General features: G+C 46.9%; 1 protein-coding gene across 1 annotated transcript; it reads left to right on the top strand.

The window, feature by feature from the left end:
- The first annotated feature begins 91974 nt into the window (after window positions 1-91974).
- CRTAC1 (cartilage acidic protein 1) lies at window positions 91975-242960 on the top strand. Its single transcript, XM_008950759.4, has 15 exons — window positions 91975-92148; window positions 111195-111394; window positions 186140-186336; window positions 199085-199221; window positions 204832-204988; window positions 214344-214478; window positions 217677-217822; window positions 220852-220988; window positions 225073-225155; window positions 226080-226180; window positions 226700-226868; window positions 237704-237849; window positions 239227-239269; window positions 241669-241812; window positions 242260-242960. Exons 1-15 carry the CDS (start codon window positions 92125-92127, stop codon window positions 242376-242378), a joined length of 1938 nt encoding a protein of 645 aa, XP_008949007.3. The 5' UTR covers window positions 91975-92124; the 3' UTR covers window positions 242379-242960.
- The last annotated feature ends 1180 nt before the right edge of the window (window positions 242961-244140 follow it).

The raw sequence follows: 244140 nt of genomic DNA, 5'->3' as shown, positions 1-244140 counted from the left end.
GAGCTAGAAGGGATTGGGTTCCTATTTTAGCCTCCTTAACAAAACAATTGTCAGCCAAAAATTTGGTATCCAGCAAAACTAAGCTTAAAAATGAAGGAAAGATACAATCTTTTCCAGACAAACAAATGCTGAGAGAATTTGCCACTACCAAGCCAGCACTACAAGAACTGCTAAAAGGAGCTCTAAATCTTGAAACAAATGCTGAAAATACACCAAAATAGAACCTTCTTAAAGTATACATCTCACAGGACCTATGTAACAATAACATGATGAAAAAAAAAACACACACACACACAAGGTATTCAGGCACAATGAATAGAATAATACCTCACATCTCAATACTAATGTTGAATGTAAATGGCCTAAATGCTCCACTTAAAAAAAAAACAGAATAGCCGAATGGATAAGAGTTAACTAATCAAGTTTTTACTGTCTTCAGGAGACTCACCTAACACATAAGAACTCACATAAATTTAAGGTAAAGGTGTGGAAAAAGATATTCCATGCAAATGGACACCAAAAGTGAGCAGGAGTAGCTATTCTCATATCAGACAAAACTTTAAGGCAACAGCACTTAAAAAAGACAAAAAGGAACAATATATAATGATAAAAGGACTAGTCTAACAGGAAAATGTCACAATTCTAAGTACATACGCACCTAACACTAGAGCTCCCAGATTTATACAACAATTACTACTAGACCTAAGAAATGAGGTAGATGGCAACATAATAATAGTGAGAGAATTTAATACTCCACTGACAGCACTAGACAAGTTGTCAAGACAGAAAATTAACAAATAAACAATGGACTTAAACTATACCCTAGAACAAATGGACTTAACAGATATTTACAGAACATTCTACCCAACAACTGCAGAATATACATTCTATTTATCAGCATATGGAACATTCTCCAAGATAGACCATATGATAGGCCACAAAACAAGTCTCAGTAAATTTAAGAAAATCAAAATTATATCAAGTACTTTCTCAGGCCACAGTGGAATAAAATTGGAAATCAACTCCAAAAGGAAGCCTCAAAACCATGCAAATACATGGAAATTAAGCAACCTGCTCCTGAATGATCACTGGGTCAACAATGAAATTAAGATGGAAATTTAAAAGTTTTTTGAATGAACAATAACAGTGACACAACCTGTCAAAACCTCTGGGATACAGCAAAAGCAGTGCTAAGAGGAAAGTTCGTAGCATTAAATGCCTACATCAAAAAGTCTGAAAGAGTGCAGATAGACAATCTAAGGTCGCACCTCACAGAAATGGAGAAACAAGAACAATTCAAACCCATACCCAGCAGAAGAAAAGAAATAAGACCAGAGCAGAACTAAATAAAATTGAAACAAAAAACAAACAAAAACTCAAAAGATAAATGAAACAAAAACTCAAAAGATAAATGAAACAAAAAGCTAGTTCTTTAAAAAGATAAATAAAATTGATAGACCATTAGCAAGATTAACCAAGAAAAGAAGAGAGAAGAGCCAAATAAGCTCAATTAGAAATGAAATGGGAAACATTACAACTGATACCACAAACAAACAAAAGATTATTCAAGGCTACTATAAACACCTTTACATGCATAAACTAGAAAACCTAGAGGAGACGGATAAATTCCCGCAAATATACAACCCTCCTAGATTAAGCCAGGAAGATATAGAATCTCTGAACAGACCAATAACAAGCAGCGAGATTGAAAAGGTAATTTTTAAATTGCCAAAAAAAAAAGTCCAGGACCAGATGGATTCACAGCTGAATTCTATTAGACATTCAAAGAAGAATTGGTACCATTCCTATTGACACTATTCCATAAGATAAAGAGGGGATCCTTTTCTAAATCATTCTATGAAGCCAGTATTGCCCTGATACCAAAACCAGGGAAGGACATAACAACAAAAAAAAGAAAACTACAGAGCCATATCTCTCATGAACATAGATGTAAAAATCCTCAACAAAATACTAGAGAACGAAATCCAACAGCATATCAAAAAGATAATCCACAATGATCAAGTGGGTTTCATACCAGGGATGCAGGGATGGTTTAACATATGTAAGCCAATAAATGTGATACACCACATAAACAAAATTAAAAGCAAAAATCACATGATCATCTCAATAGATGCAGAAAAAGCATTTGACAAAATCCAGCATCTTTTTTGATCAAAATCCTCAGCAAATTGGCATAGAAGGGATATACTTTAAAGTAATAAAAGCCATCTATGGCAAACACAGAGCCAACAATATACTGAACAGGGAAATGTTGAAAGCATTTTCCCTGAGAATTGAAAAACAGAAGGATGCTGACTTTCACCACTTCTGTTCAACATAGTACTAGAAGTACTAGCTAGAGAAATGAGACAAGAGAAAGAAATAAAGTGCATCCAAATCAGTAAACACGAAGTCAAACTGTCACTGTTTGCTGATTGTATTAGTCTGTTCTCATGCTGCTAATAAAGACACACCTGAGACTGAGTAATTTATAAAGGAAAGGGGTTTAACTGACTCACAGTTCCACATGGCTGGGGAGGCCTCACGAACATGATGGAAGGCAAATGAGGTGCCAAGTCATGTCTTACATGGCAGCAGGCAAGAGAGAGCTTGTTTGGGGGAACTCCCATTTATAAAACTGTCAGATCTTGTGAGACCTATTCACTACTAACAGAACAGTATGGGGGAACCAACCCCATGATTCAATTATCTCAGCCTGGCCCCGCCCTTGACACATGCAGATTATTACCATTCAAGGTGAGATTTGGGTGGGGACACAGCCAAACCATATCACCAACGATATGATCATATACCTGGAAAACCCTGAAGACTCATCCAGAAAACTCCTAGAACTGGTAAATGAATTCAGCAAAGTTTCAAGATACAAAATTAATGTACACAAATCAGTAGCTCTGCTATATACCAACAGCAACCAAGCTGATAATCAAATCAATAACTCAACTCCTTTTACAGTAGCTGCAAAAAAAAAATACTTAGGAATATACCTAACCAAGGACGTGAAAGACCTCTGCAAGGAAAGCTACAAAACACTGCTGAAAGAAATCATAGATGACACAAACAAATGAAAACACATCCCATGCTCATGGATGGGTAGAATCAATATTGTGAAAATGACCATACTGTTAAATGCAATATACAAATTCAATGCAATTCCCATCAAAATACAACCATCATTCATCACAGAACTAGAAAAAAAATCCTAAAATTCATACAGAACAAAAAAGGAGCCTGCATAGCCAAAGCAAGACTAAGAAAAAGAACAAATCTGGAGGCATCACATTACCCAACTTCAAACTATACTATAAGGCCATAGTCACCCAAACAGCATGGTACTGTTATAAAAATAGGCACATAGACCAATGGAACAGAATAGAGTACCCAGAAATAAAGCTAAATACTTGCAGCCAACTGATTTTCGACAAAGCAAACAAAAACAAAGTGGGGAAATGACACCCTATTCAACAAATGGTGCTGGGATAATTGGCAAGCCACACGTAGAAGAATGAAACTAGATCCTCATCTCTCACCTTATACAAAAATCAACTCAAAATGGGTCAAATACTTAAATCTAAGACCTGAAACCATAAAAATTCTAGAAGATAACATTGGAAAAGCCCTCTAGATGTTGGCTTAGGCAAAGGCTTCGTGACTAAGAACCCAAAAGCAAATGCAACAAAAACAAAGATAAACAGATGAGACATAACTAAAAAGCTTCTGTCCAGAAAATGAAATAATCAGCAGAGTTAACAGACAACCCACAGAGTGGGAGAAAATCTTCACAATCTATACATCCATCCAAGGACTAATATTCAGGATCCACAAATAAATCAGCAAGAAAAACAAACAGTCCCATCCAAAAGTGGGCTAAGGACATGAATATACAATTTGCAAAAGAAGATATACAAATGGCCAATAAGCATATGGAAAAATGCTCAACATCACTAATGATCAGGGAAATACAAATCAAAACCCCAATGTGATACCACCTCACTCCTGTAAGAATGGTTGTAATTTAAAAAATAATAGATGTTGGCATAGATGCAGTGAAAAGGGAACACTTTTACACTGCTGGTGAGAATGTAAACTAGTACAACCACTAGGGAAAACAGTATGGAGATCTACTGTTTGATTCAGCAATCTCATTGCTAGGTATCTACCCAGAGGAAAAGAAGTCACGTGAAAAAGACACTTGCACATGCATGTTTATAGCAGCACAATTTGCAACTGCAAAAATATGGAAGCAGCCCAAATGCCCATCAATCAACGAGTAGATAAAGAGATCGTGGTGTATGCATGTTCTCACTCATAGGTGGGAATTGAACAATGAGAACACATGGACACAGGAAGGGAAACATCACATACCGGGGACTGTTGTGGGGTTGGGGGAGGGGGGAGGGATAGCATTAGGAGATATACCTAATGCTAAATGATGAGGTAATGGGTGCAGCACACCAACATGGCACATGTATACATATGTAACAAACCTGCACGTTGTGCACATGTACCCTAAAACTTAAAGTATAATAATAATAAAATAAAATAAAATAAATCCTGGTGTATATATACTATGGAATACTACTCAGCCATAAAAAGGAATGAAATAATGGCATTTCCAGCAACTTGGATGGAATTGGACACTATTATTCTAAGTGAAATAACTCAGGAATGGAAAACTAAACATCATATGTTTTCACTCATATGTGGGAGCTAGCTAAGCTATGAGGATGCAAAGGATGATACATTGGATTTTGGGGACTCCGGAGCAAGGGTGGGGTGTGGCAAGAGATAAAAGACTACACATTGGGTACAGTGTATACTGCTCAGATAATGGGTGCACCAAAATCTCAGAAATTACCACTAAATAACTTATTCATGTAACCAAATATCACATGTTCCCCAAAAACCTATTGAAATTGAAAATAAATACATAAGGCCGGGCACAGAGGCTCACACCTGTAATCCAGCACTCTGGGAGGCCAAGGCTGGTGGATCACTTGAGGTCAGGAGTTCGAGACCAGCCTGGGCAACATGGCAAAACCCTGTTTCCACCAAAAAATAGAAAAATTAGCCAGGCTTGGTGGCGTTCACCTGAAGTCCCAACTACTCAGGAGGCTGAGGCAGGAGAATCACTTGAACCCAGGAGGCAGAGGTTGCAGTGAGCTGGGATCGTGCCACTGCATTCTAGCCTGGGTGACACAGCGATACTCCATCTAAAATAAATAATACATAAAATAAAAATAAATACATAAATAGAAATAAAGTATACAAGAAAATGTGTGTAGGTTATATGCAAATACTGTACCATCTTTATTTTTTTTTATAGACAGTCTACTCTGCCACCCAGGCTAAAGTACAGTGCTGCAATCATAGCTCACTGCAGCCTCAACCTCCTGGGCTCAAGCAATCCTTCCACCTCAGCATCCTTAGTAGCTGAAACCACAGACAAGTGCAAACATGCCCAGTTAATTTTTTAAAAATAATTTTGTAGGCATGAGGATCTTGCTTTGTTGCCCAGGCTGGTCTTGAACTCCTGGCCGCAAGGAATCCTCCCACCTCAACTTCTCAAAGTGCTGGGATTATAGGCATAAGCTGTTTTACCCAGCACATGCCATTTTATATAAGGGACTGGAGCATCCATGGATTTTGGGATCCGCAGGAGTCCTGCAACCAATCCCCCACAGGCACAGAAGAAAGACTGTAGTAGAAACTTGCTAAATATTTGTTCCACAATTATCCTTTTGTTTTTTCTTGAGAGGGGGTCTCCCTATGTTGCCCAGGCTTGTCTGGATCTCCTGCCTCAAGTGATCCTCCTGTCTCAGCCTCCTGAGTAGCTGGGGCGACAGGCACACACCACCTCACCTGGCTATAATTATCCTTTCTATCTAACAATGGTATACCGAGATGAGAATTTGGCTAGACATGTCACAGAGTTACATCCTCAGGACACCTTAAAATTGGTAACCCAATCTGTCATCTAGGGTTATGGGGCCCCAAATTGACCCACTTATCTCAAGAAAGCAAGAAGGACAGCTCCAGGCAGAAAGAATTTTTTCTGCTCTCCAAGCTGCATTATTTTACACCTTGCTTCCTTTGCACGTGTTGTTCCTTTCTCTCCTTCCTCCACCTCCATCAGGATCCAACTCATGTCATCTCTACAAAACTTTTCCAACTTCCTTGGACTAACAAGTAACTTCTGCCTCCTCCCTCCACTTGCCTTCCCAATGAGCTCTCATCATCATTGTTATAGTGCTCCCCACCAGATCATAATTATGTATGTGTGTCTGTACCCCACGAAAGCCAGCATCATCACTAAACACAATGCATGGCACAGAGGCCTTGTGCTTGTTTGTTGGATGGACTGCTCCTCTCTCTGTCCTTTCAGGGAGGCCTGGGAATTGTGAGCCAAAAGAAATATCAAGTAATCAACAACTTTAGTTAACACTCTCGTTCCTCAAGATCACTTTTGCAGACAGCTTCTCCCTACACCTAGTTCCTCTACCACTAGAAATAATTTTGCAAAGCGTATGATGAATTGCCTGAGAGTAGGCAGAACTTCACGAAGAGCAATTTCACTTAACTTGGTTCTTCTACCCAGCTTTAGGCTGGTTCAGAATAGTTAAAATCTCTGAAGCTGAGTAGCCCAGGTTTAAATCCTAGCTCTACTTCTTACTAGCTGTGTAACTTTAAGCAAGTTACTTAATCTTTCTGTGCCTTAGTTTTCTGTTGCCTAAAATAATAGTAGTGACACCATAGAAAATGGGCAAGGGTTGTGAGAATTAAATGATACAATCTATGTGAAGTGTTCAGCTCCTGGCACATTATAAGCACTCCGTAAGCAGTAGCTGGCTTGTGAACGGTCCAATCTGAAGGATGACAAGCCCATTCTTTTTAAACCTTCAGAGGGCTGGATTCGCTCCAAGACATCCTGAGCAGGGAGAGGGTGTTGTGGCCATGCTGGAGTTCTGCCGGGAGGCTCAGACAACTGGTGTCATCGACCTTTGGTTCTCATCTGGATCCATCGCTCATCAGCCATGGCCCTAGCCTAAGTAGCTTATCTTCTCAACGCTTTATGTCCCCAGTAGGGCTGGCAGTACTGAGCTGCCTCACAAGGGGTGCCGAAAAGATCAATTCATGTTAGCAAAGTGCTTTGGAAATGTAAAATGCTAAATATTAATGGATCTCTCTCAGTGTCGGGAAATGTGCAATCTGAACTCTGCTCAGGGCAAGCTGAAGGTGGGGAGAGTAATTCTGGGCAGCCCGATTGCCACATCCTTGGTCTAATTGGGAGGTGGTGCTTATGAAGGAGTGAGCACAGCAAGTATCTGGGGGCTGGGCAGGGCTGCGGATGGCAGCTCTGGAAGGAAGGTTGTTCTGAGGAACCACCTAATCCATAAATAGACAGAAGCCTCAGGTGGGTCTTGGGGAAACCCAGAAAAGTCCTTCCTTGTGTTTCTTTACAAAAAGCAGACACAAGCTCACTCCTTGCTGCTCTTTCTTTCTCTCTCTCTCTCACACTCTTATCCCTCAATTTTGGAGAGGACAGCACTCTAAGGATCTGTTAGCCTTCTGAGTTCTTGTCCTGTTCTTAACCTCTCAATTTCCCTGGATACGGTGATAAGTGGATATTTTCTTAACCTGAGCCAGAACTCTCAATCTAAAATCTTTAGTGTGGCCAGACATCAGGGCCTCTCTGCACATGCCCTCACTGAACAACTCTGGAGTAAGGCATTCCCTTAGAATACTGTTCCTCCATCACTTCTTCCAGGAAGACTTCTTGGACCCAGCCAGTTTGAGCTGGGAACTCCTCTTCAGGGTTTCTGTAATGGTCTGTGCTTGTGTCTATAAGTGCACATAACAGACATGCTCAGTGTTCTGCCCACATTCTCTTGGCACCATCATTTTCTTCTCACCTATGACTCTCTGCTGCTGATGGCCAAGCATGTACTTGACCAGAGGTCAGGCCAGGTCAGAAGGTAGAGATTAATGGGAAAATACCCTAGATTCTCACCCTCAGATGGGACATCACTGACACAGCTTCTACACTCTCTGAGAGATTCCCAGTGGGACTGAGCCCAGTTACCCACAGCAGGACCCTGTTCATTAACATACCCTGTACTCATTTCCTTTCCTTGCTTGTCTCAGCTTCTCACTCCTCTACTGGTACTTCTTGGGATCACTGTCTAGGACTGTTTCTGGGGCACCCAACCTAAGACATTGGACTTACCCTGCTGTATGAGAGGTATCTGTTTGTGCCTCTTTTTCTCACTAGATAGGAGCTACTTACGGGAGGGGACTATGTCTACTTCATCTTTTTATCTTCAATGTTTTGCATCATGCCTGGAATAGAAGTGCTCAGTAAATATTTGTTGAATGAATGAACTAATGAATAAATTATTCACTAAAACTCAGTTTCCTCATCTGTAAAATGGAGACCCACCAAGACCACCTACCTCATTGGGTAATCATGAATATTAAGTCATATAATGGATGGGAAATTGTTTGGTAAACTAGCTAACAAGGAAAAGGGGGAGATATAAATTACATGAAGTTTTGCTCCTAAGGGACAGATCAGGGTAAGTTGAACAACTAGATTTCTTTCTCTCTCTTTCTTTCTTTCTCTCTCTCTTTCTTTCTTTCTTCTCTTTCACTCTCTTTCTCTCTTTCTCTTTCTTTCTTTCTTTCTTTCTTTCTTTCTTTCTTTCTTTCTTTCTTTCTTTCTCTGTCTCTCTCTCTCTCTTTCTTTCTTTTTCAAGGTCTTGCTGTTACCCAGGCTAGAATGCAGTGGCATGATCATGGCTCACTGCAGCTTCCCGACTACCTGGGACACTGCACCACCATGCCCGGTTATCAATTAGATTTTAAAAATTGCAATGACAATTCTGTTTTCAATCAGGAGAATGGTAGAGGCAGATCAGGGTAAGAAACAATCAGATAAGGTATGGGGGGTGGCTAAAGGATGATATTAATAATATCTGGCACTTACTGAACCCTTAAATAACACTTCCCTCACTATTCTCAATAACAGCCCAGGAACAAGGGATTCTGTCCCAGGGCTTAGTAGGAAAACAAATACCAGTAATAATTGAACTTTCCAAATGTGGTCAAAACTTGCATGCCAAGCTGGCTGCTCCTAGAGCCCTGTGTGTCTCCTGCAGCTCTGGCCTCGGGGAGTCCATCACTTCAGTAGAACAGCAGCTTCTGCCACCATATATAACAGCAAACGTTCCTTTCTGCTCATGCCAACTCCTCAGGCCTCTCTCTTTTCTATTCTTCACATTAAAAAAAAAACTGGCTGGCTATTTTTTATGCGTTTTCTGCATTGTTGTCTTTCTTCCTGGCTTTTTTGCTTTCTCAGCGCTCAAAGAAAGGGAAGAGGATGAATTTATAAGAAAAGTATCCAAAAAGCTGAAGCCAGAGGATGAGCCAGTGCTCCAGAAAAAGCTAAAAGCAACCAAAGGGACTCAATCATTATGTTTGGAGGAGAACATTAAGAAAAGGCTAAACCCATTGTTTGTAGAAAGTGTGGAAATGTGTGTGTATGACAGACAAAGAGGTCAAACTATTTCACATCTGGTTTTCTACTCACTTTCCCCAGTCTTTACAAAGGTGTTCAAACGAGAAATTGTATGATAATCAATAGAAGAGTGCCTAGAATTCCAGCAAAAGGAAAGCACCTAAGCAATTTACAGAGAGCTCACATCATACAAATTCAACTATTGGCATTTGGGGAAAGAGAGAAACAGATAGAAAAAGAATAAGGGAGAAATCCCAATCTAAACAATCTACTATATGCTGCCTGCCTTCCATCCATTGAATGTATGCCCCAGTATGAACATGAGATGGGAGATAATAAAATAATTGCTCATGTTGATTAGAAAGCATAGAAATACTATGTGCCCGGTGCTAGTCTAGAGACCTCATATACATTAGTAAACTTGGTCCTCAATCTATTCCTATGAGGCAGGTACTATTATTATTCTGCTTTACAGATGAAAAAACTGATGCATAGATAAGTTGAATATCTTGCCTGTAGTCATACAGCAAGTAAGTAAATGTTAGAGCCGGGATTCAAAATTAGATAGTTTGGCTCCAGCACCCACGCTCAAAACTACTTGGCTATCCTAGGGGATATAAAATTGCGTTCTCTCAGTCAGCCTCAGTTCCTAAATAAATACTTCCTCTAGGAAAAGCACCTAACCAGGCTAAGAGTGATTCAGGTGTTCAGAGATCCATATTTTTCATACCACAGGGCTGCTAATACAAACAAACCAATTCCTCAGACACACAACTACAGAATCAGTAATCTGTTGTGATGCTAGGGATGTTCAAGGAAAATCCTGATGCTATGTGAATTTTACCTTCCTCTGCTGACTTGAGAATGTAACCTCATGCTAGATAAAAATCTTCTGTGCATGCAATTTGCTTAGGTCCCTAGGCCAAGGTGGAAAAATCTCCTAGATACACAGCTGAAAGAACTTGCAGATCTTACAGCCACAGTCAAAATATTTGAGAAATCATGAAGAGTAGGAAATACCACAGGATTTCTGATGAGAAACTATTGGGGCACATTTTCAAAAAGATTGGACTTGTTTCTAGAAACTACAGACAAGTACACTGGATATTAATGCTGCTAATTTTTATTTTTATTTATTTATTGAGACAGAGTCTTGCTCTGTTGCCCAGGCTGGAGTGCAGTGGCTGATCATAGCTCACCGCAGCCTCAGACTCCTAGGATCAAGTGATTTTTCCACCTCAGCCTCCCAAATAGCTGGGACTACAGGCACGCACCACTATACCCAGCTAATTTTTAAATTTTTGTAGAGTTGGGGTCTCACTTTCTTGCTCAGGCTGGTCTCAAAATCCTGACTGCAAGTAATCCTCCCACCTTGGCCTCCCAAAGTGCTGGGATTATGGGCGTGAGCCACCGAGCCTGGCCAGCTGCTAGGTTTCAGAATAGGTTGTCAAGAAGATTAACTCATTCATTCACTCCACAAATGTTTATTTGGCACATGTCATGAGCCAGCCCTGTTCTTGGCACTGGGGATATAGCAGTGAACGAAACAGACAAAATCCTGCCTTCAAAGAGCTCACATTCTATTGGGAGACTGACAACTAATAAGTAAATAAAAGATAAATTTAGATCATAATAAATGCTATTAAGTAAATAAGGCAGGGTAAGGGGATAGCAAGCAACAAGTTGTGGGGTGAGGGTACTTTAGGTCTCTCTATACAGCCAAATGATGTGAATGAGGGAGCAAGCCATAGGGAAGCCTAAAAGAGCAGGGTTCCCAAGAGGAAACACTAAATATAGAAGCCCTAACATAGGAATCTGGTGGGTTCAAGGGACAGCAAGGAAGTCAGGGTGACCAGAGTGGAAATGTTTGAAAGTTCATGTGGGCAAGAAGAGGTGGCCAGATGCCAGATAGTGCAGGATCCTACAGGCCACTGTAAGGACATGGGGTTCATTTTCGTTTGTTTTGTTTTTTGTTTTTTTAAGAGATGGGGTCTCACTATGTTGTCCAGGCTGGTCTCAAACTCCCGGCCTCAATCAATCCTCCCACCTCCGCCTCCCAAAGTGCTGGGATTATGGGTGTGAGCCACTACCCTTGGCCCCTGGGGTTAATTTTTTAGTGTGATGGAGAGCCTTGAAGGATTTTGAACAGCAAGAAATATGATCTGATTTGGATTTTAAAGCAATAACTCTGGCTGCTGAATAGACATGAGAACAGGCTATCTCTGCTCCCTTCTTTGGAAGTGACCTCCTTCTCCTCTGTGCTTCCACAATATTTACCATGTCTCAATTATAGCATTTGTTTTACTCTTTTCTGGGTTGTCCCCACTGGAGTGCAAGTTCCTTAGAGACAAAGTCTGAGCTTGTTTGCTCTTTTTCCTCCACCTTGACTACCCCCATGGACCACCCATGTCCACCCACACACATACTTAGAACAGTGCTGCACAAAGTAGATGCTCCATAACTCTGAAAGTTGACTCTTTCTTCCTTCCTTCTTTCCTTTTTTTTCCCTTTCCCTTCCTTTCCTTCCTTTCCTTTCCTTTCCTTTCCTTTCCTTTCCTTTCCTTTCCTTTCCTTTCCTTTCCTTTCCTCTTTCTTTCTTTCTTGAGATAGGGTCTCACTCAGTTGCCCAGACAGGAGTTCAGTAGCATGATCATAGCTCACTGTAGTCTCAACTTTCTAGGTTCATGGGATTCTTCCACCTCAGTCTCCCAAGTAGCTGGGACTTCAGGTTATTACCCTTGGATAATTTTTTCTTTTTTTGTAGAGATGGGGTCTCACTATGTTGCTGAAGCTGGTCTCGAACTCCTGGGCTCAAGTGATCCTTCAGCCTCAGCCTCCCAAACTGCTGGGGTTACAGGCATGAGCCATTGCACCCGGCCAACTAACCTTTCGATGCAGCAGGTTTCAATTGAAAAGGATAAACTTTTGAACAGAGAAGTCAAAATACTGAAGGGCCTGTCTTCATAAAAAACAAGAGTTTCCATTATAGAATACTCAAGACTCCCAGTTTCTCTCAAGGAATGTTGTAGCCTGGTGATTTAATCAACAGATGGGTGATGATGCCTTTTAAGAATCTTTGTAACCCTAAGCTTTTATAATTCGAAGAACAATTTTTAAGTCATGAAAAATTACCGGGGTTGGTTCATACAAAAATTTGCATAATTCACCCCGAACAAGCCATGGTCACACTTTTACAGACTTCTCCCTGACTAGGAACGCCTTGGTGCACCCTGTCAACTCAGTGGACCCCTTGTCCCTTTCAAGACTCATCTAAATGTCCATGTGTGCTGGCTTGTACTCCAAATTATTAAGATCACAGACGAAGTACTATGTACACGCTGGGCACCACAATTTAAGAGGGATGTAGACACACTGGGGCATGATCACGGGAAACCAACCAGGGGGTGAGGAGTCTGAAAACCAAATATTAAAAGAAACAGCTGGAGGCTGGGCACGGTGGCTCTAGCCTGTAATGCCAGCAATTTGGGTGGCCAAAGCAGGTGGATCGCTTGAGCTCAGGAGTTCAAGGTCAACCTGTGCAACATGGCGAAACCCTGTCTCTACAAAAGGTAGAAAAATTAGCTGGGCATGGTGGAGCATGCTTGTAGTCCCAGCTACCCAAGAGGCTGAGGTGGGAGGAACACTTGAGCCCGGGAGATGGAGGCTGCAGTGTGCCAAGATCATGCCACTGCACTGCAGCCTGGGTGACAGAGTGAGATCCTGTCTCCAAAAAAAAAAAAAAAAAAAAAGAAAGAAAAGAAAAGAAAACAACAATTAAAAAGTAGCTGGAAGTGCTTAGATTTCCTCTAGAAAAAATAAAAACTAGAGGAAGGCACAAAAGCCATCTTCTAATGTTGGAAGGGCTGTCATATGGCATAGGGAGAGCCTTATTGTGTGCTGTCCAGAAGGCAGGTATAGGACCAATGGGGAGAACTTGCAAGAAGAAATCTTTCTGTCCTGCTTAAGGAAGCACCTTCTCAATACCTAGCCCAGGGCTTTTCATGTGGTAGAAACACAGTGAGATTTAATTATAACAGAGGCTTAACAATTTGAGCTATTCAACAACAAAATAGGTTCACAAAGCCTCTAGAGCAGCTCTCCAGAAAGCTAGAGAAGGAATCCTACTGGAATGATGTTAGATTGAAAAAAATCAGGAAAGGCAAAAGCCTCCACATTGAGTGCCAACTGTAATGATCTGGTCGTGGCTGCTGAAACACTGGTGAGAACATTCTCAGGCGGCATCTATGCTCAGCAAGCATGTGGATATCAGGAAACAATGTCTGCTGTGGGTAGAGGAGCGGGGAATGGCAACAAGAATGCCGTTCCCACTCCCCAAAGACTCCTTCAGCCCTTCAGTTGTATGATCCTCCATTGCTCTGTGCTTGAATACTGGGCCACTGGTGGCCCAGGTGCAGTCGTTGGTATGAAATTCAATAAAATGTCGCCCAAACAGGTACACATTGTTGTATTCTGCAAAATCAGCATGAAGCCTCCATCCATGGGCCCTGTGGCTTTCAGATCTGCTCAGAGACCTGGGGCAGCTGGCATTGATTCTGTTTGTTTCCTTAGAAGGAACAATATTGATCTACTGTACCATGAAACCCGCTCCCGGTTCACCTAGTTCCAACAAGCAGTTCCCTTGTATTCGGCAGCCATTTCAAAGTTCCCCAGATACTTCACTTCTATTTTGTTCAGCCTCCAGCTAACAGGCTACTTATGCTGAGTACCACGGAGCAGCGCCCAGTTTAATCTGTGTCACCATGCTGTCCTACCACACTGGACAGCAACTTCTTCAATGCCCAGAACAGCTGGGCACTTGGATGAGGCTGGCTCCTCATTTCAGTCCCGTGTAGATGACAGATAAACAGATGAATGAGGAAGTCCGATATAGACAATGCTGGCAGAGGAAAGCAAAATGGGGGCTGGGAGATGGTGGAGGAGGGAGGCCAAGCTCTGCAGAAGGTGGGACAGGGCTGGGATTGCTTTAGTAGGAGGCTCAGCGGAGATGGGCAGGACTCTTGAATGAGTAAAGACCTCTCCTAAAGTAGCGAGTACAATGTTATTGCTTGGAAGTCACCTCTAATGACCTGACAAGAGTTCCTAAGACTGGCCAACAAAGTGTGAAATCAGGGCCAGCACTGGACAAATGGGGAGGTAGATAAAGTTTGGCATTTCCCTTCCTTCTAGATCCTCTCCCTTATATGTGGATACTTCCGCAGGCCCAGGAAACTGTCCCTTCCTCTATCCTGCAGAGGGTGCCCCAGCACTTCTGCTGCCCCTTTGAACTCAGGACTTGTCTGTTCAGGGTCCTACAAGGGCCCTACTTGATCTGAATGCTGCTGGCCTCCAGAATCCGCAGGTTTCTGCCATCACAACTGAGCTTCCCCACGATGCTTGCAGCTTTATTCACAATTGCCAAAAGGTAGAAGCAACCCGAGTGCCCACTGAAGGATGCATGGATAAACAAAACACGGTGTCCACATACAATGGAATATCATTCATCCTTAAACAGGAAGGAAATTCTGACATGTGCTATGACATGGATGAACCTTGAGGGTATAATACTAAGTGAAATAAGCCACCCACAAAAGGACAAACACTGTATGATTCTATTTAGATAAGGTACCTGGAGTAGTCAGATTCACAGAGACAGAAAGAATGGCAGTTGCCAGGGGCTGGGGAGAGAGGGAAGAATGAAGAATTGTTTGATGGGTACAGTTTTATGTTTGCAAGATGAAAAAGTTCTAAAGATGGTCATACAATTTGAATATACTTAACACTACTGAACTATACATTTAAATTGGTTAAAATGGTAAGTTTTATGTTATGCATATTTTTCTATAATTAAAACATTTTTTAAATTACACATACAAAACAGAACAAAACAAAACAAAAAACCTGCAACAAAACCCCTGATCGTCCCCTTCCACCATTCTCGGGAACTGTGCACTAGCTACTGAAGTGAGGTGGCTCTCCATGTCCTTCATCTGAGAGTCCAGTTCTGTGATCTCTACCAAGAAAGGCCAGTTCAGCCAACAAACCAAGTGTACTAATGCAATCGCCCAATGGGTTCATCTTGCCTGCTGCACAGTTCATCACTGAGAACATCACTGAGAGGTTTTTGCAATAGAAAAAGAGTTTAATAAATGCAGAGCCAGCTCAGCAGAAGGATAGGAGTTTATTATTACTTAAATTAGCCTCCCTAAAAATTTGAAGGGCAGGGTTTTTTAAGGACACTTTGGAGGGCAGGGGGCTAGGGAATGGGGCCTACTGATTGGTTGGGTCACAGATGAAAGCACAGGGATTCATAGCTTGTCTTCTTGCACTGAGTCACAGTTCCTGGGTAGGAGCCACAAGACCAGCTCAGCCAGTTTATCCATTTGGGTGGTGGCAGCTGGTTCATCAGAGTGCAAGATGTGAAAAATATCTTTAACACCAATCTTAGATTTTACAAGAGTGATGTCCTCTATAGGAGCAACTGGGGAGTTAAGGATCTTGTGGCCTCTAGCTGTATGACTCCTGAGCCGTAATTTTTAATCTTGTGGCTAATTTGTTAGTTTTACAAAAGAGGTCTGCTCCCCAAGGAAGGAGGGGGTTTGTTTCAGGAAACGGCTGTTATTATTTTTGTTTCAAAGTTAAATTATGAACTTAATTCCTTCCATAGTTAGCCTGGCCTAACCCCAGGAATGAACAAGTGCGGCTTGGAGGTTAGAAACAAGACAGAGTCAGTTAGGTCTGATTTTTCTCACTGTCATAACTTTTGCAAAGGCAGTTTCACCAAACAGGTGAGAATGAGATAAAGTGATGCTCCTTCCAGTGCATACACTATAAATGGAACCCTGTGGAACTCATTTCTTGAAGCCAAAGACCATGGTTAGTGGAGGGAACTTCAGGAAATGTGGTCCATGCAGTGAGAGGTCCCTGAGCCCTCACTGGACTGGAAGATCTGTGAGAGGAAGGCCAAGCTTGACTTTGTCACTGCTTTACCCCAAAACTTGGCACTGGGTCTGGGCCTTAGGAGATACTCAGCATGGTTTTATTTTTCCAGTAACAGTGAATGAGGAAATTAATGGGTAAATAAAACTAGGCCCTTTAAATAACACAAAGCAGACAGTTTAAGCTTAAGGCATCTTGTGGGAAATAGCATGTTATATTCTATGTGTGCACCAAACAAGTTGGTTTTGTCTTTTGGCACCCCTTCATTTGGAAGAACTACCTCTCCCTCATTCCTTGCAGTCTGAGAGGCTTTAAACTACTGTGTCTTTCCCCACTGGTCACAGGAGTGGGCATGTGACCCAGGCTGAGCCAGCCATAGTACTACATCTTTTGTACCTATGTCTAGTTCAGATGTGGGCAGAGAACCCAAGCAGGGTCAGTGAGAATTCTTCCATGAGATTTGCACATGGACACAAAGAGAGAAAGGGCTTCTCCCCTTTGACTCACAAGCCCCCAGCCCTCCTTCCCGCCAGCTGGAGATATTTTGCCTGAGAATAAAGCCATAGAGGCAGGGCCCACCCGGAGCTGGAGAAAAGGAGACAGTATCCTGTCTTCAGTATTTTAACCCCTGGACACCACTTTGCTGAAAGGCAGATCTACCCTAGAACTTCCCAATTAGGAAAGTCAATAAATTATTTTCTCCCCCTCAAGTTTGTTTGAATTGGGTGTATGGCCCTTGCAACAAGGAATCCTGTTCATTTCAGTTTGAATGTTTTCCATACGTGTTTCATCTTATGACATCGACTATTTTTGAGAGTACACAAAAAATGTATTCTGCACATCTTTGTATGCAATGCACCAAGACACAGCATAAAAATCTGGAGAGAAAGAATTTAAAAAGCCAGTTTGTCCTTAAGGGACATTCGAATGGAGGTGAAGAGTTGGGGGAAGGGAAGAATTCCATTTAATGAGTATTTTAAAATGATCTGCTATGCGCCAGATGTTTTCACAAGTAATTGCAATTAATCATCACCAATCTTGTAAAGAAGATATTGTTATGGCCACTTTATAGATAAAACTATGGTTCAGAAGGGTTAAATAACATGCCTAAGACAGCCCAGATATTAAGAGCTAAAACAAGACTTCAGATTCAGATGTCTAACTTCAAGGTCAGTGTCCTTACTACTGCACAATCCTGCCTCCTGGACAGGAGATAAGACAAGCTTAAGAATATGATAAGGAAAAAAAAAAAAGAAAGGAATTCGTACACGAATCTGTTCAGAAAATACTTAGTGTCTGAATAAGTTTTTCACAAACGTTAGTGAGTAACATTTCACTTATTCAGACCCTTATTTCACTTATTTTCACAAACATTATTCATTAATGTTTGTGAAAATACTTCTTAAACTAGTTATACATCACATAAATGTAAAACATTGTCAACATGTGCAAGGCATCATGCTAGGCACTGCAGAAGGAGGGACATAAAGATGAATAAAATAGCCTTTTTCCCCAGGGGCATACAATAGAGTAGACCTAGAAATATTACATGGCAAAGTATGATTAATGGCATAGGAGAAGTTCAAAGTGCTGGGAGAGTTCTGAGCAGGAAATGCTTACATCTGATTGAGGGAGCCGGAAAGACTTCATGGAAAAAATCTATTAGGTAAGTGCGAATAAATGTATTGATAATGGTGTGCTTACTAAGGTGCCCGTAGGAATTTGGAAGGAGTGAAAAAGAAAAATGAAAAAGAAAAGAAGGGAGGGAAAGTAGGGAGGGAGAGAAGAAGAGAGAGAGAGAGAGAGACAGTGAGATAGAGGGAGAGAGGAGGAAAGGAAGGAGGGAAGGAAGGAAGGAAGGAAGGAAAAGAGAAAAAGAAAGAAAAAGAAAGAGAAAAAGAAAGAAAGAAAAGGAAAGAAGGAGGGAGGGAACAGGAAGGGGAGAAGAGGGGAGGATAGGGAAGAAAGAAAAGAAGGGAAATGAGAGAAGAAAGGGAGAGTGGAAGGGAGGGGTAGAGAGGCCAGCAAGCCAACTGGCATGGAGCTGCAGCGTGGTCCTGGGGCAGTGGCCTGGGTGTAGACCATGGAATAGAAGCTCTCTAATCTTTCTCTCCAGGGACACTTTGTTAGGACAAAATATCCTCTGGATTACTCACTCATCCATTCCACTTGTCACTTCAAAATAACTCAAATGATTACTTAATCCAGTAACCCCCACATCTTAGAACAGAAAAAAACTTGCCATTATAAAATTTTAAAGGTTTTCAACTTGAGTGGAAATAAGAATCGCCTGGGGAGTTTGCTCAACTACAGACTCCCAAGGCCCCAAAGATTCATTTTTGATAGCACTGATTTGAGTCCAGGGAATTTGCATTTTTATATATATATTTTTAAATTAATTAATTAATTTATTTATTTATTTTGAGACAGAATCTCACTCCATTGCCTAGGCTGGAGTGCAGTGGTGCAATCTTGGCTTAGTGTAACCTCCACCTCCTGGGTTCAAGACATTCTCGTGCCTCAGCCTCCTGAGTAGCTGGAATTACAGGCACACACCACCATGCCCAGCTAATTTTTTTTGTATTTTTAGTAGAGACAGGGTTTCACCATGTTGGCCAGGCTGGTCTCAAACTCCTGACCTCAAGTGATCCACCTGCCTCAGCCTCCTAAAGGGCTGAGATTACAGGTGTGAGCCACCGCACCAGGCCCGGAATTTGCATTTTCTAAAAGCCACTCAGGTGAATCTGCTACAAGTGTTCTGAGGATCACATTTTGAGAGACATTGCAGCCTAACCTCATTGTTTCACAGGTAAAGAAGCAATAGAGTCACAGAGAGGTTAAAAGACTTGTTCAAGGTCACATAGCTAGTTAGTGAAAAATCTAGGCCCAGAAAACTCAGGTCTGTGAACTCTTGGTCTGTTGCTTTTTGTTCCCCACTCAGTAGCTATATCATTCAGAGCTTACCTAAATACTGATATTGTAGAAAAGTAGATCTGCCCTTGGCTTCCAGGAACATCCATGTGGACCATGCTCTGAGAACCACAGCTCTGAGTCAGCCAAGAGTACAAGGTTTCAAAGCTAGCTTCTCCCAGATTCCAGTGTTGACTTGTATACAGTACTAAATAAACATTTGTTGACTTGATGAATTCCTAGCTGTCATTGAAAGAAAGAAAAAAGAGAGAAGGAGGTTCTAGTGAATCTGTTAATAAAAGAGTGAGATTCCTTCTCGGCTACCTTCTTGTGGCATCTCTTCTTCAAAGTTTGCCCTCGAATCAGACTAATTGAAGGAGTATTAATTGAGCACCTACCATTTTCAAGGCCCTATGTTCTGTGCTTAGTGGATACAAAAATAAAAGTTAGCTTTCCTATTGTGATGAGTAACACAAGAGTGACACATTGTAGGGTTCAAGAAGAGAAATATCTATTCAGGTAAATCAAAGTATCTTTTATGGAGGTGGTTTTGAGATGGTTCTTAAAGGATGAGTAGGATTTCAACAGATGAAATGTGAAGGGAAGTTGGTCCAGGCAGATTCATCTCATTGGCAGCAAGGTGTGGAAGAACTGGGATGTAGTTCAATTTGCCTATAGCTTGGGCACCAATGAGAGAGTAATGGGATTATAAAACCAGAAAGATAGTGAAAAGACCTTGTAGTGGTCTAAATCCATTCTTGGGTTTAGAATGGAAAGTGTTGGCTAAATCTAAAACACATTGAGAAATCATTAAAAATGTTTGATTGGTTTGATGTTTCAGGAAGATGTTTCTGATGGGTGTTGTGTAGAGTGATCAGAAACTGGGAGAGCTAGGAGGCAGGGAGACCAACTGAGAAGACTGTCAATTTGACACCGAGGTTATGTTGGTCAGGATGCAGCCAGAGGCAAAAGTGTGAGGTCATGGTAGCTGACTGGTTGAGGGGCCTAAAGGAAAAAAGGATATGGATAACTCTGAAGTTTCAAACTTGGGCAACTAAATAATCCAACATAGGAAAGTGGGGAAGTGAGGTTGATTTGGCTTGGGTGATGATGGTAAAAATGTTGGTGTTACATATGCTAAGATTAAAGCTTCATAAACCAAGTATAGCTACTCAGTGAAAGGCTAGTAGTGCTGGAGTTGAAGGTAAGGAGACAGGTGGTAGAGGTGTAGAGGAATCATCTACATAGATATAATCATGGAAGCTATGGGAATAGGTAAGAGCAATGAGATATATCATATAAAGGGAGAACCGTGAAGGAAGCTATAACGGTTATATGTTTGGATTGCAAATAATGGAAATCCCTACACATCATGGTTTAAGTAATGCAAGGAACTTATTGGCTCATGTAACTGAAAAATCCTATAATAGAGTGGGCTTCAGGCATAGTTCAGTCAGGGATTTGGATCCGTTGTGCATCAGTTCTCTCTGCTTTATTCTGTGTGTTGTTTCATTTTCATACTGGATTCCCTCAAGATTGTACAATGGTAGCCAACAGCAATTAGGTTTACATGCTTTGTCGTTTATATCCAAGAGGAAAGAAATAACTATTTTCCCTCAACTACCAAACAAAAATCCTGAGCTTTGCGCTAATTGGATCACCAGAGGTCATATGTAAATGTCACATGTTAATTGCTCTGGTCTGGTTTTCCCTGAGACATCATTGTGGTAGGAGGAATGGGTTTATACTAATGGGCTTAGATGAGTCATAGCTTCCACTAGAGCTGGGGGTAGGATCAGTCCCTCCCAATTCTCCTGGCTGCTACACAGTGGGAGGTAGAGATCATCTAAAGTTCACTAAAAGGTTTGAGAACAAATTCTTATAGAGGTACAATTTGGTAGGATAGAAGGGACTCTAAAGAAATTTTATGGCCATGGAACCTCAGATAGGAAAATGTTTCAATGAGGACAAGATAGCCAACAGGGTGGTAGGAATGATGACCGATAAAGGCTCATTTGCTTGGATTTTTAAGAAAATTATTGGTGGCCTTGACATGGCAGCTTTAGTTGAGTGTTGGTCATCAGTAAAAGAGGGCAAAAGGTTGAGAAGGAACTAGAAGATGAGATGGTGAAGTGTAGACTCTTCCTTCAGAAAGATGGATGGTGACAGAAAAAGATATTTCATGGGGAGAGGGAGAAATTGCCTATTGCTTTTAGGAAAAGGGAGATGAGGATATTTGCAGGCTGAGGGGAAAGAGCAGAAGAAGAGGGAGAGATAGATGATGTAAAAAGGGTGGAATAACTGATGCAGCATGGTGCTGAAGAGACAGGAAGAGGGAACGTGGTCAAATATGCAGGCAGGGAGGTGTGTTTGGAGAGGAAATCAGACACCTCTTCTTCAGAGATCAGCCTAGGAGGGAAGCCCAGGTAAAAATAGAAACGTTGATGTGGAAGGAAGTTGAGGAAACTCAGGGACATGCGTGTAACTTTCCCAGTAAAATCACCTCTGAAGGTTGAGAGTGGCTTGATGCCCCAGGCAGGCCCAGAAGATTTGGAACAACCCCTGGGGGAATTCATTAGGAGGCTACAAAGCATGAATAAAAAGACGAGAGAATTGCAAATTAGTACAGTCTTTTGGAGAGCAGTCTGGCACCTCACAACAAAAGCCATAAAAGCGTCTCTAGCCTTTGACCTAATAATCCCTCTTCTGGGAATATATACCAGGGAAATAACTGAAAAGGAAATATAAGCTATTTGTGAAAAGATATTTATTGCTGCCCTGTTCATAATAAGAAAATCCTGGAAAACACCCAAAAGCTCCACAAATGGGGAATTATTAAGCAAACTATGAAACATTCATATGATAGAATATTATATAACCATTACAAATGATAAATACTAGTACTCTGTCAATACATGAGAAAGTTTATACAGAAAAATGTTAGGTGAATGAGGTAGAGTATGAAATGGGATGAATAGTTGATTTCTACCCTTGAAAATGATGCTTATACAATGGCACGGTTTATAAAAGTCACTGAATTATGCAAATAGTTGGTGTGAGGAGGTGAAGAGAATTTTCCCCTTTAGAAAATTGTTTACTCATTTTTTAAAGAGTTGGCAAGCAGCTGAAGCTGGTCTGCATGCATTTCTAGTAATGCTGATGTGCAGGACTCTTGGGCAATCTCTCTTTCCAGAGAAAGAAACGGAAACTGGGGGACATGCAGAGCCAAAGACAGGTAAGGCAGTGAGTCATGAATGCAGGGTTCATCAAAAGATGATCAAGCTCTTTCCTGAAATGGCTTATGATGTTGCAGGCTTTGTAGGGAAGCCAGCAGAGGCAGAATGGAACCCTGGAAATTAGGAGAAGGGGAGAGACTGAAGACCCCAAGGTACATGAAGAGTCATGCTAATGGAAGTGAATGAATGGCAGCTTTGGGCTCCTGACAGTGGTGTTATAAAACTGGGGGTCATGGGGATTATGAGAACAAATTGAGGGGGAGTTGAGTGAGAGGGTGCATAGAAGTCCCTGGAGTAAAAGAGGTTGAAAAATAATAATATTAGATAACTATGTCTGGAATGAGCAGAAAAGTAAATACAATGGCCATTCAGTCATTTTTCAACCCAACAAATACTTATGGAACCCTACTATGCACTGGGCACTGTTCTAGACACTAGGGAGCCAACAGTGAATAAAACAGACAGTATGATTTTTCTTGCCACAGACTGAGTCCCTGAACCACATTCTCTCTCTATTGCAGGTCCTAGCACATGGCTTGTGTTGCTACCTTTTGTTAGAGTGTAGAAATGAGATGAATTCTCTTGGTCTTTTAAAGCAGGGTCCATCCAGTATGCTAGGGCCCTGGGAACACAGGGATGGGAGGTCGTCGGGGCCTGGTGACCTGCTCCAGGGTTTGGTGCATTAGAGCACTGGGAGAGTTGCTGCCTAAAGGGGTGAGCTCAGCAGAGATGGGAGGGATCAGGTTTGGAGAGAAGAAATACATCACCATCCTTTCTAGAACCAGAGGGAAGGAAAAGAAGATTGATGCAGGCCGGGCGCAGTGGCTCATGCCTGTAATCCCAGTACTTTGGGAGGCTGAGGTGGGCAGATCACGAGGTCAGGAGTTTGATACTAGCCTGGCAAACATGGCGAAACCCTGTCTCTACTAAAAATACAAAAATTAGCCAGGCGTGGTGGCATGTGCCTGTATTCCCAGCTACTCAGGAGGCTGAGACAGGAGAATCACTTGAACCCAGGAGGCGGAGGTTGCAGTGAGCCGAGATTGCACCACTGCACCACTGCACTCCAACCTAGGCAACAGAGCAAGACTCCGTCTCAAAAAAAAAAAAAAGAAAGAAAGAAAGAAAGATTAATGCAGGGATGGGATATATTAAGATGGGAAGTATTATGTTCAAGGAAGTGTTCACAGAATGTTCTTGGTGTTTTCCAGGAAGTCATTCATTCGCCATTTACTGGGCATCTACCTTGGTGCATGGCTCTTGATGATAGATTGTGGGGCCTGCAGAGTTGAAAAAAACTCAGCTGCTATTATCAGGAAGGTTACAAGCTTGTAAAATTGAAGTTGGTCTTGAAAACTGGGGCATAGGAAGAGAGGAGCTATTCCTGCATTCCCCAGTGAAAGAAGAAGGGATGACAACTGCCCAGGGCTCTGTCTGAAACACAGTCCTGTGAATGTTTTCCAGGTCTTAACCAGAGGCTGGAGGCACACGGGGACAGAGATGCTGGGGACAGAGAAGCTGGAATGCTGACCGCACAGCAGGAGCTGGGGAGGGAATGCCTAGAAGGGGTTGCTATCCTGAGGAGAGTGAGAGTGGTGGGGTCATGGGGGCTAGTTGGAGAAGGTGGCAGAGACCTTTCTCTAGGGCCTCCTGGCCACGCCCAGGAGAAAAGAGACAAAAGTATAATACCCTGGAAGCGGAGAGAGCCTGAGTCACAGAGACGGGGATGGGATGGATTGGCAGCACTGGATCAGGAGCTAAACACCACCACGGGCCCTTCCACTGGTCTGCCTGAGGGCGGCTGGCACCAGAGGTGGGGTGGGAGTAGAGGTTCATTCCTTCAGTCAACAAACATTTACTGAGCTCAGACAGTTCTGGTTTCTAGTCCCTGCTCTGCCACATACTAGCCATGTGTCCCTATACAGGTCACTTCGCTTCTACAAACCTCAGTTTCTTCATCTGTGAAACAGACCTAATAACCTGGAAGAATTGTTCTGAGGATAACATAAAATAATGTGAATGAAGGCCTCCCAGAGTGCTGAATAAGCCCTCAGTACATGCTAGCTATTATTTTTATTAACAACTGTGCTTAGTTCTGTGGGGCATACAGAGGAGCAGGAGACAGCCCTCTTCCTGCCAGAACTCCCTGTGATGAGGGGAAACATAGACAGAAACAAAGGATTACGCCCAACCAGAATATAGTGTGGTCATTGTTAAAACAGTAGCATGCTTGCTATGGGAACCGGTGGAGGGAATAATTAGTTCTGCCTGGAGAGGTCAGAGAGGGCTTCCCCGAGGAGGAGATATTTGAGCTGGGCCATTAACTGGATCACCTGGCAGAGAAGAGGGGCGAGGCACTGCAGGCAGAGCAACTGCCTTGGGCAAAGCAGGGAGGCAGGCAAGGGCACTGGGGTTTGGAGAAGAGCAGTGATGCTCCAGCCTGCAGCCTGACAGGGGATGGGGAAGCAGGCTGGAGGGGCGTTTGTGGCCAGTCTGGGAAGGGCCTTGATCTCTGGGCTGATGTGAGTGAATGTGTTCTTGCTGCAGTGAGTGATCTCCAAGCATTTGTCAGCACCGGGGTGACACACTCAGGCGAGACGAGTCTGGTGGGATGCAGGACAGAAGGGAGGAGGCCAGAGCTGGTGCAAGGACACTGGCGAGGAGGCTGTGCCCCCACTGCTTCTTGTTGAGGGGTCCAAAGCCCCTCCGCAGCAGTCAGTCATCACTGGTACCCACAGCATCCAGACATCCCCTGCGGCAGGGGAGAGGTCCCTCATGCACAGAGTGCCAAGTGTCCACGGTTTCCCACCTACCATTCTGGGGGAGCTCTGTGAGCCCCACACTAGTTTGGGGGCTGATGGGTGGCAGCCTTGGTCTCTTTCATGGGAGGAGCAAAAGGACAGTCCCCACCTGTTAAGTTGATTTTCCTTTTCAAAAAGACAGCTTTGCTGATGAAGAGCGATAAGTTTCTTTCACCGGTGAGGAAAGGATTTTAATAACATCTGCTGATGACTCTTGCCCTGCTCTGCCAAGATACAGAGGCTCATTCTTCTTCCTTTTAATAACCCTGCGCGACTGGACTGCAGCGGAGGCAGCTCCAGCTCTTCCTCGCCCTGGCGGTGCGCTGCCTGCCCCTCCAGCCCCAAAGTGATCCAGGTCTTTGCCTGTTTCCTCAGTTTCCTTCTCTGCTCTGCTGTCAGATTCCTCTCCCACTGTTCTTTTCTTCCTTCTCTGACTCCTCATTTCCCTGAGTTGGTCATGGGGCTGGAAGGGACCTTATTAACAGGAAACCTGGTCCAAAGAGATGGATGAGCTGGCCCTGGAGGGGAGCCCCTTGTCACCTTTATGGTGACCACATAGGCCAGAGATCTTGCCAAGGAGATTGGTGTCAGCAGAAAAAATGTGGTTCTCAAATTTCGGTTTGCAATAGAATCACCTGTGGGGCTTCCTAAAAACAAAGTTCCAAACCCTATCCTAAGCGAAGAGCCCAAAGCATTGCAGTTTCCACTAGTCCCCCCAGGAGCCCCGGGCAGGAGGCTGTCGGCCACTCCCAGAAAGACAGCGGTGAGGCTGGACAAGTCACTGCCTCAGAGTCTCTGGCTAACCCCATCCAATAGCCTTTCTCCCAACTCCCCTTTGTTTTTCAACAATCCGTGTAAGTAAGTCCTGAGCCATTTCAGTGGTTTGGAAACTTGAACCATATGCTGGGTTAAAGTGGTTTTGTAATAACAGCAGCTAACATATGAGTACAAGGAACATGGGTAGGCACTTTACATGCCTCTCATTTCATCTCCTGCTGGTGCTGTGAGGTCAATTTTATTGTCCCCTTCATTGCCTTTATGTGACGTGCCCAGGGACTCCAGGCCAGTAGCAGCAGACCTGGGACTGAGATCTGAGCTGACAATCTCCCAAGCCCATGCCGCTGACCCCACTCCACACTGCTCAGAAGACAAGCACGCTGGAGGGAGGCAAAAGGAGAGGAGACATTTGTTCCATTTTATGGAAACTTCTTTTTCCCTTAAGATGTCCAAAGGAAAATGGTCCCCAAGAGAAAATGGCCATTGCCCCAATTGTTTCACTTTCCCCCAGGCCTTCTTATGTCTAGTCCTGCTATCCCTCCTCAGAGAAAACTCTCTCTCCCTTCCACACCTCACTCACAAACTCAACTCACAAAATTACCCACTTTGCCACCATGCGCCCTGGCTTTGTACATGATTCCATTTGATGCCTTCTCACACTGGGCCCAGTAGCTCATGCCTATAATCCCAGCACTTTGGGAGGCTGAGGCAGGCGGATCGCCTGAGGTCAGGAGTTTGAGACCAGCCTGGCCAGCATGGCAAAACTCCTTCTCTACTAAAAAAATACAAAAATTAGCCGGCATGGTGGCACACGCCTGTAATTCCAGCTACTCGGGAGGCTGAGGCAGGAGAATCGCTTGAATACAGGAGGCAGAGGTTGCAGTGAGCCAAGATTGTACCACTGCACTCCAGCCTGGGTGACAGAGTGAGACTCTGTCTTGAAAAAACGACAAAAAAAAGTGGACGCCTTCTCTCCTTCAGCCCTTATGCCAAACCCTGGTGCCCTCTTCATTGCAGCCTCTGGGCATCATCTCTTGATTACTTTCTGGCCTCCACACCAGCCCCCACTGCCACCACTACTCATGCCTAGATTTCCCTCATTACTTTCCTACCTAGAATTCAGTCTCCCAACCTCCAATATTCTGGGGTATCTACCGTCAGTGACGTCTTCTTAAACCCACTGCTGTCACTTTGCTGCCCCTGCTTAACCACCTATATTGGCTCAGCCTTGCCTTGCACACTGAGTCTGAAACTCCTGCCTCCCCAGCCCATGCCTCTCTCCTTCTGCAGCATAAATTCTCCTTTCCTGGAGGTCCAACATGATATACTATGTTCTTTCTAGCCACTGGGCCTCGGCCTATGTGGTTTCTGCCATCAGACAAGCCGTTCTCTCTAATTTTCTCTAATCCCAGCCCTTCATTCCTTTACCAACTCAGGTCCACGCTCTGCCTCCACAAAGCCTTCTTGAGCTGAGCCTGCCTTCCTTTCCTTTTAATTCCCTGATGCTTAGTGTACACGGTTGGCATCACACACTCTCACACTTATTTATTTGTTGTCTTGGAATTATTCTAAGGTTGTTTTAGGTCTGTGTGGTTTTTCTCTCCCCAGCCAGTTGCTGTAGGTGTTTAAGAACAATACCAGACATTCCTGCACTTCAACACGTACTCTCCCAGAACACAGTGAGTGGCTTTAGTAACTTTGCATTGAATTGAAACAATTCCTAAATGACCATCCCTTTAATTACAATGAATGACTCTGAAGTCCTAAGCCAGTGGAGTGTGTGCTTTGTGGATGGAAATGATAGGATGATATAATGGGGACAAAGAACACAGGACTTGAAGGTAGAACACCTGCTTTATAATCTCACATTTTCTACTGTACAGCTCTATGATCTGGGGCAAGTCACTCCACTTCTCTATCCTGAGGGGTCAGGCCAGATATGCCGTGAGATCCTTCCCAGCTTCTCCACATTCTATGATCTGAACGAACCCATCCACTCTCTCTCCTAGCCAATGATCAAGGGCACACATGTCTCCCTGGACCTCACTTTACTAACATGTGAAATGGAAACTACAGTAATAGCAACTAATTTATAGAGTTGTTGTAAGGATTAAATGCAACAATTCAGAGAGCTCTCAGCCTAGAGCTGGCCCATAGAAAGTGATCAATAAATGGTAGCTGTTATTGGCCACACTTAGGAGAGTGGCATGTACCCTAGGGAGAGAAGAAGGCCATCCCCTTGTGTTCGTGTCCAAGTAGGAAGCCCCAGAGTTCATGAAGCCATTTGAGCTTTGAAGAGGCCAGGTTGGGTCCCCAGTGCTAGGGTCCTGCCCAGCAGCCTTGCAGTAGCTGGAACACCAACTGTCCCATTAATGACAGCACTGCTGGCAGCTGGGGTGACCCTGTTGTATAGTCCCATCGATTTTACCATTACCCTTTAATGCTGTGTATTAAAGGCTTTGCAGATCCACTCTGTTACCTTCTTTCTTTATTATCTCCAGGGCCTGCCCAAATGCTTGGCAGGATTAAATTGCCTGGCTGCAGTAAACCTCTCCGCAGGGTGAGACACCTCTTCTTGAGCAGATCTTGGAGCCAGGAGTCTTGGAGGCCCTCCTAGCTTGCTCCTCAGGTTCAGGCACACCCTGATAAGGACGCTGCAGGGAGCACAGACTGTGCACCTGGGACCAACTCACAATCCATTGCCGGCTGGAGAAGGAGATCCCAGCAGAGCCTGGTCCTCATCCCTCTGCTAGGTGCGTCTTCTGGACTTAGCTGGTCTCAGCCTGCTCCTGGCTAGTAACTGCCTTTACTTGGTCCTCTCTCCCCTTTCGTCTTGCTTCCTGTTGGCCCTGTATGTCACTACTCAGATCCCAAGATTCATCCTCCGGCCTGACCTCCTGGGTGCTCTCTTTATTCAGTGATTCAATTTAATATTCTGGATCCCAGTACATATGTGGCTTCACTAAAAAAAAAAAAAAAAACTCAAGTTTGCCTCGATTTTCTTATTTGTGAAACGGGAATATGAGCCCTCTCATTGAGACAAGACGGAGATGAAGTCCATATGTTTCTCTGAGCAAAGGAGGCCAGGGGAAGAAGCACTGCTGTTTTGCTGTTGTTGTTTTGAAGTATGACCAAAAACAATGAGGTTGATCTTTCATACTACAATTCACCTATGCAAATTAGTTTTCTCCCATTCACCTTGAAAAGCAAAACAGCAATTCAAAGATGCAACTCATTCTCAGCTGGCGTCCTGGTCAGCAAGTCTCCATCCTCCGCGAGTAGATTTGATTTTGAGACATGGTCAATTAGAGTTAGGTCTGATGAACAATCTAAGCAATCAGATAGACTACAGATGGTCTCCAGTTTATCACGGTTTAACTTATGGTTTTTTGACTTTATAGTGGTACAAAAGTGGTATGCATTTAGTAGAAACTGAACTTCAAATTTTGAAGTCTGACTTTTTCCCAGGCTAACAATATGTGGTATGATACTCAATTGTGATGCTGGGCCCCCAGCCAGGTATGCAGTCACAAGTTAAACAACAAATACTCTACAGTATACTGTGTTCAGTAAATTACATGAGATATTCAACACTTTACCATAAGACAGGATTTGTGTTAGATGACTTTGCCCAACTTTAGGCTAATGTAAGTGTTTTGAGCATGTTGTAGGCTAGGCTAAGCTATGATGTTCCATAGGTTATGTGTATTAAATTAATTTTCAAATTACAGTATTTTCAATTTACATACGTTTATCCAGATGTAACTCCATTGTAAGTTGAGGAGCATCTGTAATCCTCTCCTCCCTCTCAATGATACAAAGTAAGCAGATGACTTTATTGTTAAATTGGTACCAAGGGTTATCTCAATGAGGAGTTCTAAAAAATACTTTGAAATAAGTGTTGCTTCCCAAGGTGACAACTTTGAAGGGAAAAGTACTTACACGATGTAGCTTTGATCTACTTGTAAATTAAGCAGAACTTTTTTGGTGGAAGATGAGAGAAATCCAACTCAAACTAGCTTAAAGATTAAAAAAAATAATAATTTATTGGTTCAGTGACTGAAACATCCACAGTTAAATTTTGTTTCAGGCATGGTTGGACCCAGGAGCTAAAATAATGTGATCAGGACCTAGCGGTTCTTAATCTCTTAGCTGTTTCCCTGTGCTTTCTTTCCACTCTCAAACAGGCCCTCAGAGCATGATGGCCCCAGCCGCTCAATCTTCAAATCCAGTGGAAAGAGAGTTCCACTTTCCCACCAATTTCAACAGAAGTTCTGCGATACAGGGGCCAGGCACGGTGGCTCACGCCTGTAATCCCAGCACTTTGGGAGGCCAAGGTGGGCGGATCACGTGGTCAGGAGATCGAGACCAGCCTGGCTAACACGGTGAAACCCCGTCTCTACTAAAAATACAAAAAAATTAGCCAGGTGTGGTGGTGGGCACCTGTAGTCCCAGCTACTTGGGAGGCTGAGGCAGGAAAATGGCATGAACCGGGGAGGCAGAGATTGCAGTGAGCTGAGATCGCACCACTGCACTCCAGCCTGGGCGACAGAGTGAGACTCAGTCTCAAAAAAAAAAAAAAAAAAAAAAAAATCCGTGATAGAATCCCATTGGCTTGGCTGGTGCGATGCCTTTCCCTGAGCAATGACTATGGCCAAGGAGATGGAATACTCTGAGTGACCAGGACTGGGTCATTTGAAATAAGTGTTGCTTCCCAAGGTGACAACTTTGAAGGGAAATGCACTTACATGATGAAGCTTTGATCTACTTGTAAATTAAGCAGAACTTTTTTGGTGGAAGGTGAGAGAAATCCAACTCAAACTGGCTTAAAGATAAAAAAAATAAAACTTTTTGGCTCCATGACTGAAACATCCACAGTTAAATCTTGTTTCAGCCATCATATGCATTCTTGGAACCAGATTGAACATCCACAATTAAATCACGCAGGTGCACACCTATACATTCTCAGAACCAGATTGACCCGACATGTATGAAGAGTAGGAAAGGGGTGCCTCCACAGAGGAAGAAATGAGGTTCTGGTGCCAAGGGAGAGACAAATGCGTGGTTGGCAGACAAATACAACAGACATCCACTATGGCTTTTTTAAAAAATGAGTTTCATAGTTGCCACATTAAAGTGATAGAATCTTGAAAGGTTTTCTTTTAAAATTTTACTTTATTCCTGTATTACAGTTCATTAAATAAATAGAAATGTAGATGTCCCTAAAAAGCAATTTATAACTTGAGCAAAGTTAAAAAGAAAAGAAAAAAACTGTTTCATTCATTTGATGTATCTTATGATGTCCTTGGCCTGAAGCATAGGGCATTTGTCTGGAGAGGTTTTCAGGAAGTTCTAACCAATTAACATGGGTCTATTTTCACTTGTTTTCCCCCTTATGAAATATCTCATTGGCCTGTTGGGCAACACTCTGTGGTTATGGAATGGAATGGTGGTTTTCTAATTATTTTTAGAAGCAGAACTCTTTTTGCAAGTGCCCACCACCCCCGCCCCTCGCCGAACAACTTACCAAAGGGGTGAGAGCAGAGCTGCTCTGGTTGACCTGGGGGAAGAAACTCAGATCCCATCTGCAAAGCTTTCTTCTTCCTCTGTTATTTGCCCCTCCCTCTCAGCCTCTGATTCAGGACCAGAATCCCGCGGCTCCAGGAAATGCAATTTGAAAACCACTGGAATATAGCAAAGTAACTGGCTCTCTAGGACAAAATCTGGGGTCTTAGCCTCAGCCCCATAATTGGGAGGGGCACAGAATGAACATTTATTGAGCACTTATTGCCAGGGGCTATATCTTCTTTTTCTCATTTAATCCCCATGACAACCCCATGAAGTAGCAATTATCCCGTTTTACAGATAGGAAGATTGAGGCTCAGAATGTCACACAGCTGGCAAGTCACAGAGCTGGTTTGGAAGCCAGGTCTTTCTCATTCAAACCCACCCCATACCTCCTTAAATATTCACCAAGTTTCTACTGTATCCCAGGTCCTGCGCTAGGTGTTTTAGTATGGACTATTTCATTTGATCCCTACAAAACCCTGTGAGGGAAAGAATCCAGACACCAAAGAGCACACATTATATGATTTCACGCAAATTTCAAAAATACATCAACCTAATCAGAAATAATGGTTACCAGCCGGGTGCAGCGGCTCATGCCTGTAGTCCCAGAACTTTGGGAGGCCGAGGTGGATGGATCACCTGAGTTCAGGAGTTCGAGACCAGCCTGGTCAATGTGGTGAAACTCCGTCTCTACTAAAAATGCAAAAATTAGCCAGACGAGGTGGCAGCTGCCTGTAATCCCAGCTACTCAGGAGGCTAAGGCAAGAGAATCGCTTGAACTGGGGAGGCAGAGGTTGCAGTGAGTCAAGATCATGCCATTGCATTCTAGCCTGGGCAACAAGAGCGAAACTCCATCTCAAAAAAAAAAAGAAAAGAAAAGAAAAAAGAAAGAAATAGTGGTTACCCTTGGTGGGGCGGGGCTGGGTTGGGGGTGGTACTGACCAGGAGGGAGCCAGAGGAAGCCCTGTGGCATGCTGGCAATGTCTGTGGCTTGGTCTGGGTGATGGTTCTGCAGGTGCATACATATGCAAAAATTCAGCGAGCTGTACACTTATGATTTGTGTGATTTATTATGTGAAGTTATGCCTTTATCTTTATTTTTAAATCCTACTATTAATATTTTTAGGTCAGGTGTAGTGGCTCCGCCTATAATCCCAGCACTTTGGGAGGCTGATGCAAGCAGATCACCTGAGGTCAGGAGTTCGAGACCAGCCTGGCCAACACGGTGAAACCCCGTCTCTACTAAAAATACAAAAATTAGCCAGGCATAATGACGCACGCCTGTAGTTCCAGCTACTGGGGAGGCTGAGGCAGGAGAATTGCTTGAACTTGGGAGGTGGTGGTTGCAGTGAGCCGAGATCATGCCACTGCACTGCAGCCTGGGTGACAAAGCAAGACTCCATCTCAAAAAAAATTTTTTTTTTAAGTTTTTCATTGTAAACGTGAGAAGATGATGGTTCAGGAAGGTAATCCAGGATCATGCTGTCAGGACTGGAACGTGCTGGGGAGTGTGTGATGTGGTCTCCTGGCATGTGGGCCCATCTGGGGCATTTTCAGTGATGTGTGTGTGGGAGCAGGAATGTCCAGGATTGTCAGCCAGAAAGACCTGTGTGCTGCTCGAGATGGTGATGTTCACTTCAGACACTCTGGGCATCTTCATCCCAGCCCTCCCCTCGCTGTAGCCCCATCCTCTTCTCCTCTCTTTAACTTTGATTTGATGGCTCCTTGGCTCTCTCTAATGCTTCGTTCTAATGCTTTGTGATGGCTACAAAGGCCCTTCCTGGGGATGGGGACGGAGTGCTGGGCAAGGCATGGGTTCAGAGCCAGGAAAGGCATAAGAAGAGAGATTGTGAGTAGGTGAGGGAAGTGGAGCTGGGCCCTCCCAAATGCAAACAGGGCCACTTTGTCCCCTGCCAGAAGGCCTGTCCTTTATGTTCAGAGCTTCCTGGGACAATCCCTATGTTCCCCAGACAGCCCTCCAGGGAACACTTCCATTTAAACCTTGCCTGGGTCCTTTGCCTTTTCCCCTACACTATAAAAGTGGTTTCTATTTTTAGGTCCCATTGTGAGGGAGACCCTGGGATTCAGGCCAGGGATCCAGGGAGTTGGGAAACCACACTCCCAGGGGCCAGATCAGCAGCAGAACTGAGTGGATTAAATGGCAGCAGCCTTGGCACCAACTGGGTGTAAATCTCTAAGCCTGATGATGAATCACTGTGAGGCCTTGAGCAAGCCCCTGGCTCCACAGACTTGTAGGCACTGGGTGAGGGTCATGTTTAGAGGGAGAGGCCTGCCTCCCTCCAGCACCTACCACCCATGCATGATCCATCCCTATGAAGCTTTAGGAACACTCAGCCCAAACCCAAATCAGGGCAAATCACTCTTCCTCTTAAAACTCTTCAATGTCCCTTTACATCTTGTAGCAAAGGGGAATAATCAGTGAGTTTTAAGCAAGGAATGAGTACCGTAATAGAGCTGGCATTTGAGCCAAGCCTCAAAGGACGAGTAGGATTTCAGGAAGTGAGCAGAGAACTCGCTGAAAGGACTCGTGAGATAGAAAGTTGGAATGACTGAGCAGCATAGGTTCCCAGAGCCAGGACCAGGCTAGAATGTTTGGGCTTCACGTACGGCACTGGCAACTAGTGATGATTCCTAAACAAAAGATAACCTGGCTGTGGAGTTTTTAGAAAAAAAAAAAAAAAAACACAAACTACCCCATGTAGGATTATCCAGAGAGATAAGAGGCTAGTGGCAGCAAGACTTATTCATTTCACAAGCACTTACGGAGCACCTGCTGTGTGCCAGGCACTGTGCTGGGCTCTGAGGAAGCAGTGGCGAAGATGGTATGGATCTAGGCTTTCTGAACTTCATTCTCAACAGAAAGAAAAACTACTGAACAGGAAATTACTAATGAGATGAGTGATATGAAGGGGCAGTGTCATATGTAATAGAGGTACTTATCAGGGAAATTTTATCCAGTCCTGGGGTTTGCAGGAGACTTGAACCCAAGGGCCTGTGTGAAAGCCCACCTATGGTTTTAGAGGTCACTCTGGCTACAGGAGAATGGAAGGTGGTGGGGTGCAGGGTAGCCCTATAGGAGGACATTGCAATACTGGGAGAAAAGCGATGAAGGCCTGAACTAGGCCAGCTATGGGCAAGAGTGGCTGGATTCTAGGGCCCTGGGGGAGACAGAATCTGCAGGACCCTGTGGGGAGGGAGAGGAAAGAGTCAGGGAGGACTCCAGGGTCCCTGGCTTGGAGATGACTACAATAGAACAGTGAAAGCCTCTTTTTCCTTTAGTCCCATCTGAACACCCAAACATGCGTTGCGAGTTTTGCTCTTTAACTGGATCATAAACAACTTGAAGCAAAATACCAGGTCTCACTTTATCTTGGACAGTGCCAGTCCCAAGACCTTCCAGCTAAGAGATGCTCAGTAAATGAATGAATGACAGCTATTGAAGAAATATTTGCATTGATCCCAATGGCAGCCAGTCATAGCCAGACCTTGCTTTCCCTCCTCTCGCGGCCCTCTCCTCCCTCTGCTCTGCCCCACTACTGTGACAGGCTGAGCTCAGGGGCAGGGGGCAGAAGTGGCTTGTGGGCACAGTGCCACCTGGAATACTTAAAACGTGAATTGCGAGTCAAGTGGCCCCTCTCACAGTTAATCGATGGCAGCATATCCTGATCGCTTTCATTATTATTATTTTCTTATGCATGTGTGATCGGGAGATTTATTGTTGAGGCTACAGAGGCAAAATCAATTATTCATGTTATAAATTAGAAAATGATTTATGTCTACAGGAGACGGGGCCTCAACGAGCCGAGCCCATTACAGATAAGCTTTGCTGAAAGGACCAAGATTTATCTGTAAACTTCACAAATTGCTGCTCGCCATTCCAGCCCTGTTCCCAACCCCTCCCCCCAGGGCACCCATCCCTCTTCCTGAGTCATTCTGTCTTTTTCTCTCATCCACCATCCCCTTGACTCCTGTTTCCTCTTTCCAATTCCCACTGACTTCTCTTTGTTCTTTTTTCCTGTTTTTTTACCTCTGACAAATGCCCCCATTGCTTGCTCGTATCTCTTTTCTGGGGGGAAGACACTCTTGGAACTTCTAAATAAACTTTCTGGTCCCTGGGCATAGCCTGCCCTGTACAGGGAAGAGTTAGGTAACAGACTGGGGGAGAATTCCTCTTGGTTCAGTTCATCTGCAAACCTGTTGAGAGGATGATGGACTGAGTCACATTTCTCAGAGCAGCTGACCCCAGCCTCAGGCAAGACAGCCATTATCCAGCACCTGCATTCTGTCTTTTGGGCTCTTCCCAGAGAACATGGTAATGAGAAGCAATGTGATAATGTGGAAAGCCCTCGGGTTTTGGAGTCAAAGAGACAGGAAGCTGAATCCTAGCTGTACTGCCAATGGTGTGACCTTGGGCAAGTCACTGGTGCTCTCTGGGCCTCAGGTTCTACATCTGCAAAATGGGTTTTCAGCATCAGCTCTAGCTCATGGGACTGTGGAAGAGCTAAAGGAATAACAAGGATGACAGCTCCAGTGCTGTGCCCAGCACACAGGCAGTGCCCCGACATGTTAATTTCATTTGGGTGGGCATGAGATTGCAAGTGGAATGTTCCTCTTCCTGTCTGTCACTCCTCTCCTCTGCAGAACAACACAGCTGCCCTGGACATTAAGGAGAACGCAAGCTGGGATCTGAGGATAAGGGAGAAGTATGTCCCAATGATGGCCACTTCCAGTGAAGGTACCATGGGCAAAGGGGGAAGGGAACCACTCAAGGAGTCAGAAAACCAAGGTTACAGACCTGCCTCCCTTAAGAAGCTGTGACCAGGGCAAATCCAGAGCAAGACTAGGGCAAGACACAGCCAAACAATATCAATGGCCATAATCAAAACATCAAAAAACACTAGATGTTGGCATGAATGGGGTGATCAGGGAACACCTCTACACTGCTGGTGGGAATGTAAACTAGTACAGCCACTATGGAAAACAGTGTGGAGATTCCTTAAAGAACTAAAAGTAGATCTGCCATTTCATCCAGCAATCCCACTACTGGGTATCTACCCAGAGGAAAATAAGTCATTATTTGAAAAAGATACTTACACACGCATGTTTATAGCAGCAAAATTCACAATTGCAAAATCATGGAACCAACCTAAATGCCCACCAATCAATGAGTGGATAAAGAAACTGTGGCATATTTATATGATGGAATACTACTCAGCCATAAAAATGAATGAATTAACAGCATTTGCAGCTAGCTGGATGAGATTGGAGATTATTATTCTAAGTGAAGTAGCTCAGGAATGGAAAACCAAACATTGTACATTCTCACTGATATGTGGGAGCTAAGCTATGAGGACCCAAAGGCGTAAGAATGATATGGTGGACTTTGGGGACTTGGGGGGAAGACTGGGAGGGCGGCAAGGGGTAAAAGACTACAAATATGACGTAATGTATATTGCTCGGGTGATGGGTGCACCAAAATCTCACCAATCACCACTAAAGAACTTACTCATGACCTAACCATCTCCCAAAGGTCCCACCTCCAAATACCCTCACAAATACCACCTGTACCCCAGTAACCAAATGTAACCAAATGCCACCTGTACCCCAATAACTTATGGAAAAAAAAAGAACCTGTGACCATGGCAAGTCACTTTCCTCTCTGAGTCTCACTTTCCCCTCCTGTTGAATGGGGGTGATAACACTTGCCCTGCCTACCTCATAGGTTCTTGTATCCAAGGAAAGGAGGACAATCTTAATAACAATCACCGCTTCCTATAGCACTTCTTACTGGATATTGGTATAGGAGTAAATTGGCAAAAAAAAAAAAAAAAAAAGATTTTGGTCAGTTGGAGGGCAACTGCAACGGAAGTCCACTTAAGAAGAATCAGCCTTGGCCGGGCACGGTGGCTCATGCCTGTAATCCCAGCACTTTGGGAGGCCGAGGCGGGTGGATCACGAGGTTAGGAGATCGAGACCGTCCTGGCTAACACGGTGAAACCCCGTCTCTATTAAAAATACAAAAAATTAGCCGGGCGTGGTGGCGGGCTCCTGTAGTCCCAGCTACTCGGGAGGCTGAGGCAGGAGAATGGCATGAACCCGGCAGGCGGAGCTTGCAGTGAGCAGAAATCGTGCCACTGCACTCCAGCCTGGGTGACAGAGCAAGACTCTGTCTCAAAACAAAAAAAAAAAAAAAAGAAGAACCAGCCTCTTTAACAATTGAGTAAATGCCCCTAGAATTCCCTGAAATGGCCCCAAAGCCTTCTGTGGCTTCTTCACACTTCACCAGGGGCTGTGACGGCCCTGCCAGCCCAGTGATGCCTGTGTCCTGGACCCACAGACTCACAGCTCTGAGGCCAATGTGATAGCACAGGGCACTCTTGTGTCTGACTTGGTGCTGTGGTGGGAAACGCTGACCCTGGAGAGGTGGGTCCTTAACAAAGTGTCTGCTACATGCCAGGCACAGGGGATGCTAGTGAGCAAACCAAGCTCAGAGGCTGATGCTTGGGGAGCCTACAGCCTAGTCGAGGAGACAGATATGAAACATACATGTAAATTGCAAGCCGAGAAGATCCTATGGTAAAGAAGTACAGGAAGCTGTGAGATCCAGGCAGGGGACTGGCTGAAGCCTGGGGAGTCAGGTCAGTCTCCCATGAGGAAGTGAGTCAAGGCCAAGACCTAAAAGACCAAAGAACGAATAAGGTTTGAATGTTTGTGTCTCCTCAGGAGTCATATGTTGAAACCTAAGGCCTAATTGAGGGTATTTGGAGGTGGAACCTTTGGGAGGTGGTTAGGTCATGAGGGCAGGGCCCCCATCAATGGGATTAGTGCTGTTATAAAAGGATCTCCAGAGAGCTTCTTCGCCCCTTCCACCTCCTGAAGAGACAGCAAGATGGCACCATCTGTGAACCAGGAAGTAACCCTTAGACACCAAATCTACCAGCCCCCTGATCTTGAACTTCCCACCTCCAGAACTGTGAGAAATAAATTTCTGTTGTTTACAAGCCCCTCATTCTGTGATGTTGTATTATAGCAGCCTGAGTGACTAAAGCAGGGTTGTAGGGAAAGGGACAGACAGCGTAGGCTGTGTGAATCTCCTGCAGGGAAGAGCAGAGGAGTTCAGGCACCATAGTAGGCCAGTGTGGCTGGGTACAGAAAGCCAGGGGGTTGTGATTTGAGGTGAGGTGGCAGGCAGGCATGGGTCAGCTTTTGGAGAGAATCCAAAACTGCCTTCAGCTCCATGCCTGAGAACCCACCTGCTTTTTGACGATTGCCTCACTGAAGCCCAGGAGCCTGATCTTAGGGGCATAGCCCTGGCCTGGGAGATAGCCACATCCTCTTCCGAGGGGCTGGAACCCAGATATCTGCTGGGTCTCCTTCACAGGATCTAATGTTGAAGGACAGAGCTCCCTCCCCTTCTCCCTGGAAGATCACGGGAGACCGAGACCAGATCCCAGGTTCCCTGAGTTCCATGAAGCCCACTCAGCACTGCCTCCGGAACTCTTTCTCTATTTCCATGGGAGTCTGCCTTCTTGGAGCCCAAGGCCTATAAGTAAGCTTTCCCAGCCCTCCCTGCACCCCATGGCTCATTCCTGAAGTCCTGACACTTGCTCTTTCAGCTGTTGGGAACCCTGTGAACTCCTCCTGTCCCTGTCCCCACGAGACAGTCTCTAAGCCCCCTGTCTCCTCCAGGCAAGAGCCACATCATCCAGAGTCCACTTCTAGTGCCTCTCGGAACACACAGATTTTATGATGTCTCCCCTACTGCTGACCAAGAAGCCTCAGACTTGCCCCAGCACCAACAGCATTCTCACTGGACAAAACCGCTAGATTCAACTTTAATTCTTTCTGATTCTTCAGAGACCGAAGTGTCAGATATTTCCCTCAGAAATCCCACCTACGTTAAATCTTAGATGAGATGAATCCATTTTCCTCTTAAAACTTCCCATTGGCCATGACTGTGACAAGGTTCAAAGTCATTAACCTGGCAGAGAAGGCCCTGGAAATGGGGCTCCAGCTTCCCCCCATGTCCCCTGCCTTGCTTGTCCTCCAGCAGGACCTGCTGCCACACACTGTCCCACTTTCAAGCCTTTCCCACACCTCTCCCTCACCGTCAGAACACTGCTTGTGCATCATTGCCCCCATGACTGCTCTGCAGAGAAAGGGAAAACACAGCGTAGCAGAGACAGCCCTGGGCTCGAATCTCTGCTTCTCTACTTAGTAGCTGTGTAACCTCACTCAAGACAACCTCTCAGAGCCTCAATCTCTCCATATCTTAGATGAGGGTAGCACCATTTCTTTCCTGGTAGTTGTGGAATTTACCTATTTGGGCAATGAGCCAAGGCTTGAGGTTGAAACCAGCTAAGGTGATGGGTAAGGTGAATCCAGGCAAGGAGGCAGGGAACAGCACTTCAGAATGTGGTCCAGGCCCTGCAAGGACCATGAAGCTCGCACCAGAACAGGGTCTCATTACTAACATGACATGGATTAAACATAGCAGATGAGAGGATGCCTGTGAAAATATATCATAACTGTTAGACTGCTGTACATATCACGGCCATCCTTATCTCTGGGTTATCAAGGGAGGAAATTAGGGGCTTTGGAGAGAGAGAATGTGGCAGACACAGACTCACAGAAGGAGCCAGCAGACGCCCCGGGGACACCAACTTGCTTGGATCAGGATAGGAGCTTCGAGTCCTGCTAGAGAGGAGAGGGCAGGAGGTTGATGAACTAGCTTGGCAATGCTTGGTTACCTTGTCCTGCCAATAAAGTCACCAGGACTGAAAAATGGAACCGACTCCCTCCCTTGCCCTTGTCCTCGGGTGTTCTATGTGTCTGAGCTCTGTCCTTTTTGCTGCCAAATTACCTTTGCCTCCCCTCTCTCTGAAAAGCTGGTGGTGAATGATCCCCCTACGTCGGTAACACAGTTATGCCTCGATGTATTAAGGATGTGGATGGGGCTGGAACTGAAGGTGGCTGGATGCACAGAGGAGGAGAGATGGGTCTGAGGGGAAGGGGCCCATCTGGTGGAGAGTCATCCCTGGGGAGAGACAACCTATGACTCTTTGTTTAAAAACTAAAGGGAGTCAGTCTAATGTGTTCATTAGCCCAGGTTCAGAATCAGGTCAGCCTGGAGTCAGATATGAGTTCTGCTACCGAGTAGCTGTGTGACCTTGGGCAAGTTAATCTAATCTCTCTGAGCCTTAGTGTACCATTCTCAAACTTGGGGAAACAATATCCACCTTACAGAGTTATTGTAAGGATTAAATTAAGTGGCTTGTTTACCACAGTGCTGGCATTTTAGTAACTGCTCAGTAAGTAGTAGCCATGACTATTCTTACTCCTATTATTATTGTCCTCCCTGATGAACCCTCCTGCTTTCTCTCAGAGCCGTGAGAGAAGGCCACTAATCAAAGATAAGCAAACTGGGACAAAGAAGGTAAGATTGGCATTAGCAAGATAATTATGACTAAGAGGAAAATGGGCCTGTGTGAGGAGCAGACTTTGCCCAACAACTTGAGAGCCCCCTCAAATCCCCTTTGGGAGGCCATCCATGAGGGGACTGGGCATAGGACGAGAACAGTGGCAAGATTCATCCTGCCCACCCTCTGTGGGGCGGGCACGGCTTGCAAAGACTCTGACAGGCTAAGTGTGACTGGAACTGGGTCTGAGATTTTCCTCTTTAATAGATCTCTAAGCTTCTGTGCAAAAGAAAACCTAGTACCAATATAATCAGTGCCTAAGAAAATTTTGTTGAATGGAAGGAAGGGTGATAGGGAGAATGAGAGGGAAGAGGAAGGGAGTAGGGCAGGAAAAGGGAGGCAGCCGCTCAGGGAGGCAGCCAGTGGGAGCAGCGTGAGGTCTGGGCTCTGTACCTGGTCAGTACCCGCCAGGTAGGCAAGCTGCAACTGGCCAGCCTCACTGCTGCAGCTTGGCTGTATGTGTTACAGTCTGCTCAGCCCCTGTGCTGCTCGGGGGCCTACAGCTGTCCCACAACCCAGCTGTGCAGATTCTGGCAAGCCCCACGGCCCCCTCACCTCCAGCCCCAGGCCCCAGGCAGGGCAGCATAGGTAGGAGCTAAGAACTCCCAGGCTGCTTACTGCCTCCCTCCTCCTCTAACCCCATGTGTCTTTTCAGCTGCCATCCCAGCTCCTTTCCTTGCTTCACTGCCCAAGCAGCTCATCAGTGCACTGTCCCTCAGGCTCCGGAGCCTTCCACGCCTTTGCAGTGTTGGCCTGCTTCATCTTCACAAACAGCTGCGCTGTCCGAAGCCTCCCACACTTGCCTGCTGCTTGTAACTGCCTCTTCCCTTGCCTCTCCCTAGGGCTGACACCCACTACCCACCATCACCAAGAGTAGCTTCTCCTGTCCTCTGGACATGGCACCACTTAGTTTTGAGTTAAATCAGAGCTTCTGTCCTACGTGAGCACTTGGACACCAAGGGTCGTGCTAGAAGATCCCTCCCCACAAGCCTCCACACCCAAGCCACCTCCGAATTTAATTATGTCCTTGGCCTAGAACATTCTCCATGCCTAATGCCACCCTCTGTCATTCTCCTCCTGCCAAAGCCTGTAGATGATGCTTCTGTAAGCCCCTAAATTTTGCTTACCTCTTCCAACACAGATTGCCCACAGGGCTCAGCTTAAACATCACCTCCTCCATGAGGCCCTCAGAGAGCCTGGCCATCAGAATTACTCACCAGCAAAATGCGTTAACACTGTTTTATGTCACAGGCTTCCTGCATGAGTCAGTTGTGTGTCTGCCTCCCCACGCCTACTCTAATTTTATGAACAGAGACCCTCTCCTATTCATCTCTGCATCTTTGGCACCTAGCCTATTGACTGCAACATGGAAGGTACTAAAATAGTGTTTATCAAGTTGACTAAATGGTGGGCGCTTATGGTTTGGCTAGGTTACCACGCACTCGGCTCCTTTAGAAGATGAAAAACTGTGTTGTGGAGAAGGACAGCATTTCAGGTTCACAATCCCTCAGGGATGGAAAAATGACCTGGCAGTTTTCCTCTCCAGCCCTGCACCCTCCAGGGCACATGGAGAACGGCCCTGTATGTGCAATTACCACTGCTCATTGTACCTCCATATTGCCAGTGTCTTCTCCCAGCAGTACTCATTTCTGTTGTGGAGTCAATTTATCTTCTACTAAGACCTCTGGATCTTTTTCATCCATATGCATATACAGCCACTGAGCATCTCCCGCCCCCAACTCTATACACACACGAACACACACCTTTTAATTCATATAGTTTATTTTTCCTTCTTTGGAGAAAAACATAGCTTTGACCCACCTTCTTGTATAATTACTAAGAAATAATTTGTTCTAGCGTTCATCTTTTTTCCTTTCCTGATTTCCTTTTCCTTGTCAGTGACACCTTCAGGTTAAAAACCTCAGGCATTTTTGCTGCTTCTAATTCACTCCTTCCCCATAGCCGGTCAATCAGTTCCTTCTTGAGGATGTTTCTGGATTCACCCCTTCCTTTCCATTTTTAAAGTTGCACTGTTATGATCTAGGTTCTTCTTACTTCATACCCAAGGGACAGCCCCTATGGAACGCTAGAGGAAGAAAGGACATTAAAAGAAATCATAGCCCAAACTTTGTGCTTTAAAGATGGGGAAACTGAGGCTTGAGTGAACTGTGTCACCCAGAGACAGTGGACACCCCACGAGGGCAGAGTCCATGTCTGCCATATGCAATTCTATCCCCAGCATTTGGCAAAGTGGCACACAGCGTCATACTCAATATGCACAGGGCTCAATTGACAGAGCAGGTTCATGGCTGGGGCTTCTGACTCCTGGTCCAGGGATCTTTCCACCTGCCAGCACAGTGTCTGCCTGGCTCATCTCCCAGCCACCAGCCCATCCCTTTGCAATCTAAACTATGCTTCAACATCCAACAGATGCTTCCTTTGACAGGCTAATCTCCGCCTCAGAACTTAAAATGGGTTCTTATTCATTTCCTGGTAATGAAACATACTTCCCCTTCTTTCTCAAATTATATGGACATTAACTTTTTTTCAAAAAATGACTGAATAGTATATATTATTGAGGGTGATGGGAAGAAGAGAATGGGTTTTGACATCCTGAATTCATGAAAACCCAGATCTGATCTGCTGGCAATAGAATTCCTTGCTGGGAAATGAGGAACCACTTGAATTGGCCTGATGGGGATGAGAAGGGAGGTATAGAAGAGGGTGCAGGGCCAGACAGTAGAGAGTAGAGGACTCAGAACAGACAGAACCTTAGCCTTGTCTGGGGAAGCAGGGGTCAAGGGTCAGGATCTACCCCACACTTAGTAAGCTCTGTCCAGGGATGCATCAAGAAGGGAGGTTAGGGTGTGCTCAGCCTTCGGAGTAGAAACCAGGTTTCTATTCACACAGATTGGTGTTTCCCTGCATTCTTTCCTGTCTCAGGGTCTGGAGCTCTGGGGCTGAAGGGAAGACTATCTCCAAGCATCCTGGTGTCTTTAGTGGAACATCCAAGACTGGGCCTACCCCTCAGTATTCGTTTTCTAGGGATGTCATAACAAAGCATCAACAGAAATCTATTTTCTTTCAGTCCTGGATGTCAGAAGCCTGTGGCCAAGGTGTTGGAAGAGCTGGTCTCTCCTGAGGCCTCTTTCTTTAGCTTGCAGATGGCCATCTCTTCCCAGTTTCTTCACATGGTCTTCCCTCTATACTTGTCTGTTTCCAAACTTCCTCTTCTCATAAGGACACCAGTTTAACTGGATTAAGATTCACCCTAATTACCTCATTTTAACTTTATTATCTCTTTAAAAATGCTGCTCCAAAGACAGTCATATTATGAGGTACTGGTGCTTAGGATTTCAACATATGAATTTGTAGGGTGGGGCAGGGGGACACAATTCAGCCCATAACACCCTTTCAGAGGACAGAGTCCAGGGTGGTATGGACACAGGATAGAGGCTGCAGAGGATATCCTACCTGGTTTCTCCTTGACATACATCCATGGACAGAGAAGACTTGGAAGTGAATGGCAATTGATGAACGCCCATGGGTTTAGGAGTTTCCAGCTCAAGAGTTTTAGAGGGTACTGCTTCTGGGAGTGTCTTCATCACTGTCCTTGGAAAGGCAAACCCAGCCTACATGGACTCTGAGCAGCAGAGAACACTCAAAGCATGATGGTTGAGGGCCAGAGAAGCAGTTCACTCAGGAGGACCAAGATGGTGGGAAGCAGAGCAAGACACCAAAACTGAACACCCTGGCAACAGAGGTGCAATAGTAGATTGATTGAGCTCATGGCTCCAGTTAATAGTTTCACTGAATTATGTCCTTTATCCTATAATTTTCTTGTTCTTCCCACTCTGATTCTAGACTTGGCTATGTAATTTGCTTTGGCTATGACATGTTAGCAAACATGTTTGGAAGCAGAAACTTGAAAAGCTGGTATGTTTCCATTCCTTGCACAGTTGAGCTTGTTTGTCATGCCCCGCTGCTGTGCCATGAGAATATGCCTGGCCTAGCCTGCTGGACCCTTGGTAAAGGACTGAGTCATCTCATTTATTCCAGTCATCCAAGCCATCCAGTAAAGGCTTCCTAGATCAGCCAACAGCAAGCCAACCTCCCCATGAATGTGAAATAGTCCAGCCATTATAGGAAACCCTCCCAGTTGAGTTCAGTCTCAATAACTGACCCACAGCAAGCTAAATAAATGGGTATTGGTTTAAGCCTCTGAGCACTGGGGCAGTTTGTTAGACAGCATTATTGTGGCAATAGAAAACTAATGTAAGATACAATGCAAGACACGAAGAATTCAAGTACTAGACCATACTCAATGTGATCCAAAGACTCTGGGATCTGATGGAGTCTGAGAGCCTAAGACCCTGGAAAATCAGACTGGTAGAGTAATGCAGGCCAAAGCCACAGCAAGACTCAAACCCTGATGTCAAGGCAGATTCCTCCTTAGCTTGAATCTCTAACCCTCCCTAAGTCCTGCCTTTTACCCTGGCTTCAGCCAAGGTTATTTGTGTACTCACACTAGATTTTACATCTCAGTTTATCCATCACTGTTTCTCCCCTTCTCCCCATCTTCCATGAGTGCCAGAAAGACACACTGCACTGAGAGCCAGAAGCCTAGGGTCTAGTCCCAGCTCTGCCAATACTAAGAGTGACTTTGGTCAGCTCACCCCCCATCACTGATATTCACTCTCATTGTCTGTAAAGTGAGCATGGGGCCAGATGATATCTAGGGTCCCTCCAGACCCTAAATGTGACCCCAGACCTTTTGTTCCTTATAGGTACCGTGCCTTCACCCTCCACACTCCAGTTGTTTTCCTTGCCTTCTAGACTGTATTCAGTTTGTTCCAGCTACCCAGGGAATAGAGCATTAAAAACCTATGCATTTCTGTTGTCATCCATTATCAGCTTTCCTTCATCATCTATTAGGAAGAAACGTTCCCCCTTATCTTTCTCTTGTTCCCAGTGTATTTTAAAGAATGTTTTTCCATTCCCTTTTATGTGTTTTGCAGGTTACATCTCATTTCTTTCTTTGATTTTTCTCTTCTCACGCCTATAAATTCTGGCTATTTCTTTGTTCTCTTCTTGCGCAACTTGGCCAAGCTTCCTGTTTTTGCCTTTCCAACTGGCAGATCTGTTTCCTCTGCAGCTTTTTGTCTGGCCAATGAGACTTCTCATTCTCACTTTTCCAATCTTGTTCACGTTGGAGTTTTTTTATAGGACTTTAATTAATTCAGTGTGCTGGAGAGCGGATTGATAGTCACGGCTCTGCAACTTGACCAACTCCGTGACCTTGGAGAGGTCACTTAGCATCTCAGAGCCTCAGTTTCTTTACCTGTAAACTAGGGAAGTAACACTTGCCTGCTACCTGCCAGAGTTTGTTATGAAGCTCTGAGGAGAAGATGGTCAGACAGCCTGTGCTGAACTGCAGAGAATAGAGAGGTTATTGCTTTTGTGGATATGCTTATAAAGGTGAGCTCTGCAGGTAAAACCAGGGACCAGAACTGCTTCTGTCCCCAAAAGTTCACTGAGCAGGGCTGCTCAACTTTCCCATGAGCTGCTTCTCACAGCCTCCCCACTTCCCTCTCCAAAGATAAAAGCCATCCAGGGAGCCCCTGACCTAACTGGCTGGGGCTCTGCATTTCTACACAGGGGGCCAGGGTATTTACCACCTTTGTTTCTCCAGCTGGATTCCCCACTGTCTTTCTTCTGGTTTTTTAGGGAGCTCCTCCCTCACTTCGGGGTTGTGGTCAGAGCTCTCATTCTTGTTCCCTGTATGCTCTTTTGTCTCCACAGGTGAGGCCATACCACTCAGGCTGATCAATCAGAGTACATGCACAGGACCTAGGCAGAGCCACTCAGAATCTCCACTGTGACTGATGCATGGAAATTGGAAGGGAGATGGTACCTTTCTGTTTGTGTTGCAAATCAGGGATGGTGGGATTCTGGGTCTTATGGCAGCCACCTTGTCTCACATGATGGGAACTGATCTTCAGAAAAGCAAATTGGAGAACAAGGACTGGGGAAAGGGACAGAGTCATGATGACAGCATATAACACTCCCTCCACACACACGCATACACAAATTCAGCATCTCTGAAGCTAGATCTATACCCAGACTTTTTAATCTTATGAACTAATAGCCTTTCATTTATTAGGCTTATTTGAGTTGAGGAAACTATTATCCTACTGAAAGATCTCTGACTAACGCACCTCACACATTTCACATAGCTCTGGAGTCTCTTCACTCCCTCTTACCCCAAGCTAGTGCTGTCCCAAGGCCAAGATGGTAAGAAGACACTCCGAGGATGAAAAGGAGCAAAGGAACTGACCTTTCTCTCTACAAGCTCCACAAGCAAACTGTAAAGACTAGTATGTTTCTTTCTCCCATAGTCCCCTAATGGGGAATCATAATGATATAGGAAGAATCCAGGCTTTGAAGGAACACAGGCATGGTCTCTATCTTGTTCCACTACTTACAAGCCATGTGATTCTGAACTCATACTCTCTCTGTGTCCCTGTCTTATGGAGCTATTTAGAAATAATGTATGTACAGTGCCTGGTTTATAGTAGGAACTCAATAAATTATATCTATTATGATGTTTCCTAATCTTCCTAAATACAACTTTTTAAACTTAAATAGTCTTTCTTTTGTGTTTCCTTTCCTGTTTTTCTTGGAAACCTGTGTTGTAGTAGTTTCTGGTCATTTCCTTTAAGGTTATCTTCAACTTTAAAATACTCAGAGACTGCTTCTTCCCTATTATATCTAGATGCTGCCTGCATGTAATGGGCCCTCAGAGAATGTTTGTGGGATGAGTGAATTGATGGACACTGAATTGGAAACTACATTGCATTCACCTCATTACAGCTCTACCTTCAGCACCACGGAGCTGTCCACAGCACTCTCTGGAACTGGAGAGTACGGTCAGAATTTCAACTTAAATATGGATTGTCTGCAGACTTAAAAAAAAATTTCAAGAGTATTTTCTGATTGCTCTAACCTAGAAGTAGGCTCTTTTCATATGTTTTATTTATTCCTCACTCATTTATTGTTTCATCAACAAAACTTTATGCAACTTTATGCTAAGAATATATCGATTGTCCTCAAAGAGTCTATAGATTTCCAAAAATAAAACTAAAATTAAAGATCCTAGCACATTTCTAGGTACATAGTGACCGCCGCATGGAAACAGAAACACATGATATTAAAGGTGGAAAAACCATTATAAATAATTAAACACCACACTCAGCACCTCATTCCACCTTCCCCACAGTATATTTGTTTATACATGCAGAAACTGATACCTTGTGCCTTTCTCAAAGCCATACCTCTAATTTGTTAATTTTCACTTTATCTTATTTTTATTTTTTATTTTTAAATCAACAAATAATAATCGTATTTATTCATGGGGTATGTAGTGAGATTTCATTATACATAATGTGTCGTGAGCAGATCAGGGTAACTAGCATATCCATCATCTCAAACACTTATCATTTCTTTGTATTGGCAATGTTCAAAATCCTCCTTCTAACTATTCAAAACTTTATAATATATTATTTCTAACTATAGTCATTCTATAGTGGTATGGAACATTAGAACGTATTTCTCCTATCTAGCTGTAATTGTGTATCCTTTAACAAATTTCTCCCTATCCCCCACACTCCTATTATTTGTTTTTTAACAAATTCCATGTGCCTATATTCAGTATTAAAAAATTTCTGTCCTTGGAGTTCTGAGAGTGGATAAAAGTCCTTTCTGATTTTCCCTTTCATCAAGAGCCCCCTGCACCTCTTCCGTGGATCTACATGCTCCTTCTCCTCCATCTTCTCCTGAGATGGCCTGTGGCTGGGTTCAAGGCCATGCCACCACCCCTTTCTCCTTTTCATATATTCCTTGCTCTCCTGGTCTCTCAGATTCGACTGGCTGCAGAACTGACTCAGAATTTCAATCATATACATCACATGGTAGTCACCAGCTCCAGGAACCCCTCTGGGGTGGACATTTTACAGATTGCCTCTGAGAAGTCAGGATTCTCCTGCCAGAATATTCTGTCCTCCTCCCCATCACCTTTGGATATAGAATGTATTCACCATTCTCCTCCTCCTTGCTTAGAACAGAATAACACCTCCATCCTCCTATAGTTCATGCCGTCCAGTGGGGGATGTTATTCAGACATGAGACTTTTATCTGACCCTCAGAAAGGGAGACAGGAATTACCTGGCAGGGTCAAACAAATGGGAATCCAAGTCATATTTTCAAGACTGCCTCTTACACATAGAAACCACCCATTATTCTTCACTCAAGCACCCCCAGGCTTGTATGGCTAGAACCCTCTCCTTTTAATAAATACATCAGCCCACATTCCTCTGTCCATTTTTGGCAAAGGCTTCCTGAAGGAGAGCTATGCTTGGAGAAGAAGGGAAGTATGTGTATGTTTGTTAGTTAGCTTATCGCTTGCTGTCTCCTCCTCCAGACCATAAACTCCATGACGACAGAAGCTAAGCCTGTTTTGCTCACATTGTTTACTCGGCACCTGACACATAGCAAGTGTTCATTTAATACATGTTGAATGAAGACATACACAAAAAATAAAGAAGAGAGAAACCAGAAAGTCAGGCAGAGGAGAGGCATTTTCCAGCTCTTATGCCTCTGTCTTGTAGCTAATGCAATGGGATGGATGAGAGGGCAGCCTCTCCCTGGAGACTTGTTCGAGGGGCTCACATGCTCCCCGCAAAACCCAAAGGCCAGGGTTGCTCCCTGTGATTTCTGATCCAAGGCTGACATTAGTCCTCAAGGAAGACACAATGGACAGCTGACTCTCTCTCCTTGTCTTTGTCCAATCATCTGTAACTGTGACAGATGGTGGCCAGGGAAAGCAGAGGCAGTCAAAAGACCAAGGCAGAGAGAAAGGAACTGCCTTGGGACTTCAGAATCAGGTTACTTTGTTGTTGTTGTTATTGTTGTTGAGATGGAGTCTCACTCTGTTGCCCAGGCTGGAGTGCAGTGACGCCATCTCAGCTCACTGCAACTTCCACCCCCAGGGATTCAAGCAAGTCTCCTGTCTCAGCCTCCTGAGTAGCTGGGACTATAAGTGCATGCCATCACGCCTGGCCAATTTTTGTATTTTTAGTAGAGATGGGGTTTCACCATGTTGGCCAGACTGGTCTCAAACTCCTGACCTCAGGTGATCTACCCGCCTCATCCTCCCACAGTGCTAGGATTACAGGCGTGAGCCACTGCACCTGACCAGAATCAGGTCACTTCTGAGTTCTGAATAGGCAAGGTGGACAAGACTTTCTTTGCTCCTCTGACAGGCTGAGATCTCTCTTCAGCCCGCCATGCAGAGCTCTGGGGACATGGGTGTTCTGGCCAGTCTGTAGCAGTCTACATGCAAGGCATTACAGACAAGTTTCTTAAGGGAGGGGCCTGGATGCCAAAAGTTATCTCGGCTCCTTTAAAAATGCCCAGAAGTGCTCTGGGCTCTGCAAGTCTTGGCTAGACAATTGAAGTCTCCATCATTTGACCTTCAAACTACTTTGCCAGCCTCATGGTCCATTACACTCCTCTATGCCTCACGGCATTCCTTTCATGCCCCCTGTGATTTTTCAGGGAATTTGATTAGCAACCTCTAAAATTCATATGGAAGAGTCAATGTGCAAGAATAGCCATAACTATTTTGAAAAAGAACAAAGAGAGGGTCTTGTCCTACCAGATGTCAAGACATATTGCAAAGCTTTATGAATTTAAATAATGTGGTACTGGCCCAGATACAAAGAGGTCAATGAAACAGAAACAGAATTCAGAAACAGACCCAAGTCTTTAAGGGAATTTGATATATGAAAAACGTCTTATTTTTAATTAGTTGGGAAACGATTGACAATTCATTAAATGGTGCTGAGGGGAGAAAGTATAAAGTTATATCCCTACCTCACACCACATAAGATATATTACAGATGGGTTGCAACTTTTAAATACCCTCCATTCTAGTGCTTACACATCTTTAAATACGGATTTTCTGAAAGCATGTACTTCCACATCTCTCTGCCTTTGCTTATACTGTTCCCTCCGTCTGGAATATTATAACTTCTAACAATACTCCTCTTCTCTTCCAAACAACTTTACTTTGAAAGCTCAGGCTAAACTTCCACATTGAAGCCTTCCCTGGTTTCCCAATTGGATTGAAAACTCTTCAAAGATAGGAACTATATTATATTGCTTTATATCTATTCCAGAATCTAGAAATGCATCTTGCAAGCATAAAGATCTCCATACCTATATACTGGTGGTGATGCTGATGATGATGGTTGTGGTAGTAGTAATGAAGAAGCTTAGCTGAATGTCCTGGGAAATGAAATGAATGATTCATAGTCTATAAACAAAATCGTCATCAAGCTCCCTAATTATATCAAGACTCAGGAGCTCTAGTTCAGCTCCTTCTCTGATATCTATCTATTAATTCCTCATTTGGAATCCAGAACTTAAAATGATACTTGTCAACAAAGGCCATCCCAGGTCTTTAATGACTTACGCTCAAGAAGGCTAAAATGCTACTAGTTGGAAATAAATAATAAAATCATAGGAATCAAATTAAGAAAAAACCCTCACCACTAATCAACTAATTAAGAGGCATTTATTGAGCTTTTTGTATATGCCAAGATCTGCAGAAAATACAAAGAGCTAAATTCAAAGTAGCAAGTTACACAGGATGTATAGCAATACATGTCAAATGCCAGTTCTGGGATAAAGAACTTGAGTTTTGAAATCAGAAATATGTGGGTCTAAATCCTGACTCTGCCACTGACTGTCTATGTGAACTTGAATGAATTCTTTTACTTCTCTAAGCTTATGTTTCCTCATCTATAAAACGGAGATAATATAGATATCTATTTTCAGGTTGTCATGGGAAAAACAAAACTGATCTAAGGCGAGAAAAGAATGTCATCGTTCACTTAATCACTTGATATTGTACCAACTTCTAAGCTACAAAAAAATTAATCCAAAGGCAGCATGAAGGTTTTGCTTATTTTTCCCTTGGGAAACTCAGACACTTGTGCATGAGTAGTGAGCAAAGGACTCTAAAAGACCATTCTCAGCCTAAGAGTTTTATGACAAAATCCCAAAGTTAAGGATTTGAGCTGAAGCTTGTGCCTTTCTATCACTAACGTTCCTTTCCTTGTAATGACTTGCAGTTGGGAACCAAATGACAAGAACACTTCTTGATATCAGTGCTCATCATAGGGTGGCTGTCCCACTGCCTATCCTCCAGTTTTCTCATAACTTTATTAGAAAAAAGAAGGGAAAGCCTCAGAGCAAAAACAGGTCTATCTGGGGAGGGTCCTGGTGAACAGAGACCCAGGGAAATGTTAAGGGCCACTTCTTAACAGCACATAGGGATTTGGAATCACGAAAGGCAACATTAAGATTGATTTCCCTGCAAAGTGTCTTTTTCGTAAATGCTATCTTTGTGTGTTTAAGTAAATAATCTTTATTTTCAGTAACTTTTCTGAGGGAATTGGACTTGAATCTTTTCAATGCTAAAGTTTCATTTATTGAAACCCCTGCTGGTCTCTGGTGGCACAACATTTTGGTCTCCTCTAAAGTTTGCCAACTTTAGATTTCCCAACTAAAAAATCCAGGCATCTTTTGGGAGGTGTGGCTGAGAGGACACGTATAGAAAGCTGGGGTCAGCCCGAAGGGATTGTAGACATCTCACAAGGCAAGATCCAGACACTGAGGCCAAGTGCTCAGCCTTCCAAGCCCTGGACAGTACTTCATTACACACACAAACACACACACACACACACACACACACACACACGGGAGGGGATTGCTTTATCATCAATTCCCAGAGTTACAGAATCAACAAGCCACTGAAGTTCAGAGAGGAGCAACTCTTTCCCAAGGCCAAAGAATGAAGGTCTTAAAGAGCTAGGATTACAATCCAAATCTCCTGGCTTATCAATTAAACTCTCTGACTCTGTCATGTAGGGAGCAAAAGCTATGCTGACTCACCTTTTCCCATGCATCTCCTGATTGGTGCCAGAGTGAGGATTTGGGGGAGTCATAAGACGGAGAAGGAAGGAGACTAAACAAGTTTTCCTAAGGGATGCAGCTAGTCACTCTAAAAAGAGCAATTATTGATTGCTGATTCCTGTTGCATCACCCCCGCAATACTTAAGGCTCAGGCTTATTAAATGTTCAACTTATTTAAGCCATGGAGACATCCTGCTCCTTCCTTTATACAGGAGCATGGCATCCAGATATCCAGATATAGAGACTTGAGAACAGATTCAATAAGTTTAATGATGGAAGAAGAAGTGGCTCCTGGCTCATAAGTTTTTGAATACTAGGTGTCCTGAGCTTGTTTGAAATCTAACTTGGTCTCTTCTAGTCAGTATATGGGAATGACGCAATGACTCACACTTGGATTTACTTTGGAAGACAGGGTACCCGGGAAGGGGCTGCTCCATGAGGTCATGCATAATTATGGAATAAACCAGGATATACTGAGATGCTTCTAAAGCCCACTACCCATCTCTCCCACTCAAGTTAATTCACTCCCATAAAAGGCAGAGTTGGAGGAAGGGTACCAACAACTTCTGTCACCAAATTTAAAGGTTTTAGAAAAATGATGAAAATGGGGAATGTTGTCTCTGTTACACATTCTGAGTCCAGCCTCCTGGGAAGGCACCCCAAATTTTCATCTCTCCTCATCTTGTCTTTCCCCCTGCTATGGTTTGATGTGTGCCCTAAAGTTCATGTATCAGAAACGTAATCCTCTGTATTGGGAAATGGAACCTAATAAAAAGTGATTAGGTCATGAGGACTCTGCCTTTCATCATTTCATGGGTGGATGAGTTATTGTGAGTGTGGGTTTGTTACAAAAGCACTTCTCTCTGCTCTCTCACGCCCTCTTGCCTTCTGCCATGGGATGACACAGCAAGAAGGCTCTCACCAGATGCCAGTGCCATGCTCTTGTACTTCCCAGCATCCAAAACTATGAGCTAAGTAAATTTCTGTTCTTTTTAAATTGTCTAGTCTGTGATATTCTGTCATAGCAACATAAAATGAACTAAGACATCTCCCTTTGAATGGGCCTGACCTCTCTATCAAATGCCAGGCTGAAGATATTGACTTCTGTCTCCAAAATCCATCCAGTCACCTCCCATTTGCTAGTTTTGACCTCTGGGCATGCATTCTTGCTTTTTCTGGTTTTCCAACCCTCATTTAGTTCTGCATCTGATCTCTGGGTACTAATATCAGCACTCACCCACTCTTTGTTGATAATCATTGTGGATCTCTTTCCCTGGATCAAGCACCACTGTCTTCCATATAGTCCATCCTGATCTTCCCCCCGCCAAGCCCTTTGCACAATGGCTCAGAAAAGATGCATAGCTCTTCAGTTTGCCTCTGCACTAGGGAAGCAGAATAGGCCATCTTGTTGTTCAAGACCACCTTGCTTAAAGTGAACACTCTTGGCATCTTTTCTCTTTGGCTGCTACAGTTCAGTACTGAAGTTCTACTATGCTAGATACTAAGGATATAAAGATGAATAAGACAAAAATTCCTGCTTTTAGGAAGCTTACAGTCTGGTGGGAGAGAAAAAGGAGTAAACAAGTAAAATATATCAAATCAAGATTCAGTTTCAGGTGACAAGCTTAGGTAAAAAAGAAAAGAGAGGGTGTTAGGAGAGATGAAGTTATTAGTTCATTATATCATATAACTTAAAAGTTGAAAGTAAATTGTTTTTAGGCATGACAAGATCCAGGGCTTCTAATGTCCCGAGGACTGTGTCCCTCTTCTCTTTCCAGTCTCCTTTCCTCTGCCTTGGCTTTACTCTCAGGCAGACTCTTGCTCCATTACGTCTTTCACTCCCACCCAGGTGTTCCAGCCTTGCATTCCACCAGCTTAGGAACCTGCAGGAATACAGCTCTGTCCCAATAGCACCAGCACAATTCTAGATAAGGCCTCCTATTGGCTTGGATCAAGTCACATGCCTATTCTTGATTCAATTACAGTGCCCAAGAGAATGCAGAGCTCTGACTGGCTAAGCCTAGGTCACATGCCCACTGAAATTCCATGGACTAAGCTTAGAGGAGGGATGGTTCCCCAAATTAAAATCAGGATCCTATGTCTAGAAAAAAATATGCTGCCGGGCGCAGTGGTTCACGCCTGTAATCCCAGCACTTTGGGAAGCTGAGGCGGGTGGATCACCTAAGGTCATGAGTTCGAGACCAACCTGGCCAATATGATGAAACCCCTTCTCTACTAAAAATACAAAAAATTAGCCTGGCATGGTGGTGGGTGCCGTAATCCCAGCTGCTCGGGAGGCTGAGGCAGGAGAATTGCTTGAAACCGGGAGGCAGAGGTTGCAATGAGGTGAGATTGTGCTTTGCACTCCAGCCTGGGCAACAAGAGTGAAACTCTGTCTCAAAAAAAAGGAAAAAATATGCTGGGTGAACAAAAGCAACAAGACTTCACAGCCAAACCATAGCTTATCACCTGTATTCTCCAAGCTTTCCCAGGGCATCAGCTTGCTAACTTGACACCTAAAATGACTGAGTGTCACTATACACGAGTGCATTAATATGCTACCACTTACTCATCACCTATATATACCCCAGATCTTTGATAAAAGGCCCAATGTTATACCTTCTACTAGTGGCCAATGGTGAAAAGTCACAGCCCCCAAAGCAGAATGAGGGTGGGAGGTTTTTGAGAAAGAACAGCCTTTGAGATGCCTCTCAAAAACCATGCCCCATCAGCAGCTCTTCCTCTGATTCTCAAATAGGACCCTAGCTAAGGCCACACTCTACTTATCCTTAACATTATTTTAATTGCATCATTTAAAGGCAAACACAGCTGTTTGTACAATAAAGACTGAGGTTTTTCATCACAGGGTGTTTGTGTATTTGTGTGCATGCCTGAGTCTTATTTCAAGCACAAACAGCCCAGCTTGGATTGTTAAAAGACATCCTTTACAGTTTACAAATATACCCCCTCTGTCTTCCACCTACCTCCACCCACCCTTGAGATTTTGAAAGCATTCTGCCAGGATTAAAGAACTGCCACCGCTCTTTCAAACACTCCCTAGAACAGAGTTAAACTCTGTGCTGTGTTTAAAGAAAACCTATAGGTTAGATAACTAAGCCATTTGGCTTACACCAATTGTCCCAATTGCCACAACACTGGCAATGTCCTGCCAAGGAATGACTCAACGTTGTCAAGAATTCAGGGGCAGCTAAAAAATTAAGAGAGGTCTACCTGCCAACCAGGGATGATTCACCCAATCTGGAAAAGAACATGCTGGCAATAAAAGTCAATGGGCTAAAGGCACAGTGTTTGTGAAGCCATACTCTCCCCACCACCACTGAATCTGAATACCCTGATACTTTCTATAACCAGGGTACCAGATGAGTCCTGAGACCACCATGAGTCTGTGCCTACACCTGGGCTCTCCTTTTGCATGAGGATAATGTGAAAGAGCCACCTTCCTCAGGCAGCTTCATAGAATAGAAAACTCTCAGGTTTGGGGATCAGACAGATCTGGGTTTAAGTCTTGGCTCTACCACTTATTTAATCTGTGACTGTGGGCAAGTCTTAGTCTCCACATCTGTAAAATAGGAATGATATCAACCTTCCAGTTGGCTGTGATGACTTCATAATGTTGACTGTGTACTCACTTAGCATCAGACCCTGGGGGCATAGCAGGGGACCAGATTCACAGCCCCCATCATCATACAGCTCTAATTATTTAAGTTGTATAACAGTGTATGCAAAGCAATTATCCCCCATGAAAATGATAGTTATCAGTTATGATGGAGACCTAGAGTTAAGGAATTCCAAAGCCTTACTGCTCTTCGGGCAGGGGGAATGACTGGAGGTGAGGAATCATAGGAGAAGGCCCAGAGGACCTGGGGAAGTAGGCAGAGCTGAAGTTCTCCCTCAGGTGAAAAAATTGTTTGTTGATAAACAATTAGTGAGTGCTGACCCTTAAGTAAGGAAAAGTCTTCATCAAGGCTTACTTGGGGTCATCGGAAGCTTCTCAACCTTAAAACCATTCTGAGTGGTAGATTTTTGTCCTCATTTCACTGATGAAGGAGCCCCGGCACAGAGAGGTTAAGTGCTTTGCTTAAGGTCACACAACTTGTAAGTGATGGAGCTGGAATCAGTACTTGAGTCTGTCTAATGCCAAATCCTATGCTATTAATCCTTGCACCATAGCACCTACCTCTATAGCTCCTGGAAAGGGATGTGAATTTCTCAAGCTCTAAAAAAGGGAGCCCTTTTCCTGAGGTCCACATAGCTGCTGGAGACACTGAGCCCAAAGATTACCCTGAACAAGAGCCACTCTTTATTCATTCAACAAATAGCTATCAGGTGCCAGGCACTGTTTGGCTTTGGGAATACAGCACTGACCAGGATAGACAAAAATCCTGCTAATGCTCTCATGGAATGCTACCTTAGTAGGAAAGAGAGACAATAAACACAATAAATAAAAACATATGGTAGGTTAGATAGTGATAAGAGCCGGGGCAAATATACACAGGGAAGGAGGCGTGTATATTTCGTTGGCCAGAAAGCTATAGTTTTTTTTCTTTTTCTTTTTTTGAGATGGAGTCTTGTTCTATCGCCCACGCTGGAGTACAGTGACGCAATCTCAGCTCACTGCAACCTCCGCCTCCCAGGTTCAAGTGATTCTCGTGTCTCAGCCTCCTGAGTAGCTGGGATTACAGGCATGCATGACCACACCCAGCTAATTTTTTTGTATTTTTAGTAAAGACAGAATTTCACTATGTTGGCCAGGCCGGTCTCAAACTCCTGGCCTCAAGTGATCTGCTTACCCTGACCTCCCAAAGTGCTGGGATTATAGGAGTGAGCCACCACTGACAGCCAGAAAGTTGTCATTTTACATGGAGTAGCCAGGGGAGACTTCGTGGAAAACGGGATAGTGGGAGTAAGTTATGTGGCTATCTAGAAGACCAGAGAAAGAGTCAGAGTCCATTGAAAAAGGGTAGAATCTGTCTGTGGCTTGGTTTCAGACATCCCAATGCAGACAGGGTTATGGTGGCCATAAGAATGTGCCTGGCAGACCTCCAACTGCAGGCAGCAGAACTGACCAAGACTCTCAGTGCTGGACTCTGAAATCCATCACCTAGTTTGCACTGAAGCCATACTTCCTAGGCTCTGCTCCTCGCTGAAGACTAAGCACAACAGGAATACAAAAGCAGGTCCCTTCCTTGGAGACATCGGACTCCTCTGACAGCCAACTTTGGCTTGAGGACTCTACAATGGCCTTGCTGAGCCTTCCTCAAACTGCAGAGCGGCCAAGCATGCCCCTACTGGACCTGTCTTCTTCCTCTTCTTCCTCTTCTTCACTTGAGGTTGGACTTGCATTGCTTCTTCCAGCCTTTTATAGTTCCCTCCCCATTTTCTCTCTCATAGGTATGTCCCCCTAGTAAAATCCATGCTTCTTTAATCCCATCTTGGCATCTACTTCTTGGGAGACCCAGGCTAAGACACAGTGGAGGCAAAAGAAAGAGAGAGAAGGAAGGAAGGAAGAAAGGAAGGAAGGAAGGAGAGAGAGAGAAAAAGAAGGAAGGAAGGAAGGAAGGAAAGAAAGAAAGAAAGAGGGAGGGAGGAAAGAATGAAGGAAGGAAAGAAAGAAAGAAAGAGGGAGGGAGGAAAGAAGGAAGGAAGGAAGGAAAGAAAGAAAGAGGGAGGGAGGAAGGAAGGAAGGAAAGAAAGAAAGAAGAAAGAAAGAAAGAGAGAAAGAGAAAGAAAGAAAGATGAAAGAAAGAAGAAAAAGAGAGAGAAAGAAAAAAAATTAAGAGGCTGGGCTTTTTAAAAAACTTTTCCTCCTTTTAATTGCTGAATAATCATTTCACAAGGCTTATGTATGAGAGCCTGGGTTTCTAGTAGGCCCTGCTCACTGAGCTAATCTTGAGTTATCTCGGATGGAAGAATCCCTGCTCTACAAATGCATCCATTTCTAAGCTTTTGTACTTTGTTTTCCTGATTTGTTTTTGTAATATACTAGTGGAGTTCCTTTTAAGTAAGCGACAACAACAACAAAAGCTCCAGTGTGTCTCCACTAACCCAAGGGGGTGAAGGCATTCATCCACATCCTGACACACAGTGGAGGCCTTGATGACGGCTGCAAAGGGGGATTGAGATCAGATGGTGGTGGTAGCAGCAGCCAGCCCGGTGGGAGGCTGAGGAAGCCATTAAAGCTGGAGGCCATCCAAGGTAAGGAGTGGGGAGGGAGGAGCAGGGTGGCTGGGAGTATCTATCCCATCCTCCAGACCAGGGTTTCAGTGGTGTTGAGATGGCTGGGCTAATGTGTAATTGGTATTTCTGGGAGGGAGGGGAGAAGGGCAGGGGACACAGAAACCCTTTGCAGGGCTTAGCAAGGTCTGTCCTAGGCTCATTGACTTCAGTTTCCCTATTGGTTTTGAAGTCAAGTGAGTCATTTCCGGCTGTTCTGCAAACATCAGCTCCAATCGATAGCATCGGAATCGTTTCTTTGCCCCATTTGTTTTCAACAGCCTGCCACTGGCGGTCCCCATGCTGACTTCCTCCAGCAGCAGCTGTGCTCTCGGGGCTCCCTGTTGGTGTATGGCAGAGATCCCCAGCCAAGCAGCAATCACAAGTTCAGACCTTTAATCTCTTGCTCAGAGGGATAAGGCCCCGGGTTCACCTCCCTGAGCAGATTATAGGCACTTACTGTGCAAGCAGCAGCCAGCCTTCCTTTCTCTGGTCTGTCCTTGCTCTTAAGAAAGCATTCCTAATTTACATTCCCATCAATGTATAAGGGCTGCCTTTTCTCCGCATTCTTGCCAACACTTATCTTTTGTCTTTTTTGTTTAGCAGGACCTTCTCTCACTCACAGACACTCCCAAGGACTGTGTAAATCCCAGCAGCTGCAGAGGAGGCTAACAACTAGGTTTCTGGGAGGAAGAGACCCAGCAAGAAGCAAGGGGCCATACTTCTTCCCCTCATGTGAGAGCTCAGGATTAGATCTGCTCTAGGATAAGCCTTGCCACGGCCAGACCTCCCAAATCAAAGCACACCACTAGACTGCCTGGTCCTGCCCTCACCCAAACAGTACCAACAGGCTCTGATTATCAGTTTATCCATTTACACATATTTATTCGGCAAATCTTTTTGAGCCCCTACTGCATACCCAGCACTATTCCCCACAGAGCACACACGGCCCTGCCCCCAGTGACTCCACAGAACAACAGAGGAGAGGACCATGTAGACCCCTGATTGCCACCGCTCTTTAACCAAACTGAAATGATCAAGTCCTGGAAAACAGCATGGTGGGTGTGGGACCTGGGGAGGAGAGTCATCGGCTTTGCCACTTATTCCGCTTTCTTTTGAGTGTTAACCAAGCCTTACTATACAAGACAATAGATTTGAGCCATGGTAGGGATTATTCTATATGGAGGACCACTGATATACACGCGCGCACACACGCTCGTGCGCGCACACACACACACACACACACACACCAGCCAAGGAAGAAAGTAATAAAAATAGAAACTAAATATATTCAGTGAGGGATGTGGGTGGAGGCGGGTAATTATCCCACTAGAAGATAAGTTCCACATGGGCAGGGAATTTAGACTGCTCTGTTCACTGCTATATCCCCAACTCCTGGCACAATGACTGGCACATAGCAGATGCTCAATAAATACTTGTTGAATGAATGAGTATTGAATAAATTGACGAAGGGGGTGGGTAATTTTAAAATTCAGATCAGAGGCTATAGTGTATTATTCATTAAAAACAGAAAGTAATGGTGAATGTACTTTTATTTATGGCTAAGTAAGAGTGGGGAGGAGATGCAGGAAGGAAAGTCATCCAGACAGTGAGAAGGAGACACTAAAATGGGAGAGCAAAGTGCACCAGCAATGGGGAAAGGTCCATATTCCTTTCCTGCTTCTCTGATCCATCTGTGTTCTCTGTTCACTGCATATGCTCTGCTACCCAAATGCTTGACAAAATCTGCCCTCAAAACAACCCAGATTATGAATATTTTGAGTTTCTGGATCCCTTGCATGGTAAGACTGCCCAGCCTAGAAGACTGATGAGCGCAGTGGAAAGGACACAGATGGAGCATCACCCAGTGCTCATTCAGTCCTCAAAACAGCACTACAGGGTAAATATTATCATCTCCACTATACTTACGGGGAAAATTGAGGCTCTGAGGGTTAAGGAAGCTGTCCAAGGCCACAAAATCAATAAGCATCCAAATTCCTAGTTATTCCAGGCCTGACTTGAAACCAAGTTCTAGTTTTAGCTCTGCCACTACCCATGTGACCCTGGCCAAGCCATTTTACTTACTTGGGCCTCAGTTTTCCCATCTGTAAAATGGGAAACTCACAGAATACCCACCCAGTATAGCCCCACGTCCAGATCTGTCTTTCAATCCAAGCAGGCTCCCATCAGTCCTCTTTCTGCTGCCTGGATACCCCACATCTCTCTGCAGCTTGGACCCCCAGCCAGCAAACAGTGAGCCCAGCAATCCCAACATGGCCTTTCCCAATCCCTGCTCACCCAACTCCTAGAACTACTGCCCCACCATGAGTTTCCTCTTCTCCACACCCCTTCTTCACTGAAACTACTTCCCCTCTCCATCTTTTAAAACCCAACCAACTAGGAGCCCCTTCTCCCTCTAGAAGCCTCGCACCTCAGTGGGTGAAATGCCTGGCGGAAGGTGGGCCTCCTCAAGTGCCGGAACTTTTTTTTGTGCCGCCGTTAGAGCTGTTGGCCAAATAAGCAGATGCTCAGTTGAACCCGCCCCTCCAAAGAGTGGGAGGCGGGCAGAAAGGGACAATCTTAGAAACACGACATCAGAGGGCTATTTTCTTTCTTCTTCACTCCTTTTTCTTGTACCCTGTGTCCCAGGACCTGGAGTTTGGACTTCTCAGAAGTGCAGTGCAGCATCCATTTATGACAGACACTTCAACTGTGTGGCAGGATGGGGTAGAGGGCAAGTGAAAACAGAGATGGGGAAACGGCAGCAAGTGGCTGGTAGAGGCGACGATTGATTGCCAGCGTTGGGAGCTGTCCAGGGCACCAGCGCAAATGTGTTGGCAAAACAGCTCAGTGTCTTGGTACCTCTTTTCCTCCTGGGATTTGGGTCATGTTCTGGGCTGGAAGACAAAATGCCTTCTCTTGACTCTTTTTTTATTTTTTTGAGACCGAGTCTTGCTCTGTCACCCAGGCTGGAGTGCAGTGGTGCGATCTTGGCTCACTGCAACCTCTGCCTCCCAGGTTCAAGTGATTCTCCTGGCTTAGCCTGCCAATTAGCCAGTATTACAGGCATACACCACCATGCTGGCTAATTTTTGTATTTTTAATAGAGACAGGTTTCACCACGTTGGCCAGGCTGGTCTCGAACTCCTGACCTCATGATTCGCCCACCTCGGCCTCCCAAAGTGCTGGGATTACAGGTGTGAGTTACCATGCCCAGCCCCTTCTCTTGACTTCTCTGAGGGAAAACTAGGAATGAAGGGGATCTGGGCCTTGGAAAAGCAGGTGAAGAGATCTCTAATCACCAGCTCTAGCAGCCTCATAGGCTGTATATCACCCCAAGCAGCTGAGACTCTTAGAGATGCTCAAGCAGTAATAATAACGGTGATGCCTCGTATTGGTCAATACTCAGTGTTTACAAGGCCTTCACACCCAAAGGCTCATTTGATCTACACGATAATTCTGTAAGAAAGTAGCGTATGAATAGTCTCCGCTTTACAAATGAGGAAACAGGCCACATTTACCATTCAAACTAGCAATACATAAATTCTGCCTTGGCCCAGGAACCTCCCTTCCTAGCAAGACCCTGGCATAGATATGTGCAGAAATGTGGCAGGGCCAAGGAAATGGTGATTTCCTCTTAGAGAGGCAATGTGGTGCAGTGGTTAAGCATGTGGATTTACTGAACCAACTGGGTTTGAATCCTGACACCACCAGTACTCACTGTGTGACCTTGGGCAAGTCGTTTGCTTCCTCTTCTCATGCCTCAATTCTCTTCTCTCTTAGGAAGGGGTTTTAATAGTATTTATTTGATAGGTTGTTTGGGAGAATTAGATGCATTTAATGCTGGCAAAACACTTGGCACCATGCTACATTACTACATAAATGTTAGCTATCACTGCCATGACTAGCTGGGGTTTGAACTTATATCCCAGTATGCTAGACTGTGCAGGAATACTCCTTCTCTGTACAAAAGGAAACCATCTGTTCTTCTTAACATCCAAACTCAGGTGTAAGAACATGATGTTCCTATGGGATGCAAGGCCACCCCACATCAAATGAAGGATGAGAGAGTACGAGAGGGAGCTTGTCCCAATGCCTAGAGTGAAGCTGGTCTAAGCCTCCTCCCCAAGGCTCCTTAAGCGTGGGGAGTAATCCACGTGTGACTGCTTCGTGGAGAAATGAAGATGGGGAAGAGATAATGGCATCGTCTGCTGCTGGACCATTTCTTCATTATCCTCAGGGGTGAGTGAAGAAGTGAGGTGACCAGGATCAGACACTATCATCTGACAAGGGACCCCTAACTGCCCTCAGCCTCTTCACCAATACTCCGCAGTGGCAAACAAGAGTCCTCGAATTAGCCTGTTCTGTTAATCATATGGCTGGGGGTTGGGTAGGGGGAAAAGAACTTGGTCTCTAACTCAGATCCTCCAGTTCTTGTCCTGACTGCCCATGTGCTAATTCTGCTCTGCACATAAACTCTGCTGGCCACTGTCCCAAGCATTGCTGAACCCTTTTCACTGTTGACAAAGTAAGGGTCATAATTCTAAATGAACTCACAGGCTTGTTTGGAATTACTCAGGAATGGCATGAAAGGCCTTTGCAAATGGGCGGAACTATTAAGAGGGAATGAATAGCTAGTCCAGGCTCATGTGCAGTGCTTTAGAAACAAGCAGACTGACAAGGTAGGACCTTGAATTCCTCCATGCTAGAGAAAGACTCAAGGGAAATGAACCCAGATATGGAATTGTCCCAGATGGTCACAGTATTGACTGTTCATTCTGAGGGACTTCCCATACCCAGATTTAACAACAATGTTGGGAAACTATAGCTTTCCTATATTTTCATTATCCCAGGGCCATGTTTCCTGACCTTTTAGGGAAGACGGACCCCTTTGAAAATATAATTAAAGCTATCAATTCTCTCACCCGGAGAACATGTTGTGTGTGAATATTCACAACACTTTGCAAACAGTTTTGAAAGCATCACAGAGCTCCGTGAAGGCTGTCCCTGGATCTCTGACTCAGGGCACATCTTTGCGCTTGGTGGGTATATAAAATTACGAGACTTTCCTACACTGTCTAAGCAACCTGTAAGTAATAATAATTTTTTATGTTTATTGAGTACTCCATACTTTGCAAAATGTTTTCCATCCCACATCCTCACAATTCTTATAGCCATTCTGTTCATGATGAAATGAGGCTCAGAGGAGTTAAGTGACTTTTGTCCAAAGTCACACAGTTAATAATGATGGCTACAGTTTATGACAACTACCTGCCAAGCATTTTAGATATGTTAAATCTAATTTCCTGGCAGTACCATGAGGTAGACATTATTACTTCCAGTCTGCAGGTGGGGAAACTAAGGCTTGGAAAAGCTAAGTAACTTCCCCAAGATCACACAGTCACAAGTGTCAGTCCTGGGATTTGAACCCAGGACTGCCTTAGTGCAAAGCCCATCCTGGCTTGGAATATTAAAAAAAGTATTTTTGTAATAACAGGCTGATCGGTTAACAAAGGAAAGGATTCTGTTTAAAAGGAGAATTTGGATAATGCCAGCATTTCTCCAGCACGGAGCAGGGGGAAATGTATATTTAGATGCATCTAACTGTCATAACAGCCTATCCAGATCCAAGTCTCCCAACCTGGCCAAACCACCCCAGGCCGCATGCAGCTGGCCCCAGTAACAGCAAGATCTTGGCATATCAGCCATATTTGCAATAAAAGTCCTGGTCCATCTCAGAGCATGCCCACTTTCACTCCTTGATCTTTCTAGCACTTACTTGGCACCTGCTCTCTTGGATTGTCTCCCACTTCGATCCCATGACCACCTCTTGGACCTAAGACCAACAGAACTTTATTTCATTTGGAGCCCTGGCCTCTCTATCAAATGCTCTTTGGGCTCATCTCTGATCCTGCTCTTGCCCTCTCTGGGATCCCCTGTCCCTCTCCCAACACCTATTCAATTGATCTACATCCTCTAGCCAGACGTGCACTATCTCCCCTTGAGTTGGGGTCAGACAATAGTTCTCAGAGCAAATTAATATGTGGTATTCTGGTTTGACAATTGACCTCTTGTGAAGTTGGTTTGGTTGACATGAATCAGACATGAACTGATTGGACTCAGTTCAACTATAAATCTGTGTACCAGGTCTCCTCATGTAATCATTGCCATGCGTTTACTATTTCAGTCTGAATGCCAAGGAGATATGAGACATCCACATCCACTGTGGTCCTTCAGGCACGGGTGCATCCATTCACCCATTTACTGAGCACGTGCTGAGTATAAGGCCTTGAGCCATGCTGTGAGCACACAAAGGAAACTAATACTTTTTAGACTCCTACATTTATCCAAGCTCTGGACTGGGTACTTTTCATATATTCTTATTCAATTATTAAGATGCAGTCCTTGACTTAAGGATGGTATTTTTAAAAATATTTGATAATAAGAGAGATATAGAGCTGGCTTAAGAAAAAAAAGAAAAGATTTAAAGGTTCATGGGGGACATAAAAATGTATGCAATAATCACAACACATGATAGGCTATTATAAGAAAACAATATGCATATTTGGGGAAGTAAAGTGATACTTTCTAGGAGAGGTTTATGTACCAATCCTTCAACTTTAAATAAGTTTCTCCCTATTTTCATAGTGAATCCCCATCTTCTCAGTCATTTACACATTTATTTTTTTCTCCATCCCCCCAAGCCATGTAAGTATCTTGCCCATTGCATGTCAGCAGCATTCATTCAGGCAGAAGATCAAAGCAGTGATATGGACCCAATGTGTCTTGATTTCAGCATGGCATTTGACAAATGCTTTACCTGGTGCCCTTGAGGACATGATGGGGAAATGAGAATTGGGTCAGAGGACAGGAAGTGGAGTCATAGCTGGATGAGCACCACAGTCAAAGCATGTTGATTAGTTTTTTCTGTGTCAACCCAAAGGAGGTCTGTAGGGGCAAGCCATCGGGCTCTGTCCTTGGTGCTGACCTCATTGGCACTGTTACCTGTGACTCAGAAGACGACATACAAGGGGTTCTAATCAAGTCTGCAGCTGACACAAAGCTGGGAAGTATAGTTACCACTACAGATGACAGAATGGAAATAAGAAATGACCTCAACAGGAAGGAACATAGGGCTGAAACCAACATGATGGAATGAAACAAAGAGAAATGCGAAGTCTTACATTTAGGTTAAAAATTAATTGCACAAGTACCGGATGGAGTAGGCCTGGTTTGGCAGCAGTCCATGTGAAAATGACCTATTTGTTTGTTATTCTGTAAGTTGGCCACTAGCTCAGCTTGGTCCAACTGTTTTATGTGGTTGATACATGATACATAAAATGAACACAATCTTGGCCCGCAATTAAGGGAAGCAAACGTCTCTGGTCTAGACTACAACATGGCCTCGGTGTGCTTAGAACGGGTTAGTCCTGTCTGGAATACCATGCTCAAACCTGGGCATTATAGGATAAGAAGGATATTGAGAAATTGGAGCATGTCCTGAGAACGGCAGCCAGATGGTGCAGGAGCTGAAAGCCATGCCTATAGAAAGTGTGAGGGGGCTAGGAAACTTGGGTCCAGGAGGACGCAATTCAGGGCAATATGAATGCTTCTGCAAACATGTGAAGGGTTGTTGTGTGGGAACTAGAGTAGATTTCCTCAGAGGATCCTCTAGACCAGCCATTCCCAACCATGTTTATTCACTGGAATCCATGTGACAGATAATGTTCACATACTCAACACATTCCCATGACAGACCCCTGATTTTAGACACCCCCTGCCACTGTATACTTGCAGGAAAGTAAAGAACTTACAGTAATGTGTCATTGTCACAACAAAGTCACATTCATTGTGGAGACTTGGTGGTCTCCAGCAGGGGTCTGGTGGCTGAGAAAATGTCACAGCTTCTCTGCCTGCCACCCCATCTGGCATTCTAGGAAGGGCAGAGCCTGACTGGGGTGGGGATAAGTAAATCCACACTGCCCACATACAGCATTCTCTTGGTCTTTGGTGCTTTCATCTACTTCTTGCTGGCAAGTATGGCCTTTCCTCACGTTGAAATGTTAAAAGCCAATAATTGGCTAGACACTTTGGCATGGACATCAGCAGAGCAGCCCTTTTAGCTGGCCTTGATTCTAGGCTGTCCTCATTGAAGTAAGAGTTCCCCAAGGGGTCCAGGACAGCTCCCCAGCACCCTGCACTGGGGGTTGGGGCCAGTGTTCCCAGAATTATAATGTGTTCCTTTGCCTCACCTTGGTCCCGTTTTATGTCCCTGGGGTCCTCTTAGGGGGAGATGGCAGCATTCCCTTATCAAGGTCCCTGGACAAGGATTATATAAATCTCCCAGCCATCTCTAATTGTCATGGAACAATTAAGGTCTAACAAGACAGACAGATCTACCTACCTATCAAGGTCTTATTCTGTTTCATTTGTTTGTTTCCCAGCTGGGTTAAGCAAGTTACCTAACCTCTCTTCTCAGTTTCCTTCCTAGGTAAATGAAGCCAATATTGGTTCCCCCTCCAAGGATTAGCGGGAGAGTTACATGAAATAATATGCATAAACTTCTTAGCACATTGCTGGTTACAGAGTCAGCCTCAATATTAGTAAATTGCTGACCCATCCGTCCCTCCTTGATTGCTGACGTCCCTGGGCAGAGATAAGGTGTGGATATGCACAGTGCTCATCATGACAGTAACACCACACCCTTCTCTTCTAATCAAGAAGGTGTCCCAGAGGGCAAGTGAGTAAAAGCAATACTACTAGAGGAATAATCCTGAGTCTGTGCAAGTTAATTTAAGAGGTAAATAATTTTAAAATTTAGCCACTTTATTTTTAGGAAAAAATACTGGCAGCACATTTCACAACTGATCACAGTATTGGGCACTGTGACACCAAGACTGAGAGCCCCTGCTTTTGTGTGTGTGTGTGTGTGTGTGTGTGAGAGAGAGAGAGAGAGAGAGAGAGAGAGAGAGAGAGAGAGAAACAGACTGAGAAAGGGAAAGATGCAAATTCCTAGGCTTTCACTCCAGGAAATTTTAATTCAGCAGGTCTTAGGGGGTACTAAGCTCCTTGCCCTTTTTTCTAGAATTTTGAAAAGCACAGTTCCAGAAAACAGAACTTAGAGTTATTTTTAGAATCTGAGCATTCTGTAAAGGGTGGCTCAATAAAAAAAAGAGTTTTCTAAAAAGTAGAACTGTCCAGCAGTGGGGCAGACAGGGGCATTGAGCTCCCTGTCATTGGAGGTACTCACACAGAAATCTACCAGAGAACCCTCGGGCAGAGCAGATTGCGGCTATCCCGAGGAAAGCCAGTCCCAGGCTGAGAGCTTGCCTCCCTCTCCCACCGTGGGGGTCTCTGAGCAGCTGGTCGGGATGTCAGTTCTACTAGATGTGAGCCCTCATCCTGCCCAGGGTCAGAACTGAGAAGCAAAACTGTGTCTTGGACAAGATCTCTTTCCTTTCACTGCTTCTTCCAAGTTTGGGCAGCAGGAAGGTGAGTAAAGACTCAAGGTCAAAGACTTAGTCTTTGTGAAGCTGTTCCTAGACTGCCCTAGAGAAGGCTTGGAATATCATTCTGTCAGAGGTGTCTACACTTTAGGAAGAGAACCCCTGATATTGACAAAACCCCAAGAACCCCCCCTTTAGGAGCTGGCAGTGACTTTACTCTCATATAACCTAGCACTTCAGTATCTACACATCCTCACTGCTGGCCACAGTATAGTAGGTGGCTATGAGTGGGGGCTCTGGGCCATGTGGCCCAAAGAAAAGATAATGCAAGCCACCTGTCATTTTAAATTTTCTAGTAGCCATGCTAAAAATCAGACAAAGAAACAGGTGAAGTTAGTTTTAGTAATATATTTTATCTAACTCACTGCATATCCAAAATATTACCTATTTAACATGTAGTCAATATAAAAGTTATTACTGAGCTATTTTACATTCTCTCTTTCTTTTTGAAATAAGTCTTTGAAACTTGGTTTATAATTTACACTTAAAGCATATCCCAATTCAGCCACATTTCAAGGGCTCAATAACCATATCTGGGAAGGAGGCACATTATTGGACAATACAGTTCTGGACCCTAAACGACCCTAAAAATGTCCTACCTTTCCTACTTACTAGCCCATGGCCTCAGTCATGTTGTTTAACTTTTCTTTGTCTGATTCTCCTCCTTCATAAATAGTAATGATAATAATAGTGTCTCCATCATAAAGTTGTTATGGGAGTTAAATGAGTTAATATGTATAAAGTATTTAAAATAGTGGCTGGCATATAGCAATTGTTCAGAAATTCAACCCCTCAGCTCTGTTATATACAAAGGGCAGGAGTTTTCATCTCTTTTTTTATGGATAAGATATGAACATTTATTAAGTACCTACAATGTATCAAGCTTGGAGCTAGAGATATGATCTCATTAAATTCCCCAATATCCCAAAGAGGGAAAGATTATTGCCATGTTTTAAGTGATGAGGCTCAGAGAGGTTATCTAACTCGTCCAAGTCTGCACAGTAGGTGTGGCAGAGCAGGGATTCAAACCCAGGTCTCCCGACCCCCAAGCCATGTTCTTTTGCTGAACTATGTAGTCTGAGATGAAAGTGACCTAAGGTCTCACAGCAAATAGTGACAACTCCGGGCCTTAAGTCACTACCTGACTCTTCCAGTGCTCTTCCCCTCCACAAGCCACCTCCCTAAGGTGGAAGTATGACACCACAACAGGACGAAGAGAACATTTTTGGTAGGCGGACCCTTCCAGGATGCCTTCAAATGACATCTCTTTTGGTGGCTCTCCTGGTCTGCCAATAAAAGTGGGTCTTAGCAGCTGAGCTGAAGATAGAGAGAGTGGAAAGAATGGGGGTTATTTGGGTTTCCATCAAAAATAATTCAGAACATTAGAACCCAGTTCTCACCCAGATTCTGCACAGTTTCTATACCCTTGTGTCCTCAGTGCTTTGAAAGAAGGAAATGGGTGCTCTGGCCAGAATGAGTCTGCAAAAGGATGTGTCCAGGTGCCTATCCCTGGCTGCTCCTTGCCCCAGGACACCCCAGCTCCCAAGCCTGCAGGTGAAGGCAAGCAGAGAAAAGGACCCAAAGAAAAACAGAAGACCCAGGAACCAGGATCCAGTTACAAAAAGAAAAAGGGAGAAAGAGAGACAGCGAGAGCAATTGAGAACAGCAATGCAGCAAAAAGGGCTTTTAGTGATAATTAATAATTAACATTTCTAATGAAGTCCCGGCGACAGGAAGAGGCCAGCACAGGGCTCCGGGGCATGACTGGGGGTGACAGTGACCTCCATGAGGACCAGCAGCCTGAGCCTCATTAACCTTCAGGAGCCCCCTACCCCCATGCAGCCAGTGAGCTGCCCACTGCTGAGATGGACATTTTTGTGGCAAATCCAGGAGAAGGGGTAGATGAGGGAGTAATTTCAGGGGGAGAGGCTGTGAGTAAGAGAGGGTTCTAGGGGATTCCTTTTCTGCACAGGCAGATCCAGCTCCTTTGAAAGCCTGGCTTTTCCTTGGTCATGCCAGGTACCTGGATTTCCTTTGGCCAGGCAAGCAGCCTGGAGAAGGCATGTTCCAAGACATAGAACATTCCTACGGAGCAGCAACATGCTAAGAGCTCAAGGAAGAGGGTAAGAGAGCAAAGGCAGGGAATGCTCATGAAAGTGGGAGCTATCCCAAGAGGGGGCAGGTGCAGCCAAGCAGAGAGCCCTAGAGACTGGCTACACAGTTATGGTTGTAATGGTGGTGGGCAGAGTGGGTGGTGGTTGTTGTGTACTGAATGTTTGTGTCTCCCCCAAAATTCACATGTTGAAGCCCTAACCCCCAATGTGACTGGAGAGAAGCCCTTTACAGAAGGAGCTATAGTTAAATGAAGTCATAAGTCTGAGGCCCTGATCCACCTTATTAGAGGAGGGGACACTAGGGGTCCTTTTATCCTTTGTGAGCAAGAGGAAAGGCCATGTGAGGGCACAGCAAGAAGGCCACCATCTACAACCAGGAAGAGAGCCCCCACCAGGAACTGAATCAGCCAGAACCTTGATCTTGAGCTTCCCAGCCTCCAGAACTGTGGGAAAATAAATTTCTAATGTTTAGGCCCTCCAGTCGATGGTATTTTTAATGGCAGCCTGAGCTGACTAATACAGTGGTAGTCAAAGTGATCATGGTAATTGAAAGGGTATTAACAGGCTCTGGGGTGACCAGCCATCCCAGTTTATCTGGAATAGAGGGTTTTCCTGGGATGCAAGGTTTTCAGTGCTAAAATCAGGACAGTTCCAGGCAGACCGGGATGGCCAGCTAGTAGTAGTAGTAATTGCAGCAGTGGAGGTGATCTAATAATTAGCCGACGCTTTATATTCTACATCTATTCTGTGTATGCGTTATTCCCTTTTAAGCTACCTCATTCCCAAAGTGGGATATTTTTGCCCTTAGACATATACAGTGCTTTACAGATACAAAGCATTTTCACAAACACATCTGCCCCATGACTTGAGCCAGTTCTTCTCTAGCCAAAGTCAAGCCTGGCCGATTTTACTCTGAAGGCCAGTGTGGACTCAGCCAGCTGAAGGGAGTCCTCTCCTGCCAAGGCCCATGGCCCTGAGGAACCCTGGCTCCCTCACTGTGAGCCAAGTGGATGCCCAAAGCTCCACCCCTGGAGCTTCTGATTCCTGTGAGCTGGGGCAAGGCCTGGGCTTTGGCAGGGTTCAGAAACTTTCCAGGGGATTCTGAGAAAGGATAGTGTGCAAAGTGCCCAACAATAGCTCTACCGGCTGCTGCTTAGGTCAATTTGCTGTAAGTTTTCATTTTGGTACAATGTTAATCTTACAGAAAACTTTCAAGAACTGTACAAAAGAACTCTTGTATTCCCTTTACACCAATCCACCAATGGTTCTCATCTTAACCATTTGCTTAATAATTTTCTTGTGTTTATTTTTATCTAAAAAAAAAACCATGAAGTAAGCTTTCCTAGTGGGTATGATACAGACTGATAGCAGGACATATATAATATATATTATATAACAAATGCATACATATATTGGGAGACATCCATATATTTGGTGCCCAGCGAATGCACATTGATAGAGATGTGCCACTGTAACCTTTGGTGGCAAATGTCATGATCATTTGGAGATGGAGATAAAGGAGGATTGACTGGGACGAGGGACAGAAAAGAAGTTTTGGGGGTGATGAAAACATTCTATATCCTGATTACGGTGGTGATTACACAAATGCATACGTTTACCAAAACTAATTTGTCTGAATGTACAATTACAATAGGTACATATTATTACATATGATTGCATATAATTTATAATTTGATAAAGTTGATTTTTTTAAAATGTAACTTTTTTTGAAGTGTAGTGGCTTGTTCTAAAGAATCCAGCAGAGGAAAACTGATGCCTGAGGAAGTATGGATTTTATGCCCTGAATTATCATACATTTGTATGGCATTTATTATATGTCAGGCTCTGTTCTAAGCATTTTGCAAGAACGAACTCATGTAATTCTCACAAGCCTATGGTGTAAAGGCATCACAGGCCCCACTTTAGAGATCAGGAAGAGAGGTTAGCTATTGGCCCAAGGTGGCACAGCCAGGAAGTAGAACAACATGACTCTAAAACCTAGCAGGGAGGCACCAGTGCCCCTGCTCTCAGGCACTATGCTAAGTTAGTTCTTTCCATGATAGCCAGAGACCAGGCTCTGCCTTACCATGCACCACCGCCCCATGGCAGAAGAGCCCCCTGAACTCCAGGGACCAGCCAGTGGACAGAGGGAAGCTGACTGTCCTTGAGGCCTTGCTGTTGAGTACCCAGACCACCAGACTCTCCTCTGCTTCCTGCTTCCCTTCATCCTTGACTCACCAGCTCTGCCAGTCCATCTCTGGAGCTTTCCAACTGCCCAATTTTAGGAGGCATCCAGAGGTGCCATATAGCCTCGCACTGGAGACAGAGTTGGTTGTCTGAACCACTCTGTCTGTCCCTGAGAGATATTAACAGAAAATAAATATCAGCATGTGACATCCTGAAGTTCTGTGTTCCCAGGAGCCAGTACTGGTTTCCTCATATTCCATGTGCTTCCTGTAAGTCACGGGTCTGTGGCGGGAGAGCACGGAACCAGATCTCAGGCATGGACTTTGCTACTGACTTGCTGTGAGATGTAGGGCTTCTCTTCCCTTCTCTGAGTCTCAGATTTCTCACCCCAAATAATGGGAGGTTAGCCCAGATGTGAGGTTCTTGGCCTGTGGATTGCTAGGAAGTCCACAAATAGGCTTCAAATGTTCTAGGAATCCCCAGCATTTGTATGCATAGTGTTTTGTGTATTTAGATAAAGGAGTCCATATCTCATTTGATTTTCAAAGGGATCACTTTCCCTCTAAAATTTCACATCACTTGCCTGCCAAAGTCTTTTCTAGTTCTAAAATTTGAAGACTTTATGTCTTAATCTAAGTCTTTGCATTGCATATCAGCCTGGAAGCTTCATTTACAGAGAATGGCAAAGGAGACCCAAGGCATCAGTGTTAGAGTCAGAGCTAGCATGTGGTGTCTCCTGACTTATTCATTTATTCAGCATATATCCATTGTAATAAGCATATTTCATTCGAATGATAACTTTTGACCACAGCGCCACATGTGCCAAGAGCCTCTACAATGACCCAGGGCCTAACACAGGACCTAGTGCATAGTAGGAACTCTATAAATATTTGATGAATAAAATAATAATTAGGGTGAGGGCCTTAGGCCTGTAATCCTACCATTTTGGGAGGCCGAGGTGGGCAGATCACTTGAGCCTGGGAGTTTGAGACCAGACTGGCCAACATGGTGAAGCTCCATCTCTACAAAAAGTCCAAAAAAAAAAAAAAATAGCTGGGCATGGTGGTGCATGCCTGTAGTCCCAGCTACTCAGGAGGCTGAGAGGGGAGGATCACCTGAGCCCAGGCAGGTCAAGGCTGCAGTGAGCTGTGATCACGCCACTGCACTCCAGCAAAGGTGACAGAGCAAGACCATGTCTCAAATAATAAAAATAATGAATTGGGAAGCCAACTAATTGTGGGAGTGGAAATAGAGGAGGAAAGGCAGAACCCCAAATCAGGAGATCCAACTTTTATTTTCATCTTGGCTACACACAAAGCCTCTTCTCCTCTGGCCTCTCTTTTTCTACCATAAACTGAGGGAACTGGACTAGCTAAACTCCAGGGCCTCTTCTAGATTTAAGATTCCGGGATGTCAAGACACCTCTGGCCGCTTAGATAGAGTGCTGAGAAAGAGCAGTCCCCAAGAGTTCCCCATGCCAGGGAGATCTCTAGCTAGTGTATTAGTTATCTATTGTTGCATAACAAATTAGCTTAAATTCAGCAGCTTAAAACAACACATATTTATTATCTCATACAATTTCTGAGGGTTGTGAATCTGAGAGTGGCTTAGCTGGGTAGTTCTGGCTCAGTCTCTCTCATGAAGTTGAAGTCAAGATGTCAGCCAGGGCTGCAGTTATCAGGCTAAACTAGCACTGGAGCCTAGGCCTCTAGGCTCACTCACATGACTGTTGGCTGTTGGCCTCAGCTCCTTACCACGTGGGCCCCTCCATAATGATGCTCATGACATGGCAGCTACCTCCCCCGAGAGCAAGTGATCTGAGAGAGAAAGCTGCCAGGATGAAAGCTGCAACGACTTTTTATAACTTAACCCAGGAAGTGACATGCTATCACCTATTTTATTAGCTATACAAACCGACCCTGGTGTAAATGTAGGAGGGGCCTGTATAATGTGTGAATATCAGAAAGTGGGAATCCGGGGCAGCCGGCTACCACATCCAGGCTGAAGTCAAATCTCTTGAGGCTCTCATTTAGATAAGGCCACTATTCATACTTTTCCGTGGGCAGGGGTCCCAGTGGGAAGAACTTGTGCATGAGCCAGCCAGTATCATCAGTGAAATGTTCTGCCTGCTCCTTTTCAAAACAAGCCCAGGAATTCTATAGGGCTCCTTGCTGAAGCACCAATGCCTGGTGCAGCCCTGCAAAGAGCGAGGGCAAAGATATGCGGGGGCTCAGCAGGGACCACCTTAATAACCCGGCAAAACCTCAATTACCCAAAGCAACGTGAGCCAGGGCCCTCATTTAATCAGATTTCTTGATTTAACTATCCCACACTGATACATAAATCTATATACTGTGGTTGATGATAGACAAATAGCAGGCAAATATATTGCCGTTAAAGATTTTTAAAACCCCTTCAAGGGTCTCTATCTGTAAATTTGCATGTTCTCTGCAGCTAAAATAATTGCAAGATACTGCAAGAACCAGGCTTATCAATGGCCTAACCATGGCCTTCATTTTTCTTGCTAAGGCAGGAAAGCAAAAGAAAACATTTTAGGAAGTTTTTTAAAATTTAAAAACATTTCTAACAAAGCAGCCTTTCTGCAGAACTTCCATCTAACTAGGAAATTAAATTAACCAGACCATTTCACTTCCTCAGTAAAAGCGATTGAATTTCTTGTGGCAACTCTGACCCCTTTCACCATTTGCCCGACATATCCAGCACTTCCCCACCCACACTGCCTTTCATCCGCCCTCAGCCTGGAATTCCTGGTGAGCCCAGAGTTGGAATGAGAAGAAATGGATTCCACTGTCTATTCCATCACTGCACGTAGGGTGTTTGGGCTTTCTGAGCTCCCTTTCCTCACTCATAAAAGGAGGCATTTAAAGTACGTGATTCTTCAGTTCTCTTTACCCCTAACACTCTAAGTTGTCTGATCCCCACCATCATCACTTTCTGAAATCTGACTGCTTTTTCAGGATGCAGGTAAAGTGCTATATTCACTATGGAGCCTCCCTTATCTCCGTGGACAGAAGTAGTTTCTCTTCTCTCTGCAATCCCACAATTAAGTAAATAGAGGTAAACACATGATTTTATGGATTATGTAAAATATTTACTCACATTTTTGTCTCTCCTAGCAGACTCTATGCTCTTTGAGGACAGCTGCCTGACCCTTCGCATCGTGATATCCGTTAGCACTGCACCCAGCACATGGTAGGTGTTCATACCTGTGGTTTGGAGGGAGCCCAAAAACCAGGTTTGTGATTTTGCAGCACACCGATGTATTGGCTGCCCTCAGCCAGCAGGGGGAGCACATTTGCTCCTTAAATGAAGCCGCCAGCTCTGAACTGTGACACCCTCTGAAGAGCTGATGAATGGATTTACCTCGGAGGGTGAGACGGGCCCAGAGGACTAGGGTGAGGGCAGGGGTGAGGACAGATCTGCTACTTCTGACTAAGAAGCCACCACTTATTTGGTAAACAATAACATCCCAGGAACAGAGAAGCACCCTCATGATAAATTCAGAGCACTTCCTATCTCTAAGGCCAGGAAACTGCATGAAGTTATAATAGGGATACATTCCTGATTAAACACTGTGTAACTTGGGGAATTAAGTCTATGATAAATTGGGAGATAGGGACCTGCAGCCTCATTTCTTTTAAGGATATTTAATTACAAAATTCTGTAACGAAATTACAGCCTTATTAAAATGGTTTCTCACTGAAGAGAGGGTCTCGAAAGGTGAGACAATGCCAATAGGAGAGGGGCTGTAGGGTTTTCCAAGCACTCTCCCTGTGCCACTGCATTCTGATCAGAGACTAGAAAGTGGGGATAAGGCACCTCCCTTTGAAAATCAGCCCGCTGGAGAGGTTGGTCTCTCTCTCTCTCTCTCTCTCTCTCTCTCTCTCTCTCTCTCTCTCTCTCCACCTTTCCCCATGAGACTGCCCCCATGAAGCCTGGACTGCCAGGCAGCTAGGATCCTATTAGAGACAGCTGTCTGGTGGAGAAACTAGCTTCTCTTTAAAATAACAGACACTTGTTAGTGATAGACATCTTGTCAATCACTCACACCTTAGTATGAATTACACCAATCAGCTGTTAGGGTTTCCTCCACCAGAATAGGTTGGGGATTGTTTAATCTGAGAATGGTAAATTTGGTTGCAGATTAGAGGTCACAGTTTTGGAGCACGAGATACTCTGGGAGGGAGGCCAGAGTGATGAGCCTTTGTGGGAGGGCTTTGGGCGACCAGAAAGTGATGTGATGGATATGGAGCAGAAGAGGGGGCACAAAGAGGCAGGTAGCTATGCTGAGACCCATACTGATTGCAACTGCCCCTGGGGTTTTTAGAGATCCTGCTGATCACCAGCCAGTGTATCAGACCATGTGCCCTGATTTTTAATTAAGAAAATACAGCCCCTCGGTTTACCTAGCAAGTTAACACCTTCTCCGCCATATAGAAGCAGAAGCATGTTGATCCTGGCGGTTCAGCCATTGGGATACTCGTTTTATCTGTCCGAGATTGAGACCCAATATCCTCAAGCAGAAAATAGGGAGAGTCATCTTACACTCCTCATAGGTGATATGCTTGTAAGTATCTTACTGTGCCCAGTGCAGAATGAGCCCTCGGAAAGGTCATTGATTGTTGCTGTTGCTGCTGCTGCTGCTGTTGCTGCTGCTGCTGCTGTTGCTGTTTTGCTGCTGTTATTGCCACTACTGTTGTTGCTGTTGTTGCTATTGTTGTTGCTGTTGCTGCTGCTGCTGTTGCTGCTGTTGTTGCTGCTGCTATTGCTGTTGTTGCTGCTGTTGTTGCTGCTATTGCTGCTGTTGTTGCTGCTGTTGCTGCTGCTGTTGTTGCTGCTGCTCTTGCTGTTTTGCTGCTGTTGTTGACACTACTGTTGTTGCTGTTGTCGCTACTGTTGTTGCTGTTGCTGCTGTTTTGCTGCTGTTGTTGCCGCTACTGTTGCTGTTGTCGCTACTGTCGTTGCTACTGTTTTTGCTGTTGCTGCTGCTGCTGTTATTGCTATTGTTGTTGTTAGTGTACAGCACATGCATGGCCTTCAATGAATACTGTGTGGTATAATTACAGAATCATTCAGTGTCCTGTGGGGTCAGCCTATAACGCAAGTTCTACTGCTCATTACTTACATCAAGGGCAGCTTTCACCCCTGAGCTGCCTAACTGGGAGCCAGAAGATAGTGTTGAAATAAACCAGGAAATCTGACAACCCAGCTGACATCTCTCTTTCCCAGTCACTGTGTGGATCAAAGTCATGCTCCATAGAAGGCGAGTGCTACTTCTAGGAATCAGATATTCCGGAGCAGCGGGTACAGATGGTTTTTAAGTGGCCAGATGCCTTGTGGCAAAGTAGAAAGTGTGCTGGCTTGAGTGTCATGGTCCAGCTATGTGACTTTAGACATGTCACTTAGCCTCCTATTTTTTTTTTCCTCATAGGCAAAATAGAGACTATGCTAGCAGGGCTGCTATGAAGAAGTGATGCCACTGTGCTCAGTTCAGTACCTGACTGAGAGAAGGAACTCGATAAACTTTAGCCTCCTTTCCTCCAGACCTTCCTCCTGCTTCTACTCCCAAATAAAGGGCTAGAGCATCAGAACTGCAGGGAATGTGAAAGATCATCCAGCTCAGTTTTATCTTTCCAGATTAACTAGGGACATACAGTGGGACAGTGGCGGCCCAGATGAGAGGCCAGGTTGCCCAGTTCCTCACCCGGTGGTCACCCTGGCACCACTCTGCCACCACATCACAGTCATGGCACTGTCAGCTCAGAGCTAAATTCTCCTGGTATTATTTAACTGGGATTGTGGCTGTCTTCATTCTCTGAAATTCCATCAACTAAGCTTTAATGACCATTAGCTACCGTGGTTTTTCCTTTCTGAGGCCGCTCATGTCTTTGGCTAGGAACTCATCTCTGTAAGCATTTGTACTCTGCGCCTGTTTTCAGCAGATCTTAAATATTGTGCCTGGGTCTGAGCTTCTCCTTACAAGTGCAGGATTCTAAATTCAAATTCACGAGCCAGTGTCTGTTTTCTGGAGCACATCCAAGCGTGGGTGAGTGAGAACGGGCAGTTTCTAATCCTGAGATGCTAATCTACCTTGCCAGGTTCTGAATGTGGTGGAGGAAGTAATAAACTTGGAAAACAGAATAGGTTCCAGGCCTGAATGACCAATTAAACCTCTTTTTAAATGGCCAAGAGCAATATCTATAAGATACAAGCTAATTACAAGAATTAACAACAACCACTACCAAAAACACCCAGACTCTTCAGCTATATCAAATACCAAGGACCAGAAATGCAAGCCATCTTATATTTGTAATATCTATATTCCTAGCTCTGGCCTCCCTTCACCTCTGGTCCTGGATACAAAGAGGTGGGGTCCAAAGAAGAAGGAGGCAAGGATGATACCAACAATGGGAGGAATGAGAAGGCCCCCTGAGTTGTTAGTAGATGGATAAAATACCAGTCATGGGACCTTTTCTCTCCTGTCGCCTTCCTTCTGATCGTTCATCCAGTACACATTTATGGAGCAACTACTAGGCAAGCAGTAGGGTAGGCACTGAGACTCAGCATGGAGCTGACCTTCCCAGTGAGGAATACAGACAACAGACAAGCAAACAAACAAGATACTTTCAGAGAATGCTAAGCCCTCAGAAGGACATGCAGATAGGTAATGGGATAGTGAGGAACTGGGTTTGGGCAGGGACAACTTAGATGGATGGTTGGAATGGCATCTTTGAGGATGTGACCCATATGAGCTGAGATCTGTAGGATGAGTAACCAGCCACAGGCAAATCTGGGAGAACGTTCCAGACAGAGGGCACAGAAAGTGCAAAGAAGACCACTTGCTGTGCCTTCTGCCTGGAACATTCTCCTTGTGTGAGAGCCCAAAGAAGAGAGGGATGGTCGGAGTGGCTGCGGCTCAGTGAGCAGGACTGGGGGATGGGCCATGGCCTGATGGGGTAAGGCTGGGGAGGTAAGATAAGGAGTAGTTAAGTAGAAGCAGGACCTAGAGTCAGAGAAATCTGGATTTGAAGCCCAGCTTGAAGAGTTATAGACCGGGCACGGTGGCTCACACCTGGAATCCCAGCACTTTGGGAGGCCAAGACAGGCAGATCACTTGAGGTCAAGAGTTCAAGGCCAGCCTGGCCAGTGTGGTGAAACCCTGTCTCTACTAAAAACCAAAAATTTGCCAGATGTGGTGGTGCGTGCCTGTAATCCCAGCTACTTGGGAGGCTGAGGCACAAAAATCACTTAAACCTGGGAGGCAGAGGTTGCAGTGAGCCAAGATCTCGCCACTGCATTCCAGCTTGGGCAACAGAGAGAGATTCCATCTCAAAAAAATAAAAATAAAAATAAAAATAAATTATTAACAGTGTGACCTTGAACTGGTTACTTTGCCTCTGAGCCTCAGCTTCCTCATCTTTGAAATGGAGCCAAAGAGAATAGGACCAACCTCACTTGGTTAATGCAAAGAATAAATGAGAGGGAGCCCTTTAAAGTACTTAGCAGAGCACCTGGCACACAGTCAGTGGCCATAAACTCCAACGTCTACTCTTCCAGACTCACCACTGACACCCAAGGCCACTGATCGCAGGCTGGGGTCAATTTCAGTCGCCACCACCGAGAAAGCCACCAGGTGGCGGTCTTTCAAGCTTTTCTGGCTTAAGCGTGGTCAAGACTGTTTTGAGCTTGTTTTCACCCAGTAGGAAAGTGCAAAAACAAATCCTCCAAAGACTAGGTGGGTATAGGGCCACTGGAAACATACAGGGAATATTTTCCGGCTTCAGCAACAAAATGTAGTGAAAAGAACACCAGCTAAGAGGCAGACCTGGGTTCCCGTGTCCACTTTGCCTGTAGATGAATTGAGCTTGGTAATAATGCATTTGAGCCTTGTGGTCTAGATTTCCCCATCAACCTACACCATGGTATTGCTGTGAGGCCCCGAGGAGGCACTACATGCAGAATGGCTGAAGAATACCTTTCTAGAGTGTGCTTGAGTGACAGTCCCAGCTTTGCCACTTACTTGCTGTTTACTTACCCCCAGCTTTTTCACCTATAAAATGGGCATAAGAACAGAATCACAGGCTTGTTAGGACGATGAAAACAGTTAAGCACTTGAACAGCTCTGAGCACCTGAATGTACAGTCTCAGTGTGTGCTGCCATCATCTGTAAAGTGCCATTAGGCAGATTGGCTGTGACCACAGGCTGCCCTGGCTTTGGTTGAGGTGGCTGCTGGGAAGCTGCAGAGAAAGAAGGTGAATGTTTGACTGAGGATGAAGATGAGACAACTACGAATAAGCAGAGAGGGGGGAGTTGCACTTGCAGATGGGGAGTGAAGGTGCACAGTAACCAAGGAAGTGTCTCCTGCCCCCACAGTGCCTTGGCAAGGAAGCTCACAGGATGTGGGAAGAAGGGGCATCACCTGGAAGCCACGTCTCCAGCCCATTTCTATTCCTTCTGTCTCTCTCACTCTCTCCCTCTCTCTTTCCACCCCCTCTCTTTTTGAGACAGGGTCTCACTCTGTTACCCAGGCTGGAGTGCAGCGGCATAATCATGGCTCACCACAGCCTGGACCTCCTGGGCTCAAGCAATCCTCCCACCTCAACCTCTCAAGTAGCTGGGACCACAGGCATGCACCACCACCCTGGATAATTGTGTGTGTGTGTGTGTGTGTGTGTGTGTGTGTAGAGATGGGGGTCTTCCTATGTTGCCCAGGCTAGTCTCAAACTCCTGGGCTCAAGCAATCCTCCTACCTCTTCCTCTCAAAGCAAGTAAGTGGCAAAGCTGGGACTGTCACTCAAGCATACTCTAGACAGGTATTCTCCAGCCATTCCACATGCAGTGCCTCATCTGGGCCTCACAGCAATACCGTGCTGGGATTACAGTCACGAGCCACCTTGCCCGGCCCTATTCCTTACCTCTTTCAGCACAATGTGGGCGCCAATTTCCTGCTGTATGGTAAGCTCCTTGAAGGCAGAAGTTGTATTTATCTTTGTTTTCCCACCAGCCTAACACAGAGCCCACACCTAACAAGCCCTGGACAAATGCTTGTTGGTGAGCAATCCATTCTGGGCTACCCAGTGCACTGAACACATCTCAGATAACCTAGGGCTCTGCACTGAGCTGTGACTCCACCAGCTCAGCCACGGGATTGGATGCTTTGCCTATGACCTGAGGATGTTAGTTACTCTGTGCTGATGCCCTTACCTATAAACGTGTGCAGACCGTGTCCTAATCACAGGCAGGAGAAAAGGCACAGGCACCAGCTGGCTTTCCTGGGTTTCCCATTTTCCTGTGACCTGCCCCTCCTGCCTGGAAATCTCTCAGGAGGATGGCACATGGTGGTGAGTGCTGTGTAATTGCTTAATGGCAGGAATGGGTGTAGGAGGAATTGCAGAGATATGGGAAGGGCAGCAGGCATGACAGAAAGGCACAGCATGCCAAGAAAGACACCGCATACCTAGCTCTGCTTTGCCCCATGAGAACTTTGGGAGGTGATGGGAGTCACCGCGTCTATTTCCTCTTCTCCACAATAGGGGAAATACAAATACCCACTTCTTTGTCAAAAAGGGCACAGTGCCTGGCACACAGAAAGTGCTTAAATGCTTGTTGAATATATCAATAAGATGTTGTGTGAAACAATCTTTGTAAATACTAAAGCAGCACTGTTAAAACTTTTTACTAAAGTACTCTAAGCGCAAAAGAAAAGGTTACACGTATCCCCACAAGGTTGGAGGAGGCTGAAAATCTCACCCAACAGGAAGCCTGGAAGATCTTTTCAAGGCTCACGCTTTGTTTAAAATATGCTCACACAGTTTTGCATTCAGCTCCATGATATATGCAGATTTATTCAAATCATAATTAGTTATTTTTATTTCTTTTCGTTTTTTTTTTTTTTTTTTTTTTTTCCGAGTCGGAATCTTACTCTGTCACCCAGGCTGGAGTGCAGTGGCACAATCTCGGCTCACTGTAACCTCCGCTTCCTGGGTTCAAGCAATTCTCCTGCCTCGGCCTCCCAAACAGCTGGGACTACAGGCATGCACCACCGTGCCTGGCTACTTTTTTGTATTTTTAGTAGAGATGGGGTTTCACCATGTTGGCCAGGCTAGTCTTGAACTCCTGACCTCAGGTGATCCGCCCACCTTGACCTCCCAAAGTGCTGGGATTACAGGTGTGAGCTACCACGGCTGGCCAGATATTTTTATTTCTTACCAGTTAAATTACCTACCACTCTTCCTCTTTCTCCCCACCCCGGCAAAGGGGGTCTTCTAGTGAAAGAGGATCTTCCAGGAAGCAGGAAGATGTGGCACTTCTCTCTGGGGTCTTTTGTGTTCCCAGAATACTTCCAGCATTCTTGTTTAACAAGCATTGTGAAAGACTTCTCTTCAGATTTAGTTATTTGTGTTTAATATTTTACACTTGATCTCAGCCAAAAGACCAAGAAGCGATGTCTGTTTAATATTTTGATGGCCAGCCTCCGTACCTTGCTTTACTCAGAGAAAAATAATTGGCTTCTGTCCATTTGGTCCAATCAATGCGAGGGTCCAGAAATGCACCCCTTCCCACCCCTTCCTTCCACGCTGCGGCGCCCACAGCCCCGCCGGCAGCGGTTGCACACGTCCGAGAACAAACAGCCTGCCGGGCTCTCCACCAGGAACCGGGAACTCGACAGCCTGTTGCGACTCTTCGTGCTGTCTGCCCCTCTGACCTCTGGCCTCCCTGGGGCCTGCTCTCTCCTCCCAGCCCCGCCCCGCCTTGCCTTTGAGTTCCCACCTGCCTCCCGCGGTAGAGGTGTCAGGTCAGGTCTGCTGCATCCTGCGCCCTCCTCCAGCTGCCTGTGCCCTCGCCTGCACACACAGCCTTCAGCCCCGCATCCTGCTGGAAAGCGAATAGCGCTCCAGCTCTTAAAGACCTCCAGGGGAGCAGTTTCTACAACCTCTGCAGGAATCTCGTTCTAACATCTCTCAACTCTCACACAGAAAAAGGCCTTCTTTTCATGAAATCTCAATTCCTTTCTGTTGCAATGAGCATGGAGTTGCTTTTATTCTCTGCTAGTTTGAGCTATACTTAAACAAGCCTAATTCCTCATGATATTCTCCCTGCCTCACCAAAGGATGGAATATTGGCTTCACTTCTGCTCAGCCCTCATCTATGGTGTGTACGGGCCTGGGTCTAGGCTGGGATCCTGCCTCTGGGGTGTGAACAGAGCAACACTGAAGCAGCGAGGACCCTTTACCATGGAGGCAGGGCTGAGCCAAGGGTAGCCCTGAGCTCTTTTGGGTGCCTGGAAGTAAATAACTGACACTGACTAAGGGCCTCTTGTGGGCCAGATCTTGAAGAAGTTTATGGGAAATATAAAACCAGGTCTCTACCTTCAATAATAGCATCATAAAAGAATCACTTACTGACTCAACTCTGTGGACAGTGGAGAATGTAGTGATTTTGGCCCAAGAGACTTACATTTGCATCCCAGCTGTGTGTTTGTTTGTTTGTTTGTTTTTAGACGGAGTCTCTCTCTGTTGACCCAGCTGGAGTGCAACAATGCGATCTCAGCTCACTGCAATCTCCACCTCCTGGGTTCAAGCAATTCTCCTGCCTCAGCCTCCCAAGTAGCTGGGATTACGGCATCCGCCACCATGCCCAGCTAATTTTTGTATTTGTAGTAGAGACGGGGTTTTGCCATTTTGGCTAGGCTGGTCTCAAACTCCTGACCTCAGGTAATCCACTGGCCTTGGCCTCCAAAAGTGCTGGAATTACAGGCGTGAACCACCGTGCCCGGCTCCAGCTCTGCCTTTTATTAGCTGTGCTACGTTGGGCAAGCCACTACACCTCTCTGAGCCTTCATTTATGTGTCTATCTCACAGGTGTTAATGAGGATTTTTTTTTATTCTATAAAGTGCTACACAATTAAAGGATTATCATAGATTGGGGTGGGAAGAATATGAAGGCGGGGCTCTACATGTCTGCAATAGGAGAAATGCACATGTGATGTGCTAAAGGGCTTGGAGGAAGAGAAAAGGATGAAAATGAGTGGCATTTCACAGGAATGACAGGCAGAAGGAGGTGACAGTTGGGCACAGAGACAGGGGAAAAAGAAGGGAAGAAGGATGATAGCTATCATTTATGGAATGCTCACTATGTGCCAGGCGTTCGGCCAAGGGCTTTGCGTGCATTATCTCACGTATTCCTTATGAAATCCCCATCATGAGGTTTTATTATCCTCATTTTACCCTTGCATATGGTAGGTCATAACATACCTCCATACCCTCAAGCTGAACCCGTGAGATATACATCCTATCTATAATGGAATTTGGTGCCAAGATGAGGATACAGCTTTATAAAAAATCAGAGAAGAACCAAGCAAGAGATGCAGAGATAGGTGGTCAGGGCAGAGGGTTTTCCACAAACCCTGGTTAATGACATCAGAAGAGTAATCAGAAATGATTGCCCTTACAAACTTCAAACATGGATTCCTTTTTCCAGATGCCATTGGTTTTTGTCCACCTTGTTAGCCCTCCACTTCTATCTACTTCCTGGATGGCCCATTTCCTTACTCTTCTCTTTCTCTTATGTCCCCTTTCTCTCTTCTTTACCCTTCTCTTTCTCTTATGTCCCCTTTCTCTCTCTCTCTTTCTCCCCGCCCCCCTCCTCCACCCCTCCTCACACATGCACACACACACAGGCTCAATTACCTTTTCCATCTTCTTTTGTGTCAATGTCTGACTCTACGGATGACAAGCTCTCCATGCTCAGTTTAGACACTGAAAACAGGCTATAGCTACAGACACTCTTCCCACCCCACTTTGCTCCCTCTCCCGACATCCTCCCTTCCCTTTCTCTCTTCTCTTGATTCTTCCCCTCCTTTTATTTACTCCTTCCTGTTCCCCTTCCTCTTCTGTTCACTTTTCACCCATTTCTCTCTCTTCCCTTAGGATGGAAACTGACGAGGGCATCCCTGGCTCAGGAGCTCCCTGGCATTTGCTGCTAGTAAATGTATGCTACCACCACCCAACTGCTGACAGGGTTTTTATTTTCTTTTCTTTTTTAAACCATGACCATGAGCTCATGTCTGTCAGAAACCTGGCTGGGTTGGCAGCTGGATATGCCAGACCAGGAAGGGCTGGAACCCAAAACAGGACCTGTCCACCAAGGCAGGGCCAGGGTCTGAGGAGGTCCTGGGAGCTGGAGGCAGATGTGAGGCCAGGTTGGGGGCATGTTAAAGGAAGCTGGCATGAGGCAGTTGGCAGAGGTTCAAGAGGGCAGTTGATGCCTGGAATGTGGGGCAGCAGGTGTTAAAGACTCAGCCACAGGGAAGAAAGGAAAGCATCCAGAATCCTAGGCCCTGAGGTCCTGGGTCATGGGGTAGGGCAGCAGGAGGTGAGAATGGCTGGAGACCCAGTGACTGGAGCTGGGGGTACCAGCAGGAGCTCTGTCAGAAGAAAAAGGTAACAGTGGGGTCCTAGGACCTGAGAAGAAAGGTAGAGCAGGACCAAGGTCAGCAACAATGATGAAGATCCAAGATGAAGCTTCCCTGCTGTTGACTTGGACTCCAGGGAGCCCGTTTATCATGAAGACTGCTGGCTGAGCATCTCAAGCAGGAGTAGAGAGCTGTGTGGTCAGCGGCCCACCATGGCTTTCCTTTTCCCATCTCCCTCCCTGCATCACATTCTTAACCAGCCCCTCAGATTGCAGAGCCACCCCCACGACAGTGTGGGAAAACCCCATAGCTCACTGGACACATAGGCAGGTAAGCTCCTGGAACCCAAGCCATTTTGGCACAGGTTAACGTGATAAGCAGACAACTGCTTGCATCGTTACCCCCAGGCTTCCCCCTGCCCCACAGCCTCTAAACTTTCTAACCAGACTTCCCCAGGATTCCATCATGTCCTCCTTCTTCCAGCATCCCTTTCCTGGGGCTGCTCTGCCTGCAGAGTTTCCCTGCAGCATGCGCTCACAGCTCAAGGTCTTCTGAACAAACTCTCTGGCCATCTGGAAGACTCCTTTCTGCATCTGTGATGGCTCTGGCTCTGGCCCTGACTGAACCATCCCCCAGGGTTTGTGGCTTCTCTAAAAGAGTTTCTGTCCAACTTTACCCCTAACCTACCTCCCCTTGAAAGTCCATCCTATGCATCTGCCTCTTACAAGCCACAAGTGCATCTGAAACCCATCGGCCATGTGATAAATGTGTACTCCTTGGAAAAAAGGGACGACCCCTCCATACGACTTGGTTTGAGAAGGGGTTATTTCCTCATACCCCCTTTAGCTCCTCATTTCTTTCACAGTTTGTGGTTTCCCATTTTCAACTATTGCTGTTTTTCCACCCCCTTACAAAAAGATTCATTTCTTTTGAGACAACCAAGCCTAAAATACACAATCCCTTATCTACAATTCCAAATCCCCAAATCTCTGAAAGTCAAAAGGATTTTTGTTTTGCAAGTTTGATGCCAAGACTCATCTGGTAGCAAAATCTGACCTAAACTGATGTGAAGTTACTTTATCCTCACACCTGCTTAGTGTAAACTTCATATATTTCGTTGCAGAAATATTAATGTGTCTGATTTCAATATGCTGCTCAAAGCTTCACTGAGAATGTTTATGTATGGTGCCTTTCTGAATTCTAAAATGCCTCTGGCCTCAAGGGCTTCAGATAAGGGTGTGAGGAACTGTACCAGCCTCTCTGTTCTCCTGTGACAGAACTCTTGGGACAGAAGCATCTCTAAGATCTGGTGTCTTGACTTCTCACCCAGAGAGCGAGAAGATAGCCAAGTAATCTTCTAATGTAGAGAGAGAATTAACAAAGTCATTTGTCAATGAAAGGACATGGGGTCTGGAGGTTGTCTTCAGTGTTTCCTACAGTTTTTGTCCTGTCCTTAACTTGTTGCATGACTGTTAGCAACTTGCGTAAAGTCCAACCTCTCTGATCCTGGACTTTAGAAGAAAACTAGCTCCTGAGAACTCCTGCTCCAGTGATGTTGATGATGACTAACACACACAACACGTCTTGAGTTTTTAGAAAATGAAGTACTGTATAGCTTTAATAGTATTTTTAAGTAAATCGGTTTAATTGGAATAACTCAGCAAATATCTACTGTGTGTTCACTCTGCGCCCAGTTTCATGCTGGGTTCTGTGAGGTAGTCAACTGCAAGGTACAAACTCTGGACTTCAAGGGGCTCATATTCTGATAGGGAGGCCAAGTATCACTGAGTGAAAAAAAGCTAATGTGCATCACAGGTAATAAGATGGTGTAGACCTGCAGGAGAGCTGAAAACTGCTGGCCAGGGCAGTTTTGGAAGGTGGCGCAGGAGGGAAGACTTGGTTTAGGTATGAACAGATGAGAAAACAATTTAAGCATGTTCCCCAGGTAAGAATGAAGAAGTCTGTGGGGGAACACTCTGAAGAAAAAACAACTTCACTGGGGTCAAAGGACTGGAGCCTGAACAAGATGCATGGGGTAAGGGTGTGCTGAAAATGTGTGTATTAGTCAGCTCAGACTGCCATAGCCAATACCACAGACGTGGAGCTTAACCACAGAAGTTAATGTTCTCACAGTTCTGGAGCCTGGAAGTCCCAGATCAAGGTGCTGGCAGGTCTGGTTTCTGCAGAGGCCCTGCTCCTGGCTTGCAGATGGCCTCCTCCTGTTACTCAGGCAGGCTTTCTCCTGAGGACGCACAGAGAGAAATGGGAGATCTCTGGTATCTCTCGCTCTTCTTACGAGGACACTAGTCCTATTGAATTAGGGTCCACCCTTATGATCTCATTTTGCCTTAATTGCCCCTTTAAAGGCCTTATCTCCAAATGCAGTCACACTAAGGGTTAGGGCTTCACTATGTGAATTTGGTCCGGAGAGGCACAATTCAGTCTATAACCGTGTGCATTTGCCTCAAGAAAGCTGTGTCTGGGCAATGTGGGAGGACAAGAGGTCTCTCACGGGATTGGGGGTGGGGAAGGGCTGGAGCTCTGAGCAGACACTGACATGAACTGAGCAAATGGACATCGAGGACATCAGAGAAATGAGAAATTTTCCAACCAGGACTGCCTGGCCCACTGGGCTAAACCCTCACAAGTTCAAGTGCTGAAGCCAGATTGTATTCCCTGGAGCACTTCCTGGCTGGAACATCTCCATCATTTCCTGCATTTTTCTGTCCTTCCCTAGCACCTTTGGTCTGTTGTAACCTTACCTGGCTAGCTGCAGGAAAGTGTGAGATTATTACAGTTATTTTGCACAGAGCACCTATTCACATCTGGTTGGCTAATGCTGATAATTACCGTGCTGGTTACTAAATCTGTCGGGTCTGGGTGAGGTGAGGCGCTACAGCTGAGGGCTGCTGTGCACAGCTTCACCGGAGAAGAGAGAGGTGAGAACAAAAACCAAGAAAGGTGTGCTCAGATGTTTGGGATTGAGTGAAACTGGTTAATTACCAGTCACTTGCTGTCTCCCTGAGTTGGAGTTTCTGGCTAAGGAATGCTCATAGATCAGACAGAATATGACAACCTGCAACTTATTTCCACATTAAGAGGGTGGCGGGGACCAAGATGCAGAGAAAGTGTGGAGACAGTCTCTCAGGTGCCAGAGCCTTGGCCAGATGACTCAGATGCCCTCAGAACAAGGTGGTGGCATGTTCCAGCAGGGTGCAGAGCCAACTGGACTCCTTATGCAGAGAGCTGGGGATCAGATATGGCCTTGGGGGCAGAGTCTATTTGCCGATAGATGAAGGTTCTTAATCAGGGCCCTAGATTAAGTTTTAATGATCCACGAACCCTCCTAAAGTTGCATGTCAACATGTGTGTATGTGAGTGAGCATTTTTATAGGCAACAGATCCATAACATTTATGAGATTCTTGAAAGGTTCTAAAGGGTCTGTGATCCCCAAAAGGAGGGTGATTATAAACTACTGTCCTAGACCCCTGAAGAAACAGGTTGACATTGGACAGAGCCCCAAGAGACTCAGGGTTCCTAATGATCCTGAAAGTATACTCAAGGTGTGTGTGTGTGTGTGTGTGTGTGTGTAAATGTGTGTGTTTGTATATTTTTCTAGAAAAATGATTCAGTAATTTTTGCCAGATTTTCAAAGGGGCCCACAACCTTACAGGCTTGATGGGGGCTCAAAAAGCCAGAAAGTTTGTCTGTGCCTAGCTATTTCTTTTCAGAGGAAGATCACAGAGACCTGAAAACAGAGCCCAGACTAGGTCCTGATAGTTCTGCTCAAAATCTGTGGATAACAGGGGCCAGAGGCTGGATGTGTGGCCCTCTATAAAAGAACACATTTAAATCATTCTAAGAGTCAAGGGCCCAGAAGCCAGACTAGTGGGTGATGGTCACAAAAGCGTCAACGGATGGGAAAACAGTCCTAGCTCCTTCCCTCTCCGATGGTGGATTCCCAAGTCTTTCTCTTCTGTGGCCCCTTTACCTGGCTTTCAGAAACCCAAAGACCTCACTCATGGAAGCTCAGAATTCATTCAATAAACACTGAGTGCCTACTATGTGCCAGGCTCTATTCTAGGCGTAAAAAAAGGATTTGCCTTCAGAGTGTGACCCACCAAGGCCAGTTTCCTGCCTGAACAGGGGTATTTTGAGCATTGCTGATCAAGTGTGTTTTTCTGGCGCTTAGCACCCCCATTCCCCTGGTCCAGAGAGGCAGAAACCATCCCCCCACCACCACCAAGGCAGCGGGTTGGGGGCGAGGAGAGGCGGGCAGTACCTGTGATCAAAGCGGTGAGGGAGGCTAGTAGGACGCAGGCGGCAGGAGCGGGTGGGCCAGGCCCGACTCGGCCACTGCTGGGGTAGGGACTAGGTGGGACGGGGTGGGGGCACTGCTGGTGGGGACAGGGGGTGGGGTAGAAGCGGCGCTGCCCGCAGCCGCCTGGGCCTCTGCGCGCCTGATCTCCGAGCTGCGCTCGCCCGCTCCCCGCCTGCGGGGGCCGTCGCGGAGCCCTGCTCTCCATACTGAGCAGTCCCCGGGAGGTGCTCGGACACGTCCCCAGGCTGGATAAAGATCGGCTCGGCGCTAGCTCCGTAGTCGAAATCTCGCCATCAGCGCGGCTCGCTCGGCCGCTTTGGCCCGGCCCGGCGACGCCAGATCGCTATCCTGGGGGGAAATGGGAAGGCAGTGCCGCCGCTCCCGCCTCCACCCTCGGTCCTGCGCGCATGGGTGGCCGCGGGGTCCTGGGGCTCGCCGCCCTCCCCTCCCCCTTCGCGTTCCTTCCCTGCGCTGCCTCCCGAGGGACCCTCGCTTCCCTCCGGCCTGGGGCCCCCAGCGCCCAGCCAGGCGCCCTCTCCCCTCCTCGCCAGGCCTCGCTGCCGCCTGAAGGTTACGCGACGCAGTGGCGGGGCGCGGGGGGCGCCCGCCCTCGCCGCCGCCTTCGCCGCCGCCCACCCCAGTGGCCGCCGCGCCGCGCCGGGCCAGCCTGGCTGCCGGCTGCTGCCACCGCAATCCCGGCTCCTAAATCAGCGCGGGGAGGCGCTCCCTCCCCCAGCCCGGCTCTGGGGGCTCTCCGGGCCGCGATTGGCCGCGCCGGCGCCCCCCACCCCGGGCCCCCGGCTCCAGCTGCCGCGCCATTGGCTGCGGGCCTCCGCCAGCCTTTACATAAGACCGGGAGCGCTCGAGTGGAGTTGTATAAAGCGAGCGCGCGGCGTCGGGGCGGGAGGCTCGAGGCCAGCCCGGGACCGGGGCTGAGAGCAAGCAGGCGGCGGCGCCGGCGGCAGAGGCGGCAGCGAGCGCCCGCTTCCCACGCCCCTAGGCGGCGGGGCCGAGAGCGGGAGGATGGCTCCGAGCGCTGACCCCGGCGTGAGTATCTGCACCGGTGCCCCCCACCCTAAGGCGGAGAAAGTTTCTCCAGCTCTGCGCGCGCCCCCGGATCCGCCCGCAAGGGTGGCGGGGACGCCGCCCGGGAACCCGGGAAGACGGGGACCGCGAAGGCGGCGGCTTCGCTCCTAACTTGCTGGGAGGCGCTGGACTCGATTGGCGCGCGGAGCCTCCCCCGCGGGCTGGGGGTGAGGCGGCGGCCGGGTTGGAGGTGGCGGAGAGGTGGGAGCCGAGGTGTGGGGGCGACAGCCCGCAGCTGGCAGAGAAAGTGTTGGGGGCGCACTGGAGGTCAGCTGTCAGGGGAGGGGGCCTCTGGGGCCTGGAGGGGGCGGAGCGGGTGAGGAGGGATGTGCCGGGCTATCGGAAGAGTCTCCCAGTCAGCCAGGCTGAGACCCGGGCCGGGGAAGCCACTGGCCTCGGCCGAGTGCCTACGCTTCCAGGCTGGGGAAGAGCCCCGCGGGCTGGCTCTTCCTCCCCTGGGAAGCCGAGTTCCCGGGCACAGCGCTGGGTGGCAGAGAGCTCCGGGAGCCAGCCCCGCGCGCGGCGTAGCTGCTAGCCGCCTTATGCTGGACGAGGTGTGGTCTTCCCTTCAGGCTGCCTGAGGCAAGCCGGCTTCAGGCATTCCAGGGGAACCCTGAGTCCTCCTCGACCCCGTGGGGGCACTTGGAGGCTTTGATGGGGCAGCCAGGCCGGGCTTGGGGGCATGCCCAGCAATGCAGCGCGCTTCTTTGCAGTACAGTAGTTGGGAGCCCTGGTTAGTCCCGCTTCTGCAGAAAGCAACTCAAGAATCCAAAGTCATCCCAGCCTGGATGGAAGCCTCCCAGAGTGGCGGGGAAATTCTCCTAGGGTTGAGAGCTGGGGGGGCTTCCTCCGGGAATGACTAATGAATATTGCTGCTGCCGCCGCCGCCGCTGCTGCTGCTGCTGCTGCTGCTGGTGGTGGTGGTGGGTGCACCCAGTGTGGCTTCTGCACATCCCAGGAGATGCTTTCGTTCTCCTGACAGGACACATTCTTGAGTTGCACTTGAGGTGTCTTCTGGGATGGGTGCAGGACTTTCCACGTGAAGCCAAGTGGAAAAGAAGGGAAGAGGGTCCCAGGACAGGGGACAGTTCTATAGTATTTTCTTGAGTCAGAGGAGAACTCATGTGGGAAGAGATAAGCGATTGACGGAGATTTGGAACCCAGACGACTTGGGGCTGGAGATGTCCAAGACTGAATTAGAGCTCATTGAGAGTCACAGAGTACCTCACCCTCAGCCATGGGAGAGAGGTGGAGGCTGGAAAAGTGGGAACATGGTGGCTGTTCCAGCATGGTTCTTGAGAAAATGTTCTCTCTCTCTCTCTGACTTGGTTAAGAACATCCTTCTGGCAGTAGGTCCTAAAGTCAATTTAATAGGTAATGAAGGGAGTTGAGGGTCTTGATGATGGCACAGAGGACCACAATTAGAACATTCCCATTTCCAGTGGGTACTAATGGACTCTGGAAAAGGTCGAAACGGTGTGTAGGGAGTCTGGGGAACCTGCTCTGTGGCTGCTCATTTGAGCCTGAATCCTCCACCTTATCCCATCCCTGAATGTAGGTGGATGTTCAAACTCCTAGGGTACCTGCTTCAGCCTGGAGATATTTTATGGGTGCTATCAATCCATATCCCAACCCCCAGCTCCATCATTGTCTGCTGCAGTCAACATTTTTCTGCTGCATTTCCCAAGACCTTCTCTCCACTGGGGATTTGTGCAGCGAAATACCTGCTTGTTGCTCTTTCTTCCCTTCTCCATCTGGGCTGCACCTGGTGTTCTGAACCCTGGTGTTTATTCCTTGGCACCTTGATGTTTGGTTAAGACGTCCTATGGCTGCGCAGGGGTGCCCCTGTGAATGTGTGGACCAATGGCCTGTGTAATTCTAGGGAGTGCAATAGACTTTTATAGAAAGAATACCACCAACCGGGAAGGCAGTCCTACTAAACAGCTTGTGACAGCCTCTCATGCTCAAGCGCTCCCTTGCTTCCGTGCTGAGGCGGTGGAAGCCTAAAGGTGGAGCAGACTCCTTGGTGTCCAGTAGGGGGCGCCAAAAGTACCTAGCTCAGGACCACTGACTTTCTCACTTCTTGCCCTTCACTGGCTGTAGCAACTTAATGCTTTAAGGCAGCTCAGGCTACAGCCTTCAACCACCACCATCGTAATTGGAATCCTTCTACCACATGCTTCCTGGGCTTCAGGTGGTCCTGTGACCTCGGGTGCTATGGGGCAGGTGCAAGCACAACATTCCAAGGAGACAGAGCTGGTACACAGCCCCACCCTCTCTCGGGGATCATTCCTTTGTGCTTGGTGCCGCTGTGTTCTTTGAACTCTTTAAGGGTTCATGGAGTTCCAGAACATTAGAGCCAGAAGCAAGGAGCCTTGGAGAGCATCTTATCCAACCCCATCCCATCCCAACACTCACATGCACATTTAATTTACAGATGAGAAAACTGAAGCTGGATAAAGCCAAGGTCACATGGCTATTTGGTGGAAGACATGGAACTAGGCCCTAGGATTCCCACTGCTCGATTCAGAGCTGTTTCCACTCCAGCGGCCTGCTTCCTCTTCACTATAAAGATGGACTTACTTTCTCTGTACAGTAGGCACTCATAGTTATTGACTGACCAGGCTTTGGTAAATTAATACATCCCATACAGTTGGGGAGATTCTATTTTGAATCTGTTTTTCAGAGTGAGGAGGTGAGGAGAAAATACAGTTCTTGTCATGGACATACACAGGTCATAGAAATTCCTAATTATTCTTTCCCTCCCTCTACAATCTCGTCTCATTATTCCAAGTGGTGTTTTAAGCAAAAGCCATGCAAGTCCAGGTTTCTGTCTGTGCATTTAGGAGTCAGAAGTGCCGAGTCCCTCACTGTGGTCTTGGAACCCAGGTCTGGAGCGCCAAGGAATGTTGGCGTGGGGTCTCTCTGCTTGCAGTCACACCACTGCTGGTGAGACCTCCCAGATTCAGATTATAGATGGATTGGAGAGTTTCCAAAGAGTATTTGCCCATTTCCCCCACCCTTGCTGCTCCCAGCTCAAGGTCAGAGTGCTAGGACATTCTATTTTTGCAAAATCCTTATGTTTGGACTTCTTAGGTGACCTGCTAGATACTACCATTTCCATTGCCCTTTCTTCTGTTCCGAGAGCCTGGCTGTCGACATCTGAGCTGGGCTCTGGGAAACAGGTTTGCTGAATGGCCTGTGGGCTGCCCCCTTTGTTCTTTTTTTTTTTTTTTTGAGACGCAGTCTCGCTCTGTCGCCCAGGCTGGAGTGCAGTGGCGCAATCTCCGCTCACTGCAAGCTCCGCCTCCCGGGTTCACGCCATTCTCCTGCCTCAGCCTCCCGAGTAGCTGGGACTACAGGCGCCCGCCACTACGCCCGGCTAACTTTTTGTATTTTTAGCAGAGACGGGGTTTCACCGTGGTCTCAATCTCCTGACCTCGTGATCTGCCCGCCTCGGCCTCCCAAAGTGCTGGGATTACAGGCGTGAGCCACCGCGCCCGGCCCCCTTTTGTTATTATCTCCCCACCTGGCTTCTTTGCACACTGGATGGACTTCCTCCTGGTTCTCCTTGGAGCCTCAGCAGACTCGGCAGCCTACCCTCGTAAGAAACCCACTGCTGCCAAGCCAGAATTCTGAGAGGCGGAATCCTCTTCTCTCCCTAAGACTCACGAAAGGGATGCTTGTTGCCAGGGAAGATGCTTGAGTCCCCTCCTCTCCCTCATGCTCACAGAAGATGAAGTTGGAGCTTCATCTTCAGCGGGAGGAGGGAGGTGGCAGGATCACGTGGACCACCGGAGAGGAAAAGCCCCTCTCTTTAAACTGGAGTCTTAAGAGGCTGTGCTTGAGATCTCACCAGCTCCTAGCTTTACCTGGTGAAATGAGCCTGCATTCTCAAGACTTGTTCTGGTTCTGGATAAGACCAGAGGAATATACTTATATAAATTGTGGTTATAGTACAAGCTCTCTGGACTTTTGTTTGAATGCGGGAGTGGGTAGAGAGCTTGAGAAGTGGCATTAGACTATGAGAAACAGGAAATTGTCCAGTGGGGCTTTTATGAGCCCCACCAGATGGCTGACCCTTCCCCCTCTCATTGTAATGGTAAGGACCCAGGCTTAGAATCTGGTCTCCGATTGCTGGCTTAGAGACCTTAAACAAACCACTTAACCTCTGCAAGCCTCAGTTTCCTTCTCTGCTAAATGATGAGGCTGACAACCATGTGATGAGGGTAGGGGAGCAAAGCTGGAGGGAGACAGTCTTTAGTATTCCTCTGCCCTTGGCTAGAGGTAAAGAGGTATTCAGTTGGAAGGGGATATTATTGCTGAATCACTGGGAACCCCGGAGTCTTCTTTTTCCCAGTGAGTGAGCCTGAGTGCCCAGGTTTGCACATCAGCCTCTTCTCACAGCAATATCTGGGCTGATGGGCAAGGCCTTCTTGGCAGGGCTCCCTCCTTGCCTCTTTCCCTGCCCCACCTCAGGGTTTTCACTTTGGGGTTCTGCCATGCTTGGGGAAAAGAAATTTTACGGGTCCCAGGATAATTCTGAATGTGATGGAGGGCCCTGAGCTAGTGATTCCTAAGGAAGGATCTTTCTGCTGGGAGAAGCCTTCCTCGGAGCCTAGTGATTTAAGAGTGCTGACAAATTCGTGCTCACCGAGCCTCCTGCAGGCTGCAGATACAGGCTTCCAGGCCAGCCTGGGCTCTGCTAGGGATTTCTGGAGAGCCTGGCTGGTTGCTTAGGGGACATAAACCTGTGAACTTTCCTTAGGAGAAAGTATGAAATCAATTGGTTCATTATCACACCAAACACACCCCAGACCACTTAGGGCATTTAAGAAATAAGAAGCAGCAAAGGACTGAGAGGTTGTCTTTGAAAAGTGTGCAGAAAGGTGTGAAAGGGTTGGGGGAAAGGAAGGGAGAGGAAGACCGTTTTTCCCCTGAAACACTCATGATTTTTACCTTATCGAAATCCTTGAATGGTGACTAGAGGGGTTATTTTGTTCCCCCTCCCAGATATTTGGCAATGTCTGTAGACATTTTTTCTTGTTACAACTGGGGAATGGGGTGCTACTAGTATCCACTAGGTAGAGGCCAGGGATGCTGCTGAACATCCTACAGTGCACAGAACACGTCTCACAGCAAGGAATCATCTGGCCCAAAATGTCATTAACACCAAGACTGAGAAACCCGGGACTGGAGCATTGCAGCACAGAATCACAGCACATTAGAGGTGGGAGTGATTTTAGAAGTACTCTCATCCAATTCTCCCATTTCACAGCCGAGGGCACTGAGATCCAGAGAGGAGAGGGAAGCAGCCAGGATCACACTGCAAGCAAGTGGCAGAGCTGGTCTGCAATTCAGGTCTGCTCTCTCCTGAGACCGTTTTACCCAGATTCCCCCAGAGTTGTTGTGAAAATTAAATGTGAGCTGTGAAAACAAAAATAAATAGAAAATTATAGAGACTATATTAATATTTCTATTATTAAGAATTGGGAGTTCATATAGTTGTATTTCTGGCTATGCCACTGACTCATTGTGCAATATTGGACAAATCATTCTCCCACCCCCATGCCTCTCTATGAGTATGTGTGTGTGTGTGGTGGTGGAGAGGTGGTCTTAGAGCAAAAAAAAAAAAAAAAAAAGGATAATATAATCATTCTCTTTAGAGAAAGGTCCAAAGATTTGCCCTTCAAAAACCCTAGACACTAAAAAAATTAAAATTTTCCTTGAAAGAAATCATGTTGACTTTGTAAGAAGCAAAGCGTTTACTTCTTGGAAAAATTCCAGTACCCTGGCCCTGTAAGTTGGTTCCAGCCCAGGAAATCTGATCAGCATCCGGAGGAGAAACTGATAGCTCCACAAATGACAAGAGGCTGGATATGTGCCCCCTCCCTCCAAGAAAGGGTGGTGGCGACTTCTCCTCCATCCTTTCCTGCTCAACCCTCCTGGCCCAGAAGTTCCACAAGGAACTTCAACGAGGGATGGGAAGGCGTGTCATTAATTAGTGAAACCTTGTTTATTTAACAGACATATTCTTAAAGAGCTCTTCCAAGGGACATTTTGACATATTACTTTAATTAGCTATGGAAGAATTGAGAGTGCAGAGAGTATAAAATGACCCTCTCTGTTGTTTCCAGTTACTCTTATCTTTGTTTGCACCGGACAAGTACAGTGACAAGGTCATGGGAATCACTGCTGAGCCCTGGGAGTGTCCCGGTGACCTGAGGAGGGACTGCAGGGACTGCTTTCTTTCCTTACATCAGCCTTCACCTACCTAGAGAGCAGCCACCTCGGTGGAGATTCCTGCTTTGGCATTCCAGCCCTCTATTGATGTAGACCTGTCTTAAAGGAAGCATCATGTTGTGCAAATTTTAACACAGCTCTTAGGAAGGGGAACAGGCCTGGGAGCTGGAAGTTCCCCTCCCAGAAGGGCAGAGGAGCTCTTATAGGATTGGTGGGAACAGCCTTGGTTGATGTTTTTCACATGAGGTCTGACCCTGGTCTTGTCCTCCTTGTGCTCAGGATCGGAGGTAGGAAGTCACTTGAGGCTCCCCTGAGAGGACTGAGGTGACATCCCTCCCTTCCCACATGGGAGCGTCACTATGTAGATTCCTGCCATGAATCTTCTGTGTGTCCTGAAGCAGGTCCCTTAGCCTCTGGAGGTCAGTCCCTGTAATCAGAGGAGCTGGGTGGCAGGCTCTTTCCGTCACTGGCAGTCTCTTCCTCTAAGGGGTGGCACATTCCCTTTCACTGTGGTCTCTAAGAACAGGCTCTTTCTTAGAAATCATCATCATGCACCTCTCATCTGAGAAGCTGTGTATATCCAAAGAGGCTTTTTTCAGGTGGGGAAATAAGAGTCCTCAAGGAGAAATGCTGCCTTGTAAACAGTATGAGGGAGACACCGTCATTTGTTCTCAGCCACAAATTCAGTGCCTAGCATGGCACTTGGAGGGGCTCAGTAGGTGCTCAGTGGGTGCACAAATGAGTAAGTGAATGTCGGTGGCCATTCTGGGGCAGAGGTGACCCTTGGTATTCGATTTGATCTCCAAACCCGCCTTCCATCTAGCTCCTTCCCAGAGCTGGCACAAGGACTATGTAAACCTCCAAAGGTCCCCTGATCAAGCAGCGCTTGAGGACTCCAGGCAAGGCCCACTCCATGAGATGGTGGCTGGCTCTGAGCCTGGAGCAAGGCTGAGTTTCTCTTCCTCTTTACCTCCCTTTGCTGTTTTCCCTCTCCTTCCCGCCCCCTTCCCACCTGGCTGCTGCAGGGAAGCTCAGTGCAGGTTTACTTTGCTTGAAGCTGATAGACTGCATGGAAATTTGGACTTCCACTGGAGACAAACTAGGAAGTGAATCACAAAAATATATCTGGGAGGATCCTTTTAAACAGTGGGGTCCACGAGTGCATTTTAAATTATTTAGGGAAAAAACTTGACACATAAACTATTAGGCCTGGAAAAGAACTTTGGAGGTCATCCAGTGCCCCACCCCACCCCTGGCCCCAGGATGTTCAAATCCTCTCTGTGATACTCTCACTCACTCTTCAGAAACACGGTCTATCCATCCTGCACACTGCTGCCTGAAGTCTAAAATGCCCTTTCAAAAATGCAAGTCTGATCCTGTCTCTGCCCGACTTCAAAACTTTCCGCATGGTGTGACTCCAGGCTCCTTACCGTGGCATAGCAGGCTCTCCAGGCCCCAGCTGCTGCCCCACATAAGACTGTGTCTCCATCCTTGTCCCCACCCTCCCCTCTTCTCTCTCCCTCCACCCCATATCCCAGACATTGCATTCCAGCAGCAACAAATGCATTCACAGCATGTATCAAGCTGTCTCACATCCATATCGTTGATCCATAGGTCTCCAACATCTAGAATCCAATTCACCATCTTCAGAGAGCCTTTTCTGCCTGCCCTTCCCACCACATCCCTAGTTAATCCCTCCCTCCTATGGCCTGTGTCGAGGCTTTGTACCTGTCTCTTTTTTTCTTTTATTTTTTCTTTCTTTCTTTCTTTCTTTTTTTATTTTTGAGAAGGAGTTTTGCTCTTGTTGCCCAGGCTAGAGTGCAATGGCGTGATCTCGGCTCACCCCAACCTCTGCCTCCCAGGTTCAAGTGATTCCCCTGCCTCAGCTTCCCAAGTAGCTGGGATTACAGGCATGCACCACCACACCCGGCTAATTTTGTATTTTTAGTAGAGTTGGGGTTTCTCCATGTTGGTCAGGCTGGTCTCAAACTCCTGACCTCCTGTGATCTGCCTGCCTCGGCCTCCCAAAGTGCTGGGATTATAGGTGTGAGCCACCGTACCCGGCCTACTTTGTACCTGTTTCTACTCTGAGGTTATCCCACTGAATTGTGTCTCACCCCTGGTAGATTGTAAGCTCCTTGAGGTCAGGGACCACGTCTTTTTCATCATTTCTAACATGGCCCATAGGCATCTTCTCAATGTTTGAAGAATTAATGTGTATAGCATAGCATGCTAAGGGGTTCTGTGCTTAGGAAGCAGTATTTAAGGAGTCAAAGAACTCCATCAGGGTCCCCTAGACAAATTAGTTACAGAAGCAAACCTATTCCTCAAAGTCTCATAGCCCAGAGCATTCCATTCAACATTTGGCAACTACTCCTGGAAGGGGAGCACCGAGCAGGCCTGGACTCCCTCACCTGAGATGCATTCGTGCATCTCACAAACATTTATTATTAGTAGTAATAGTGTGATTATTGGTACTGTTACCTACCACGTGTGGACTTTCTCTATGCCAGGCATTACGCTCAGCACTTAACATACATTCACCTCATTTCATTCTCATGGCAACCCGATAAACATTATTTCCCATTTTACAGAACAGGAAGTCTGAGCAGTTAATAGTACCTATTAAGAACCTGCTGTGACTTCTGCATAAGGCTAGGAGATTCCATTTGTCCTCTCACTTTCAGAAACACCATTTCATTAGCCCACTGGCCTCTGTGGCACTTCCTCACCTGGGTCCCCCGAGGTTTTGTCTGCCTTTTTCTGGAGCAAGCCCAAGTCTCCTGTCTATGAGTGCTGCTGCAGGCAGTGTCTAGAGCTGTCTCCAGGTAGAGGGGAGGAAGAGGATTTCTTACATTTTCTTGGTGCTGGGGAAAATGCATGAAACATGGCACCTTCTGGGGGGTAGGGAGTTGTAGAGGTCTGGAGTTTGTCTCTTAGGCTGGCAATACAGAGGACAAGGGTGGGGGACAGGGTGGAGAAACAGAAGCATTAGAATGTATGCTAATGCCATACATTACCAAAACTTCATCTTGTTCTCAGCTGTTTTCCTAGTGCCCAGAGCGGTACCTGACATAGAGTAGGTGCACAAGAAATACTGAATGAATGAATGAATGAATGAGTGAATAGTGGCCTCCAGTGTTCTTGCTCACTTGGGCCACAGTATTTGCCTCCTAACTGGCTTCTTTGCTTCCAGCCCAGCTTTCTCATGACCTTCTTCACACTGTATTGACACAGTATTCCTTCTAACACACCACTCCAGCCATGACATTCCCTGGCCCACTGGGCCTGTGTCACTCACAAGGCTTCCAAGGTCTTTTCCAGCCTCCTTTGCTGCACTCCTTCCCACCAGGTGTCCTGCCCCTGCCCCGAGTCTGCACTGCAGAGCCTCACTGCACTACACAAACCTGCACATCTCCCATGCACCTGCTCCCCTCAGCCTGGAACACTCTCTCCACCTTGTTCCTCCGGCCCGCTTGGCGTTGCCTCTTAGGCCTTCCCCAGCTTCCCCAGGCAGAGGTGGTTGCTCCTTTCACTGTGCTCCCATCTCATGGTTAAGACAAATTTGATGTCATAAGAGAAACTATTCAGTATGGTGCTGAAGAATTCTGGAGCTCATTTGCTTAGACACACATCCTGGATCCACCAGGTACTAGCTGTGTGACCTTGGGCAAGTTACTTACCCTCTCTGTGGCTTAGTTTTCTTATCTGTAAAATGCGGACAGTCGTAGTTCTTCTCTCACAGGCTTACTATGTGTATTAAGTGGGTTACTTATGTGAAGGGTTAGAGTAATGCCTGGCACATGGTCAGTGGTAGATATGTATTATTATTGTTACTATCCATTCCTCGTATAGTACTTGCTATGCAAAATATCAATTGTGTGCCTCTCTGTGTGTCTGGTGTCCAGAGTCCATATGAAGATCCACACGACCCACTCTGAGATTTAGGAAGGGAGCTCTGACAGCATGTGGAAGTGGGAGGAGGGGAGAGGAGAGACAGAAGCAGTTAGCAGGTATTGCTATTGTTCAGGTGAGTGAGAAAGGGGCAGATCCCCCACAGGAAAGGTGGAAAAACTGAGCAGCATTGAGAGAGATTTGTGAAGCAGAATTGACTCAGGGATCCAGTGGGTGTGAAGAATGAAGAGGCAGCAGAGATGGTGCCAGATTTCCAGGCTGAGTGACAGTGTTGGGGTTTGAAGGGGCCCAGCGAATAGCATCCCACTCCCCGACTCAGATTCAGGGCCAACTAAGAGAAAGGACAAGATAGGTGGGGCTCAGGCAGGTGGAGAGGGAAATGCCACCTTTATTCCAGAGGCAGCTGCCTGGCAGGCCAGGCTCCCGTGGGGCTTGCTGACACCTTATCCCTGCCCACTGCAGGCTTCTCTGTGGGTGGGGGCAGGGCAGAGCTTGCCTGGCCAAGCTCCACACATGGCAGAGTGGCCCTTGCAGGAAGGCAGGTCCAGGGAGGGCTCTTTGATCCCAGTTCTTTCAAACTAACTAGTTCTTTCAAACTCCCTCCCTTGGGAGAAAGGAGCAGAGTAAAGACAGGGGCCCAAAATGTCAATCTAGCTAAGGTTTCTCCATCTCAGCACTGTTGACATTTTGGGCTGAATAATTGTGGGGGCTGTCCTGTGCACTGTAGATGTTCAGCAGCATCCTGTGCCTCTACCCACCAGATTCTAGAAGCACCTCTTCCCTGGTTGTGACAACCAAAAGTGTCCCCAGATATTGCCAAAAGTCCCCAGGGCCAGAGGGCTGCAAAATCGCCGTGGTGGAGAACCACTGCTCTAGTCTGATGGAAGGGCCTTTGGCTGGAAACATGCAATGTGGGGAAATGGGTGCCGCCTCCTAGCTTATAAGCCAGGCGGCGGGGTCTGTAGATAGGGAAGGACAGGCTGGGTGAAGGCTGGGTCCTCCTGACCTTTGCAAAGTCGGCTCTCTGTCTGTTTTGCTTTCCTTCCTGCTCCTCCTCCTGCCTCTCCTTGCCCAGCTAACTTCATGGCATCCTCAGAGTCCAGCTACAACCCCTCCCTCTAGGAAGCACTTCCCAGCTCCCCCCACAGCTAACTTACATCTCTCTGTGCTCCCTCCTCCGCAGCACCCCTCACCCTGTACTGCAAATGGTGAGCAGCTTTCTTGCTGTGACCCTAGCACCTAGCACAATGCCAGGGTTATCGAGGGTCTGCAAGAAGTCTTGTCACAGGTGAAGACCCAGGGCAGCTCCTGTTAGCTCTTCTCCAGTGTTACTTGAGTTCCAGGAGCTCTTTTGTGGGTGTCTTTGTGGAGCTGGTGGCCCAGCCTGTGTGGGGCAGAGTGTTCCCGTGGCTGCCTCTCTCTTTCATGTCTCAGCCCTCCTACAAGTGTCTGAAAGGCTGTGTATTCTCTGCTTGTCGCCAACGTTGGAAATATTTAGGCTTCTTGTTTTTATGAGAGCTTGGGGTGTGACCTTGGCTCTTTCCATAATTGCAAAAGAACTGTTTGCCCCGAAAATTGCCCTGGAAGACTTTCCCCACAGCTGCCTGACCCCACGTCAGAGAATCCAGGTTGCTTGGTTACCAGTTTCCAGGCCCAATTCAGGAAAGTCCTGAGGCCACAGAAAGCTGAGTTTGGCTACATGGAACCCACAATTAATGTCTAAAGACTATCTCACCTTTCAGCTCTCTACGTCAAAGAAGGGGAACGTGCAAGTTGGCTGCTGCCTGCCTGGCCCTGGAGAGGCCTTCCCTGTCACTCACTTAACCCTTGAAACCTTGGCAGGTCATATGATCTCCATGGTACAGATGAGGACACCAAAGACCAACAAGATCAAGGAATAGGCCCGAGGTCATGAGCTAGGCTGTGGTAGGGTTGAGATCCAAAGCCAGGTTGCTAACTCCCAGTGTTGGTCTCTCTCTCTCTTTTTTTTTTTTTTTTTTTTGCGGGCATCTTGCTCTGTCACCCAGACTGGAATGCAGTGCACAATCTTGGCTCACTGCTGCAACCTCCGCCTCCTGGGTTCAAGCAATTCCTGCCTCAGCCTCCTGAGTAGCTGGGATTACAGGCGGTGCCCCTTACCACACCCAGCTAATTTTGTTGTATTTTTAGTAGAGACGGGGTTTCACCATGTTGGCCAGGCTGCTCTTGAACTCCTGACCTCAAGCAATCTGCCTGCCTCGGCCTCCCAAAGTGCTGGGATTCCAGGCATTAGCCACCATGCCTGGCCTCTCTTTATCTCTCTATCTCTTCACCTTGCTGGGAATTGTTCAAAAAGTTTGCTTATAGAGCATTTTAAAGAAATTATTACCAGATACGATGGCTCACACCTGTAATCTCAGCACTTTGGAAGACCACTGTGGGAGAATTGCTTGAGCCCAGGAAGTTCAAGATCAGCCTGGGCAACATAGCAAGACCCTATCTCCACCAAAAAAAAAAAATAGCCAGGAGTGTTAGCACCCCATTGGAGTCCTAGGCTACTTGAGAGGCTGAGGTGAGACAATTGCTTGAGCCCAGGAGTTTGAGACTGCAGTGAGCTATGATCATGCTACTGCACTCCAGCCTAGTTGACAGAGTGAGACCCTGTCTCAAAAAACAGAAAAGAAATTATTATTAAAAAACAATTCTTCTTGAAACACAAGTTTTCCCATCTCTGGCCCTTATGAAGTCCCTTCTTTTCCCCCTCCGCACATCTCCCCTGCAGGAGAATCCCACATCCCTTACCAAGGCACCCTGCGCTCTGGCCCTGTGCCCCTCTGCCTTTGATATTTAGCTTCGCCTTGTCTGGGCTGCTTTACCTGGATAGCCTCCCATTGCCTTTACACGGGGTGTTACACCTGAGATCACATGGCTGCTCCGCTGACTGTTGGGAGAGCTCCTTGAAGGCAAAGACTGGGTTTTATTCATCTTTGCACTCCTAGGACCTTCCACATCTCTGCATGGAGTACTGTGTACTATGTACTTCTCTAGTGCTACTCCTGCCGGGGAGTGCTACTCCCAGTGCTCTAATACATAGTAGGTGCTTGATACACAAACATTCAAGAAAACAAAACAGTTCAGTTCAACCTACTTTTTCATTCTATTTTTAACCTTTCTACCATTCTCCCCAAGGATTCAGATGTTCACAGTGGTGTGACAAGAGGCTCCCTGAGTCAGCCACACAAAATGCGAGGTCACTCCGGGTGCCAGCTGCTCTTCTGTTTCAGGCAGAGTCATCCTGCTCTGCTTTTCCCCCAAAACTTTATATCCCCCCTCCTCCTCTGACACTCCCTAGATAAATAGATTTTCTTTATAGACTTCAACCAGCCGATGTTGAATTTTGGTAGCAGAAACATTTCTCACTTCCAATCAGATTGCAGCTTCCCATCTGGGGACCACAAGGCTGGGGCAGTGGTTCTCAGCCCAGACTGTCCATTAACATGATCTGGGCAGCTTCTAAAAATACGCAGTACTCAAACTCCCACCTCAGACCAGTTCAATCAGAAACTGGGTAAGGGACCTGGGTGGTGGCATATTTCTAAACACCTCCACCCGAGGTGGTTCTGTTGGGCAGCTAGGGTTCAGGGCCGCCAGCCTAGAGTCTCATATCACCTGACAACTTCCTGGGAATGCAGGCTCTCAGGGACTACCCCACACCTACCAAATCCGAATCTGTATTTTCAACATGACCCTCAGGTGATTGGTAAGCACATTGCCTTTTGAGGAGCATTTCTTTAGAGGAAGAACAGTTTTTCAACAGCTATGACAAATTGCAAGCAGTTTCTGTTGATTCATGTTATCAATTGGACATACTCATTCCCGCACTTACTTAACACATATTAACAGAGCGTCTGCTAGGTACCAGGCACTGTGATGGTTTCTGGGAACACAGTGGCATATGTTTCTATCTTGGCCTGCAAATTCCTGCCCAGAACCCCTTCTTCCTAGACTCTGCCCTTTGATGGGAGCTGTCCTTCGTCTCCTTGACCTGACCCTCTCTGCAGCATCAACCCTTTCCCCTTCTCACCTCTTCATAAAAATTAGAGTCAGAATCCCTCTTTGTCACTCCTTGTCAATTGTGGTACTTTGATCTTGAGCTGAAGACAGCCAGCACTTTGAGTGTGTAAAGATAAACTGAGCCTGGGCAGCTCTGGAGATTGCATAACCTAGGATTGATTTCAGCTCCTTAGATCCAGAGGCAGAGGAGAATGTTCTTAAACCAATCTCGTGCCTTCACTGTAGTATATAGCCTGGTTTCAGGACTCTGGGAGCTACAGTGTGGAACCTGGTATTTGATGTGTAGTTTATGGACCAATATCACCACCACCACCTGGGAGCTTGTTAGAAATATAGAATCTTGTGCTCCACTGCAGAATTATTGAATCAGAACCTGCATTCTAACAAGACCACCAGGTGATTCATACACACATTAAAGTTTGAGAAGCACTGATATAGAACACTGCTCGTCAAATTTTGCAACATATTAGAATCATGTGGGAGCTTTTAAAAATCTGATATCCCATGATTATATATTAACAGCAACAAAAATTTGGTGCCCTTGCTACACATACTGTGCCAGTTAAGTCAGAATATCTTGAGATGAGACCCAGGCATTAGTATTTTTTTATTGTGATGAAATACACAGAACATAAAATTTGCAATTTTAACCATATTTAAGTATATACTTTAGTGATGTTATGTACGTTAACATTGTTGTACGACCATCACCACCATCTACCTTCAGAACTTCTTCATCTTCCCATATGGAAACTCCATAATCCACTAAACACTAACTCCCATTTCCCCCTATACCCAGCCCCTGGCAACCACCATTCTGCTTTCTACCTCTATGAATCTGACTACTCTGGACACCTCGTAGAAGTGGAACATACAGTGTTTGTCCCTTTGCGACTGGCTTATTTCACTTAGCATAATGTCTTCAAGATTTATCCACCTTGTACTCTGTGTCCGAATTTCTTTCCTTTTATTTTTTATTTTTTCTTTCTTCCTATATAAAAGCAATTCCTTCATTTTTAAAGCTGAATAATATTGCATTGTATGCATATATCACATTTTGTTTATCCATTCAACCGTTGATGGACACTTGGGATGCTTCTGCCTTTTGGCTATTGTGAATAATACTTCTATGAACATGGGTATACAAATATCTGTTCATGTCTCTTTTCTCAATTCTTTTGTGTATATGCCCAAGTGGAATTGCTAGATCATATGACAATTCTAATTGGAATTTTTTGAGGAATTGCCATACTATTTTTCACAGCAGCTGCATTATTTTACATTTCCACCAGCAGTGCACAAGGATTCCAATTTCTCTACATCCTCACCAACACTTTTTTTCTGTTTTTGTTTTTTATTATAGCCATCCTAATGGGTGTGAAATGGTATCTCATTGTGGTTTTGATTTGCATATCCCTAATGATTAGTGATGTTTCATGTACTTATTGAGCATTTGTATATCTTTGGAGAAATGTCTATTCAAGTCCTTTGTTTTGAGTCAGGTTGTTTAGTTTTTTTGTTGTTGAGTTGTAGGAGTTCTTTATATATTCTGGATATTAATACCTTGTTAGATATATGATTTGCAAATATTTTCTCCCATTCTGTGAGTCCTCTTTTCACTCTTTTGATAGTGTCCTTGGATGTACAAAAGTTTTTAATTTTCATGCAGTCTGTTTTAGCTATTTTTTCTTTTGTTGCCTGTGCTTTTGCTGTCTTATCCAAGAAACTATTGTCAGGCATGAGAATTTTTTTAAAGCTCCCCAGATGATTCCAATGCACAGCCAAGATTGAGCAGTGTTTCTCAAATTTTAACATGCATTGGAATAATCTGAAATCTTGTTAAAATGCAGATTCTGATTTATTAAGTCTGGCGTGGGATCCAAGATTCTGCATTTCCAACAAGCTCCTAAGTGATGCCGATGCACTGGTCTGCCGACTGCTCTGAGTAGCCAGGGTGGAGAAGAGCATTTAAATGATTTCCTTTATCTGAACCCCTCAAAAAGAGGGTAAATATTATATTTACAGACCTTCTTCTAAGCTTCCTCACCATAACCATTGCCCAAAAAATACGCCATCAAGACAGCCCACTGCTTATCCCTGACTTTTCAACTGGTACTGAGAAGCCCGGTGGGTGCATTGGGTGCCTTTGGCATGGCAGAGGAATGAAATGTAAAGGACTTATTCTCCCTGCCCCACTCTCTCTCTGGTCTCAGGGGGAGGCCAACCACTGGTCTACTCATGCTGGGTGAGTTCAGGATCCACACTAATGATGGCTTGCTCCTCTCTGGCCTTGGCCCTTGTGAGGCAACTGCTGTAGAACCCTGCTGAAAAGCTTGTCTTGTTCAAAATATGTTTAATATCCTTAGAAGGGAAAACCACATGGGTTGGCCTGAAGTTTATAGGAGCAGCTTAGGAGGGAAAAAACTGCTGAAGGTCTGCATCTAAAAAAAAATCTTTTAATTCATCGTAGAATTTTAGAGCCAGAAAGGACCTTTCGAGAACTCCAAACCTTTATTTTGGAGAAGAAAGCTGAGACCCAAAGAGGTTGTGACTTGTTTTAAGGTCACCCAAGCAAAATAGAGGTCAGCCAATGGGTGCATTATTTCTTTCTCATCTTGCTTTAAGTCATTTATCTGGAAACGGATAACACAGCAGCTACTTCTTTCGTATGTCTCCTTTAATTAAAAGAAAAAGTAAAACTAAAGAGGCTAGATCATAATTCTTGACTCTTAGGGCCTTCACTAGAAAGGTTCTAATGATTAGAACTTTTAGGCTCATATTACCTGAATGGGGCCAGCCTCCCTGGTGGCCGTGACCCAAATTGCAGATGTGGTGCCTGGGAGGAACTAACTAGCTTCGAAAAGACATGTTAGATGCCACTTTTCTCTTCCATGCCCATTGCTGATGTTGTAAGCTGATCACAGCACTCTTTCCAGCCACTGCCAGTCAATTGGATTTGGCCCTCAAATTGAAACTCCTTTGCCATTCACTACAATAGAGGTCATCCCTTGAAAAGTCCAATGACCTTCAGATCCATGCTACATTTCGGCATGTCGACACTGGTTATTAAATACTCTTTAGTTTCCCATTTCCTCCCCCGTCCCCACCCAGCTGCTCATTAATCCAATTATGAGTTTCCTTTATCCAATCAAAGTTCCTGCCAAGTTGCAGAGCTCTTGTAGTGATTCATGATGCATTTGTCTTTAGTGATTAGAAAACCCAGTAGAAGATGCTGTCTCGTTCAGACATCTCTGTAATTTGGAATGACCTCAGTTTGGTAGTGCCACACCCCACATGTGCCCTGTGAACACACTACAAGAACCTCCTTCCCAGTTTCTGCCCTGCAGTTGGAGCCTTGCCCCTGTGTCACTCCCCAGCCTCTCCAGCAAGGCATTCAGGAGGCTCCTGAATCACGTCTGGCTCTGAAGGCAGTGCCCAGCCCCTTCATTTTGGTCTCTGGGTCCTTGAACAGCGAGCTCATTTGCTGGCAGGAGCATCTGTCTCCATATGGGGAGACAGTCTTCAAATCTTCCTTGCTCTTCCCTTCATTAAGACATCAGCCTCAGTCAGCCTTGCTCTTGGCTGCCAGATGCACTGACAAGCCAGCAGGAAAAGTTCCATCTAGAAGAGGTCTGCTACCTTCTGAAGGCAGGAAAGTACCGCTTTGCCTGCTGGGACTAGACCCATGCAGCCTTTGTGGGCCTCCTTCCAGCAGAGCCTTTAAAACATTTCATGAGTGCTGATTCTAGGCCTGCAGGTAGAGTCTCAGGGTGGTGCCATCTGCAGCGTTCCAAGTGTCTCCCTTGCTTTCACTCAAGGGGGGTGGAATCCCTCCACCTCCTTGGCCATTTTCATCTGTCTCCTGGGTGTGTGCCACAGGCTCCCATGGCCCCAGGCTACTTGGCAACACCCTGAGTTATGTTAGAGATATAATAATGAATTATACAATGCATTATACATAATTAATTTATAATAAAACACACACGCAATGGTTTAATTTCTCCAAGTGAATGATGTGCTATCTGCCAGATCCTGCTGGAACGCCTCCCCTAACTGACTGCTTCTTGGTCTGGAGGTGATGGCCAGCTGCCCTAGGGAGGGATGTTGGCATGAGGAACCTGCCAAGTCACATATTCCCCCTGGCTACCTCTGGAGTATGTACCACAGGAGAACAGTCTTTCATTGCATCTATTATTGTTCTAGATCTGGATACTCATGAGGGTCTCACCCAAACTCTGCATTGTTTGAGAGCTTTTAGGTTCTTCATTCTCCCAGTCTTTCTCCCAGAGTATGGGAAATGCCTTTGTATTTATACCTTTCCCTCCCCATCTCCCTCCCGTCCTCCCTCCTTTCCTTCCTTCCACAAATATGAAATAAATGAAGGAAAGAAGTGCCTATTATGTGAACTACCTTTGGCTTGCTGCATATCAGTGAATAAAACAGAGATCCTTGCCCAAGTGGAGCTTACACTCTAGCAGAGGGAGGCACACAATAAATAATAAGTGTAATCATAAGTAAATTATACCGAACATCACACAATGATAGATGCTGTAGAAAAAGAAAAAGCAGAGCAGGCTAAGGGTGATCAGCCATGATGGAGTCAGGTTGCAGTTTCAATGAGGGTGGGGAGGGCAGGGGAGGGGAAGGCAGGGCTTGTGGAAAGCCAGCAGCCTAGGCACTGTCAAGCTCTCCATGAACAGGGGAGAAAGGCACTCTGGGCCTACCCAGGACTTTAATGTTCCGGGATTGCTTTGGTTACAGGTTCTTTCGGTAACATTTGTCACTTTTGGTTTCAGATGTCCAGGATGTTACTGTTCCTGCTGCTGCTCTGGTTTCTGCCCATCACTGAGGGGTCCCAGCGGGCTGAACCCATGTTCACTGCAGTCACCAACTCAGTTCTGCCTCCTGACTATGACAGTAATCCCACCCAGCTCAACTATGGTGTGGCAGTTACTGACGTGGACCATGATGGGGACTTTGAGATCGTCGTGGCGGGGTAAGTGCCTCCCACCCTCAGTGTGACAGATATTAATCAGATTTTGCTGTAATAAGGCTGTGTAACAACTCCAAACCCCAGTGACTTGCAACAACATACGTTCTAACTCATAGGTCTGTGGTTGTCTGCGGCTCAGCTGCAGCTTGGCTGGCCTCAGCTGGGGTTCTGGGGTGCTGTGACCTTGTCTTTTGCTACTGCAGTGGGTCAGGATGGAAGGAAGTTTGGAAGAAGGGTGTTTGATCCACAGGCTTTTCAGGGAGAAAACTGGAATGCTCTGCTTTAAGGCACTCTCTTCTCTTCATATTTAAGCCAACTTGATTATGCAGATATTACTTCTTTACCAGTGGGGCTCTAGGATCTCTATACAGGAAGGGCTTAAGGGTGACAATTATGGTAGAAGGGTATGCTCAAAGCTGCCTTTGCACAGCACTTTACATAAGACTAAGAAAACATTAATTAACCGTTTCAAAGAGGGGGGAAGATGGAAATTAAGAGGGTTAGCTAAACCTCCGCTGAGCGTGCCTTGTTGCCCACGGCTCCTTTCTCTCCTGAAAACCAACATTGGGTTGCAAAAAAAGCATAAGACTAGGAATCCAAATAGCCTGAGTTCATGCCCTAAGGTGTAAACGTTCCAGTTGTATGGCCTTGAGTCTCTTACTCACTGAGATTCAGAGATATCAACTGTAAAAAGGGGAATAACTGTAATGGCTTGTTGTCTTGAAGCCTTCCTAGGCTATTGCATGTGACAGTGCATTGTAAATTTCTGCCAATCACCATTGATAATTATTATGCATTGAGGGCCAGGTGCAGTGGCTCATGCCTGTAATCCCAGCACTTTAGGAGGCCGAGATGGGTGAATCACTTGAGGTCAGGAGTTCAAGACCAGCCTGGCCAACATGGTGAAACCCCGTCTCTACTAAAAATACAAAAATTAGCTGGGCATGGTGGCGCGCGCATGTAATCCCAGCTACTCAGGTGGCTGAGGCACAAGAATTGCTTGAACCCAGGAGGCGGAGGTTGCAGTAAGCCGAGACGGCACCACTGCACTCCAGCCTGGGCGACAGAGCAAGACTCCATCTAAAAAAAAAAAAAAGATTGTGCATTGAGCACTAATATGTGCCAGACACTTTGCATCATCTTATTTCACATCCCTCATTTTATTTCATCCCCAACAGCACTATGAAGTAAATGTATTGTCATCCACATTGAGAGAAAAGGCAGATGGGGTTCAGAGACAGTAAGCAGCTTGCTCTCTGCTAAGTAAATAGTAAGTTGATAAGTCGGGATCTGAACCCCAAGGCTTCCTAACTCTACAGCTGCCAAACTACACTGTACAAAGTTTCGTTATCACTTCAAAAATCAGTCAATCAATAAAAACACTACAGGGGCCTGTCGACCTCATTCTGGGAGGCCTGAGCTTTTTTGGTAGCACTAAAGTAACTGGCGGGTAACATTATTTGCAGCAGTTGCATGTAACAGTAGAAAGCTTTGACCTTGGAATTGGAAGACCTGGTTTTAATTCTAACCGTAGCCAACCTAGTATCTATAAACCCTATGCAATTTACTTTACACAGACCCACTTTCCTCATCTAAGTAAAATGGGCATATTGAAATCTACTGGCCTGCCTCACGGGGTAGTCATGGCGGTTAGTGGTGATGGTGTATAGAAAAGATTGTTTGTAAAGTACAGTTTTTATTTTGTCTATTCATTTCTTCTACACTGCAAAGAGTAGAGTTGCTCAATTCTAGGCCTTCTAGATGTAGATTGGTGTGCTATCCAGAAGCATTTTCTGTGATGATGTAAATGTTCTGTGTTGGTGCTGTCCAGTATGGAATCCACCAGCCACATGTAGCTACTGAGTATGTGAAATGGCTAGTGTGACCAAGGAACTGAATTTTTAAATTTTCTTTTATTTTAATTAAAAATAGCCACATTTGAATTGGACAGTACAGTTCTGGGCTTTTAGAAGGAAAAAACTAAAGAGCTGAATATGACAGAAAAGGAGAAATGGAATCATTGTAATGACTACCTGGGGTGACCTGAGCAGGGTTGCAGTTAATCAGCCTTGCCTGTGTCCAGTTCTGTGACTGTCCAGTTGCTCTCTGAATCAGGGAGACACCCTCCACACTAAGTCCATACCCAAACTGACTCCCAGAGCCATGTGCCACCCTGCCAGAATCTCTGGTTAAAGGACTTTGATGCATCTCTGAGATGTTCTGTTTGGATGGTCGCCCTGCCTCCTACTTGGTGACCCTGGCCTCCCCTGATAGACCCTGGGGACTGACAGAGGACAGAGAATGGCAAGGCAACCGTCCTTCTCTCCTCCTCCTCGCCCCCCAAGTTGCTACTATTATGCCCTCCTTTCATCTTGGAAGATGGTATACTCTTGTATTCCCTCAAGTTAATATGGAAAAAAGTAAGACCTGAGATATGAACAGAAAGTGTCTTCACCCTATTTTCTTCTCCTTCTGGGACCTGGACATCTGGAAGGAGCTAGCCAGATTGCAGAGCATGGAAAGCTTTTCAGAGCATGGAAAGCCTCTCGCTGTCTCCACTGCAAAGCTGTCTCTGATTTCAGTACCTTGCACTCCTCCCCCAGCCCCTGCCCCTACAATGAGCAGCCAACTCTGCTTCTCATGGTCTGGCTCTCCCTCTTTCTGCCCTGGCTGTTGCAGGAGACCTGTTGGGTGGCCCCCCACCCCACCCCCCACTCTTTTGTACTCTTTTCCCATGGTTCCAGATGGAAGGAAAGAAAGGGTGTGAAGGGCCAAGCACACCCACTAAAGGAGGATGCAAAGAGCCTCTTACAGCATACTTCATTATTTTTGCTATCGTTTTGCCCCTTTCCACAGCATCTCTCTCAAAGGCATGCTGAAATAGTAGGCACAGGTTGCATTGCTCTCCTCAAGATTCATCTTTCAGCTGCGAAGAACAGAACTAGCAGAGAAGGTCTTGGCCCCAGGGCTGGTGCTGGCCTGGGTCTATTTGGGAAGAAGCAGAGCTGTTTGGTAGCAGAATTTTCAGTTTCCCTATCCTTTCCAGGTCAAAGGGAATGATATGTGCCCCCATGGGCCCAGTCGCTGAGGTCAGTTCCCTGAGCCCTGTGCGTAAATGTGGGCTCTGTGTGCAGGTCTTTATCCCGCCAGTCCTTTGATGTGCAGGGGATTGCTCCTGCACCTCCTGAGCCTTCAGCTTCTTTCTTTCCAAGTGCTGGGCATTCATTTCGTCTTCCTCTTCAATGAAGTCTTTTTCTCTTTCTCTTTCAAGAAATGTGCCTTTGTGTCCTCTGTGCTAGTGAAGCTAGACCATCATTTGCACTGACTACAAGGTTTAGAAGTCTCAACCTTGTCTAGCTTGCTGTTTATATGGGTCCTATAGGACTTTGGAGTCATCCTCTGGAAACAAGAACTAGACCATCCTGGGTCTTGATGTGAAATCAGCCATTTAGAGAGACCCCTGTCTCTTCTTCCAGGGCAGGGTTGAGCAAAGCAGCCTCTGTCTGAGAAAGCTTAGGCTGCTGGATGTTATTCTGAAAGATGATATTTATTGCTCACCCCCAGCAAAGAATAAGAGTTACACAGAAGACAGGATGGCAAAATTGGGCAGTCTCCCAGCTCCAGGTCGGGCTTTCTTTGTGGCTGTTGTGAAGCATTGCGAATTCTCAGCACATCAGAAAGACACATTCTAATTTGAGTACCAAAATACATTCTAAAGGCAAATATAACTTTTTATTATCTTCAGCTTTGGATGATTTGTCACTGTCTCCTTTTTTGGGCTGGATAACCAAAAGTGGACTATACAGACATATTTAAATCAGGACCTTGGGAGGTCATTTGGTCCACCCCTTGCCTTACAATAAGGCCACACCTATAGTATTCGGAGGCTCCATTTACTTTGAGCCATCCGAGCGAACGTGGCAATCCTACTGTAATCCAGCTCGATAGTTACTTATGTCAAGAACCGATTTGACTAATCTGAATCCCCCATATTAGAGTTTAATACGCCATTTCTTTTAGGTTTTGTTTTGCTATTGCCTTTGAAGATATAAACCAGATGATCACTGTCTTTTCAAACAATGAAAGCTAGGATCACTGCCCTGCCTTTCATCCTATGTGGACTTTTTGACATTTCTGATTTTGACTCTTAGATTTCATCCACCCTAAACCTATATTTAATTCTGTTTTATTATCTGTCTGATTGTCAACTCACTGTTTAAGAATCATGTAGCAGGAGTTGAAATTTGGAAAAATTGCATTTGAAATCTTTATCAGGGGCACCTATGGTCCAGTTCATGACAGGTCCACCCTCTATTACCTTATAGACCTTTCCATTACCTGTCCCCTGAAGGCATTTACTTTTGCCACCCCTGGGAGAACAGCCAGCTCTTCAGTTTATAAAGCGCTCCATACTTGAACTTGTCTTGAATGTGTTGACCTTGTAGTATGTCTCACTGGAGCCCTGTTGCTTTGAGTATTTACTCTTTGAATAGGTTTGTTTTGTGTTGCTTTTTCGGTGTCCTCGTTCTGGGTATTGACAGCATTGATTTTGAGCTTGTTGCGGGTCGGTTTGTGTTGTGTTTCAGATTCTTGAGTTAATTGTGATGGAAGGCATGTGCATGTCTCTGACTCTGGGAGGAGCAGGAAATGACCGCCCTTTGTTCTGCGGGGATGGGGGAGGGACTGGGCCGGCTCAGATCCTCTGCACATCTGGGCGAGTGCCTCCGCATATGGAGGGCTTATCTGTTAACCAGCAGGTGCATGATTGCAGTCTGCTCCCTGTGGGGTGAGGGGAAGATTTGATCACCTCTGGCAACTTCCGCGGACGCACAGACCATTGAGGATCTTCAGGACTGTTTTTTCAGTAAATAGAAAGCCCAGTGGCTTCTCCTTTTCTCAGTGGAACTAAACACCCGATCTACAGTCTCACAGATTCTGGAAAGGAATTCCTGTTGGTGTCAATCTTGTACAATTCCTTTAGAGCAGCTTTGGTTTCCTGGGATATCCCCAGAGGTCTGAGGTAACACCCCTACCATCTCAGTTTCCAAAAGGAGTTTGCTCAAATGGAAAGATTGTAGTGGTTGTAAAGTTTAAATCATGATTTGGATCCATTTTTCTACCCAAAGATTATTCATTTGATAAAACCGTAACACATTCTTCACACTTGGAAGGGTTTCATTTAAAGGGATGCTACATACTGTAAAGCAGTGTTTTAGGTTTTTCTTAATTTTGCAACTATGTTAGTAAACTTTTTTAATTTACTAAAGTTAATTGAATTATTTAAAAGGCAAATTGTATTCAATTACCAAATTAATCATGATCATATAGGAGATAAATTTGCCATTATAAATAATAAGAACAATGATTTTTTAAAAGACACATTTATCCATGATTTAGCCAAAGCAGCATTTATGCATTTTATTTTAAGTATATATAGATACATGTAGTATATAGATATATATAGTATTTATAGATAGATATGGTAAATAATAGGTAGATGTATGTATATAAATATAATTAGATACATATTGAAATATATATATGCACACATTCACATATGCTTTTAACAAAATCCGAATAAATATTTTTGAACTTTCAGTCTTAATTGTTGTGTTGTGTAACATTTTAATAGATTTGATAATCAGTTTTGATATTATCTTAAAATGTTAAATTATTTCATTCTGTTTCTTTTTTTTTTAACTTAAAATATATTTTACTTTTGGCCAGGCATGGTGGCTCATGCCTGTAATCCCAGCACTTTGGGAGGCCGAGGCAGGTGGATCACCTGAGGTCAGGAGTTTGAGACCAGCCTGGCCAACATGATAAAACCCCTTCTCTACTAAAAATACAAAAATTAGCCAGGCGTGGTGGCACGTGCCTATAATCCCATCTACTTGGGAGCCTGAGGCAGGAGAATCGCTTGAACTCGGGAGGCGGAGATTGCAGTGAGCCGAGATCATGCCATTGCACCTCAGCCTGGATGACAAGAGCAAAACTCCATCTCAAAAAAAAAAAATATATATATATATATGTATTACTTTTCATTACACTTAAGCACATTTTGTTGCAAAAAAAAAAATCACACAACCTAGGTCAAGGTAAAAATCCATTTTCACCAGCCCACACTCCTTCAAGACCATCCCAGCCCCTTCCCAGAGTAACAACTGTTTCCGGTTTGCTGTTTATGCTTCCAGAAATTTCTATGTCATGTATATGGAGAAAGAGTGTGTGAGAGAGACAGAGACATAGGGAGAAAGAGTCTATATTATGTACATTTCTATTGTGTATATATATTATAAAATATATAATTTCTGGAGAAATCACACTGATACATATTGTTCCAAAACTTGCTTTTTTTCACTGCATAATATGTTCAAACATATAGATGTAGCTTTTTTTTTAAGTTGCTTAGTATGGATGTACTGTATTCATTTTGCCATTCCTCAAGTGACGTTTAAGCTGTTTCTAATCTGTGACCATTGCAAACTCCACCACACTGCATGTACATCCTTACACACATATGCAAATATTTCTTTAGGATGGATACCAAGAAATAGAACTGCAGGGTCAGGGATATGTTCATTTTAAATCTTATTAGATATCACCAAATTGCTTCCAGTCTAATCTTTTTGTATTTACTCATAGCCTAGAAATAAAAGGTTTTGGATTATTCAGCTCAACAGCTATTCAAGCACCTACTGTGTGTACAGCCATGTATGTTCCAGGGTCTGAACTTTGTCAATGTAGATTTAACAATCCCAAGAAGGAAAAGAGGGCCTCTTCTACATCTGCAAAGGAAGCTGCTGCTATTAAAACTGAATTGAGGAACTTCAGCACTTTCTGATTCAAACTGCTGAAAGGGCCTCCTCTAAAGCCTCTTCTGCAAAAATATATTTCTTAAATGGGTCACCCTTAACCCTGAAATTTCATTGTTGTTGGTATCATGGAAGAATGGTTGCAGTGTGCCAGCTCTTCAGCTGTGGTTTTGGATGGACTGCCCCTGATTTTGAATACTAATAAATACCAATTAAATTAAATACTAATTAAATGCTAATACGTATTAATTGGATCAGGGGCCAGGGCTTTTTTAGCCCATTCTTAAAACTTTTCTAAAAAAGGTTACTCAGCAGTGCCTGGCAGGTTTGCCAGAGCTGTCCCATTGCCGCATCCGTACCTCCTTCTCCCCAGTCCTGGGCAGCCAGGAGCAATGGGCAGAATTCCACTTCCACCCCCTCACCCCAAATTACATACTCTCCTGATCAGTTCAAAGGTCTGAGGCCCCTATGTAATTACCCCAGACAGACAGGCAGACAGACAGACACACATGCACACATACACACAGAACAAGTGTGCCAGTTGGTGTGGTAGACAGAATAATGGCCTCCCCAAAATGCCACATCCTAGTCCCCAGAACCCACCAATATGTTATCTTACCTGGCAAAGTGGGCTTTGCAGAAGTGATTAACTTAAAGACCTTGGAATGGGGAGAATATTCTGGATTATCTAAGTAGGCCCAATGTAATCAAAAGGTCTTAAAAGTGGGAGAAAAGGAGGCAGAAGGGGAAGTCAGAGTGATTCTGTATGAAAAGGATTCAACCCACTATTCTGGCTTTGAAGACGGAGGGAGAGGCCAAGAGCCGAGGAATGTGGGCGGCCTCCAGAAGTTGGAAAAGGCAAGGAAACAGATTTATCCCTCGAGCCTCCGGAAGAAAACACAGCCCTGCCAACCTTGATTTTAGCCCAGCAGGACCAATGCTGGACTTCTAATGTACAGAACTGTAAGATAATCAGTGTGTATTGTTGTAAGCCATTAAGTTCATTGCAATTTTTCAAAGCAGCCATGGAAAACTAAAACACGAGATAAAATGTTGAATGCTTGGTGTCATTTTTCAGAGGGGTGATGGCCATTACTTCAGAGAATTTTAACTGTATTATTGTATAATTTCACAACAATAAACAAAATATGCTACCAACAAATGTATTCTTTTGTAATCAATGTCAATCCCTGTCATAGAAACATGTGAGTTTTGGGCCGGGCGCAGTGGCTCATGCCTGTAATCCCAGCACTTTGGGAGGCTGAGGCGGACAGATCACGAGATCAGGAGATCGAGACCATCCTGGCTAACATGGTGAAACCCCATCTCTACTAAAAATACAAAAAAATAAATTAGCTGGGCGTGGTGGTGGGCGCCTGTAGTCCCAGCTACTCTGGAGGCTGAGGCAGGAGAATGGCGTGAACCCGGGAGGCAGAGCTTGCAGTGAACGGAGATTGCACCTCTGCACTCCAGCCTGGGGGACAGAGACAGACTCTGTCTCAAAAAAAAAAAAAAAAAGTGAGTTTTGTAAAGAATTCCTAAAAGCATACTTTGTTCCTCGGTGACCATCAGGATTAATTCACTCTGTAACTCACTGTTTGACACCTAGTGCTATGAGTGGCTGGAGGTGGAGAGAGGGAATTCAGAGCTTTGAAAGATCTCACTGTCTTTGGTGGGACAAACACACCCAAATTGGGTGAGGTGATAAGTGACCAGTGCCACTAGAGAGACGCAAACATTCCTGGAGGTTGGGGGGTCGAGAGCACTTCCAGCTGGGAATCACAGAGGTCTGAAGGTGGCATTTTGATGGCCTTGGAAGGACAGGCAGCCTGTAGATCTGTTTACCAAGGGGACAGAGGCCTCTCCAGGTCAAAGATAGTTTTAGGCTTATTTGTTTTTGTTCCTTTGTTTTTAAATTTATTTTTAAAAAAGTATTTTAACAAAAAAAAACCTGATTTTCACAAAGTAGTGAAGAGTATTTATATTTAAAGCCATTCAAAAATAGTGATATAATTAAAACACTAAAAATGCCTCTGCTGAAAACGGCAAAGCTACATTTAGTAGTCTGAATTTTTCATCCATTTGGAAAGTAGACGTATGCCCTGTCTCCAATCACTTTCCTTGAAGTCTCTCTTCTCCCCATTTTTTTTAAGCGGTGGGCTGGCTGAAGGACCTTCTTAGTCCCGCGGGCCCTACTGCAGGCTGCAGAGGCCCAGGCCTAGGGCAGGAGAGAGCTGAGGCTGACCCTCCCCGGCCTTGCACCACGGGCCTTCCTCATTCTTGCCCTGCTCTTTGGAATATACGCAACTCCCACTCTCAGCATCACTGCTGCTCCAGGGGGCGGATCTGACGCCAGCCTCCCCATCCTGTGTTTTTCTTCACACATCCCTTCTCTTCTCCAGTCCTACTGACCTGGTGAGCAGGTGGTCTTATCACTTTGTTGTGATTCTGACTTAATTTTCCCTCTAAGGAAACTTTTGAGGTTATTTTTGAGGTGCGGGTGTCTAGAACACAAATGGATGTGTGGAAGCTAAAAACGAACATTCCCACTTCAGATTTGTACCATGCTCTCCCCTAGTTTACCTTCACCTGCTTGCAGCCTACAGTTATGGAGGCATAGAGAGCAGGAAAAGCATGGGTCTGGTATTTTACTGACATCTCTTTTTAACCATCCTGCAGTTCATATGAGATGCAGCATTTAATTGATCCTAAGTCACATTTTTTTTTTTACATTTTAATATCTCTAAAATTGAGATGGGACTTAGAATTGGCAGCCTGCATTTAACTGGCAGAGTTCTTCCTTGCCTAGAGACACGTAATATCATGGTAAGTCTTATTGCCAATGACACTTTAGATTTGACAAAAACACTGTAAATAGTGTCGTCCCTGCTTTGCAGATGAGGAAACAGGTCCAGTGACCTGCTTGCGTTCACAGAGATGGTAAAAGGTAGAATAATATTCTCTTTATGCCCATTAAATTAAGCTTGTTAATTGTGTTATTCAAATGATAATCTTTATTATATTTTTCTGCTTGGCCTATTAATAACTGAGGGGCTTGCTTTGTAATATCCTACTATGGCGGTTCATTTCTCTCAGTAATTCTGTCAATTTTTGTTTTATACATGTAGAGGCTAATTTATTAGGTGCAGCTTTACCAGTTGTATTTTCCTGGTGAACGGACCCATTATCATGAAGTGACCTCATCCATCCCTAAATACACATTTGGTCTGATAACATGATATCTATTCCAGCTTTCTTTTGGTTAGTATTTGCCAGGTTTATCTTTACCGTACTTAACTTTGAACTTTTCAAAGTGCTTATGTTTTACGTGTGTTTCTTGTATGCAGCCTATGTATAGCTTAAGTTTCTCCAAGTGTTTGACCATGTCTATGTCCTTTTGCCAATGAGTTTAGTCCACTTCCATATAATGGGAACATCAGTATGTTTAAACTTGTTTCTGTTATTTTGTTTTCTCAATTTCCATGTTTTCAATGATTTTCTCTTCCTTTCTTGCTTTTTAAAAATTTGATTGGTTGAAAGTCTTTTTTATTGAAGGTGGCAGCGTTTCAGGATCTCTGGGGTGTCGCTCTTCTAGCCAGACACCTGTGGCTGGTGGCACTTTTGCCCAAGTTTTGCTTGGGCCTGATGGGCTCACTCCGCCCACTCGCCCTGGCAGGCTGCGCTCAGCTCATACCACCAGGCTGGATCCCACGCCTCCAAGGGAGACTGCGAGTCAGATGTGGAGTGGCAAGGGGTGTGTGAGCCAGTGCAGGGCCCAGCCACTTTGCAGTCAGACATGCTGGCTGCTACTGCAGAGTGGGCAGCTCCAGGTGCTGGCATGGGTGCCTGCTCTCTGCAAGGCTGCGGCTGGATTGGGTGCAGGTAGCTTCCCTGTCTGGCACTGGGGAACGTGGTGGCACCTAGAAGCTTAGAGATGCTGGGAACTGCAGGGTCTCAAAGAGGGAGTCACGGCCGTGGCTCGAGGAGATCCTAGGTCTGGGCTCCCTGAGGGGTCACAGCTCTTCTCTCCTTCTCTCTTCCCACAATATAGAGAGCAAGGGGCATGTTTCAGCCTTCTTTGTATTACAGCTCTTTCAGCCTTGCCATTCTGCAGGTCCCAAGTTCTTGTCCTGCAACCAGGAAGAATGAGGTAGTCAGACAAGTAAATGGTGAGCCAGACTAAGAGGAGCTTTACTGAGTGATAGAACAGCTCAGTCTCCCATAGGGCAGCTCCTTTCTGCAGCCAGGGTGTCCTGTCGAGTGTTCAGCTCCTAGCAGAGATGGTAGCTCCTCTCTGCAGCCGGTCGTTACATCATCTGGGCAGCTCTCAGCAGGGAGGAGGCCCTAGAGTGGGTGGCTTCTCTTTGCAGACAGGGCGTCAGTCATCTCTGCAGCTCTCAGCAGTGAGGGGGCCCTGGAGTGGATAGCTCCTCTTTGCAGCTGGTCGTCCTGATGTATGCTCAACTCTGGCTGAGCCCAGGGCTTTTATGGGCCTCAGAGAGGAGAAAGTGCATGCCAATTGGTCCATGGACAGCCATGGGCAGGCCCAGAAAAGACACCACAAGTTCCCACTCCTGTCCACGGTACTGGCAGCCCAAACCCAGCCGTCAGGCCCTCCCTGGCCTAAAGGTAGGGCCTAAATGTGGACCTGCCCCCTTCTTCTCAGAAACCTGTCTGCCTCCTGCTGCCATTCATGACACCCAGGTTGTAAGTGCCAAGGGGCATTTGCAGGCCTGCACTAAGCTGCCCTCAGCACCCCTTTGGCTTCCCTTCTGTGCTCATTGGCACCCAAAGTCCAGAGGGGGAAGAGGCAGCAGGCGGCTGGCATGTCAGCACTTCCCTGAGCCTGTGCACACCTGGCTGGGCCACAACAGTGCCCGGGCTTGCCCTAACTTTGCTCTGAGATTAAAGCAGGTGTCAACAGCAGGGAGAAGCCAGGTCTCGGGGCAGGCACTTCTGAGCCTGTGAGGGCAAGGGGGCCTTCCCAGGCCCCCAAGAGTGCAGGGATGCCTAGGTCTGCAGCTGGGGTTTGGATAGCTGCAGCTGTGCCCAGGATGGTGGGGCTCTTGCCTTCTCCCCTGCGTGGGAGTCCTGGGTCAGCAGCCCCAGGTTTGGGCAGCTGCAGCTGTGCCTGGGAGGGCAGGGCTCCTGCCTTCTTCGTGGAGTGGGAGGCCTGGGCCTGCTGCTGCACCTCCCTACTGCAGCCAGCATGATGGCAGTGGCCACTCCAGATGGCCTGTCTCTGCCATCATCAGAAGGTTCTTGTTTTCTAAATCCCATTTTTTTTTACCCCTATTGATTTGGGATTTATACCTCTACTTTTGTTTTTTTAGAGGTTTACTTTGAAACTTTATATACATTTTAACTTAACAAACTCTGAGATTATCTTAACCCCCTTCTATAACAATACAAGGACTTCAGGACATGTTAACTCTGAACCCCTACTCTTGGCATTTGCATAGTATTTTAGTCTTTGCCCTTTGTTAGCCCTGCCAGTTATGATAATAAAAATTAATAATAATAGTTTTGTTGTTGTTGTATAAAGTATAAATGTAAAAATGTTTTTACATTTTTTTTTACCATTTTATTTGCTCATTTTTCCTTCTTGCATCTCAGAAAGACCTTCTGGGATCACTTTAATTCCAAAGATGTTACTTTGCTGAATGCCCTGTCCTGATAGACTCAGTTTTTGTTTAATCTAAAAATATCTCTACTGTATCTTCATTCTTGAAAGAACCTTTTTCTGTATGCACAATTTCAAGTTGATGGCTATTATTCCATGGTGTAATCGTTGCCATTGTTTCTTTTCAGATGCCCATCATTACTAACGCCATTCCTTTGTAGGTGATCTATCTCTTGTCTCTCTCTTTCATCGTTCAGTTTGGCAGTTTTACTATCGTGTATATGGATCTCTTTTTTTAAAAAAATACCTGATCTGTGCTTCCCAAATTGGAGGATTCATGTCTGTCATCATTCTGAATATTTCTCAGCCATCATCTTTTTAAGTCTTTCCTTGGCAAGGAACAGTGGCTCATGCCTGTAATCCCAGCATTTTGGGAGATTGAGACAAGCAGATCGGTTCAGCCCAGGAGTTTGAAACCACCCTGAGCAACATGGAGAAACCTCATCTCTACTAAAAATACAAGATAAATTAGCTGGTGTAGTGGTGTGCACCTGTAGTCCCAGCTTCTCAGGAGGCTGATGTGGGAAGATCTCTTGAACCTGGGAAATCAAGGTGGCATTGAGCCGAGATTGCACCACTGCACTCCAGCCTACTGTGGCAGAGCAAGACCCTGTCTCAAAAAAAAGGCAAGTCTTTCCTCCATTCTCTCTACTCTGTCCTTTTGGGACTCTACTCAGACATGTGAGGTTTTCTCATTCTAGTCTCCAAGTTTCTTAACTGTTCTCACATTATTTCATCTTCTGTCTCTCTGTGCTGCTGCATTCTGGGTAATTTTCCAGTTATATCTTCCAGTTCACTAATTATTTCTTCAATTGCATCTAAACTGCTGAGTTTTCATTTCAAAAACCGTTTTTTATTTTTAAGAGTTTTATATGGTTCTTTTCAAATCTCCCTGATAATTTCTGATAATGTCTTACTGCTTATCCACTTTTGTGAGTTCATCATTTCATTCTTTAAGTATTTCATACATAGTTATAATCTGTATTTGACAGTTCTAATATCTGCAGTCCTTGGGTGTTAAATGTGTTCTTAGTTGTTTTCATTACCACTAACTTCTGGTGGCTTGCTTCCTTATTATATTTGCTTGAACTTAAAATGTAGGAGTTCTGTGGGCCTAAATGGAAAACACTTTTTTTTTTTTTTTTTTTTGAGACAGAGTCTCCCTCTGTGCTCAGGCTGGAGTGCAGTGGCACTATCTCAGCTCACTGCAACCTCCACCTCCCAGGTTCAAGCGATTCTCCTGCCTCAGCATCCTGAGTAGCTGGGACTACAGGGGCGTGCCATCACACCTGGCTAATTTTTGTTTTTTGTATTTGACTATTTTATTTTATTTTATTTATTTATTATTATTATTATTATACTTTAAGTTTTAGGGTACATGTGCACAATGTGCAGGTTAGTTACATATATATACATGTGCCATGCTGGTATGCTGCACCCATTAACTCATCATTTAGCATTAGGTATATCTCCTAATGCTATCCCTCCCCCCTCCCCCCACCCCACAACAGTCCCCAGAGTGTGATGTTCCCCTTCCTGTGTCCATGTGTTCTCATTGTTCAATTCCCACTTATGAGTGAGAACATGCGGTGTTTGGTTTTTTGTCCTTGCGATAGTTTACTGAGAATGATGATTTCCAATTTCATCCATGTGCCTACAAAGGACATGAACTCATCATTTTTTATGGCTGCATAGTATTCCATGGTGTATATGTGCCATATTTTCTTAATCCAATCTATCATTGTTGGACATTTGGGTTGGTTCCAAGTCTTTGCTATTGTGAATAGTGCTGCAATAAACATACGTGTGCATGTATCTTTATAGCAGCATGATTTATAATCCTTTGGGTATATACCCAGTAATGGGATGGCTGGGTCAAATGGTATTTCTAGTTCTAGATCCCTGAGGAATCACCACACCAACTTCCACAATGGTTGAACTAGTTGACAGTCCCACCAACAGTGTAAAATGTTCCTATTTCTCCACATCCTCTCCAGCACCTGTTGTTTCCTGACTTTTTAATGATTGCCATTCTAACTGGTGTGAGATGGTATCTCATTGTGGTTTTGATTTGCATTTCTCTGATGGCCAGTGATGATGAGCATTTTTTCATGTGTTTTTTGGCTGCATAAATGTCTTCTTTTGAGAAGTGTCTGTTCATGTCCTTCGCCCACTTTTTGATGGGGTTGTTTGTTTTTTTCTTGTAAATTTGTTTGAGTTCATTGTAGATTCTGGATATTAGCCCTTTGTCAGATGAGGAGGTTGCGAACATTTTCTCCCATTTTGTAGGTTGCCTGTTCACTCTGATGGTAGTTTCTTTTGCTGTGCAGAAGCTCTTGAGTTTAATTAGATCCCATTTGTCAATTTTGTCTTTTGTTGCCATTGCTTTTTGTGTTTTAGACATGAAGTCCTTGCCCATGCCTATGTCCTGAATGGTAATGTCTAGGTTTTCTTCTAGGGTTTTTATGGTTTTAGGTCTAACGTTTAAGTCTTTAATCCATCTTGAATTAATTTTTGTATGAGGTGTAAGGAAGGGATCCAGTTTCAGCTTTCTACATATGGCTAACACCTGGCTAATTTTTTGTATGTTTAGTAGAGACGGGGTTTCACCATGTTAGCCAGGATGGTCTTGATCTCTTGACCTTGTGATCCACCCACCTCAGCCCCCCAAATTCCTAGGATTACAGATGTGAGCCACTGTGCCTGGCCTGAAAATAGTTTTTACCAGAGAGGATTTGTATCCACCTCTAGGGCCGAGGGGTCCTACTGACCTGAGAATACCCTAGCTCTCTCCAAGTGTCCCAGCTTAATGTAGGGTTCTGTAACCCTATCTTGCCACCAGTTCAAGGATTAGTAATACTCTTTATGATACTCAGAGTCCCTCATTTCCATGTATTTACCATTCATTGCTGCCAGGTCTAATTTCAGCTCACTTTTCTGTGGGGTGGGATGGTTCTTGGAGATTTTCCTTAAGTTTGTGAACCCAGTAATACACTAAAAATATAGTTCATTGGGGATCTACTTGTTCTGTAGTGGTAGGGTCCTTCAGAGGTCTGCATACCATTGGAAACAGAAAAATAGACTTAGGAAATCCAAAGCTTTTGTTCTTTCTATCACCAAGAAGACATTGGAGGGTATGTGAAACTAAAGGAAGTAGGATTTAAGAGGTCCTTCCCCTTAGCTTTTCAGAGATGCTTGAACTCTCTTCTTGCAAAATAGAAAGAGTTCTACAGCATGGAAGTCTTGGGTATAAGACAGATGAGGAGGGGTGTGTGTGTGTGTGTGTGTGTGTGTGTGTGTGTGTGTATGTTGGAGGAGAGAAGCATGTATGTGCAGGAAGCCCCATGAACCAAGAAAAGCCAGGCCAGACTGTGGTCCTTGGACTGTGCCTCTCTAGAAGAGCATGGAGTTCAAAATCAGAATCTGTTCACAGCACAGATGATACCATCCACTGGTGTTTGGCTATGCCAAGCAAAGAAACATGAACTGTGCACATCAGAAAAGATTCCTTCCCCCTCAGTAGCCATCTTCCCATGTTGTTTATAAAATACCTATAGCCATATGAGGTCATGGACAACTACACAGTATCCTTTGATGTGCCCAGCTGTTGCAGTCATTCTGTATGCTGTCCATGATTGGGCAGTGGAACGGGATTCTCCCTGCTTGGGAGCTATCCTGGAAAGCAGCAATGCATTCCAGAGCTCCTCACACAGGATAAGGTGGCCGGATCTGCTCCTTGGGCCTCCACAGGACCTTCATTCCTTCTGGGAAGAATACTCCTCCTCTGGAGAACTGTTCCAATCACAGGATCCTGTGGGGCTGCCAATCAAAGTAGCCCTTTGGCCACTAGGGATTAGTCCGGTATCTAATCAGTATCTTGATCTGAAATTTTCTATCTTGAAGGAAAGTTCTCCCTTTGCTGTTGAATCATGAGTTGAAAAGGTATATCACAACTACCACCTGTTCTGTCCCCCATCTCATGGAGGAACCTGAGAGAATGCCGATGACATCCAGAGAGAAGACGAGGAGAGAATCCCAAGGGCCTGTCCCTGAGGTCCACAGATCTATGCGTCCCCTGAAGCTCTCCTTCAGTTCTGGGAACACCCTGGCATATGCCTCTAATATGTCCTCTCCCTCCTTTTCTCTACAGCTGCTTTCCTTATCTAATGCCAAAACTTATGGCTTATAAATCAGACAAGAGAAGCCCATTTGTAGACCAGAGCGAGCACCCTATCTGGTGCTGTGTTGCAAACCAGAGCGTAACCATCCCTAGCCCCAAAGGAGAGGCTTTGGGAAGATTCTTAAGAATATATAAAAACAGTTGGCAATCTGTGATCCATGTTAACCTAGGTTTGTGAAGGAGTTTTTGCTATCTGAATCAGATTTAAAATAAAACTCAAACCAAAAATATATCCCAATGTTATTTAATTAAATAGTAAACATTCTAGGCCAGGCGCGGTGGCTCATGCCTGTAATCCTAGCAATTTGGGAGGTCTAGGTGTGCAGATCACTTGAGGTTAGGACTTCAAGACCAGCCTGGCCAGCACGGTGAAACCCCATGTCTACTAAAAATACAAAAATTAGCCAGGCATGGTGGTGCATGCCTGTAATCTCAGCTACTTGGGAGGCTGAGGCAGGAAAATCGCTTGAACCCAGGAGGTGGAGGTTGCAGTGAGCCAAGATGACACCATTGCACTCCAGGCTGGCGGACAAGAGCAAAACTCTGTCTCAAAAAAAAAGAGTAAACACTCTACATACACATTTTGATCAATAATTCTTTTTAAAATTTCTCCTCTCACATTAGATTGCAGACTTCTAAAGGCAGGAACTTTATCTTTTTCATCCGTGCACCTACAGTGCCTGTCACATAGTGTTCAAATGAAATAGGCAAGGGTCTTATGGGTGGATGGAGGATTTTAGATAAGAGGATTAATGAAAATAATAAACATTAGCTATACTCAGAGTGATTGATTTAAGGACCTTCGCCTTGAGAGCAATATCAATCAATTCAATAAGCAAATTCTACAAGCCTACCCTACCGTGTGCATAGTTGTGTGCTCAGCACTTTGGAAGATACAAGAATATGATCCCCTCCTTCAAGCTATCTTAGTCATAAGAGAGATAAGGCATATATGGAAATAAGAGAGCAGAATGTCATATGTGCTACAGCGAAGACACTCATTCCATGTTCAGCACACCCATCAGATTCATGTCCCCAGTGAATATTCTAGCCTCTTATAAACACTGCATTTCATATAAGGTTGTAGTCATAAGGCTTTCACCCTCTGTGGAACTTTTCTATGATGAAAAACTGCTCTGTGGGTTTGATCTTTTAGTATTAAAGCCAAGGTCCTTATGCTAATTTCCCTTTCATTAAACCGCAATAATTTTTTGTTGGCTGAGTAGTCCCAAGGGACTGACAGTATCATTGAGCCTCCAGTCCTGGTTCTTCTCGGTTCCTGTCTAACACCAAGACAGGAGAGGCAGTGAAATTCTCAAAATGCACCACTAACCAGTTGTACTGATGTCAGCCTGGTTTTTGTTTTAATTGGCAAATAAAAGTTGTATATATTTATCGTACAAATCATGTTATAAAATATGTATACACTGTGAAATGGCTAAATCGAGCTAATTAAGATATGCATTACCTCACTTTTTTGTGATAAGAACATTTAAAATCTACTCTCTTAGTGATTTTGGAGAATACAATACATTGTTATTAACTATAGTCACCATGTTATACAATAGATCTGTTGAACTCATTCTTCCCATCTAACTGAAATTTTTGTATCCTTTGACCAATATCTCCCTTCCTCACTCCTAGCCCCTGATAACTATCATTCCACTCTCCACTTCTATAAATTCAACTTTTTTAGATTCTATATGTAGGTAAGATTATGTGGTATTTGTCTTTCTGTGCCTGGTTTATTTCACTTTGCATAATGTCTTCCAGGTTCACCCATGTTGTCACATATGACAGGATTTTCTTCTTCTTTAAGGCCAAATAATACTTTATTATGTGTTATCACATTTTCTTTATCCATTCATCCATTGATTGACACTTAGGTTGATTCCATATGTGAGCTGTTGTGAATAATGTTGCAATGAACATGGGAGTGCAGATACCTCTTCAACATACTGATTTCATTTCCCTTGGATATATACCCAGTAGTGGGATTGCTTGATCATATGGTAGTTCTATTTTTAAGTTTTTGAGGAACTTCCATACGGTTTTCCATAATTAGGCTTATTTTTTGAACATATATTTTTCCATCAGTAACCTGTTGTCCATATCCTTCCTTCCAAGCTAAAGCAAAGTATGGAAGGAGTAGGAGGGAGATAGCTAGTTATTTCCCTCAACCCCCTCCAAATAAGGTGGGCTGTAATTCTAGTTCCACCAGGATCTTTTAAAGTTGCTTCCCTATTCTGGGAAGCAGTGGCACCAGGCTATAGCCGAGGCAGCACTCCCCCAACTCCCATCAGCTATTGCTCCATCCGGCTGGCCTGAGAAGGCCTTGGTTAAGCCATTTCAGCACCTGATTCCTGGACAGCACCAGAGCCATGGAAGAGGCTCAGAGATGCTGCCTGGCCTTCTTCCCTGTCTGCATCCCCACATGCAAAACATTTTGCTTAGGAAGACTTTGAAAAGTATGGTAAGTCTCATTATAAAAGTTTCCTTTCTAGACAATGTATTAATGTCAAAAAGCAAGAGATAGTAAAATAACAGATACCTCAAAGTTTCCAAGGGTATATCTAAAATCTAAATCAATCTTTTAAACACACCTAACATTTCATAGGAAAATAAATCTTTAATTTAAAAACCAGGAAGTAAAAAGAAGACAAGTTCATTCTTGGTTCAAAATGCTGGAGAGCTAAAGAAATTTTCAGAGAACACTGGTAACTTGCTGATGCCTGTCAAATAATAGTACTTCCTACCATTGTGGTGAAGACAAATGAGATAAGCCATGTAAATTGCTTAGCACAGCACCTGACACATACTAGGTGCTCAATAGTTAGTGTGTTGAGTATGAATATGTTTCTTTAATGCCTAATATAAGTTTTAGGCATTAAAGGAGGAGTTTGCCTGGACCAACCCTTGTCTTAGAAATGTGTCTCTCCCTCTTTTTATCAGGGGGATAAAATGACACTATGTAACTTTTTTCTTTTTATCTTATTTATTTATTTATTTATTTATTTATTTATTTATTTATTTATTATTTTTAAAAGACAGGGTTCCCCTCTGTCACCCAGGCTGGAGTGCAGTGGTGCATTCACAGCTCACTTCAGCCTCCAACTCCTGGGTTTAAGTGATTCTTTCTCCTCAGCCTCCCAAGTAGCTGACACTACAGGTGTGTGCCACCACACCTGGCTAATTTTTGTTTTTTAATTATTTCTAGAGACAGAGTATCACTGTGTTACCCAGGCTGCTGGCCTCAAACTCCTGGGCTCAAGCAATCCTCCACCTCAGGCTCCTGAGCTGGGAGTGCATGCCACAACACTGAGATAATTTTTTTTTTTTTTTGTAGAGATGGGTTCTCGTATGTTGCCAAGATTGGTCTCAAACTCCTGGCCTCAAGCAATCTTCCCACTTCAGTCTCCCAATGTGCTGGGATTACAGGTATAAGCCATCATGCCCAGCCATATTTTTTGTTTTTTAATTAGACCTATATATCTTTTGTTGTTAATTTTTAAAACAGTCGTTTAAACATTGTCAAATACGGTGTTGTCTACAGACATGCAACATAAAATAAGTTATCTTGTATTTTACTTAGTTTCCTATGAATCAATGTCTCACCTAGGAGAAAGTTTATTTTCCCTATTATATTCATCAGCTCTTATTCGTTCATTCTACTCATTCTTTTATTAAGCTACCATGTGCAAGGCACCTTGCTGAGCCCTGGAGGTTAGTAGTGAATGAGAGCAACTCCTGCCTTCACAGAGCTCAGAAAGAGAGTCAATGTGCCTGATGGATTAAAGAAATTCTTACTTTGGGAAATAACTTCAACTTCCTCCAACCAAATCTTTTATCAGAATTCATAATTTGTAACCAGAATCATTTCTCATCCCCACTGTCCATGCTTGCTAAAAGACACTAATAGGAAATGGAATGATAAAACAAAATGGGGTTGGAAAGGAGAAGGACTCGACTTGGGCAATCCATGAATTAATCAGCCCCTGGATAATCAAGGGGTGATATATAAAATGTAAGTATCACAGTTCATGCCTTCTTAAATAATTAAACATATTAAAGGAAGGACAAAAAGACCACATTTCAGAAGAAATTGGTAGCCTTAAGGCACAGGGTGAGCAAAAATGAGCTCTATAGTAGCATTTATAAGCCTTTTCTATATTGTAACAAGCCAAGCAGGTAGGAGTAAGAGGGATGGTTATCTGGATTCTCCCATATATTTTAAAGTAGGGAATGCCAACCTAGAGGTCACAGAGTTATTACATGACATCTGAGAATCCATCTGTGCATGGGCTTTTTATCAATAGATGCTAGTACAGCTACCATTATATGGAGATTCTTTAACATTAAAAGGTATCGTCACACCTGAAAGAGTTCAAAACCATAGTCTTAAAATATATGCTTATGTACTGTCATAAAAGTGGGATTAAAAGGAGCCGGAGAAGGGTCACTGAAAGAAGAGGGAATGAGAGATTTCAGACAAGACATGGAGAAAGAATGAGAGAACAGAAGAGTGAGAAAAGAAGAACAGAGAGAAGAACTGTACACAAGATGTAGGAGAGAAATGATGGAGTCACGCAATCTGTGGTTACACAAATCTGTGGTTAAACTCTAACTCCTTCCCTTCCTAGCTGTGGGACCTTAGAACGAGTTACCTAGCCTCTCTGAGTTTTGGTTTTCTCATCTATAAAGTAGAGACAATAATAGCTAATAGCCTACTTCATAGCACTATGGTAGTGGCGGTATTAAAGTTCTCCAATAAGAGAAAAGAACTAATAGGAGTTATGGCATGCAACGTGTAACAACATTTTGGCCAAAGGTGAACCACATGTACAATGGTGGTCCCACAAGATAATAAAATTGTATCTTTATTGTACCTTTTCTATATTTAGATACACAGATACTTACCATTGTGTGACAATTGCCTACAGTATTCAGTACAGTAACATGCTGTGCAGGTTTGTAGCCTAGGATCAATAGGCTATACCATCTAGCCTAGGTGTGTAGTAGGCAGTTTGTGTAGTAGGCAGTTTGTGTAAGTAAGACTAGGTTTGTGTAAGTACACACTATGATGTTTGCACAAAGACAAAATCACCTAACAACACATCTCTCAGAACGTATCTCAGTTGTTATTACATATGACTCTGTGTGTGCGTTGGGTGGGGAGAGAGAGAGAGAGATTGATTGATTTATTATGAGGAATCGGCATGTGATTATGGAGGCTGAGAAGTCCCATGATCTGCCGTCTGCAAGCAAAAGGCTCAGAAAAGCCTGCAGTGTGATTCAGTCTAAGTCTGAAGGCCTGAGAACCAGGGGAGCCAATGATGTAAATCCCAGTTCCAGGGCAGGAGAAGATGAGATGAGATGCCCCAGCTCTGCAGTGAGGCAGGGGATGAGGGGCAAATTCCTCCTTCCTCTGCGTGTTTTTCTACTCATGCCCTCAACAGATTGCATGATGCTCCTTCACATGGCAGAAGGCAATCTACTTTACTGAGTCCACAGATTCAAATGCTGATCTCCTCTGGAAATACCTTCACAGAAGCACCAGAAACAATGTTTAATCTGGGCACCTGTGGCCTACTCAAATTGACACATGAAACTGACCATCACAATAGTTAAAATAATGCACACAAAATGCTTGGTCCTATGTCTGACATGTGGAAAGTACTCAGATATTAGCCAGTACCGCCATCATAATTTCTTTTTTTGCTTTTTTTAGAGACGGAGTCTCGCTCTGTTGCCCAGGCTGGAGTGCAATGGTGTGATCTCGGCTCACCGCAACCTCTGCCTCCTGGGTTCAAGCAATTCTCTTGCCTCGGCCTCCCGAGTAGTTGGGATTACAGGCACATGCTGCCACACCCGGCTAATTTTTATATTTTTAGTAGAGACGGAGTCACCATGTTGGCCAGGATGGTCTCAAAATTCTGACCTCAAGTGAGCCGCCTGCCTTGGCCTCCCAAAGTGCTGGGATTACAGGCGTGAGCCACCACACCCGGCCACCATCATAATTTCTTACTGTCCCACCTTGTGTCTACCCATGAGATCGTTCAGAGTCTTACCCATCTGCAAATGTCTGAGTGCTACTTTTTGGTTAATCTTCATCTTTAATGAACTGGATTAGTCAGAACTCTTTTGATTGCAATAGAAGAAACTGTTTGCTACCCACCCCTCCCCACCCCAAAAAAGAGAGGATCTAGAGGAGGCATACTGGGGCACACACAGAACTCAAAGTTAAGACCAGATTAACTGAGCCTTGAGAAAGCAGCAAAGGGACAGCAGGGGCTGTCAGGACAGACAGGAGCCAGAGACCAAATGTGGCCAGGATCGCTCTCTGTGTCCCTGCTTCTCATCCCCATGTCTGTGCCTTGGCCTGTCCACTTAATTATTTCAGAGCATCTTTCTCCATAAGTCTGGCACCAAAACTGCTGGCAATCCTGGCATATATCTTCCCAGCCTGACCACCAGAGAGAAAGTTCCAATTACAAGAAAAGAATTCTGGGTGACCACATGCCCATCCCTGTGTTTCAGGGACATTGTGTGGTTGGGAAAGGGGGTAGGATTGATCTTCAAATGCAAAGGGGGTCTGTTCCTAGATCCAAGATAGAAGAGTGCTGAGCAGACACATAATCATGACATAGTCACTCATTCAGGAAACATTGAGCACCTATGTGTATTCAGCGCTAGAGACACAGGGATGACCAAGAGGTACATGGTCCCTGCTGTCATGGAGCTGACATTCTAATGGGAGAGACAGCAATAAACAAAGAAACAGGATATTTGAATTTCTGTAGGAAAATAGGTGCATGTAGATGATGCACACTCGTGCACATGAACGCCACTCACAGGGAAAATCTTGCAGCCTGCTGTTGGCATGCCTTCTCCAGCGCAGACCCCTTTCCCTTCCTTGGTTGCCCTGGAATCCCCTGGTTAAATCATCCACTTCAGCACCCATTTATCTTTCCTTCTAACCCTCAATTTTAGTCCTTTTGAAACCTATTGAGATCCAGTGATGCAAAGAAGACACCAGCTAGATTTCCAAGAAAATCTGCATGCTCAGAATTATGAATTAAAGGAAGGGAGGCCTAGAGAAATATTCCACATGAACCCCAGTCGGGAAAAGAACAAAGGAAAACAGATGAGTAAAGTCAGTGTCTCAGAGTGTGTCATCCATGAGAGCCATGGCTTATAAAGGAGCCAACCAGGGCATGTCTCTGGGGACCAAGGGGCTACTGGCTCCAACCTTACTCTCTCAAATGTGGGATTCATAAGGCTGTATATACAACCATTGTATTTGTGTGTGTATGTGTTTCAGATATTTTTTCTTGTGATATTTTTAAATGATGTGAATGATTTTGGCAACTCTGTTTTGGCATTTCTTCATTTCTTAATATACTGAGAGTCTCAGAATCTGGAAGTGACCCAGCCCTCTCTCAAACCTCAGGACACTCTGGCATTAGTATTTAATGAGCACCTGCAATGTACCAAACTCTGTGCTTTGCCCTTTACACATAATCTTATTTACGAAGGAGATGCTACTGTTTCTGATTTATAAAAGAGAAAAGTGAGAACAGGAGGGCAGATCTCTCGCTGAAGGTCACCCAGTTAGTAAGGGTCAGAGCCGGGAGGTGGTTGTGGCCTGTTTAGCACCAAGGCCCAGACTTTTCCTTCCTGCCCCTGGTTCCCAAAGCAGGGCAGGGCCAGTCTGAATGAAATTGTTGTCATCTTGTAGCAAAATTAACTAAATAAGAATGATGTACTAATAATATTTTCATAACGCTAAAATTATTTAAAGGACTGATTTTTCAATTCTAAGATTTTGTAATTCTTGTTTTTCTGGTGTTGAAAAGTATTTTTATGGTTATATCATAGATGATGGGGGTTTTGCTTTGTTTTTTGTATTGTCCTCAGCTGGCAAAATAAAACACTCGCAATCCTGCGTGAGTGCTCTCAAGGTTGTTTTTGAAAGTTCACTGTGCCATGACATCTTAACGTTGGAAAGTACTGCTCTAGATAACATTGACATCTCACGAAGGAAGGGCTGCCCTTCATTGAGAGCCCATGGGCCCCAGGCTGGATGGTTCGCATGTGTTGTCTCTGAGAGATCAAACCACTAAAGGAAGGTCTCCCCTGGTTTCACAGGCTAGGGAATTGAGGCTTAGAGGACCCCCTGAGAGTGCTTGCAAAGGTCTTGGCTTCAAATGCTAGAGCTCTCCTCTCCCCCATGTGGTGGCAGTCTGCTTGGGAGCCCAGTCCCTGCCCTTGGTGCATTTCATCCCCAAGCAGCCTCCCTCCCAGTCCTGGGCCATCTGAGACACAGCCTCATCTTCCCTTTACCCTTCCTCCTTCCCAGAGCCCAGCCCTTTTCCCACACATTGCAGCTTTGATCGCTCTCAGAACCTACATAAACAGCATTTTAGAGGCTGTTGCAGCTATTGTGGTCCCCATTGGTGCTCTGGCTTGGAATAACTTCTCAAAGATCCTCAACAGGGAGGTTGTGGCCTTCTGTCCCTTGCTGGCCAGGGACACTGAGGTCAAATGGGATCCCCAGAGCTCTTGGCAGTTCACAAAGTGAGTTCTTATTTCAGTGCAGGACAGGCTGGGATGGGTGGGCCAGCTACTGTCTCAGGACCTGGCTTACATGTTAATAATGGTCCAGATGCATGCACGTGGTTTTCCCTCTGTGTGCAGGGGTTGAAGGGTGATTCTTCTCTGTATAGGCTGTGGCTGGTTTTCTTGGGAGCAGGCACAATTGGACTACACAGGGGGCCTTGGCACTTTGCAGAGGCAAGTGCACCTCTGGGATGACCAAAGGCTGTTCTCATGCATGCCCCGGCTCATCCACAGTGACAGATGCACAGTTGGCCTCCATGTGACTGCCAGAGGTGGCTGTAGCAGGCATACCGCAAGCAGGAAGAGCACCTGCTCTCTTCATTAGGACAAGGAGAAGAACGAAGCTGGCTGCTGGCTTCATGAGTGCTCTGAGGGAAAGGAGCAGGGTCTAGTTCCGTCTGGAGAAGATGGAGCAGCCCATAGACTGGTGTATTTTTTAGGAGCTATGAGATAAAGAAGAAAGATTCCATCAGCTCATGGAACTGGTGATGGCTAATGAGGCCAATGTAATTTACAACGTGAGAAAAATGTTGACAAATAGAGCAAAAATTCTTATACATAATATTATAGAGTAGTAGGAAGAAGAATAACAGGGCTTAGCTATGGTTCAAATTTGTCATTTTTTGGTGCCTAGCATCTATTCTCCCTTTCTTTACTAGTAGGTAATTGCTTCTCCCCTTTTGTGGGCAGTTTCAGAGAAATGGTAATCAAGGAATACTGCCCTTTACTCTGCACAAGCCGAAACAATCCCTGGAAGTTCTGGCCAAGGGGTGGAGCCACGAGTTGGGCACAAGTCTGACATGCACCCAATTACAGTCTCCTCTGAGTCTTTCATTTTTGGGCAGAGCAATGCAAGGATTGAAGAATTGTTTGAAATTTAGTTATTTTCACTGCAGCACCAGAGCTAGGCTGTCAGAAGGTTCTGGCTCCTTCTTGAGCTGCCTTTTCCTAACCTGGTCCTTCGGCCTTCCCTTTGAACTAGTGAGCTCCCCCATAGCCCTGCCAGTCAATTTCCTTTTCACGTAAGTCAGACAGACTCAGCTTCTGTTGCTTACAATCAAAGAATCCCACTGAGCATCACGTGCCCAAACAAGTTGTCTTTACAGAGGGGTCTGGAAGGTCATGTACCTGGTTCAGTGGTGCTGCCAACCCTCAAAGAGTGCAGGAGTTTTGCATTTGAGATGACCTTGGGAGCCTTGTTTCCACGTCATGCAAGAACACCAGACCCTGTAACCATGCTTCAATTTGGACCCAAAACAACATTACCAGCTCAATCAGCTGGTTATTCACCAAGCTTGGCTACAAATGCCAAAAAGCTTCTTGACTGTTTCCAAAAATAAAATTCAGCTCTGCAGGATGGGGCTCTGCCACCATTGTGCTTATTCCAAATAATGTGGCATGGATTTGAAGAAAATTCTCAAGAGAGGCCCCAAAGTGTCTGGAACAATGGCAGCAACCTTGGAATAAATATCTGGCATCTCTGATGACTGCTCAGAAGGGGGAGGGACACTCATTTGGATGGATGGATTCCAATATATTTATTAAATAGCCCATCTCATTATCTAGAAGTCACACTCCATGCTGGAGACACGTTTCCAAGCCTGAGAGCTAGAGTGTTTTAAGAGCCTTTGGAAAATTCTCTACATGCAGTCTGAGACCCTGCCCCACCCCTCAGACATAGCCATGTAGGGATTTTCGCCTTCACATGGGAAGCAGATGAGGTTTAACAAGCAGTGGCTGTTGTCTCTTGCTCTTAAGCAAGATGTGTGTCCTTTGCCCAAGGATGGGCTGAAATCTACAATAAGAGAACATGTAACATCCATCGGCAAACCTCTGGTTAAAGCCCCTTGCATAGGCATCATGTTTCCTTGCTTCTTAACTTTCTTTTAGATTAGAAAAATATTTGCCATTAGGTTTCCCAAAATAAAAAAATGTATGTATGCTGTGTGTTATATGCATATGTATTTTTGGATGACACTACAGGCCCCAGATGGAAACAAGAGAGTGGGTGGAACACACCCTACTTCACCCACATCTTGATATGGTCACCCGGCCACACCCACACACATAGGCCAGAGGAATAGATGAATCTTCTGTCTTCTACCACTATGCCATTGCCAGGCCTAGGGTCCTGGATCATTTCAACAGTAGAAGAATTCCACTTTCAGACACAAGGAAGAAGAAATGTGGTAGTTCTTGATGTGTCTTTTGATAGAGAAACAAAGGAAGAATGAAGCTCTCAGAATTGATTTCTGTCCCTTGGTGTCTTGAAATTTCTATCTCTTTGTGATCAAAAGAGCACAGCCCAATGAGGGGAGGGAGAGGAGAATCTCTACTTTTGGCAGGCTCTAAGACAGTCTTGGATTATTTATTTGTTCTGTAACTCATTTCTGTCAAACATTCTTTTTCTATCTCTTGTCATAAAAAATTGAAATGCTAGTTTTTCAGTAGATGTCTTGGCTTTAACTATCTGTCTGACCTTGGACAGATTATTTAACCTCTCTAAACCTGTCTTCTTGAATGTAAGCACAGTGCTTGGCACAGTGTAGGTGCTCACTAAGTATTTATGGGTGAGTGGGATGACTTCTAAGGGCATTCCAGGGCATTCCATAACTCTCTCTGTGGCTTCCCTGGTAACTGAGGAGAGTCTACTGGTGGGCTTTCTCCAAAGGTAGACTTCCTCCCTGTAGTGGGCATCACCATTGCCCTTTGGCATGTTTCATACTTGTTTGGTGCTTATTCTCTAAAATATTGTTTTGCCATTCTCCTGAGCACACTCAGTCACCACGTTAGCATATCAGAGTTATCTTGAGAGTCTAGAATTGAAGGTTCACATGGTTTACCCAGCAGAATTGCTAGCAACTGACCATCGCTAAATGCTGTTGGCTTTTGCTCGTCAAAAGTTGTTTGTTTAAAAAAATTAAAAAGCTGTTTGTTAATTTACTCTGTGTTTTTGAAAATCTTTCCATAGGCAACAACTTTCCCACTTTCTTCAATTCTTAGTGGTCTGTGTCAGGTCCTCCATAACAGGCTAGACCACAAACTTTGTTCAAATGTTGTGATGCTCCTTCAATTCCTATTTTTCAGTTGGCCAGTACCTGAATTCACACAAATGCGGTGCTTCTGGGGTTAATATTACTCTTTTGTGAAGTTGATTTGCGAAGTGTGTCCCCTAGAGGCTCACCCCCTAATCTGAATTGTCAACTGGGGACCGCTAGAGATTGATGATGGGGATTATGATTGTCTACGTGTTGTGCTTTCATCCAATTTTCTGATGTGTTTTGGTAATGATGTTGACAGTTGTGTGAAGATATGTTACTGAAATTAAAGCAGCAGCAGCAGCATTTTTGAGCTTGATGATTAGATTTGATTAGATCAGAGTGGGTTTTACTTCTCCCTCAGAGTCAGCAGAGATTTACTGTCCACTGACTGATTTAACTTCATGCTGGAAGATGGTTAGGGACATAACTTTCCGCAGAAAAAGAAATGTCAAGGAGTTTTAGACTGAAACCCAACCTTGTTTGACCTTGTGTTGACCTTGAAGGGTCAGAAAGTGTTCGTATTATCAAAGATTCCTGCCTAGACCGCATCATAGAGAAAATAACTCTATCTTGACAGATTTTGGTGGACATTTGTATTGATGAGCATCTTCTAACACTAGCTATCATTTGAGTGAGTCAGAAGCTTTTATGAAATCAGATAAGGTATGAAAGAATAGGATTATGGTTTCTGAATTTTTCTTGCCATTGGCAAGAGGTGAAAGTAGCCATTTATGAGGCTAAGTGTACATGACTTAAAGCCACAGTGAGATGCTGGAAGGGACAGCTCATGTACAGGGATTTCCTGTAATGTGGTAGGTGCAGTTTCACTTTGTATATGAATTCTTAAAATAATTATAACCAGTAATTCACAAAAGAAGAGATGCAGATGGCCAATAGACATGAAAACAATACATGACTTCAACTAAGAATTTTCAAGATGTGGCATAAAATCAGACTCTGGTTTTTATTAACAAAACTGGCAAAAGTTAGGTAGATTATACTACTCAATGTTGACAAAGATGTGATGAGATGGACATTTTCATAAACTATTAGTGGGAGTTCAGAAATTTGGGAAGAAATTTGCAAAAGGTACAAAGAGCCTAAAAAATGCACAGCCCTTTTGACTCTGTAATTCTACTTCTATAACTTTGTCCTAGCAAAATAATCAGAAATATAAGGTCAGAAAATTATGTGCAAGGCTATTTGTTGTGCATATTTATAAGAGCAAAAAAACCAGAAGCAACTTTAATATCTGTTAATAACAAAATGGTTAAGTAAATTATGGAACATCAATGTGATGAGATATTATGTGGTCATTAAGAATTCTTTTCAAATAATATTTAAGGACATGGAGAAATATTTATGATATCATAGCTAAGGGAAAGAAGCATAATATAAAACTTGATACAGCAGAATCCCAACTTTGCAAAACATTTAAATATTCACAGGAAAGGGATGAGAAGGAAATACACTGAAGTATTAAACGCTATCCTAGGTGGATGGTTTAGAGGTTAATTTTATTTTCTTCCTTACGTCTTTCTGTTTGTTTCTAATTTTTGTAAAATCTGCACACTTTTTTTTATAATCAGGAAAGACTTTTAATGATCATAATTATAGGATCCATAGGGTCACACAAGAATTTTTTTCAGCATTTCAGATCTTCAGGATGAGAACAAGGGGAACAATTATGTGTTTCTCTTCACCTAATTGGGAAAATTTTAGCAGAAATTCCACTGGCTCCAGGTGCCTTATTTTTTCAGCTGTTTGATGATTTCCTGCACCTTGTCAAGAATCACAGGGATTCTGCAGATTCTTCTGTCTGATATTGCAGGGTGGAGTTGGAAACATGTTCCTCAATAATTGTCTTAACTGAAAAGGTTTCTGAAATGCGCTTTCCAGAGCTCAGCAACAGATTCATTCTTATTCAGCCACTCTCCATCCAAGAATAGCAAGGGAGCCAGTGACAACTCTGTGCATATGTGTGGCACTTAAATCTATGTTTTTAAATATTGGGGGAATACTAGACACCTCCGTGGGGTCATTTTTCCATCTCTTATTTGTGCCAGACTTCTCTGAGCCTCTGCTCTGGTGCATAGGTGCCTCCATGTCTAAGTTCATGTCAGTGTGATGGAAATTAAAAGCCTTCTTCCTCTACCTCTGAGCTGTGGCATGAGGAGGTTGGACTACATGATAGAATGTCTTCAACTTCAGCCTGGTTTGCTCCTGTGACACTATCACCTCATTAGTCCCAAGCACCCAAATGTAACGTTTTGTGGAAGTGGATCCCAGGACTTCCTCACAGCCACTACTGATGGTGGATTAAAAGCCACCCTACAGTTAGCAGGTATGGGACTCTTGGAGTGTATAATATAGTATTAGAGGTTTTGGAGGCTTAGAAGCAAATTGTAGACATCTCCCTGATTTAAATGGACCATGTCCAAACTTTGCCCATGTACAAGGGCAGGTCCAAAATCTGCCCAAAACTAAAATAAAAGCAAGTGCATTGTTAAAAACAGCTTCTCAGAACCTACCTTATATGAGGGTGGGTGTGCCAAGTAACAGTCATTGAGCACCAACTGTGTGCCTGGCATTGCCCTGAGCACTTTACATGAATCTTCTAATTTATCCTTAGCAATCCTTTGGAATTGATACTACTGTTTTCTCCATTTTATGAATGAGCAAACAAAGATTTAAGAAACTTTCCTGGGGTTGCTTTAAACTGCAGAGCTAGAATTCAGTCCCAGAGCTTACACAGGCCATTGGACCAGTGTGTCCCAAGCTTGGTTAAAAGAGTGGCCCCGGGCGTTTGTTGAAGAGACAGCCCCCAGGCCCTTGGAGCTTCTCTGACTGGGCGATCTGGGGAAGAACCTGGGAATTGGTAGTTTTACCAAGTGCCCCTCGTGATTTTTATCATCAGGCAAGCTTGGGAGAGATGGTGTTTGACAATACTGCAGTGCTTCTCAGCCCCTGCTGCAGGTTAGAACCATCTGGGGACCCTTCAAAAAAAAATACTGGTGACAAGCTCCACCCCAGAGACATTTGGATTTAATCGGACTGGGGTGGGACCCAAGGTTCAGTAGTATCTTCAAGCACTCCAAGTGATTCTAAAGTGCAGCTAGGGCTGAGAACCACCGCTCTGCTGCCTCAGCTGATTAAAATTAAATTAGCCTGACTTACTCTAAAAAAACACTGGTAAAAGAAGAATCACTCAGTGCCCACCAACTGTCTCCCACTTCCAGCCCAGCAATCAGGGGGACTCATGTAAGGGCCGAAAGAAGAAAAGCAAAATGACCAGCAGCATGTGACATCAGTCCTTGCTTCCATTCACTCTCCAGCTCCTGATGGGACACCAAAGCCTGATGCCCTTAAGGTGCTGCCTAGACCAGAGCTTGGGCAAAGACAAGGATTCTCTTGTTCCTTCCCCACGGTGGTTCGGGTGGGGTATATCGGAATCACACAGAGGGTTTGTTGGAACAGATTGCATGACCATATCCACACAGGGTCTAACTGAGCATGTCCAGAGTGGGGCTAACACTGCTGGTCAGGAGACCACCCTTCAAGGACCAGGCTTTAGCAGTTTGACTATCACGGAACTCACAAGCCACATAAGCATAAGTATGAGCCCCGCCCTGCTTCCTGGCCAGTGCAAAATGGTGCTCTGGAGCAAGAACTTCTCTGAGGGAGCTTTCAGTTAGGTCTTAGACCCTCTGATCATAACATTTGCAGGGGACACCACTGAGACACATCCACACAGAGTCGAGGACCAGCCCTGTCCCCATCTCCTCACTCAGTCACAGGTCATCACACACACAATTCCAGACAGCAGTGTGAATTCATCAAATCACTGGGCAAGATGCATATGATGCCTGCTAAATGCCAGGCTGTGTTCTAGTGGCTGGAAGAAGAATGGTAGACGAGTCAGCCCATATTCTTGCCTCCACAGAAATCTTGTAAGGAACCACCAAACAGACAACAAATAAGCAAGATCATTTCAGAGGGGGTAAGCAATAGGAAGACAGCAAGTCAGAGTGAGTGACAAAGAGCGTAGCTTTGGACTGGGAGGAGCAGAAAGGCCCTTCTGAAGGGAGGACATTAGAGCTGAGACTTGAATGACAAAAGGAGGTAGCCCTCAAGGACCTGGGAGAAGAGTCCCTATGTCAAGAATGTTGCAAACCTTGAGGAAGCCATCAACTCCAGTGTCATGGGGAGCAAGCAGCTTGTGCAGAAATTCCTAGGGCAGGAGCAAGCTTGGTGCATGGGAAGAACAGAAAGCAAGCAAGGGTTGATATGTGCACAGCAGCCACTTGCGTTTCCTAGCACTAGAAAGTTCTTTACATCTGTCGTCTCATTGGAGTAATGATGTACTATGTAAGATGTAAGAGGAAAGGGGGATTTATTCCCATTTTTTGTATGAAAAAAACTGAGGTGGAGAGGGGGTAAAGGAACGCTACCAAGGTGACAGAGCTGGTAAAAAATGGAGCTCAAAGCAGTGCTTCTGAAGCACTCCTGTGTACACAAGTCACCGGAGACCTTGTTAAAAATGCAGATTCTCATTGGCTAGGTCTAGGAGTGGAGCCTGAGATACTGAATTGGTGACAACCTCCCAGGTGATGTCACTCCTGCTGGCCTATGGGCCACACTTTGCGTAGCAAAGTCTTAGGTCATCATGGGTGCCAACTAGGGCATTTGGTCAGAATTAGGGGGTGAGGGGCTGGTGATTATTTCTGTGATTTGATCAGGTGGACTGTGTTGGAGTTGACCTTCTGGCACTCCACCCAGCAGTCCAGGATCAGAGGCTGAAGTTCTTTCAGATACTGATATAAAACCTCAGGAAGAGGTGGTAGAGGCCTCCCCTCCCCGTCAGGAACAGCAGCAGGCTGGAGTCCAGGCTGGTGTGAATCCCTGCTTTGTCTTAGGCACAGCCTCAGCTCAGGCCGTACATACTGATGATCACAGCATATTGGTTCCCTGCCACTCTGATTTACACTCGTGAGGTACTCATCAATTCCAATAGGGAACTTGTTGAGTTATTTCAGGTTTCAGTTTTGATAGCAAAAACCAACTCCATAAAGCCAACATTTCTCAGTTATGTTTCCAAGAATGGCGTATAATTCCTTGCTAACCAGATCTTGTTCCTCTCTGGGTCTCAGAGCTGACGTCCCTGCCCAGGGTTCTCCCAGTCTCAAATTTGAGTTGGTACCCTGGTGAGTTGCTATTATGATTATCCCAGAAAAAAAAAATCAGCATAGACTGTAAACAGCTGGCTTTCTTTTTAACAGCAGGAACATCATTGCAGTAGCCACTGTTACCAGAGAGGGGAAAAACTGACAAGACTTGATTTGGGGGACCTTTCACAGTGTCCTGCCCCATTGCGTGAGCAGAGCTGGTCCTAAAAAGAACCCGCTGAGATGCAATTATAGCTCCTGAGCCTTGCTCCTTTCTTGCTCACGTGCCAGACAGTGTTCCTGGAGCTGCCGCTCTCCTCCCCGGCCATAGTATTCCAGACATCACAATTCAGCTCCTGTCATGATGAGCAGCTTGCCAAAGGACTTACAGAACCTGTCACAAAAGATGCCTGAGTGGAGGCCCCTTTATCAATTACCCTGGGCCCTCTTATCTGTCAGGGGCCCACCTGGTCCAGCTGTTCAGAACTTACCCATAAATTCCAGGCAAGCCCAATACTAATTTGGCAGTAAATTGCACATGAATACCAACTGCATAGAAATGCTTAGCAAATACTTCCACTTTTCCTGTGACATCTTGAAGGTCCAGCAAAGACTCAGAGGCTCTGAGGGAATACATACTTCACACCTTTGGACGAGATGATCCCTGGGCCGAAATGAACAAAAATGACTGAGCTAGCCTGTATTTGTCTACATTTTATTCAATTCAACAAACACTTATTGAGCTGTATAAAGGAACTTTGCCAATCACTCAAGGAGAAACAAAGATATATAAAGTGCAGTCCTGTAATCAAGAAGATTGTAACCTATTACAGTTGAACCTGTAGACACAACCACAGATAACTAGTACAAAAAATAGAATGTGATAAATTCTGGATTAGAGGCTGGGTCAGAGTGGGGTGGGAGAGGATAAATTCTAACTGAAGAAGTCTGGAACAATTTTGTGGAAGCAGTGGCAATGGATCAGTTTGCTCATGAATAGATAGAATTTCAACTGAGGGATGAGCATTTTTAGTAAAACTAAAAATTGCTGCGATGTAGTAAGGTCTTTCCATGTATCCGACACCATTCCAAGTGCTTTGTATGTGTTAGCTCATCTGATCATCTCTTTAACCCCATGAGGTTTGATGCATGTGAGTCCCACTTTAACCCCATGAGGTTTGATGCATGTGATTTCCACTTTATAGGTGAGACAGGTGAAGCCTAGCAAGATCAGGAAACCTGCCTCAGGCCAAATACTATCCTATGGGGAGCTGGGATTTGAACCCAGGCAGCCTGGAGCCAGTGCCCATACTGTTACTTATGAAACACTTTTGCTTCTACATGCAAGATATTTGGTTTTCTTTCTTATTATCCTCACTTTAAAATCACTGATCAACTCTGTTAAGCTTTGTTAGAAGTGGAATGAGCGCGGAGGACCTACTGAAGATGTTTGTTTATTCCTCGCTATGGGCTTTGGAGCCACCTATAATCAGTGAAGGTCTGGATGAGAGTACGCTGCGGCAGCCTGCCTTTCCGAGCTCTAGATGGCCAGGAACAGGCTCTCCAGGTACGCACCTCCCTGTCCCTGGAGTGTCTTTCTGGTCCTCAGAGGCAGCTAAGCTGTCTCTCTTCCTCTGGGTTTGGGGGCTCCACGTCAGTGGTCTCTATAGGGGCCCGAAGATGTAAGATGTGGTTCGGGGAAGGGGCCACACACCAGGTAGATGGTTCCTCTTTCTTCCAAGGCTTCATGACCTCAAGGGGCAGCCGGGAGCTAGCTCCTCATTGGGGGCCCAGGAGCACGCTCACCGAGTGTGCGTAGCTTCCCTGGCAGGTGGAGAGGCTCTTGGCACAGAGGGCGAAGGAGCATTTAGACAGGGCCTCTGTATAGGAGTGAGGGGCTGGAAGCCCAGTCTTCCCTCGTCTCTCCCAGCCCTACCCCCGTGTGAGGCTGTGCAGGCTTGGAGGAAGGGGCGCCTTTTTGTCATTCACAGGGAGAGTCCATCTTAGAACTATGCAGAAGACTGGCTGCCAGTTTAACAGAAATGGTGCCCCACGTCCTTTAGGAAAAGGTGACTCCATTCCGACTGGGCCAAAGTGCCGACAGGGTAATCCTCTTTCTGCTCTTGGATGCCAAGAGATGTTGAGTCTTCCAGCTGCTTCTCCCCTGAAGAAGAAGAAGAAAGCGAGGTCTGCGGGCTCCCCATCCCGCCCCTCCACGCCCCATGCAGCCAGCATCTCTGTGCACAGGGCCCCAGAGGTCTGAAGTCTTTTGAACCCTCCAGCCGGGAGGCGGGTCAGGAACCGGCGCTAGCGCCTCCCGCACCCGTGCTCTGTGAGGGGGCTGAGGACAGCCGCATCAGTCAGCCGGGCCCCGGGTCCCTCTGCGACCTGGGATTGGGCCAAGAGCATTTTGTGTTAAATGCCGACATATAAATTTGTAGACGATCCTTGTGCGCAAATTGGATTCCTTCGCAGGGCCCTTAAATGCTGCCGTTTAGCCAGATTTAACTGTAGGCTCCGGCCCCTCCGCCGCTCCTCCCGGGCCGGCCCTCCACCGCCACCCGGGAATCGATCCCGCGCCAGTCCCTGCCCGCGCCCCGGCCTCCTCCCGCGGGCTCCACGTTCTCCGGTCTCCTCCTCCCCCACCGCCCGCTCCCTTCTCCCCAGCGTCTCCCTCTGCCCGCCTCCCCTTCCCCTCCGTCGCTCCCTCCTCCTGTCTGCGCCGAGGCAGCTGCTTCCAATGCAGCGAGATGCACCAATTCATTCAGCCTCGCAGACTCTTTAAGGTCGTTACTAAATATATCAAGAAGAAGAAAGGGGTCTTTTTTCCTATCTCTGAACAGGGAGCATAAATGCTGGCCTTAGGATCCGAGACTGTCCTGGCTCCCCGAGTCCAGCTTCTCCGGGCTCCCGGCAGAGGTAGGGGTGACCCCGAGCGGAGGGGCAGAGGGGAAGCGGAGGGGACCCGGGGAGCAGAGATGAAATCCGTTTGCTATCTTCAAGGAGTTAAACAGCCCTGGAGAGTCGGAGGAGAAAACAATTTCCACCAAAGCGACTTCTCCTTCTCTAGATTAATATTTTTTCTTTATTTTTGAGGATATTGGGAAGTGTCGAAAGAGGCTGACTTGCCAGTCCTGGATACACAATTCTATTCAGACGCTCTACGCGGTGTTGTCTCTGATTTTTTCCTAAGTTGTAAGCAGGTGACCTTGCTGCTTGAGCGGTAACCGGAAGTGCCTGAGTGCACGTGAACCTCAGACTTCGGTGTTGAGATGAGACAAAATGTACAACAAAGTGAGTCCGCCTGTTACGCAGCAGGGGGGGAGCCTGCTGGTTTCATGGCAGCTTCGCTGTACCCAGTCCTCCCTACTACACACCGACAGGCGCTTCCTGGGCGTCTCCCACCCGTCTTCTCTTCCTCCTAATGTGTGTAGGCAGAACAGGCTGAGTTGTGACTTAAGAGAAAACGCCTCCTCCCCATGCAAAAATATCTCCCGCACACAACACAGCATGCAGCGCCCATCCTTTAGAAGTTCTTTGAGGGGAGATAAAAATATAAGTGGTATTTTATCTTAAAATCAAAAGTAGATGAGGTCACCGGAGAATGTGTAGGGCAGTCATTTTCATTTTTAACCTTTTTTTTTTTTTTTGGTATGGGATCTTTTATGAGACAAAGAATGCGATGGCTGTCTCCCCAGGCTGTGTGCACACTATTATAATCACAGAATTCTGCAGTTTTGGAAGGTTCGTGAACCCCTAGGGCCTATCCACACACCCCTGACTTCAAAGTAAGAACCATGGGACCAAAGAAAAAAGGCATTTCAGTGACTGTCTAAAAAGAAAGGTCAGTGACAATGGTAGGAAGGAGTTAGGTGGAGGAGAATATTCTAGAAAAGTTGTCACTGCAGCAGCAGGCCAAAAGGGGTTCAGGAAGGAGGAAGTGGTGCCCATCAGACGCCTCAGAAAGCTCAGAGAACATAAGGGCTGGGAAGCGTTCCCTAGAATTAGAAATCAGCAGGTTGGTAGTGGTGGGGCTCTAGGAGAAAAGTTTCAGTGGGGAAGGGGAGGAAGTTCGATTTTCCAGGTCAGGCAACAAGTGCTTTGGAAATGCAGAGGCTGCTCTGCTCCATTTGGGATAGGAAGTAAACAAGAAGTCCCCACAGAGGAGTCCAGTTTTGAGATGGGCTGTTGAAACATAAGTAGGAAATCGCTAGGCAGAAAAGGGGGCCGGGGTGGGGGGCATTTCAGGTAGGAAAAAGAGCATTTCCACAGAGATGATGGCATGGAGGCCCAGGCGTAATTTGTTGGTGTGTGAATTAGGGTGGGAGGGAGACAAGGCTGAACAGTGAAGCCGGCCTCAGAGGGCACAGTGGCTGGGGAGTTTGTGCTTTGTCCTGTCAGGCAATTAGCAGCCAGGATGAGATATTTTTAACTTACTTTTTTTTTCTGATTCTAAAAGTAATACAAGCTGATTATAGAAATGTCTTAAAAATATGGAAAATTAGAAAGAAATATACACACACAATTAGTTGGCATTATGGCATATTCCTTCCTTTAGTCTTCTTTCCAGACACTGTTTCGTTACATCTAAGACACCATTGTTTGGGAGCACTTCACTACTTTCTGTGCCTCTGCAAATGCACAATTACACTTGACACAGTGCTTCTTATCAGAGGGAGTGAGACACATTCCATTTCAGAGAGGTTAAATTGTGAAAAAAAAAAAAATCCTTGGAATTCCATCAATGTCTTAGAATTGATGAAATAAGGCTACGTTGTTTTTTGAACTTGAGTTCTCATCGTATTTCAAATTTTGTATCTTGCTTCTTGACTCAGTATTATGCCACAATAATTCCCCAGGTTATAAAAGCATTTACAAAAACAATTTTTACGGCTGCATAATATTTCATTATGTGGATATTCTATAATTTATGCAACCATTTCCCTATCAATAGGTACTACACTGATTTCTTTTTTACTACTATATATAGTATCTCAGTGAAAAACACTTTGCATAAACTTTTTTATTTTTTTGTTTTCAACATTTTATTCAGAGATAATGTAGTAGATTCTGATGACTTTATGTTGCCTTGGCATCCATTTCGAGTACAGGTTTAACTTTCTCGTATCAGAAGCAGAGCCTAGTTTCCAGTCCTACACCACACCCAGAGGGCATGAGAACTTAGAGGTGTCTCTCCCGCCTGGCAGACCGGGCTCCCTGCTTTCCTGTAGCTGCTTGTAATGGACCATTCAGGCATTTGCCTGTGAACTTGAAGTGACCCACACCCTGTTCCCTTATAACATACACTGCTAGTTGTGATGTGCACTCTCTCTGTCTGACTCTCTTTATTCCTGCCTCCTGTGACCTGGAAACAGAGGACTGCCCTCCTGACTCATGGTACTCTCTTTGCTCAGGGTCTGGAAGTAAAAGGTCTTTGAACTTGTTTTCTGTTCTGGTGGTGCATTGTACCTTCCATCTGAAGAACCAAGGGCTGCCCCAGGCTGGGTTTTCTCTGGGCATATGGTTAGGCTCCCGGTGTAAGTGTGATGGTCAGGCCAGACAAGAGCCACAAGGATGTCTGCCAGTAGAAACAAGTTTCCCGGGCCAGGGACCCTGGTCTCAGGTTAGACAACTAGGCATTTGGCTGTCTTCCAGGTAAAAGAAGTATCCCGTAAAAGGCACGCTGGACACACCATGTCCAGCTCCCCTGCATTTCCTCTTAGGGCAGAGTTACTAGCCACTCTGGTTACTGAAACCTTAGTGTAGCTGGGGGCTCTCAAAACAGATAAATGTACACCTCAAGCCAAACATTGATATGGTGTAATAAGACGTATCTTTGAAAAACATGCATCACACTTCCCACCTCTCCAAGGTATATAAATAAACCATTGGTGAACTTAGCTGCAGCTCTGTGTTCAATCTTGTAGCTTTAAAAAAACAAAATTGTGGTAAACTATGCATAACATAAAATTCCCTTTCTTAACCATCTTTAAGAGTACAGTTCAATGGCATTATGTGCATCCACGTTGTTGTGCAACCATCATCACCATCTGTCCACAGATCTCTTTTCATCTTTCCAAACTGTAACTTTGAACCTATTAAACACTCACTCCCCATTCTCTCCTCCCGCCGGCCCCTGGCAGCCACCATTCAACTTCCTGTCTCTATGAATTTGACTACTCTACCTACTTTTTATAAGTGGAATCATACAATGTTTGCCTTTCTGCGGCTGACTTATTTCATTTAGCATAATGTCCTCAAGGCTCATTCCCTGTAGCATGTGTCAGAATTTCCTTCCTATTTAAGGCTGAATAATATTCCATTGTGTGGATATACCACATTTTGTTTATGCATTCATCCATTGGGGTGCATAAGCTTTTATCTGAATCTTGAGCTCTCTAGAATATATAGTCATCAATCAAAAGGTATGAAAAATATGTTAGACTTTTAATATATATCGTGAAATTGCTTTCCAAAACCATTTTACAAATTTTTACTGCCTCTATCAGAGTATAAGTGTGCTTGTCAGCATTGGATATTATTATTTGGTTTATCTTTGTTACTTTGATACTAGCGATGTAGCATGTCATTGTTTTAACACACACTTCTTTGATCATTCCTAATGAAGGTAAACTTTAAAAGAAACGCTTCATTAGCTGGGGTGTGTTTCCTCTTTGTAAATTGTCTCTTTATGTACTCTGATCATTTTCTTATTAAAGATGTGTTTTACTTATTACTCTATAGGCACTTGTTATAGATGAATGATTCGTTTAAACAATCACTGACATTCTTGTAGCACCGCCCGTCTGTGTCAGGCACTATCTAGGCATTGGAGAGACTGCTGCAAACCATCAGACAAAAATCCCTGCCCTCATGGAGTTTACCTCCTAGAGAGGGAGAAAGACGTTACAAAAGATATTAATATGTCAGATGGCATAAGTGCTAAGGAGAAAAGTTAAAGTGGGAAAGGGAGGTAGAAGTGTCAGGAGTGAGTGTCAGGGAAAGCTTCTCTGAGGAGTTTGAGGCAACCCGAGGGAGGGAGCCCTGTGGTTAGCTGGGGAGAGCTGGCCTGAGGCAGGAACACGGTAGCCTTCTCTGCTGCAGCAGAGTGAGGAAGCAGAGAGGAGTGACAAATAAGAACTGAGTGCAGCCACAGCAGCAGACCATGCTGGCCCTGAGGACAGGTTGCTCAGTCTGGCTTCTTTCTCTGAGTGAGAAGAAAGCCGTTAGGAGAAGGATTTTGAGCCAAGGGGTGACATGGTGCGACGTGCACTTTAAAAGGATGCTCTGATTTTCATGTTGAGAATAGACTGAAGGAAGGAAAGGGGGAAGCTGAGAGCTGTCAGGAAGTTCTTGCAGTAATCCAAATGAAAAATGATGGGCTTAAACCAGAGATTAGCAGAGTGTGAGAAATAACCATGTTCTGTGTATTAATATATTGTAAGGTAGAGCCGATAGGATTTGCCAATAGGAATTGGGTATGGGATGGGAGAGGAATCCGGTTAGACTTGGAGCTTTTGGCCTGAGCACCTGGAAGCTAGAAGTTGGGAAAGGAAAGACAGCAGGAGTAGGTCTAGAAGAGCTACTGGGAGCTCAGTTTTTGACAAGTTAAGTTTGAAATATCTATTAAACATTCAAGAGCAATGTCGAGTAGGCAGTTGGATATATGAGTCTGGAGTTCAGGGAAGAGGTCTGGGGTGGAGATATAAATTTGAGAGTTGTCAGCGGGTAGATGGTATTTAAAGCCCTGATACTGTGTGAGGTCACCAAGGAGTGAAAATGGATGGGAGAGGAGACACCCAACGACTAAGCCTACTGCCTCCAGCGTCAGCAACCATTTGCACCCTTTGCTGTGGTTTTGGCATTTTGAGGGTTACCAAGCTGGGAGTAGGCCTGGGTGGGGAGATAAGGCATGATCAGATCTGTGTTTCTGATCAATGGCTCTGTGGGGTCGTCCATGGTCTATCTCATCACTCCTGAGCGTGGAGGGATTATGAGAGCTTCCTATCTGAGGTCCCCAGCAGGCAATGGTTAATGTCTCAGATTTCCATGGTTACATTTGTCCAAAGATCAGCTAACTTTTAATCTCAAGAGTCATCATCAACAAGCAAAGCACATTGGCAGCCCTTTGATATTGACAGGGAAAAATGCAGACTTGGGAGAAAGAGAGGAGGAGAAAGAGAAAGGAAGGGCAAGGGGCCCAAAGGAAGGCTCGGGCTGGAGTGGCTGCCCTGTCCCCACAGGCTGGCTCCTTCTTTACAGTAGTGATTGTCAAGGGGCTGGGAGGGGATGGAGCATCAAAACACGTGAGAGCTTTGCCAATCTACTCTTCCCTGGCTCCCAAGACCCCTGACCCCAGGAGTTCTAGAAGCTCCTCCTCCCCCAATTGAGAAGCCTCACTTTCAAGGGTGAATACACTCTTGGATTGGAGCTGGGATGGTACAGGCATCGTTGGCCAAAAAAGGTGCCTATCAACATGTGACTTCTGCTGCTGCTTGAAGACATATCAGTGTTAAGAAGGGAGTGACCATATAATTTGTCACCCAAATGAGGGCACTTTTGACATGGTGGGGAAAGGAAAGCAAACCAACTGAGACTGTCCTGGGCAAACTCTGGTATTAAGACCACCAGCAGAGCTCCAAATGTGACTGAGAAATTCCAGTATCAGCATCACCTAGAGATATGGTTTTAAAAATAAATCTCTGAGCTCATCTCCAGATGTACTGGCTCAAAATCTTTGGGGATAGGACCCACGGTCTGCATTTTTAGTGAGCACCCGCTAGTGTAGGAATTCTCTCTTTGTCCCATCATCTCTATTCCTTCCGCAAGAGGTGATTCATGGTCTTTTCAGACAAGGCTTCAGGAAGAAGGAAGAGCTGCTGGTTGAGAAAGATCATTTCTCCTGCAGTAGGGTGGCCATCCTATTTCTAACATGTCCTAAAGCTGGGGCGGCACTGCTTTCCTGGGGAATTCAGCCTTGCTGTGTGTTCAGGACAGTCAATTCCTTATTTCCTTCTCAGACTCTGGCCTGCCCCATTTACCCCGACTAGATCCTGGGCTGCTGCAGTAAAATATAAAGAATTGCAAGCTGGGCGTGGTGGCTCACACCTGTAATCCCAGCACTTTGGGAGGCGGGCAGATCACAAGGTCAGGAGATTGAGACCATCCTGGCTTACACGGTGAAACCCCATCTCTACTAAAGATACAAAAAAAATTAGCCAGGCATGGTGGCACGTGTCTGAAATCCCAGCTACTTGGGTGGCTGAGGCAGGAGAATCGCTTGAACCTGGGAGGTGGAGGTTGCAGTGAGCCAAGATAGTGCCACTGCACTCCAGCCTAAGCAACAGAGCGAGACTCTGCCTCAAAAAAAAAAAAAAAAAAAAAAAGAATTGCTCCTCTGTGCACACCCAGGACCTTAAGGGAGCAGCAGAATTACTTCCTCAGATGTCAACACCTTGGCAAGTGTCCTTCCCACAAGCCAGCATCGTTCCCCTTTCATAATCCATTCTGGCTCTGTCATCTGTGAATTTAAAACCTTTTTGAGCTTCATTTATATTTTAAGCCTGTTTTCTCTTCTTTGGATTGCAAATCCCATAAATTTCCTACCTGTTGAATGGTGTATCCTTTATTTGTCTAAATGCCAGCTCTTTCTCCTTGCCCAGATCTCAGACTTCTGAAAGACGGAAGACAAAGAATGCCCCCGGGAAGCCATGTGTACCTTGGATGTACCTTTCCTTATATGGCACTTCTGTTTCAACAATCACTGGGTTGAAAGGGACCTTGAGTATAGTTAAATGGAATTTTTCCAATTCTACCCATCAGACCCCTCCTTTCCTTATTTCTTCCCAATCTGCTTAATACACTCAGTGAGGGAGCACTTACTACTTCCAGAAGCAACCAGATCCAACTTTGCAGAATGTTTTTTTTTAATGTTGTTTAAAAATCAGTCTCCCCTAAGATAGGATGATTCATGTGGTAATGGATTAGAGTTGGAGACAGTGTGAACATAATATAGATACAGATGGTTACATATAGAAATATTTATAGATAAATGTCTATACATGGGTTAGTATACACACATATATTTCCTTGATCTGTCATCTCAGAGGCCCTAGAAGCAACTCACACTCCAGTATCAACAAGCACACCTAGCCCCCAGATCTTGGTTTCTAATACCATTCTCCAACAAAAGGAAACAAGGTTCCTTGGAGAAATGGCTGATTCTAGGAATGGGACAAGAAATATACAAAGTGAGCCTGGAGCATCTGGTAGTGCAGACAGTAAGGAGGTGCTTGAAAAGCCGCCATGATGGGATGTATCAAAGAGACAGAGGAGCTAACTGAAAGAGCTCCCAATGACTAAAGCTGCAGCAATTTGAGCAACAACATAAATAAAGTTGTATTGGATTATAACCTAAAGTATAAATAAATATCAATGAAGCTATACTGTTATAAATAAATGATTGTATAAATAAATAAATGAGGGAGAATAGACAAATCTCCCAGATAGAAGAATTCCAAATAATTGATGTCGATACACCACCCCAGAGGAGCTGAAGCAAAACTCCCTACTCCTGCGTAGGTGCCGCATAGTGACTTCCTTCTGAAGCATGTAGGATGTGGGGGGGTGTGACTTTACAATGGAGAAACACAGCAAACACAGCTTCAGCCAGGTGATCAAGGTCAACATCAGCAGGGACAAGTCATATTGAGAGTGTGTGCCCTGGTTATGATGTGATGAAAATGGCGCGGTGCTTCTGTGGTCTTCCTCCCAAAAACCCACTAACCCCAGTCTAACCCTGAGAAAAACATCAGACAAATCCCACTGAGGGACATTCTGCAAAAATACCTGACCAGTACCCCTCAAAGCTGTCCAGGTCATCAAGACCAAGGAAAGTGAGAAACTGTCATGGCCAAGAGGAGCTAAAGAGCTATGACAATTAAATGTAACGTGGTATCCTAGGTGGGATCCTGGAACAGAAAAGGGACATTAGGGGAAAACTAAAGAAATCTGAATGAAGTGTGGATATTAGTAAATAATCATGTATTGATACTGGTTCAGTAATTGTGACCCATGTAACATACTAATGTAGGATGTTAATGATAGGGGAAACTGGGCAGGGCATGTGTGGGAACTCGCTATACTACCCTTGCAATTTTTCTGTAAACTTAAGACTATCCTAAACTAAAATGTGCACTTAGAAAATCAGACTGGACACAGTGGCTCATGCCTCTAATCCCAGCACTGTGGGAGGCTGAGGGGGGCAGACCACTTGAGGCCAGGTGTTCAAGACCAGCCTGGCCAACATGGCAAAACCCGGTCTGTACCAAAAATACAAAAATTAGCTGGTGTAGTGGAGAGGCGCATGCCCGTAATTAGCCATGTATAGTGGCACATGCCTGTAGTGGCTACTCAGGAGGCTGAGGCATGAGAATTGCTTGAACCCAGGAGGTGGAGGTTGCAGTGAGCTGAGATCATGCCACTGCACTCAAGCCTGGGTGATGGAGTGAGACTGTCTCAAAAAAGAAAGAAAATCAGCTTTCCCTACCTATGTAGTGGCCTTGGCTCTATCCTTGGCCTGAGTCAACTCAGAAATGACCTAGAACAGGCCAGCCTTGTGTCCCTCCAGGCTGCTCCCAAGTGGCAGCCATCACAATCACCTCTCCCCTGCCCCATCTGTCATCTCCTTTCCAAGTCAGGTATCTCCACCTCCATCAGAACCTCTGAATCCTGCTTTCAGCTTCTCTCACTGACTAGACCACCCTTCTTCAGGCACAGCTCAGTTCGACAACTGCCTGCCCCAGTTCACTGAGGAGCCCAGAATTGAACATGACACTCTGAGCATGGCTGCACAGCCCAGGGAAAAGCAGGGCTGTCACCTCCTTCAGTTCATTACACATGTCTCTATTAATATAGCCCATAGAGGCTAAAATGACTTTACTTTAGGGAGCAGCCACCTCACATGAGTATCTCCAACTCAACTATCCAGTTTAAAAAAAAAACAACAACTCCATTACAATCAGTATAGAGAATAACTTTCCACAAAGTAGGAGCTTACCAAAAAAGAAGAAAGAAAGAAAGAAAAAGCAAAGGGTTGCCTCTGGCGGTAGTAAGTGTTCCAACATTGGGAGTATTCAAGTACACCTGGCAGCTACAAAAGAAAGGGGAGATTTCATGGGTGGAACTGAAAAAGGAGGTTCAATCCAATGATGTTTACAGTCCCCTGGACAAGTTACTTAACTGCTTTTGCCTCAGTTTCCTCATCTTTAAAATGAGGATACTAATAGAACCTACTTCATAGGATGCTGGAGATTAAGTGAATTAAGTGTTTAAAGGCACTTGGGCTGAGTTGGCACACAGTGAGTTCTATACAAATGTTTGCTATTATCTGCTAGTATTTTAATATTTGTTCTGAGGGTAGAGACTGTCCAAGAAGAGGACCTTCCACGAGCCTGTGGTCAATCACTCCTGACTACAGGTCTCTTTTTGATCTCAGCTCTGACACCCAGCACTCTGGCTTTCTCTCCCAGTTTTATGTCATGTGCTCATTTGATTAGCCAGCCCATCAGCGTCACCTTCCAATTCATCTGTGCGCATGTTGAATAGAAGGAGACAGCACAGCCCAGTGGCAAGTGTGATGGGGTGATAAGGCTGGGTCTCCTACCAGCTGGGCTGGTGTCATGCCAAGTAGAATGAAATGAGTAGAATGAAATGCCCTCCTTCTCGGGACACCAGATTAGTCTTACCACAAATCATGACAAGCGCCTTACATATGCTAATGACCAACTTACTTTGGTTTTAAAGACTGATCATTTCAGGAACATCAAGGTAAATGATGGGCTCAGTAGCTATCGAGAAAGAAGTTAGAGGTGCTGACGTCTGAACTTAATTAGACACCTGTGCCCTTTATACGGCCTAATAAGGTCAGGCGAATACATTCAGCGTTAATAACATCATCAGCACTGTGTGGTCGGCAAGCCTTGCCAAAGTCAATAAGTCAAGTTTTTGCGGCTCAGAACATGTGTCTTCTGTTCACACTCAAGCTTGTTTCTTACGTGCCAACAGCTGGTGCCACATCTGGAAAGGCTGTTTCTGCTGTGGCTTTTCTCCTATGAGTGTTTTATGGGATGCCCCACCCCACCTCAATCTTTTTAAGAGAAAAGGGCTCATTCGTTCATTCTCTGATGGCCTGTCAAGCGGCAACTCCTCTGCATTGCTGCAGGGAACCCACGTGAATAAGACAAACTCACACTGCAGGACAGTGGTCCTCAAACATTACTGTGCAGAATAACCATGGAGGAGGGGGTGCTTAGGCTGTCATTTCTCACATGCTTTCCCCCACCATGTGATTCTGATGTAGGTGATCTGAGGACCACGCTTCAGGAAATACTCATCTTAGGGCTTTTAGGCCCTGACAAGCCACCCAGCGTAATGCACTGGCTCATTGGTATAATTAGCAAGTAGCTCATTCTGTCTTGGATGAGGATCAGAGTGGTTTCAGGTGGTTGTCTGATCTCCAGGTAGGAGAAGGAGGAAAGGATGTGCTGGAAAGAGGGGACAGCACAAGCCAAACTGTGGAGCCCTGAGACAGCGTGGTAGGTGGGGCGAGTGTAGAAAGCATATCAAGATCTGATTTTGAAAGGACATACATTTAAGGTATGAGTCCTAGAGACAGACAAACCTGGGTTTGAACTCCAGCTCATTGCTTGCTACCTATGTGTCCTTACACAAGTTACACAACCTCTCCGAGCCTCAATTTCTTCTTCTGTAAAAGGCAACGACCTACATCTACCTCTCAAGGCTGAAATGTTTAAAAAGTAAATAAATATCAATACATGGTGTTTACCAAAGCACCTGCAGCAATGTAGATGCTGCTAATAAAATGATGGCTACAAATAAAAATAGTACTAACAAGCAATAACAATCAAATAAACATTATACTACCTTCCTGAGGAATTTCTATTTTTTTATAGGCTGTGAGTAACCATCAGAGAAAAGCAGAGGTCATGTTTCATTTAGTCAGTCAATAAACATTTATTGTACACCTACAATGTGCTGGGCTGTGCCAGGCCCTGAAGCTGGTGAGGTTTCTGTTTGAGAAGGTTGGCTCTGGAGGCAAGAGACCATCACAGACTGTTGCAATAGTCCAAGCCAGTGGTTCTTAAAATTGAGAGTGCATCAGAATCACCTGGAGAACTTGTTAAAACCATGGATGGCTGGGCCTTATCCTCAGAGTTTCTGACTCTAGAAGTCTGGGGTGGGGCCCAAGAGATGTGAATTTTTAACAAGCCCCCAGGGGATGCGAGTGCTCCTGGTCAGAGACCACACTTTGAGAACTACCAGTCCAGGAAAAAGAAGAGGGCATCAAAACAAAGATGACACAAGCACCAAGTAGGGAGGGTTGGGACGCCGGTTCTAAGCAAGGTTTTAGGGGTGCACTGGACAGGAAATGATGACAAAGGACCCAAGGACACTGGGGCCAGGCTGCTTCTAAGTCTGGCCTCGGGCTTTGCTTGTGCCTAGATTTCAGACACACCTTTGGGGTCCTGCTAGCCAACAGTCTATGGGGGAGAGGAGGAGCTGCTGTTATGTCGCCTGGCTGTAATTTTGGAACCTTTAGTCTCATCATCCCAGCTAGGACTGGGTTTCTCAGTGCAGTCTCTTTTATCTCTATGGATGTTCAGAGAAGAAGTTTTGTTTTTTTTGTTTTTTGTTTTTGTTTTGGTTTTTTTTGCTATTCTTTTCCTCCTGGCATGTTGATGCCACCGAGATGCGCCGGTACCGTTCTGAAAGAGTGCCCGGGGTGTGTACTGAATTTCAGCCCTGGATCATTTAATGCGCGGTGACAGAGAGAGCGGATGTTGTTTGGATTCATGTGGAACTCTCTGCCTTTTCTATTTTCTGTACCGAAAGACCGCAGAGCCTTGCTCAGCAGCGGCCCCTGAATTCCCCATCTATAAGAACTTCATGGCACCAGTAGCCCTGGTCCCCACGGCATTGCCAAAGCTCCTTGTGAAACCCAGTGGAAAATTGGAATTTTTCTGCTGGTCTTCAGAGCATCTGTTTCACTTAAAGCCCTCCACAACTCGAGTTGTTACTGAATTAAACATCGAAACAAACAACAATCAATAGCCTAATAATATTATGTTCTGAAATGTGTTCTTTAATAATGACTGTGAAGCTCTTCAAGGGAGGAATAAGGCTGTGTGTGCACTAAACGGTGATCTGCATTAATTCCTTTACAGCTGCTGGTTTTGAAAAATGGTTCTGGGTGTTTCTTACTGACGCAGAGTGTCCTGTTTTCTGTGGATCAGAAACTTCGAGGTAGTTGGCTGTGATCTCATCCCTTAAAGTCTTATTCAGCAAGGCTGCTTCAGATCTGCTCACCTTCTCCCTCCCTTTTTTCTGCCTGGAGTGTTGACTTAGAAACTGGCAGACAGCCCCAACCCTCGTGACCTGAGACCTATGCACAGACAGGCACCGGATGAAGAAGGAAAACCGCGAGCATAGAGGCTGCACATCTGAGAACAGGGATTTGCTGGGCTCCTGAGCACAGTGATGTTCCACGGCTTTCTGAAGAAAGTTAAAGACATAGAAACTGTCTTCTGGGATCTGTGTTCTAAAAAAGACACCTCTAAAAAAGAGAGCAGACATAAAGGAGACACAAGCACCAAGTACGCATGGAAACTCACCAGTTACTGTTAAAATTAGACGCTAGCCTGAAGTAGGTGCTTATCCTAGAGGAAGGAGTGAGATCAATGCATGGAGCATTGGTCTTGAACTCCTAGCTGCAAGCAATCCTCCCACCGTGGCCTCCCAGACTACTGGGGCTTTATAGGCATGAGCCACTGCATCCAGTCAATGAATGGAACCTTGGAAGTCTATGTTTAAATTGAGTCCAGAATTCTCTTCCTTAGCCATCACCAACCTAAGAGGAGAAAGAACTAGAAAAGAGTGTATTTGAGCCTTGGGGCTTAGGGTCATAAGGCCCTATAGAGGTTAATTTCTCCAAGATCCTGTGTCTTGCTCGGTCTCCTCCCTGTTCCCATGCTGAGTCTCTCCCCTCCTTTCACTCTGACCCAAGATCCAGACTCGTAATTTGTGTTTTCTAATATAGCTCATATATTTTGGTTGATTTTTTTAAAAAATTATATTAAAAAGTTTTAAACATATACAAAAGTAGACAGAATAGGATAATGAAACCTCTGTAATTTCCGTGAGTTTTTCATGACGTTTTCCCCCCTAAGTAATGATGTCCTGGGGTGCAGTGTTGTTATACTTCTTGGAAGTAACAAAAGATGAGAAAAAGGATAGGTTGTTTGGGGATAGAATATCATGTTGTTAAGAGAGAAAGAAGATAGAAGTTACAACTTCTGTTGACTTTCATCTTCTCCATAGGGTTGGGGGTGGGGTCTTCAAGCAGGTAGAACCAATAACCTGTTAAGGAAACTCCAGCCTAAGGCAGGTGAGGCTCACACGTGGCCATTCCAAGACCATTCTCAGGCTAGTGTTGCTAAAATAAAATTTTAAAAAAATTACAAGACCAGTTGCACACAATGACACGATGGTCCTGGAAAATGGGGCAGCCAGGGAAGAGAACAGGAAAATTATATTTCAAACATGAAGAAAAAAAGAGTGGATCTGAAAATTAAAGAACAGTGAGTTCAAACAAATGGCTTATACATTTTTAGGACATAGTGTGGGGATCAGGAGCTAACACTGGCTTTCTAAGAATAATCTGTACACACTACCCTTGTTTCCCTGCAAGGAGGCATTTGGCTGGTAGATTGGCAGGATGCTGTAGACATAGTTTATTTTTGTTTTAGCGAAGCAGTTAACAGTCTTTCTACACATTTTACATTGAATATGTTGACCCATAAGCCAGATGATCATTCTCTTAGCCAGAATCATGCCCCAAAGGTGGATTCTAGAGCTGGAAGAAAGGCTATGTCCAGGGTCCTACCTTGTTGAACCCGTTTTTATTAATCACTCAGCTAAAGACTTGGAGGGCATGCTAATCAGAATTGTAAAAGGCAAACCAAGACCAGAGATGGGAGAATAATGATTCAACATTTGGAGAGGAAAAGATTTATTATGTAAGCAGTTAATTTATCATAGATACACACGTGTGTGTACAGAGAGGCCATCATGGAAACGTGCTATATATACACACATGCATATGTATGTATGGAGGCATGTGTCCTTCATTTTCCAAGACGGTTTCCAGTTTGACCTGGAGGAGGCTGGTGTTTATATGATGGTCTCTCCTTGCTGTAGAGAAAAGATACAAATATGTGATGCTGCTGACAAGAGGGGCTACAATTTATTGACCATCTATTAATACTGTGTGCCAAACAATGAAGGAGGCTGTACAGAAAAGTTACAGCAGGGCTGGGACTGCTGTCCCCAGGGCTGAGACCGCTATCCCCAGAAAGACCTGCTTGCAAGGTTGCCCTTTGGCTGATGTCTGGGAACTTCGGGAGCATTCCTACCATCCCCAGAACTGATGCCAGGGGCTCACTGTACCTAAACTGTTTATCCATACAATGTGGTTCATTCTGAACACCTGTTTTCCTTCTGGGAGACAGTAATTTTAGTACATGCTGGGCAGAGTGTGCCTATGGGGCCAGCCCCAAGTAAAAACCCTGGGCACTGAGTCTCTAATGAGCCTTCCTGGTAGACAACATTTCACACATGTTGTCACAACTCGTTGCTGGGTGAATTAAATGCTGTCTGTGTGACTACTGGGGAAGGATGTTGTGCCAAACCTCTGTTAACCTCAATAGGGAAGGCACCTGGTTCAAGAAGCTGAAGAAGAGATCTAGAGCCAGCAAATGAGACATGGGGTTTTATTAGGGGCTTACATACAGAGGAGAGAGTCCAGTGGCAGTGGGCTGGACAACATATCCGCCTTACCTATGGCCCAGTGGCAGTGAGTTGGACAGCATAACCACATGGCCGAGTGGCAGGGGGCCAGGCAGTAAAACCACACACCTTGCAAACAGCATGCAGTTTATATAGCATTTTTACTTAATACCCTCCCCTTAACAGCCTCCACCTGGCCACCTTCATCCAACCCAAAACTCAGGGCCTCAAGGCCCTGTACAGCTCATGTTCCATGGAATGAGCCAGGAGCTCAGATATTCCTTATAGACAAGGAATGAATTTTCCAGCTGGGCACTCCCAGATTCCCTAGCTCAGGACACACATTCAGGTGCATGTGCCACACGGTCATTCTAAGTTGTGCTTAAGTTGTTGCTGTCAGGTGTGTTTACCCTGCAGCAGACTCTTGGAAGCTTATGCCTGGTGACCCCACATGCCTTTTCCCTTTGCTTATTTTTCTTGCTATTTTTTAATTTAATAATCTTGGCCAGGAGTATGATTCTATGCAGATTTGTGTGTCCTCCCAATGAATCATTGAGTCTAGGGGTGGTCATGGGGACCCCGATCCACCTGAATATGTGATACTCATCATACCATTTACTTATTACTGGTAACTCACAGACCTGTTACTTGAACCCAGGTCTAACTCCAAAGGCTGGCTTGTCCCACAGAGTCTCATAATGGCCGGCAGCTCTTTCACAGTCGCTGCTCCTGCAGGCCTGACACCTGAACGGGTAGCGCTCAGATTTCCAGAGTGCCCATGTCTTGTCTGTCTCATTGTCTTCTGGGATGAGAATAAACCACCGAGCAGATGGCTTTAAAGAAGCAGGGAAGGGGTAGAGAGTGGACCTTATTTTTTAGGACCCGTGAAATTTATCCCCATTAGTTTCATCCTGGTGGATTCTCTCTGGCCCCTGGGAGAGCAGGTGCTTGTATTTTCTGGCAAAGAAAGTGTGTGTGAGCCAATCAGGGGTTAAGGACTAAAGTTGGCTGTGGCCATTATAACCTTGCTGGTTGGCCACCAGCCAGTCACCCTTTCCTTTTCCTATCAAGTAAGAAAGGGTGTGCTCCAAAACCCCTAAAAAGTACAAAACCAATAGTGAACCCTAATATTCTCTATGGACTCAAATGATGTATCAGTGTGGGGTCATCATTGTAACAAATTAACCACTCTGGTAGGGGATGTTAATGATGGGGGGTAATATGGGAAATTTCTGTCCTTCCTGGTTAAAAAATAAAGTCTGTTGGTTAAAAAACAAAAAAAAACAAGGAGATTCACTAGCTCTACAAGTATGGCTTAGGGTATGGGTCAGGGCAGTGAGAGATGGCCACTTCTTCAAAGGATGACTAATTTCTAACATTCCCCACTGCTTCTCCATTAAATGCACTGAGGTATCTTTGAGAGAGATGACATTGTCCCTTTCTTTTGCCAATTGGCATGTGATGCACCCACCCTCTCCCCCAGCCTGAGAATGTACAGAATGCCCAGTGCTGTTTTTAAACTGCTTCCTTCACCTAAGGAGCCCTGGGGCTGAGGGAGCCAGGAGGTTACTGTGGAACTACCCTTTTACCCCGTGTGACTCTGTTGGGAAATGATGTTGTACCAAACTCCTATTAACCTCAGTAGAGAAGGCATCAGGTTCGAGAGGCCAAAGAAGAAACCTAGAGCCAGCAAACGAGATGTGGGCTATCCTGCTTACAAGACCCTGGCAGAGGCTAGAGGAGGCTTTAAAAGAAAGAAGGAAGAGACTTTCCCCTGTGCAGCCCTGGGGGTGTTGGGTGGAGGAGGATCTCCCCCAAATTCAAAGCCACGTCACATAGGTTATGATATGTGTTAAAGATTGTTCCTGCCATTTCCTGTTTCCAAGCCCCTCACCCACCATCTCCTCTCCCAACTCCCCATTCGGTGTGTCTTTTGTATTTCATGCACTTCATTCCTAGCCTCCTGGGGATGGAGGGTCCATTGCATTCCAGTATGATACACAGACAATGCCACAGGACAGTCCCTGCATTTTTGATCCACTGCATCAAAAATGTATCCACTTTCAGAAGACTGAAGGCAGGGAACAGTCAGCTGAAAGGCAAGAAGAAAACTGTGTTAAGAATGTGAGCTCTAGGATCCCATGGGCCTGGGTTTGAATTGGGCTCTGCTACTTTCCAGCTGTGCAGCCTCAGGCAAATTCCCTAACCTTGCTGAGCCTTGGTTTTCTCATCAGTAAAATGGAGATCATAATGGTCCCTGTCTTGCCTTACAGAGCATGAGGATTGAATGAGACCATTCAGCTACAGTGCACATGGCTTATAGTAAGCCCTCAATAAACATCAGCTGGGGCTGCTCCTGTCACTGATGTTGCTGATGTTGGTGCTGTCCCCGGCCCACCTCCTCTGGACCACAATAAAAGCACACTGCTTTTATCATCACTCATTCCCTTTCTCCATCGCCCACTTCTGCACCTCAATTCTGTTACCTGTCCCTCTTCATTCTAAGAAGTCTACCATTACCCTCTCCAGAGAGACTGCCAATGCCAGACACATCCTTGTCCCAATGTCTTTTTAAAGCATCTCCCTCTCCTCCCCAAAGAGAGGTCCCCTTCTCTTAACATAAGTGCCCTGGCTGGGCACAGTGGTTCACATCTATAATCCCAACACTTTAAGAGGCCAAGGTGGAAGGATCACTGAGCCCAGGAGCTCAAGGCCAGCCTGGGGAATACAGTGAGACCATATCTCTGCCAAAAAAAAAAAAAAATACAAGTATTAGCCAGGTGTGGTGGCATGTGACTGAAGTCCCAAACACCTGGGAGGCTGAGGTGGGAGGATCACTTGAGCCCAGGAGGCTGAGGCTGCAGTGTGCCGAGATCACACCACTGTACTCCAGCCTGGCTAGAGTACAGTCTTTCAGAGAAAGACTCGGTCTCAAAAAAAAAAAAAAAAAAGTGCCCTGCTTCTCAGTGTGCACTTTCCAGAGAGTTCTCCCTGCCCCTGACACCTCTGAGATCATTTTTGTGACCCCAGCAAAGTGCTGTGCCTTGAGGGAAACTGTCTGGGTCTATGTTAGTGTTTGTTCCTTTTGAGAACCTACAGTTGTAGATTTCAGTGATTTAGAAGAGGATCAGCCCAAAGATACTTTTTTTTCATTTGTTTATATTTTGTGGGTGCTAGTGGTAGGTTTTCTGTTTTGTTTTGCTTTGCTTAATCATCACTGTTACTGCATATGCTGTTTATTTTTAATGAGAAGGATAAGATCCTTTCCAAAATAAAGATGCCCAACAGCAGGCAGTGCAAATTCTTCCTCAGGAACACTGACCCTAGAGTATAATTGTGTGCCGGATTGAGAGCACAGCCACCAGGGGCTCGTGCAAGTCCCGGTCTGAACCGTGCACTGTCACTTTATAACTCAGTGACCTTTGGGAAGTCACTTGAGCTCCTACGCCTCATCTGTAAAAAGGGATAACAGGTTCATTTGGGAGAACATGAGAACATGCATATAAAGTGCTTAGCCCTGTGCCTGGCAGGCAGTAAGCAGTCAATACGAGCTAAGCTGACATTAGGATGCGTTCTAAAATTCTATCAGAACCTGTGCTTTAAGCAGCTGTCTTGGAATATGTGGAAGAACTTGGTGTCAGTCAACTTGCCTCCTGGAAGTCACATGTTTCATCCAATCTGGAAGCAACTGTAATCGTAGGCCTTTAACAGAAGCAGGTGTGATTCCCTTTGCCTCTTACGTGGCCTTTATGGTGAGTTGTGCTTGGCCACTGAAGCATCAGTTGCTTACTACAAGGTTATTCAGAGGCCCACAAATGTCAATAAATAAATCTGTGTGATTATCAAAGATATCAAGAAAGCCCCACAGCTCCCTGTGGGGTTCAACCTTTGCAAGTTTAGTCATCGTGGCCTCTTTGGGACTCCTGTCTGAGGCAATGACTGCACCTTGAATTCCTCACCGTGCACCCATGCATATGATGTGGACCCCTTGGGCACAGTGTAGATAACAGTGTCCTCCTATATGAGCCAAGAAGAACATGTCATCACCCTGGGGCTACCAGCTATCTCCTCTGGAAGGTCTAGCGAGAGAAATACAGCCGGAGCTGCCTGTTCTGGATAAACATTTTTATTTTCATGACATCCCAGATTGAATATAAGGGAACTGGTCAGTAGAGGCATGCACAAGACAATGAAAATGGGAATGAGACACTCAGAGAGGTTAGGTAAACTTGCCCAAGGACACAGAACAAGGAAAGAATAGAGAAGAGGTTTGGGTCCAGGTGTGTCTGACTCTAGAGACAAGGCTTCTTAACCTGGGCTCCTGCTCAAGCATTGCTAAGCAGTGCAGTGTACAGGGCTGGTTTTAAGACTTTATTTTCTCAGTGTAACCCTTTGAAACAAAAAGAAAATCTTATGCAGTATCCTAACACAGAAATCAGATCCAAGTGGAACGACTTGACTGAAGGGGTTTAGGGGCCCAGAGCCCGTCTCTTTCTCCCCCTCTTCTACTCAGGGTTCTTAAGGACTCTCTGAGAAACACTTGGACTCCATAGGACACAGACCCAAAACCTCTGGTGAATCTGAAGGAGGGTGGACTTCAGAGCTTTTGTGTTCTCTTTGTGAAAGAAAATACAAACATTGTCCTTGCAGAGTTGTTGGGAAGATTCAGTGAGTTGCATAATGAAGCATCTAGTACACTCCCTAGCTGCTATTATTATTATTATCCTAACTGTTAGGTTTTATGGGAAAATAAGTGTCAATTCAGAGAGGATGTAGTGGTTGAATGGTGGTCCCCCAAAGAGCTATGTCCATGTCCTAATCCTTGGAACCTGTGAACAGTACCTTGTATGGCAAAAGACATGATGAAGGTCAAGATCTTGAGAAGAGTTTATCTTGAAGTGATGCAGCCATAAGCCAAGCAATGCCTGCAGCCCCCAGAAGGTAGAAAAGGCAGGGAACGTCTTCTCTCTGAGCCTCTGAAGGGAGTGTGACCTTGTTGATACCTTGATTTCAGACTTCTAGCCTCCAGAACTGTGACAGGATAGGTTTCTGTGTTGAGCCAGAATTTGCAGCACTTTGTTACGGCAGCCCTAGGAGACTAATACCGGGGTCATTGCCCCGACATGGCCCCAGCTCATGCGCTATATATGGGAATTATTTCACACAAAGATGAAGGCCTAGGGCATGTGCCAGAGTCCTTGGAAGAATGCATTCATGGTGTCCTCCTCATTCCTGCATGTAGGTAAGCAGGATCTGGCAGGAATCCTCTCTGCTATTTCAAGACCCTTCAAAGGGCAGAATCTGGGTCACTGCTCAGGCTTCCGCTTTCCTCCTGAACCCCAGCTCTAGCAGTCACAATGTCGAGTCAGTGATTTGTAATGCTCAGATTGGCATTTCTGACAACAGGTCTGCATTTATCTGTGGAGTCTAATGACGGTGTGGACAGGAGCCTTATTTGTGCTGTCACCGTCCCACTTTATCACCATCTACATCCAGTCCTGGGGGGTCCTCTCAAGATAAGCAATCATGCCTCCTAGATGCTGTTCTTGCTGTATATCCTCTTCCCTCATTTTACTTCAATATTAGCCTTCTCCAGGAAAGTGGAGCTGAGCCAAGTTAGTGGGAATGTTCTGCCACAGAGACCAGGAGCCTTGTGGGGTCTGGGGTTCTGCAGGGTCTTGCCACGCTCCTCAGCTGCAAAGATGTTTCTCCCAGGGCGATGCCACGGCAGCCCGGCTGTAGAGACGTCTCGACAGCCACCTGGCATTGATTTTTCAGCTACACCTCCCGAGAATTTGCCAGAGCCATAAAGTAAAGAAGCAGTAATTCTTCTTTTTGGCCATCACACCTGCCGAGGAGTATCACATGCTAGTTCTGCACTCACTGGTATAATTTAGAGCAAGCTTTGCCAAAAGGAATCCCTGGTCTAGTTGAAATAATATGTTTGCTCATGAATAGGAGGAAAATAACACATTATGGTTGGGTAAAAAGAAACTAGAATTTGGAATAAGGAAACAAGTTCAAAGCCCAGCCCTACATTTTCCAGTGGTGTGACTTGGGCACATAAATGACCTCGGGCTTTAGTTTCTCACTGAAAGGTGGGGGAGATAAATAATGACCCCACTGGATTGCTGAGAGGATCAAGCCATCAATGTGCTATGCAACTACAGACGCAGATGACGAGGCCATGAGAATGGAAGGAAAGCTTTGTCCCTCTTTAGTTCTGTGTTTTGAGTCCCAAGGTCAGGGCTGGATTAAACCAACACAGACAGTGTTCCTCTAAGGGACCTCCATTGAGGGTCTGCTGGCCTCCTGGCCATTTATCAAGGCTACAAATCAACAGAGACCTCCGGCTGGGCTGCTATCACACCTTGATGCATCTCTGCTTGTCGTACATTGAATTTCAAAAGATGCTGGCTGGTTTCTCTTATCTCTAAAAGAGAGTGTTATGGTGCATGTCACTCTCTTTCTGAAGAAACCAAATGCACATATCAAAAGGAAAAGAAGAAAGGTAGTGCCATCCCAAAGGACTGGGCGCTTGCAGATGCCTAGGCTTGATCTGACCCCTTTCTGACCTGTGTCTTGGGAACTGAACTTGGGCAGAGATGCAGAGGAATGGGCCAACTGGTCCTTGGAAGGCATGGTGGGTGCAAGGAGGAAGGGGGAGGGCTGATAGGAAAAAGCTAATGAAATAAAATCGCTGGCTTCCTGTCTGCCCTGAGCAAGATGCTAGAGTGGCAGAGGCATAGGCTCAAGAGAATGAATGGTTCCTGGGAGTGGGAATCTACTCAGCTCCAGAACTGGGAAGGATGGAGGCAGCATGTTGGTTATTCTCCATCCTCAGGGAGGACATATATTCACAGATGTGGAAGGGAGAATCAAATGCATTGTGAATTGTGAATTAATCAATAATATAGTCCTTCGAGGTATTCACACCATAGCTTGTTCTCTACATGTTCAACTGTAGTGATATTATAAACTCCTAAATGGCACAGACAAGATTTGTGCAAGTCTTTTTTGTACTAGACTCAAAGCACCATGTGTCAACTGGTCCTTAATGGATCCTGATGAGATTGGAAGGACCAGGGATGGGTCTCACATTTTGGTGAACATAAAAACCACCTGGGGGTTTGTTTGGAATGCTGATTCCTGGACTCCAGGTCTAGCAATTCTAATCAGTAGGTCTGGGTAGTGCTCTAGAATTTGCATTCTTTTTTTTTTTTTTTTTTTTGAGATGGAATTTCACTCTTTTCTCCCAGGTTGGAGTGCAATGGCATGATCTTGACTCAATACAACCTCCATCTCCCAGGTTTAAGCAATTCTTCTGCCTCAGCCTCCCAAGTAGCTGGGATTACAGGTGCCCACCAACTCGCCTCACTAATTTATTTATTTTATTTTTTATTTTTTATTTTTTTTTGAGACGGAGTCTCACTCTGTCGCCCAGGCTGGAGTGCAGTGGCGCAATTTCAGCTCACTGCAAGCTCCGCCTCCTGGGTTCACGCCATTCTCCTGCCTCAGCCTCCCAAGTAGCTGGGACTACAGGTGCCCACCACCACACCTGGCTAATTTTTTGTATTTTTAGTAGAGATGGGGTTTCACCGTGTTAGCCAGGCTGGTCTTGATCTCCTGACCTTGTGATCTGCCCGCCTCGGCCTCCCAAAGTGCTGGAATTACAGGTGTGGGCCACCAAGCCCAGGGTGGAATTTGCATTTTTAACAAGGTCTGTGGATGTTTTCATTGTAGGTGGTCTACAGGCTACTCTTTGAGTCAGGCTGATCCAGACCAGCCCTTCTGAAACATTAATGTGCATGTGAATCCCCTGGGCACCTTTTTAAAATGCAGATTCTGATTCAGAGATCTGGGATGGGGCCCAAAATTTCACACTTTTTGATGTGCTCCCCAAAAATGCTGGTACCACCAGTCCCCACTCCACAGTTTGAGTAGCAAGAATCTACTTGCTATTCTTTTCCTGCAGGTGGGAGGTACCAGCTCTAGCAGGGGCTTTATTCTAGATGAATGATTCAAACCATAAAATGTCTGCTTACCTAATATCTTAGATTATAGTCATGTACCTTTCATTTGTAATTAAAATAACTGTTTATCTTAACTGGCAGTCAGGTAGGTAATTTTTATACAGCAAGCACTTCAAAGAAATAAATGCCTAGGTACAATTTGGTACTTTCTCATTAATACTTAACACACAACATTTTCTATCCCTAAACTTTAAGGCACATTTTCTCCAACATCCAGATTCTGATCAGTGTCAATGCTTGGCTGAGGAAATTCAAGGCAGCCTGCAACAAAGACCCCTCTGAATGACTGCTTTTAGTAGATGGCAGCTTTATACATAAATTTTTTAAGCAAGAATCTCTTCTAGAACTATTTTCTTCAAATCAAAATGAAGAGTTTAACTCATCAGTTAACATTCCATAGCAACTAGAAGGCTTTTGCTGCTTCCTCCAACCATTATTTCTCAAGACATAGCCAGTCCTACCCCCACTAGCTGCAGCAGGAAAGAGACAACTAGAAGGATTTTGTTGTCTTGATTTTGCCACTGGGATGGGATATCCACAGTAGGAGGTAGATCCAGCAGGCAGAACAGTACATGCACAAGGTATGGACAGAGGAGGTGGAAATGCAGGTGAGCAAAGGGTCCAACACCACGTGGCCTATTTGTCTTGACAGATACAGGGCACTCAGTGACTTATATTAAAAATTCCAGATAGTCATTGTGGGGGAATTTCACCATCATGAAGAGGGGGCAGTCAACCAGGCAGAATTAGCTGGCCCCCAAGCTAGCTTCTCAGTTGCTGTTCCAACTTCTCCTTCCTCAAGCCGTGACTTCACACCCTCCTCTCAGCTGATAACCTCACCACTTATGTACCTATGAGAAGGCCAAGGTCTCTGGGTGTCACTCTCTAGTCACTGTCTTCCACCTTGTCCTATCTTCTTGCCCATCTTGACTTCCTTTCCTATTAATTCCAGGCCTACCCCTCTGTCTGGTTGGACAGAGCCCTGGGCTAGCAGAATAGGCCTTTTCTGATCTGAAAATGGCCTTTCTGTTTTCCCATCCATTTCCCCATGAGCGGTGACCAGCAAGAGCTCACCTGGTCTGTCTTTATATGATAGCCCTACCCTTCACCAGGCAAGTCCTGTCTGTTCTCTGCCCCGACAGGGCCCGTGACCTGTGTCTAGTAACCTGTGTCTCCTTGCCTGTGCAACCCAGACCTCAGACCACGCTGGCTTACAGCAGTCTCCTGCACATCTCTAGTCCTGTGCCCAGCCCCGGACTTCCTCCTTGATGGAGAAAACCACACAGATGCCAGCTGACCAGGTCCTCAGCAAATTCCTGTCTTCTCCTTTAATGGGGCATTTCTGCAGCTCAATGGGCCTATCATTCAGCTCCTGTCAAACTGGGTGGAAGACCTAGGGCTCCCCGGGGCCCAGGCAGCTGCCTCTGCTACAGATAATAGCCATACTCTCTCTCTCTGTGTCTGTGTGTGTGCATGTACATGCAAAACCAACAGCTGTGTCATGGTTTACATATATTATCTCGTTTGACCTTGGGGTAAGACAAATATTGTTAGCCCCACTTTATAGATGAGGAAACTGAATCTTAGTGAATATATGCAGGTTCCTTTATCAAACACTGTGTTAAGGGCTAGAAGAATAAAATATAGACCAGAACTCCATGGAGCTCACAGTCTTCTGTACTCAAGGCTACACAGGTAATAACAGTAATTCATTCTTTCAAAAATATTTTTTGAGCTCCCATTATGTGTCAGACACTGAGTATATAAGGAGAAAAAGACAGACATATTAACCAGTGTTTACTGAGCATTTGCTCTGTGCCAAGCCCTGTATTCACTGCTTTACAGATATTATCCTAATCCTCTGCACAGCCCTATGGCCTGGAAGCTGATCTCAGCATCCTCACTTTGTACATGAGGGGACTGAGGCTTGGACAGGTTAGGTGGCTTGACCAGGAGCACCCACACAGCTGAAGAGTTGCAGAGCAGGAATCTGCCCTCAGGTGGTCTGACTGCCCGGCTGAGTGCCTCACCATGGAACTATGCTGCCTCTCAGCCTTTATGTCTGACTTCAAGTCCAGGGCTCTCTCCGCCACTCTGTGCTACCCCCACAGAACTCACCTCACTCTGGAGAGCAGATGCTTCTGCCACCTTTACCAAGACACTCTGTAGGGTTGGGGGAAGGCAGCCCTTGTCCCGGATCTTAAGACCCTAAATGCCTGCCCCACATTCTGCATGGCTGCCCTCCCTTGTTCCATCCCAGCTTGGTTCCCTGAGACAGCCCTGCCTCTGTTCCACCTCTGCCTGTGCCCTTTTGTCCAATTTGGCTCCCTGGCCCTGCCCAGGACTCTCTGCACAGATTGCTCCCCTCCTGGTGCAGGGTCTGTCTTCTCTGTGGGACCAGGGTCCCAGCACCTGCTCACAGCAGCTCACATTCCTTGAGTTGGCCTGACATCCCCCTCTGAGGTGGCTGATCCTTCAGGCCCTGTTTACCATGGCAAGTGGTCATGTGTAAGTCTCTCACTTGCTAATCTAGCTTCTCCTTCAACATCTCTTGCTAATCCAGCAGGGTGCTGCACTGTGACTTCCACACTGTCCTCTCAGCTGTGAACCTAACCCCAGCTTTCTGGGTGTGATATGGTTTGGCTGTGTCCCCACCCAAATCTTATCTTGAATTGCAGTTCCCATAATCTCCACGTGCTGTGGGAGGGAATTGAATCATGGGGCGGTAGTTACCCCCATGCTGTCTTTATGATAGCGAGTGATTTCTCACGAGATCTGATAGTTTTAAAAGGGGCTTTCCCCTACTCCTTGCTCTGCACTTGTCTCTCCTGACGCCATGTGAAGAAGGAAGTGTTTGCTTCCCCTTCCTCCATAATTGTAAGTTTCCTGAGGCCTCCCAAGCCATGCGGAACTGTGAGTCAATTCAACCTCTTTCCTTCGTAAATTACCCAGTCTCGGGCAGTTCTTTATAGCAGCATGAGAATGAACTAATACAGGATATTACTGTCTAGTTGCTCTCTTCCACCTCATTCTATCTTCTTGCCCATCCTGGCTTCCTTTCCTCTTAATTCCAGGCCCAACCCATCAGCTGGTACATGACACTCTGTTCTGCTGACCTACTGCACACCCTGCCTAGATGCCTGCAGCATCCACTGCCTCTCCTAGGTCTTTTCCTCTTGCTCACAAACATGCACAGTCCCAGAACTTGGTGAAACCCTTGCTTAACCACGTGTCCCCCAGCACATATCTTAGGACTTTCAGAGCACTTTTTGTCCTAAATGACCCATCCACACTGTGGCCCCATCCACTCCCATGCACCCTCCTTAGTCTAGCTCTCCTCTCCTCTCCTCTCCTCTCTAAGGAAACAGCTTTCTTGAAGGTTATCAGTGGCTTCCAAATTGCCAAATATACTTGCTTTTTCCAGTCCTTGGCCTTTTTGACCCTTGAAAGCATCTGACACTGTTGGCTACCCCTCTTATTTTAACCCTTGCCTTCCTGATTTCTGTGCTTTTTTGACTCTACTTTGTCTTAAGAGTAATTTACTTATTATAAGGAACAGAAACTTAATCACATTAGCTCAGAAGAGTTTTTTTTTTTTTTTTGCAATAATTCAGGGAATGCCATGGAATCCAATTGCCATTATTCTGCACTATCATTTCAATTCTCTTCCTTGGCCAATCCTTCATGCATACCAGACAATGATCTCCAAAACATTGTTTTGACATAACAGTATACCCTGCACGGAATCCTTCAGTAGCCCCCTATTTCCTAGCAAACACAATCTTCATCTATTTCTTAATTATTATTTTATTTATTTATTTTTAGAGATGAGGTCTCACTATTTTGCCCAGACTGATTTCAAACTCCTACTCTCAAGCGATCCTCCCGACTTGGCTTCCCAAAGTGTTAGATTATAGGCATGAGCCACCATACCTGACCCAGAAAATATAAATCCTTAGTTTCATGCCACATCTTCCACAATCTTAGTTGCCCAGTACACCAAGACCATGCTTCTGTCTTTAAGTTCCCCCAATTAAACATCCTTTACCGACAAACTGTATCTGTCTACCTCATTCTTTTATTTCTCAGCTCCTTTAACATTTGGGGAATGCTTTGCATATACAGGCTTTTCACGGAACGTGTACTTTTCCAATTTGCTTTTCACTATTTTTCACTTCTGTCCAACACACACTTCTATGTTGTCCAGCTAGTCTACCCCGTATTCCCTAAACATATTTTTCTGTTCCTTGCTCACACCATTTCTTTCATAAGTGCCTGACCCATATGTCTCTTACTAAAATCCTATACATCCTTCAAGTTCCAGATCAAACAAACCTTTATTAAAACTTTTACCCCAACAATTTTTGGCCCTCTGCCCTCTGAAAGCTTGGGATTGGGACCACTCCTTATTTGCTATACTAGGCTGGAGACTCTGAGCAGAGAATTACATCATATGTCATGTGCGTCCATCACAGTACCTCGCGGTGTGCCTGCCTAGAAATAGGATCCCAGAAGGGTGGAATGAAGTCAATGCCTGACTTATCTTTTTACTCTTAAAGAAGAGTGAAGCATTCATTGGCTCCTTGCCCCAACTATTCTGTCCCTAAATTGGCCTACCTCCTCAACTGAAAGAGAGATAAAGACCAACAGCTTTTTAGCTAGAAGCTTCTGGGTAGTTATAGCATGAAGGAAAGAAAGTTTGAATAGATATTTAAAGTGTTTTGTGACCAAGCAGTTAGTGATTTGCCTGAATCCACAGCAAGTGGGTGAGCTCTGGCCAGACTCTGGGATCCACTTGCTGATCTCATCGCTGCCAACTCTTAGTGTCCTCGAACCAGACCGTTTCGAGAACCTAGTGACTCAAACATTGTTCCAATTTCTGTGTTTACTTCTTTCTGGGGCTTCTGGAGGGGAATAGGGGGCCCTTGAGATGTGTCTAGAGGACACAGTGACTTGGTGGTCCCAAGGAAGCATTTGTTGTCTTCCATCAGGAGGCCCTTGTAGGTTTGTCTCCAGAATATGCAGACCCAGATGAGTCACTGTCATCTAAAACCACATCCTTATCCTTCCTGGCACTTCTCTTCCTGCATATAGGTGGATCCCAAGATGCCACTTTCACTGGCCTTGCTACTAGTTGAAAGCTGCCAACCACAGGCTCCCAGCTTTTGCCTCTGGAGATGGACAGGTGACCCACCCTGAGCCAATCAGAGCTCTTTTCTGGGGTTTTTTACATGCAAACTGAGGAGAGAACACAATTTCCCCTCTGGTCCTGAAGCTGAGATGTGAGTCTGGGAATGCTGCCATAGTTGAAGACTTGGGAAGGAGGATCATGTGAGAGAATGAGGTCCATAGGCAGAGAAAAGAATGAGAAAGAAGGAAAAGGAAGTGCTGACCACATCCTGGTTCCAGTCATCCAGAAGCCTAGCTGCACTTTTGCTGTTCCTGCAGTTTGGACATTTAAGCCAATACATTTCTCAACTAGTTCACTTGCAATCAAAGAATCCTGATTAACACAGCCTCCATCTGTCACCTGAATCCCTTCTTTGACAGTTTATGGGAATTCCTGACTCCCTGTCTTCTTCTTTTCCTAGAAACATGCATTGAGAAATGGAGTTATGGTCTTCGTCATCATCAGCAAACATGACTGAGCACTTGGTCTTTCCTGGCACTGGGCTAGGTGTGATGGGGAATAGAGCTGCATAGGATAGTCCCTGCCTTCTGTGTGCCTCTATGCTCATGAAAATGTAAGAAATTCCGAGGGCATCGAGCACATGCTGAGCACAGATCTTTTTAAGAACAAGGCCGAAGTCAATCAGTCTGTGTGGAGTTTTTACAGAACACAGACACCATCACTGCAGATTATTCTGACCTTTTGGTGCCAACCATCCCTTTCTTGAAAAACCATCTGCCCCTTAGGACAAAAGGTTTTTCTCTTTTTTCTTAAAGTTACCTTCTTCAGTAGAGCACTCTATTTGTGGAGTCTTCTCCACTCTGGCCAGCTCCTAAATCAGGATCAAATCTGATTTTGTTATTGTTATTTTTCCAACCTTACCCAATTTATTCCCTAGCGGAACCCTGCCCCAGACTTCTCATCACGCCCAGAACCTTCCCATTACCAAAGTCTCCATTCCTTTAAACTAATATATGGCCTCTGGATATATCCTATTCCAGGATACATTCTGTGAATCTCCTGTTTGAATGTCTTCCCATATGTTTTCTGGTCCTATTTAACTTAAATGGCTTTCAAAGAATAAAATGTGTAAAAACAAACAAAAAAAATAGCATTACACACATTTCCAAAGAAATGATCTATTCTCAAGAGTGTGCATTCAAAATGGGAAACATTTAGATATGGTTAGAAAGGAAAGAAGAAAGAGAAAGAGGAGTAGAAAAACAGGAGTTTCTGGGATCCCTGTATTCTTATTACCCTTCCACCCTCGGGCTCTGCACAGACCTTCCCATATCCTGAGATCCAAGTACCAACACAACTAGTCCAGGCCTCCCTTGGGGAGACCTGTCTACTGTGAATTCAAATAGCCATCCTAGAGAATTCCACTGATTTATGAATAATCCTTTTTCCTACTTGCCAGAGATAAATTTTTCCTCTCCTTAGGTCTGAGATGATAGGTCATCATTATCTACTTTCTTTTCTGAAAACTTAGGGGCTTAAAAACAATTTATTATTTTTCACTATTCTGCCAATCAGGAATTTGGAAAGGGCTCATCTGGATGGTTCTTCTGCTCCATGTGACATCAGCTGGTGTCACTCACTTAGCTGCATTCAGCTGTCAGTGAGCTAGGCTGGAAGGTTTGAGAAGTTCTTGCTCACATATCAGATGCCTTGGTGCTCTTTCACATGGCCTCTCCATAGGGCTAGCTTTGATTTCAGAGCATGGTGGTCTTAAGGTAGCCAAATTTTGTATATGGTAACTGGCTTCCTCCAGAGACTAAGTGGAAGCTGCTAGGCCCCTTGCAGGCTAGGCTCAGAACTGCTCCAATATCACTTCCACCGTCTTCTGCAATCAAGGCAAATCACAAAGCCAGCCCAAATTCAAGGGGAGGAGAAATAGACTCCATGTCTTCATGAGTGGAGTAACACATGCATACAGAGAAGAAAGGAAATGATGGTGACCATTTTTAGAGACCATCCACCACAACCTTTTTACCCCCTCACTTAGAGCACAAATGCTTTTGCTCATTTCTTAGCCTTAGATTAAATCCCTGTTTAGAGAACACTGTTGTCATTTTAAGCAACTCTTTTATCATTTTTTTTTTTTGAGATGGAGTTTCACTCTTGTTGCCCAGGCTTGACAGCAATAGGGCGATCTTGGCTTACTGCAACATCTGCCTCCCCGGTTCATGCGATTCTTCTGCCTCAGCCTCCCAAGTAGCTGGGATTACAGGGTGTGCGCACCACCACGCTCAGCTAATTTTTGTATTTTTTTTTAGTAGAGATGGGGTTTCACCATGTTGGCCAGGCTGGTCTTGAACTCCTGACCTCAGGTGATCCACCCACCTTGGCTTCCCAAAGTGCTGGAAGTACAGGCATGAGGCACTACGCCTGGCCCTTAAGCAGCTCTTCTCAGTTTCTTTTTCCCCAAAGGTTATCTTGCCTTACAGTCACCATCCTAAGACCTAAAATCTTTCATACATTTAACCTTCAATCTCCCTGAAATACTTGCTTCAGGAAACTATGTATTCCCAAGTACTGAGCCCAAATTAATTTTTACTAAACCTTATTCTAATTTTTTGTTGTTATGATAATTATCATTTAAAATTTGTAATATACTCATAATATAAGGCTGACAATCCTGGAGACCAGGGATTGGCAATCTTTTTCAGTAAAGCGCCAAATGGAAAATATTTTCAGCTTTTGGCCATACAGTCTCTATTGCAATTAATCAACTTCAATATTTAGCAAAAGCAGCCATAGATAGTACATAAGTGAATGAGTATGTCTGCATTCCAATAAAACCATATTTACGAAAATGGGAGCAGACCATTTGGCCCACAGGCCATAGTTTGCTGATCCCTGCTTTAGACTAAGGGATAAGTTTGTCTTTCCATTTATTTTATCTAATGACCAGCTGTTTGACTTTAGAAGTCACTTTTCTCAGAAACTTTGTGTATCTATAAAATGAGAGTATCAAAGTGACCGACAATAAAATACTCCTGTGTGCCCATAGTTGTGAAAATGCAACACATTTTTAAAAACGTTTAGACGAAATGCCCCAAGTGGCCACAAGATGGAATTATTTCTCTATGATCATATCTCAGAGTCCTGTTGATGTGTCCATGACTTTGAGACTTTCTAGGGTCTCTCCATTTGTCTTTGTAGATCTGCAGATGCCCTTTTTCATGTGGCTCCCTTTATATGGGTAGGTGTCTTTACCTCTGTATCTATGTTTACTTAAAAGGTTTTAGGTATGCTCTGATATCATTTTCTCTGTGCTTATCGGCTTCATCTTCCCTTTTTGTATATTTCCTCATTTCCATTTTTGTATATTCCATGTGTCTCTGGTCTCGGTCTTGCGCTCTTTGTGCATTCATACATCTCTCTCTTCTTTCTGCCCTGACTCTCTATCTTGACTATACTACTGAATAGATATATTCTTTTCACTTTTCACTTTTTTTTTTTTGAAGACAGGGTCTTGCTCTGTTGCCCAGGCTGGAGTGCAGTGGCATGATCACAGCTCACCACAGTCTCGACCTCCTGTGCTCAAGCAGTCCTCCCACCTCAGCCTCCTGAGTAACTGGGACTACAGGAATGCACCACCACACCCGGCTAAATTTTTTATTTTATTTTTTTGTAGAGACAGGTGTCACTATGTTGCCCAGGCTGGTCTCAACCACCTGGGCTCAAGGGATCCTCCTATCTCGGCCTCCTGAAGTGCTGGGGTTACAGGCATGAGCTACCATGCCCAGCCTTTTTTTTTTTTCACTTTTTAATGGAAAAAAAATTTTAATGAAAACAATTTCTCTGTTCTTAATTTTCAAATAGATAGCATATTTTCTGTATCTTTCAAATCTAAAAAATGTTTCTATTTATATATAATGAAATGTCATATGTAAATTACTTAGCACAGTTTCTGGTATATAATAGGTGCTCACATCCTTCTATCTGGCTTCCCCTTATGTGACTCCCTAAGCGATTTTTTTCACATAGGTCAAAGATTCTAAGCGAAAAGAAGTCGATCCTCCATAACTATAGCATTTGTTGTTTTCTCTTCTCCTCACCCAGGACACCAATTCTTGGTGCTGAAAGCTCTTTTTCATGACTATGTTTGTACATATATTAATATTTTGGGAATTGATGAAAGTGTAGAGTCCAAGAACAAACAAGGGATTGGTGGCCCAGTCAACCTTTTGTTCAGCTCTTTGTACCTTCCACGGGCTTCATCTCTTCCATTCACTCTGCGGTGGTTTATTAAGAGCTCACTATGGGCTGGCTGATGGGGAGACAGGAGTGAACAAACCAGACACAGTCTCTGACCTCAGGAAGCTTATAGTTTACTGGAAGAGACAGGCAATAAACAAGTGAAGAAACAGGAATAGGTGCTAGATGCAGCGATGAGAATACCAATGAGGGAGATCTCTCTGAGGAGCCTCTGAAGAGGAGGCCAAGGGATGAGAAGGAGCTCACTGTAGGACCAAACAGGCGGGGAATGGTTGGAGAGTGTTCTGGGTGGTGGGAGCAATTCTGCAAGAGAGTGCTGGGTTGGGAAGCACTTGCCAGAATTCAAGGAGCTGAAAGGAGACCCTGTGGCAGAAGGAGGCCAGTGAGGTAGGGGAGCAGACCATGCGGGCTCCAAGGCCAGGAGTGATTACAGGTCTGGGTTTCATTCCCAAGCAATGGGAAGCCACCAAAGGGTTTTAGCTATGATCTGATTTATGCAGTAAAAAAGATGACTCTGGCTACAGTGTGGGGGAGTTAAATTAGGGGACGGTCAAGTGAGGCAACAGAGAAGGGTGTCTGCCCAGAGATGGTGGCAGTGGAGGAGGAAAGAAGAAAAAGGATTTGTGAAACATTTTTGGAGGTAGAAACGACAGGATGGGCCAATTAATGAGAGGCGAAGACAAAGGGGAGGGACAGCCAAGTCTGACGCAGGTTCCCGGCCTTAGTATTTGGGTGCTCCTTTGTGGGAGGGAGCGGTGGAGTGGTCAGTAGCTCCACTTTGAACATGTTCTATTGGAGGTGGCAGTGGACGTCCAAGGGGTGATGTCAGGTAGCCAGTCAGAGATATGCATCTGACCTGGGACTGGGGATTTGGGTTGGAAGTATGAATTTGGAATTGTCAGTCAGGGTAATGAACATTATCCCATAGTGAAAGGGGAGAGAAAGAAGAGAATGCCCAGGACTGGGGACTCCAACATTAAAAGGGAAGGGAGAGGAAGAAGGAATTACGGTGGGGAAAGGAGAGGAAGCCAGAGAGAGCGCAGGAAACCAGAGGAAGTTGGCCTCCTTGGCCTAGAGGAGAGAGTGCTTTCAGAGGACAGCGGTGGGGAAAAGGAAGAGAGAGAGCAGCAACTGTGCCAAATACAGCTGAGAGGCCGAGGGGGATGAGGACAGAAAAGGGCACCCTGAGATATGGCCTCATAAAAGCCACCGATGATGGTAGCAGGAAAAGCTGTGGCAGAATTGGGGTGGGACGGTGGATGGGGGTGGGGCAAATAGGCAGCGGGAAAGTGGAGAGAGAAGTTTGGTTTTACATGGGAATAAAGAAATATACCTGCAGAGGATGAGCTACCGAGGGCGGGATGTTTGGGGACGAGAAATGCTGGAGTGTGTTTGGAAATATCAACATGATCACCAGAGAGTGAGAGATTGTGCCCCGGGTTTGTTGTTTTTCTAAATAATGATAAGAACTTCTGATTGTGTAACTCTTCACAGTTTACCAAGTGTTGTCACACACACTCTGGCACCTCGTCCTCACAGCCATCCTGTGAGGTATGCAGCAGCCCCCTGTTCCAGATGCAGAAGTCAAAGCTTAGAGGAACCGAGGGACAAGCTTGGGGTCAGACCAGGAGGTGGCAGGGCCAGGACCCCACCCCCAGGCTGCTCTTGGCAAACCCCAGGCCCCTGCCCTCCCCACAGTGGTGCTGTCCCAGTGAACTGGCACCAAAATGGGATGGCTCTCACAGCACGGGTTGGTCATGCCCTTGATGGCGTCTCTCAAGCATATTTTACAGTTGCCACTGAGCCTGTCACCCCTGCCTGCTGGCCCATCATTTAGGAAGCCATAGCTGCTTCAAAACATGGGACCTTGCCCCACTTCTTGGCTCCATTTAACTGAACTTTGAAGCCTCCAGAATTTAGCTTTGAAGCCTCCAGAATTTCTAGAAGTGCTCAGAAGTCTGACAGGTGTCAGAGAGAGAAAGTGTGTAAGCCCATGTAGCTCACACCCAGCTTCCCAGGCTTATCAGCGTGGGGACTGCCAGCAGAGTGATAGTGGGCAAGTCACCTAACCTCTGAACCTCAGTCTCCACATCTGTGAAATGGGGTGTTAATAAGACCCATGTCCTAGGATCGTTGTGAGGACGGAATGAGACAATGGGTACAAAGCACTTAGCATAATTCTAGGCACGCAGTGGCTGCTCTTGTAATGCTACCCATGATTATTTTTATTTATTCATTCATTCATCCACTGATTCACTCATTCTTGTATCAAACAGACATTTGTTGAGCACCTGCTCTGTGCCAAGCATTGCTCCAGGCACAGCAAATGAAGAGATGCATCCACTCCACATGCTTCCTGAGCTCAAGAAGCACATGTTTTAATGAGGAAAGTGATGTTGGAACACAAACAATTCTGGCCTCACAGGAATAAGCGAGGTGCAAAATGCTGTGGGTTTCCAGAGAAGAGAAGGTCACATCCAGCAGGGGCAGTCGGGGCAGGCGTTGTGGGAGGCTGGGAAGGTGGGGAGAGCATTCCCCGTGGGAGGAGACTGCTGCAGCTGAGCAAAACCACAGGAGCTGGAAAGGGCAGAGCACACTCGGGGGATGGTGAGGAAGCAAACAGGAATGTCAGCCTCAAGAAGAAGTGGGGAGGGAAGAAGACTGATTCTCCTGGTTTTCTTGGGGGATTGTGAGAGGCTCTGAGTGTTGGTCCAGCAGACTCAGCAGAGAGCAGCCTGGGTGAAAGGAGGAAGTGGCAACTCCAGGCACTACCCTGGCCTTGCACCATGGGGTGCCAAGAACCCAACCTAGGAGCTGTTGGTCTGGCTTTGTATCTGTAGTCCTGGGAGGCAGTGGGGACTGGGGGAGATGAGGGCCAGAGTGTCAGGATGCATCCCAAGCTACCATGTCAGTTTAGGGAAGCCTTTGTGGCGTGTGCTCACTCAGTAACAGATCGAAGAATTTGACCCAGCCTAGCAACCTTACTTCTGGAACTGGTACCTTAAAACTCTTTAAAGAAGAGAGCCAGGGCCAACTGCCTTTCCGAGGTTACTACCATGGTGCAGGGACCTTCTGTGTACCCCAGCTACTCCAGATTCAGGGCAGAAGGACTGGACTCCAATATGTGAGGAGGCCATGATCCCTCACCTCTCCCTGGGAACTGGCTTCAGGGGGTGGTGAAGACATTCTAGGAGACCCAACGGGCAGGGGTGCAGGGGAAGGGTGTCAGTGCTGGGCTTATATGGTGGCTTCTCAGCCACAGCCTGGGGCAGGGAGCACCTGCTCTGATCATCTCATAAGGTTAGTGAGACTCACGGACCCACAGAGTCCAGGGGCTTTTAAACTCTGGCTCTGGAATCCCTTGTTCAAACAACATACTATGGAACGTGATGCATAAAACATAGAGATGTTCTAGTTGAATGGAGCAGAGGGCCCCCAGGGCTGCCTTTTGCCACACATTTCATGACCCTCAGATTTTGTCCAACTCTTGCATTTCACAGAAGAGAAATGCAGAGCCTAGAGAGAACTGACCAGCCCACGGCCACCAACCTCATCTCTGGCAAATGAGCCCAAGGATGAGAAAGTGCTTTGTAAAGTGTAAAGTGCTATTGAAATGTAAGACTATCATAATCTTCGCCATCTGCATCTCCGTGAAGTTTTCAGGCATTTCTCAGGGGCACTACTTTGTGGGAGGCAGCCAGGGGGAAAAATGAACAGGCCTGAGAGTGCTGGCATCATAGGCAGCACGGAAAGAACATGGGGTTTGGACCCTGAAGACACAGAGGCCCAGCGCTGCCACTAACAAGATGTGTAACCTTGGACCTCACTTCAGTTTCCTTTTCTGGAAAAATGCTTTGCCTACCTTCCTTCTGAGATGGTGTGGGGCTCAAGTGAGACTGTGCATATGAGGATGCTTTTAACAAGGCCAAGCACTCCACAAATACAGCCATCTTACAAGGTGCAGTAGTGATGGAAAAGCAGAAGACCCCAAGGCTTGCAAGACTCGTGTTCAGCCCTTACAGGCGCTTCCTGTCCCCAAGCACTGGAGCCAGCTGCTGACAGTGCTGGAACCCAAGTGCCTGTCTCCCCTGCCTAGACACGTCTCCATAGGTCATGCCATGCCCTGGACATGCAGCCCTCAGACACTCTTCGTCAAGGTGTCTAAGGCGTGACCTTCCATCACCGGGCGCTGACTCAGCCCCCAGGGAGCTCCATCTCTCCTTTCACACCCTATGGGTGCCCGAAGGTGCCCAGCCAGCTGCTCAGCATCCCCCAAACCTCGCTGGCTTCTGCATCTTGGGATGATGCAGCGGGCCAGACTGGATTTGTTTCAGGAAAGAAAGACATGATTTCTCTCAAAGACCTTAGAAAGCTCTTCCTGCCCTCCCTGGGTGTTACCAGCTGGGGACCCTCTGGAGGCAGTATCTGCATTTCCCTCGGGATGTGCACATTCAGGCTGAAACATAGGAAGAGGTGGGGGACCCTGTGGATGGGGTCTGTTCCATTCTTTGGGAGAACCTGGCAAGCTGGTGCTCCCAGTGGGCAGGAAGAGGCCTCAGACATTCATTTCTGTGCTGCCTGGGGTGTGACCTTGGGCACACCGACTTCCTGCAGGGCCCTTGTTTTCTCCATATGGGAGGGTGATGTGAAGAAACAGACCATGGGACACCTGAGCTTTTATGATTCAGACATGAGCTCTGAGCTTTCATTCATTCAATCAGCTAGCAAATATTTATTGAGCACCTATTGTATACTAGGCATGGTTCTAGGCACTGGGGAACAAAACAGACAAGAAGTTCTGCCTTCATGAGGCAGACATTCTAGTGGGACCAGACAGAGAAGGAAGAGGTAAATGAGAATATGGAATTGTCAGCTGTTGGTCAGAGCTGTGGGAAGACAGCATTAGTGAGAGATAGAGAACAGGGTGGTGGTGCAGTGGCGGGGGTGGTTGCTAATTTTGGGAGCATGGGCAGGCAAGCCCTCACTGAGAAGGAACAGGGGAGCAAAGGTTTAAAGGAGATGAAGGAGGGAGCCAGCGGTGTGGATGTCTGGAGGAACAGCATCCTGGGCAGAGAGAACAGCAAGTGCAAAGTCCCTGAGGCAAGAAAGTGCCTGGGGCTTCAGTGCAGCGAGGAGGGAGTTGCAGGCGCAGGAGAGTGAGACGGAGTAGAGATAAGTAGTGATGGCTTTTAACCTTTTCTCTTGATTTCTTAGAAAAAGATCCAGCAGGTCTGTCTAATAACTTTAGACGTGTTCATGTTCTCCCATCTGAGATGCGAACTTCATCCTTTTGTTTAAATGCAGGGACTTTGTCGAGAGAGTTGTTCAAACCTCAACAACAAAGCCTCCTGCTCCTCCAGGGCTCATTCACACAGGGACTCAGGACTCGGGATAGTAGAAAGCACCTTGGTTCAACTCCCAGCACCTGATACTTCCTAGGCCGTGTTACCTTGGAAAGGGCATTCAGCCTCTCTGAGCCTCAGTTTCCCAGATAAACCTCATCAGTTGCCTCATCCATAAAATGGGTTACTAATACATGCCTACCTCTCTTGATTGTTAAATTTAAATTAATGAGATCATAAATGTGAAAGTGCCTTTTGCATTGAAATGGGCAAGATGAGCATCAGGAAGTTCTTTATTTTCTTCAGTGAAGCCTGGGGGAACGGGCTGTCCATGGCTCCCACTCCCCTCTGCCACCCTGCTGCTTATATGGTGTCCCACATGGCCCCTGCTGACTCTCACTGCGCCCGGGCGCAAAATCTGATTCAGGGACACTCATCCAACACTCAGGGTTCCATGAGGCAAGGCTGGCCGTGTTCCCCAGGAACACTCCAGGTCTGACTTGCCCCATGGCGTGTCCGGGAGGACTCCCAGCCCGTTGCTCTGGTTGGACGGGACTGGGTGGGCCCAGCGGCTCCTCCCCAGCATCCCCTCCCCATTCCTCCTCCAGGTACAATGGACCCAACCTGGTTCTGAAGTATGACCGGGCCCAGAAGCGGCTGGTGAACATTGCGGTCGATGAGCGCAGCTCACCCTACTACGCGCTGCGGGACCGGCAGGGGAACGCCATCGGGGTCACAGCCTGCGACATCGACGGGGACGGCCGGGAGGAGATCTACTTCCTCAACACCAATAATGCCTTCTCGGGTAAGGGCTGGGGCTCAGGCCTCTTCCTGCTTCCCATCTTCTCCCTCCCAGTAGCAACTTGGGGAGGGCCATGGGAACCCTGGCCCTTCCTCAGGCAACTGTCATTGTCCCCCTAGGCACTGCCCCCTGCTGCCACAGGACCTCCCTGGGTCCCAGAATGACTTATTCTTCTCTTGCGTGTGAGCCTGTAGGTCTCATCTCCTGAAACCCGAACCTGGAGATGGACAGGGTGAGCAGAGACCGAGTCTCTCCCTCAGACTGTGTGTCCCCACCACCGCCTCCTAATGTGAGCCCTCCTGACCCCTCCTCTCCTCTCCAGCCCCACTGCCCTGCCCTGGCTCAAGCATGCATCACTCTCACCTGGGTTATGCCGTGATCGGAAGATGCCACTAGAATCAGCCTCCATGCTAGCTGTAGAGGACCTTTCTAAAATGTTCTGAAATCCTTCAAGAGCCCCCCACTACTCTCAGCTGAGCTCACTTGTTCACTCCCCAAATTCTTGCTAAGCACCTACACCATGCCAGCCTACAGGTACTGAGGACACAACCGTGAAGAAGACAGACCTTGAGTTCGTGGAGCCTTTTCTTGCAGGTGCTTCCCGAACTGAAGTGTGCATCCGAATCCCCTAGAGGTCTTGTGCAAATGCAGACTGACTCAGCAGGTCTGGGTGGGGCCAAGACCCTGCACTTCTGACCCGCTCCCAGGCTATGATGATGATGCCTCTGGGTCAGGGACCACACTTTGAGTAACAAGGTCCTGCACACTAAGGAATGGATGACGGAAATTGATGCCCAGAAGGCTAAATGACAGTGACAATAATAACAGTTAATACTTAAGTAGCACCTATTGCGTGTCAGACCCTGATCTAAGCATTTACATTAATTATCTCATTTAGGCCTCACACACCTCGATTAGTAGGTACTGGCAAATGCCACTGTACAATTGAGGAAACTGAGGCACAAAGAGGTTACCTGACTTGCCCAAGGCCATGCAGCTTGTAAGTCCCAGGATTCAAACCCAGGTGTCTGACTCCCGATCCATCCTCTTAATCAAGATCCTCTACGGCTTTCCTCAACCCTATGTCCTCACTGCCTCTTGGAGAGCCTAGCTTGCAGTTGCTGCTCAGTGTCTCATGATTTGGGGGCTGTGCTCTTGTGGCAGTAGATCAAGGTGGTTTCCCCGCCGTGCCCGCCGCTCCCCCCCCCACACCCCCCCACCCCCGGCTCCACCGCGATGCTTGCATTTTCTTAGGCTCAGCTCTCAGGATCTCAGCCCAGGCCTGTGGGGCTGTAACATCTCTGCGGAAGTCCCAGGTCACAGTGTCCCTAGGTGAGGGACACCGTGAGGGATGTAGGGCCCTGTATCCCTGTGGGGCTAGGTTGAATGTGCAGTGGGCTCCTCCAGAAGGCAACCCTCTTTTGGGTCAGCTTTGGATGAAGCCCTGGGGTTCAGACTTGAGCAGTCATCATCCTGGACCTCCCAACCTCCTGGAGGCCGGTGACTGCCTGGCTATGAGGACCACCTTCCGTGTGCTCCGCTCCCCACCCTGACACATATACACTGGCTTTCCCCTGAGCCACGACATTACCATTACTGGTTGTTGAGCCCAAGCCAGGATCCAGCCCCTAGACTGCCCCTGATGTTGAGTCCTGCAGTTGCATAAACGGGAGGGGAAGAGGTTGGGGCTTATGCCAGGGTCAGGGGCAGGCAGTGCTGTCTGGCTGGCAGCCAGCCTTGTGTAGCCAAGAAACAATGAGCCACAGCCCTGAGTGGTGTTTTATGGTTTTTCATCTCATCTTGCCACCAAGTGAGGCCTGAGAGATAGTAATTATCCCTACACAAATATCAGGGCATGATTATGCAGCTGGATTTACTGCCCTCTCTCCAGCCAAGCCAAGATTGGATTAGGACACAGTTAATTGATGGGCTGATCAACTCTTTAACGTTGGACAAGGTCAGAAAGGGATCAGCGTCAAGGGATGCCTATAGAAGGGGTGAGTCCCCAGGAAGTCTCCTGGAAGCTGGAGCGAGGAGAACTTTGGAAGTGTGGGCTCAGCAGGCAGATGCCAGAGGAAGGGGACAGACCATCCCCTATTCACCAAGCACAGAGCATCTGCAGTGGCAGCCACCAGGTATCTCTGAAGCAGCAGCCCCTCCCACGCTCTTAGAGTGTTGCATTGTGAATCCCAGAGCCCTGGTTCCCTGCCCAGGCTGCACATTAGGGTCACCTGGGGAGCTTTCAACAATCCCAGCTAAGCTGCACTTCAGTCAATCCCATCAGAACCTCTAGGAGGGGGACACAGTCACCAGATGGTAAAGACCTCCAGGCGATTCCTGCATACACCAAGGTGGAAGGCCACTATCTCAGAATCATGCTAGTTTCATGCTCAGCCCCACAACAACCCTGCTCATTTATTAATGCATTCATCCATTGGACAAATATTTACTGAGCACCTACTATTCTAGGGACTGAGGATGCTTCAGTGAACAAAACACAAAAATCCTGCCCTCGTGAAGTTCACACTCTATCCTCAACACGGCCTTGTGTTTCTCCGGGTATCTGAGTCCCCTCTCCCAATCCTCTGCCTGGACTCTAAGCTCCTTGAAGGCAAAGCCTTGTATCGTTCATGTTGTGGCCCCCTTTGGCCCCAGCCAGACATTGCACATCCTAAGAGCTAAGTTAAAATTTGATAAATAAATCCCAGGAAGAACAGGCGGGCATGAGCTGTTGGGCCTGAGAGGAGGTTTGCCAACTGAGGGAAGTCAAGAAAGGCAGACACGGTGAAGGCGCCAGAAGGGCCCTGGGCTCATGAGATCGAGGGCATAAGTGTGCACTGGGAGAGGCCGGAGCCGGCCTCCAGGGTGGGGGTGAGGCAACAGTGCCCAGCAGCCTCAGTGCTGTTGACCTTGTGTGGGTTTGAGGGATGTCTGTGGGTTTTAGTTAATTTTTCAGTTGAGTGATCCCATTGATTAATCGACAGTGGGCGGGGTGTGGAGCAGGGACATTGTGCCATGTCAGCACTTCCTTGGGCCCAGCTGGCATGGCACTTGGCCATTGCCACCCTTCCCACTCTCCAGGGGTCCCAACCAGCCCAGGCATGCCCATGGCATTTGGCTGTGCCCATGGCATGTGCCAGTGTGTTAGAGCGACCTGTGGAAGCATGGTCCCACTCTCCTCCCTTGGCCAGCCTTTGGGATGCTAGCATTGGAGTTCCTGGAAGAGGGCAAGCACCCTGCATCCCAACAACCTCCTGTGGGAGTCATTTTGTACAAACCTGGGGTCTGCCCCTTATTTACTGTGTGACCTTGGACAAGTTACTTGACCTCTCTCAGCCTCAACTCCCTCATCTAAAATCATGCCAACCTCTTAAGCTCAACTCCCACTAGTGGCGCCATAGACTATATCCAAAGCCCTTCCCATCGCTTACAGCACCCCTCCTATGTGACCCGGGTTGCCTTTCTGACCTTCTTTCCTCCATCCTTCCTCTCACTCACTGCCTTCCCACCTGAGGCCTTTGTAGTTGCTGTTCCCTCTGCCTGAAATGCTTTTCCCACTGATGTTCTCCAGGCTCACTCCTTCATTCAGGCCCCTCCTCCAGTGAGATCTTTCCTGAGCCCCGTATCTAAAATTGTACCCCCATTTCCCCCTGTGCCCTTAACTGGCTTTATTTTCCTTCACAGTGCTGACCACTATCTGAAAACAGGCAATTTTTGTTTGTTGTCCATCTCTCCTACTAGGGTCTTAGTTCCATGGGGGTGCCTTTTTCACTGCTGTACTCCAGATCCAAAGGAGTGCCTGTCACTTAGTAAGCATTAAATACGTATTTTTGAATGAACACCTGAGATAACGAATGAAAGCACTTATTACAGTGCCCAGGACTTAATAAGCCCTCCACACAATAGCCATTCTAGTCCTGTGGCTCTGAAGAAAGCCAGAGCCTCTCAAAGTGTCATGGGCAGAGGTCCACAGGCCTTCCTCCTGGCCCGTGGGAAAGAGAAACCGTGGGAGCAAAGAGAAAAGGACCGCACTGTAACACTGTGCAGATGGGGGGCCCAGTGAGTCTGGGTCAAGGGCTGAGAATTGGTAAGCGGGTAAGGGAAAGGAGAAGGAGGAAGACTGACCACCATCCCAGGAGGGCCTGGGCCAGGAAACTGGCTTATGGCTTCAGCAACCTAGAAAAATACAAGCCACTGAGTAGCATCTCAGGCAACACTACTCAGTAAAACCAGGTAGGAGAGTGTGCAGGACGCAGGGGGACAAGAGACAGGTGCCGACACCTCCCTCCACATCCAGGAACCTAGGATGTTCTGCAGCTCCTGGTCAAAGCCCATCCCCTGGGGGGGTCACACACTAGCTCACCCCAGCTGCTTCACTGAATAGCCCTGAGCACTCCCGCCCGCATGAGCTGGCCTGGGGTAACAAACAGGAGCATGGGTAGTGGATGGGTCAGTGTGAACTGTGAGCCCCACCACTACCGTACTTTCATGCATTCAGTTCCACAAAATGATTGAAGATCTGCTATGTGCAGAGCACTGCTCTAATAATTTATGTGTCTCTCTCCTTTCTACACAAACAGCATGCCCAACTCATGGTTCCACTCTTTGCTCTTTTCATTTAACAATGCATTTTGGATTTGATTTCATGGCAGTACACAGAGAGCTTTCTCATTCATTTTATGGCTGTATAGTACTCCACTGTGCCATTAATTTAATTGGTCTTCTATTGATGAAAGATTACTTGCAGTCTTTTGCCTTTTGCCCTCACAAAACGTGCTACCAAATGAATAAGTTTGTACAACATGCTATTTCCCACAATTGCAGGCATATTTGTGAGTTCATAGAAATAGAATTACTGCCTCAAATGAATATACATGTGTAGTTTTCATAGCCACTGCCAAATTGTCCTTCCTAGGGCCACTGCTCAGGAAGTTCGTGTCGACCAAATATGCAAGCAAGCACTTTCCGACACTCCCAACAAATATTTCATCTATTTTTACAGTATTTGCTAATCTGATGGGGAAAAATGATATCTAAGTACACTTTTAATTTTCATTTTTGTTAAAATGAAGGAGACTGAGAATATTTTTATATATTTGAATTTCTTGTCTGCTCATAGCCTCTGCCTATTTTTGTATTGATTATTGGTCTTTTCCTTATTGAGTTGTAACAGCTCTTTATAAGTTAGGGAATTAGCCCTTTGTCTATAGGACAAGTTTAAAATACTTTTCCCTTGTTTGTCATTTTTTTTTTTTTTGTCTTTGCTCTTGGTGGATGTTGTAATGTGGAAAATTTTCCTTTTTATGGACTTGGATTTATCACTCTTTTCTTTTTTGGGCTCTGTGTCATACTTAAAGAGGTCTTCAGCAGAGGCTCTTGTAACTTCTTATAGAGGAGAGGGAGCGTCAGTCACCACGCTAGAGAGAAGGGTATTTGGATGGGTGGTACTTCCAGCCTCTTCTGCCCTCACAGCAGAGGAGCTGACTGCTTTTGAGAGAAGCACCCCTGGTCGGGCAGCTCCTCCACCTAGTCCAGTTCCAACTGTACCCAGATATTCTGCACCTCACTACTCCAAGTCTGATGCATGGGCCAGAAGCATGGCAATCAGCGGGGTGCTCTTAAAAATGCAGACTGTTAGGCCCCACACCAGACCTCCAAAACCAGAATCTGTATTTAATCTCCAGGAGCTTCCTGAACCCAGCAAAGTCTGAGATGTATGGCCCTATGGCTCCACCCTCTTTTCCTAGGATTCTCTAGGTCCTAAAATGGATTCTGGGGTCTCCTGATCCCCCAGCCAGATTTCACTTGGATGCAAAGTCCTGATTTGCAGCTCTCCCAGCATGGGCCAAAGCAGCATAATATGGAATATGGGGCCCCAGAGGCCATCCCCGTGGTCCTAACAAGGAACAAGCTTCCTTAGGAACTGGGACTGCCTCCTACGAGCAACCTCAGCTCTTTAATAACATGAGAGGGGGATCTGCAACAGACAGACCACCTCACAACAGCTGTGCAACCTTAGGCAAATGACCTAAGCCTCTGAGCCCCTGTTTCTTTCTGTGAAATGAAGACTCTACCTTCCTGGCACTGCTACAGAGAGCACTGAAGGAGCTGATGTGGGCCAAGTGCCTGGCAGGAGCTGATCGGGTTTCCCTCTTAACCTTGGGATGGGGGAAGGAAGGCTGGGGTCAGCATTTACATCAGGGACCCAGCACAGCCTGGGCTCCTCTTTTAAAATGTCCTTTGCCTGAATGAGTTCTTTCTTCCCCTGGAGCCATCACTGTCTTGCTGGTTTTCCATTGACTAAGTCTTATAAAGCCTTTTATACTTAACATCACAGTTGCCTCCTGAGTTGAGGATCTGCTGTGGTCATGTGCTGTGATTTCCTGGATGATGGTGGTGATGGTGACGGTGTTGTTATTATTTATTTAACTTATCATGTGCCAGGTATTGTTCTCAGCACTTTACATACATTATCTAATTTAACCCTCACAACAACCTGACGAATAGGTGGCCATTCTCATTCCATTTTACAGATCAGGAAAACACAAGTTCATGAGTTGCCCAAGATCCACCTAGAGGGAGGGTTGCTGGCTACTTCCCCAGCCCTGCTGTTTGCCTGATGAATGAGGTTGGAGGCTGAGGCCTCTGCCTTGCCACACAAACCTGCCCACCCTTCTCTCTACCACCAATACCAGACCATGAGTCAGGACATCTCCCAGGTGGGGAAAGCCTCCTGGGGAGGAGGTATTCTGATCCAGTGATCCTTTGGAAGAGTTCTTTATGACACAACCTCATGCTCCCAGTGGCTCTAGGTGCCCTCTTGTTCCCCTTTTCTAGTCTTGCGATGCCTCCATCTCTGTCCCAAATGTGGCTTCTCCCTGGGACTCAAGGGACCCTGTTTATGGCCTGGTCTTTCCCTTCTCCCTAGCTCCAGACTCTATTCTGTAAGCAGTCATGCCTCTTGGCCAGTGACCTCTTGGCCACCCCATGGTCACTTTAAATGCAAACTGTCTGAAGTCAGGCTCTTGCTCACCCCCAGTAAGCTCAGTGTCTCTGCTTGGGTCACTGTTTCCACATTTTGGACAGCTCCCTCACTCTGCCGGCCACACTCAGCCAACCCCTCCTGCACCGGTGCTTCTTCCCCATCCCGATCAAGCCTGAGCTCCTAAAATAGTGGCCACTCGCTGCATTTTCTTCTTTGCTAGCGCATTCACCCTTCACTCCACTGCCAACTTAATCTTCCGGAAACACTGTCTTCCCCTGACTTTCACCAGATCAGAAGCCACCAATGGCCCCTTTGCCCTCAGTCCTGGAATTACTGGGTCTCCCCTGCCCTGCCATGCTTTGCCTCCTCCACCTGCACAAACCCCCCTCCCTGGGCAAACTCAATGTCCCCTCTGTGCCTTTTTCTCGCCATCCTGCCTAAACTGTAGAGTGCATTGCTGTTGTTACTCTGACCCTTCCAGTCCCAGTTCAGGTGCCTCCTCCCTCATGAAGCCCTCCCTGATCACAGCGACTCTTCCATCCTGATTTCAAGGCATCTCCCAGACATACTGTCTGGTTCTGCCCTGCTGGGCTCTGCCAGTTGTGGGATCTTAGGCAAGTCCCCTTCTCTCTCATGCCCCAGGCACTTCATACGTAAAGGGGTCATGAAAATAGTACCCACCTCGAGGGGTTTTGGTGAGGGTTAATGAGAATATACGTGAATTGCCTGGTACCTGGCAAGTGCTATAGACGTGGCAGTATCATTCATTTCATGGCTGTCTCTTGGTATCTCCTTTACCTGTCCCTGGTGTTGTGGATGGACTCTAAAAGCCCCTAGTCAGGGACCAAGGCGTACTTCCCCCAGCCTCCCACGGCATCTGGTGTAGCACCTGGCCCCCTGCAGGGCATGGTGGGCACCTGAGCCTCACCTGCAGACCCTTCCCTCTGGCCTCCTGGCAGCAAATGGTGGTTCTGCTGGACTCTGAGACCTTCAAGTCTCCTTTAATGCCAAGATGCCAGAATCAGGGTGGAAATGGGAATCACCAGACTTGCCTCTCATAAGGGCTGTGACTCCATGGCCCCCTGCCCTGCCCCCAAATGCTCTCCTGTTTCTCCCACGCCTCTACCTTCTCAGTGTCTTTCCCCAGGGGACTCAAGAGAATACCTCTCTCCTGCTCCTAACAGTCTCACCTCTTCCCGAGCAGCTGCCCCCACCCTCTCATGAGGGACCCCAGGGCAGAGTGCACCTTTTATGCAGCTACAAGGAGCCAGAAGGCAGGACTGCATGCTGACATGGGCCAGGGGCCAGTGCTGGGTGTTTATTGCCTGTGCCATCGACCCGCACAGCTCGCTGTTTATCTGTCTTCCTGACACACCTAATTACCCAGATTGCAGCTGCCAGAGCATTTGCTCTTCCTAAATCACGGGCTCCCATCTCTCCCATCGCCCAGGCCTCCGGGCCTCTGACTGCAGAAGGGCTGCCATTGATTTTGCCGTTCCCATTTATGATCTACAAGGCTCTGCATGGCTGTTGCACATTTTACCTTAATTAGTTTATTCTTCTGGGCATCCCTGGTGAGCTCGGGAGCCAGGAGGCTGAAGAGGGGGAGAGGCCAACAGCACAGGCGCCCTAACACCTCCAGCTGAAAAGCTCTGAGCCTGACCAGACATCAGCACCTTAGGATGGCACCTTGCTAAGGACAGCACCAGTTACACAGGGCGCTAAGAGGTGGTCTACTAAAAGGAGCTCCATGGCCAAGGAACATTTGGGAAAGGCTGGGTTAAATAAAATTAAACAGGTAATTCATTGCAGGACTTTCTGAAGTTCTAATAGATCAATGTCCAGGGGGAATCTCCAAGAGGTGGGTGAGTGTGCATTCTTTCCCAAGCTCACATGATCACAGAGTCCTTTCTCCAGGCACCTCGTAGAGATCAGAGTCCCACAAAGCACTCTTTGGGAAATGTTGCTCGGGATGGACAGGAGGAACTAGAGGTGAGAAGGCAAACAGAGGGGGACAGAGTCACCCTAGACCTAGTTTCTCCTCTAGATAGCTAACGCAGGAACTCTGCAGCTTGAGAAATTTCTCTCACTGAATCCAGAGGTGTCCATCAGAGCTCTGCAGAACCCCAGCTGCCACACCCATTTTCTCCCCGACTCCATGCTGGCCCAGGCTTCAGTGGAGTGTGACCCAGGCATCTCAGGGATGAAGCTAGCTGGAGGTACAGCCTCTAAAGGGGCCATGGTTGGGCAGAGATGGGCAAGGGCTGCTTGCTGATGGTGAAGGCTGGAGACCCAGAAGCCTGCAGAGACCATCCTCAGAGGCTCCCAGGCATCTGGAAGCAATAGCAAGCCTGCCACTGCCTCCAGGACAGCCATGATGATGGCGGCCTAAGTCCAAGTCCCTTCTCGATAGCCCTGAAATCCAGAACCCTCTGAACGCTTCAAGTGCATTTTTTAAGTTTTGTGGGAAATTCAATTGATAGCAAAACCTGTCCTGGGCTAATCTGAGCTATTTATAGGCTTTATTTATCCCACTTAGGGTGAATATTCATATAATTCACTGCAGAAATATTAACGTGTTTAATTACAGGGTGCTGCCTCCATCCCTGTTGGGGGTGTTATGTAATAAACGGTGTGTGCACTGTGTTACCTTTCCAAAATCTGAAGGAAAAATATGCAAATTCCTGAACACATTTGACTCCCAGGAATTTTGAGGAGGGGCTGTGGACCTGGGGTCTCAGAGCTGCTGCCGAACTCTCTCCAAGTGCATTTCTCATGTAATTCCCACAACGACGCTGAGAGGGAGGCAGAGCTGTTATCCACAACGTTTAGATGAGGAAACCAAGACCTGGGGCCTCGCAGCTAACAAGCCTCAGATGTGGGATGCGACTCCGGCCGACTGGGTCGGGGCCCTGTGCTTTTCTCAGGGTGACCCGCAACTCAGTTTCCCCCATGTGCATCCAGGCCACAGCAGCTCAGCGCAGGTCCCTTCTGGGCTCCACAGAAACAGGCCTGTGCTGAAGCCTCCACCTACAACCCCTGCAGGCCTCCTGGGTCTGCCTCCACTCAGCGGAAGGGACTTTTCCTCCTCCCTGGGTCAGGCTTCTCCGGACAGCAGGCAGGGAGAGAGGGTGCCGGTTCCCTGCTGTCGGGTGAGGACCCTTGAGGCCAACTCCAGACCTCACAGATGATGCTTCTGCTCCTGTGGGTCCTGTGGTCTCAAGGGGTCCCAACGTGAGGCCCCCTCAGAGACCAACCCTTTTGTCCTCTCCTGGGTGGAGCCACCTGAGGGGTCAAGGGGTCACTTACACACGCTCCTTACCTATGCACACTCCCACAAGTACTCACGCTCATCCGCTCACTTCCACACACACACTTGACTGTTCTCGCACACTCTACGCTCACACTCACTCTCAGTCATGCCCACACTCATTCTCACTCACCCTCCCCTCACACTCACTCACCCCCCCACACACTCACTCTCACCCACCCCCCTCTCACACTCTGACTCATGCCCACACTCATTCTCACTCACCCTCCCCTCACACTCACTCTCACTCATCCCTGCTCTCACACTCTCATCCCCACTCTCACACTCACTCTCACTCATCCCCACTCTCAACACTCACTCTGACTCCTTCCCACACTCACTCTCACTGATGCCCACATTCTCACTCACTCATGCCCACTCTCTCATACTCACTCGTTCTTGTCCACTCTTATTCTCTGACACACTCTTACTCTCGTGTACTCACCACACACCCTCACTCACACACCCACTCTCATGCTGACACACACTCATTCTCAGCCATTGTCTCACTCTCATACCTACCACTCATTCTCATGCTTACACTTTTTCTCACGCACTTGCTTTCACACACTCATACCCTTTGCTTTTTTTGAGACAGGGTATTGTTCTGTCACCCAGGCTGGAGTGCAGTGGCACAATCACAGCTCACTGCAGCCTCTACCTCCTGGGCTTAGGTAATCCTCCTGCTTCAGCCTCCTGAGTAGCTGGGACTACAGGCATGTGGCACCACACCTGGCTAATTTTTGAGGGGGAGGGTTTGTAAAGATGGGGTCTTGCTATGTTGCCTGGCTGGTCTAGAACTCCTGGGCTCAAGTGATCTGCCCGCCTTGGCCTCCCACAGTACTGGGATTACTGGCATGAGCCACTGTGCCCAGCCCACTCACACACTTTTACTCTCATGCTGGCTCTTACTCCTGCATACTCTCACTCATTCACACATCCACACACATATTCACTCTCACAATGCTCACTCTCGCTCATGCTCACACTCACACACTTCCCACCCTCACACACACCCACTCACAGAATCACTGGTTTTCACCAAACCCCTGCAGTGCAGGGCTGATGTCTCTAAAGAACCTTGGAAAGTAGTTCATCTATAACATGAGAAAAATCATTCCTGTCGAAAAATAGCTACCACTTTGGTGGGGGGACCATCCCAAACCTTTAATGTGCATCATCTCATTTATTCCTCACAGTAAACTTGACTGTAACTACTGTCATCCCCACTCACAAGTAGGAAAACCGAGGCTCAGAGATGCTGGGCAGCATGCCTCAAGTCTGGAGCCTAGAAGTAGAATCCAAGCAGAACCAACACTGGGGCTCCAGATCATTTCCATCACCCTGAGCTCTTGGCCCCTGGGCCCCTGTGCCATGCTGTCTCTCCTCAGTCTAAGCCTGCTGCCTCTTCCCTGGCCCAGACAGTCAAGTTCAGGGTTCTGTCCCCAAGTCCACTCTTCCTCAACCTCACCTTCCCCAATTCCTTCAGCTGCTCCTCTCCCTGTGTTTCCTGTCCAGCCCAGGGAGTAGAACGAGGACCCCCCCCAAACTACGAACATTCGGGGTCTTGCATTAACAAGAAATTAACTAAGGATGATGGCGGAGGAGAGACCTCTGCCTTTCAAGTGGTCACTTGAATGGGCTTGAGACCTCAGCAGCCAGCAGTTATTCCCTCTTCTCCAGAACAAGGCTTCTTAGTCATGAACGAGCTCCAGAAGGCCACAGACCTGAAATGATGTATGGCATGTTGTGTGGTGCAGACATGCAACTCCCTGAGCTGAAGGTCCTTCACCTCCCTCCAATTCTCAAAGGGACCAGTAATCCAAAAGAGGTGAAAACCACTGCCTTCTGGGGCTCCCCAGTCCTGGGACCAGGGGCCTCCCAGGGCTGCCCAAACTCATCACACCCCAGGCAGAACAACCCCTCATTTCTCACCCCATCAGAGCTCAACTTCCACCCCCTTCCTCAGGGTGGACTGAGACCTACCCATGAACCAGAACCATTTCTTCTGAGACCCAAATCAGGTAGGTCCTGCGATCCAGTAGAGAATGTAGGGACAGCGCCTGGAGAAAGAGCCATCCTGGGTTGAGTTTGGATGTTGCCGTATTGCAGTCCCAGGAGCTCCTTGATGCTGTTGCAGGAGCACGGGGCAGGGCATGAAATCCAGCTGCTGAGGGTCATCTTGGGCACACTGCAGCAGTGGCACTTCCTCCCTAGTTCCTGAGGCCTGGGCCAGCCATCTTCATGAGGCTCAGAGTCTCTTCCCTCAACTGGAAACATGTGAGTGCTCCCCAAACACAGAGGAGTCTCACCTGCTTGAGGTCTTCCTTGCCGCAGATGACCCATCCTCCTCTGGTCCCAACCACCTTGTGAAAGGTGCCATGAGACATACCCAGAGATCAGAACCAAGACCCTGATCCACTGTCCACCAGCCCTCCCTTTCCTCCTCTCTCCAGGGGTGGCCACGTACACCGACAAGTTGTTCAAGTTCCGCAATAACCGGTGGGAAGACATCCTGAGCGATGAGGTCAACGTGGCCCGTGGTGTGGCCAGCCTCTTTGCTGGACGCTCTGTGGCCTGTGTGGACAGAAAGGTGAGTGCAGGGGCGCATGGGGTCCTGGGGAGAAGCCACGTGAGAGCCAGGAGAGGAGCCACTGTGTAGACGTCCCCTGACAGAGTGGCGTCTCCCGCGGTGTCTTGGATAGATTGGGTGCTAAATACCAACAACTAAGACTTGCAGAATGCATTCCTATGTACCTTTCACATCCTGTCTCCCATGCAGCCCTCCCAGAAACCAGTGAGGAAGCCAGCCAAGGGATCATTGTGTCCTCGGGACACTTGTGGGGATGGAAGCCTAGCTTGGAGCAGTGACTTGCATGGGAGCCCAAAGCAGATGAGTGGTGTGGCTAGGACATGAACCCACCTCTTCTAGCTCTAAATCCTGCCTGTATTCATTCACTCAACTAACATTTATTAAGTGCCTCCTGTGTGCCAGGCACTGAGCCGTGGGGCCCTTCATAAATATTTACGGAATAAATGAAGGCACAATGGAGGGGTTCCTAGATGGGTGAAGGGAGGGTTGCCTCAATATACGAGTACTTTAGTTCATCAATAGCTCCTCCAACGTTTCCATGCTCTGCAAGTGCACCCTACACAGAGGTGCCCCACCCAAACTGGATGGGGAGGAAAGACGGAGTGGGAAGGGGCATGAGCCACTGCAGCCATCTGCCCGGTGAGGGGGCAGCCGCCCACCCAGGCTTAGGTCCCAGCAGGCCTCGCCAGAGCCAGCAGCTTGCTGCAAAGGTGATTTATCCCTCCTGTCACCTGCTCCCCTGCCACCCACCTCCTTGGCTTTGTAAACAGTCATCACTAAATCAGGGGCCCAGCTGCTGCCCGGCTGCCACAGGAGTGTCTATGGCCCCCATTCTGGGGGCAGGGGCAAGAGATTTGGCTCACTTTGGGATTGAGATGGCACCGAGGGGATTGGGGATTCAGTGTGAATCTTTACAGCAGGGGCCTCCAGGCCTTGGGAGAAGGCAGGTGCCAGGTATAAATATTTATTTCTTAACAAGCTGGCGCTGGGAAGAGAAGCCAAGCTGGGCTGTGAAGCCACATTTAGCCTGACCTGAATCTATGCCACCTGGACTCCTGCCTGGTGGGAGTAGATGGGAAGGCAGCTCTGTGAACAGCCCCAGAGTGTGGGGTGGAGCTGGGGGGTGCCAGACCTGGTCACGGTTAGGGGCCTCTTCCCAGCCTCCTCCCGGTTTCCCATCTCACCCGTTCAGGACCAAGGCTTTTGACACTCAGCTAATGTGGGCAACTTCTCAGAGAACTGGGGGGAGAGGCATGCAAGTTAATCACAAAGAGATGCACTCTGTCCTAACAAGGTCATCTGCACACCCACGCATTTAACCACAGGACAAAGGCACTATGTGAAATGAAAAAAAAAAAAAAAAAATGACCTGGCACTGCAGCACAGGAGGCAGGCGTCCAGAAGCTTGCTCACACCCTGCTTAGCCCCTGACTTCAGTCTCCCAGGCCTCAGAGAACTAGAAAGAAGCCCTATGGTCAGTCTGCCAGCAGAGGAGGGTTGCTTTCTGAGTCCAGCCACCACCTTGGCCATCCCTGGGGCCTGAGGACTGCCAGGGGAGGAATGGAGAGAGGCCAAGGGCAGCCTGGAAGTTGACAGAGAGGAATGCAGCATGGTGCAGGAAAACACGAGAGCAAGGACAACAGTAACAGCCAACACCTCTTACACTAGGGACATGCCATGCCTTATGCTGCATGCTTTAGCTGCCTCATCCTACTGAATCCTCATAAGACACCAATGAGGTAGATGCTGTCACTCTCCGATTTGACAGATATGGAAACTCAGGTTTTGAGAAATTAGGCAACTTGACCTTGATCACACATGAGGCAACAGGCAAAGCCAGGAATTGAACCTTGCCTGCCTGAAAATGAAGATGCCTTTTTACCTTCCGCCTCCCTGCCCCTGGGTGAAATGATAGCAGACACAAGTTTCTAACTTTATTATAGCACTCACCCTAGTCATCCTTCCATAGCCCCATAGCCCCTACCGGGGGCAGGGCCGTTTAATCTAGCTACCTGGTCAGTGGATCTCAGTGTAGCCTCTGGGCCAGCAGCAGCAGCATTGCTAGAAATGCACATTCTCAGGCCCTGCCCCACTCCACCCTCCAGACAGACTGAATCAGAAACTCCAGGGGTGGGGCCAGCAATCTGAGGTTCAGTTAGCCCTGCAGGTGACTCCGATGCATGCTGAAGTATGAGACCTTTTGCTCCATAAATGCCTCAGCCCCGCCCCCACTCTGCCATGTGCTGTTCTCTCTCTCTCCCCTTCCACCCCTCACTCATTCTCTGCTCCAAACCCGGAACATCCACTTGTCCTTTCTCACCAGTTGCCTCATCACTCACCCACCTTTCTGGATCCAGCTCAAAGCTGATCTCTTACAAGAACGTCCTCTGATCAATAATGATTATGCCTCATTGTTTATATAGCATTTTTATCTTTTCAAAGACTTTTCACATACATTGTCTCATTTCATCTTCTCAAGAACCCTGCCAGGAAGCAGGGGGAATATGATCTCCATTTAACATCTGAGGAGATGCAGCCTGGAGGCAGCCAGGGATTTGCCCGAGGACGAGGAGCAGTTAGGGGCAGGCCCCAGACTAGGACCCGGGCTAATGGCCCTGGACCAGTGGTTCTCAAAAGTGTGGTTCCCAGACCAGCAGTGTCAGCATCATCTGGGAACTCGTTAGAAATGCAGATTCTCATGGCTCACGCCAGACCTGTTGGTCAGAAACTCAGGGGATGGGGCCAGATGTTTAAAAAAAAAAATCTGTGTTTTAACAAGCCCCCCAGGTGATTCTGATATGGGTTAAAGTGTGGGAACCACTGCATTGGCCCCAAAGCTGCAGAAACATCTTCCTTCCCTTGGAATCATCTCACCCTCCCAGAATTACCATGGTCAAGTTCACATATGAATTTCTGCAGTCTTCTACAACCGTAACACATCTGCGTTTGTCAGTTTATACCCCCGATAAATCAAAGTAAGGAACTAGGTATAACTGAATTTTGTAAATATCCTACTTTCTAGCAGAGTGAATTTCAGTCCATCGAACTTATTGCTCATTTGTTGATGAGATTGCTGCCAGCTGGTAGGGTCGGGAAGGGTTTGTGATGGCACACTTTCCTCTTTGGCCCCTTCATTCACTTTTCATCCAGTCATTCTGCACAGCCTAGGATGGCTGAGAACTTCTCAAAGTTCTCCCCTAATCAAGAAGCCATGTTAGGCCAGGTGTGGTGGCTCAAACCCTTAACCAGCACTTTGGGCATCCAAATGGGGAGGATAGATTGAGACACCAGGAGTTCAAGACCAGCCTCAGCAATATAGGGAGACTGTCTCTACAAACAAACAAACAAACAAACAAAAAAATTAGCTGGGTGTGGTGGGGCACACCTGTAGTCCCAGCTACTTGGGAGGCTGGAGTGGGAGGATCACTTGAACCCAGTCGAAGCTGCAGTGAGCCTGAGGGACAGAGGGAGACCCTGTCTAAAAAAAAAAAAAAAAAAAAAAAGGCTGTACTGTAAAGCAGTGCATCTCAAATTCCAATTTTGCACAGGAATCACATGGCAGTTTTGCCACAATGCAGATTCTGATTCAGCAGGTCTTAGGGGGTGGTTGCTGAGGGTCTATATTTCAAACATGATCCCAGAGGTCACCAATGCCACTGGTGTAGGGACCACTTTGAGTAGCAAGATTTGTAAAGCACAGATTTCCGGGTAGCAGCATAAAGACTCAGATAACCAAAAGAGAAGGAACAGAGCAATCTGTAGGGAACAAATTTACCACCTTCTCCAGCTTCATCCCTTGACACTCTCTGCCTTGCATTTTATATTCCAGCAACATTGAACTAACTGCTGTAGTTTCTCTACATACATCCTCCTCTTTCTCATCTCTACTTGGAAGGTTCTTTTCCCTCCAATTCACCTGACTGAGACTCCTGTAAGAAAAGTTTTTCAGAACTTCCCATAGTTAGGTGCCCTTCCTCTGGGTGAGGAGCTCCTCTTCTGTGTGCCCAGGAAATCCTGTACGTGTTCTCTGCCATATGCTTGTATCATTGTTGATACATCTGTGTCACCCAGGAGACTCTAACAGGAAACTCTAAGCTCCCTCCTTGGCCTCACCCACCAGTCAGACAGACTCATGTGGCTCTTAATCAGCTTCCTCAAAGAAAATGATCCCTTCAAAGATTGGCCAAGCACGGTGGCTCACACCTGTAATTCCAGCACTTTGGGAGGCTGAGGGGGGGGGTGGATCACTTGAGGTCAGAAGTTCGAGATCAGCCTGACCAATATGGTGAAACCCTGTCTCTACTAAAAAATACAAAAATTAGCCAGGAGTGGTGGTGCGCGCCTGTAATCCCAGCTACTTGGGAGGCTGAAGCAGGGCAATCGCTTGAACCTGGGAGGTGGAGGCTGCAGTGAGCCGAGATCACACCACTGTACTGCAGCCAGGGCAACAGAGTGAGACCCAAAAAAAAAACAAAAAACACCAAAAAACCCACAAAGATATAAAGTCACTGACCAGTTAGGTGGAACAAGAATTGTGCTCATGGTGCCAATGGATGAGAAATTGAAGCAAGGAAAGAGGACCACCAGTCTTGTTGCTGTGAGCTCAACAGTTTCTCTTAGGACCTTTTAGGTTTATGGCTTGTCTTTCAAACTAGACTATAAGCAACCTACGGTCAGGGACTTTGTCTTAAGTACATTTATAACACAGCACTTGGCACATAGTTAGAGCTTAAGAAATATTTACTGTCCAATTAATTGGAGGGAAGTGATGAAAAGGATGAGAGAAAAGCCAGAAAACTGATTTAGAAAGTGTGTGGATCTCTTGGGAAGAAGTCATCCATTGAAGAAATAGCACCATTATAATAACAGGCAGAAGAGAAGAGTCCTTCATCAGCAGTGTTTTGGACTAGAGAAGAGAATGACTCTTGCACGGAGGAGCTGGTGCCCAGGGCTGCTCCTGGATGCAAAGGGAAAAGCAAATCTTTGAGACAGTGTTATAAAGACAGAAGTGATATTATCTTTCTTCCTGGTAATACAGGGGAAATAAGGGAAGGGACGAGGGAAGTAGGACCCCTGCAAATCTGTGCCTCTCGTGCTACCAAAACAGAGGAATGAAGAAGCGCGGGGTGGGAACAGGGGGTGGGAGATGGCTCGGGAATTTGCTTGTCATCTTGGCTGGAGTGAGCTTGAATGGGAGAGAGAGACTGAGAATAATGGGAATTGGTAGATCAATCAATCAGCAAATATTTATTGAGCAGCTACCCTGGCTGGCAGCTGGAGAGAGCTCAGCTGGAGGGAGGCACATTAGAAAATTGTCTATAAAAAGGTGGTTGTGGGGGAGAGGGAGGGATGTGTTCTTCTGGAACAGGATGGAAGGAAAAGCAGGCTGCTTTGTTGTACAACTCCCGGGAGTGTCATTCACATGGTAGCCTTTGTGAAAAGCCCCTCTGGAAATGCGCCATGCACAGCCTGCAAGGCCATTTGCAACAGACCTGGGGAGAAGAACCCAACCCTGTGAAAGAGCTATGGTCCTACCTGGGGTGGGGAGGGGGCAGTTTCTGGGATGAGCCAAGGTGGGCCTGCTCACCTCTCCCTTCCCTTCTTCCTCAGGGCTCTGGACGCTACTCTATCTACATTGCCAATTACGCCTACGGTAATGTGGGCCCTGATGCCCTCATTGAAATGGACCCTGAGGCCAGTGACCTCTCCCGGGGCATTCTGGCGCTCAGAGATGTGGCTGCTGAGGCTGGGGTCAGCAAATATACAGGTATGCAGAGTGACATGGGAGGTGGTATGCTGGAGGGGCTGGGGCTGGGGGCCAGGGCCCTGCAAGGCTGAGTCTAATTCATCAGAGACCACAAGGAAAGGGTGGCCTTATGTCCCTGGTGAGGGGAGATGAAGGCTCCATTCCATCCTGCCACCCACAGAAGGCTTCTCCCACACTGCCTCTCCAAGCATTGGTGAGATATCTGGCAGGTATGAGTTTTGGGGTACCCAAGAGGGGACATCTGGCTTGCTGGAAAGTGGGATGTGAGAACACCACAACATCATTTTCTCCCTGGAACCTCTTGCCCCACTGCCTCTGGTAACCTCAATGACGGGTGAGCAGGTTCTGTAGGAGAAAACTGACAAATCACAAAAGCCGAGATTTAAAGCATTCTTTATTGCCAAATCGCAGATGAAATTATTTACTTACACATAAGCAACCAGGAATTGAGTGCTAAATCCCTAGGCTTCAGCTGGATCCCGTCTCGGATAACTGAGCTCAAAGAATTGAGTTCTTGTCCCAAAACCTCTCCAGCACTTTTTTTTGAAGGCACGCTCTCCCCTCATCTTTCTGGTTGGGGGACCTATTGTCAGGCTCTCTGACAGGGAGATCTTTCTAGGGAAGGCTGTTTTTCTAATTCCAGCACGGCTGCTGACTAAACTCTGATAATCTGCCAATAGACTGCTGATGGCAGAGCAATCCAGTTCCTGTTTTGGGTGCCAAAAATCAGGAAGCCAGAGCTGTACACAACAACTTGTCATGTGAACTTAAGCCACATTCATACCCGACCTGCACTTGGGACAGAGAGATCCTCTTGTTGGTCGGCCTTCCCAACATATCCATCCCAACGTGTGCAGCAGAGGCTTCCAAAGTGGCAGCCTCCCTGAGTCTGAATCCTGGGGCTGGAAGGATGGTTGAGGGGTCCTTTGGGGCACCACCCTGCCTCCAGACACCTGGGTGGTGGCATCATCTCAAAGTCCTGCCCAGAAAGGGTTGTCACTGCCTCTCCTGAGTTTACAATGCCTTTCCCTAGCCACTTTTCACCCTGGTGAAAGGGGGAGATTAATGTTGACCTGTCTTACAAAGTTTGTGGGAACAAATGACTAGACAATAAAATGGTTAGCACAGCTCAAGCCCCATCTAAGTGCCTGAGAGCTCCGCGCGTGAAGGTACCATGGAAAGGCTGTGTCAGTAATAAACTATGTTTCCCCCGGAAAAGAAATAAACATGCAGGCGCTTCAGCCTAGATTTGTACAGTCAATTTTTTCTGCATAGTTCCCAGTTCTGTGCACTGGGCTGGCTTGGCAATTAAGTGCCTTGATCTTGCAAGGGAAGGGGGGTGCACTGGGGGGATGAAGCACTTGAAAATGACAAGGTGGAAGGGAGGCAAGGACTGGGAGAGCAGGCTAGACACAGAATAAAAGAATCTGGAGGTTGCGGCTGGGTTTGAGCATGAAGGGGGCATTGTTCACGCTGGCTGGGCTGGCACAGAACCGAGGAGCGGGAAGGAGGAGACCCAGAGGAGGCAGATGAGGAGCACAGTGGGGATGGAAGCACCAGCCAACTGTGCCGGCTGGGCTGGAAGGACGGGCAGTTCAAGGAAGAAGCAGCAGCTTTGGTGGAGGAACAGAGGGAGGCTGGGGCAGCTGGCGTGCCCAGAGGACGTGTTCGAACAGCTCTGCAGACTTCCAAAACCCATTTGGCTGACAAGAACCTATTTGGCCCACGATGTTACTATTCTGTCTGCGCGCCTTCTCCAGCCCACCCTTTCCCTGCCCGCCAAGCCCCCAACACTACCCTGCAGCCCCCCTTGTCACTCAGCTAATGACACATGGACATCTGGCTGGAAAACTAGCCCGGAGTGTCCCCCACCCCCGAGCCCCAGGAATGGACCCCAAATGTAAGGGCCGCCATGCTGAGCCCGGCCTGATGGCTGAGGCTTTGGGCGCGTGGCCAGCACTCAGCACCACTGTGGTGCCAGGGGGCCTGAGAAGCTGGGAGGAAAGCAGGCAGAAGGGGCAGGCCATGTCCAGATGTGCACTCAGGGAGCTGGGAGGTCCCTGGAGCCAAGCCACACAGCACCTGCCTGCTAGAGAGCTGTATGACCTGGGAGAACCTCCCATTTTACAAAGAACAGACGGAGATCCAGGGAGGAGAAGGGACTCGCCCAAGGTCACACAGGAGGTTGGTAGAGAGCTAGCACTTAGAGCCCCATCTCCTCCTGATGCTTAAACTGCCACAGCCCGCTGACCTTTCCGATGACCTCCAACTTAAGAACCCTGCCAGCCTGCAAGACAGGAGGGGCTGTGAGGGGAGGCCCACACCCACTGGGATGACAGCCCCAGGCTGGCACCCGGACTTGAGGCAGCCCCACCCGGGTTGTTGTGGCTGAAGCAGCTGCCTGGCTGAGTGTTCAGGACAGCGGGGGAGGTCCAGCCACCCCAGGGCAGGCTGGGCAAAGGTGCTATCCAGGTACCGGCCCTCAGCACTGCGGGAGGGGGAGGGGAGGCCTCCTCTCTAGACATTATCCATTTCCGCAGCTGCAGCTGCTCCGCTGGGTCACAGTGCCATCTAGTGGCCACCATGCCAGCTCTCCGGGGACTCGAGGGCCCCGGGAGGGTGGCCGAGCGAGAGATTGGGAGAGAAACTGGGGCAGTAGGAAGACCACTCTCGCATCCCCTGGTCCCCAACTTCCCCAGCTGCTTGAGGCCTCTTGAAGCCGGGACAGTGCCGGGAGCTGCCCTGCCTGGGAATCCTGGGAACTGGGTTCTGGACATGGCCAAGGCCCTGGCATGGAACCAGATGGAAAAAGAGGAGGGGAAGGTGAGAGGCAAGAGTCCTGCACTGCCTCTGCGGTCCAGGCCCCAGTGACCTTGGGCATGCCCCTCAGCTTCTCTGAGGACATTGAGCTAGCAGGTGAGGGGACAGGGTCTGGAGCCAGGCCACAGGTGCAGGTCCAGCCTACCCTGTGCATTACAGCCTAGGCAGTAGTGGGCAAACTATTCTCCCAGCCTCAGTTTTCTCACCTTCAAAATGAGAGTGTTGTGAGAACGAAAGGAGGCGCACATGGGACATGGCTGGCACATGGCCTGGCACACGGGCAGTGCCCACCTAGTATAGCAAATACCAACACCTCCCACTCTGAGGCTCTGCCAGAGCGATGCCAGGGCCCTCTGCTGGGCACCTCCTTGGTACAGGGAGCACTGTGCAAGGTACAGGGGGATGCACAAGAGAAGCAGGCCCAGCCCCTGCCTGGGAAACATTCTCTGTGTGTCCCCCCAAACCTCCAGTCCTGGGCATGGCCAGCGGCATCTTCATCCCCATCCCCTCTGGGGTCCATCTCTCTGCTCTCCTTCCTGCCTGCCCTGCCTCCCCTAGGCCTCGCCTCCTCCCCAGGAACTCTGCATTTTGGCCTCACCCTTTGAGGCAGCATCTGTCCAGGCTGCAAGTTGGTGATTAAAGAAGCCTTAAAAGAAATTCGGAAAGAAAATGAAGGTGGATTTATGATGTCGGGTGGGGAGTTTTGCTGTTGGCTGGGAGCAGTGTGGAACAAAGCGGAGGGCAGATCTGATTTATAGGAAGTCATTATTGAAGGAGACGGAGATGCCTAAAGCCCAGCTGAGGCCTTCTGGCAGATCCTCACCAGTGAGCTCAACCAGGGGCTGCAGAGTGGGGGCCAAGGGGCCTCGTAGCTTCCCAGGTGGGCGCTGGCCTTTCATCGGGAGTGAAGCCAGATCTGACAGCCAGGGACCAGGCAGGGCTGGAGTGACAGGCTCCCCAGCCAGGGCCCGGGACCCCCAGGAAGTGCAGCACCGGCCTGCTAGGGGTACCCAAAGCCCAGGACACACAGAGACCTTTTCCCTGGGGTGTCAGATGCATTTGATGAGTATCGGGGGGAACATTACGTTTCTTTTAAAACAAACACAGATATGTTATAGAATTGAAATGTAATTTTTGTGTGCATTTTTCTCAACACAAGAGATTTTAAAGAAATGTCAAGCCTGTGGCTAGCCTCTCTGGGTTATACCCCTAGGCTACACCCCCAGGCTTTGCCAGTGCAAATCCCTCCTCTGTCGAGAGGAAACAAATGATGGGGCCTGTCCTGCTGCCCCACCCCTTGCCTTAACATTCTGCAGAGACAGGGCAGGAAGGATGAGGGTGGGTGTATCCTTGTCTAATACCCGCCACACAGTCAAGTCCTGCCCAGCCTCTGAAGGCTCCCAGAAGGCTTGGGAGTGGCAACACCGGCACCTACACAGTTATCTTGTCTTATAATTTTTCAGGAAATTTAGGATGAGAGACCCTGTTACCATCCTGCACTCGATCCTCACACCCCATTTTCCAGCATGTTTACACACACACACACACACTCTCTCTCTCTCTCTCTCTGTGCCCATTCCTGCACCACGTTTCCAGCATTTCTGCCCTACTCATTTACAATATCTTGGATGCTCTTGGCAGCCTGCGAATCATGGCATTCACCAGAATCCTGTTTCTATTAAGGTCTCAGCAGATGGCCAAGTTCCCTGGCTGAGGGGGCTCACCTCAGAGTCTCTGCTGATGCAGAGGGTGCAGGGCTAGATGGGCACAGGGATCGGCCCCCAACATGCTTATCCTGTGTCCACCCTGGAGGATGCATTCATTGCAAAGTAAGCTAGTAGCAATCTTGGAGATCTTCTCAATTCCCACCCACTTTACAGGAAGGAAACTGAGGCCTGGAGAGCATGCTTCCCGTGATCCTGAAGGAGGGGAGGCGCAGAGGCCAGGCAGGAAGCAAGAGGCTCTACCTTAGCACCACGAATCCTTGTGCTGCCTCATCCCTGGGTCCTCAGACCCACAGCTTGGAGAAGTTCAGCTGCATGCACACCCTCCCTCCCCACCATCTTTCCCTGTCTCATCCCCCAGTCCCTGAGGGCTGGCCCAGATGCAGTCTGAGAGATGGATTGCCTGCACCCGATTTGTACTTGGGTCTGCATTGCCAGCGTGCCAGGGCTCAGAGGTAAAGGGATGGTTCTTGAGGACAACCAAGGCTGCCCTTTGGGGGTTGGGCCCAATGAACAGATCATCAGAGTGCCAGAATGTGGCTAGGGGAAATGGGGACCTCTAAGGGGCATTTCCCCCTCTAACTCCAGCCCCTACCCAGCCTGATGGGCAGGGTGAGCAGAAGCCTTCAGCAGGGATGGGCAGGGAGGAGCAGTCACACCCTAACAGCAGAACAAGGAGGTCTTTGAAGCCTGAAAGTGCTGGGAAAAAATAAAGGGATATTATTCACCCAGCAGGTGGTAAATAGTCCCAGCTAATGACTATGTGGCACCTGACATTTTCCAAGGCACCTTCCAAAAACCAGCTCACTTAATATTTATGACAGCCCCGAGAAGGAGCCATTATTATTATCACTCTTATGTTCTAGCTGAGAAAACAGAAGCCCAGGAAGGTTCAGTGATGAGCCCAAGGTCACACAGCTCAAACTTGGACTTTCTGATCCCCGGTGCTGTGGTGTCTCCCACAACCAGCACTGCCTCTCCAGCTCCGAGAGAATGCGCTGGCCTCAAATTATAAAAGAATTAATTGATGCAAGGTGGAGTTAATTCCCTGTTAGAACATCATTCTCCAAAGCTAAATAAAGATGTTCCTAACTGCCCCCTGGGTGACCGAATTTGGTGTGTACTAAACCTTAAGAGATGGAGGAGAGGGAGGGTGTGACAAAGGAGAGAGGAGAGGAGGGGAAAGCCCTGGTAGAAGACATTTGCTGAATAATTGGCCTTTGACATTGGCCTGGCAGAGCGTAGGCATGGCAGCCTACATAATGATGGGTGGATTCTATTGGTTTGAAGAAGATTTGCTTGTCGACCTGGGAGTCGTTTCCCTGTGGCATCAGTGAGGGGTGCAGGTACCTGGCTGCCCCACCTCAGCCCCCAGTTGGGCCCCCATTGTAAGGTCCTCGGGCTGGCACCCAGGAGGCCAGCTTCCTGACTGTCGACTCACCTGCTCCCCAACTATGCAGCCAACTTGCCGAGAAGGAGGTGTGGGTAACATCTCTGTTATGGTCCGGTTGCCATGGCAATAAATTGTGGCTAATTAGTAGTGTGGTTACCATGGCAATTTTCTAGTAATTACAGGTTACAAATGGTACAAGGCTTCAACCCAACCCAATTAGTTAATTAGAAAGATTTAGAAATTTGTCCAAAAGGGAAATAACCTGCTTTGTAGAAAATGAAGGGAATATGTCACAGCTTGGGAGCCAGAGGCAGAGAGGAAATTGGAGGATGTGGAAGCGGAGGAAGAAGGATGGAGCTGCGTGGAGGCAAGTCCCTGAGTCCCACCTGGAATTTCCAGGGGCCCGGGCAGGGCTGAGGAATTCTCAGAGAAGCTGGTAAGACCAGGGCAGGGACAGTTGCCAGCAACCACTTAGTGGCACCTCTTTTAATGGGCAGAGGTGGTGCCCAGGTTGTGACCCCACATCCTTTCCTGCTGGCTTTAGGACAGGCCTCTGGAAGCCACCCACGCCACTCCATAGCTCCCATCATGAAGAGTGGATGCTGTGTCTTGGAGGACATTCCAGAGGAGCAATGTGAATTCAGTGGCTTCATTTTCATGCGGCTCGGGCTCTCTTTGGCAGCTAATGAGATTATCTGGGAGGAATCTGGGAGGCATCCAGCCCAGAATGTGTTAACTATGAGCGCAATAAGAGTGGCAGTGCCATCGCCCCACCTCATCTCCCTGGCCTCAAATGCCAGCTCTGGTGGGCAGGCTCCATTTGCATAGGCGAAAAAGGCCCCATGATTTCCCCTGGGGGCATCTCTCAGAGGATGGGAGGCACCTAGAGACCAAGAGAACCCCTGTCTCAAATAAGCATGGTCACTTTGGAGAAACCTCTGCCCCATCCAGAGGCGGGCCTGGCCTTTCTTTACACAGGTCTACTTGAGCTTTCGTTTATTTTTTTAAAAATCAAGTTCTTCTGGAGTGCTCTGATAACTCTTCTTATTATAGTAAACAACGCTTTAGAGCAGTACTTTTCAAACTTTAATGCGCACATAAACCACCCAGGGGTCTTGTTAGAATGCAGGTTCTGATTTCATTAGGGGCCTGAGATTCTGCAATTCTAGCAAGCTCCCAGGTGACATTCCTGCAACTGCTTCTCAGACCTGGCTCTGAGCAGCAAGGCTGCAGCGTCCACAGAGCCCTTTCATACAGCTCATCGTACAACATGATGTTTTGAAATAATGCAGACATTGTGGAATGGCTAAGTCGAGCTAATCAACATATGCATTATCTCACATACTTTTTTGGGGGTGACAACACTTAAAATCTACTCTCTTAGCAAGTTCAAGTATATAGTGCATTCTTATTAACTAAAGTCACCATGTTGTACAATGGATCTCTTGAACTTATTCCTCCCGTTAAACTGAAGTGTTGTATCCTTTGACCAATATTTCCCCAACACCCCTACCCCTAGCCCGTAGTAAACACTATTCTACTCTCTGCTTCTATGAGTTCAACTTTTTTAGATTCCACGTATAAGTGAGATCATGTGGTAGTTGCTTCTCTGTGCCTGGCTTATTTCACTTAGCATAATGTCCTCCAGGTTCATCCACGTTGTCACAAATGACAGGATTTTCTTCTTTAAGGCTGAGTAATACTCTATTATGTATATATATCACGTTTTCTTTATGCATTCATCCATTGATGGACACTTCGTATCTTCATTCCATATCTTGGCTATTGTGAATAATGCTGCAGTGAACCTCGGAGTGCAGATGTCTCTTCAACACACTGATTTCATTTCCTTTGGATATATATACCTAGTAGTGGGATTGCTGGATCATATGGCAGTTCTATTTTTAATTTTTAAGGAGCCTTATACTGTTTTTTATAATGTCTGTACTCATTTACATTCCCACCAACAGTATACAAGGGTACCCTTTTCTCTACACCCTTGCCAACACATGTAGTCTTTCATATTTTTGATAATGGTCATTCTGACAGGTGCATCTTACCTCATTTGGTCCTCTCAAAACCCCAAAGTAGAAAAAGCAGGTTGGACTCTCCCCCATTTTACAAATGAGGAAACTGAGGCTCAAGGGTAACGTAAATTGCCCAGGGTCACAGAGCTTGTTAGAAGCCAGGCTGGGGCTAGAAGCCGTGTCTTGATCCTGGTCGGGCCATTTTCTGCACAGTATTTCCAGCGTTTGGGGGCGTGGCTGAGGGAAGGCTTTCTCAGAGCAGATTTGTGTTCCTGGGAGCTGGAGGTGGGGCCTGGCAAGCAGAGAGCCTTCATTTGAAACCCACTGGGTGGGGGTGGTTTGTTCAGGACGTATTAAGGTTAGACTTCTTGACGTGGATAGCTCAGATTTGATCTTAGAGACTTCAAAGCCCAATGTGGAGCTGGCTTGATTTCTTTCCGTTTTAAAAAACATATATACTTTATTGGATTTCTTCCTTTCAAACTACAGAAGCAGTTCTTATTGCAACAAGTCAAACACTACAAAGACATTCAAAGAAAAAAGGCCAACTATCGTTTCTCTTTCCTTCCCCAAATCCTACCCCATCAAGGAAGGTAGCCAGTGTTCACAGCTTGGGGTGTGGCCTTTCCCACTTTTCTCCGAACTGAATAACTCTGCACAAACATATGTATTCAGAACTAGCATGTATTTTCCTATTTTAAAAAATAAAAGCAAGATCACACAATACCATTACTTGGTGAATTGCTGATTCTTTCAACCATATATCACAGGCACTCCTCCAAGTCAATCCATATGGATCTATGCAGTCTTTTTACTGCAGAATGGTTTGTCATATGGATGCTCCATAATCCATTCAACCCGTTCACTATTGATGGATGTAATTGTTTAACGTCAAACAAAGCAAAGTAAGCATCTGCGTACCTATAGCTGGGACCTATCCCTATAGGTTCTTAAAGCTGGGACATACCCAGTGGTCTTGACCAGCATATGTACCACTCAAAGTGAGAGTCGGGAGGCTGTTGGGGTATCTGTGACTTGACCAAAATGGTATGCTTAGAGTTGGGTTTAGGATTATTGTGGGTTTAGGATTTAAGATGATTGTTCAGCCACTTCTCTTAGAAGGGGAAGGCAGATGCTGGCCTCTGTGTGGGGGCCCCATGCCCGGTTGAGCTCCTTCCTTCCCTCTTCATCAGTGTTGTTACCTTCCACACAGATTCATGGAGACCATGAGCCCAGATTTAGGCTCAGGAAAGCACGGGAAGCAGAATTCCCCCCAGGCTCCTCTGAGGAGCCTCTGCTGCAGTTCCCCCCAGGCCTCAGAGGCAGCCCTGTCCTCCAGGTGGGCCTGGGGCTTGCTTCTGCCACTCACTGTGGGTCGATGTCTTTTCTAGGGGGCCGAGGCGTCAGCGTGGGCCCCATCCTCAGCAGCAGTGCCTCGGATATCTTCTGCGACAACGAGAATGGGCCTAACTTCCTTTTCCACAACCGGGGCGATGGCACCTTTGTGGACGCTGCGGCCAGTGCTGGTGAGTGGAGGCAGCCATGCCCTGTGCACCCTGACCCCTCACCCCAGACCCACAGAGGACTCCAGACTGCCCTGCCCCCTCCAGGATAGTCTCTTCTGGCTGAGGGAGAGCAGGGCAAGTCATCCTCTGCACCACACAGAGAAACGCTGCTTGTCACTTCCTATTCCTTAGCTCCCATGGCTCCAGCCACAGGGAGTGTTTGCTGCTGGGGAAAGGGGTCTGAAACTCCTGCCAATTGCCATCTTCCAGTACCTGAGATTGCCCGCGACCCTCCAAGTCCTGCTTGTGTCTCTCAGCATCAACCTATCCTCCAAGCTGCCTCTCCCCACCTTGGCCCCCTCCCACATTTATCTTCAACATTCAGTTCAATACAGTGAGCATTCATGGAGCCCCTACTAAGTGTCAGGTTGGCACTGGGAACCAGGGATGCCCACTTGAATCAGGCTAAGACCACCCTACACACAGAAAAGGCAATGACATTCTAGAAACAGATGTAGACAAAAATATCCGGCTGTAATAAGAAGCAGGATAAAACCCACACAAAATAGTGCCCCAGGCCCCCAGCTGTGCTCCTCCTCCTTCCTCTGCACTCATCCCCCACCCACCTCAGGGCCTTTGCACTTGCCATGGCCTCTGCCTGGACTGCCCTCCCCCTTCTCTACCTGCAGAACGTCGTTTAGCCTTCATCGTTCACCTCAAATATCACCTCTGCAGAGATTTTCCTCACTCCCTGTGCCACCTAGCAGAAACTGGTCCTTCCTCCTCCTGCTGCCCCTGGCATGCACGTCTTCCTCAGGCTCCACATTGCCATCATGGTTTGTCTATGAGCTTTACAAGGACTGGGTCACGGTTCTATTCATTCTTGATGCAAGGCTTGGCATCCAGTGCCCACCGGTAAATTCTGCTGAATGACAGAGCGGACACTTCCTGCAAGTTTTTGGATGTATGATTACATCCCATGTACCCCTGACCATTTTCCCCGACCTTGCCAATGAATGGGAGGTTTGATTTCACCTCCTTCTTGGAGGCATGGGGAAGAGCTCTGGCCTGCAGGAGTGGTGAGTGGGATCTAGACACAGAGATCAAGGGTCCTGCAAGCTCTGGCTGTTGCCAGCAGTTCACATCGAATCCCTGCACGTGTGCCAGTCTGTTCTCTTGGATTCTTGGACTTACGAGTACCTACCACCCCAGCATTCTGCCCAGGAGCTCCACTGTGGGGACTTACTGGCCCAGAATGCACACCCACCCCCAGCTTTTTGCCATTCATCTCCCTACCTTGCCTTACCTCTTATCCTTCTCTGGCAAGGCAGAAGTTGGACTCCCCTGGCCTGTCCTCCCACCTGGCTCACCCCTCCTAGTGCTATCCTTTGGCAGCAAATTTTCTCATTGCTGAAAAATCATAAAGCAAAGGGGAGGGAATAGTGGAGAAAACCTAGAGGATTTGATAAGGTGTTAAAGAGATGGAAGCAGAGGTGAGCGAACAAGTTGGAGTGGGAGAAGGTATCAGGCGGGAGGAGAGAGGTAAGGTGCTAGGCCCGTAATTGAAAGTCAGAATGATTGCAGGGGTTTAACAAGACATGTCAAGAGGGCATTCATCACCCAAACAGATGCTGCTGTGAAATACAGCCTGGCACCGATTATTCCCGTGAAAGGGAATCAGCTCCTTGTCAAGGTGCCTCATAGATAGGAGAGAAATGGGCCAACGCAGAAGGCCACCGACATTTGGGCCGAGGAGTTTGGCAGAGAATTAATGGAGTATTAATCCTAGGGATTGGAGGCTGCCCCTAGTCCTCTGCAAACCCTCTTTCTCAAGTCTCACTGCCTCTTCTTCCCACACCTCCCCCAGCTCCTTCTCTCCCCCAGGAGGACACTCAGCCTCCAGGGTTCTCAGGGGGCCCCACCTTGCCTTCTGGCAAGAGCTCCCTGTGTCCTGGGGTCTCTGATCCCCACTGCCTATTACATTGTCCTGTGGTCTGCCATCCCAGAGAGCCTGATGACCTACAGCTATTTGTCCTCTGAAAGAGTCAACGTGGGTGGGTGCTTAGAGTTGCATTCACCTCTGTCTCTCAAGCTATGCACTGGCCAGTGAGCAGCTAGGAGGTCAGGCCATCGCTCTAGGCAAAGCCACCCTCTCTCCTCCCCCAGCACCCACTCCGTGGATAGTATAAGCAGGTGGCATTGGGCACAGAGGCTTCACTTTCCAGGTCTCACCAGGCATGCTGTGGGCTTCTCTGTCGTGGCTGTAGTATTTCCTCTGCTGTCACCCACATCCCCGGTTTGCCTTCTGTCATGTTATTTATGTCTGTGCACTCATTCAGCAAGTATTTACTGAAAACTACCAGGCAACCACAGGCCCTGAGATAGATGCTGCGTGTACCCAGGTGAACCAAGAAGAGAGTCTTGACCTCATGGAACGTCAGGGATAGTGGGAAAACCGGACCCTAACAAGTCAACCACAAAGGAACGTAACCGCACATTGTGATCAACATGTTGGAGGAGAAGACTAAGAGGCTGTCAGGGAGATTGACAGGGTGGGCAAGATGAGCTGTCTCAGATGCGTGGTCAGGGAGGGCTTCCCGGAGGAAGTGACATTGTGGCTGAGAGCAGAATAACCAGGAGCTGGGTAACCTAGAGCTAGAGGGAGAGCATCCCAGGTAGAGACCAGCTTGAGCAAAGGCCCAGGAGCTGGAAAGATGGGGAGAGTGGGACCAGATCAAGACCAGATAAGGCGGACAGGACCATGGTCAGGCAGAACCCTGTGCTCCCCAGGCAGGAATTAGAACCTTCCCCAAAAGGATTGGAGGGCATGATCAGCTTAAGCAAAAGAGTGGCATGATCAGCTTAATGTCTTCCAGTGGCAGTGTTAGGGGTGGCCGGGAAGAGCCTTTGGTCCTCCAGAATTTCCCCCAGTCTCCCTCCCCCAACCCATGCCACCCCCCAAACAGGGTAAAAATAATATGCATGCTGGGCAAACACAGCTTGAACACAAGTCTCGGGTCTTCTTTTCGAGCACATGACTGTCCCACTTCCTGCCCCTATAGAGAGCTTCTGAGACTGCAGCTATGTCTCCCGTATCTCCTCCCGGGAACAAGATGAGAGTCACCCTCCCTAGTTGCTTGTCACAGAGCTAGAGCAGGCTGAGTGTTTGTGGAGTGTGCAGGGGATGCCGCCCTGAGAGTTCCTGCCTCTCCTCCCCAGGTGTGGACGACCCCCACCAGCATGGGCGAGGTGTCGCCCTGGCTGACTTCAACCGTGATGGCAAAGTGGACATCGTCTATGGCAACTGGAATGGCCCCCACCGCCTCTATCTGCAGATGAGCGCCCATGGGAAGGTCCGCTTCCGGGTAAGAAGGGGCCTCACCCCAGGAGTTCAAGACCAGCCTGGCCAACATGGCAAAACCCTGTCTCTACTAAAAATACCAAAAATTAACCAGGTGTGGTGGTGCGTGCCTATAATCCCAGCTACTCCGGTAGCTGAGGCACAGGAATCTTGAGCCCAGGAGGCAGAGTTTACAGTGAGCTGAGATCGTGCTACTGCACTCCAGCCTGGGTGACAGAGCGAGACTCCATCTCAAATAAAAAAATAAATAAATAAAATAAAATAAAAAGAAAGGGCCTCTCCCTCACTCCTCCCTACAGCACCACTGCAGGGGTGCCCCGGCATGCCATGGAGCTGCCTCGCTTCTCCCACCAGGCTGAGCAGGGCTTAAGGCTCTCAGGGCCCAGAGTGGGGGTGGGGTGACAAGGAAGGTTACACCAGGGGACGAGGGACTACAGCTGGGCTGCTGTAGGAGCTCTGGAGCCAAGAGTAGGAAGAACCAGGTCAGTAGAGGTGGGAGAGCAGCCTCCGAGGTGGGCCAGAGTCCTGGGAGGTGGACTGCACTCTCTGGATCCAGGCCATTTTTTCTGGTGGCTCCTGGAAAGGACCCAGCAGCTAGAGCAGAGAGTGTTTGTGGAGTGTGCAGGGGATACAGGATGGCATCCCCTGCACACTCCACAAAAGCCAGGCCTCAGCTTTTTAGACCTTTTCAGACTGACGTTCAAACCAAGGGCAAAGTGGTGGAGAGAATGGAAGATTGAAGCCACGGAGTTCCCAACAGCTGCCCCTAAAGACAAACAGCAGATGGCAGGCAAGGTGGCCTCAGAGCCCTCTCTGTGCCCCCTCCCTGAGCTGTTGATAGACCGATGCCAAGAATTCTTCAAAAGGGCTGTTAGTGACAGTGATGGAGGTGCCACCAGCATGAGGGGCATGGGTTTGGAACTTTCTCAGGGAGGGCAACAGAGGGCATGGGCTGGTTGAAGCTGATCTTAGGGATCCAGGACTGTTCTGCAGATACCTAGGTCTGCCAAAAACCCCTGAGGAAATGGGAAAGTTCCAGGGTTTTCCTGAGGCTTGAGGATCCCAGGGAAGTCCCCAGGGACCTCATGTCTGTGTAACCAAGAAGAGGCCACCCCTACCAAGTCCCTTCCCTGTAAGCAGCCACCTTGGGACGCCCAGGCCCAGCCACTCCCTCCCTGCTAAGGCTTGAGACTCAGGCTCCCTGGGCTGGGAAGAGGCATGCCCTGAACCCAGGACAGCTCGTCCTGGGATCTTGGACGATTTCCATCTTTATTCCACTCTTGTTCTCACCCAGCTTCTCAACAGGGATGATCTTGCTGCCCTCCCTCTGGGACATTCAACAATGTCTGGGGACATTTGGGTTTGTCACAGCTGGAGAAGGGAGTGCTCCTGGCATCTAGTATGCAGAGCCCAGGGATAGGGCTGAACACCCTACAGTGCACAAAGCGGCCCCACAGCAAAGGATTATCCAGTCCCAAATGCCAACGCACTGAGGGTGAGGAACCCTGTTAATTCTTCCGAAGGCCCCTCCCCAGAGCTCTCAGGAGCAATAATAATACTAATAATACATAAATGCCCTATTTATCAAGTGCCTTCCATGTGTCACGAACTGTGCTAAGCTTAACATATATTATCTCGGAAGCTCAGGCATCGAATAGAGCAACCCCAAGGGGGTTATGGGAGGTTTCCATTTTTATAGGATCAATAGAATCATAACGGCTAGAGATCCTGAGGTCTTTTTGCTCCCTGGCTCTTAAGGCCCAGCTCAACCCACCCTGACCAGCTGGCCAGGCTTATTCAACCTCATTACTCCTCTGATGGAGACAGCCTCTTTCCCTGGCCTCCCCAGAGCAGGCAGCTCGACCGCTGACCCAGCCTGCTCATCCCTGTGGCTGCCAAAGAGGGTCTGCAGCAGGAGGCCGAGAGCAGGCCCAAGTCGGGTAGAGGATGCTCCCAGAGACACCACCTGTACCTTTCTCAGCCCTCTCCACGTGGGCCCTGGGACTTAGACATGTCCCCAAGGTCTTTAGGGGAAAAACCCACCTATGATGAGGATATTACACTCAGAAATAGAAGATTGCCCTTCCCAGCTCTCCTTCTATTTCAGAGGCAAAAACACACCTGGGACCCTTTGCCTGGTCCCCCAAGGCCCTCCCAGTACTTTGGAGTCCCAGCTGGGCTATCCTGGGCCTGGGGTCTCCCCATTAGTCCTGGACAGGTGTAGCTGATACCGCAACCCCCTCAAAGCAAATGTCTCAAAAAATAAAAATAAAAAGGCTCCCAAGAAACAATGTAAGGTAGTAGAGGCAGCCAAATCCACAGCTACAGGTAACCTCTTTCACCTTCCCTGAGGCAGGTGGTGGGTAAGGCAGGACAGGCTGCCAGTGAGCTGTCTCATGCCCACTCTGTGCCAGGCATTTTACATGCAATCCTCACAACCCAGGCAGCTATTACTATTCCCACATTACTGATGGGGAAGGTGAGATCCAAGGGGGTTAGTAACTTGCCTAAGATCACACAGCTAGTCAGTGGTGGAGCCTGGATTTAGATGCACAGAGATTTCCGGTGCCCACCCAGCTTCTGACTCAGCACAGAGGAGGAAGGGTGCCTAGGAGAAAGGGCACAGAGTCCGGAATCAGAAGCCCTGGCCTCCCTACTCAGTAGCTGTGACATCGCAGTTCCCCTCCTTCTCCAGGACTCAGTTACCTCACCCGTCAAATGGGAACGCTAAAGTCTGTACTGCCTCAAGGGATGGACAGAAGGGATGGACAGGTGTGATCCAGACTAGGGATCGGCTAAGCACTTCACTGGTGTCTAGCACAACTGTTATTCTTCCCTCCTTCTTCTCGTACAAGCAGCCTGAGGTCTGTGTGGTCCTAAAGGCAGCCCCCAGGTCCTTTGGGGGAGGCAGGAGAGGAGCTTTTGGGTTGGGCTGTCTCTTATTTTTAATTGCCCCCACACTCCATAGAGGAGAGCTGGCCTCCCGCCCCAGCCCACTCTCCTGCCACTGACCCCCAGCCTTGTTTCCTCCAGGACATCGCCTCACCCAAGTTCTCCATGCCCTCCCCTGTCCGCACGGTCATCACCGCCGACTTTGACAATGACCAGGAGCTGGAGATCTTCTTCAACAACATCGCCTACCGCAGCTCCTCAGCCAACCGCCTCTTCCGGTAGATGCTCCATCCTGGCTCGTGGCTCTTCATCCTTGACAGCTGGTGGGAGGAACGGTCAGGGAGAAGGTTTAAGAATCAGAAGGGGAGGGTTCCCAGGGCCAGGGGGTCAGGCCAAGGTCAACACAGGTCCCCTGATGAAGAAACAGAAAGGAAGGAAGGACGAGGACTGGGCAAGAGGCTGTGGGAATGCAGGGCAAAGCCTGGCCAAGGAGCCGGCCTCTGCTATTGCAGGGAAAGGGAAGGGAAATGTGGCCCAAAGTGTGCCCAGAACCCAAGCGCCACAAGATACAAAGCCACACTACCACGAAAAGGGGCTACGGGGTCCAATCACTACCAGGAAAAGGGGCTACGGGGTCCAATCACTACCAGGAAAAGGGGCTACAGGGTCCAATCACTACCAGGAAAAGGGGCTACGGGCTCCAATCACTACCAGGAAAAGGGGCTACGGGCTCCAATCACTACCAGGAAAAGGGGCTATGGGGTCCAATCACTACCAGGAAAAGGGGCTATGGGGTCCAATCACTACCAGGAAAAGGGGCTACAGGGTCCAATCACTACCAGGAAAAGGGGCTATGGGGTCCAATCACTACCAGGAAAAGGGGCTACAGGCTCCAATCACTACCAGGAGAAGGGGCTATGGGGTCCAATCACTACCACAGAAAGGGGCTACGGGGTCCAAGTAAATACAGGTTTATTTACTGCAGGACTTCTCAGTGCCTTTAACTTGACCATAAATATTTTAATTTTCCAAAATATGGATGGAGTATTCCAAATAGGCCAGATCACAGGGCACTTCTTCCACAGATTTTTCTGTTGAGATTGGTGTTCTGCAAACCATCCTTTGGGAAATTCTGGATGACAAGGGTTCCTGGTAGACAAGGAAAAGGGTTTCAGAAATGGAGGGGATGTGCAGGCCTCTGAGCAGTGTGTCTAGGGAGGAAGGGCTGGATTTGCTGTGGCAATATTTCTCCAAGGGGACGTCCAGAGACCATTGACATCAGAATCACCCAGAGTGCTTAAAGTACAGAATCCCGGGACCTACCCCACAGCCCCTGACTTAGAATCTCAGGGGGTGAGGCCACCAGGTGATTCTCATCACACTGAAGTTTGAGAACCACTGTTGGGGAACTGAGCTCAGGGTCCCCCCATGAGTCCTGGATAGGTGGAGTCCTGGACAGGCATGTGGCCTGAGATGTCCCTGTTCCTGGCTGAAAACATTCCAATGGGGCTCAGGACCAGGTGGGGAAAGGAGGGTGGGCCAGGGCCTTGGATCCAGGACATGGGCCAGATCACCTGCTCGGCCCCCCAAGACCCCTACCCCATCTCCCGGGAGGGCCCAACTATTTATACTAAAAGGCATGAGTGTGACTAAGCGTGTTTTAAAATATAATTATTAACAAAGCATCAATCCTGACTGGATGTAATCACCCCCTGAAGGCGCTAGATTTACTAATTAGGTGCCTTGCAAAAAGCTTATTCACAACTTCCAGATAAATTGCAGAAGATCAATTGCTAGTTAACAGAGACACTGCTTTCCTTCTCTGGCTAATAAAGTGTCACTCGCCAGGAGGACGAGGCCTGAGCACTGAGGAATCTAGTGCTCCTGTCTCTGTGGCCCGAGAACCTAGTCTCTGTCTGCCTGCCCATCCTGCCCATCCAGCCTGCTTCAAATCTCCCAGCGTCCCCTGCAGCAGGGAGAGAGGGCTGGGTGGAAGGACAAGGCAGGCTGGCCCAGAGCTGTCAGTGGACAGAGCAAGTCACCACGTGGCTGCCCAATGGGTTAGTGTGTTTGCCTCCACACAGCAGCAGCAGAAGCCACTTCCCAGGTACGTGGCTGTGCCCCAAGTCCCTGTGGCAGATGGCTGGGTCCTGAGCACGCAGCAGAGAGGACAGCGAGAGGGGCTGCAGCTGGGACTGGCACTCAGCTGGCAGCTCTGGAAGTTTAACCCCCAACTGTCCCACACCACGGGGGCTTTTCACCTGTCACTGAACAGGCACTGTGGGCTCCTTGGCCCTGGTGCTCTCCAGGAACATGCCAGGAACTCTGTGGGGACACAAAGCCTCAGTGTGCTTGAGTCTGCACGTCCTTTAATGATACCTGCAGCATCCAGGGAACTCATCACCCAAACAGTCACTTAATGAGAGTGAAAGGGAGCCCTCTTAATAATCACAGCAAAAAAAAGAAGAAGGAAAAAAGAAAAAGAATCACAGAGGCAAAAAGGCATGAACAGGGACACTCCTAGGCCAACTGCGGTGTGCAGGGTCACCCCCTTTCACATCTAGCCATGTCTCCGACCTGCTCTTCACTCTCCACCATGACACCATTCCTGGTCTCCCACGGAGATTCCTGCACCTCCCCCAGCTGCTCTCCTTGTCTCTAGTCCTGCAGAGAGAGCCGTTGAAAATGCAAGTCTGGCCACACCCCTTTCCCACCGAAGACCTTCTAGAAGCTCCCCATTGCCTTTGGATGAAGTCCAAACTCTTTGACACAATCCACATAGCCCAGCTCGGCTGCGTCTCCAGCCTTGTCACTTTCTACTTCCCTTTTTACATCTAAGCAGCAGGCACAACAAGCTTCCTTCAGTTCTGGGCTATGCCAGGCCTCACCCTCAGGCTGCCCACTCCCGCTAGCCCCCAATTATCCCTCTTCATCTGAGCGACATGTGCTCACTCACCATGGTGGTCTCAGCTTAGCTGACCCTTCCTCTAGGGAGACTTCCCTGATTGCCCGAATCTGGGTGAGCTTCCCCAACTCTGGACTCCCCATGACCCACTCTCCCTGGGCCTTCAGCCCTCTGAACGGTGGTTACTGTTAACACGGACTCTGAGCTCCATCCTTTCTGCTGCTCACCATACCTCATGCAGGGCCCGGCACACAATAGTTGCTGCCTAAGAATGTGTTCAATGAACACAGAAATGCAGTGGAATTGATTGCTGGGTGTTATCCTTAGGACTCCTTAACTGCATTGTCACCTGAACCAAGAAGTGTCTCTGCACAGCTGTGGCAGAATCTGCAGGACACATATGGTCAAAGGGACTGTGGGCATCACACCCATGCACACCAACACACAAGCCCACCTCATGGGGCATCTGCCAGCTCTCTCTGCCACCCAGCCACCAAAGGCTCCAGCTCAGGGGACTCCGACCCCCTCCTGAAGCTATGACTGTATCACGGCCCTCTGGTGTTTCTCACATGCAACCTGCAATGTGGTAGGAAGTGCGATGCCAATTCTTCCTTACGCCCTACCTTCCCATCATTGCCCCACACATCTAGGGCAGAGCACCCAAGGCTGTGAGAATACACCAAGTGAGAAAAATTCTAGAGGAAAGCTCACTGCCATCATCAGCTGAGTGCAGAGAAAGAGCAGGACTTTTCTAGCAGACGTTTCTGAAATAAATAACATCAAGATTCAGAGTTCCAAACAGAACTGCTGCAACCCAAAGGGACCCCTTTCCTCTCTTTGCCTCTGGAATTCACCTTTGTATCCTGCAGACATGTGCTTGGAGCTTTCTGAGAGCCAAGCACTGTGTTAGATACTGCAAGAGAAGCAAAGATGAACAGTGCAAGGTCCCAGCCTGCAGAGAGCTCACATTCTACCAGGGGAGATCAGATGCATTTATACAGAGCTGTAACACAGGCAGAAAGTGATAAAGCCCGTGAAGAAAGAAGGGATTGCTTCCAGCAGGATGGTCCAGGAGGGCATGGAGGAGGTAGCATTGAGTGGGGTTAAACCCTGGGTAGCATCCAGAACTAGGAAACCCAGGGGCCACTTGAAGGACAAGGAAGGTTGGTTGAAGGTAGTTGTGTCCCTGCCCCTTCTTCATCCATCAACTGCCCTTCCCCAGGCTGCCTATAATTCATCCATTAGAGAAGGAAAAATCAATATTTACCAACATAAATTAAAACCCAGGCAGGGAACAGGCAGGGCCTGGGAGCAGAGAGTGGCTCCGTGGGCAGCCAGGTGGTAGCCCATGCACATTGGGACCCGGGGATGCTCAGGGGACAGAATGGAGCAGGTGGGCCTTCAGGTCCAGCGGCCTCTGAGACCCCACCAGAGCAAGCCTGTCTCCTCTCCTGCAGCGTCATCCATAGGGAGCACGGAGACCCCCTCATCGAGGAGCTCAATCCCGGCGATGCCTTGGAGCCTGAGGGCCGGGGCACAGGTGAGGGGCACCTGGGGGATCTGGCCTGCACTGCCCCCTTAGCACTGTTCATACACTGGGGTGAGGGCGGGAGGGATGGGGCAGCCAGTCCCACAGCAGAGCCACTCCTGTCCCTGCCACACTGAGGGCTGAGACTCAAGGGCAGGGGTGAGAGTGGAGATGGGAGAACCCTGGGGACGGCCAGGCAGGAAGCAGAGGAGAGGATGGTCCACTCCCCCAATCCCAGGCTGATGGGGGGTGGGGGAATGGGAATCTGTGGGTCTGTGGGCAGGAGCTTCTCTGGCCATACCTTGCCAGGTGGGGATGGAAAGGAGAGGAGAGAGCCCCTTCTGCTCTCAGGCAGAGGATCTTGCCATCTGACCCCTCCCCTCTTGGCGCTCAGCTTGTTGTCGGACAGAGCACTGGGCCAGGAGTCCCAGAACCCAGCTCTGCCATTGCCTCACTTTGTGGTCTTGGAAAAGTGACTTTACCCTCTGGGTCTTGTTCTCCACATTCATAAAATGGGGATAATTATATCTGCCCTCTTCACCTCTTTGGGTTGTAATGACGACCAAAAGGAGCCTATGTATATGCAAACACTTGGTAAATTGACAAAAAAAAAACCTGCGCAGATATAACAGGTGTGTATTATTCAAACCATAATAGAAAGACCAGAAAGAAGACCATGTGGTCTGAGTAATTTGCACACACCCTCTCCATGCAAAGACCAGGGGAAGGAAGGAAATGTCTGTCCCGTGAGTCCTATCATGAGGCTGCTGTTAGGAAGGATAGGAGATGGGTGCCAAGCCCCAGCCTTCCTGCCCCGGTGCTGTGCTTTCTCTGGCTCCCACGCCCAGGGCTGTGGATACTGCACTTGGTTGGGAGCGTCTCTCCTTTGTGGGTCTCCTGGATTACGGCCAGAGGTGAAATCTGCATTGCTTGTAGGGGGTGTGGTGACCGACTTCGACGGAGATGGGATGCTGGACCTCATCTTGTCCCATGGAGAGTCCATGGCTCAGCCGCTGTCCGTCTTCCGGGGCAACCAGGTGCGCTAAGACCTCAGGAGCCACAGATCCCAGCCCTGTGTGCTCTCGGGTACCTTGGGTTGGTGAGGGCAAGGTGCTGGGGTGCTGGCTTGGCCAGCATGGCGGGTAATGGAAGTCCCGGGCCCTGGAGGAGGGAAGTAAATTCCAGCAGCACCGGGAAGCTCAGGAAGGGCCGCCTTGGGAGAAGCCCTTGCCTGTCTGCCTTCCACTATCATTTATCTGCCAAACACTGTGCCCTGAGTCCCTCGGCTTTTGTCTCCTCTGTCTGCAGTGCTTCTCCTTCATTCAGCCAATCTGTCTTCACCTCATTCATTTTTCTTGTTTGGCTTCCTCTTTCTATCTTTTTCCTCTGCCTGCTTTCTTCTCTTCCTCCTTCTTCTCCCCCTCCCCCTCCCATCCTCCCTGGCTCCCTGCTCTTCCCACCCACCATGCTGATGCCCACCGGGTGTCTGCCTCTCGTAATCATGGTATCTCCCCTGCCAGGTAAGTATGGGTGTCTGCCTCTCACCCTCTCTTCAGGGCTTCAACAACAACTGGCTGCGAGTGGTGCCACGCACCCGGTTTGGGGCCTTTGCCAGGGGGGCTAAGGTCGTGCTCTACACCAAGAAGAGCGGGGCCCACCTGAGGATCATCGACGGGGGCTCAGGCTACCTGTGTGAGATGGAGCCCGTGGCACACTTTGGCCTGGGTGAGTCGGGGTCCGGTGGGGGACACTGAGCTGTTATCAGGATGCTGACTGATTCAGGGACTCACAGCCCGAGCATCCTTGGGCACTGCTCTACTGTGACAGCCATGGTGGACACCAGCTACTGGGGACAAACCCTACTCTGAGATGAGCCTGAGCTCAAGAAGAGGCGAGTGGGAAGTGCTGGTTAGATTTGCATGCATCTCACTTGCAGGAGTCCCCACCCCAGTGCCTCTGTGGAATTAGTTCACCTTGGGGTCAGAGTGTTTAATCCTCCATTTGTTCAAGGCTGTAGGCTTGTTCAAATGCTGGGCTGCACCAAACGTGTCCAAACCAGCTGTTTCCCTGGCCTCTTGGGAGCTGGTTCAGTCTTGGACAGAAGGCTTGGGAAACCATGCATTCTCAACGGGAGTGAAGTCACCCCAAAAGGGAGAGAGTGGGTTCTTGGCAAGGGCAGGGGGATGACAAAATCCTATCATATATATATATATGTATATATATATGTGTGTAAAAGCATCAGGGGCTGGGCACAGTGGCTCATGCCTATAATCCTAATACTTTGGGAGGCTGAGGCAGGTGGATCCCTTGAGCTCAAGAGTTCAAGACTAGCCTGGGCAACATGGCGAAACCTCATCTCTACCAAAAGTACAAAAAAAATAGCCAAGCGTGGTGGCGCATGCCTGTAGTCCCAGCTACCTGGGAGACTGAGGTGGGAGGATCGGCTGAGCCCAGGGAGGTAGAGGCTGCAGTGAGCCGTGATTGCACCACTGCACTCCAGCCTAGGCTGGAGTGAGTGAGACTCTGTCTCAAAAAATAAAAAAATCATCAACATGCATATAGCACATGAACAGATATACAGTATATCTGTGGCATTAATGGAACTATCACTACACACCTATTAGAACAAAAATTAAAAATAGCGACAATACCAAGTGCTGACAAGGATCCAGGTAGCTTCTGGAGATCAAAGAAACTGGATCTCTCCTACATCACTGGTGGAAATGTAAAATGATACAGCTACACTGGAAAATCGTTTGACAGTTTTTTTTAAGAAAAGAAAACAAACCTAAGCAAACAACTGCTACCCTATGACCCAGCTATCATATCGCAAGCCACTTATCTCACACTAATGAAAACTTATATCCACACAAACATCTTTACATTTGTTCGTAGTATCTTTATACTTAATAGCCCAGAACTAGAAACAACCTAGGTGTTAATAGTTCAAGTGACTGTGATACAGCCCTTCCATGGAATATTATTCAGCTATGAGAAGAATAAACTATTGATACGTGCAAAAACTTGGTAGATCACCAGGGCACTATGGTGAGTGAGAAAAGGGGAGAAAAAGCTCATCTCCAAAATTCACGTATGGTAGATTTTTATTTACATAACATTCTCAGAATGACGAAATTATAAAGACGGAAAACAGATTGGTGGTTGGCAGGGCTTAGAGATGGTGGAAGGGAGAGGGGTGGGTGTGACTATCATCAAGGGCAGCCCGAGAGGGTCTTTGTGGTGCCTCATGCCATGGCAGATCCCTGGGTAGGCAACCTGCAACCATTGGGTGAAACTGGGTGAAGGGCGCAGAGGAGCTCTCTGTACTATCTTTGCAATTTCCTGTGAATCTATAATTATTTTAAAATACAACATTTTAAAATAAATGTATGGGGGGAATTGGGGAAAAAGTCTAAAGAGGCTTCTGGCAGGGTAAGGGGATTACAATGATGGAAAAAACATTGAGAAACACCAGCAGGAGTAGAGGAGCCCAGAGTGTCTTCACTGAAATGCAATGGTTCAGAAAGCGCTGGAGTCAAACACTCCTAGGTTCAAAATCAGACACCTTCCCCAGGTGTTCACACCTCATGAGATGATACCATTTTAATATAAAAGGAATAGGCACTATGGTCTCAAATTAGTAAATACAAATGTTAATATTATACACACATCATATGTGCAGAAAAAAAACTGAAAGGCAATGCAAAAAGTGAGAACAGTGATTCTGTCAGAGTGGCTGGATTAATATAGTAACTCTCACTTATTCCAGACACAGTGCCAAGCACTTCACTCTTATTACTTCATTTAATCCTCATGACTACCTTGTGAGATGAGCAATATTATCCCCATGGTACACATGGGAAAACTGAAGATCAGAACAATTAAGAAACCTGCCAAGGTCACATGATACTTAAATGGCAGCACTGGGATTCAAACCCAGGCTTCCTTGAGCGTGTGGTTTTTATTTTCTTCCATATGTTTTGTTGTGTGTGTGTGCTCCAATTTTTATAGGGAACACATAATATTTATGTGTAGTCTGAAAAAGAAGCAATAAATATTTAGGGGACCCAGAGCCTGGTTATATGATGGTTTTCTTGGGCTATTTCACCCTGGATAAGTCAGCCTGAGGTTGGAGTGTTTATCACTCCTAAGGCAGCTATGTGCTAAGCTGGCCCTAAAGGCACAAGACACCTTTTAAATACATAGTCCTGTCTTGCAAAGTAGCAGTAGCCGACACTTATCAAGCAATTAGTATGTGCCAGGCACTGGGCTGAGTGGTTTGCCTAAGTCACTTCATTTGATTTTCACAACTTGAAGAATCAGGTAACATAACCCACATTTTACAGGTCAGAAAACTGAGGCTGAGGTCAAGTAACTTGCCCCAAACCACACATCCACAGAGTAAGGAGAGCTGGATTTGGATCCCACCTCCTTGACGCCATGGTCTGAGTTCCTGACTGTGACTTAACACCTCTGGTAGCTGCTTTGTGCAGCCAGCCAAGCACCAAGGTGACCACCACGGTATCGTAGGTGGTTGCTTATCCAGGGTTCTGGTTGGATATCAACTCCCCCACTCCGTTGTGCCAATAAGGACATTGAGGCTCACCTCGCAAATCAATGGCAAGGGCAGAATGGGGGCTGAGATTCTCCTTCCCCACATCTCACGGGCTGCCTCTGCTATTTTAAGAGGTGTATTAGGGGCCTCACTTGGTCCCTTCTCTGGCCAGAATCTGCCCTGCCAGGAGAATAGATTGCTTTTTTAACTGGAAAGCCTTAGCCAGGTCATGTGGTGGGGAGAAGGAGGCTCAAGAGCCCCTTCTGGGCACCTACTCCCCACACTCAGTGTTGTGTACACTGCACTTCATTGGGAGCTCCGCCTGGTGCAAGTCCTTGCTATTTCGCAAGGCCCTGGGGTTTGTTCTTGGTCTGAACTCCGGCTCAAACTGCTCTAAGGGGCCTCCTGGCAGACTCCTCTCTCTGTTGACAGGGTCCATTCCCAGCGGCACTAGAAGGCAGGCTGCTCTAGGGGCAGGGCCCTTGGGTCACGAGGCGCCTCAGCAGGTGGCCAACCCAGCCGCCAGGGACACAGCGAGAGGCGGGGCAGTTCCATCCCTGCAGCTCCAAGGCCCCTCTGGATCTTTTATGAGTGGAGCTCAGCACAGCCCTTCCTGACTGATGGGGGAGCCAGCAATGGAGCAGGAGCGAGGGCGCCAGTGGAGAAGGCCAGATGGAGGGAAGGACTTGGGGGTGAGAGAACAGGGGGAGACAGAAAGACAGAGATGAACCTGTGGAAGACCAAGAGAGGCAGAGACATGGGGAAAGAGGCAGATAAGAAATGCCCCCTGCCCTCCAGGCTGGCAGTGGGCGGAGGAAGGCAGATGGACACGGGACTCTCATGCAAGGCAGATCTGGACACACCGCCATACTGGCCCCGTGGCCATGAGAGGACTCAGGCGAGAGAAATCAGTTTTGTTCTGGGCAGCTTCCCAGAGGAAGTGGGACTGGAATTAGGTCTAGAAGGACAGTAGGAGCTTAGAAGGGGTGGACGAGGGCCTAAGGAGACCATTCTAGGAGTTGGGCTGGCTTGGCCAAAGGCCCAGAAGTGGGAAGGTCCAGTCCAAAGAACGGGAATGTTTTGGAAATTTTTTTTTTCTGATTGTAAAAGCAATGTATGTTGATTATAGGAAAATAAGAAAACTGTTTTTAAAAGAAGAAAAATTACTCATCATTTCACCACTGTTTGGAATATTAAGGAAAAAGTAAATGTTTCTTCCTTTACCTTCCCTCAATATCATTTGATTCATTTAGTGACTACATATTTACTGAGCACGTACTGTGTGCCAAACATAAAACTGAAGATCCTTGCCACAAGCCATCTACGTTCCAGTAGAAGGAACTTATATACATAATACACATAGTAAATAGGTAAATATATAAAATGTTAGAAGATATAATGGGCTACGAAAAAAGAAAATGCAGCCAGGTGCAGTGGCTCACGCCTGTCATTCCAGTGCTTTGGGAGGCCAAGGTGGGCAGATCACCTGAGGTCAGGAGTTTGAGACCAGCCTGACCAACATGGAGAAACCCCGTCTCTACTAAAAATACAAAATTAGCTGGGCGTGGTGGTGCATGCTACTCGGGAGGCTGAGGCAGGAGAGTCACTTGAACCCAGGAGGCAGAGGTTACGGTGAGGCAAGATTGTGCCATTGCACTCCAGCCTAGGCAACAAAAGCAAAACTCCACCTCAAAAAAAAAAAAAAGAAAAAAGAAAAGAAAAGAAAAAAGAAAATGCAGAACAGAGGAATGGATTGGGAGTGCAGAGGGGAAGGGGCAACAAGGAGCAGTTTTCCAACACAGTGGTCCAGGTTGGACAGGTCATGCTTGTGATATGCTTTTATTACGTGTCATATACACAGGAACACACAGACACATATTTCTTGGCAATTTTTAAAATCAAAAGAATGATATTTTCCAATTGTTTCTGTAACTTGCTTTTTTCCCCCTCTTAACCTATGCCCAAGGCTGGGTACAGCGGCTCATACCTGTAATCCCAATGCTTTGGGAGGCCAAGGAGGGAGGATTGCTTGAGGCCAGGAGTTCAAGACCAGCCTAGGCAACATGGCAAGACCCCCCTTTCTATAAAAATTAGCCCGGTGTGGTGATGCAAGCCTATAGTCCCAGCTACTCAGGAGGATGAGGCAGGAAGATCACTCAAGGCCAGGAGTTTGAGGCTGTAGTGAGCTATGATCACAACACTGTACTCCAGCTTGGGTAACAGAGTGAGAGCCTGTCTTACATACACGTGTGAGAGTGTGTGTGTGTGTGTGTACACATCCTGGACAGCATACCAAGTCTGTGCATATCTCTTGTTTCCTTTCAGTGCTGTGGAGTATTTCACTGTGAGGCAGCACTCACACTCATCATCTATTTACCCAGTCCCCTCTGGAAGGACAGTTAGATTGTTTCCAATTCTGAGCAGTTGGGGTGAGAAGCGGGAATGTCAACAACATGAATCTGAGAAAGGCCTGCCTTGAGGTCCCGCATGACTGAGGAGTAGAGGGGAGGGGCCGGCGGGAAGCTCCCCTGCCAGCACTCACAAGGCTTCAGCTTGCCTGCCCCCAGGGCCCCTGCCCCCTTCCTGCCTCCATGAGTCACGCGCTGCCTCCCTATGACTTTGCAGCAAGGTGCGGTGCGCATGTGTGAGTACACGGACATGTATGTGAGTGTGTACACATGTGCCTCTCTCAGACAGCCTCAGCCTTGCCCCATGTACATCGTGTCTGCTCCCGCGGGAGCACACCCAGAGGACGCAGGCCCTCACCTGTACTCCCCACCTCCGTCCATGGGTAATGAGTGCATGGGGGGTTCCCAGAGGGCCCACTGTGTTGTGCAGAGCTCTCATAGCGACATCTTGCTGTGGGGTCCCTTCTCAGTGGACCCTGCCTTGCTCAGTGGACCCCACCACCAAGTTCCACAGCCCCTCTTCACCCTGGCCTGTCCCTGCTGCTCCTCGGTGCAGACGGACCTCCAGCTGAAAATAAGCATTTCTGCTTATAGCCCTTGTCGAGGGCTCCCCCACTGCCAACCTGGTTGCTCGGAACCCACCCCCAAGCCCCACATGCCCACCCTCCACTTCCCAGCTGGCAGCGGGCCGAGGCAGCTCACTCCCAAACCCGGAAAATAAAAACAACACCAATCATCTATTTGCCTCCGCCAGCTCCACTGGGAGTCACTGGCTCAGGCAGCCACCCCAACCATTATCCCTCCCCTCTTCCCCCTCCCCGTCTTCCCTCCCCCCGGCTGCCCCTGGTATTGCCGGTGCCCCAGCCCCACCCACACATGCCACCGTCCTTTCAGCTAATTGCTTGCAGGTGACTCAGAGCTGCCTCTCCGAGCCAGCTGATGCTCATTTAGGGAAGGGAAATTCAGTGGCCCACATAAAAATTGCTTTATTAAAGTGCAAAAATATTCTACCAACTGTATTCCCACCATCTGTTTTGTTTGTAATTCTTCTGAAAAGTGCAATTCTCTCTGCCTCCTTGGCCTCTGTCCTTTAAAAGCTGCCAGAGGTGACTCACTGCTGCTCCTGACCTCATGTCTCTGCTGGTTAATGGGGGGCGCTCTTCTGCTCAGCCCTCCCCTATACACAGGCCTGGCAGGACTGGCTGACTTCGAGGCTGCTGGTGTGCGGTGTCTGGGAGCCAGTCCCCCTCACCCCGCGCAGCCCCGGGAAGACTTAAGATGTTATGCAGATTTCCTGGGCAGAGGGATGAGCTGCGCCTAAGGACAGGAGACTGGTTTCCAGTCCTAGCTCAGACACCTGCAAGTCACTTCCCCTTGTCAAGCCTCAATGTCGGTATCTGGAGAATGGGGATAAATACCCACCTCGTAAGTGTGAAGCCTCTGAAGCCCCTCCCCAGTCTCCTCTGATACACATTCCCACCTGATTCACATTCTGACACTCTTTCCCGCTCTGAACTTCTTCCCGATCTTCAGCTACAACTTACCCTTTCACGCTGCTGTACCTTTGCCCACACTGTATCCTCTCCCTGGAACGCTCCTTCCTTCCCTTCTCCGCCTCACAAACTCTTACTCCTCCTGCAATACCCAAATGAAATGACCCATCTCTCTCACCACATGGTAACAGTGCTGTTGTGGCACTTTCCCAGCTTATAATATAATCACTTGTATTCATGGCTCCCATGGGAATCATGAGAATGGGGCCTGGGTCTGGCTCATTCTCTGTTGAATCCCAAATCCCTGCACAAAGCTTGGTATATGGTGGCTGCTGGGCGTGGGATAGGGTGGGCAGTGTAACAGGGGCACAGTAGATACCGGCTCTGGGATCTGTCGGACCTCTGCTGGGCAACTGGGCGATTCACTGCATCTGTCCATGGCTCCACCTTCTCATCTCTAAGGCAGAAATGATAACACTGGCACCTTCCTCGTGGAGATGTGAAGTTTCGATGCATTCGCATCATAAAGCACTTGGTACAGCTTAGGGCACGCTGTCAGTGTTCACTGTTATTACCAACACCTGAAAGCCCTTTGGAAACTGTAGGGAGACCCCATGCCCAAGAGCCGATGGTGCCAGGGATGCTGAGGTGAATGGTTAACAGCGGGCTAGGACTCCTGCTCCAGGGTAGAAAGGCTATGCTTCCTAGGAGTGGTAAGGCTGTTGGCCAGCACCCCCATCTTACAGATGAAGTAGCTGAGGCCCAGAGAGGATGCCCAAGTTAGCAAAACACAGTGGCAGAGGAGGGAGTCCTGCTGGTTGTGCTTTCTGAGGCCTGCTTATCTCATAGCCCCAGGCCCCCTGCACCACGTCTGGGTCTGGAGGAAGCTGCGGAAGCAGGACTCAAAACTAAGTCCCGCTGGTGGTGGTGACTCACGCCTATAATCCCAGCACTTTGGGAGGCCGAGGCCGGGTGGATCACCTGAGGTCGGGAGTTCGAGACCAGCCTGACCAACATGGAGAAACCCCAACTCTACTAAAAATACAAAATTAGCCGGGTGTGGTGGCAGGTGCCTGTAATCCCAGCTACTCGGGAAAGCTTTAGGCAGAAAAATTGCTTGAACCTGGGAGGCGGAGGTTGTGGTGAACTGAGGTCCCACCACTGCACTCCAGCCTGGGCAACAAGAGCAAAACTCCATCTCAAAATAAAAACAGAAAAAAAAAAACTAAGTGCCGCAAGTACCACATGCAAATCTGTGATTGTCTATGAATATTCCGCGACTCTTTTGGGTCCTTTGTGGCCCTTCAGTCAGTCTGGAAAACACATTCATGTAGCTGTTCTGCAGGCTTAGGTAAGAAACATTTGCTGTTCTTTGTCTCCTTCTTTTAATGGCAAATATTTACCTTTTATATGTGCCACTTAACTTGGGAACTGTACACCCTGAAAATGCCAAATCTCTTGCGCGTCAAGATTCTACTTCAAATTAGAAAAAAAAAAAAAAAAAATCTGGCCGGGTGTGGTGGGTCACGTCTGTAATCCCAACACTTTACGAAGCTGAGGTGGGTGGATCACTTGAGGTCAGGAGTTTGAGATCAGCCTGGCCAGCATGGCGAAACCCTGTCTCTACTAAAAATACAAAAATTAGCCAGGCGCGGTGGTACATGCCTGTAATCCCAACTACTCAGGAGGCTGAGGCAGGAGAATCGCTTCAACCTGGAAGGGGGAGGTTGCAGTGAGCTGAGATCCCACCACCACACTCCAGCCTGGGTGACAGATTGAGATACTATCTCAAAAAAAAAGAAAAAAGAAAAAAGAAAAAAAAATCTGTAGTTGGCACTCCCCAGTCCCATTTTCACCCCCCTTCTGCAGAAGGAATTCTTGTAGATTGAGGGAGTGATGAGAAATAATTTCTTGCTTGATAAAGCAAAACCCAGAACGGTAAGGTTGGGCCTGGAAAGAGAGGATTTCCCTGTGGGAAGAGAAACTGAGCTGTGTGGGAGGGGAACTCAGTGTGCGAGGATGAGCCTCTGTCTCCGAGCCTCTCCGTTGCTGCTGCCTGCTGTGCCCATGAGGGCAGCAGCTGCCTCTCCATGGACTCTTCAGAGTGTGGCTCTGGTCCTGGCCCTCATAGGCTCACAGCATGGCAGCAGCAAGGCTGGGATGTTCCAGTGATACTCCCCTGGAGGCCAGGGTGAGAGAGCAAAAGGAGACCAAACATGGGAAGGATCTAGAAGCTGGGGGATGTGGCTCACAAGGCGTAACTCCCTCTGGAACCTCCCTCATCATGGGTCCTCCCCCCAGCACCCAGCTCCCTTCCTCCATGCCCCACAGTGGTCTCTACAGGAAGTCTACACAGAGATTCTCCTCCAAGTCTGCATGTGGCCTCCAAACCTCCTTTTCTAAAATATGGGAACCCCTTTTATACATCAAGACATTTTGCCAACTACCGTCCACCCCATAGTAGCTATCATTGTAAAATTCATTGGTGGATAGTAATGACCAAATGCGAATATACATTCAACAGCAATTTTGAGTTTAATTTGTTTTCTAACAGTATCTACATATATTAGGAAAAATAATAGTGCATATATGTGGGTGATATATTATTTAGCCTGGGAATGGTGTTTGGGGGAGTGTATTGACTTCAAGGCCCCCTGCAGGACCCCGTGTCCCCACATCTGCTCAGCCCTGATGGGTGATAGAGTGGGCTGTGTTCTCCCCCTGTCTGTGCTGGGCACAGCTCTCCTTCCCAGGGGCTGACCTGAGAGCAGCCTCTCCTGGAAGGTGAGGCCCAGCCCCGGCCTCCTCCCCACCCCAATCCATCACCATTAGCCTGACCTTGCCACAGTGACGGGCCTGTTCCCTTACGCGGGGAGCTGGGGCCTGCTTTGACAGTGCCTAAACATCTGACAAATCTTTTCAGCCTGCTTTCCACCAATGATGTGGCACGTTGCTTTAGGGTTGTGTGCAAATGGATTCACTGTGAATATCTCTGAGATTCCCATCATCTTCTGTAAGCATCTTAGATTTGTAGAATGGTCTTTCTCCCCTGTCCTCCACCTGCCATCTCTTTATCACTCCATCTTTTCTAAGTTGTTTTTTGTTTGTTTTTATTTTTTTCAGAAACAGGGTCTCACTATGTTGCCCAGGCTGGCCTTGAAGTCCTGGGCTCAGGCAATCCTTCTGCCTCATCCTCCTGAGTAGCTGGGATTCCAGGCATGAGCCACCATGCCCAGCTCTTTTTCCAAGTTATTATGTAGAGCTCAGTGCAAATGCCCCCTCCCTAAGAGGCTGTCCCTGACCACCTGACTAGACAAGGCCCTGGCAACCCCCAGCTCCTCCTTACCTACTTGCCCTACTTTTGTCAATATCTGGCATTATTTATTTGTTCATCTGTTTGCTTGTCTCCCCAATTGGACTGGGAACTCCATGAGAACAGGGGCATCCCCAGTGACAAGAGAGAGCCTGGCCCTTAGCAGAGCTCAATAAATAGAAACACAAGAAGCATTCCTGGGATAACAAAGCCAGTTAGCTGCAAAGCTGGGATTTGTCCCCAGGTCTCCCACCCACTTCCCACCATGCTCTTTCCAACATACCAGGTAAGGGGTAGAGCCATGATTTGAACGCCAGACTCCAAAGACAACCTACTTATCACAGGCCTTACTGTATCCTCCAGTACAGCTTCCTGATGCTTGGCCTGTCTGCTAGAACGTGAGTTCAAGAGCTGCACTATCCAACATGGCAGCCACCAGCCATGTGTGGCCATTAAATTTAAATTAATTAGAGTTAAATAAAATTGAAAATTCACCTCTTCAGTCACATGAGTCCCACTTCAAGTGCTCAGCAGCCACATGTGACCAGTGGCTACTGTACTGGACAGCACAGATGCAGAACATTTCTGTCCTTGCAGACAGACAGGTCTATTGGACAGCATTGCTCCAGAAAGGAGGGACCTCAAATCTATCTTGTTCACCATTTCCCTAGCACTTAGAACAGTGCTCAATTCATGCTTGTATTCAATGGATGAATTAGTTGATGCTGATGCTTCCGCTGAGAGCCTCCTGCTCTCCTCTGCTGCTGATGCTCTCTCCTTCTGTCCCTCAGGGAAGGATGAAGCCAGCAGTGTGGAGGTGACGTGGCCAGATGGCAAGATGGTGAGCCGGAACGTGGCCAGCGGGGAGATGAACTCAGTGCTGGAGATCCTCTACCCCCGGGATGAGGACACACTTCAGGACCCAGCCCCACTGGAGGTGGGCAAAGGCATCTGGGCCTCATAGCCAGAAAAGCAGGCACCACCCACAACCCCATGGGCTGAAGCTGGGTTCCCAGGAATCTGCAGACTCAGCCTCTACAGTGATGGAAATCTTGGCAAAGCGAAGGCTTCATACTGATCCCTCCATTTGTAGTTTGCACAACACTATCACACCCACATCTCTTCTGCTTCTCAAAGAATCCCTGGTGTATTGGCAGGGCAAGCATTTTTGCACCCATTTTACAGAGGAAGAAAACTGAGGTTAAGAGAGGAAATCCACCAAGGCCCACCAAGGCTGTATAGCCAGTTGTGAGCAAAGTTTTAAAATGACCCCAGGTCTGTTGCTGTCCTCCTGGTTCTTTCCGAGTCTCTGGCAAGACCTCCTATTGCCCTAGGGTGGGGCTCAGAGCCTGCACCAGGGTTTCTGGAGGCTCTTTGAGGAGCAGCTCTGGACCCATCTCAGCAGTGTCGTTCCAACTCTGATGGGGTTCACTTGGTGGTGATTAACAGGAACCCACTGAAACTGACACAAATGAAGGGGGCTTATAAGGAGGATCACTCATAAAACTCAGGGAAGCTCAGGATGAGTAGAAACTGGCAGCTTGATGGCCTCAGCCCTAGGAGCTCAAGGACCTTTGTCAGTGCACTGGCTTTGGGAGGAGAGGGGCCCCTCTTCCCCAACAATCCCCATCCACCCACCTCATTCATCAGTACGGTTGATTGACATTTTGTGTCATGTGTGTTACATTTTTAGTCCCCTGCCCCACCCCAGGCTGCTTTCTCTGAGACCCCCATATGGGCATGGTAGAGCCTCCACAGCCTGGCAGGGCCAGCTCCCAACTCTTAAGTCTCTGAGTCAATTTGTTCAAATTCTTGCTGCAAAGCCTTGAGTCTTCCCTCCTGCTAGAATGTCCACCCATCAGCCCTGGCCAGAGAGGTGGGACACAAGCATGGCTGCAGGCACCCACCCGTGTGAGGGAGAGGTTCTTGGAGAAGTGAATGTGGGCAGTGAGCAGACACCTCAAAAAGCATCTCCCAGCCCTCATTACACTTTGCCCTGACAGACCCAGCCTCAGTCACAGGGTGATGCTACAGGAGGGACAGGTTCTGTTAGACGTCCCAGCTCGCGTGGATCCTCTGCACAGGGAAATGAGCAAGCGTCTGGACCGTATCCATTCATGGCTTTCCCGCCAGGCTTCTGTTCTCAGCGCAAAGGAAGGGTCTTACAAGGGAGGGGGCTCCCCCCAGGCCCAGAGCTCAGAGCATCCCTCACACTGTGGTTAGGGTGACAGCTACTCTGTGGCTGTGACTAGGAGGGAACCTGGGATGGGACCTTTTCAACTCACTCATGTCTCTGCTTCTGCCCACCTTACAGTGTGGCCAAGGATTCTCCCAGCAGGAAAATGGCCATTGCATGGGTGAGTTGCCTTCAGTCACCAGGGCATGGGGTAGAGGCCGGAATCTCCCTGGGGAATGCCCGCCTGACTCATGGCAAGGTCCAGGGTGCAAGCAAGGGGCGGAAAGGAGGACAGGGGAGGGTGTTGTTTGTCCTGGGACTCCAGATGCCAAGACAACCACCACATGACTCACCAGGGTGGGAGTGATATTAGTGACCCACAGGCTGAATCACTGCGGTTCTAGAAACTGGCAGTGTTTCCCTGCCATGAGTACCGAGAAACTGCAGATGGGAAGGAGACATACCACCACCCTGGCACAGGGGGAATAGCCACATGCCATGGCCAGCAAGTCCATGTGGAGCAGCAAGCAAGGGGGCTGGCAGGCAAGGGTGTGCATTGCCAAGGGCATTGGGGCAAAATAGTGTATGGAGTGTGGTCACAGTGTGGAATGGAGACTGCAGCCTGGTGCAGTACTGGGGCAGGCAGGTAGCTGCAGCACTACCAGGATGGCAGCTCCTTGACGGTCCAAGAACCTTCTGAAAGTCCCCAAGGGCCTGGAATGGGAAAGGGCAGCCTAGAAGTTCAGTGTCCAGGAGACCTTCACCCCCAACACTTCCCATCCCAGTGACCAGCAAGGAGGGGTCAGGCCAAGGATCCCTCCTTCCTTGAACCCTCATCCAGCATTCTTCCCAAGTCTACTCTGCAGCTGCTCAATAGCCCTTTGCTACTGAGATACAGGAGTAAACAAGACAGATACCACTCTCAGGAGCTGAAAACCAATGGAGAGCCACACAAGTAAACAGCTGACAACCACACAGTGTGATCAGGGCCCAGATCGGGGAGGGCAGGGGCTTGGAGACTACAAAGCAGGGGCCCTAAACCAGCCTAGGGAGGGTCCTAGAAGGTGCCCTAGAGAAAGTGAGGTCCAAGCTGGGCCCTGAGGGATGAGGAGCAGTTCGGCAGTCACAGAGAGGGGAGACAGGGTTCTGGTGGGGGACACTGTCTGAACAAAGGAGCACAGGTGGGGAGGTGGAGGAGCAGTGGTGCCAAGGGTGGCTGGAGGAGGAAATGACTCCCCTACACTCTCCACATGCCCACCCAGCCCCACTCCAAACACATAGTGCAGGTGCATAGAAATTCCAGAGTCTTCTCTGCCTGCAGGAAGGACCCTTTGAGATCAGCCTCCTCTTCCTTTTCATCACCCAACAGGCAGTTATGTGCCTCGTACACAGCAAGTGTCATGCTGGGAGCTGGGGATGTAGGCCAAGTGCCACCCCCGTGCCTCCACAAGGGGGGCATCCATTCTAGTGGAGGGAGACAGACCCTGAACGCATGACCACACAGCTGAACAAGATGATTTCAGAACCCTCTGAGCAAGGTGCTCCCTGGAGACTGTTCCAGAGAGAGTGGTCAGGGAGAGCCTCGGGGGGAAGACTTTGAGCTGAGACCTGAAGGATGAGAAGGATCTAGGCCCAGAAAGAGCTGAGGGAAGGGCAGAAGTGGAAAGCGGGAGACAGGACAAAGGCTTTGTGTGTCGAAGGAGCAGGAGGGATGCCAGTATGGCCTGGAGATGATGGAGAGTCGGTGAGGCCCCTGTAGGGAGTCTGAATTTTGCTCTTAGGAGCCTTAGAAGCTAAACTGGGGAGTGATATGATGTGATTCACATTTTTAAAGGCTCCCTCCAGCTGCTGAATTGCAGAGTGGATTGGAGGGAAGAGGGGAAGCCAGGTATTCTGTGAGGAGGCAGCTGCAGAAATCCAGGCAAGAGGTCACAATGGCAGGAAATTGGGTGGTGGCAGAGGAATGAGAAAGAGGTGACAGAGAGAGGTGGACTGGTGGACTGTGGGGCAGAGTGGACAGGCTCTGCTGTGAAATTGCACAGGGGGCAAGAAAGACGGAGGAATCAGGGGTCGCTCTGATTTCCCCTTGAGCAGCTGATAGATGATGGGGGTGTTGATTGAGCTAGAGAAGACAGAACAGAGGGCCAGAATCTGGGCAGGGCAGGGCAGAATCTGGAGTTCTATTTTGGACATATTAAGCATGAGGTGCATCTTAGACATCCAAGTGGAGCTGTCAAGTAGGTCATGGGTTATTGTATTCGTGAATCTGGAGCCACGGGGAGAGGTTGTGACTGGAGATAGAACTTTTGGAATCATCCATGCATGAAGAGATCACCTAGAACGATTGTGGTAGACAGAAGAGAGGACCCAGGACCAAGCCTGAGTGCCCACCTCCCCCCGCCCCGCCCAGCATGTAGAGACCAAGTACAGGAGGAGCCAGCCAAGGGAACTGAAGCAGGGAAACTGAGGCTCTGCGAGGAAGGCACATTCCCAAAGCCAGGCAGTGTATGGGCAGGCAGAGCCTGGGCTGGTACTTGCTGCCCCACACCTTCATGGTGAGTGATTCCCCTCGCCTTGCAGACACCAATGAATGCATCCAGTTCCCATTCGTGTGCCCTCGAGACAAGCCCGTATGTGTCAACACCTATGGAAGCTACAGGTGCCGGACCAACAAGAAGTGCAGTCGGGGCTACGAGCCCAACGAGGATGGCACAGCCTGTGTGGGTGAGTGGGGCCCCAGCCATAGGCCAGTAGCAAAAGGATGTTGCTTTCCATTGGGGAGCTCTGGGTAGGCCCCAGATCAAGGTCCCCAGCCCCTTCCTTCTCCTGGCTGGATAGAGTCTCCTTTGACCCATATTGGGTCTCCAGGGAAGACCATGACAGAGGCTTGGAGAAGCCCCATCACTTCTACCATCACCTGAAGGGCCAGGGGAGGCTGTGTCCTGGCCTGAGGCTATCATTCTTCTTACCTTTCCTAAAACAACTGTTCCTACCTTGAGGTCAGCCCGTATTTTCATAGCTGGGATATAAACTAACTCCTACTACTCATCTTTGGCTGAATTTCTAAACTGGTAATTTCTTCTTCCCAAACTCCTTCCTCCACCCCCACCCCGTCCCCACCCCCTTTCTCTTTTTCCCATTTTCTATCTCCCTGCCCCATCATTTTTGCAGCTCAAGTGGCCTTTTTAGGTGGGTATTCTTCCGCCGCCTTTAGAATCTCTGAGCCTCTCTCTCGGGCCTCATATCTTTCTCTAGGCCTTGGACTTTGCCTTCAGTTATATGCACTTTAAATCCCATCAATAAAGGAAAAAACAAAACAAAACTAACAGCCTTTGTGGAAAACTAAATCTCTCTCCTGCTGCCTGTCTCTCTGTCCACGCCCAGTAGGTTCTGCTGTGTGCTCCCTCTGAATGGACAACAGGGGTGGCCATCTTTGAAAAGGGAAGGTTGGGCGATACTGACACAACCTTAGTTGTTTGTGAAGACTTTCTTTGCATGTTTTCTGAGAAAACAGAAAGGAAAGTCTCCAATACCCCATCCAGTCTCCCTCACTCCTTCAGAAGAATCAAGATAGTCTTGTATCCTCCAGTGTCTCGTGAGCTCATTATTTTGCCCTTAACAAAGATGGCTCCCAGGTGGTTGCTTGCTGGTTGATCCGATAATGTACCATGTGCCTGCTGGTTTGGCCTGTGCTGTTTCTGCTTTTTGCCCCTGACTTCCTGTGCTAGAGAAAGCCTTATTGGTGTTGGTGGTGGTGATGGGAGGGAAAAGGGTGGTCCTTTGGGACTCTTGATAAAAATGTTATCATTTGAACTTGCTAAGCCTTCCAGCCTCTTTTCTGAAGAAATTATGCCAATAAACTCTCTACTAGATATTAGTGCCAAGCTGATGATAAAAAGGGTCTGGGGCAAGTAGAACTGATTGGAATGCTGAATTAGGAGCAGCCCTTCCACCATGAGATGCTTTGAAAGCAGATCATAACACAAAGCAGGTGTCACCCTCAGGCACCAGCAGTGGTTTGGTTGTGTACAACAATGTTCACATTTGGGGGACCAGGGTTTGGGCCAAGTGAAGGATGTGTGATGAGTGAGGGGCAGAAATGGAGTGTGTACTCTAGGCCTTTTACCTGCAGGAAGTCACTTCTCCATGCTGGGCCTCAGTTTCCCTAATGTAGATGACAAGAGAGTTGGGCTGGTATATCCCTAAGGGCCTTTCCTTTCTAAGACTCCTCAGTGTCTGGCTGGACATAGGCCTGGCTCATCTCAGGTTACTCTGATTTCTAGAAAGAACCTTGCTACTTGGTCTCTGCAATCTCCTTGGAAAATAGAATGCTCCTGTAGCCAGAACACCCTTTGGAAATGATGTAATGCCACAGAATATGCTCATGACCAGCCTCAGTAGTGAAGGCTTGTTATAAAACATAGATCTATTCTTCTTCATGGGGAAAAAAAGTCATCCCAGGATATAAAAAAATTACACTTAAGAATGCAGCAACCCTTTTAAAAACATATTTAACAAAAAAAAAAACCTGCCATTTTCTGGTATCATAGTAATACTCCTAATAAATCACAAAATATGAATTCCTTGTAGCTAGTGCTGTTTTTACACTTAGAACAGAAGCATAAATGAAAAGTTTTTAAATGAAAACAGCTACAATTTCCCTGAAAAGCAGACACCAACTTAAAAATCATTCCACTTCTAGAAAGCCCATTCCTGTGTATTGACATAGAATTAAAGATCTGAAAGGGCTCCAGAGATGAGGCTCAGAGAGCTGAAGTGTTCAAGGTCACTGTGCCCAAGGTCATGGAGCCCACTGCTCCCCAGGCCAGGGCTGGAGCCCTTTCCCACCACACCATCTTGTCAAAGGGTAACAGGCAGCTCTGTCACTGTTCAGACTATTCCCTAGTCCTTCTGGAATCTGCTGCCTTTTAAAAAATGAACAAAGTGGATCTAAGATAGTGAGATAAGTAAAACCCAAAACGCATGGAGGAATGGTTCCAATGCAGTGGTAAATGACAAGATAACAGAGTCCATTGACTGTCCATACACAAC

Source organism: Pan paniscus, chromosome 8 (assembly GCF_029289425.2).
Source record: "Pan paniscus chromosome 8, NHGRI_mPanPan1-v2.0_pri, whole genome shotgun sequence".
Taxonomy (NCBI): domain Eukaryota; kingdom Metazoa; phylum Chordata; class Mammalia; order Primates; family Hominidae; genus Pan; species Pan paniscus.
Note: the sequence above shows the minus strand (reverse complement) of the source record. Positions and strands in the feature narration are given on the sequence as shown.

What these genes read in the sequence shown, in the direction of transcription:
- CRTAC1 (XM_008950759.4), top strand. Translation starts at nt 92,125, where the DNA reads ATGGCTCCGAGCGCTGACCCCGGC. An exon ending in TGGCCTGTGTGGACAGAAAG is followed by an intron (nt 199,222 to 204,831) that starts GTGAGTGCAGGG and finishes CTTCTTCCTCAG; the next exon opens with GGCTCTGGACGCTACTCTAT. An exon ending in AGGACCCAGCCCCACTGGAG is followed by an intron (nt 237,850 to 239,226) that starts GTGGGCAAAGGC and finishes CCCACCTTACAG; the next exon opens with TGTGGCCAAGGATTCTCCCA.